Here is a 274,300-nt window from a genome sequence, read left to right as displayed (position 1 = left end):
TAATAAATGTAGTTTTAACACACCACCAGGTAACCCGATGGTAATGTACCCAAGCCTTTTACCTTAGGTCGAGGATTTGAATCCTTTCTATATGGCACCTTGTGCATCTGCTATTCCTTGCTGTGGTGCCTTACTGCTTTGTGTGTTAGTTACTCTTTGCCCTATGTGACAAATTTTCTTCTCCGATGTGGGGCTTGATGCCAAGGAATGAAATGCATTATGCAGGCAATTGAGTGACCACAAAATGCATTTGCCCTATGCGTATCTGGGATCCATTAAGAAAACATAAAAAAATATAATTTAGATTAGAAAAATCTAACATAAACCCTATGTTCATTCCCTATTCAGTTGCAGACTCCTCTAATCTCTAAATTTAACTTGCCATCTCATGTTTTTAGTTCACGAGACTCATGTCATATTAAACATATCATGAGTCATGCGGTCAAGCAATATATCTTACCACAATGAGGGAACCAATTGATAAACTTTGTTATTCTCACCATGCTACTAAGGATTGTGAATCATGGATAACGTTTGCATGTGGATCATGGTGCATTTTACTGAAGTCTTTGAGGTACTACGATCAACTTCCTATGTATAGAATAATGATGGTTAGAGATGACCCAGTGATGGACTTGTTCTGTTTGATTGAACCAGCTGGACCAATAGGCTCAGCCCATTAAGTTGAGCAATTAAGCAGCACATGCTCCCGTGTTACATACGTGTGGACCGAATACATGTTCATACTCAGGCACACTGCATATTTGTAATGTGGACACATAATCGGGTGCACCGACTGCGTTATAGAACTATAATTTAAGGAACCATCAAATACATGCCCAAGAAGGCTACAACGAGTATCTATATCTAACATGTTCTCCATAGGGTTAGGCAAGCATTTTGAACTATCTATACTAAGCATTCTAGCTTGGCTATGTAACCCATAAAGTTATGAAGATGCAGAAGATTAAACATATCCTTTTTTAGGGTAGTAAAGTATAATTTTAGGATCTCTTAATCTAAGTTACAGTATTTTCTATAGTTGTCAAATGTGTGGAAAGCTTATTACTCCTTTAATAAAATTTTCATCATATCACATTATGTAAAAGTAAGTAAACTGAATGGAGTTTCTGGTCGCTAAGAGATGTCTAGAAAATATCCCTGTCAGTACTTATAAGTGGAAGCATATCATGTTATTATTTAATGGCCATAATAATTTCCTACTTGCCTCCAGAGGTCATCTGTTTTCTTGGATCTCTTTATTCTTTATATGCAGTCTCTGTTGGTTAAGATAAGCTGGCTAATGATGAATGTTGAATATTATAATTGGCTTAGGTTCTTAGGATATCATAGTTGCAAATATGGTGCTTGTCAAAGAGCTTTGTTCTAGCCAAATCGTTGTCTTCTGTAAATTTGAGCAAAATCTTTGACATATATACTTGATAAGCTAGTAGTTGCTGTATTGTTAGAAAACACCAAAGCATTATACCTAAGATGGGATAACCATGTGATGGCTCTCATTATGAATTGGAAATTGGACTTTGAAAAGATTAGGAGCATTGCTACTGACAACTAACATAAAAAAATTTTTTGAAGGACATGCTTTCGATTTTTGTCTACTACTGCATTCCTGATGGCTAAATTTATGGGAAACCTACCACTGTTAGAAGCTTGTTTTATTCAATTCCCTAGGTTGTTCATATTGCTGGTTTGTGTGCTTCGTAAAACGCAGTGCTTTCTCATGTTGTTAGTGGTTACACAATAGGCATATGCATTATTGGGACACAATTCACCGATTAATCCTTCTATATTATCAGCCAACATATATACGAAATTAAAGAGAACACGTAGACATGATACTTCAATGGCAAGACTAATTGTTATTTAAATTGTCAAGTAACATTGATTTTTAGTAACATGTTCTGTTAATATTAGTAGCTTCATGTGTTCACTACAGGAAAATGACAGTGAGTAGTAATGAATGCCAATGGTGACCATCCCTGTTACTGGGAACTTCAGTAAATGAAAATTTAATGACTGGTTTTAGTCAATTAAAAAATTTTTATATACATACATATACATCTGTATGTGAAGTGCTCTCCAACCTTGTATGTGATAGCATGCAACTGATTGTAGCTGAGGCTGCAAGAGAGGTGGAAGACAAAGGGCACCCAGAGGTATCACCCTCTCATCCCATGTCTTTTTGGTCTATCCATTGTTTTCTTTTTCAATCTTTTGTTCAATTAGTACTGGTAGTTCTTTTTGGTATGCAATTTTGCAGTGATGTTGGTTATACATTAGTTGGCAAAATTAGAAAAAATAGGCACCTTGACTTGATTGGCATGAGACATGCTCGATATATAATGGAGCATTCACAATTTTGTGGATCAATCGCATCTTGAAATCATGTTGTAAACTGATAAATCTCAACTGTAGATATCATCATTCGAAGCATAAATAGAACCTCTTATATGTTGTAACTATCTATTCTTATTTCAGCCACCAACCTTCTCAGTTTTCTCTGGCATATTACATTCACATGTTTTTAGGATTATCTTGATGATTGAATTTTGAGTGTTTGTCCAAGTCTCATAATCACTACAAGTTAGCTTGAAGGCTGTAATTTTAACTGTTTGATTTGTTGTGTTTCGTTTAATTAATTCAGGTTGTATTGTTGGTTCTAATGTTTATGGATCTCTTTTTTATTTTTCCTGGCATGAGGGATGTTAAGTGATTAACATTATTTGTTTTCTATGCTTCAGTCAACTCAGATCTTCTTGTTGCTGCTAATCCCATGCTTGTTCATTATGAAGTTGTTTGATATCTGCATATTCAGCATCATTGTTTTCATTGTGCATTTATATATCTTGCAAGGGTCTTCCTCCTTTATAAAGCCTCAGAATCTTGTGTTGTAGGTAAGTCATTTCTGTGCCTATAAGAAATGCTTTGTGTAGACTTCTTTGGGTTGCAATTATTATCTTATATACCTTACATACTAGGATTATTCTGTGAACTTCCTTACTGACAGTAACTTTTAGTCATTATAGAGATAGTCAAAACTTAGGTTGTATTGGTTGAAGCAACCATCTCTTTCTGCATTTGGTTTAAAGCGATATGGATTTTTTGGTTACGCCATTAAATGATTTGATGTCGTGGAAATTATTGTGAAGGATCTTGAAGTTAGTTCAAATATCCTGCCGTGGTACTAGTCCTTGTGGTATATGGTGTTGGCAAAATGGTTCTGCTTCTTTTCAAATACTAAATTTGGCCATAGAAACTGCACATATTTGTCCAATTAGCAAATGAGTATAAGAAAAAGCTGGTCCAGGTTAATGTTCCAAAATTTGAACTCACTAAAGTGTATTATTTTCTTGTGTCATGAGATTCCATGTTTGCCATGTTTTATTACCAAAATATTGTTGATGATAACTTGGTAGAAAAGTTTGTCTGATAACTTTTGGTTTAATCAAACAAATTTGTCCTGCAGACTCCAGATGTAAGTTTCTGTACTCTGCTACTTCAGTAGATGCATACAGTGTCTTGTTTGGCGGACAACACACTTTCTTCGAGACTGGTTCAGAGATCAAATTGATGTGTGACCAATTTGGTCATTTTTCATTGAGTAACAGGATTTGATTACTGAAATTGGAATGAGAATGACTGATTATTGTTTCTGGTATTTTGTTGGATAAGAGTGAGATTTAGGATATGGAAAAGTACCTAAGAGTATATTCAATACCAGTGCAGACAATTGCTAGGTTCTGTTTTGGTAAACAGTAAGCACCAGATTCTTGCTTTTGATGGCTTTTTCATTAATCAAATATCATTATTAGGATCAAGGTTTAAAAGATTGATCTGGTGCTGATACCAGTGGGTGTCTGGACCGGTAGGGTGAGGAAGCTGGAGAGGACTGGCAAAGGAGGAGGTGGCCATCTGAACAAGGAGGAGGAGGTGGTGGTGGCGTGGCGAGGAAGATGGGGCAATTGACGGGATTGAGAATATGAGAGAGAGAGAGAGAAAAAAAAAAAGAAAAGAAAAGGATAATGGTTCAGTACCAGTCTACTTAATTGTGGAGGAAGTCTGGCACAGTGAGCTTAATGGGTCGCACAATCCATACCAGTTGGAACCAGACACAATCACTTGGCTCACATCTTTGCTTTCCCTGTACCAACCGGAACGTGTGGTATTTTTACGTTGGTGAGTTATCATGGTGGATCACTGTGCAATGTGTTAGCTAAGAGAAAAATTCTATTTTCACATTTTCTGAGTGAAGATCTATTTCTTCGACATACTTTTATCCAGACCATGCTATCCATATTGTTGTTGCACCATTTAAGAACATAATTAGAATGTGTCTAGTGATACTCTTACTAGAAGCAACTGAATTTATTTAGGTGCAGGTAGCTTCATATGCTATGCAATTGTACTACCTTAGCTAATTGGAAGAGCTGCAGAATACATTCTGTCACTCGTTAGATTCTCAGAATTTTTTTGCTTTCTTTTATTTTGGTAATATTGGTGACTAATTAATGAAGTTTTCCATTTTCCAGAGAAAAGAGAAACAAAAACAAAGAGGTTGATTCACCATGGTGTTGCCAATAAGAATGTTGATTGCACAATCCACCTGCACGTTCCAGTTGGCTCAAGCATTGCTTCCTCAACCTTTTTTCATCAATACTAACAAAAGCGGCAATGTTTCCCTGTATCGAATCCTTGTGGATTGTTATTGCACAAATTATTCACACTCATTTCTTTCCCAACTTGTAGTAGTTTCCAAGACACGTTTCAATGCTTCATTTGCTGTGGACTTGTCAATGAGAGAATTGAAGCTGTAAAAATTGGCAAGGAAAAGTTTGTCGATCATGTATGTATGTATCTTGATACTTACAGAGACGGCCACAAGCTAATTTTGTTGTTCTAACTACGGAAATGCTCTCACCAAATGTGATTGCTATTTTATATCGTTCCTGTTGTAAATGATGATGTACACTATGAATGATATGGAGGATCGTATAAAAGTCTTCCAAAATCATGGTGTCAGTCACATTCATATCTGCAAGATAAATGTAGCTCTAGCTATGGACATCTCCGAATCATGAAATCGACAACAGCATCAACTTGTGCAAATTCTGACATGAAAGATGTATTGTAATCTCCGAACTCCATACGGATGACTGACTCTTGATAACAAATGGAAGATAAAAGTTGGTTTTCTTCAAGTGCATCAAACCAACACAAGACGCAAAATTCAATCTGGAAGTTGATTCAGTGGTTCAAAGCACACCAGAGCAAGATGATCTATCTGCATGAGCTATGAGAGCAATTTAATGATGTCATGATTAGTAAGCAACAAAAATAGTGTTTTACTGCCAAATAATATTGCATAACCCATCTTTTGCTACCAAAGAAAGTTTCCAAGATGGTTTTTGTTACGTCATCCTTGGATTTGATTTTTATCACATTTTTCAGAAATATAATCCCACAACCGATCCACATTAGCAAGAAACATTAATGATTTCAAGCTACAGAAAGTTCCTGTCAGGTGCTAAAGGAACACAATAATCTCGGGAGCACATTAATCTCATTTCACCCTTCCCGGTCAAGTGAAGGTCAGTTACTGCTTCTGAGACATTAAATATATCCACCAAAATGTTTGACATCAGTCATTGTTTAGATTAAACCTCCTTTACAAGCGCAAACACAAATTTGAGTTTCACATACATGTAAACATGTGATGACTGTCATTCGACAGAGAAATGTAGACCACACACTACGGTAGTATCAGAAAGAGAAGAAGAAAATTTTGGTCCGGAAAGAAGCACACACACATTCTTAATTAGTTTAAAACACACAACATATGTGATGGTGATATAAAGATGAAAGACACAAATAGTTCAGATCAATAAAGTCTGCAACCTTTATATTACCATTCAGAGGTATTTTACCCATACCTATTTCAACCACACTTGATAGGCTTCCTTGTCGCTTGCTTACTACTTCTTAAGGTGGGGGAAGCACTGAGAAACATCAGACTTGGGATGCTTTGCTTCAGCATGTTCTCTGCACTTGACTTCCGATGTGGTACATATAAATGTTTGCATGCATACCTTGCACTGGATTTACAGCAACAAAAACAAAGTGAATCAACAAATACCATATGAATGGCATGATAGCACTTTTAACATCAAAAGCTGATCATGCATTACGCAAAAAAGTTCAAAAAAAAAATCCTGATGTAATTCAATTTTAACCCCTGCAATGAGGAGTTTGTGGTCTGCAAAGCCATGCACTCAAATATCTGCAAGCCAATAGCTAAATATCATTCAAACATTGGGCTGAATTAGCAGTAAAAATTCACAGATATCAGAAAATTCACCTGAGTTGGAAGGAAAGAAAGCCTTCATCCCTGAGAATTTTGACCATTAACATAATAAGCAAAAAACTAAGAACCTATAATTTGATAAGGTCTATATATTTAGGAAGCCTACTGAAATTGTTCTTCCTCATCAATCAGCAAATTGGTTTATTAGTGCCAAATATACTTTGAATGATGACCAAATGCCTAGCTTTGTTATTGCTTCCTTGCTTTGCAATAGCCTTCCATATTCCATATATCTAGCAATGACATTTACCAAAGCATTTTTTTTGGCACAGATACTGTAAACTTAACATAAATTGACAGGAAAAAACAAAGCATATTTCTTGCACAGCAAGCAGTGACAAAGGACAGACAACTTCATTCTCTCCAACTCAAGAGTACTTGTTCTTGTGGTTTAGCGATTGAATAAAACTGCCAAAAAAGGGCCTCTTTAGTTGCTGGAATAAGCCAGCTTTTGCATTTGGTTTACTAAAAATTAAGAGGAAAATGGCCATTGGCCTCCCCCTCCCTCCTCATCCCCTCAATATGTGCCTTATTCTTATCTAAATCTATATATCTCTCTTCAAGAAAAATGTGTGCAATATCTTTTGGGTCTGCCCTTAAGCTAGTTCATGAGTTGCCTTCTTCAACATGGCTCTATGACCACTGATCCCAACTTCCATCCGTCAGGACCATCAAGTCTTGAGGCCCTCTGAACACAGAGTGTTGCCAAACAGAATAGAAGAGGAGGAGAAGAAAAAGACAAAGCAGAGGACAAGCATTAGTTTGTCAACGAGGCAACCTGCATTAATGCTGTCTCCATACAAGAGGAGATGAAGAGAAGAAAAAGAAAAAGATTCCTTCTCATATTGCACATATATTTCTAAAGTTCTCTAAATGATGGCAAATTATTTGTGATTTTTTAATTTTTCCTTCTAATTCATTTTTGTTTGAAATGCTAACCCCCTGATCCAATAGATCCATTCCACTCCCAATTCCATCCCAACAAAAAACTCCAGGTCCAAATCCTTTTTAGAGTTTGCGTATTTTAGTTAGTGTTGTTTACATACAACAAAATGTAATAAAAATCTATTAGATCTAAGGCCAGCAAAGGCAACTTAGCCAAATTTGTGTAGAACTTTTACCGAGGTCATTGCCTAATGCAAATGCAATTGATGAATGGAAAAGCAATTATTCACCTATATATTTTCCAATTTTACATTGGGAAGTTCCATATGAAAAAAACACAGAAAACAATCAGACACAAAGGGAATGTTATTTGCATACAAATGCATACATAAGGACCCAATAAAAACAGATGCCTAATTAAGATAGCATCAGCATATCCATGAAGGTTGTTATCCCCTCAAGTTCATCTATACAAAATAAGACCATCAAGAGGGATACCTCCATCCAAGTGGAACTTGGAACCAAATCTTTCAAAAGGACACATGATTTCCTATCGTTATCACCATCAAATTCTTCCAAAGAATCATACTTTTGTCCCAATCGAAGCATCAGCTAACTAAGCACAACAAAATCAATAATAATATTTTTTTAAAAAAAACACGCCAATCGTTCCGTATCATCTAAAAGACGAAAGCCAGTCAATTCTTCTGTTCGAAAGAAAAGGGCCAGATCGAAAAACAAAAACCCTAGCTTTCCGAATCATCTACCCATGCCCTTCCACTCTAAAATCGTACGGAGTTATCAACACGTATCCATACAAGGCAATCCACGAACACGAATCCAATCGGTCGCTCCGATCTGATACTGAGATCGCCATTTTCCAGTAAAAAGAGCAACATGAGAGCAAGAAGACCAACAAAAAGGAAGAGGAGGGAAGACGAGAAGTCGAAGCAAGGAGGTAACCTGAATGGTCATGGCTTTCTTGTTCGATTCCAGCTGGCTGCCTGCACCCACAAGAGATAAGGAAAACCGATCAAATCATGAGATTCCACAAAGTTCCCCCAAAAATCAAAGAAAAAGATCAAAGATCTGGAAACGAGTAGCAATACCCTTGGCGGCTTTGTTCTTCTCTATGTTCCTCTCGCGCGCCATCTTGGACTTCTGCCCATTTCCACCACCCATCTCCGATCTCTCTTCCTCTTCCCACTTCTCCCTTCTCCTCCTTGCGATCGGATCGAGGAAGGATGGGGGCGATGCGGCAGGACAGGGACGAGATTAAGGCAATACAACAGGGAAGTTTACATATCAATTCTTATAAAGTTTATAATATCATATGTACCCTTACAAATTTTTTTTTATGTAGCGCCCCATAAGATCTTTATACATAGAATATATATAATTTGTAAGGAATATTGATATTATTAAAGGTTCCAACAAACAGTCAATTGATGGTAACTAAAGAATATAAATTATAAGAGAATATACATATGTCAGGTTTTATGTTTTCCAGGGACATATATGTTAAATTTTAGAGGAAAAATACTTAAAACAGTGAGTTTATAGGGGCGTTTATGAAACTTTTGCCATTAAGACGGCCAAGCACGCGGTGCGAGGGAGAAAGAAGCGCGTGGCATCAAAAAGCGTGAGAGGAGATGAGCGAGGAATTAATGCGGTATGATCTCGTCGGCAGCTTCCGCGCCGTCGTCTATTAACCGCGTTCAAGTTGGTGGACTTCGTGGCACAAAATCTATGGCCTATCGGTGAACGGACATTGGCTTTATGTCCGCTTCTAATTGGATCAAAATGCCAGATTTTGATCGAATCAGACCATATCGGTTCTTTCACTTTCCCTTTGGTCGTCGAATTAGGTCACATCTCGAAACAGATCGAGTCAGATCAGATCCATTCATAGTCATTTTCTTTTTGTTGTTCTAACTTGAATATTGAGTCAGATCAAATACATTTAAAGCCATATATCGACGGTGCCATATACGCTGAGAAAGGCGAAGAAATGAATGAATGACTTCGTTATGAAGTATTTCCTGTCATTTGATATCTCATAAGTACTTCATGGCAGATGTCATTGAGGATAGTATAAACCATGGAAAATGACGACTAAGTACAGCAGAACCATTTCACTAGTATGAATCCTATTGGTTCTGTATGCACGCCAAGAGACTGAACATGGATTTCAGATGTTCAACAAAATGGAACTTATCAGAAGGATGCCCGAAGAAAAATGTACACGGAAATCAGAGCAGGAGAAGTAATTAGATTTGCTTCATAGTTGCATTTCTCGGTTGCGTTCCTCTTCCTCAGCCTTCCTCCAAGCAGCCTGAAAGAAGCATCAGATGCGCCATAAGGTTCTCTATTACTTTCAAAAAGGAAACAAAAGAGAATGAATTAATGCTAACCTTGTCTCGTTCAATCCTTGATAGATGGGGTTTCAATGAATTCCCTAAACTCATGCCTCTCCATGCTTCCTGCAACTCCCTTTCCCTGGCTTCTCTACGAGATTCATGCTTGATATAGTCTGCTGATTGTTGAGTTGTAGCCAGCTTGGCCTTCTCCAGTTTGGACTGATGCTTCACCAGGATTTCATCTAAACTTTGTGCACATGCTTTAGGCTGCTGTTTGCTTCTTTTCACTGTCCTTGCACCTTCATCTGCTGCAAGTATCAGTTTCTCCTTCTCAAGTCTAGAGACATGCTTCACCAAGATCATGTCTAAACTCTCTGTATCCTTGACATCGGTTGTTTGGTTCTTCTGGTCTCTTAGGGAAATCTCATCCCTCCTTTGTTCCAAAGCTTGCATTTTCTCCTTCTCCAACCTATGAATTGGTTTGACTAAAATCTTATCAAGGCCCATTGTTTCAAGTGCGTCGCCACCACCCCTATTTCTTTCCTGATAAGAAAATGTTTTCAACACTTCGATCTTAGTTCTTTCAACACGAGACATGCGTTTACTAGCTTGATGCATCTCATCAACAGGATTGAAATCTATATTCTCTTTGCCTTGTTGTCTACAAGCAGAAGGTGGTCTTGGAACTTCTTCATGTATTACCATTACGCCAAGATGTTCAATATCTTCAGTCAGTCCTTGAGAACTACTCAACTGTCTACATCCATTGTTAATTGATATTCCATATTTTCCTCCTAATAATTCATCTGTGGTGTTGGATCGCTTTCCTTTCAGAGTTGGGATACTGTCACATGTAGGTGCATCAACATTGCATTTAGGCTCTGCAATTTCGGATTGAAATTCACTTTCAACATTCCGTTCCACACCTTTCCTATCCTCCACTAGTGAGTTGCTCCTGTAATTGTGCTTCTTGAATTCTAGGACATCTCTTTCAAGTTTAGTGACATGCTTCATGAGAACACTTCCCAAGTCCAAAGTCGAGTCTACATGTCTTTCATTTTTGTTTGATGGCTTACTTTCAACAACAACATGGGTCTCAGATGTTTCTGAAGTTCTCTGATTAATCAAATCTCTATTATTTTTCCTTGCTTCTTGAACTTCCCTTTCAAGTCTCGAGACATGCTTCACCAGAGACTTGTCCAGACTGGGTATTTCAGTCAGAGCTTCTTTCTCTTGCACAGTGTGACCCACGATGGATGTAATGCTGGAATCTCTTCTCATTCCTGTTCTTAGTTTAGAAGTGCAACTGCTAATGGCTTCAAGATCATTATCTTTGTCGTGCTCCATTTCGCAAAGTGCAGCATTCAGGCCACAAGTTGCAACAATAACAGCCAGAGAAGCAAGCTCATCCTCATGCAAACCTTTTAGTCTTTCAAGCATCCTGTCAATGAGCTCTGTTGGTGACATAGAGATACTGCTGCCACTATCAGTTGGAAGCAAACTGTTCTTGCTTTTTCGTTGTTTCATTTTGGTGGCATGCTTCATGTCTGTGTCACCACTAATATGCGAGTCTTTCTCACGTTCTGCCCCATGACCAGTGTCACATTCAGAAGTTATTTCTGGTACATCCTCCATGGTACGATTGCCATCAGGATTTTGAGTGATTTTATAAAGTAAATCTCTAAATTCTTCTTTTTCCAAAGAAGAGGGGCAATTTGCATGCTGTATGAATGCCTTTTTAACCGCTGTTGCCACCTCTTTATCTACCTCGAAGGCAGTTTCAAAAGAAGCAGTCACTGTATGAGTGGACCGTCCTCCAATACCCAAAGATGTTTCTATTTCGCATGTTCTCCTTTGACAATCTGGCCTATCATACATCATTACTCCCAAAGCTCTTGCTGCTTCAAAGGCTTCTTCTGCGCATTTCTCAGCTTTCTCCAACCGTGCCTCTGCTTCTTTACTTTTAATCCTGCTATAAAAAGGATTTTTTTAATCACTTCATTTAGTACATCCTGCACACAATTATGAGATTTAGATAGGGTATTGCCTAGCTGCTCCTAGTATTCGACACCAGGAGGCTTCAACCATAGCAGATTTGCGAGCTTCCATGGCCTTCTGAGCTGCCTCATGAGCTGCAATCTTTTCCCTTGCTATCCTAGTATAATGAGGGTTGGCATTTCCAAGCATTTCATCAAGAGAAAGGTTCATTCCTTCAATCTCCTAAAGAAAGCACAAAGATACATTATCCTAACCTAAAACTTAAAGTATGTAGACGTGCAAGTACCACACCAAAATTATGTTGAAACAGATAGAATAGATGGCAATGACAGTACCTGTAGATGCTTGATTTTTCTCTTCAGGAATGAATCAGTCTTTTTTCTAGGAAACCAGTTCAGGGGAGAAACATTTTTTCGATGTGGGGGCTTCTTGATCTGTGATGTGAACTTATTAACAGTATTCAAAATCGAATGTCCACTGTCTTTGGATCCACCAATCTGCATGAGAGCTCTCAGCTGTCAATAACAGTTTTCAGTTGTACATAGATCATCAACATTGGTAGAAGCTTATCTTCCTTAACATTAAATAAAAACCAAGGTTTTTTATTAATAACAAAAACATTTTCCAAGTGCTACTTCAAAAATTGAAAATCTCACAGGAATTTTCTGCATGCTATCTTTACAAAATTTGAAAGACATAATGCCCTTGAGTGACATGATCCTGCTTCTGATTGTATTCCAGAATACCTTGGGGCTTGACATCCAGCTCTAGCCAGTGTGTTTGATTTGTCATTCATAATTTTGTAGACACGACAGTTCTGGTGAATTTATCCTCATTAATGTAAAATCAAGAAAATATCTTGACATTGCCTCATGCACATGCAACTCATAGCACCTAAAAATCATTGATCGACTGTTTGCTATCAACAAAGCTACCTGTTCAGTACGTTGGTGAACATGGAGGCAATTGATATTTTGGTTGCAAGCTCATGCACAAATCATGTGGAAAATAATAGAGGTCCATGGTAACACATATATGAAGAAATAGGAAGATATAGCCTTCATTTCCTAAAAGCAGCATACATAAGACTCTATAATGTATGTTAATCTTCCTTGCCAATGACTATTCACTTCTGCCTTTGACCTTCTTCCAAGTTTGGTAGTCCTATAACCTACTGCCTCTTTGAAAATCAACTAAGCCATATTTGCCAAATTACTGGAAAGTCAACTATGGATGACAAAGAGATGGCATTTCAACAAGGTGTTATACCTTCATTACCTAAAAGAGCACATAAGAAACATAGTCTATGTGAACATAGTTTGCTCGAAAACAATTATTCCCTTTTGCCTTCAATCAGTTTCCAACTTTGATAGTTACTGGAAAGTCAACTATGGATGACAGAAAGATAGCATTTCAACAAGGTGTTATCCCTTCATCACCTGAAAGAGCACATAAGAAACATAGCCTATGTGAACATAGTTTGGTCGTGAACATAGCCTATGTCAACAAGTCAGTTATTCCCTTTTGCCTTCAGTCAGTTTCCAACTTTGATAGTACTACTAATGTATTTATGCACCATATTTTATGGACTACTCACAACAAAGGCTCCAGTGATGTTTTTTCCACCAAAGGGCAGTCCAGTGCACATGGATCCAACTTTGGGGAAGGTAAAACAAATGGATAACTTAGTATGTATACTTGATAGTTAAAACAGAAGCTAAGGCAGAAAAAAAAATCAAACAATGGATTATCAAATTACCTAGCAATAGAGGAGAATCGGCAGCACTTATTGATTTAATTTAAACAAGCAACCAAAGCAATTTATGTTTTAGCTAAAGTCAGATATTACATACAATTCAGCAATGGTTGTAAAAAAATTCCCTCTCTGTACATCGATCTTAAATTAGTACTCCAAAAAATCAAGCTTTTGGGGAGATGGACAGGACAACCAAGACTGTGATTAGACTCTAAAGCAAGTATCTCCTGGAAGAACAGATATATAATTACGGGAACTTAATGCGAAGAACACCAGGCATCCATCAAATAGTGACCGAGACGATCAAGAATGCCCCAAGCAAATGAGCACAACTGAGTGTTTTGACTCGAAATTTTAACTACACCAGTAGATAAAGACAAAGAAGATACCTAAATAGATTCATGAGAGGAAAAATATGGAAGTATAAAATGCGATTCGACAGGATCGGGTTTCCAGAAAACCTTTCTGCCGCAGCCGCTGGTGGTTGACGTCGGAGCTTCAATAACCGAACCCTTCTTCTCGAAATCGCTGGAAGGCTTCGTCACGGGCTCATCAGGCGAGCGATCGCTGCCGGACTCCATGGCGGAGGGAGCTCAAAAATCGAACGGGAGCGAGAGCTTGGTATCGTCTTCCTCTGAAACCCTGGGAGGGGCAAAGGGAAGGGTTCCACGAACCATCTGGAGGCTGTTAAATTCCAAATTTGAAACTAGCCGTTACGGGTTTAGATATTTCCCGATATACCCCAAAAGTTTACTCACTGCCCTACCTGAATATCCTTTGGAAGAAACAGTGGTCCAGCTTACGGGCCCCACTAGAAAAAGTAAGAGAGCCTATAGAAGAGGCGTTATGGTTGAGTGTGCGTCGTGGGTCAGTTCAGGTACCACGGACATAATTCTCCTGGCAGTTCTCAATCTCTACCCTCGATATATGGACGGTAGACATTGAGGGTGATCGGGTCCAACATATATGGACGGCTAGGATGTGAGGATAGAGATGAGGGAGTTGAGCCATAAATATGCATATTTTTCGATGCATAAAGTACGGGTATAGTGGTGATGTATCAATTTCACTCATCAAATTTTGGATATATTGGGTTAAATACCAATTAAATCGAAAAAACTTAAATTTATTGGATTGTGACTCGTGAGACTAAGGATATGGGTCCTCCATAGCCTCTGACATCATTTCCTCGAAGTCATTAGATCGGCGTCGTTCAGCTCTTCGTTACTGCAGTCTCCTTGATAGAAATTAAGCGAAGAAGATAGAAAGATAGAAATTGTAGAAGAAACTATGAAACGTATAAGATATAATTGCCTAATACATTTTGATAGTGAGTTCTTGACAGTCATTTATACACACTCAGTAGGGAGGTTATACACATTCAGCATGGAGGATTTTTCTCAACTGCTGAGAGATTTCCTCAACTGCCTTGAGGAAATCTTATCTGCTTCTCAACTGCTGAGAGATTTCCTCAACTGCCCGAAGTGCTGCTGTCAGTTCTTTGTACTCGCCTCCTAAGCCATTGAGGGTATGGATTAGGACTTCTTCATCGCTGAGAGAATGACCTATCAAAGCTAAATCATCGATGATAACTTTGATATTTTGTAGATAATCAGCAATAGTACTTCCCTCTTGTTTCATTTTCATCAGATTGGAGAGAAGTCCGAGCATGCGAGTACGCGAGCGATTTGCCAAAGTTGTTTGTAATTTGCACCATGCTTCTGCAGCAGTCGTACATGAGGATATCAGCGGGGCAATAGATCCAGCAACGGAAGCTTGAATAGCTTGGAGGATGAGGCGATCTTGACGTAACCATAGTTGGTGGGCTGGATTTGGCACTGGATTGGGTTCGCCTGGGATGTTGATCACTTCAAGTGGACACTGGAGAGAGCCATCAACGTAACCTAAGAGATCATAGCCAAATAAAAGATTAGAAAGTTGTGCCCGCCAAGATGCGTAGTTGCCGCCTTTGGATAATTTGAAGGGAATGAGTGCTGCAGCATTGATGGTGATAAGACTTTGAGAAGTGCTCAGAGTCCCTGCAGAAATAGGGACAGGAATAACGGAAGAGGAAAATGAAGACATCCCAGATATTTTGTGGCGGGTCAAGTGATCTTTATAGAAGATGTAAAGATATAGGAGGAAGGGAGGAGGAGAAAAGCAGATCGATGCGCTGCAGAGTAGGCTGCAGCGCGATTAACTGCAGAGTAGGCTGCAGCGCGATGAACTGCAGAGAAGGCTGCAGCGTGATGAACTGCAGTGATGGGCGAGCAATCTGCAGCAAGAAAGGCAGCGAGGTGGAAGAAATCTCTGCAGCTTGCAGCGATTTCTGCAGCGATGCTAGAGAAATCTGCAAGGTTGGAGATAGTTGCAGTGATGCAGTATTGGAGTTTGGTGGCCGGAAGAGCAGCGGAGTTTTCAGCGGAAGACTTCGGTTGGCAAGGGAGCAGCAGCCGGCGGTAGAAACAAAGGCCGTGACTGTGCTTCCTTTAGGATCTGATATTAGCAGCCGCAAGTGCTGCAATATGCTGCAGCGAATGGCTACGGCTGAGGGGCGGAGGCGTCGCCATGAGAGGGATGGTTGGACTCCGGAGAAGAGGGCTTGCTCTCACATCCTGTCTCTCTGCTTGTGGTATACAACACCTCAAGTCACCCCCACATACTCCCCAATTGGTTGGTTCTGCCGAACGCAAACATCGGCATATCGTTGAAACTGGTCTCTCCCTTCTACATCAAGCATCCATGCCACCATCTTTTTGGTTAGTAGCTTTTCAAACTGCAGTTTATCTCATTAATCGTATGCTCACTCCAGTCTTACAATACCAGTCACTATTTGAAAAATTATTCCACAAACTTCCAAACCTTCATAAACTCAGAGTTTTTGGCTGTTTATGTTATCCATGGCTCCGTCCCTATATGTCACATAAGCTAACACCACGATCTAAGCCTTGCACTTTTATAGGCTACTCTCTTGAACATAATGCTTTTCGATGCTATGAACCCCAAACTAAAAAGGTCTTTATATCACGTCATGTTATCTTTGAGGAGTCTGTCTTTCCTTTTCAAAATAATCCTACCATGCAAACTACTCCGATAAACATACATCACTGGAATATCCCTCCGATCTCATCACACGAACCTCCAATGACACCGTCCAGTCCTTACTCTCAAGATTCACATACTACTATTACTCCAGTTCAACAGCTTCTCACTCCCTCTATTCCTCCACTCCCTTCCTCACAAGTTTCCCCTATTAATGAAGTCATACCCTCGGCAACATTGCCACTGGCTTTACCTTCTCCTAGATCTAGTGACATTGTTGTGCCGACGGTTGACCCGGTCCATGACAGTGACTCGCCCTCGGCTATACCACCAACACAATCTACCACTTCCACCCCCCCTAGACATCCAATGACAACACGCTCCAAAAGTGGTATTTTCAAACCACGTCAAGTCCTTGACTTACATGCTATAACAAATTCCTCCACTGAGGCCAGTGAACCCACTACAATCACTCAAGCTCAAAAATCTTCTCACTGGCGTAAAGCCATGTGTGACGAATATGATGCTCTCCTCCATAACTCTACATGGACCTTAGTACCCTTTCATCACACACAAAATATCATCGGGTGTAAATGGGTCTTTCGAATTAAGCGGAACCCAGACGGATCCGTTGCTAGATACAAAGCACGTCTAGTCGCCAAAGGGTTTCATCAACGACCTGGTGTCGACTTCACAGAGACATTTAGTCCCGTTGTTAAACCCACAACAATCCGTCTTATCCTGAGTTTGGCTATCTCAAAGGGCTGGCACATACGACAATTGGATGTTAACAATGCCTTTTTACAGGGGTCACTTACTGAAGATGTATTTATGCAACAACCTCCTGGTTTCGTTCATCCTCAATATCCAAGGCATGTCTGCAAACTTCAAAAAGCTATTTATGGACTTCGTCAAGCTCCAAGGGCTTGGTATAACGAGCTTGGCTCGTTTTTGACCTCAATTGGCGTCATCAATTCAAAGTCTGATACCTCGTTATTCATTTGCCAGCACAATGGAAGCATAATATATCTTTTAGTATATGTGGATGATATTATTGTCACAGGAAACAATCCTTTGAAGACTCAGGCATTTCTAAAGCACTTGGCCGATCGATTCTCCCTCAAAGATCTAGGAACTTTAAGCTACTTTCTGGGAGTGGAAGCAACATTTACATCTTCAGGTCTCTTCCTATCACAAAGAAAGTATATTCAAGATTTATTATCAAAGGCAAACATGCAGGATGCGAAAGAGGTTACAACTCCTCTCTCTACCAGTGAATCACTTAAATTATGTGATGGAAGTCCTGCTACAGATTCGACTCAGTATCGACAAGTCCTCGGCTCCTTACAGTACTTGGCTCTCACCCGTCCAGATATTTCATTTGCCGTCAATAAGTTATCGCAATTCATGCATCGACCATCTACTACGCATTGGTCTGCGGTCAAACGAATTTTGCGGTATCTTAAAGGGACTCTTAATCATGGCATTTTTCTTCGCAAAAATACTTCACTCCATCTCCATGCCTTTGCTGATGCTGATTGGGCAGGGAACTTTGATGATAGAACATCTACGTCTGGATACATTGTCTTCCTTGGAGCTACTCCAGTCAGTTGGAGTTCTAAAAAACAAAAGACGGTTGCACGATCTACAACTGAAGCTGAATACCGTGCCGTCGCCACCGCCGCTGCTGAACTCAATTGGGTCACAAATTTGCTCAAGGAACTCAACGTCAACTCCACGGTTATTCCTACAATATATTGTGATAATATTGGAGCTACTTATTTATGTGCCAATCCAGTGTTCCATTCCCGCATGAAACACATAGCTATCGACTTCCATTTTGTGCGAGATCAAGTTGCCAGACATCAACTCCGAGTTTCTCATGTACATACAGCAGATCAACTAGCCGACTCACTCACAAAGCCTCTCGCCCGTAAACTATTTTCATCTCATCGGTCCAAGATCGGCATCCTTGATGGAAGCTCAATCTTGCGGGGGCATGATAAGCAGATAAGATTTCCTCAAGGCAGTTGAGGAAATCTCTCAGCAGTTGAGAAGCAGATAAGATTTCCTCAAGGCAGTTGAGGAAATCTCTCAGCAGTTGAGAAAAATCCTCCATGCTGAATGTGTATAACCTCCCTACTGAGTGTGTATAAATGGCTGTCAAGAACTCACTATCAAAATGTATTAGGCAATTATATCTTATACGTTTCATAGTTTCTTCTACAATTTCTATCTTTCTATCTTCTTCGCTTAATTTCTATCATGGTATCAGAGCTACTTGCCTAGAGCAAGCTCTCTTCTTGCTGCCAATTCATCATTGGTGTTGCCACTCTGCGCCAACGTTCGTTCCCTTGCGCTACGGCATCTCTAGTGCTGCTCATCAGCACTGCCCCACCTTTCTTCCTCGTTGTAGCTATTTTCCTTCCTCTTCTACTACAGCTTCCTCTTCTGCTACAGACCAACGTCGTTGAGAAAAACGAAGGTTCGCTCTTGCCTTCGGCCAGCGACCAACGTCGCTGAGAAAAGTGAAGCTTCACCCTTCGGCCAGCGACCAATGCCGTTGCATTCCTAAGAGGCTCCGTGGTCAATCCTCATCTTCCTCACCGCGGTAGTCTTCGCTGATCTGTCAACATTCGGCAGACTTAAGGAGAATGAAGGGAACGCCTGTGCCATCATAGCAACAACAATCGCAGTAGCAGCAGCAGCAATCTACACTTATCTTACTCATGAAGCCTCTCGCTTGTAAACAATTCTTTGCATTGATCCAAGATTGGTATCCTTGTCAGGAGCACCATCTTGCGGGGGCATGATAGAAGATAAGATTTTCCTAACTATATGAGGAAATTTCTCATTCTGTTGAGGAAAATCTTATCTTCTATCATGCCCCCGCAAGATGGTGCTCCTGACAAGGATACCAATCTTGGATCGATGCAAAGAATTGTTTACAAGCGAGAGGCTTCATGAGTAAGATAAGTGTAGATTGCTGCTGCAGTTGAGGAAATCTCTCAGCAGTCGAGAAGCAGATAAGATTTCCTCAAGGCAGTTGAGGAAATCTCTCAGCAGTTGAGAAAAATCCTCCATGCTGAATGTGTATAACCTCCCTACTGAGTGTGTATAAATGGCTGTCAAGAACTCACTATCAAAATGTATTAGGCAATTATATCTTATACGTTTCATAGTTTCTTCTACAATTTCTATCTTTCTATCTTTTTCGCTTAATTTCTATCATGGTATCAGAGCAAGAAATGGAGGTTGTCCCAAAAGGCAGTTTATGACTTTTATTGCAAAGACAAGCATCACAATGATTAATAGTGCTATTGATTTTCAAGGTAGGAAGAGAATAACGAGAAAGTAATTTTTGCTGAATAAAAGGGGAGGGATGACCAAGACGACGATGCCATACATCAACCGGAGCTGCGATTGAGGAGTGAGCAGTAGGAAGGGTAATTTGTGAAGTGGATGGCCACTCATAAATGTTGTCTTTGTTCTGGCCCTGGACCAAGGATGCCCCCGTGCTCAAATCCTTGACAAGAAAAAAGTTAGGAAAGAATTCAATTGATGTATTATTTTGTTTACAGAATTGAGAAACGGAAATGAGGTTTCTTTTAATGTTAGGTGCACACAAAACATCATCGAGTGTAAAGGTTGTGGTAAGTGAACTAAGCATTGAGGAACCAGAATGAGTAATAGGAATTCTTTTACCGTCACCGATGATGATATCTTCATTTCCGTCATAGTTGTTGTAGATGGACAAGTTTTGAAGATCAGAGGTGATGTGATGAGAGGCGCCCGAATCCACAATCCAATTAGGTTGAGTAGGAGTTGGAGTAGCCATGAAATTCGCCTGAGGCCACTGTGATGGAGTAGGGAGTCTGGGACAAGACCGACAGACTTTCACGGAGTGTCCAACTTTATCACATAGTTGGCAAACAACTCGTTGGCGGCCTATGAAGTCAGGATGCGACGGCTGAGTATTATGAAAGTTACCACCTTGATATGGGTAAGGAGGGTTTGGTCTGGGCCCCATAAGGCTAGGAGGCAGCTTAGCCAAATCGTTGTTGACGTGCTTATTGTACTGGTTGCTCTTCCTCTTGGATTTTTGATTGACCTGAGCTGTAATAGGTGGTCCGGGCAACTTATCATCACGCTTCAAGTACGTCTCATAGTCGATCAACTTATCATAAAGTTCTTCAAATGATATTGGTGAGTCACGTGCCCGAAGTGCTGCTGTCAGTTCTTTGTACTCGCCTCCTAAGCCATTGAGGGTATGTATTAGGACTTCTTCATCGCTGAGAGAATAACCTATCAAAGCTAAATCATCGATGATAACTTTGATATTTTGTAGATAATCAACAATAGTACTTCCCTCTTGTTTCATTTTCATCAGATTGGAGAGAAGTCCGAGCATGCGAGTACGCGAGCGATTTGCCAAAGTTGTTTGTAATTTGCACCATGCTTCTGCAGCAGTCGTACATGAGGATATCAGCGGGGCAATGGATCCAGCAACGGAAGCTTGAATAGCTTGGAGGATGAGGTGATCTTGACGTAACCATAGTTGGTGGGCTGGATTTGGCACTGGATTGGGTTCGCCTGGGATGTTGATCACTTCAAGTGGACACTAGAGAGAGCCATCAACGTAACCTAAGAGATCATAGCCAAATAAAAGATTAGAAAGTTGTGCCCGCCAAGATGCGTAGTTGCCGCCTTTGGATAATTTGAAGGGAATGAGTGCTGCAGCATTGATGGTGATAAGACTTTGAGAAGTGCTCAGAGTCCCTGCAGAAATAGGGACAGGAATAACGGAAGAGGAAAATGAAGACATCCCAGATATTTTGTGGCGGGTCAAGTGATCTTTATAGAAGATGTAAAGATATAGGAGGAAGGGAGGAGGAGAAAAGCAGATCGATGCGCTGCAGAGTAGGCTGCAGCGCGATTAACTGCAGAGTAGGCTGCAGCGCGATGAACTGCAGAGAAGGCTGCAGCGTGATGAACTACAGAGAAGGCTGCAGCGTGATGAACTACAGAGAAGGCTGCAGCGTGATGAACTGCAGTGATGGGCGAGCAATCTGCAGCAAGAAAGGCAGCGAGGTGGAAGAAATCTCTGCAGCTTGCAGCGATTTCTGCAGCGATGCTAGAGAAATCTGCAAGGTTGGAGATAGTTGCAGTAATGCAGTATTGGAGTTTGGTGGCCGGAAGAGCAGCGGAGTTTTCAGCGGAAGACTTCGGTTGGCAAGGGAGCAGCAGCCGGCGGTAGAAACAAAGGCCGTGACTGTGCTTCCTTTAGGATCTGATATTAGCAGCCGCAAGTGCTGCAATAGGCTGCAGCGAATGGCTACGGCTGAGGGGCGGAGGCGTCGCCATGAGAGGGATGGTTGGACTCCGGAGAAGAGGGCTTGCTCTAGGCAAACTGCTCTGATACCATGATAGAAATTAAGCGAAGAAGATAGAAAGATAGAAATTGTAGAAGAAACTATGAAACGTATAAGATATAATTGCCTAATACATTTTGATAGTGAGTTCTTGACAGTCATTTATACACACTCAGTAGGGAGGTTATACACATTCAGCATGGAGGATTTTTCTCAGCTGCTGAGAGATTTCCTCAACTGCCTTGAGGAAATCTTATCTGCTTCTCAACTGGTGAGAGATTTCCGATTTCCTCAACTGCCTCGAGGAAATCTTATCTGTTTATCACTCCTATCATGTCCAAGTCTCCCACCAGTGCCGTCGACGTTGCTGCCATGGACTCAACGGAGACTGGAGTTGATTCCAGTTCTGCAACAACATCGGCTGCGGCAGGAAAGCTGAGCAACGCCGGATCGGCTGCAGAAGTTTCGGCAGCATCGAAGGACGGAAGCTCAGGGTGCAAGCCGGGGTGCTGCAACGTCCACCCCGGCGTCACAACTTTGAACGCTCGGGCCGCCGCCGCCACCTTGTTGACGTAGAATAATCTCGTTGCGGCAGACCGCCAAGCTCGCCTCCACCGACCTCAGCACGTTCTACCTTTCCTCCCTCGACATGCCGTCGATGTATCACTCCCAATCAGCCTCCGCCTCCAGCAGCTCCTCGAGCTCCAACGCCGCGTGCTCCTCGCTAACATCGACCGCCGACCCCTGCTTCTTGCGCGGCGTTTGGCAGCCAGGACGTGATGCAAGCGCTGCTCCCGCTTCTTCCATTCCTCATTCGGTGCACTCATGTACAATATATATATATATATATATATATATTGTAGTGTATACGTCTACTGAACTTGCTTAAATCCGATTCAAGTATTTTATAATCGGACTTAAAAATGAATTTGTCTAGTAAGCCAATTACGTGTTACATGCTGAATTTCCATGTTTGGTATTTCAACATACACTTTACATCCCCAATTGCCATCAGTATCATCACCATATTTCATATGCCATTTAGGCCACCTTTTCCTTTTTAGCTTCCCACCCACTATCCCATGATCGTCATGGCACATTTTATCCTTATCCAGCTTTACCTTTCTTTCTCTCCATTATCTTTACCTGAAGTAATCATGATGATAAGTTCTAATACCATGATGAAATTGATCTCTTACAATCTGAACGATTAGGATTTAAGTTATAAGATAACCTTTTTTGTTTGAAGGAATAAGACCATGAATAACCTTGAGCTCACATGAACCTGATTTGGTTAGACTCTCTTCCCTGCTATGCCAAGAAACATGGCATCAAACACAAACAGAGACGCAATCCATGTGATCGCATATGCTTCCTTTTCTCTTCTATCCTGTGGCTTGTGGTTCTGCTTCACCGCCACCACTACCACCATCAGTGGGTACTCTGTTTCTTGCCCGCAACTTCTTTTGTTGTTCTGTGCAAGCAATCATTGCTTGATCCGAAACTTCACCGCAATCTCTTCTTTCTTGCCCACAACTACTTGCTTTAAATTCTTGCACAAGCGCGTGCATTGTACGAGTGTGTGCTACTGGTGAAGGGTGGTGAGAGGATCGATGGAGCCACTGAGGTCGTCGTCATTGATGTTACTGCTGCTGGTGATATGCTGCAGCAGCACCGCGGCGGTGGCGGCCGCCAAGAAGCGGACGTATATTGTCCACATGGCCAAGTCGCAGATGCCGCCTGCGTTCGCGGAGCACCGCCACTGGTACGACGCCTCGCTGAGGTCCGTCTCCGACACCGCCGAGATCCTCTACGCCTACGACACGGTCGCCCACGGCTTCTCCGCGCGGCTCACGCCGGCGGAGGCCCGCGCCATGGAGCGCCGCCCGGGCGTGCTGGGTGTCATGGCCGAGGCTCGGTACGAGCTCCACACGACGCGCACCCCGGAGTTCCTCGGCCTCGACCGCACCGAGGGGTTCATCCCCCAATCGAACACCACGAGCGACGTCGTCGTCGGGGTGCTCGACACGGGCGTGTGGCCGGAGCGCAAGAGCTACGACGACGCTGGGCTCGGGCCGGTCCCGACGAGCTGGAAGGGCGCGTGTGAGGAGGGAAAGGACTTCAAAGCCGCGAACGCGTGCAACCGGAAGCTGGTCGGCGCGCGATTCTTCTCAAAGGGGTATGAAGCGCGCATGGGCCCTATCAACTTGACCAAGGAGTCGAGATCCCCCCGGGACAACGACGGCCACGGCACCCATACCTCTTCCACCGCCGCTGGCTCAGCCATCCCCGACGTCGACTTTCTTGGCTACGCCGCCGGCACCGCCCGCGGCATGTCCACCCGCGCGCGCATCGCCGTGTACAAGGTCTGCTGGCTCGGTGGGTGCTTCGGCTCCGACATCCTCGCTGCCATGGACAAGGCCATCGAGGACGGCTGTGGCGTCCTATCCCTGTCCCTGGGCGGCGGGATGTCGGACTACTATCGCGACAACATCGCCGTCGGGGCTTTCAGCGCCATGGCGATGGGGGTCGTGGTCTCCTGCTCCGCCGGCAATGCCGGCCCCGGGGCTTCTACCCTCTCCAACGTAGCGCCGTGGATCACCACCGTCGGTGCCGGCACGCTCGACCGCGACTTCCCCGCCAACGTCCTGCTCAGCAACGGTAAGAACTACACCGGCGTCTCGCTCTACAGCGGGAAGCCACTTCCCTCCTCGCCGCTCCCATTCATTTACGCCGGGAACGCCACCAACACTACCAACGGGAACCTCTGCATGACGGGGACCCTCCTGCCCGACAAGGTCGCCGGAAAGATCGTCCTCTGCGACCGCGGGATCAACGCCCGGGTACAAAAGGGGTTGGTCGTGCGTGACGCTGGAGGGGCGGGCATGATCCTGGCCAACACCGCCGCCAACGGGGAAGAGCTTGTGGCCGACGCGCACCTCCTCCCCGCCACCGCCGTCGGGGAAATAGCCGGGGACGCCATCAAGTCCTACCTCTTCTCCGATCCGAACCCAACGGCTACCATTGCGTTCAGGGGTACGAAGGTCGGTGTCAAGCCGTCGCCGGTGGTTGCGGCGTTCTCCTCCCGCGGGCCGAGCGCCATCACTCCGGACATCTTGAAGCCGGACCTGATCGCCCCGGGGGTGAACATCCTCGCCGCCTGGACGGGCTCGGTTGGGCCCACGGGGCAGGCGGCGGACCCGCGGCGGACGGAGTTCAACATCATCTCCGGCACGTCCATGTCGTGCCCCCACGTCAGCGGCCTGCTGGCGCTCCTCAAGGGAGCGCACCCGGACTGGAGCCCCGGCGCCATCAAGTCCGCCCTCATGACCACCGCTTACGCCGCTTACCCCGGCGACGGTGGCATCCTCGACGTGGCCACCGGCCGCGCCGCTACTCCCTTCGACTTCGGCGCCGGCCACGTGGACCCGCCGAAGGCCCTGGATCCCGGCCTCGTCTACGACCTAACCACCGAAGACTACCTCGACTTCCTCTGCGCCCTTAACTACACCCCCCTCCAGATCGCGCGACTCTCCCGGCTGACCAACTACACCTGCGATAGACAAAAGGCCTACGAGGTATCGGACCTCAACTACCCCTCCTTCGCGGTGGCGTTCGCAACGGCGTCGACGACGGTGAAGCACACAAGAACGCTGACCAACGTCGGGGCACCTGGGACGTACAAGGCGACAGTGTCGGCGCCGGAGGACGTTAAGGTGGTGGTGGAGCCGACGGCTCTGACCTTCGCGGCGCTGGGGGAGAAGAAGAACTATACCGTGACTTTCTCAACGGCGTCGCAGCCGTCGGGATCGACCGCGTTCGGCCGCCTCGAGTGGTCCGACGCCCAGCACGTGGTCGCGAGCCCCCTGGCCTTCTCATGGACCTAAAGATGGCGTAAGGATGACAACACCGAGACCATCCGATGGCGGCTTGTCTTAGAAAACAAGTGAAGGTATAATGTGTCGTGTTTTATTACTCGTTGCTGTTTAGATTATTAACATTATTGTGGATGGAACGACAATAAGCTAAGCTTATTGTATATACTATTAAATGAAAAATATGCTTATTAAGGACTGCCCAATGCTTGATTCGATGTGTTTAGGCTCCTTGAGGATAGTAATTTAATTAATGGTTCAAATGGTGGGAAAGTGTACGCATTAAACGGAGAACAGAAGTTTGGGAAAAAAAAAAAGCTAAATACGCATGGATTTATGAGACAATTGTATACATCATGAAGAATTTGGTAATGTTTTGATTTTAATGCATCTTGTGTACGTGGATCATCCCTTTGACTAGAATCGGTTTTGTCCGGCTTACTATATATATATATATATATATATATATATATATATATATATATATATATATATATATATAGTACATAAATATAATTTATTTTTATATATTAATCTATGATTTGATTAATCGACTCACCTATTAATGATTCAATAACAAAAGAATATCAGTAATTAGGAAATTTAAATTATATTATTTTGATCATAATTAATATCTACTAATTATTATAAGTTAAGTATTGATTAAAATTGATATAAAAGATATTATCGACTAATCACTATCCAACATGTGTCTACCATCGATAAAATTAAAAAGATAAAAATTATCCTTAAAAAAAAAGTCAAAATAGTTAAAAGTTGTTTCTTAAAAAATATTTCTCATAATATATTATTCCCTTATTATAGTGTATAAAAGTTTTATCTTTTTAGCATTGAATATCAACTCATTTATCTCGGTTTATTAAACTAAATGTCGGAGGGATCAACTCGGATTAATATATAAATCTTTTTACCTCAAATAATTTTTCTGAAAACTCGATATTTTTACTTGGGAGACATCTCGAACAATCTCTCGATATTTTCATTTTTGATGTACCTTAGACAATCATATGCATATCGATTTGAATTACCAAGTATCTTTCCGTAATAAAAGAAAAATACTTTATATTATCATCCTTTAACCCTCCGTGTATTACCGTACAATCGGAACCGAATCCAAATCTATTAATTGGGTCGGATAAATCTGCATGCCCGGAAAAATCCGACCCGTTGTCATCTGCCCGATTCCACAAATTATGATCGTATGGTTCGGCCGGTCCGGAATCGGCCTGACATCTTTGCCGCCCTAATCCCGCTTCCATCAGCTTCGCCCACGAGGAAGAGAGAGTAGCCTCGCAACCACGCTATGGCGAAGTCGGCGGAGGAACAGCTCTGCGAGGCGGCTGTTGAAGGCGACTGCGCTAAGATCGACGACCTCCTCTCTGCCGGTGCCGACCCCACCTACTTCGACGCAAGCGGGATGACGCCCCTCATGTACGCCGCGCGCCACGGCCACGCCGACTCCGCTCGACGCCTCCTTTCCGCCGGTGCACCGTGGAATGCCCTCTCGCCATCAAACATTTCCGCCGGTGACCTCGCCATGGAGCACGCCCATCAGGAGGCCTTCGACGTTCTCCTCAACGCCGGCATCCAGGCTGAGCTCGTTCTCGGGACCATCGCCCGCGTGGCGGAGCGCAACGGCGAGAAGGAAGACGGCGGCTTGAACTACCTGGAGGACAGGGTCTCCTTCAGCGAGGACAAGCTGATGGACTCGGAGAGCAAGGCGGTGATGATGGAGTGGGAAAGACCGCTGATGGAGGCACACGCGAGGGCCGTATGCGGCGGCGGTGGGAAGGTGCTCAACGTGGGGTTTGGGATGGGGCTTGTGGACGAGGCGATTCAGAGGTACGGGCCGGTCGAGCACACGATTGTGGAGGCGCATCCGGAAGTGTATGAACGGATGCTGCGTTCAGGCTGGGGGAAGAAGGAGAATGTGAAGATTGTTTTTGGACGGTGGCAGGATGTTCTTCCGCAGCTTGAGTCTTATGATGGTAATATCTTCATTGAGTTCTAAATTTGTGCTGCAAAATGTTTCTTATATTATCTTTTAATACTAATATTGTGCAAAAAGGTAAGCTCTACTTTGTTTATATGATCATCAATCATTAATATTTGCACCCTATGAAAGAAGAGTCACTGCATTTGTTATTTCAATAATCAATGGGAAAATTAGTTTTTATTATAATACAAGAACACCATCACCAAATACATGCTTTCTCTTAGGATTGTTAAGAAAAGTATTTCTTATGTTATCTTGCAAGTGGTGGTGAATGGTAAGTAGTAAAATTAGCAGAAAAAAGTTTTGCTTTGTTTTGTGTGATTGTAACTATAAACAGAACTGAATTCTTGATAGAATAAATAGGAAGAAACAAGGATTTCACCAGAGTACTAGAACACCATTGCCAAGTACCAACATATGTAATTCTGAATGATTGTTGATGTTTCATCTTTACTGAAGTATCCTCGTTTGGCTATTGGATAGCACTAAAATTTGATGAACTTTCTCCTCTGCAAGAGCATGTTACTGTGGCTGTTGGCAAAGATGCAAAACCAAACCGTTTACTTGGACTTGAACTTGCCTGATTTTGATGTTGTTGATACAACCTTTCGTTCTGAGCTCCTTATGGATGGAACGTAATGCCTGGAACCAGAGGATATACTTGTTTCAGACTGTGCACTACCCGTTGGTTATACTTTAATGTTGGCCCTATATGAACCCCTCCATGTGTAGTCTTTTAGGTAAAAAGCTTTGTACCACTTAAATCATGAACCTTTTGTCTCCAATTTTTCTAGCAATTTCCTAGACTTTCAGGAATTTTGATTTCTTAGGAACTAATTTTACTCCACTACATAATCAAGTGTAAATTGTTCAAACTAGCCTAACTCTGCATAGGATGGATTCCATAGTATTTCTCTATGTGGATGTAGAGGTTAAATAGGAGTCATGGTTCTATAATGCAGGTTGCCAACCAATGTTAAGCCAGTTTGTGCCATGCCATGGATGGCCTGTGTTAAAAATATAATATGTAATTGTATAATGTTATATCTTCTCAATATAAATATATATTCTATAATAAAAAGGTGGGCCTAATAAAAACTGAGCAGCCTAATAAAAAGGCATGGGTTCTACCCAGAAGTTTGGCTAGTCCATGAGCAGCTAAATCTAACACCACTTATTGATGTCTTGGTTTGGTTTTCATGTCCACAGGAGATACTCATGGTTTTCCATAATCTTCAGAGTCCCATCTTAACCACTTCCTAAGTCCCAAACAATAAAGTTGAAATCAAGGATTTAAAAACAGTATATAGACTTGCACTTGACTGTAACATACATCAGTACGGTACTTATGCCATTGAAATAGATATAAAAATATTTAATGTGTTGGTTTTACTATGACATTCATTTGGTTCTATTTGGAGAAATATCTGTGGAAAATTTTTAATGTCTGTGACTTGGCATATCGCTCTATGTTCCGAGGCGTTGGTTGATTGTGCAACGTACTATTGGTTTTGTTTCAATGCTATAATATTCTTATCCTGCAGGAGTATTTTTTGACACTTACGGAGAATATTATGAGGACTTGAGGCAATTTCACCAACATCTTCCTAGACTACTGAAGCCCGGAGGTGTATACTCATACTTCAATGGGCTGTGCGGCGATAATGCATTTTTCCATGTAGTTTACTGTCAGTTAGTTGCATTAGAACTTGGAAATTTAGGTTATTCTACTCAATTTATTCCCTTGCCTGTAAAAGATTGCTTGACAGAGGAGGTATGGGAAGGTGTGAAACGGAAATACTGGCAGCTCGACACATATTACCTTCCTGTTTGTCAGCCATTAAGTGATTCAGAATGATCTTTTAGTGCCAAACTCGAGGTTGCTCTCAAAGCTGGATTCATCCTCAATGTTGTGCTTCTTTATGCAAGCAACATAGGTTTTTCAGGTGTTACGCTTCCATGTTCACCATCTGGTATTGTGGACTTGAAGCCTGAGAGGATGCTTCAATTTGATGATTACAGTGTCTAATGAACAATAGCTACATGGTTGATGTGGGCTTAAGCTTCAACTATATTAAATCAACGTCGTGCATCCTATGTCCTTCACAGGCTTGTTTTCTACTTTGTTGTGCTGAAGCTGGTCATACAAGTTGAATTGTTGCTCATAAATTCTGGTCCTTTAGTCCATCTTGATGAAAAAAGAAAATGTTTCTCATTGCTATCACTGCTTTGATTGTACTGTTTCAAATTTGTTTAGTTCCATGAGATTCGTAGGTGCATTCGGCATCCAACTAATTTCTCATCTTATCAATATATATGATATGATAATTGTGCTTAATTTTGTACAGGTCAAAATTCTTACTTTTGTTCTTTAGCAGCAAGTCTGCCTTTGCAACCACGCTGTCGTAAGTCTATCGTGTTGTGGATGGCTCAATTAAATATCAAGCTCTAACTTTGCCTATTTAATAGTCATCAACAGCTGCGAGATTATATGTCTACAGGAAACTGAGAAACAACGTGTGCTGCTACAATGTTTTGTTCGAAGAAAATTAAAATAAGCTATTATTGAAAATTAGCTACGCGGTTCGGACAGCGAGCGCATATGGTTTCCGTTGAAGGCACGGTTCGGTTCGGTTCGACTGAGAAATCTGGAGATGTCGAGCCGGACCGGGATTTCCTGGTCCGGTTCTGGAAGCTACTAGGTTTTTATCGTTGCGAAGCGGGGAGGCGAATCGAAGTCGGCGAGGGTGAAGAAGACGCGGAAGAGCGGAGACGAAAGTTTGCGCCCGGAACTGAGATGGAGAACGGCGGTCCGCTCGTCGACATTGGATCCGCCGCGGAGACGGTCGCAGCGGTGGTGGAGGAGGAGGTGGCCTCGGTCGCGCCGCTTCACCAGATTGAGTCCCTCTGCATGCGCTGCGGCGAGAACGTAATCTCCTTGAGCCCCATTATCTTGGTGTCGAGATTGAATAATTCTTATCTTCACGGTTCACAGAATCCGATGCTGTCTTTGATGTTACTGTTCTCGTAGCTTGGAATTTTTTGAGTGTTACATGCGTTGTCTTCGATTCAGGGCACGACGAGGCTTCTACTCACTCGGATTCCGCACTTTAGAGAGGTAGAATAAAGACAAAAAAATATATTCTTACGAGAAATTTTCATATATTGATAGAGAAATTATTGCAAGATTTTGCTTCTGATCTTCTATGCAGATTGTGTTGATGGCTTTTGAGTGCCCACACTGCAACGAGAGGTACTGCACGTTTTTTTTCGGAAAGAGAGATGGTCGCTGCACAATTATTTCAGATGTTATTTTCAATTAAAATTTGGTGAACTGAGTTATTTCTTGATTTTTGTAATCGTCATTAGGAATAATGAGGTTCAGTTTGCTGGTGAGCTCCAGCCTCGAGGATGCTGCTATCGCTTGGAGGTGCCTGCAGGGCATAGTGAGGTTTGCTTTTGCTGAACTAAGATATTCCGGGACAAGTTTCAACTTAGATTCTCTCACTTTGTTATTCTGTTGAGGGTGGGTCTTAGTGACATGGTAGGATTGTTCTTTTGCGACCTGGATGAGCGTTTGAGTCATATAAATTATCTCTTTGCCTATAGGAATATGGCCACTTATGTTTACTCTCTTGAGGCTATGCATTGGCGCCTTTTATTTTTGAACTTTGGTATTCAGTTCATGTTTGGTGATTTCCTAGAAAGTCTTGTTTTCTTAAGTACACTAGTTAATTATTTAGGTGATCTTTTTGTTGTTGAATGGGCTACTTTAGATGTCACTTTTGAGTTAACATCTCTCCTTCCTAACAATCAAATGTTATTTAACCGTATTATCCTTTAAATGAAAATAATAGTGACAGGAAAATTTCAAGCATCCATAATGTTAATTTTGGTGCAGAATTATATAAATAGTTTTAATCTGATGCTGACTATTGAGGATGTAGCTCTTGTGAATTTGTTTTCGGAGTTCAGGGGTATATATTGTTTTACATTGTTGACATTGAAGAATGGATAAAAAGGTACCATTTTGACATTTCAGAATTATTTATCTTAAAACTTAAAAAGAAATGGTTGAAAACAACAATTGACTTCATACTTATTCTTTATTCTTCTTACCAAAACAATTATAGTTTTATGGTTGTATTGTCTATTGTGATTATTACTTGGTAGGTTGTAAACAGTCTTTGTGTCATCATAGTTTAGCTACTTCAGGAATCGATTTCTCTACTTGCAGTTTAAATGATGTGATGATTTTGGCTTCTTCCTTCTGTTGTTTCTCAAGATAATCTTTTAGTTATCTGACACCTTGATGTATGGTTATAGGGAATTCTATCCTGTGTTATTGTTTTATATTGTTAACTTGTTATGATGATATTGCAACAACTTGCCTTCTGAAGTTTTACCTCTATGTTTTTTTATTCTTCATCTTCTATTCTTTCAGTTATCTTTAGTTTTGTTCTTCGAGACGTGCTACCTTAGATGTCACAATTTCATTCAGGTCTGTAGATCATGTTCCAAAGTGTCATAATATATAATTTTTTCTGTTTAGGCATCATAAACAATTAGAACCTTTTATATTCGTCAAGATTTTCTTCTAAATGAATTTAAAATGGTTGCAAATTTCTTTCTTCTGACAAGGAGAACCTAGTCCATCTATTATTGGGTTTCTTCACCTTGAATTTATGGCTCATTTGTGTATTATATCATTCGTAAGCATTGTGAAGCGCATCTGACTCTGTCTTTGTACCACTAGCATCTTTTTTTTCCCTTTTCAATTTAGCACATCATTGATGTTTTGAAATGTTTGATTGATGCCCTTAATTTAGTCTTGAGAATATTTCTATCATGTATCTTCTTTTCATTGTCTAGCATGATACTCATAATAGATATTTCCTCGCTAAACTTAAATTTTGTTTATTGGTTAAGCTATTGTCAAATTTAAATTCAATGCATCTGATTATTTTGCATGTGATGGTCAAGTTAGGTTTGAAATTTCGTTAGTTTTGTGCTACACTAGTACAGTAGGAATGCACCAAATCCATTTGAACCTCATTTTACTTCTGCAACTAGTAAAACTCTTAGCTGGATTATTGTTTTTGTAGATACTTAATCGGCAAGTGGTGAAGTCTGATTCTGCAACTATCAGGGTAACTTTTTGCTCTTTCTTCATATTGTTAATTGTGAGATTTTGTAAAGCTTGCACTGTAGTTCTAGTGGGTTTATAAGTTATTTGCACTTTAAAGAATTATAATACTTAGTATGTGCCATGAGTTGCATTAACATAAGGATCAACTTATGGCCACTTATCTTTCTATCTGAACCCAGTTTATACCATAATTTCCCACACATTTCGTTCCATGGCAACCATGGATTAGGTAGAGCAGCTTCAATGACCCAAGCAATTGTTATATCTAATACATGGCTTCTGGGTCTGCATCTCATAGTATCTAGGCATGCATAGTTGTGCATCCTGTTTCTTTAGTTACTGATTGACATAATGACATTTTCTTGCCCTATATTTACAGGTTCCAGAACTGGATTTTGAGATTCCTCCTGAATCTCAACGTGGAAGACTCTCTACAGTAATTCTCTTTCCAAATGATAATATTCTTGTTTAAAAGACCTCTAGATGCGGTAGTCAAAGAAAGTGAAATGATTAATGTTAGTGATACGAGGGCAGGTAGAGAAAGATCTAAAAGACTTTAATAGAAACTATAAATAAAGATTTAAGTTCTCTAAACTTAACTAGGCATATGATTTTTTACATATCATAATTGGGACTTATGATATTATTGTTGTTGTTCTTTATATTGACAACTCTTCTGTTTTAATCTTTTGTTGACATGGTTGTTTTGTCTCATAACTAGTCTCATTAGTCATTTTCCTTTCACCTTAAAGATCTAATATGATGGTTAGAACAGAAATAATAAACCATGATAATTTTCTAGAAACTTTTGTAGGAGCAATTTTCTATAGAATTTTTTCTGCTTCAACAAGGCATGACTCAAGTGACCTGCATAAAAGGGGATGATTGTTTAAATATAGAAGATTAGCGGAAATTTCTAAAATGGAAAAGTAATTAGTATCTTATTCATAAGTTGCCAGTCACAGGTGTATCTAATGCCTGATTAAAATTTTATTATGCAATGTGCCTAATACTTCTACCTTTTGAGGACATTATTTTTCAGTTCTTGACATTAGTTGAGAATATGTACAAGAGAACTAAACATAAAAGTAAAGATGGTGCAGCAACCATTTTCCAATATAAAATTACTGAAAATTCATCCATTCGAATATGTTAAACTCTTTCTTGAGTTGAAGACATATCGACCATGTATAATGTTGCATTGTTTAAGTAATGGTCATACACATTCAGTTTGTCCCTAACTTTACCAGCCCTTGTTGTTGTCATGCTATTAGGTAGAAGGGATACTAGTTCGTGCTGCAGATGAACTGGAGTCCCTACAAGAGGAACGAAAGGTACATCAAGGATTTCCACTGTTTCCCTATTTGTTGAGATTACACTGTTCTGCATTCATCTCAGTGTATGTAGTTCATTTTATGCAGAAAGTGGATCCCGTCACTGCTGAAGCTATTGATGAATTCTTGACAAAACTGAGATCACTTGTCTCAGGAAATGCTGCTTTTACTTTCATACTTGATGATCCTGCTGGAAATAGTTTCATTGAGAACCCGTAAGAGTTCTCCTATTAACATTGCTGCCTTAGTTATATGACATTAATGGTTTTGTTATTCCATTCGATGTCCAAAAAAGTTGCTTAGTTTCCTGCAGTATATGGATGTCTCTAGTACTCTTTGATGTTTCTGGTTATTACATAATGCATGACTTTTGCAAGCAAAAAAAATAGTAGATATTAGGTTTTAGGTAGAGATGTAGAGATCATAACACGCTTGTGGAGATTTTTTTTTGGATCTAAGGATGAGCCAGATAAGCTGTGTCATGGTTTTGTCATGGTATCTTTTTCACAGATAGATCTGGGATTTATGCCTTATAAATGGTCTCATGTAAAGTTTCTTGTTGTCCATTTGATTTTATATATTCATTAATCTGGTGTAGGTTAGCTCCATCTCTGGACCCTTTGCTGTCTATTAAATTTTATGAAAGGACCAAGGAGCAACAAGCATCATTGGGTTTTCTTGTTGAATCATCTCCAGAAGAAGAGCCTGAAAGACAGGTTGATAGGGATGCTTTGGCGGAAGAAAATAATGTTAATGTAGTGCAGAAGGAGCCACATGGCTCTGTTGGAGCTCTTGCTGGCCGTCGTGCAATTGCCCAGGGTAAAGCTGAGGATGTTGCAGCAGCCTTGTGTAGATACTCAGCACCAGAAGAGGTAAAATTTTTCTGTTTGATTGACATGTTTTTCTTTTAAGGTTACTTGTAATCTTTCCTTTATCTTAATTGTTTCCTTTTTTTCTCAGGTCGACACTCTACCATCAACATGTGGGGCTTGCGCAGCTGGATGTGTTACTCGCTTCTATTCTACTAGTATCCTTCTTTTAGTTCATCATAATATCCTACGTGCCTTTTTTATTGTGTCGATGTTCTATTTATGTTGTCAATGTTTAAGTGCTAATATATAAATTACATATAACCACTATTTACATTCTGAAATGGATAACTGAGTTATCTAGACTAGGGTTTCCAACACATGAAAAAAATGGCATGGAGACAGTCACATATCAGTATTCTAGCAAGATTTTTCAAGCTATTTAGTAAATGCCATTTCTTTCCCATTGCCTGTTAGGTTGCTAGTGAGTTTGCAGACAATCCTTGAAAGCCAACAGATTCCTACATAGAGTGATGATATCGAATGGTGTTTTCGTCACATATCATGAATTCTTTTAGTAACATTTTAGAAATGATAAAAGAGTAATGAGAAAGAGTTCTGAAACTTGTTTTTCAAGTAAATCAGCAACTTGTTTCTTATGCTTTTGGACTTTACCTAGTACAATAGAAAAAGGTACTTGGAAAATAAAGTGTCAAGTTGTCGTTTGTGATAGTCTTTGTGAATTTGTAATTTTTTTTCTTTGTAATTAAACTTCTGTTCTGACACTAATTAATGTTTGATTAAATTATGTTTCGTGATTTTGTGTTCCTGAACAACATGCAGAAATTCCATACTTTCGAGAAGTTGTTGTGATGGCAACCACATGTGATATGTGTGGTTATCGTAGCTCCGAGGTTTGATGTTACCTTAAATTGTGTATATTAGGAAATTTATTCATCCTTTTTTTTATTTTCAAGGTTTTCGTGAACTCTTGTGTGTTTTTAACCGTTGGAGAGTTCTGAATTTTGTTTGTTAAACTTGTTGCTGCTCCCCTGAATAGTTAAAGGCTGGTGGTGAGATCCCTGAAAAAGGAAAGAGAATCACGGTGTATGTGCAGAACATAGAAGATCTTAGCCGCGATGTGATAAAGGTTTGTCTGCATTTCTCTATGACTTGGATGTACAACCATCATAATAGAACTTCTATGCTTCGAGCTACTCATAATTTTGGTATAACTTGCACTCTGCAATGAAACCCATATCAGCATTGAACTTTTCAAAAACATTATATAGAAACCAATTAATTCAAAATATGCATCCAAGATTATTATTTATTAGGATTAAAATAATCTTCATCTGCATATGAATTATTATCTTCGAGAGGTTTCCATATCCCTGGTGCCATCACAACAGACTGATGTTTAAATCTGTGGTGGTAGTCGTCAAGCTTCGAAATCACTATAGAATCTAATTCTTTAAAGTTTGTCTTGAAGTAGATAATGTGATAATATGCACAACATTATTTTTCGAAAGCATCAGTGTTCTCTTTTGTAGCAGAGCTGCAATATTTCCTAACACTAGTGTTTGTCTTCTTGTTGCTGCTTTCAAATTTTCCCCAGTCGGACATGGCTAGTGTAAAAGTTCCTGAGCTTGATTTGGAGCTTGCAAGTGGCACTTTAGGTGGAATTGTCACAACAGTTGAAGGTCTAATTACTAAAATTAGCGAAAGTAAGTTTTACTTTTTCACCTCCTTAAGCATATTAATCTCTCTATCATCAGAATAATTACATATGTTGCTAAATTTTTTCTGTTACACCTCTTTAATTACCTATTCACAAGTAGATATCTTAATGTTTCCAGCTTTTTTTTTTTTTTTGAGTTGGTTTCTACACCATACAAAGTCTATAAAGGCATATTTCCAAATATAGAACTTAGAATGAAGCATATAGGCCTCGTGCAGATCTTGTATGTTGGATGTTTCAGGGTTTTCCTTTTTTACTTCATCTTTTGGGATCTTTTACTAATTACAAATAGCAAAATCTCTTGTAATCTTGGAAGAAATAATAACACAGTTATTGCTTGCAGATCTTGAGAGAGTACATGGATTTTCTTTGGGTGATAGCAGTGATGACTGGAAAAGGAAAAAATGGCTGGATTTCAAGTCGAGTCTCGCAAAGGTATTTGAATTTTACTTTGTTGTAAAGTAGTGAAAAAATCTATACTCCATCTATTTGTCCACATATCATGACAAGTCTACATGAAAGAATATAAGTTTTTTCGCTAATTATTTCTTTGTTATTCTCTGGTATACAGATCTGATATCTATTTCACTTAGCCTTCTTTTTTAACGTATGGTAGAATTTGTGAAGAAACATTGGCCAACCTTCATTTTTGGCTTGATGTATATGTTGCTTCTCATGCAGCTTACGAGTTTAGAGGAACCCTGGACATTGATAATTGATGATGCATTGGCTAGTTCTTTTGTTTCCTTTACCACAGACTCTGTGGAGGATGACAAGCGGCTTGTTGGTAAGTTCTCGCCCGTATAATAAAAATTTTAATCAAGAGAAAATAAAAACACTTTACCACACCACTGTCAACTTTGAAAAAACATTTAAAATATAATCTAAGAATAAAGCAGCATATAAATGGCTAACCAGTGGTTCGAACTTTATATGTATCCTTCCATCTGAAATCGTTTCATATTTTTCATCTGTAAACAGTCATTTTTTTTAGAATATGCTAATGGTAGTAAATTTGTCAATAACAAATTACTTTATCGAATTCATATATTTTCGGTCTTAACAGTACTGTCTTGGTTTATATGTGTTGATAGGGCCAATCTCTCAACAATAAGATTCTGCATTACCATTGATACCCCGAAATCACTTGCGTTACATCATAGAATGTACTGTAACATGTATTGATGACTATGACATGCTTTTCTTATCCTTTGATGTTCGGCGATGACAGTTGAGGAGTACGAGAGAACCTGGGAGCAGAACGAGGAGTTGGGTTTAAATGACATGGACACGTCGTCGGCGGACAATGCTTACAGCAGAACCGAGTAACGAGGGTTCATATTTAAGATGTAATTTGGGTTGGATATCTAATCTGTACGATTAATTAAGCTAAGGATTTTTTTTTGTCGTTTTAAAGGCCATGTAAAAGTTATTTTGAATTATCAGGTTAAACTACTTTTGTTTACTAGACCAAATCCAAGAGTGTTATCTGAGTGCGAGTTCTGTCATTGTTGTGTTGTGTTGTAGAGAGTAAAATCAATCCGTCAACTTGATTCAAGTCGTCACTTTCAATTGTAGGGTTGGCAACACTTCCCGATTGGCACGCAATTCAGGGGAATATGTCATTAATGTTGATATGGTTTGAACCCGTATATGTAGGATTATTTGAGATGAAAATGATGAGCTCTCAAGGTGTCACTTGCATAAAGATCGAGGTCGAAAGAGATTTGTTGATCCGATTCCTTTGACGTCTAAGTTAGTAACCCGAGGTGTATAAGTGCGGGCGTTAGTCTTTTTTCTCTGTGTGAGCTTTTATACATGATCGCAAAGGACAAAAAAGAAGTTTGCGATTATAAATGGTAAGAAGAAAGCTTATGATTATCTTTCTGATCATAAATGCCAAGAAGAAAGTTTGTGATTGTCTTTCTGGTCATAAATGACAAAAAGAAACCTTCGTCTTCTCCTCCCTCTTTAAGCATCACGTGGTAGTAGTAACGTGTCGAATGATTAACCGATAATGTATTCCTTCGTCTTCTCCTCCCTCTTTAGGCATCATGTGGTGGTGACGTATTGAATGATTAGCCGATAATATATTCCCTATCATTTATCCCCCTTTGAAGGTGTGCTTTGGGGTTCTTGCGAGAGCGGCTTGAAGTGTAGCTTTTAATTCATCCGATACGAGAGTGTTTGAGATTCTCTCATGTGTTGGGTTTTCCCAACTCGCGTGCTTTGAGCACGTTTTGCACTACGTTTCCACCATTGTGGATTTCTCGTCATGCGGGTCGGGTTATCTTGACTCACATGCCTCAAATACATTTGACCTTGCACCTCTACCGTGATGGATTTCTCTTCATGTATATCGAGTTTTTCTGACTCACGTGCCTTGGCCACATTTGGCTTGTACCTCCGTCGTAATGGATTTCTTTTTATATGGGTTGGGTTTTCCTAATTCACGTGCCTCGGTCACATTTTGCCTTGCGCCTCCGTTGTATCGGATTTTTCTTCACGCACGTCGGGTTTTCCTGACTCACACGCTTCAGACACATTTGGTCTTTGCACTTCTATCATGACAAATTTCTCTTCATAAAGATCGAGTTTTCCTAACTTGCACCTCGAGCACATTTGGTCTTGCACCTCTATAGTGATGAATTTCTCTTCACGTGGGTCGGGTTTTTCTGACTCATAAACCTCGGACATATTTGACCTTGCGTCATGACAAATTTCTCTTCATGTGGGTCGGGTTTTCCCAACTCACGTATCTTGAGCATATTTGACCTTGTGATTGTGATCCTTTATAGATATGAATCTGTATTTTTTGAAGAGGAAAGTGTTTGGCTCCTCTTCGAGCATGATGGTGGCCTCTTTGGCTCCGACCACTGTCTGTGAGCCATTGGGCTTGACTCGATCCAACCACCAAGCTAGAATTGATAAGCCAAGAAAGAAGCAAAATATTATCGTGAGGAAGATGCCTCATCCTCGAAGGGGTCGGGAACCCGAGGAGTCAATTCCCGAGAAGGAGCCTCCTACCTTCGCAACATCGATGCCTTCAAAGGGTTCTCTAAGTTCTCAGTCCTCTTCGAGAAAAAGAGGGGATAGACTAAAGCCGATGTTCAACTTATGTAAGAGCAAACCCTTGCACTTTGCGACTATACAAATAGCTGACCTGCTAGACTCAACCTTCGGAGTACCGCTACAACTAAGATGGGAGGGTTTACATGAGGAGCATAAGGTGTCGGGCGATGGCACGGTCTTAGAGCAGTACTATCGTATATCCTTATGTCCGGGGTGGTGAAATAGATTTATCATTCCCCTTCGAAGGTTTTGATCAACACTCGCTTTTGCAATAAGTACTGGTTAGTTAGGTTCACTTCACTCATCCATTCATTTTTTATTTGCAGCGCCATCACTACGTAACGGCCCTTATCGACCGTGTACATGATGTTGGCTCTATCATCCACCAACATGCCCTTGTAATCGATGATCTTCGGGAAGAGATCGAGGGGCTAAAGGAGAGAGAGAGAGGGGGGGGGGTGGGGGTTGGGGGGGGGGGTGTGGGGGGTGGGGGAGCTCTTGCTGTTGTTGCCGAGGTGGAGACTTGAGGGGCCGAGCTGGCACAACAACTTGGGGAAGTCGAACTGTGCCTCGCCAAGAACCGAAGGAAGTCCAACGCAATAACCAGGCCATAGAGGACAATTTGTTGCAGCTCACCCAAGAGCTGGATTCGATGAGGGTGTACAACTCAGAGCTTGGTGAGCAGGTTGTGACAACCAATGAGGAAGCTCGGGATCTGAGGGATGCATTGGAGGCCAAGTGACGCATAATACCGAAATATCGAGAGGAGGCGACCATCAATTACAAGGCATATGCCAGGTTTAAAAGGGGTTTACAGAGGATGAGGATCGTCTCGTATTAGTTCGGGTACCAAATTATCTTAGCTCGTTTCAAGGTGAGGTATCCCAAGCAAAAGCTCGAGGAGGACCCATTCACTGATTACCCTGAGGATCAAAAAATCTCGATGGCAGTCGAGGTGCTCTTTGACGATAGTCTTGACCTGCCACCATGTCTTAACTCCTAGCCTTTCATTGTGTTGGTATTTTGTTTTAGAGTTGTCGGGTTAGTATACTCGACTTATTCCTTATGTCGGGTGTATTTACCATATTAATCCTTTATTTTAATAGGTTGGTGTCTCATTTTGAATATAGAGAACTAATCTAATTGATGTAATTTTTCTTAAATAATAATTTTTTTCTTAATTTGTAACAGTGGTAACTTGAAGATACACTCAATAATTGGTGCCCTTAGGGAGGCCTTAGTGGTAAAACATTTTTGAATTCGTAATGTGCCACATTTTTTACAACGTCACACATTTTGTTATCACATAATGTAATACGTTCCGTCTTAGACTACATCGATAATGATTTTTCTGGTCATGAATGATAAGAAGGAAACTTATAATTATCTTTCTAGTCATAAATGACAAACAAGAAGTTTGTAATTATCTTTTTGGTCATACATAATAAGAAGGAAGCTTCGTTGTCTTCTCCTCCCTCTCTGAGCGTAACATGACAATGGCATGACGATGACGTATCAAACGACGATGTGGCATGCAAGATTCACTATGCCAGCATCGATCACAGTGAAAAATATTCTTCAAATAAAAAGTTATTCAAACAATATTTTATTAATTACAAGTAGATTTTCGAGATATATTTTATTTATCGCAGTATTTAGGAACACCAACTACAAATAAAATGTCCTTCAGACTCGTACTTTCTTTTGTTTAACGAAAACCTACTATCTAGTTAGGGTAAACCCGACCATGGTCAATTATTGCATTTACAGAGAGGTCGCGAAAGGCTTTGATCGATTATTGGGATAATGCATTAAGGGTTGATTCTAACTCCGTCGTCAATTCAAGGCTCGGAAACAGATCGATCCATCTCTTCTTTCTTTTTTTTCTTCAAAAATATCAAACTACATATTACTATAGAAATCTACAACATGCCGCAAGATGTGATGATGAGTTAGAAATATGATCAGATTTATAACTCATAAAATAAGAAGAAGAAAAAAAAACTCACAGTCCGATTCCACCACCAAGTGAGTAATCCCCTCCCTCATTCGGTGCAGCTTCCATCCCAAACTTAAAAGGTCATCTGCCTCCCAGCCATCAACATCCGGCAAAAGGAGCCACCGGACCAAACGCATTTTCCAGTACTGGATCGCAGCAAGTAACCAGCCCCTCCGGCCTCCTCCTCCGGTTTAGAAGAGCCATCCATCAGCGTAAACGCATTTTCATGGCATCCGATTTTTGACTCAAATCTGAACAAGAAAAAACCTCGGGCCATGTCGAGAACCTGCGATGAGGAAGATAGGTTCCAGAGCCGGCTGACAATAGCCCGAATAACCTCCGCCGGAGGCGGTCGGAGCAAAAAATGACCCACCAGAGAAGGCTCCCAAGGCTTATACCATTCAGAGAGTTCATCTATAGAGAAAACTGCAAACTCCTCCGTTGAGTTCTTAATTCGATCAAAACGATCCCAAGGAAAACACGAACTATCACCAGAAGAACCCGCTCGACCAGATAGTACCACCGGCGGAGACTGCAGGGGCCGAGGTTCCCGCCCCGGAAGACGGAGCAGCAGCAGTAGGAGAGGAACAAGGACCAGCATGAAGAGGAGGGCGCCCCAGAAGACGGAGCAGCAGCAGCAGCAGGAGAGGAAGAAGGACCAGCTTGAGGAGGCGGAGGATCTGAAGAGGACGATGGGGATTTTTCCCCTCTCGCCCAAGAAGGAGGAAGTCACGCGATGATAACCGATGGGGTCATCTCTATAGTTGCATAAGTAAGCTCGGATCTCTTAGCAAACCTCTCGAGCGCCTGGAAGTGGCCATGCTCCTTTCTTGTCCGGCGTTTCTTTCTCCGGATGGAGCCAGAGATCGAAGCGGAGGGGCAGACGCAGCGGGAAGACGACTTGGGCTGTTGTGGTGTTGCCGCAGTTCGATCCAGACCCAGACCGGGCTCGGTCTGGTTCGAACTGCGTCCGGATTGACCTGGACCGGACACAAGTTTGGGCTTCGATCCAGATTTGACGATCCTGACACGGCTGACTTCGATTGGGCCGACACGGTTCGGTTCCACTTCGACCCCAACACAAAAGCCGCCAGCCTTCTGACCTCGCCCCTTTTGCTTCTCCCCTCGCGTTCCGGTCGACCGCCCCCTCGCCCTCCATGGCCGAAGGCGCCGCGGCGGAGGCCAAGGGCGAAATCGAGAAGAATACGGCGGCGGGCGGCGGCTACCCGTTCCTCGTCCTCAAGATCTGGCCTCCGACGCAGCGGACGCGGGAGGCGGTGCTCCACCGCCTCGTGGAGACGCTCACCTCCCAATCTGTCCTCTCCAAGCGCTACGGCTCCCTCCCCGGAGACGAGGCCGCCGCCGTCGCCGGCACCATCGAGGAGGAGGCCTTTTCCGCCGCCTCCGCGGCGTCAGTCGGCGGCGGAGTCGACGATGACGGGATCGAGGTCCTCCACGTGTACTCCCAGGAGATCAGCCGGCGAATGGTCGAGTCTGCCAAGGCGAGGGCCGCGGCCTCCGCTGCCGCCCCCAACAGCTAAACCACCTCTGTGAGGAAACCCCGAACTCTGATCTGAATCAATGCTTGCGAGTCGGTACTCAGGGCATATTGTGTGTTTGATTGGTGTGCTTGTTGTTTCACAAGGATTGGGCTCTTCTTCCGGGTTGGATTGGTTGAATTGGCATCTATCTATGATCCATTGTGTTTGATTGATACTTGGATTTGTCATCGTTTACCATGCATGTGAAGGGTGAAGTAAATGTAATAAGCTATGAATCAATTATGTTGCATTATATTGAGATTGTTCATCAGAACTTGGCTTTGTATGATCAAGAAATGTTAATGATAGTCCAGCTATCCTTTATGATCAACGTGGAAGAATCCAGAAGGCCAATGTTGGAATCGCCCCCTGAGAACAGGATTATATTTAATCTCTACTTGACATCATATATTACGATGTTATGATGCACGAGTGCATGATCATTAACAAAATCTAATAATTTCAAAAAATAGTGGATAATATATTCCGATCTTTTTTATTCTTTTTTTCCTTTGCACTATAATTTAGATTCCTGATTTAATTTTGCTTTAAGTACACGTTTAGGCAGCCTCTTCCACCTTTATTTCAAGGTTTTAATAGTCAACTAGGTATACGTCAATTAGTCAAAAAAAAGTGCATGTTTTATCTACCCAACACGGTAATAGATCATGTGGAAGAAACTAAGAGGTCATAACTATGCATTTCCCATTTAACATGAAATAGTTGCCTTCTTCAATCAGAAGGAAAGCGTTCTTCCTACGAGTCATAAACACAGATTAATGGGAACTAGATCATGTGGAAACTACTGATACCAGATTAAGATTTGATGGAGGTATTTGCATCCTGGCTTATCATATGTTCCGTAGTAGTTCATATGCAAAAGCTAAAGCATACATCTATCTGACAGTTCTGATACCAATGATACCTTGGTTACCATATAACACAAGGAATGTTGTTACCGTCAGATTATTCCCATAACCTTTTTATGCATCTATTTTACGAGATCAGGCCAACAGATGAGTATGAGTATGCAAATTATTTAAAGCCTTGCAACAGCAGCATATGAAGATTGAGATGCATCAATCTATTCACAGGGCTTCAACAGATCACATAAACGTCTACATGGATTGAAAATTCTTGCTCATCAATGTCTGTGTAAAAAAGTGGGATCATGAAAATAAACAAGCGCTTGAATGGCAGGGCTCAGGAAAATGGCAAGACCAATTAATAAATGTCAAGGATGTTGGCAAGATAACCAGAAGAATAAGATAGCATGGTTTTTCGTAAGTGCAGATGAAAGGACTAATTTGGTACCACTGAACTAAAACTTAACATACTGCAAGTTTCTTGTCATACCTGATTAGCATGCTTTAGTCAGATGATACCTGTACTTCGATGTGCTGTTGAATGGTTTAATGGGGTTCTCCAGCTTCAAACTCCACAATTTGTAGTTAATAAGACATCCATCACAAGGGCCATTATGGCACATCATATCAAATTCCATCCCTGGAGCTCCAAATGCCATCCCCATCAGGTCTTAATGATGTGAAGATGAAATTTCTCGCAGAAGTTTGGACACTAGACTCTCCATTGATGTATCATGACTTTGAAATCAGGAACCATGCTGGTAAACTTGTGCCTGAATCGAGCTTATAGAGTAAGTAATTGCACTGGTACTATGGATGGAGGAAAGATACCGCAAAGAGATTAATAGAATGAATTGCACATCATCTTGGTTCCTCCCATTCTACATGAACCTGTCTTGATCTATGTGAAGCGGCAGCAAGTGAAGCTTTAGTAATCACTTTAACGCTCAGAAGCTTTAGGAATCAATTCAAATTCCACAAATAGAAATACGATAATCTTCTTTCTGGAGGAACCTTTGGTCTTGGCAAGCACTTCACCTTATGTAGAGATGGAGACCAAGAAAATTATCACCAGATCAGCTATTCACATCCATCAAGTCATTTCAAAGGGAAATTCTGGGTTTCTAATGTACTTGCTCAGTTGAGGATCTTCCTTTACCTTTGTCTTATCTGGCTGAAATATATATTCAAGATTGAGCTCAAAGTGTATGTCAGAAAATTATTCTCCAGAACCATCAAGTTTAAACAAGAAAAAGACAATTTCTATGAACAGCAAAATAGCAAAGATAGATACAGTTTTGTTAGATGGATAATACAAATTCTTGCATAAGATCTTCTGTACATGATTATATTCACAACAAAGATCCTTCAGTGCATCATATCCAGTACATAAAGCAGAGCATACTAAAATCCATAAAAATGTTTGAATTGACAAGATCAACTGCAACCAATATATAACAATTACACAATTCTATTCAGCATGCATAGCAACTACTTATGCAACTCCCAATTAATGAATTGTGTGTAATCCTTCATTAAGTCATCAATCCTGCTTAGACAAATTATCAGTCAGAGGTGCATATGACACATACTATGGGTGTAACTATGACATGTAAAGTAATGAAGCCCTTGAAAGATGACTCATTTCTCTAGCTTCAGAAGCTGGCTACCATTTGTCCAATTATTACCTGTAACTGGAAATGAAATAAATTTCACGTTCACATGAAAGCTAAAATAAAAATAAGAAACAAAAAGAGGAGTTATGCATATGATGCTTGCCTCTGCATTTTTATCTGATCAGGTCCCAATTCTTATATATAATATTACATTTGAGGCCGCCAAAACCATGATAGCAAATGGGAAACCTATCTTCTATATATGTACTTCGACAGTGGAAAGTTTATACTCCTTGCCACCTAGAAGGCATTTGACAAAGATTTAGCACAAGAAACATATACCGGATGGAGTAATTATGCTCAAAATCTTTTGGAGAATTCCAATGCAGCATAGTATAAGCTCACACTACCTTCAAGGCCATATCTTCGTCTATCATAGATCGATAACGTGTTGAACCTTCTAACTGGAAGTTGCCACTTTTACATATAAAATTGGCATTGCATAGAGTAGACAACTGCAATAGAACATCAGACATTAGCCAGACATTTGAACCTTCTGTCAGCACTCCATCTTCGAACTGATCTTCCTCAACGGAACAATCCATCACTGATGTGATACACTGAAATATAGCCAACAACCTCTCTAAAGGAAAGGTTCCAGGTCCCTTCATGAGAACTTCTTCTGCCATATCCTCTTGTTGGTCCAAGGACGTATGTGTGCTCCTACAAATCAACAATTAAGAACATAAGAGACCTCAAGGAGATTTTGTAGCAAGATTCAGAGTGAAAAATTAACATCATCAAGTGCTGAAAATAATTACACATACTTTCTCTTTCGCTTACGATTATTGGAACCTCCAGTAGAGTCAAACAGTGCTGCATCAAGAGTAGCTGGGTTCCTCGAAGCAAGAAATGCAGAAACGAGGAGGTATTTAGTAGAGGTTGACATATGAATATCCAACTCACTGAAAACCTCCTTCCCACATAGTTTCCTTATATGTCCCCTCTTGGAAGTACGCTCCTTGGCAACTTCAACAAGTGACCAAGGAGTAACCGTGAATATCTCATTCAGTGAAGCTGTCAAGTGTGGCTGCAGGTGATCAAATAACTTTCGCTTCATGGCCTCATCGGGAACCAGGTTCACATCAGTTAGTGGTTCACAATATTTCTTAAACAATGGGTCGAACGCAGTTGCTAGCTCATCAACACGTTTGGTAACTCTGGAAAATGGCTTCAAAACTATGCTGTTGTTCACAAAGCATTAACAGATGAATTGGGTAAATATCAAATGGGCAAAAGTTAAAACCAATAATCCATTCTACAAAATGAGATGATACGAATTACCTTAAGAAAGAAGAATATAACTTCTGATTGACTTGGTTTCTCATGAATATGGTATGGAGATCATCGACAGTGTAATCAGGGAAGTAAATGCTAATTGGCTCCACTGATCCAGTCATCGAGTAATAAGCATCAGGCATTGCCCTACTTATATAAATCAGACCGACTGCAGGAGTCTTCAACACATCGGCCATTCTGAACAGCAACGGGAGGACTTCAGATCCCTTGTCCCACGACCTGATAAGCTCCACGTTGTCGAATACCAGATAAATCATCTCACCAATTCCATCGCCGTGATGACCCTCCTTGGAGCAAGATTTCTTCTTTTCATCTCTAGGAGCAGTTATCGCCCGGGTCAGAGCATCTCTGAGAAGATTCACGAAATCGGACGCCCTCTCGCAGCGCTTGGCACTGGAATACCCATTCTCCCGACTCCTCCTATGGCACAGCAACTGGTTCAACACGGTCTCGAACAAGATCCGAGGGCTGTAACAGGATCGGCAGCTGGCGTACACAAAACGCCGGCGCAAAAGCCGGAACACGTGGAGAATCGTGATGGTCTTGCCAGTCGAAGGACCGCCGTACAGGAGGACCGGGAACATCGGGGAGTTCGGGGGCCCGATTACGCGCAAGAACTCGAGGATTTGGGATTTTCGGCCCGGGAGAAGGGCCAATAGATCGTCCGTAGACATGGGCTCCGTACAGAGTGATTCCAGAGGAGGAGGATGCGTTGGCGGTGGTAGTAGATTCGGGGTGACGAGCGAGGGTTTTAAGGGTGTGGCGGAGGAGGATCTGGTGACTCGTCGAGCAGGGGTTTGTGGGGTTCCTTCGTCGCCCGCCATGGCTGGAATCGAATCGCTCCCTTCCTCGCCTCCTCTTCTCGCGGACGCTGAAGTCGCCGATTCCCGCTAAGAGAAACCCTAAAGCACGGGGATCTTTCGGTGGCGAGGGAGGGAAAGAAACGAATACGTGGGTTTAAAACAAAATGCGTGAAATAACGGGCTTTGTGACGGTCATTATCACGGTTTCGGATTTATTAACGGGCTGAGAAGATAACGCTCGTTGCAATCCAAAATTTTCTGTTGTAGCGTCCGTTATTGTATATTTCATGATTTCAGTTCAACAATTTTAGGAAGGCGTCCCATTTTTCGATTTTTTCAGATGATCCTCTTATTTCTTGTAATATCACGAATGTCCCTCGTTGTCGTCCATCGCTCACCGCTTTCGGTGTCTATCATATTGCGTTTGCATCGTTATCATCATGAGACTTTATCTTTTTTTTTTCCTTTTCTTTTTGAAAGTGTGACAACAAAACTTAACATTGAGAGTATAAGATGGAAGGTGGATACGGTGTTTAAGGGGGTTGATCCACGTTGGCTTTACTAAGATAATAATTAATGTATCTAATGATAAAAAAAATTTGAAGGTGAAGATACAATGGATGGAGAAGAGCATTCAATAAAACCACATACAGAGGTGGTGGGACGATAGAATATTATTTGAGAAAAAAAAACACGAAGCACTTTTTAAAAAAAAATACAAAGAGAATGACTTTTTAAAGTTATATATATATATATATATATATATATATATGTATGTATGTATGTATGTATGTATATACCATAAAAGATAGTTCTAACCTAAAAAAAAAAAATACATTAACAAGCAAAAGCTTCTCAACAATCTAAAGACCATTACTTACTGCAAAGTAGAATTGTTTCATGAGCCATATAGCCTGTGTTAAATAAATATTTCATCATGTTACGAGGGCTTAAATATTCTAAGATAGATTGAGTATATATTGTGTTTTTTCAAGTTAGAATGATGATTTGAATCCAATCCAGATTCGTTTCAAACTACTATTAATCTTAAGTCACAATTCACATAATGTTGAAGTAAAGTTGTGTTTATAAAAACGTATCAAGTGGTCTGACTATAGAGATGATTACATGCAAGATTGTTGGTTGTTGGAGGGGGAATATGACATTTCAAGCCTATTATGTATCATTATGTAGTGGCCTAGAGATTGATATGATTTAGTTTTATCCCGAAAGTATAACATCGTCTACGTAGATTTTGAAGCAAGGAGGTTGGAGGAATGAGATTGGATCGGGGGATTGGCTCCCGGGCTTCAATTATGTTTTTGTGGTCGACCCGAGGTATGACTTGGAGTTGTCTCGCTTATGCTGCGTTACTGCATGATAAGTTGATGTCGAGAGGGAAGGGATTCCCGACTCGACTCTTTCGATGCTTAAGTTAGCAAATGATTTTTTGTGATATAAAATGTTTGATCCACTTCTATGTGTTAGCGGGTTGACTTTTATATCTACGTGAGCTTACCTGAAGATGCGCGGGTCGTTAATACTCATCGTTGTCCTCGTTCAATATGACTGTACAAGCGATCGACCCATACGTTCTTGACAGTGTGGGTCAACCGGTGCGGACTTTTGCTATGCGATGCTGACCCATACAATATGGATGATGCGGAGTTGGTTGTCCGTCATGTGCTAGTTCATCCCCTCTCCCCCTCGGTCACACATCGGATCGTTTCATATAAACTCTTAGGTGGCTACCAGGTGTTGCTTTATAGTAGGGTGAGAACATTCCCCATCACGCCCGAATCATGACATAATGCCCACCACAGTTGACACTTGCATTGACTAGCCACGCCAATCATGGTGCTCAGATGATTGACTGGTCAAGTATTGCTTGATGACAATTACGTGTTTTCTGATTCGATCATCATTTGTCAGCCGTATGCGATCAACATGACCTTCGATGATTCGCCCATCAACCACGTGCAGTCATGATGTGGCATCATGTCATCCTTGTCAAGAAACATGATAGATACTTCTAGACGTTTCTTCTAAATTTCTGTTGATGTTCACTGTTGTCATAGTGTTCAACAGGTAGAATTGCATACAACATGATTAAGAATATGCAGTGCCACAAATTGGCATCTTTGTTGTCCCTAAATAGATACAGATAAAATGGCTACCTGTTCTAACCAATAACACCATCAAAACCAATTATAAATCCTGGAGAACAATTTGAGTTTGTCATTCATCAATTAGGTTGTCAGTAAGGCAATAAGAACATGCAAAACTATGAAGTAAATAAAAACAATATATATGTCAAGTCCTTCAAAAAAAAAAAAGGAAAAGATTTATCCTGTGCTGCTAAGCATTAAGTAGGTTTAAATCAAGTCAGCCAAAAAGACTAAAGTTGTCTCCATCAATAATTATTTGATATGATAGCATTAAGTATGGAAAAAGTACAATGATGACTTAAGTACAGTTTGAAGATCTGGTTGTGTTTCTCAAGGACTACAATCCTTATAACAAGTGTTTTACCCTTAGCTGCAGTTATTTTAGCTTGACATATGATAGATTTAATGGTGCACTTATGCCCTCAAGTTTCCTGAAAAGAATAAAAGAAAAGGGCATCTGATAGAAACAATTTACCCATCTCCTTGTTTTAGATTGCTGCACTGCTTGCAGTTATATGAACATGCAGTAGGCAAGGATTCTATCTGTTTGCTTGATTGCATACAGAGGATTTAGATGTCAAGAATATAAGAAACAAGAAAACAGTAATACCTATAAGCTAAGAAGTACACAAGAAACAAAAATGAAATTTATTGTTCTTGTTAGTTCCTGAATTACTTACTGATCAATGAGAACAATTTGTGCCTTTATTCAAAGTTCCAAACTTTCTTTGCTTTCCAGAGCTAATGATGGAATGATGAACTAATACAGGGGAAATGAGTTCTCAGCTTGAACAAAATGGAGTGGACAAAGGTCTCAATCTGTTGGTATGTGCCTACACCATTGATTAGCTGCCTCAGCCACCTTATCTCCATATATTCCTTCAGACAAGTCTTATCTTGAAGAAGACTTCTCTCTTCTTGACATCATTCAACAAGATGATCATAACTCAATGTAGCAAAGGATGATGCCATGCCATCCATGCATGAAGCAAATCAATTCAAGCCAAACCTATCATTGTGCAAACTACCCCTCCCTTTCATGGCATTACAGAGGCAAAAAAATATAAGACAATGGATCTCCAGCTATATTTCTGCTTGAAGAGCTGGGAATCTCATGTGCAGTGACTTGCTATTGTCGGTGTTCAAGACAATATACCAACCATTTTTAAGATATAATTTCCAGATTGAGTGTACCTATCAAATCATTGCTGCTTGTTACATGTCACCAACTCCTCAAAATGCTTCACATCCAATTTCCAGTTCATGATCTTTATTACTACACTGTTGTTAACCTCATGCATTGTTAAGATTATATGGGGCATTTAGAAGGCAGATTAATCTATTCTTCAAATAGAGCTGTTTACTTCATGATTTGTGTAGTATTCATTATCAAGCAATTTGGGTTCTTTCAATGCAAAACACAAGCATTAAAAGATTATCTTAATGCATCTGCCAAAACCATGAGATGCGTAGAACACCCAACTTATATTACTCCAACCCTCCCCGCCATTTCCAAACACTGCCAACATCCATCTTTCGAGGTGGAGATACAGTCCAAAGAGAGCCATGGGAGTTGCCATTAGGATCATGAGGAGATCCATCAATGCCTTCTTCCATGACTACCACTGTTTCACCTCCATTGCTATTCTCCTTGTCTTCCCTGCTTCAGCCTCCCTCCTCCTTTCCCAGGCACCAATCCCTTACTCCACGACAGTCCTCGAGACCATCTCGTCCCGCCTGCGGTCGCTGTTCCAGGCCGCGAGGTTTCCCGTCACCTCCACATTCTTCTCCCTTCTCAACGTGAAGCTCGCACAAACGGGCTTCTCCTTCGTCTTCACGCTGCCGTTCGTCCTCACCTTCTTGCTCCTCGCAAAAGCATCCATAATTCACAACGTCTGCGGCGGCCCTCGCCGCAAACGAGCCCCGCCTCGCCTCTCTTCGGCCCTCCGCCTCTACCGCTCGATCCTCCCGACGCACCTCTTCAACTCCTGCCTCGTTCTGTCCGCCAACGCCAGCGTTTTCGCCTTCTTGTCCGTCGTGTCCAACGCAGTGGACGTTCTCGGCCTCTCGACGAGCAACTCCATGCTTGTTCTCTCTGCCGCTGGTGCTGTTCTCTACTCCATCGTCGTTGCCAACACGACGGTGATCTGCAGCCTGGCGATCGTCGTCTCTGCGACGGACAACTGCCGCGGCTACATCCCAGTCCTCAAGGCCTGCATGCTCATCAGGGGAAGGGTCAAGACTGCGTTATCCCTGGCCTTGTCTGCCAACCTGGGAGTGGCCGCAGTTGAAGCTTTGTTTCAGTATAGGGTGGTGAGGCAATACGATCTTTCGGGGAAAATGAATTCATCTCTTCTCTGGGAGGCACTCTACATCTCTTACGTCCATGCTCTCCTTGTTGCACTCGAGGTGATCATGAACTGCATGTTCTTCAAGAGCTGTCAAACAGATTGCTGCTCCAACTGGAAGAATGGGTATGACCGTCAAGAAAAGTTAGAACCAGAAGAGAGCTTATGATTCCCATGCTTTGGAATAAATGTTGTCAAGCTAAGATCAAATTCCCGTAATGGTTAAGCGATAGTTTGCCTCAAAGGAATTGATGTTCCATATGTTTTTTCCTGTTCATAAGGTGTCAGCTCGAGACATTTAATGGAAACAGGTGAGCGCATTCCCTATTTTCTCATATATTTCATAGTTTCCTGCACTCATCATCTGTAAACACCTCTTGAAATAAAGAACTAAATAGAACTCTGTAAGCACTTCCCTCGTGATACAACTGCTTTTGGTTGGATTACATGACATAGCAAAGCAGCTCAGGGCGCAGATGTTGTGAACGGCTCAGCAATCCTACAAAACTCCTGTTTGTACTAGTGTGCTTGATACCCTGGAATCCTGAATGCCAAGCCTGACTTGTTAGAGCAACTCAGAGTTCCGTAGCATCAGGGTTGAGACATGGAAGACTGGATTGATCGAACACAACAACTTGCATATACTCTGTAATCACCATATAGTCCATGAGGATAGAAAAGAAGCTTGCCCTGTTCTTGGATCACCAAGCCATGGAGTCTCCAGCAATCAGAAAAGAAGCAACAATGACAGTATAAAACCAAGAACATAGTTGGATTTAGAAGATGAAGATTGCTCTATGGCAGATGTCGGATTCGTCTTTAAATTTCTGCGTAGCAAACTACACCAGTAACAGAGCCTTGCGGCAAGGAATCCAATGAAAGATAATAGTAGGATTTAAAGATGAATGAGCTCTTCACAAAGTTAGAGAGAAGCTTAATATGTACTCGTAATATAATCGACAAATCTCCATATCATTTGTAAAGAATGCTTCTTGATATTCATTATATTAATCTAAACTTTGATGATCTGTGGCTTGGCTGGAAAAAAAAGTTGAAATCACTAAATACTTACTGCTGATAGAATATGCTTGCCACTGCCACTGCACAATCCAGAACACTTCACACACTTTCCACATTGCAATGTTATTGATCGAAACTGAAGAACATCATGCAACATTTTTCACATTAACAGTCATGTTTGTTTGAATCAGATCCATTGGGTGTGGTTGCTTAGCATGCGCATCATCTCATGAACAGAGGAGATGCTCTGATCTGTGACAGGACTCCTTATCTACATGTTGAGTTTAATTTTTAGTGAAGAACAAGTCATTTGGCACAGTTCTTCGGAAATTGTGATCAACAAGTCAAAAAAATTTCCCTACTTATGCTGATTCAAACCACTTCTTTGTTAGTGTTTGATTCCAAGTGAATCATAATACCCCAATTGGGGGTTTAGTTCTGCAAAAAAGACCCATATCTCATTGCCACACATGATGGTTGAATACATTCGATTAGATGCCCATAATATCACATATCTAAGCTTGATTAGGTCCATATCAGATGGCCTCTGTGATACAAGATTAAGTGCAGCTTGAGAGACTGTGATGGTTCAAATGTTAACATTATGCTAAAACTAATGCTCAAAATGCCATCTTCTTGTACTTGGCATTGTTCTACCAATCCATTCCTGAAGGAGGGTGGCACATGAAATGAGCTTCTTGTTGACCACCTTCACATGTAGAAGGCCATCAATGAGTGAGTTTATATAAAAATAGAGAGACAAAATCTTAAAGGTGGAAACATGTCTTTAGTGAGCTGCCCACCTATTAAAGCTCAATAATTGCCATGGCATGTATTGGTTGGTCAGGTGTTAAAGCAACCAGAAGAACAGAGGAAGCTTCCATTTTGGTTCAATTAGAGGCCTAATTGTTGATTTGATCTCACACTTTTAAGTACAAATTAGAGGTTTAATTTTTCTAAAAAATATACATACAGAGATTAGAGGTTTATATATAAATTGAGCTCTTTTCTGTTAAGTAATCCAATTTAGAATCTCAGGAGCCACTTTAGTTTTAATTAAAGGATCAAAGACCCAATCCTCTCTTTAATTTTGTTTCCTTAAACTTCCCTCTAATGCTCATCTAAATATTAGCAGATCTATATTCTGTTTGCAGTCTTCTACTCTCTCACCTCAACTGGGTTTTGATGATTCTTGAGAGGTCTGCTCCCTTTGAAGGTGACATGATAGGTAGGAGTCAAGGGAATGAAATGTATCAAAGATCAACAAGCAATTATAAATTCATCAGTTTGGCTAAGTATTGATCCTTAGAGCATGCATGCAAGTATAATCCATCTTTTTGGACCTGCTAAACTATGGACTTGGTCATCTCTTTGAACAGAGTCACATCTTCTTCTCTCTGTCACAGTGTCCTGGGTCGAAAGGCAAACCTGGAGATAAACAAAGGAATCAACTGCTACAATAATAACAATAATAATAGTATGTGCTTAGTTATTGGATGGGATAAACAAAGGAATCATCAAATTAATATGATGAGGGAGACTTTCCCTGGAAGTTTCCAAGAGTCCGCATGGACCACCTCATGCATGAACCTCTCCCTCTTTCATGGTCAATTGCCCCACTCCCATTGTTTTAAGCTCTCTGTGCACCTTGAACTGTAGTTATACCTCACAGATCAATCAGTCAAGCTGTTCTTTACTGCTGAAGTAATCTCGCACATGTGTGACACAATCATCTGAGTTTTCTATTCTAAGCTATGTGATCGTATCTTCTGCATCCAAACACATTGTTTTCTCTTCCCTCTTCCCCAGAACATGAAGCCAATCAACTCGGTGCACAGTGGTGACTTCTTCAAAAGCACGATACTAAGGTTTAGCGAGTCCGTAATGTTAATCTGATGCAGGGACGTAAAAGAGAGGAGAAGTACAGCAACTCGGAATGCCATCGAAAGGTCACTTCCATTCCTCGAACGGTACACCAAAATCGTGAGAAAAGGAAAGACTATGTTCCTGTGAACCGGAAGAGAAGGCCAAGAAGCCCGGAAAACAAAGCTGCAGGTACCACCACCTTATATCATATCATGGGACTGCATTTGCTGTAGTTTTTGAACGAAGAGCAGAGGTTGGATGCATGGGATTCTGCACTCGGAAAAGAGAATGGGAGAGAATATTATATTATTTTTAAATTAAGAAAAATAAAATAAAATTATTGAATCCATATGGAGGTTCTAAATAGAACGAATTCTATGTTTTTTATTATCTTTGAAACGTCTCCATGATAACATAACGAGTCACGACTAAGCTATCAACTTCGACAAATCCAAATCATTCATCAAAGAATTTAAATTAATAATAATAATAGTATTCATTATATTTTTATAAAATTAATTTTAATCTTGTTCAATTTCTTGATTATAACATTTTTTTCAAAACATTATAAGTATAATAAAAAATATTATTTATTGTTATTTTTAAGTTAATAATAATATTTATTCTATTTTTGTATATGAATTGATTTATTATGAGTTTTGAGTCTACTGACTTAGATAGCAATGTTTTTAATAGATTTATAATATTTTGATAGACGTGTTTGGTACATAGATTTTTTAAAATTTATGATAAATAAAGATATATTTTTGAGAGATATGAAAAGAGATACCTAAGTTAAAATAATAAAAAAAGAAATAATAAATTTTTTATTTATTCTCGTAGAGTGTCTCTTGTCTGCCTATCACTCGTGATGCTCTTTATCCTGTTGTCCCTCTTATTATATGCATCTATTTCATCGTTCGTTTTTTCTCGATAAGTGATGACATACAAGTGAGAATAATGACAATGACACATGAGGAATGATAATTGTATGGACGAGGATGATAAAAAAAATAAGAGGATAAATAAACGATGAAGTAAAGGAAAAAAAAAAGTTGACAACGATGAGACAAAAGTCATAATCAAAGAATAATTTTATTTTAAAAAATAAGAGATGCTAAATAAATAAAATGACGTATTAACTGAAAAATTAAAATAAAAATCCTTTTTAGATAATTTATCAATAAAATTTTAAAAAAATATCTTAACAATAAGAAAAAGGAAAACGGAGTGCATGGCATTGCATTAAAGCTTGCATCCTCGCAGTGCAACCATCAGCACCAAATAAAAAAAAAGAATTATGGATCTTTCCCAGCTGATGGGACATCGCATGTCTCTGCTCTTAGGCTTCGCCATCTCCTTCATGGGAAGCTTTTGAGCTGGCATGTCTCAGTTTTTTATACATTCATTTAAAGGTGATGTTGGCTGTCTCACCTCTCAATGCACACCTTTTGTCAATTTGCGAGGTAATGCAATTGGGATGATCACCTGATTCATAATGATGGCAAAACATTAACTGCAGATGAGTCGTACAGGTGAGCGAGCTATTTGCTCTCTCTCTCTCTGGCCACACTAACCCAACCTCGGGTGTTCGGATAAACCAGAGTTTATATTGCCATGACCAAGCATCTCATCAAAGTTTATATTGATATGTAGTTTGATTGGGCGTTTGATTAATTTTCTTTCAACCCATTTACCCTACTCCTTATTCATTATGATGAAATAAATAGCTTAATTATATATTAATTTTTAATTAATTATTTTTAATATTTTTATTCTTATACTTTCGAAAGTTATATTGGGATAAAAATAAATTATTTTGATCATTATAAGGATTAAAAAAATAATTTTATAAAATTACATTTTTTATAAATATAAAGATCTTAATATAATTTTTGAAAAATATGTAAATCGAAATACTAAAAATAATATATAATTAACTCAAGATAAACTCATACTTAATACTCCTCGACCAAATCAAGGATATTAAATAAGTCCAATGTTAATCTTGATTATATATACATGTAAATCTTAATTATTGAGAGAAAATATGGTCAATGCAAAATCCCATTTTATTTTTTATTTATAAAAAAAATGCCTTCTTTTTTCAAATGTGTTCTTCTCCTACTTTTCTGGCAATATTTTCTGGCTGTGCAAAATTAAACTCAAATAGTCAAAGCCATTGCAGAGAAGTATAGTTTGGCTATAAACACCTCATATACATGATCGAAAACAACAAGTCCCAAAGCAGTTTAAGTGCCCACATGAGGAGGATCGCAGATTCGCAAGTGTCTCTCTCTCTCTCTAGACTAAAATAAAGAATGAAAGTAGGGAGTTCAATCCATGAAGCAGAGTATCAAACAAGTTCTGTTCTCCCTCTGAATGGGTAGGTGCAGATTGATGTGATGTGATGTCTTTGTAACACAGTAAAAATCTTCTTCCTTACCACCAAAACTTGTTCTCTCTCTCTCTCTCTCTCTCTCTCTCTCTCTCTCTCTGTAAAATGTGACATAAAAAAAGGTAACAAGGTGGAAGCTTTCCTGCCCCTTCCCAGTCGCTCCCACGTGAAACGGAAGACGCCATTGGCGGACCGCTATAAATTGCGGCGGGCTTGAGCTTGGCCCTTCCTCGTCTCCCTCTCGTCTCCGACGGAAGGGCGGCACCCGCCGGCGGTCTTCCATGCCAAATGTTGGGATGCAGGCTGCAACCCGAAGGCTTCAAGGTCTCGTCTTTGTCTCTGCGTGTCCTTCAAAATCTCTCCTTTTCTTTCCATTCGTAATCATTTTTTGGGCTTCGTCGTACGAATGGAATCAAGAAGCTCTTTGTTTTTCTGTTTCCATTGAGATTTTTGTTGCCGATCTGTCTTTCGATTCAAGATACGGTTTCCCTTTTCCTCTACCAGGGATCTTGGGGTTGTTTCTGTTCTTCTATTGTGTTTGATGCAGCTGTTCTTGATGTGTGATTTCGTTGTTCGTATCCTTCCTTTCCGCACATCCCTTCCATGTTTTCTCTCTTCCCATTGCCATCTCCGAACTGGGCCATGAGTCAATCTTTGTCAAGTTGTCTTGCAGTTCTGATGTTTCTGTCAAAAATAGTAGTGGCAAGGGCCAAGTCAACTTCTTGATCCAATCCAACAACTAATTCGTCGAACTGATACGCTCGGAATGTTTCTTTGTCTAAAAACTGGATCTTTACTTCTCTTTTCTTTTTTTGGTTGGTTTTCTTAGTTGTTCGTCTATCCGTTGTGAATTTTATTAGGATATTTTCCAGATCTTTGACATTGCCATTCCTTTTGTTTTGCTTTTCCCAAAATATTCCGAGTAGTTTAGCACGCGGATTCACATCTACTCGGTTATACGTCGCAGACCCCAATAAATGGTTGGGACATTGTTTGGTTGTCGATGCGTACCGCATCGAGTGTCTCCGGACTTGAATTGCTTTCCTGGAGTAGACTGACATTAAGGATGTGGATTTTGCAGCTTCTCTAGCTCTCGAGATGTCGTATTAGATCTCTTCACAGACTATACCAGCTCGGTTTTCCCGTTTGTTTCTCCTGATTGTTCAAGGTAGAGTCTTTCTGCTGCTTCCCTTATTCTAGTAGAGAATTACGTATAACCTGGAAAATTTGTGTTCTTGTGGATCTGTCTTGTGCATTGAACATGATTATTTTGCATTAATTAGATGTCTGCTGGTAAAGATTATTGAATATATTACTTGATTTTAGTGTCATTTCTCTTGTTACTAGTGTTGACCTGAGACTTGGGTGATGGAAGCTAAATGCCTTCTATTTTGTGATTTGATCTACGGCCTTCTTGTAGTTTGGTTTTAACTTGGGCATGATTTTGCTTTTACTACTCAACATGTGACTCTTAATTTGTCACTATCCCTCTTTTTTCTTGGAAGGTCCCGTGAATACCCCTATAGGATAAGGCTTCCTTCTGTGTCTGTGATGTGCTTTCATTGGTTGAGGATAGGGCTGAGATGGCTGATGTTTTTCCCCTGCTTCTCTTATGGTTAGAATCCCCTGCGATCACTATCAAGCTTGATCAAGGTTGTCTGTGTGTGTGTGTGTTTTACTAATGTGTATTTTATCCTGATATTTGTTGCTTATCATTCAGTGTCACATGCTGATATGGATCACCAAAACATGTGAATAAAGTTAATATGTTTTGTGTACTTCATCTTACAAGATCCTGCAATTTTGAGAAATTACCTTTTCTCTCGCATGCATAAAAATTGTATATTTCTTCAAGGAGGGTGACACAATCTGATAAGCACTCATCGTTGTTATTAGGCCACATAGTACTAATTCGTCGTCATGGGTACCTGTATGTCAACATCGAACAGAAGATCTAGGTCACGGAAGTATTCTATTCGGTGGAGAAAATGCCGTGGAAAGATTTCAGCATCAGTTCCTGATGCACCCGCAACTAGGAAATGCGATATAGCAAATCATCTTCCTCACAGTCACTTCGTTCATGTTAAGACTGCTGCAACAACTCGCCGGAAATCTGAGGTTTCAAATCTCGCGTTTCATCTTACTCAGTTGCAATGGCATCACAGTCAGATGGAGAAAAATGGTACGGGATTGCTTCAGATGGTTTCGAGCTTGTCATTCTTCTGTTATTTCAGTTTTCACCTTATTCTTGTTGTTTGTACACTCATCCATTGAATTTAGATTTTGCTTTTATATATATATATATATATATATATATATATATATATGCTGAATCTGCCATCAAATTTTCGACTCACTCTTCTTTGATTGGGAATATAATTGCAACTGACAGGGTCATGATATTTTTGCAGGGTTATGCCCAGAAGAAGTATGGTTTGACTCTGTCAGTGTTTTAGAATCTGAATCTGATGATGACTTTAGTAGTGTTAGTGGAGGTATGGATTTGCATTCTTCATCTTGATCAAACAGTGGTAACTTCAAATGAGCAATATTTCTAAGTACTTGTTATTTGCTGTAGATTGTCTTCCCTCGGTAAACGGTACGATTGGGACCCAAATGCTGCAGCATGAAAATGCTTCGCTCGTAGTGGATGAGGCATGCAAGTTTGAGGAATTTCACGACAGCACATCAATCTCTTTGGGATTTGAACAGCACACTGAAGCAGATGGAATCAGAAGTTCTAAGCTCTCAAGCAAAGATGAGTTTGAAGATACAGATAGACTCAAGATTATTAACCCGCAAGGCTCTGAATCTCAGTTGGAAAAGGTTAATGAAGGAAAGCTTAGGAACCAGATCGAAAGTTCCAGCAAAGTGAAAAAGGTCTTAGAGGATATACGTGGTAGCTTTAAAGGCTTGAAAGAAATAATACACGACACAGAGGAAAAATTTCGTGAAAGCACATTGAAGCAGTTGACTTCATCTTGTGCACCTCAGTTGGTTCCTTCGATTAGCTTTAACGATAAAGAAAAACAGTTTCCTAGTGCTAGCCCACAGTGTCTGAAAAGGAAGTCGGCAGTGATCAGGCTTTCATTTAAGAGAAGATCAAAAGATGCTACTGAATTCTGTAAGTGGACTCATGCTGTTTCTTGTTAATTCATTTTGTCTTGTTGAAAAAAATAACTATTACTGGCTGATATTTGGGTACGAACATGTTATTTCTTTTGTCATATTTGTCAATTGTTGAATAATAATTTGCATGTAGACATCTTTAAGTTCATGACAGCATATGACAGCACGTAGTTCAATTGTACTTAGTAACTCCTTCAGAATTCAAAATGATGATTATTATGGCAACTTTTTTCATAGGTGCTTCCAAGAAATGCCTATATCGTCCAATGGCAGGACTATCAGTTCCATGCTCAACTGGAGAAAAGCCATTGCAAGGATGCTGGTCAATTCTTGAGCCATCGTCCTTTAAGCTTCGTGGGGAGAGCTACTTCAGGTTGCATTCGAGCAACCGATGTTTCTAATCATTTTTGTTTTTGTTAACTCATAATGTTCTTTTGCAGAGACAAGAAAAAATCCCCTGCTCCACGACAGACTCCATACACTCCGATTGGTGTCGATTTGTTTTTGTGCCCACGTAAAGTGAACCACATTGCTCAGCACATTGAGCTTCCTTCTACGAAGGCGCACGAGAAAGTTCCCTCCCTGCTAATTGTCAACATCCAGGTATCTTTTCACATCTTTGATGACTAACTTGGTCTCTTGTTTCTTTTCAAAAGAGATGTTCGATGAGTTAGTATGTTGAAACTTTCCTTCAAATTGACAGCTCCCGACTTATCCTGCTGCTATATTTCTTGGTGATAGCGATGGGGAAGGGATGAGCCTTGTACTATACTTCAAGGTATCAGACAATTTTGACAAAGAGATTTCTACCCAATTTCAGGATAGCATTAGGGTAAGCTGCTTCGAATTTATTTCTTGCATTAATATCGTTGTTAGGAAGTGTTCATCGGATCCTAATTATGATATTATTGTACGGTCCTCTGCAGCGACTAGTAGACGATGAAGTAGAAAAGGTTAAAGGGTTTGCAATGGACTCAACCATTCCCTATAGAGAAAGACTTAAGATACTTGCTGGATTAGCAAATCCCGAGGATCTACACTTGAATAGTGCAGAAAAGAAGCTTGTGCAGGCTTACAATGAAAAGCCAGTGCTTTCACGCCCTCAACACAATTTTTACCAGGTAACTGATGACATACTAGGCTTTTTTTTTTTTCTTTGCAGTATGTGGTGCCTGCATATGCTAGATTTGTGATTCCAAACATATTTCCTAGTTGAAAGAGAGTAATTTCTTGTAATGATGCATTCGAGACTTGCTGTTATCCCATCTAAAAGTGATATGGTTTCGACTGTCATGAACTTTTTCAACCATGACTGGGTAATATACGAGTTTTATGGGTATAGACAGGTATAGAACTTTTCACGAAATGTTTTCTACGCACAGGGTTCGAATTACTTTGAAATTGACCTGGATGTTCACCGCTTTAGCTACCTATCGAGAAAGGGATTCGAAGCATTTAGAGAGCGATTGAAGCATGGAATTCTTCATCTGGGTTTAACCATCCAGGTATGACATATACATACTTCCAGCTTCAATTGATGTGAAACTTGCAGCTTGGTTATTTGCAATATTCTAAACTTAAAAAAGTTCAACTGATCAAGAGAAACCGATGCAGGCACAGAAGCAGGAGGAGCTACCAGAGCATGTCCTCTGCTGTGTGAGGTTAAACAGGATCGATTTCGTGGACATCGGGCAGATGCCAGCACTCATGACGGTTGACCATGACATGTAGGAGCCGATTAAGCTGTGCGAAAACTTGTATAATTGGTCAATTACAATTGATCCACAGCAGACATTTTGAAGAAGGATGATAGTTTCAGCAGGCCTTTGATTCATTCAGATTGGCTGTGGCATATGTTCTCTACAATCACATTGAGATGAGAACTGAGCTAAAAATGCACTTAAAATTAGTCAGGGATGTAGGATAAGAAAACCCGAAAGGGAGTGTTTTTTATAAGATTATCTCTGTTGAAACTAGAAAATTTCATCCTTATGATGTACATATGGTCTGAACTGCAACTTTTTTCTTTCTTTTTCTTTTGTTCTGGAAAGAGGAGATTAACTCTCAGTTCTAGTATCTTTTTTTTCATGTCCACCAGACCTTGTTAGATGCTGAAACCAAGCAATTGACAGTGTAAAGAAAGCATTTCCCAATGTTAATTGAGAATTATTATTTTTTGGGTTCTTAAGCCATGTATACCATAAAAGTGTAAAACATTAACCTTGACATTGAAATGGAGTCAGCAACAAAAAGCAGCATTATTTGGTCCCCAATCTTAATTCAGTGAATTGGCTCAATGTGATTCTACAAACAATACTTGGAAGTCTACTGATGCAAGCATCAAATCTTTTGATTGAACACATTCTAAAAGGTTAAGCCAATTGAATGTACTCTTAAACCTGTAGCATACATCAACAAACTGGAGAGAAGGATGAGTGGTACTTCGGCTATTCAAGCACCAAGTCATCTGAAAGAATTGGAACAGTATACAGTTAATACAACAGAAGCTGCCTCCAATTGCTTTGCCGGCCGAGACAGAGACTCCAACAAAGAGGACAAGGGTTAGTGTTCTTGCATCACATACTTGACACAGAAGTGTCTGTTCTGAAATAAGACAGACATGGAAACATACAACAATCCCCTCACTGTAACTCGACCTGAAGACATACAACATGTGCACATTGCTGCCATCTAAGATAGACGAGATGGTTTTGCAATGTTCTCCATCGCGTGAATGAATATTTGAGGAGCCTCTTCTCTGGTAAATAAAGGTCAAGTTAAAGATGATTTCTATAGTGAAGACTAACTATCAAAACAACAAAAATAGACTGCTATCTGAGTAAACACCATCACATGCTTTACAATTTTCTCATGCATTGAGGGAAATGATACTGTAAATAACACTTGTCAGAAAAAATGAAACGCAACAAACTTCTAGCGAGCTCAACATATTTATTATAGACAAACAATGATCATCGAGTAAATCTGCATCATAAGATGTACCAACAAATCTATGATGTTTGGGGTTCTTAAATAAATGTTCTCTAGACAGGAATCTAGCAAAGCTTTCTCCAATCGTTTTATTCCTTTCTGATATTTGAGTTTTAGGTTCAGACTCATATCTGATTTCTATCAGCAGCAAACACACTAAATATCCATATGCCAGGCCATAAGGATGTGAATTATTGAATGCACTGTAACAACTGAAATCAATTAGTTGACAATCCTCCAGTAGAGTGATTAGACTGGATGGTCTACCTCATCTAGCAACGCTTTCAGAGAGAATGATTAACTTTCTACATCAAGGACCTAAATCACACCATTCCTCTACTTGGTCTATTAAATTATTCATCAGGCAAAACTAACAAAGAGAAAGTTTCCCAGAGTGTATACAAATTTTTAACAAAGAATTAGACTTTTTGGATGAGTAACAATATGAGATAAGAACTTAAAACCTGAAATCAAAATATATTAAAAAAAGAAGCCTCTTATAAAATAATATTAGGCAAATATTTGAATAAGTAAATCATGCATTGATTGTAGTGAAAGTTAGTAAAATGAACAAATCACAAGAAGTAATGAGATACGGAAACTAACACTTCACGTGCTTCTTGGTATATGCAGCTAGATGATACAGCCAAAAGCTGGCCGCTGTGGTTATATGATAAAGATGCAACACTACATGGATATCTTGGAAGCTGAAAAAACCAAAAACAAAATTAGGCCACTTCAAAAAGAAAAGGACAAAACCTAGTCTGACATAAAATAACAGGACAGAAGGATAGTTTTGTGTATGTAGCATGTCCTGGTCCTTAGAGAAATCCAAGACACTTCATTTGTGCAGGTTGATCAAAAGGAATATTATTAAATACTTGTACTACTGCTACTTGATAAGGGCACATATTATCAGATGAAGATCTTGATAAGATAACCATAAGAAACTTTCTAGATGTAATGGGATAATGCAAATGCAAATATATATTTCCAGAGGATACATTCTTGTTTTTTCCTGCAGTCTAATTCAACTTATCTGAGGCTCAAGGCACAAGAATGAAGGAAAAAAAAAAAACATTCCACAAGTTGTCAGAAACTGATCAGTTCCACAGTTGTTAAAATGCTAAAGGTGAGCATAGGCAGTAATACCTCAAAAAGCATAGGTTGGAAGGCCTTGGTGCACATGCAGGTAGAGAAAATACCTTTATTGTATATAATCTAAAATATACATATAAAAAATCCATACATTTATTATAGTATGCAAGTTCATATTCAGTGTATGATATAACATATGTATTTCTTGACTTTCCGTTAGATAAAATAAGGTGATTCTTATCACTCATCACATTGGCACTCCAATCAAAAACCGAATACATGTTGAATTTCATGCTGATGAACCTTCAAGAAACTAAAATACATTGAAATAGAAACAAAACTACAGCTAAAGTTTTAATTATAGGAGTTAACATACATATCATGCACAATGGAAGAATTACATGCAGAAATTTATTGAATAACTAGTTCCGTAGTAAATCACAAAAGCAGGGGAGAAAAAACACTTTTATTAATGTCGCATTACTCTAGACGATACGTATTTTTTACTAATAACTATTTGTCAAAACTAAATGGCCACCAAGAGAAAATTGGGTCTAGGTTAAGGGCTGAGTCAACAGTTTGGACACTTAAGCAATTGGCTAAACTAAAATCCATCACGGCAAGTACCTCTGTGAAGTAGCTCATATACCTAGGTGCATCTGCCTAGGAGTCTAGGCAGAACATGGCAACATTTATCATTTCAATAGTTCAATTGGTATTCTTAGGTAATTGTTGATAGAAGTGAAACCAAACAGTTCCATGCACCTAAAATATATATATGCTGGCATGTGTTATTTGAGATATTATAAGGTCATAAAACACTTTAAAATCTTCAAAACTATATCTGAAGGACATGTAAATAGCAAAGCAAAATACTCCAAAAGACAAAGCAAAGTTCCATTAAGAATTAATGTTGAGGTTGTTAATGTAACTGGCACCACAGATGAACCTGCAATTAAATTATTAAAATAAAAGGCTTACCTCATAGAGTCTTTTCTTGCTTTGGATGTCCCAAATAATAGCATATCCTTCATTATCACCTGTCACAAAGGTATCAGAGCTGGAGAAGCAAGAAATCAGTCAACTAATCAAATATATGTGAATATCACTGACTTGAACAAGCAGGAAATTGTATATGTACCATGGATGGAATCCAATGTCATTTACTGTAACCAAGTGGCATCTTCCACTTTTTGATTTTGGATGACAGCGGAATACACACCTACTTGAAATGGGACAGAAGTTAATAGAGTCAACAAATAGAATTCAGCAACTCGGCATCCCTGTGTTCTTACATTTAGAAGGGTGTATTCCTATGTTAAAACTATTGCATCAGAAAAACTAAGACTTCTTAAGCTTTTAACATCCAGCAGTTTATTGAACTCCCAACTGCAGAGATGCCAACCTGGCATCGAACTAAAGTCAACAATAACATGTGAAACAACTTACTCATGACTAAGCAATGAAAGTTTTTGGGCGCTGACAGAAGGCTACCATGGCATACAAACTAATGGATAAGCAAGAACTGGAAACTAACCCCATCTCATGTGACTTTGAAGGATCAAAATACTCTAGCGCAACACATCCATCAACTGAACCAGATGCATATCCTGAAGATAATAATTAACTTTCAGTTGTCAATATCAGAAAAGAAATTTGATGAGAACTCTAGCATAAGACTCAAATAAGAAAATTGAATAATTATTTTAGCATTCACGAGGAGAAGATGATGTTTAATACAACTTTCAATAATCAAGTCATTGTTTTTCCCATAGAGGAGGAGGCATTAAGATAAAAGTTGCTGTTTTATATACCACCAGAAAGAACAAATAGATTAAGTACCTTCACAGCTAGAAAATGAGCGGACACATCTTATTTGATAACTCATAGAGGATTCTTTTATTTGAACTGGCACCCTTAAGTTTCGCAAGTCATAGACATTTATCTGTTTACCAACAACAGCTACTAGATAAGTCTGGCAAAGCGAAATAGACCATATGTCTGAATATACCACTTGTGTGCATCCAGCATGTCCATTTTTCATATGCAAGTCCCAGAACATCAACTTCTTATCTAAACCAGCTGAAATAAATTGACCTGGAAGCCACAAAATTGACTACAAATTGTTGACTGATACTTGAGAGAAATATAATTAAACCAGAACTTTTAAACATTTGATAACACCAGTAACTGCAACAAACTTGGTGAAAGTTTCTGAAACTTCAACTGTAGGTAACCATAAATTTCCAGGTTAATTTTTTTTTTCTTCAATACCCATAAATCAGATGCTTGAATAAATATAGTTTAGAAAAGTGTCTCAAGGAAATTTCTTACAGATAAAAACTTAGATAATTTATTTCTTCCAATATAGCAAAGAATAAATCAACTTATATTCATGAGAATGTAAAACTTAATTGATATTATATAAAACAACATTATATTAGATAACAAATGGACTCCCTTAACCAAATTGTCATCAACAACTGTAATAACAACTGGTGGTTGCATAACGTAAATGGATATGAGTCCAAATAAATCAATCCAAAAGACCAAATTTATAATTCATATGGTATCCTTGTGACTGTCAATCAAAAACATGATGATCTTTGAATGAAAGGAAAAAAAAGCAACCATGTATTGCTTAAATCAGGTTGCAAGTCGTGCTCGAGAAACATGTGCAATTTCTGCCTGATTTGAGACTAAATAGGAAAATCATGGAGACAGCTAGCAATTTCCAGAAGTCAAGTATTGTTGGGTTATTATTTATTCAAGTGATGAATGCTATGTTCAAACCCAGAAGTCAAGTTGATCTGCTCTTTAATGTTTAACTAGTAGGCAGCAAGTTTTTGCTTGTTTCTTCACATGGATCATTGAACAGCTGTATAGCTACTGTCAAAAACTCTGCTTCTTTTTTATCCGTGATGAAATATCAAGTAATAAAATTAGAGTTTCTAGAGCATAAAAAGGCAAATAAACAGTAGTTTACCAGTTTCCTTGGAATGATCAATGCAAGTGACTGAATCATCATGATTTCCCACTATGGTTTGGGTCTCTGAACAGAAGTCATACCTGAGGATGTTTTCCGAAAAAACATATATCAATTGAATACGAATCATCACTCGATTAGGTAAAAAATAACTGATAGAAGGAATGGTCAGTCACCCCTGGCATTTTCTCCTTTCCACAAAATAAATGGTTGTGAAGATTTCATATCCCTAGTTGTCTATATATAAACAAAGTCCTTGATAACTGAAACAAAGATACCAACTTAATAGATCTATGCAAAGCCTCTTGTTGGATAAAAATTCAAATTTTCCTCAACGCCTCTATGTCTCGTGAAATAACTTGCAATTTAACCAACAAGTATATGCATTCATATGAAAGAAACATAGCGGATTCAAACAGACAAATTGCAGGCTCACCTCCGAATGCAGCCGTCGGAACTGGCCGAAAGGGCAGCCTTTTCGTCCTCAAAACAGCAATCAAGAAGTGCTCCATCTGAAGGAGCTCTCACTCTGAGCACGCATCCATCCACATCAAACAGCCTAAGAATCTGCACGCAACACAAACCCAAAAAAGAGCCCGGTAAGTTAGATCGAATCGAGAGGGGGGTGGCCATATGACGGCGGCGTAGTAGTAACGGACGGAGTCCCAGGAAGAGATCAAGAGGTTGTTGGATCCCGGAGCGAACCGGATCCTGGAGACGGCATCCCCGATCGGCTCCCCCAGCTGCACGCGAGCTCCGTCCATGGGATCAGCACGCTTCTACGCGAATTCCCCGACCCAATTGCTTCATTCGCCGCGGTGCCACCGGCTCCAAAGAGAAGAAACCCTAGATTTGCATTTGGGACCGACGCGATGGCTCACTCTTCCCGCCAAAACCTTTTCCACTCTGAATTAAAACCGGACCGGTCCGAAACGCCATCGGTAATTAAACCGGACTAGTCATGGGACGGTTCGGGGAGACCAGCGTAAAGCTGATATTTACAAGTTCATTATAACGTTCTTTTGTAACAGAGTTTTATGTAATATAACGTGCGATGTATACGTTATTTTTTGGGCCAATAGGATTGATTACATTCTAATTTTCAGGAAATCAATATTAATGGGAATCCATTACCAAGTCGGATTGACGGTGTTGGATTTTACTTGTCATTAGACCAATAGGTGCCAAGGGACTTTTGCCAGACTGTTGACCAACTTTTTCTCCCCTTCGCTCGTCCCAAATCTTAAATTCCACCTTTCTTCACCTCTTCTGCCTCCCATGTTGCTTGAGGTGGGATCTCAGAAACTGGGCTCCTTCAGGTTTGAGGAGCAGGGGAATGGCGGATGTTCACATTTTCGGTGACGAGGGATGTAAACAGCTACCCGCTCTCTTCTCCAATGGCGTCTTCTACCAAGATAATCCCGTCGGCCATGTCTTCCCCCTTTTCTTACTCCAGATAGTCCTCATCGTCTTCACGTCCCACGCCATCCACCTCGTCCTGCGCCCCCTCAAGCAACCTCGCGTCGTTTCTTACATGATTGTAATCCTCCATCTCTCTCTCTCTCTCTCTCTCTCTCTCTCTCTTGCTAATGCGTACTTTCGATTAACTTTTGTCTTATACTCGTAATCTCGATCATTGTTGCAGGGTGGAATTCTTTTAGGACCAACATTTCCGTATCTACTAACTCGAGCGTTTACCTTGTCTCATTATATATTCGCCCTCGGTGGCGCGGCACCCAACTACGAGGACGTCAAAGCAGGGTATTTGGATGTCGTTTTCCGGGATGAAGGGGTTTCCTTGCTGCGCACCGTAGCGTATCTCGGCCTCGACCTGCATTTCTTCATGATCTGTGTCAAGACGAACCCGCGCCAAATGCTGCAGTTCGGGAAGAAGGCCTTTGTCATCGCCGTCTCTGCGGTGGTCGTGCCTTTGTTCATCCTTTCCCAAATGAAAAGCTTGTTCAAGGTTCAGCGAGGCATTGTCATAGAGGGCATCGGCTCACGCCTAGCCCTCGACTATATCAGCATGGCCGTGAGCATGACCACGTTTCCTGTGGTGGCCGACATCCTCTCTGAGCTCCGACTGCTTAACACCGAGCTCGGCCGCCTCACCATTGCCGCGTCCATGATCAACGACATCGGCACCAGCGCTTGCTTAATCATCAGGGCGTTAGTGAGGAAGTGCCTACGAATGCACCTCAGTTTTCTGGAAGCAGCACAGAAGATGACGGGCTACATCTTCTTGATAGTGCTCCTCGTCTTCGTGTTCGATCCATGGGCACGGTTGATCGTGAGTCGCACCCCGAAGGGTGGCCGCGTCTGGGAGGGGCACATCTTGATGATAATGCTCGCCGCGTGCGCCATGGGCGCTTTCAGCGACGCCTTCCTGTTATCACACTGGGAAGGGCCAGTCTACATGGGGCTCCTCATGCCCGACGGGCCGCCGCTGGGGACGGCGCTCTTGGATCGGGCAAACTTCGTCCCCACGGAGCTGCTGCTTCCTCTCATCTTCTTGAACGCCGGCAGGTGGATCGATTTCACGATGATCAACCACCCTACGGTGTTTGTGGGGCTGGTGCTGTACATGTTTGCAGGGTACGCCGCGAAGGTCCTCGCCGTGATGGTGCCGGCCATATACTGGAACATATCGGTTCGCAACGCTGCCATGCTGGGCCTCATGCTCAACTTTAATGGCCTCGGGCAGATCGCCAGCTACATGACCTACGCAGATCAATATTCCGAAAAAGCTGTACGTGTGGTGCCGGACACCCATTAACGCTCTTTTCTCTCAGCATTGTATTCGGTCAAGACAAACCGCTTCCACCGTGCATCTATTGCAGCAGCCCAGTCAGCAAGTCGATGAACGCTTATGTGGTCAATTTATGTCGCAGTTGCTGTTGCCTCAGGCCTATGTGGCGGCCATACTTTCTTGCATGACTATGACGGTGATAAGCTCGACGCTGGTGGCCATCTTCTACGATCCGCTGAACGCCAGGCATGTCATGGGGTGTCGAACGGTGCAGCACCTGGAGCCGCAGGCCGAGTTCCGCCTGGTGGCATCGCTGCTTGACGAGGAGCCCGTGGCGCTCTTGCTCGACCTCGTGGAGGCGTCGCGCGGCGACGAGCAGAGCCCGATGTGCGTCTACGTCCTTCACCTGACGGAGATCATGGGGCGGGCGAGCTCCAGCCTCATCGCTCACAAGAACAAGAAGGGCAGCATCGACGCGCGGCAGATGGACCGCCTCCACAGCGTCTTCATCAACTACGAGCAACTGAAGGAGGGGATGGTCGTCGTCCAGCCGTTCACTGCGATCTCTCCCTACAAGACCATGCACCACGACATCTGCTCGCTCGTCATCGAGAAGAACGTCCACCTCGTCATCGTCCCATTTCCGAGGAAGGAGACTGGGGCCAACGTTGAGGTCCATCGGGCGGCTCGTAGCATCATCCCCAATGTACTGTCTCAGGTGCGGATATGTTCCTCGTCTACGTACGGCGATTGACTGGATTTTTGGGCGGCTATCAGAGATTGTGGCAGGAAACTAAAAGGATTTACATGATTCCTGATATTTGCATCTGTAGGCTCCCTGCTCGGTCGGTATCCTCGTCCACCACCCGATCACCGGCTTCGGGCAAACCGTGCCGCGGCAGTACCGATACCACATCAAGATCCTGTTCTGGGGTGGCGCCGATGACCGGGAAGCACTGTCTTTTGGCGCGCGCATGGCGCGGCATGTAGCCGTCACCACCGTAGTCCTCCGCTTCCTCCCGGCCGTCGATCGCGAGATGGACGAGGACTTTCTCCAGGATGAAGATCTCTTCAACGAGTTCAAGACCGAGCACGCGGGGAACAAGCGCGTGGAGGTGGAGGAGGTGGCGGTGAGCGACGTCGAGGAGGCAGTCGCGGTCATCAAGTACTTCGAGAAGGACTACGACCTCGTGATCGTGGGCCGGCGGCAGGCCTGGAACTCGTTGCTCAGCGAAGGAATGGATGACTGGAGCGAGTCACCGGAGCTGGGAGTGGTGGGGGACATCTTGGCCTCGTCGGAGTTTGCCAACACCTCGTTTTCAGTTCTTGTAGTCCAGCAATATGTACACAAATAATGGGTGATTTTTCCCAATATAATCCTTCACCTTATTTTGATTGTAGTCTAATATACGAGAATCGCATGCCATATATGACGTCACAAATTAGATATACGGTATAATGTATTTGAGAGTTAAGATATATTTACAGAGAAAACATGCAATCAATCATGGAGAGATCTGCGTTGTCAGTTGGATGCATTTGATTTAGGAGCATGATGGGGTGATGAGAATTGCCATGAGAAGCGATCGTGTCGGCCGCCATGATTGCTGCTGCAAATGTACAACTCAGCTCGAGTTGCAGCTTTACTTCTTCGGTTTTCCGTCGGCATGATAGAATCAATCGGATTGGCCCCATTCAAAGATATATATTTAGCTCCAACTGTTTCTCACTCGTTTCGTCTTTCAAATCAGTGTTTTCTTTATGATTCGTATAATTCCAAGTTGATTGATTTAAAAAAAAAAATATTAAAACTCTTTATATTTACGAGAATGAAACATTAAATTTTTATATAGGATTAAAAAAATAAATTTGTAGAATTAAAATTTTAAAATATATTTTACTTTTGTAAATATAAATATCTTAATATTATTTTTAAAATTATAGAAATCCGATCGAACTCAGAGAGTAAATATACTGATCGTATGTTTAATATAAAATATATAAATATTAAAAGTATTAAAGTTAAAAATAAATATAATTTTAGATAAATAAAAACGCCGCCTGTTGGATCGACAGCAAATTTACTGCTTCAGTTATCTACGGACAAAAGGCAGCATCTTCTCATGTGACTCATCTCTCGCCCGTATAAAGCAGCGCCTGCCATCCCATGTGGCATGCTACAGTCTCCCTTTCTTTTACCTGTTACTATCCATCCCTTGTAACCCTCCTCAAAAGACGAGAGAGAACAGCGAGAGAGCCGAAGAGTCTTTTGAGCGAGAGTGAGAGCATTAAAGGTGAGCGGACACAGAGGGAGACAGTCCCGTGCACTCTCCTCTAACTTCGTCGTTGCTCCTTGTTGGTTCTGAAGGGGACGAGAGAGAGAGAGAGAGCGATGGGCAAAGCCTTGCTTCTCGTCTTGGTCTGCGTTTCGTACCACCTGAGCTGCGTTGCGGCATTTAACAGGTTCTCGGTGGGAGACGAGAAGGGGTGGATTCCGGGCGTCAACTACACCATCTGGGAGAAGAAGCACCGCCCCTTTCACGTCGGCGACTGGCTCGGTACCTAATGTGTCTTCGCTCTTCTTCTCTGATCTCTGGACTCTCCTACAGTCCTCTCTTCCGCTGTCGTTGTGAGATCCTTATGCATGGCCTGTGAGCGCAGTGTTCTACTACCAGCCGCGGACGGCGGACGTGGTGCGGGTGGACGAGGACGCGTACGACAAGTGCGACGCCTCCAACCCCATCTCCAACTACAGCAAGGGGCGGAACTACGCGTTCGAGCTCAACCACACCGGCCGCTACTACTTCATCTGCAGTTACGGCTACTGCTACGAGGGGATGAAGCTGTCCATCCTGGTCGAGCCCCTCACTTCCCCCTCCGCCCCGCTCTCCGCCAAGAAGAAGTCCTCCGCCTCCGCCGCCGCCGCCCCGCCCAGGGCGCTCACCTCCACTGCCGCTCTCGCCGCCACTCTGCTCGCCGCCGCTCTTCTCCGGGTGCTCTGATCAGTGTTCAAAGAACAAAAAAAGACAAGCATTTCTTGATTTGTTTTCCTCCTCTTCTTCATCTCGTTCCTATGTATTTGGTGATTCCGTGCGTCACTTTGAGATTTGTGTGAGAGTTTGTGTGCGATGTGTTGTAGCTTCTTCTCTGGTTTGTTTGCTGGGATCATTTTCTCTCTCTCTCTCTCTCGCTTCCAGTAATCTTTTGGGTTGGAAAGAAGAAGAACACGGAAAGCGACAGCACGTGGAGGCCAGCCTGGTGTGTGCTGGTAGCGCCTATGTCCGAACAGGGCACACACAGGTGAAGGATCTTAGGAGCAACACATACGACTCAGGACACGACTTAGACGTCTGTCCATTGCGCGACCACGTACTCACCGATCTTTCTCCTCTAATTCGTGGGATAATTCCTGAAAGGACGACGAGGGTCCAATATTTTTCGGTGAGAGCTATTTACGTCGCACTTCTATGTCGCAAGAACTCTTAGGCTCCCACAATTAACTTGGATTATGCTTCATTAAGTGTTTAATTTGCTTGTTTAGAAGTCCTTTTCTTACCAAATCCATCTTAAAATTTTGAGAAAAATGGTAAATCAAAATTTAAAGCCAATCACTAAATAATATATTATAATTTATTGATCGAAAGATTTATATGAAAAGCTTGCCCTCTTAAATCAAAGGTAGAAAAAAGAGTAAATGTTTGGACCCACTTGTCCCCCCACTTGGAGATGTGTCGGTGGCGGTAAATAGGTTAAGATTTCTCGGCTTTGTCTATTGGGCTTTGGATAGGTAGGCCACTATGATTGTGTCCTAAAGGGTCACTAACCAGTCAAAGTCTCCAGAGACATCACAGGCCATGAGATTCCACCAGAACAGAAACAATGTTGTCTCATGTTCCACAAATGACTCCACATTCCACAAGATATATATTACAAAATATTTACATATCAATCATTTCAAAGTATTCAAAAAGTACGTTTACCTTCAGAGGAAGAAAAACGGAGTGTGCATGGGTTGACAATCTCAATCCGACTGACTTCATCAAAATAAGTAAACGTGAGTAGAGAACAATATCATAATCAGCTGGTCTTTTAGTCAGAATCACATATGCCATCGTGTATTTATGTAAAATCCCTAAAACAATCCAACAAATCAGTAGAATAAGAAGTCTCGGAAAGTCTATACTTCGAAATACCATTGCTTCTCTGCAAGATACACATAAAAGGCAAGCAGACGAGTCAGAACCACCGTTAAGACTACTGCAGTTCTAAGTTTCATTACTGCTGAGAACAGCATGCTGAACTTGTTTCAGATTCTTAACACAGCACATGCATGCCGAATACAAACTGAATGCCGGTCTCACTATCCATCCATCTCTAGAGTCCTCTGATTAGCCATACTTCTTGAAGCACTTGATTGTGATCTACTGGAGGAAGCTCAGTTCTAGAGACTGTATCTCTGTCATCTAACCTTCAAGCATTGCCTTGGCAGCATCAATCAGTATCCGTCTGAAGTCATCTGATGCTCTGCCTAACGCGGTATATCCTTCCTTGTCTTCCACATCGAGGTCCGCACCATGCCTTATCAAAAGAAGAGCAACCTATTCAAAGCAATAAGGCTCATAACCACGTGAGCTCATGTAAGCATACTGATTGGATTCATTAAAGCCACAGGGATTCTACCATTCAGAGTGTTAAATAATGCTTGGCAAAAACATGATCTTTATATGTGCTACCATTTCTACATATTAGCACTTGTACATGGGTGGAGGAAAGGGCTATAATGAACATCACAGCAGCGAATTATATTGACGATGGAGAGGCACAAGACCCACGTAAGTGGAGAGATGCACACACAAGGACACACAATGTGCATAGGTATATGTAAGTTCTCCACTTGACCCTCTCTTCTCATTGGCAGAGAACTCACCCGTAACACTGCAAAATTGTTTGGTTAGGCATATGGCTTGAAATAAACATGAAATGATTCCTTACCGCTAAAAAAATTTATGGTTCCAGATTCTAATACTTTATGTATCTTTCACTATTTAATTGATTCCACTCTATATTAAGCCAGTTTAATCATATGAGAATGATGAGTTTCTCTTTGTTATGATTGTATCTAATTGATTATAGTTTTCGAATTTAGAGTATTATATGTTATTACATTCCTTTATGTTCTTTAAGCATCTATGTTGTTCTCCATATGTCGATACATGGCTTATGTCGATTACTAGTTTATTCTAGAGTATATACAATTTTTATTAAGTTCGATCCTACAATTCAAACATCTTGACTAGTACATAGTGAACGCATCTAAAATACATGCTCAGCCAAATTCACATCCACACTCTGCTGTGTGCAAAAACACAGTACATACACCAAAGAGAATGCATTTGAGAGGTAAAAAATTCTAAAATACTTGCTCTATTGGTTCTGGTTCATGTTATCTTCATAAATTTTTACAGGTCCACTAAGGTTCAAGGTCACAGAGGGAGAAAATGGGGCAACACATTACTTAGGAACTTCATCCACTTCAGTAATGTGGATTACATGAGGGATCAAGCACAACTTCTGATTGATGAGAAGCAAAAGATATTGCTAACTTAAATAAGATAAAGCCACTCTTAAGGGTACTCTAATTTGACACTTTGTAATGGCCAATTAAATTAATAAAAGGAAAAATAGCATGGTTGAGTTCTAATTTCAGTGACCTGTTGGTTCTGGCATATCACTGCATGCATAAGAGGTGTTTGGCCTGCTTTATCAACAACATCAACATCTGCTCCTTCCTCAATCAACAGCTCACACAACTCTGACTTTCCTGTACTTGCCGCCCTATGCAGTGGGGTACAACCAACCTGAATTAAATGCACTTTAAAACATCAACAGCAGAAATGTGCATAAACAAGAGAAAAAAACTTAGCATGAAGAAGAAATAACTGGAAGAAAAATTGTGAGACATAGTTGTGCAAAACAGTATAGACCTTGTCTTTCTTATTTATCTTTGCACCATGGGATATTAGAACTTCAGCTACTTTTAACCATCCCTTACTAGCAGCATAATGAAGGGCAGTGCGTCCACCGTCGTTAATCAAATTGACATCACTTCCTGTTCGTGCAAAAACATTACCCAAAACAAGATACAGCTTCAAACAAAAAAAAATTCTTGAATTATTAAAAAGCCAAACAATGCAGCATTTTATCTTCTAAATAGATAGCATATGCAACTGTTATCAGATTTCTAGTTAGTGATGGGAAATCATACTAGGCATTTCACTTGATGAATAACATATAAATCGTTAAAAGAATTTTCCTTGGGAAGCAAAAAAATGTGAAGGGTCATAACAGGACAGTCTGGCAAGATACGGATCATGTCAATTCATGATCTCAACATACAAGTCTAAGAGAACCAGATATTATATGCCAATTGCTCAATGACAACCATGCAGTAAACAACTGGATTGGATCAAACTAAACTGGTTGGTTTAGTCAAATATTCACTAGAATAATCATAATAGACTCATTTGAGTCATACTGAATCTTAATATTAATGTGTTTAACATGACCCAAGCACGAACATACCTTCTTCCGTCAAGTCTGGTATTTGGAGAGTGGCAGTAGCTAGAGCTATTCATTTTGTTAGGTTGACTAGATTAGCTATACCTTCTTCCTGTGACAGGTTCTATTTATGTGTGAGAAGATCCTACTCAAGGTTTTAAAAAATGAAATCAGGATAGGAATTGGTTTTTTATAAAATTATTTGAATTGGATCAGTTGTATTGGACAATATGGTTTAAAGGATGGGGCAGATACAGATTGGAGGATCAATTCAAACATTCCTTTTAATTTTCAGATCAAAAACCAAAGTTTTTGCTACTATTTGCTAATGTTAAATCAGTTTACCTTTTTATAATATTGTTTCAAAAAATATTACAAAAAATAAATAAAATACAGATTGTTAATTAATCAGAGCTTGTTCAAGACTTCTCACAAAAGAACTGATTTTTTTAAAAAAAGATTTAATTTATCTCATTGATAAGTAGCTGAATAAGCTACCAAGAAAACTTCCCTGGAATTAGAGTATAGCTACATAGCAGTAGTATGCTGCTTGTCAACCTAAAAGCACCAGTTGAACCCGAACTTATTTCTTCAAGCATCACTTGCATGTCACGAAAACATGCTTTAAATTGCATGGCATATATGCATTGCAATTTACATTTTACCATTAATTCTAATCTCTAGATTCTCACATAGATATCAAACTACAAAACTGAAGTAGTATTACAACCACATGATCATACATCTCAATTCTGTTTCCTTCCAAACATCTGACGGAAAGCTAATGAATTTTATAAATTGTTTTTTGGTTATTCTAACAAGCCATGACAGAACAAAAAGGACTGCATATAATTTCCTATAGCAAAGGCAAACTGGACGAAAGCTCAATCTTGACAGAAGCATCAGTCGAAACTCACCTCTACTAAGCAAGATCTCGACGATCTCAGCATTCCCGATGCTCGCAGCGGAGTGAATGGGCGCCCAACCTTCTTCATCCTTACTGTTGACTCCATTAATCGATGGATCAGCAGCCGATATCACATCAACAACCTATTAGAGAAAAAAATCCCAAAATCCTTCAATAAAATCAAACCAAATCAAATCAACTACTCAACTACTCTTCTCAAACGAGACGTAGGAAAATAAAAATTGGAGAAACAAAATATCAAACCCTAGATCGACGAATACGATTAAAGTTACACAATTTGCAAAACAACGGTGAGGGCTCGCCTCGGAGCGGCCGAAGGAGGCAGCGACGTGAAGGAGGGATCGGCCGTCTTCGTTCCTAAGCGATCGAGCCCTGTCTAGGGCTTCCCTGGAGAGGGAGGCAAATAGAGAAGCGTCCCCATCCTCCGCGGCTCGGAAGAGCAATTCCGGCTTCGGCAAATCGATCTCCATCGCCATTGCCGTCGAACTTGAAGCTTATTTCCGTGCTAGGGTTTAGAATTCGAACGTTAATTGATGTCGAAGTGGCCTCCTTTAGCCAAAATTGCATTTATATCCCTTCCAAACCAGTTATTATTATCTTTACCCTCTAAATTTTGGTTTAGCAAATATATATATATATATATATATATATATATATATATATATATATATATATATATATATATATATTTATTTATTTATTTATATTTATATACGCCCCTTATTAAAGTCCTTGTCGACTTGATTGATCTTAATATTCTTATTTTGAAGATTTAAATTTATTATGATATTTAGAAGGTGATGTTACCTAACTTAGGGTGTAAAGATTTTATCGAATCAGTGTAAAATCATAAAATTAATTCCTTAAATTAAATCATTTATTTTTGTTAAAAATATATATATAAAATGATAGAATAAGTACCTCCTCACTAATTTTTGTGCTTCAAGATCAACATGTTGGCATCTCTATAACTTCAATCACATTGATAAAGTGAAAAGAACTACCTTCATGCAATTCTTCATATCGCACCACGGAGCGCGAGAAAAGAACCTTGGCGCTTCTAAAGCTTCAACCGGAGACTGAGAGATCAAGTCTCCAGAGTTTTCATGCAACAAGCTGAATTATTTCTCATGCTGAATTCTAAATTTCTTCTCTTCTCGAGTGGCCTTTGAACTCCATCAACATGACTGCTCTTGTTCTACTCGAGATGGTCTTGAGGTCGCAGCGACATGAACATGGCAGCATACATCCTCAGGCGGCGTTCGCCGTCGCGCTGTTCCGGCGGTCCATTCGCCGCGCCTCCTGTCCTCGTCTTGTAGCGGCGCCAGGCGAGCTGTATGTTGACAGCCGCCCACGTCCGCCAATTAGACGAGTAGAACCTCGCCGTTCGCTTGAGCCTCTCGTTCGCGAACTTGTACCTGAAGTGCTCTGTGATGTACCGGAGATCGGGCGCATCCAAGCCGAAGGCTTCTGCCGGCTCGACGCACTCGAACGTGGCGGAGGAAGCCGGTAGTCGGTCGACGAATGGCCGCCGCAAGCACCACGAGAGGAGCTCGTCGCCGAGGAAGTTGCCAGGCCCGAGCATGCACGTGGCCACCATGCCTTTGCTGAGGCACTGGCTGCTCTTCAGGTGGCCTCGGACGACGAACACCATGCGCTGCACTGGGTCGCCTTCTCTTATCACCTGATCATAAAAGTAGTACCCTCAGCACGCTCCAAGACTTCTCCTCCTTTGCTAACATTAATCATATACCTTTTCACCCTTGGAAAAGACGAGGGGTTTAACTCTTTCGCATATGTTGTCCAGAATGAGATCATCCAAATTGTGGAACAGAGGTACCTGCAAGAAAATATACATGAGCTTCACATGTTTTCTCCAGCAATTTCTATTTCACAGATGATCATTAGCTTTGTGAGAACGAAGGTTGGAAGTGCCTCTGTAATCTTAACACACACTATGTAGTCTTCTGCATTACCTGCTTAATGAGATCAACGCAGAGATCACGCTTAATGTCACGCCGCAGTCCTTCGGGGAAATCTTTGATCATCTCCATCTCTTCCTCCCCTCTGGTTGCAGCCCAGCGCTGGCGCTCGTACTGACGAACTCTTTGTCTTAGCCGCGAGGGTAGCTGTCTCCGTTTCATCCACCATTCCATGTCCCGAGATCGTAATTGCATCTTTCTCTTCCTCGCCATAACAGCATGCAAGAATACCTACTCAGGAAGGCAAATCTGTTAGAAATGTATACATTGCTGTGTCTGATCGGAGTGAAGACGACAGCATTGCCAAGCACCTGAATGTTACCGATCAACAGGGTGAAGAGCATCAAGCCACTTAGGACGATAACAATGCTGAATATGACTTCTAGCCAGTGGCTGGTAGGCTCGAGATCATTGCCGAAAGTGCTGTAGCAGAGTGAAAATTATGTCAGTGACAAACGAGGTGAAGCTCTGGTTTATGCTTATTCTACTGGATTTGCAGGTTCTTGCGTATGATCTTTCTGATCAACCAACTCTTACCTCAGAGTCATGAGGCCCCAAAAGATGGGATAGAGGATCTTGACAGCAAGTGAGCTGCTGGACACAACAGGGAGAGCCCAATTGTAGATTCCATATGGAAATGGACCATTGCCACTTAAGCACACCGAAGTGTTCTGCATTCTGGTAGATGCCATCAAGTTGCCCTCACAAGCTGAAGTAGCCATGCCAGATCGCAGGGTGAAGGGGTAGCAGACCTCCTTAGAGCAGCCCAGCGATACAAGATCGCAATCGTTCTTCTGCTCACACTGCTGTTGAAGACAGGAGGCCACGCGTTGGATTGCAAGAACATACCAACACCCACCTGCTACCTGAAGACTTACAAAGAGGAAGCATCAGTAGTCCTTCTGAATTGTCGGAAACAATAGTTGAAATAAATAATTTTAGTTCTCTTAATTATGGTTTTAGTTTTGAAATTTATAAGACAAGGTCAAATTATTGGATCATATAGTTTTATTTAATTAAGTAAAATATATTATATATCTTATTAAACTCTAATGATGATTATCGATCAATAGAAAAAAAAAAAATCAATTATAATAGAATTCTTTAGGAACAAAGACTCTTCTAATTATCATCCTATATCCTCTGCTTCTCACTATAAAAAGACAGGATCATCTTATCGGGACGATATACCCAGATTATATATCTATTCTCAATCTATCTTATTTTCTAATCTATGACTTATTATGATACTGTTAAAGATAACAAAATAGAAAAAGATGAAGCTAGTTTTAATCCTTTCCGATACTGACGAGTGCTTAACAATCTGATGGAGTATATATACTGTAAAGCTGTAGCTACTGGTACAATACTGGCATGTGTATCTATCCATATAACAAGTCTCCACAAAAGAACAATTCACAGCCTTCATATGTAACATATCCATCTCTTGTTATTTTCAACTAAACTGTTTATCTCCATTATTGCATTCCATTGTCTTGTTGTGCAGGATATCACATGCATGCATCAGAAACTCATGCCACGAGGACTTACGATCATGAAATATATAACCAAGAAATTGTGGGTTACTGCATGATACCACTCAACTTCTGTAAATGCTATCCAATCTTTCTCGGGGATTCCAAGGATTTAAGATCATGAAATATATAACTAAGAAATTGTGGGTTACTGCATGATACCACTCGACTACTGTAAATGCTATCCAATCTTTCTTGGGGATTCCATAGCACTTTCATGCTTGATTTCTAACTTTTAATTGTGGTTGTAGGTGTGACAAGATTAGCTCCCTTTTAATTCTTTCTAGTGTACTACCCACTACATGTTTAACTCCATCTACATAATTCCTACTCATCTGCGATGATGATTTCTTTCTTTCCTCTGTAAATTACTAATGCCTAGGATAGACTCAAGAGGTTGCTCCTTGATTCCATAATCTCCAACTGCACTTTGGTGCACATACAAGCTAACCAACATGCATTAGGAAATGTGATTATCTGAGATATACATATATATGAACATGTATTCAAGATTTTAGTAGAAGATATACTTACATGAGAAGCGATGAAGTAGGCGATGAGGTTGAGACCAAATCCCCACCAGATTGTTCCGAAGATGTAGCCGGTCACCTTCTGCATCCTCCTCATCACGCAGATGCTGTGATAAACCTTGGGGAGGAACTGGAACACAAAGATGAGCAGAAGTATAGTCATCATAAGCTTTATCTTGTCCTCTTTGATCAATTTGGGGACGACCAGCCAAAAGACAGCCTGCACAATTTCAGAGTAGAAGGGAAGTCACTGCATCTCCCTTTCAGAATTAGTTCTACAAATTATCGATCTATCAGTAGACATTTCTAACCAGTTTTATGAGGCACTGTAGTTGAGAGTAGGAGACAAAAACAAGAGGAAAAATGAACTATCTATGTACGGATATCCTAATTATATGTCCAAGAGATACTTGTTCTTGCATTCATTGAGGATATATATGAAATTAGATTCTGGACATCTCTGTTCTCACTGTTCCTACATATTCCAATAAGAAAAACTTGATGAATCTGTGATAAGGTTACTATGGAGAACCTGCATGACCCAATGATCTCAGAAGAAGCTTCAATGGAGCACTGACCTGAGGCACCGGGAGGATGACGAAGACATCGAACCAGAAGCCCCTGAGCGACCGCAGGTAATGGACGGCGACCATCCTGGCGTCCCATACCAGCTTCCCGCACCCCACCACTAGCGACTCCCTCGAAACGTACGCCACCCGGAACTGCAGCCACACGTGCACCAGGTGCACGGCGTCGGCCGCCGTGCGCAGCGCCGTCACAATCGCCAATAGGCCGCCGTTCATGTACAGGCACGGCGCGCCTCGCCGCCCGATAGACAGCACGTAGAAGAACAGTGGGTCCACCGCCACTGCCACCGCCCGGGCGAGCAGGATCAGCCGGTTCCACCGTCGCACCTTCTCGCTCCTCGGATCGAGCACCTGGCCACCGAGCAGCGACGCCCCCGACTTGCCCGGCCGGAGGCTTCGCAGGACGTTGGTCTGGCTCGGCCGGATCGGGATCAGCGATGACCCGGCGCTGGCCTCCCACTCCGGCGAGTGGGCGCGGTCGCAGGTGGTGGAGTGGAAGGCCGGCGCGCCCGGCTGGGTGCACGCATAACACTCCGCGGCCGCCACTGAGGGCGGAGTTCGGTTGCCGCCCTCGTAGTCGCCATCCTCGGTGTCGGATGACACGACCTCTTTCCGGCGCCACAGCAGTCCGGCCGACCTGAAAGTTACATCACCAATTCCACAACGTTGAGTCTGTGCCTACAAGTGTTTGCCATGGAACAACACTCATGAATCATAAGCTTAGAGATGAACCAAAGGAATGCACAGATAGGTAGAGCTAATTAACCTGGAAATGAAAGAACGGAGGAGCTTAGTGACCGGCAGAGGCATCTTCCTCGAATGACAGGAACCATGAGAGGGAGGAGTAGAAAGAACGAGCGGTTACTACACTAATGTGGCCATGATTTCTCAATACATGATGGGGGCGGCTGTTAGGAGAAGATAATAGAGGAAGCGATGGAGAGAGCCAACTGGGGAACGGTACCAGACACCTGTCGATTACCAGAGGCAGGAATGACGCTCGGAGGACGGATTTGAACCGTAAGCATGGAAGGATTTCATCTCTAATCCAGACATGGCTCATATTCGCAACCTATCATCACAGTACGTGCGAGTGGACCCCTGATTTCAAAGTGACGGGATCCACGTCCCTTGCAACAGGAAAAATCCGGAACCGTGGTTGGCCCGATTCAGGTGAGCCGAAATGTGGCTCTGCTGTTTTTCGTTCAGACAGGACACAGATCAAACGCCACAGTTCACTCATCGTTCAATGCGGCAAGACCGTGCTGGGAGGCAGCCATCGCCCGTAACAGCGGATCTCTGTTCGACGCGGAAGAGCGAATCCTTGAACTTAACACGCATGCATCCAAAGACCGGTTGTCCCGAAGAGGACGTGATTCTCATACGCCACAGTGCGAACGGCCCCAAAGAGTAGTACTACTTCTCCATACTCCGACGGGTACGTACGCACAAAATACTCATCCCTAGAACTCTCCCAACTACGTGAGGCCCACATCATCTTCACCTAAGGGCCCCACATTTCTCTCCGCGTAAAGAGTGCCATGTAGGCCGGATAAGTTTTCGGGGAGACCAAGACAAACGACTTCCCGGACGCTGCAGTTGCTTAACACCAAGCCCTTCTACCGTGACGGCCTCACGTCCTTCCCTTCACGTGCCATTCACATGCATGCGTGTGTCATTCCCACACACACGCACACACAATATATATATATATATATATATATATACTCTAGAGTGGAATGCAATGCATGTATATGTCTCTACTAAGAATAAAATATTTCTTCTTTCAAGATTACTAGATTTTCGGGACTACAGGACTCATAAATTTTATCTTATTTGAATCTAAACTAATATAATTACGTAGTTACCCAAATCAACGTAGTAAAATCCAATTTAAACAAGTCGGGTAGATTCGATTACATGAAAGAATTATCGTCTATCGCTCTGACAAAAGTTGTTTGGTCTCAGTTTAAAGCTAAGGATAAAATGACAAAGTAATATGTTAATAATAGTAATAATATATCCTTCTCTTCGCATTACTACAGTAGATTAGTCATACTTCTTGACACAATATTTATCTTTACAAGATGGAAATACATATAATATGATATTTATAGTGAGAAACTCCTACTTAGTTGGCTCTGATCTCCACTTTGGGTGCTCAGTCTCAATTGAGCTCTTCCATGCTTCACATTCTTCTCAGCAAGAGGACACGCGAGGTTGAATTATTGGCAGGACAAGAACAAAAGTGTGGACCTTCAGCTGCCAAGCATCTGAGTCCACCCTTCCAAATGCAAGGTTGAGAAGCCTGGGGACAAAACCTCCTGTCGCTCCACGCTGATTCGAAGCTAGCATTGAATCTTCAAATCATCTTTTCGTCCCTGCACAACCAAATGAATCATTCAAGTCGATCAATGCTACAGATGATAGAGTCTCCAGCTAACACTGCAGCTCATCGTTATATCACTGTCATAAGTAGACTGTCGGATCAGTACTATCGAAGCCTTAGTAATACCATATGGAAATCTTTAATAAGAGGGGACCTTCTCCACACTCAATTCTGTCGATCGATGTCTCTCCTTGTCTCCATGAATTGAAGCTTGTATATATATATACACGGAGTCCAAATTGTATGACTAGATTGAGATCAAATGGTTGAAATCAAGCATTTTGTATTGATATTTAGTGGCCCAAATTAACTAGGATTAGAATGGAAATAATTGATTAAGTTGCTTTTGCAGTGATCATTTGCTTTGCTACCTTTAGTTTCTCCATTAAGTATTTAAACTTGTTAGTTTCCAAAGCAATTATGAGGGAGCTACTACCCCAGTATGGTTATTTGATGTTCTAACTCGTCAAAGACTAGTTATATTTATAGGTTGGGTAGAAGTTATTCTAGAACCTCGGCAACAAATTATATTTATAGGTTAGTAAAGTCCGTTTATTAATAAATAAATAGCTGATATGTATGTAGAGTTATTTTTTATTTTATGTTTTAGACTCATAAATAATTATGTAAAACGGTGTTGATTTATTTCAAATAAGAATTTAAGCTTGAGCTCATACTTCACTAGTTCTACGATATTACAATACGTTGATTTTGAACTCTAAAATAACATTGTTGTCAAGATCATAGTTGGTCGGACCTAAACATGTTTGATTTTGAACTCTAAAAACATCATCCTCGGTCTAATTTGAGCCCAAAAGGAGGAAAAAATATAAAGGGATTCTTAGATAATATTCAACAATAATAACAAAAACAATAATAATAAGGGTGAATTTTTGAAAAAAAAATAATTAATTTTAAGAATTTTCAAGATAGCACAATTTTAAAAAAAAATTAAATATTTTCTTTTTAGAATGATCATTCTATCCATATCAATCATCGTCATCAACCCAACCCTTCATGCCTCGTCGATCACCCCTCTTTGCCCTATTAGACTTATCATTGTCATTCTTTTCTCACTTATGATTGAGGATGAGAGTGCATGGGCTATCTCATCTCTTTTCTTACTTGTAGCTAATGATTATGACATATGGTTTGCCCATCTCATTTCTCGCCTACGGTCGATAATAAAAGAGGATACTGAGTAACAAGGGTGAAAGGAATCCTTGGACCCTGGCTTGTAAATGACAATCCTTATACTTTTCTTTTCTTAGCTATATGCAATGGATTAAACGACAGGACAAAGGTGATGTAAGACAATGATGCAAGAATAGTAATAAGTCTAATGAAGTTAAAAGTAAAATTATATTTTCATGTGACTTGGGTACGAAGATAAAAGTAAAATTTTTCAGATGCTCCACCAAAAAAATTCATAAAAAATAAGAGCTTTATCTGTGAATTCGCTTATAAATAAAGAAATAGAAGAACAACCATATTAACGATTTGCCACGACCGTTTGTTCTGGGCGCTCTTGATGGTTCTATTTGTCCCTAATTAGCACGCCGTGCCAATAAATACTCCTCGTCACTGGTGCGACCTCCAGCTGGGGTTGGTGCAGGCGAGCCCCTTTCGGCTCCCTCTCTCTCTCTCTCTCTCTCTGCGCGATAGACGGAGCACCAGAAATCGCCGGAGGTCGTCGTTCTCCGCAAGTTCGCGTAAAGGGGAGATCGGATCTCCTTCTCGTCGCTCTGGTGGCCGGGAATCCCCGTAAGCTGCGATCTTGACGCTCTACCAATTCGTCGGACGATTGGAAAGGCTCGCCTTTGCTTCGCACTTCTTGACTATTCCATTGTTCCTGCTCGGCTTATTTCTTGATCCTATTGATCCTGAGGGAATTGCTTGCTTGGTTCCATGTCCTCTGTTCCATTTGCTGCTGTTTCTCTTTCTTGTGTCCGTGGATTCGCACGTATCAGAGCTCTCGGCTAGGGCGATATAATGTCAAAGGATTTGTGCTAAATGGGCGTTTCTAATTTCTATGCAAGAAATTTTGTGATTCTGTAGGTTTACGTTGTTATTTCTTGTTTTTTTATGGTGAAAGGATTTGCGTGAGGTTTGGTTCTTGAAATCGTTAGAAGATTTGTGGAACCAAATAATTGCTTTCATGTCGATCAAATATGCATAGGAATACATATATGAGGTGAAAACAATTTCCCAATGGTACAATTGGATCGCTTTTTAATTTATTTTTGATTGTTTGTTATTCTGCTATTACCAAACAATGAATAGCATGATACCAAACTATCAAAAACAAATTAAAAGACGATCCAATTACATCGTTGGGAAATTGTTTTAACCTCATATACGTATTTATATATACGATCGACTTATGTGAAAGCAGTAATAGTCTGATCATCTTGGAACAATGGTATTATGCTTCTATGACATGCTCTATCATAGAATCTAACAGATATCTCATGTTTTCTTTTTTGTGTTTGAATAAGGTTGTTGCCCCTTCTGCTTCCTGATTCTATGGTAACAAAGGATGGAGTTTTTCTTTTAGCTAGCTTGCTATGCTGTTGGTATGTTATTTAATGACAACATGAAATTACTGGAATAAGAACCAATTAACAACCTTAAGTTCAAAAAAAATATAGGTCTCCATTTGAGTTATATCATCTGATGTATTAATTTGTTCTAGTTCTAATAATATATGAAATTTATCTCTTCCACAATTTATTTTACTTTTTTTATACCAACAACTCATGCAGTATCAACAAAATTGTAAGCACATTAATCTTGTTAACATAATTCCTTTTTCTCAGATCTACTGGTATCATAATTCATTTACTCAAATGAAGTATTGCAATTACTGTGTTACCTCTAAATAAGAGAAAAAAGACATTGATTTTTATCAACAGTCTTATCAAGTAGGTAAAAACTGATACTGTAACTCATCTAGCCATTATAGGCCTTTGTTAGGTATGTCTTTTAATTTGGTTTCTGGTTTATAAGCTTATTTTGTGCTTACCTTCCTGCTTTTTATGTTGCAGAAGTCAAGATACTAGTCACATTATATTTCTTACTCAAATGAGTGAAGACAGAGTTATTGTCTCAGAATCCCTTGAGGAAGTGAAGCCTAAAAGTTCACCAAGGATAAGTGCAGCAGTAAAAAGAAACACCAGTATTCCACTATCTCTTCCAAACAGTGATGAGAAGATTCTTTCTCGTTACTTAGAACCTTCTATAGGTTCGTGCCATGATATCTGTAAATATGGAATTAAGCATGATTATGAAGCCAAGAGTAGGCATCACTTTTTCGCAAGGTTTTTGGCCCATAACCAGATGCCTGATGGAGAATGCAATCAATCAAATTTCATGGTAGTACACAGAAATAAGAAATCAGAACTTAAGCCAAGGGCAATTCGTACGACAGATGAATTCACTGATAAGACTAGATTCAGTAAGCAGATGGATCTTCCACCTGAGAAGATAATTCGGACTTCTAATTCGCTTACCGATATAGCAGCAAGATCTGTTCATGAATCCTCAGGCATGAAGTTTAATGCTGCACCATATGATCAAGCAAATAATGCATTTCTCGAGCAGTCAGCTGTAGATCAAGATGGAAAATCATCAGAGGAATCTATGGACATTTCAACCGATGAGGACAAATCGAGCAACCTTTCCAGAAAATTACTTTGTGAATCTGTAACCATGGGACTTGATAGAACAACAATGCAAAATGATTCTGCCATTGAAGAACATGCACCCATTACACAGGCAGGAGAATCACCTGAGGAACCTGTTAGCATAAAGTTCATGATTTCGTCAACTATTCAGGAAGATGATGTTTCTACCAATTATAAAGCATCAAATCCATCAGATGGATTATCAGTGGAGCAAACAAGCATAGAGTTGTTGACTGCATCTCCCATCAAAGATAACATTGTTTCTGCTGACTATCAAAAAGCTGATGGAGCAGAGGAATCACCTAATAAGCTGATAGATATCAAGATGAAAACTCTTCCGGAATCATGTGAAGAAGGACCATCAAGCTTGAAATTGATGAATCCTAAGAGCAAATCATCTACTAAACACAGACCTGTTAGTGGGGCAGAAAGAGCATCTAAAGAAGCATTTAACACGAAGCTAAAGACTCCAGTTTATATAAGCCCTATATCTACTATCAAAACACCAAGTACTCAAGTAGGATTCTCCAAGGAACAGTTCCAGGTGAAGAGTTTGAGCACAGGTATCAAAACAAAGAGAGAACTGAACAAGCTGAACAGTGGTAATGAGGTTGCTGGAGTCTCTGATAGGCATAAAGGCATAAAGCAAGGGAAAAGTGACATATCTGGTGGACCAAAACTTGTCAAGAACAGTTCTGTATTAAGGAAAACAACAAGATCAGTCAAGTTGGAGCCTGAGCAAGAACGCCCATCGCGTGTCAAGAGCACTACTGCATCTGTTACATCTATAGCAATCAAGAAAGCAACTTCATCCCCTTCTAAGACAATCGACGCATCTTCTGAGCCTGCGATGCCTTTAAAGCTGAAGAAGATAGTAAAATCTTCACCTCCATTCGTTTCTTCAACAGAGATATCTGGCCGAAGGAATCAGGAGAAGATAATCAAGGTAGCAAAACCACTGTCAGCTCCATCCACCAAGCGTCAATTCACCAGGGTATCAAGCATGAAGCTGAGGAAATACAGGAAGTTAATCCCTTCTTTCACAGCGAGCAATCAAGCGAAAGCTGGAAATTTTGGTGTCAAGGAGAAAACTGTCCATGCCTCTGAGCCTAATCTGGAGCATGTTGATCTCAGAACCCTGAGGCAAAAACTCAGGAAACACAGATTACATCCAAACAGTCAAGGAGGGCATGAGGAATCTGGAACTCAACCGATTAGAGCCAGTGAAACTGCTATTCACATAGGGGTATCTCAGAGAAGTTACAGAGATGTTCCTAAAAGTGAAATGAAGATTAAACCGGGAAGAATTTCTGGTGCTAACTCAGAAGATAAAACTGAGACATCTGGCAAGTTAAATTTCAGCAGAAGGAAGGTGGTTGACTTGCGGTCTGATAACAGTGCTCCAATTAAACTCAGACTCAGGCAGGTTAAAACAGTCGGTGGCAACCAGAAGCCTAAAGAAATAGAAACAAAGGGCTCTAAAAACAGGATGAAATCTGATGGTGCAGGGCCAAGGACTGCTCTCTCAAATGCTATTAATGTTGCTCTGAGACATCAAAATGTTGATGATAAGAAAGACACCCAAGGTCTGTTCAATAACGTGATCGCGGAAACTGCAAGTAAGCTTGTTGAGTCTAGGAAGAGCAAGGTGAGGGCCTTAGTTGGTGCCTTTGAGACCGTCTTATCTCTTCAAGAAAGCAAAGTAGCTCCACTAGTTGCAGTTCTCTGACTGATTCCTGATGCTTCAATAGCGAATGATGCTGCTTCCCTATAATCTCTCCTTTCAGATTAGTCAAATGGCTCTGTGGTGGATCCTGGTGAAGTTTATATATATAGGCATTATGTTGAGAGGGAGAAACTTAGAGAGGTGAATTGGTTTGCAAGGCTTAGAGGTTTTGCAGGAGGATTGTGAACCTGTGTCACTGTCATCTTTCTTTTGTCAGGCAGTTCACCAATTTTACTATCTCCTCCGCTTAAAGAGTTCATATCATCGTCAAGATTCACATAAAACTCAAAATGATCATAGTATAATGCACATGATGTCTCTTCGATCATCTCTACTCCATTTTAAATTTATTCTGATACCATTTATCACGATCCAAATCAATGAATTAAAAAATCCTGTAGTCCAAAAAAAAAGTGACTCTTCTACCACCGCGATCCTTCGCCTTTGCAGACGGGATCTCGCAGTTTGAGGTAGCGAAGCGGCAGGCGGTGTACTCCTCGTACGGCAAGAGCGTCAAGGAGGTGAAGATGTCATCGACCGAGAGATGATTGGACCTACTGTTCCACTTTCTAGAGCTTCATAAACAGACCATTCCCAATATGCATGCAACTCATCATTTGAAGTCCAAAATTAGGACCTTTGATGAACTGATCAACAAACCATAAACCATGAAATCGAACCATTTTGTTACCAGAAATCCCCACAGGAGCAATGTCCTCTGCTAAAGTGGTGAAATCGATTTGTATCTCTAGCAATGATTTCCCTGTCAGTGATCATCGAAGCCGTTTTCATAAACGAATGGCAGTCCCCACACACTCTTAGGTTCTTAAATATCCTGATCGGTGTCCCGCTGGGCAACTCAATAAGACCAAAAGCAAGTGCCAATCTCTCACTGTGGTGTCTTAGTAGCTCCTCCTTTTGCCCTTCCCCTACATCATGAAGGTCGTAATGTACCTCAACCTTGTAAGCTAACCTGTTCATCTCCCTCCTAAGATCCTCCAACTTAGCATAAATCTCACTGATTCTTGGATGCTTGTTCTCTCCGACGACAAAGCTGTGAACTTTTCCTCTCACATCAATCCAACTCTTTCCTATCTCCTTTCTTGTGCCACTATCCTTCAAAAACTTCCGAGCCACAGCAACCTCTCCCCATTGTTTGCTTGCAGCATATATGTTCGACAGCAAAACATGGTTTCCTGCGTTATCAGGTTCGAGCTCAAACAGATGCTGAGCTGCAATTTTCGCCAGTTCGACATTGCCATGGACACGGCAGGAATTAAGCATAGATCCCCACATGGAGGCACTGGCCCCGAATGGCATACTCCTGATCAATTCCCAAGCTTCATCGATCCTCCCAGCCCGGCCAAGAACATCGACCATGCAAGAATAGTGAAGGACATTTGGTCGAACGGCAGCATCTCTCGACAGCAGGTCAAAATATCCACGACCCTCTTCGACCAAACCCACATGACTGCATGCGGACAGCACAGATACGTAGCTGACCTCATTGGGCTGTAGCCCTCTCTGCCGCATTTTCTCAAACAGCATCATGGCTTCGTGTGGTCGAGCGTGTTTGGAGAAGCCTGTGATCATCGCATTCCATAAGACGATGTTCTCGTCTTCCACGTTACGGAAGACCAAGTAAGCTTCCCTTATGCATCCGCACTTTGAGTAGACATCGATCAGCGAGGTAGCTACAAATAGGTTGGCAGCGAAACCAGCTCTTATCGCCACTGAATGCAGCTGCTTTCCTTCTGTGCTTGCTGCTATGCTAGCACATGCACTGAGAGCAGCAGAAAGTGTGAACTGCGTCAATTCCACTCCCATCTTGTGAGCATGATGGAAGAACCAAACCGCCTCCTCGTAAAGATCATTTTGCACGTAGCCTGCGACCATAGAACTCCATGACACCGACGATTTTTCTGGCATCGCGTCAAACACCAGCCGCGCATCACGAATCATCTTGCACTTCGCATACACGTCGAGCACTGCAGTCCCAACAAACACATTGGAATCAGCAGCAGTTTTGAGGGCCAAAGCGTGCAACTGCTGGCTTTCCGTGACAGCACATCTGGCAGCACAGGCACAAAGCACGCTTGACAACGTGAATTCACTGAGCAAAGACCCTTCTCGACGCATCTGCAAGAAAAGATGCAGAGCCTCCATGTCTTCCCCATGTTGAGTATGCGTGGCAATCATGGTGTTCCATGTGACCAAGCTCCGTTCAGGCATTCCATCGAACAGGCGACGAGCAAAGTCGACACGACCACATTTGGAGTAGAAGTTGATCAAGATGTTACACGTGAGAGTATCCGCAAGCAGACCAGCTTGAACAGCTAAACCATGACAACACTTCCCCTCCCTGGTTAACTGTTTCCTTGCGCAAAGCTGCAGGATTTCTTGCAGTTCTAACACTCTGATAGCGCCATCTTCGCAAACAACAACTCCTTTGCTCGAGGCTTCAAATCCAAATCTACTTTGGCTGCGCAAACAACAAGGAAGCTTCCCGTGCGTGGAAATCAACCTTCTCATGGACTGTAATCTCATGACATAGATTTACCTCAAGATTGACAAGTTGGTATCCAACACCACAATCTGATCCTGGCATTTGGAGAGACTCATCCACTCACAACAGTTCAATTAAGGTGTCATATTGAAGTGGTCATGACATCAACTCGATACATTAGCAGCTCATATCAACCTATGATGTTTGATCTCATTGACTGGGGGTAGTAATGCAAACCAATGCTCTGTTGCCACCACTATTTTGTCCACATATATACACCTTTGAAATAAAATAAATAATTTTTATATTTATCCCTTTAATATATCCTTCAAAAAAAATATGAAGCTAAATTGTATGATGATTTATCCTTTGTTTTGTGCTCTGATGAACAAAGCATTGGGTGCATTAGATTTTTTTAAGCAATATATTTTTTCCCAAAAAAAAAAAAAACATAGCGCATACAGCTGATTTGATACTTCATAAATTAGCTAAATTAAATGAAAAATTAAGCAAAAAATATATTTATATAAAGAATTAAGTGATTCCATCTTGTTTTGTTTCTTATTTCTGTCTCCACATATATTATAATTGTAGAATACTATATTATCACAATTATAATTTGCATAAAGGATTTCATTCATTAGGATAGATTGTAGCAGAATTATACATATGTGAATTAAGCACCATTGATGGCTATACCATCACAGATTCATGAAATACACCATGCTTATAATATCCTACTTTATTGAATTTATTTTGTAACAAAAAATCTCATTTAAACTGCTTATCTTTCCTTCTTTTAATACATATCTCAAATATTACAAAATAACTTTTTTTTTTTTTTTTTGTAGTCTTTCCAAGCATCACAGATCATATCAAACAGAGCTGCCAATTTGAATCACCATTAATGATTTTGACTTGATGGAATTGGAGCTCCAAATTCTTGCCATAGGGTTTTTGCACAACTCATCTCACCTGGAGTTGGTAGTATCAGCTCAACTCAATGATTTTGATACCAAACCAAGAAAATTCTATTACTATTATCAGAATTAACAGTCTAGCCTTAAGAGTTCAAATACAACACCAAAATCAAATGGGAAGGCCTCTTAAGGTCCAATATAGAAGAACAAAATGGAAAAGGAAATAACAGCTGTTGTAGCAAGAAATGCAATCCTAAAGAAAATATAGAACACAAACAGTTCCAGAACCAGTCATTAGGTCAGAGCAAAGACCATCACTCTCCATGTTGTAAATACCACCATCAATCAGGAGAGGATTGCAGAGTTTTCTCCAAGTAATGATGCAGCCAACCTAATTCAGTGCAGGAGAATAAACTTGCAAGAGAGAAGGAAGACTCAGCAACATGTAGCCCTCTCTTCCCAGTGGACAAAGATGAAGTTGAATCAATTTGTAGACATTATGGATATGCTACCTATCCAATAGAAGAATCTTCATGTCCTATGTATTTAGTCATTATCATGCATGTACTACATCCACTTGGTGTGTGACAGTAGAGTGGGGAAGTGGATGGAAAGTGAACAGAAGTCTTCTCAGTTGGTGTCAAAGTTTACCTAATGCTAACCAGTCCAACGTTGAAGACATGACACTGAGAAAAGTTAGCGTCGAAGTGCAGTAGATATGTTCAAGCACTACCCTACTTTAGTAGAGCATGGAAAGCTAAAGACACTAAATGTGGGTGAGGAAGAGCTTTGTTCTTGATGGAGGTGTAATAGATAGACACAGGTGAAGAATGAAGTTTCTGTGTATGCCATCCACAGGATTTTTTATCAGGGAAAAAGAGAAGTCAACAGAGAAAATGGATCATCCAATTATTGTTCTTGAGATGTAGAAACCAATTTCCATTGCTCCCAGTCAGATTTGATGTAAGCATTTTGGTCCATGGCTATTGTGTGGTGTCAAAAGGTTCTGTCTGAAATCTTGTTCAAGAACAATTATGGATGAATAATAATATCATTCATTTGTAGTATCAGCAAGAATTTAATTTCCAAAGTTTAGGTAAATATAACCACTGAATAATCATTAATAATTCCTATCAAAAAGTGATGAAGTATAGAAGATTTCACAAGTCACTTGTTCCCAACTTAGATACAGTTCAGCAGATTGTCATAGCAAACCAACATAGTAGATATCAAAAGATCTCTGCTTCTACTCTTGCTGGTATCTTATTTGCAGGACGTCAAGAGAGATAGTAACAAGATGCAGTTGTATTCAATGAATGATCACTTGAAGAACAGTTGTTAAGATCTTGTCATTACTTACTTTCCTTTGTTTTCTTCATCAAGTGAATTCACATGCCAAGAAAAATTCCCATTGTCAGATGAACAAGAAAGAATTTACACTAAATTGCTAAAACAAGTGGAATAGAAATTGACAACTACATCATTTTGATGAGAACTGAAGTTACAGCAATTGCAGATTAAATGAAGTTTTCAGGATACCTCTGTTTTACAGATGACCTTTACTCAACATGCAATCAATATTTCAATAGAATGATCATTGCTGATGAACACTGTCGAGCACTGAGCTTCTTTGGAGCTTCAAACCACTGATTCATAGGATGTGATAACCTCAACATCGGTTTATTGGACAAAACAATGTAAAGGAGAAGCAACTGAGAAAACAGAGGTCAAAGGTCAACTGTCAGCAGCAACTGGACCTGTTAGTGGATGAAACAGTAGCTCGTGCTTGAGGTTGACTCCCGTCCACCATAGTCGTCGCTTCCATTAGCAGGAAGGTTGAGATCGAGCAACTGGGACATCTTGAATGGCTGGCGAGGAATCACAACGGGGCAAGCAGTGTTTGCCACCAAGTGAGACCTCTTGTGACCGCCCAAAGCCTGGCCGGAGCTGAAGAACTTACTACAGATCGGACACCGATGACCCTTGTTCGACTTGGGTGATCCATGACGACCGAAGGTTTCCTCCGTTGCTGTTCCATTAATCGAACCATCTGTCTCCATGCTGTTGTCAACGCCATGGAGCCTGTGGCCATGGCAGCCTTTCATCCGCTTGTGCCTTGCTCTGTGGCCTCCGAGAGCTTGGTAGGAGCGGAAAACCTTGTTGCAGGGCTTGCAGTCGAACCAGCTTCTCTTCTTGGTGGCCTTGTCCGAGCAACCATCCGATCTCTCCAGTGTGCTTGAAGAATTCTTTCCGAGTCGAACACCACTTGCATCGAATCCAGGCTTCATGCTTGGTTCGGTAACAGCAGAGCTCAGATCTTGCTTGGAGCAATCAGGGTTCATGTCATCCCTAACAATCCCAGCATCGGAAGCATCAGATTCCACCTTCTTGAACTCGGTTCTTAAATCATCTAACTCGAATCCCTTCTTCTCACTGCCATCTGAGACAAAGTCCGAGCTCTCAGGAACCTCTGAATCCTTGTTCGGAGACTCACTGCAGCCGCCGCTCCAGTGTCTGACACCCTTCGACAGCAGCACGAGGCTGATGGCGCCGTCCTCGTCCTCGGGCTCGTACTGGCAAGCTGAAGAGGAGCAAACAGAGGCCAGACCGATCCACTTCGAGAGCATCTTCCGTGAAACGGTTGCTGCTGCGGCCTCGCTGTCGAATTTGTTCTCGAGGCTATTGCAATGGTCGGCATTGCTGCAGGAGCCGTCACGCTCTCCTCTCTCCTCGTAAGGTCTCTCGGAGTGGCACCTCATGTGCCCAAAGAGCGCTCTCCAGGACAGGAACTCTTTCCCGCACTCCTTGCACTGCACCTCTCCACCTCCACCGCCGGAATCCGATCGCTTCCGAGTCTTCCTGGGGTTCTCCCTCCGACGCTCGTCAGACGAGGGCGACTTGGCGGCCACGTTGACGTGAGACCTCATGTGGCCACCCAAAGATCTCCCTGACGGAAAGCTCCTGCTGCACACCTTGCAGCGGTGCTTCGACAACGGCAGCAGCCCCGGCGCCGGCGTCAGCCGATCTCCTTCCATCCGAGTGCGTGCACTGGCCAAGATCAAGAACGGACAGTTTACGAGCTCAAATGGGTTCAAGAAATTCCCCTAGATCTTTGAGGCTTCCTGATTTCTCGGCTCAAGATCTAATTGCCCCAGCTCTCTCTCTCTCTCTCTCTCTCTCTCTCTCTGCTTCCAACTGCCCTGCTTTCTCTTCTTCCTCGTGTAGTGTGAAGATATCTTGCAGCAGCTGTGGGAGGTTTTAGCTTCTGTGCAAGCAGTTACAGAGAAAGTAAGGGAGAAGAGGAAGGAGAGTGGTGGTAGCTTCCATCGAGCTTTTTCTCCCCTTGGTAGCCATTGGGCGGTGCAGGGGAGGAGAAAATCCATGCATAGAAGCAAAGTTAGAGAGAGAGAGAGAGAGAAAACTAGCACGTGTACTCAACCGAGGCTTCTATGTTGTGTCATTCCTCATCAGACGGCGGTGATCATGGCAAGAAAGAGGTCGGATCCTCCACCAAAATCCAGCTGCCCCTGACACCGTTCCTTTGTCTTCCCCCACCTGGTGGCCCATGGGAACAATGGAAAAGGCAAGGAAGTATTCTTCCAAGGTGGGGTTTTGTGCTGGATGAGAACTCTCTGCTTTCTGTGTCACTTGTCGAGTGGATGTGCACACAAGAAAGGATGATACAAAAACTACCACCTCCTCCTCCTCCCTTTGAAACTCCCGTGCTTCTTGTGAACCTGCAGGTGTCACTACCTGTAGCTTAGGATGGCCCTTTGAGTAGCTGGGAAAAGGTCAAATGTGGGACCCCCTCTTTGTAGAACTTGTGCATGATCCAAAGCCTCTCAGTTAGAGGAGGGCTCTTCTCTTGGTGAAAGGTCAACTTGGACTCAGGTGAGGGCAAATTCTGTTGTAGGCACCTCTCTTAGCACTGAGGAAATAGTTTCAATGGAAGTGTCTCTATTTCAACAAAACAGTGCAAAAGAAAGTCAAGAAGAAACATAAACAATGCCATAATACTCAAAGTTTCACATTGAATGAAACAAATACCAAACAGAACACAGTGCAACCAAGAAACATTTAATATTTTAGACAATGACATAGCACTGCATACAGTATTTACAGGAACAAAATTGAGCAACATTTTTCTTTGTTCTGACCTTTATACACCAATTATGATGTTCATCTAAAAAGTATTATACTTTAGAAAGAGAATTAAGGGAGAGAGGGAGTGTCGCAATGAATAAAGCAGAGGATCCTTCTGCATATTGACTAAAAAGTGGAAGTAGCACAGGAAGTTTGCCCTCCATTGCTTTAATCTGGATTGACCTAAAATCCATTGCAGTTCTGGTGTTTTGGGCCTCCTCTTCTTATCATTGGATAGCTGTACAAGTTCTCCTGCTGCTTGGGATTTGAATCAGAAGAGTAAATGAAATGAGCTGCTAAACTTGACACTAGTCAAACTTTTTTTTATCATCCAAACCTGTGAATAATTGTTTTCTTAAATTTAGATAAATGCTATTACTGACACAATCATCAGTTCAGGTAGCAGGAATCTTCTTTTCTTCTCTATTCTTCTCTTGAACAGTTCAGCAGGTTGGGTTCTACTCAGACTTTCTTGGAAGGTAGGAAACATGTCTGGAATTAGATACACCAAAGCAAATCATTATTAATCTGTCTTTCAACAATTTATATGATATCTGGCCAACACTTTCATGTGCTGGCCTGCTTGTGAAATGCCTCAGGCTGCACTCTTTGCACATTCCATTATCCTGTATCAATCACAGCCTAACATGGCTTTGTACTTTTTAAGTTCTATATTAGATGTGAAAATCTTCCTAATGGCTCAAGAAATAGACTTGCCAATGGAATTTATAGTTAGATCAGAGGTGATACAGAATTAAGTCTGACCATCTCTATCAACCATTGTTTTACTAGATTGTGATCCAAGCCTCAGTGGGAGCTCACTAGATCTAATTTCCTTACTTCAAATGCAAGAAAAGAACCACCACATAACTTTCTAGAAGAAAGCTATATTTCTTTCCTACAAGTGCAGCAACTGAATGAGTTGTGTTGCCATCTGTAAGCAATTTCATATATTAGTTTTAGTTAAAACTTCAATGTAAAATAATAATTTGATCATCATTCATTACCACGAATAATTGGAGAGGAAAACAATGATAGTAAGAAGCTGCATATGAAAAGGATTATCACCTTCTTCTATTTTAAGAACCACACTGAACTGGTCCCTCAAAATATAGCATTATACTGAACTGGGAGGAAGGATCATGGGGTGTCTGGATGCAAAGATTATCTGAGAGAGACTGGTTCTCAATTAAGCTGAAAAACGTCAAGGTTTCTGCAAACAGGATGATAGAACTAAATGACAAATGTGATCAACCAGACAAGCCATGAGAACCTAGGTTTCTGCATGCATGAATCTTCAAATGCCTACCTAGGAGTTGATACAAGAAGCTAAAACGAAGGAGATGCATGAAGGCTATAAGCACTTTAAATTATAGGTCCCAATCATGCAGGTGCATGTGTTCCTCTTGTCTATGTAATCATGGAGCATGTGTTGCTGAACAATATCTCACCAGCAGTGCTTGGAGAACACTCAAAAAAGAGTCAACCAAACTGGAATCTTTATGCAAGAGGGACCATCCTCTTTTCCTTGTTTCATGGTGGATGAGATGGTCCTGGGGAGAACCATCTTCTCTCTTCTTTGTTTAGCAGTGCAACCAAACAATATATGAGGCATACCAACTAAATCTGCTATAATTAAGGTGAAGTATTCTACTTGGTTCACTGTTCTGCAACATAGTGTTGAAGGGTGTTCCATGTATGAACTTTGTGATAACTTCTAATAGGAATAGAGGATTAAGACAAAAAGAAGGATAATGATTTGGATAGAGGGAAGAACTGAGTTACAAATAAGAATAAAAATCACTCAATGCCCTTCAAAGCCATTGCTGAGAGGATAATAAAAATATTAATCCAACAAAATAGCATGGTTGTTGTGCCATGCTAATCAAAGGGAAAACAATTAAAAATTGCCTAAGTAAATGGTCAAACAAAAATAAAAGCAATGCTACAAGAGTGTGTTTGAGAATACATTTGAAATATTACATTTCAAATATGTATTAGTGTTTGATAATTTTTTTCAAAATAAAATTTTATTTGGATGCTGATAGTACCTTAGGATAGCATTAGCATTTCAACTTTTGTGAGATGCTAATGTAAGTTTTCAAGTTTCTTAAGTATCCAATTATCTTATTTAAAATTATAAGATTAATTATCAATATGGTTTACAAAAAAAAAAGATTTATGTTTATTATAAGTTAAAATTTTGTTTATTTATTTTTTAACTTATTATATATTTATTTATATGATTATATTATTTATTATTATATAATTTTTTAAAAGATTACATGCATATATTCATTCATTTATTCTATTTGTTTACTTATTAATTTAAATAAAAATATATATTCATTTTTAATAAATATTAAAAATATTAGAATGATAAGTGAGATTTTTTTTATTTTTCTGAATAAAAATATTTTTTGAAAAAATTATGGTTAATAAATATTAATTAACGGCTAATGATGTGGTTTCCATTAATTTAAGTTATGTTTGGCTACCCGCGCCCACTATGGAAACTAGCCGTTACGTGCCCCTCTCCTCCCATACGCCCAACGTTCCAGTTCACCTTCTCTCTCTCTCTCTCTCTCCAAACCCCGTTTTCTTTTGCTTCTGCTCCCCTCCGACCATTTCGCCCTCCTCTGGTCATCTCCGTGATCAAATTGTTAAGAGCAAAAGAGCAAGAATGGCGACCTCGGAAATCTTGAAGCTTTCTGAAAACCTTGACCCCAATCTTGTTGTTTCCACTCCTTGCCGACGGCGGATGAGGTCTCCTGCAACCACCCTTGCAAAGTCGAAGAAAGCAGCCCCTAAAACCCCGGTCCGGACGCTCTCGTCATCGCCTGCCCCTGTGAAGGAGAACGCAAAGACACCGGAGGGCAGCAAGCGAATGGTGGTAGAAGACGAGGAGGCTAAAGATTTGGATGGGAGTTCGAAGGCGAGGATGATGAGGCGATTGATGCTGGAGGAGGCCATGAGAGGCCTGCCGGAGCCAGGGGCCGGGCGCGTGATGTATTTGGTGAAGACATTTGAGAGACTTCTTTCCATCTCCAAGGAGACAGTGGGCGAAAGGAGTTTAGAAATGAAGCGAAAGGTGATGAATTGGGCCTTGCCTGGCTTGCAGCATCCGCCAAGAGCGAAGGTAACCGAGCTTTCCTCTTCGCCTGTTACACGTTCGACAGAATTCGTACCTACGGAGGACGACAAGGATGAAAGGTCAGTAATAAGACCAAGAAGTCTCGAATAGATTCGATACAATTACAGCATTTTTTGCTTCACTTTTTGTTGTCTAATGTCGTGTCTGATCATTCATCTTATTCATGCAGATTGAGCTGTGGGAGCGATGAAACAGATGTAGGGCGAAAGAACCAACAAAATGTACGAGGATACTTGATGTCTATCTCTCTCTTGTTGTTTTATACTGACTCTTTCCTCTTTGATATCTCTTGAATGTGAAGTACATGTGTTATACATGTTTCTCTTTCTGTTCCAGAGCACTGGTTCCTCTGGAAGGAGTAGGAGCAAGAAGCTTAAAGTGAAAACCCAGCAGCCTTTCAAGTTAAGGACTGAGGTACCAGCAAATTACATATTTGACTAAATGTTTGCAAGATTAACAGATGACTCAGTTTGTTTGGGTAATCACCTTAAGATATGCAAAGCAGCAAAATGCTCCGATCCTTGAGTTTCAAGGAAAATTGATAGGCAAGTGAATGATGTTTCCTGGTTGATGAACACGACCCGGCAGTTCTTTCAAAGTTCAAGAAATTAAGCTGGATGCAAACAGAGTATTGCAAACCTTTATTGCAACTATACTGATTTGGTAGTCTGGCTGGAACTTCTTTTGGGAGGACTTGGATTTTCTGTGGGGCGAGGGACCTTGAAATTTTGTTTGCAGTCCAGATTTTGTTGGTTTTCTGGAATACATTTGGTCTCAGTTCAACAAGAAGATGTCAATATGAAAAGCTATAGTCTTGTGGTTTTCTCCATTGAGGATGAATACCATTCATTATATGTGGGCATGTCATTTCCTGGATAGTAGTTACTATATTCAAGGCCACCAATTTTTAGGAATCATGAAGTGAAACATGACCTTTTTCTTTCTCCGTCTGTGTGCATTAGCATTTATCTTGATCAACTTATAGAAAAATTGTTGATCGATGTTATGAGTTATCAAGCTCAACAACAAAAAATGATTCACGCAATCGATCCCAAATAATTGGGACTGTTATAGTCATGAATATAAAAATGAAAGTGCATGATTGATGAATTGGATCCTCACTGTTGTGAATGAATTTTATTTTTTATGCAGCAAAGAGGAAAATTCAAAGAAGAGCAGTTCATCAAGATGGTGAAGGAAATGCTTTTGGAGAAGAAAAGATGCACACCAATTGCGCAGAGGCTTCCCTGGACTACAGATGAACCCGAGGTACCACCAAACAATCATAATTATTTTTTGCATCTTATCTAGCTTGATATTTAACAAAATTTTGCCATTCTGAAAACCAAATTCTTTCACTGTGCTAAGGCACAGAACTAACAGAGGGAATAGAAAATGTAATTTGATGGCAATTTCACTAGATCTGAAGATTATCACAAATGTTCATTGCTTCTTCATCAGTTAGAGTACAGCTTAAAAGAGACTGCATCCAAATCTTTCGATTTTGGCATGACATAGAAAGGGCAACTCAAAATCCATGTTTTGAAGTGCTTTAAGTTGAACATAATATAGAAAAGACAACCAATATTTGCTTGTGGAGATATTCTGTCAGTGACAATTGAATAATATTTGTGCATAAAAACCGCAGATATTTCCGACAGGCCACTCAATTGTTTCACTTCTACTTTTGTGTATATTAAAATAATCAACATTTCATTTCAAGCGAAACATATGCTACATTGAGTTTTCATTTCGAACTTTTCTAAAAAAAAATACTCATTTCTAGAATTTCCTAATAGTGCCCTCATTTTTATCTAGTACCTAAAAGACTCTAAATTTGACAATCAATCATCTATTCATTTTTCTTTCTTTTTGCTATGGATCGATCCATAGGATGAACAGGTCTAGTTACAATGTTTTTCGCAGTATAGAAAAACATGGTAACACAATGCAAAAATACTGTGTTATAATATTTTTAGCAATATTAAGAAAAGATTATAACATAGTACAAAAATAATGCATTATAATTTTTTTTACCACGTTACAATGTATTTCTATATTGTTTAAAACATTATAACCGGACCGGTTCACCTGATGGATCAGTCCATAGGAAAAGAGAGGAAAAAAAGAGTATGTTGCTGGGTTATTCTGAATATTCAGTAAAAAAAATCGCTGTCAGAAAATTCTGAAAATGGGACATCTCCTGAAAAAAACACAAAAGGAGAAACTTTTCTCGAAAATTTACCCTTTCTTTTATAGAAATTAATTACTTATATTCTAACATTAGACTATCGAGATCCTGTATCAGTCCAACAGAAAATTATCGGGTAAAAACTATGGAAAAAACCAATATTTTTGCTGAATATTCATGTGTTTGTTGTTACAGTAGATAGTAAATTTTCACTAATTGAGACTTTGGTTGCTTTCATTCTGATTGAGAGTTCAATTTTCTTAGATTTCCTAGTAACATTGTTGTCTTTAATGGATAGATTGTTTTTTAGATCTAAACCTGACCTTTCAAATTTTAATTTAACTCAGATTCTGATAAAGCCTCACGTAAAGGAACCAATTGATCTTGTTCTTCACAGTGACGTACATGCAGCAGAACGTGCCGAGTTTGATCTTCATGTAAGCTTTCTACATCCTTTACAGCACTGGAACTCCATTTTGTTTCATCGAGCTTATTCTGATCAAACTTACGATTTTATAGTATTTATCAGTACAAATTTTGACACAAGAACATCACTTCTCAGAAGTAGAAGTTGTTTACATTTTAACATCCAAGTAGAAGTTATTTGTGACATCGTTTTTTCCAGGTTGCTGAGAGTATGAGCTTTGTGCAGCAAATGAAAATGGAGAGAGAACGGCAGAAGAAGGTTCATACTCTACATTCACTATAAATGGACGTATAGAGTCTAAGAAAACATGAAAGTACTTGGATTTTTTATTGTCATTTCTTGCTACATCTATTATTCTTATTAAAGAATACGTTACCATTGTTTGATTAGGTGGAAGAAGAAGAAGAGGAAAAAAGAAGACTCGGAAAAGAACTTGTGCTAAAAGCTCAACAACCCATGCCTTGCTTTGATCAACCATCGGTCCCAAGAAAGTAAGCAGCTACCATTATTCTCTTTAAATTCAGCAGCTAAATTCAACTCATTCATCTGTGATCTCCTGTTTCTAAATTAAACTTTGTTGGCATGAGGAAGATCAACAAAACCCCAGACAGTTCCGAAGGAGCCAAGATTTCCATATGCACCGCAGCCTATAGGAACCGTAAGAAAGACATCCGATTCTTAAGAGGATTTCCAGCCATTCAGAGTTCCTTCATAACTTTGCTCGGAAGATTACGACTGCATGGATTACAGAAAATATTTTCCTATGTACAGAATGTGTGTGCTTAGATGATTCACTTGTATAGATGAGTTGATGTTTCAGTTTTACAAGGCAACATAAAGTTTGGATATCAGAATAAGATGTATGAGTTTCTAATTGCTGTTGGAAGTCAACATCTGAGGTTCTTCTAGACTAGACGATGGGGTTCTTTTTATGAAATTGCAGGTGTGTAGTGTGTATTCGAGGAGGAATTATGTTACGAGTTTCTTGGCATATTGCATTGTTGTGTGTTGTAAGAGAGATGCAAGAAAACTCTCCTAAAATGATTTTTTTTTCTTTATTTATTTCTTTGATGTGTGCCATGCAAATTTTGCACGACTTGTCCACTTTTATTTATTTCTTTTGTATTTGAACAATTACTTCTTTTATAAAAAAGAGTCTCACTCTTGAGGCTATAAACACTTGTGGTGTCAATTTAGCTTTATTTGTCTATATCTCATTCTAGAGGCTATAAGTATCTCTGTCAGAAGACTCAGAACCATGACCTGCTTGATGGAAAGATGATTTTATGAACATTTAACCTATAACCAAAACTAGACTTGAGCACAACTTTTAGCAGAGAGATGTTTTGAGTCTTCACAGTTTGAGCTAATTGGACAGCAATTTCAACACTAACGTCCTCTCTCAAAGAAAAAAAATTATATAAAATGATAGAATAAATACCTCCCTCTATCAAAGAAAAAATGATAGAATAAATACCCCCCTCTCTCAAAGAACAAATTTTATATAAAATGATAGAATAAATACCTCCCTCTCTCAAAGAAAAAATTTTATATAAAATGATAGAATAAATACCTCCCTCTCTCAAAGAAAAATTTTTATATAAAATGATAGAATAAATACCTCCCTCTCTCAAAGAAAAAAATTTATATAAAATGATAGAATAAATACCTCCTCACTGATGAAAAAAATGATAGAATAAATACCTCCCTCTCTCAAAGAAAAAATTTCATATGGGAACCAAATACCTACCTTCAAATCCACAATGTAACTATATAAGAGTTCAGTAAAGAGTCTAGACATTCAAACACACTATTTTGTCATGGGTTTACGGATAATTCCTTTCATAAATGAGATAGTTAATATGCTATATAGTTTGTGACATCATACCCATCCAATTCATCAAATAACTGCATTTCTAAATTTAAAAAAACTGCATTTTGATTTTGCCAAACAGAATCCCACAACTAATTGGACAAACAAGAAAGCAGATGCTGCCTAACGTCTCAAAGCAACATTGAAATGAAACAAAGTCTCTTTAAAGTAAACCCTACATTTATCTCAAACAGGAAAATCATGTAATACAAGAAATAAATCATGTCAAAATCACCAAACAAGTTAACTTGTAATTAATACAACTTTGATGCTAAAGCTCTGAGCAATATTGTTTATAACTGACGAAATTTAAACCAAAGCATGATCAAAGTCAGCATCTAGACACGACCAGCAACTTGATCGAGATCCCGCTGCCCCTGAGATGTAATCTTCCTCCCACTAAAAACATTACAAGAATAAAAAACATTACTGAAATATGCCATCTAATATAACTGAACAAAGAAAATCATGGTGGTGCAAAAAAATAATGTTATCATGCTCTAATTTATCAGGCTTCTCACATATGGAGTATTATATCCCATCTACATAGTCTTTAGGTGCAACTGAAATGTTCAAAATTTTGCAACAAGTAGTCAGAGGCATTCATCTAATATATCATCATAGAAAATAGTACAGGACATTAAAATGAATAAAGATATTAGCATGCTCTACTCTGAATATACCATAAACATTATTTCAGGTGCCCTGAAATGTCTATAAATTACCCTTGTAAAAGATAGTATGTAATGCAGACATCGTAAAAGATGCAGCAACTATCAACTCTTGCTCGTGTAGCCAAGAGATATATTATTTATCGAGATGTAAAACAAGTAATCTCAAAAGGCATTTCAAGTTTGTTTGAACTAGAAATGCCACAATGTGAATTATCATACCATAGAAATAACAGGAGCTTTCAGTGTTCATTTAGAGAACCAAAAAAAAAGTGGGTTAAGTAACCAGGAACACCATCCAGACGGCGAGAACAAAATGACATTATGATGCATGGAATCCTTACCCTTTAGGTTCAATTTCAATGATATTCATCCTCTCCAACTGCTGCAAAATGTGGCGAGCAATTGCCCCACTGCTCTTGCAGAAATGTGGTGGGCGACTTCCATTCCTCTTACGTCCTCCATATATCTTCTGAAAGCCACCTACACCAATGCCCTGTCTCAAGTATATCTTTCTTGCCATTGAAGCTGCAGCAGTTAAATGGAAGACATTAGCATCAAATGAGAACTGATGTGACCAATAATCTCTCCCAGCAACATCAGTGCTATTATGGAGGTTATCATCAGTGTGACATTACCAGCCCTGATGTAGTACCAATCAGGATCATAAGGAGCAAGTTCCTTGAACCTTCCAGTCTTCACAATGTCTGTCCACTCAGGAAGCTCCATCTATCGATAAAATTGGTGAGAGAAATAGAATCAGAATAATTATCAAGGAGGGTTTATCCAAAGTGCAAAAACAGTTGTGCTTCTTTCAGGTGAAGATAGAAGCATATAGAGTACAACTGATATCTCCAGCAAATCACATTGTTGCTTTTTCTGTGTTTCTTGAGTTCTCAATCCTCAGATAATAGCCAACCACAGAAAAATTACTTTAAAAAAACAACTACAGGAACATGACAGAGAATTAGCTTCAAAACCAACTATAAGAGTGGCACATGTTAGATAAGGGGTGGTTCAGAGACATGGAAAAAAAGGACCAAATATACCTACTGCAACAGAAGATTAATAACCATAGGAATATCTGGCATCTGCATCAAATGACAGAAAGTGGAAGAATGAAATACAGAAAATCAACAGTCACCAGTAATGCTTTGACAGAGGATTAAGCTTCTTTACTTAATTACCTAAGCAACTGCAAGTACTTGAAATCACTTGGTTGGGGTCAGCTATACCACAAAGCATTATAACAGAAAGAGTGCATACAAGCAGAAATATTAGCATAAATCACAAAGCAAGCTATGTGAATGCACTAAGATAAACAAATTTGTGATTTTTACACACCATTCAAGCTTTTATATAAATAGATGCCCTTGGCCAAGCTTTACTCTGCCTTGCCTTCTTCTTAGTAAATAAGATAACAGAAAACAAAAATGGAGAAAATAGACTACCTTTTTCATAAACGTTCACGATTTGTTATAGAACCTGGACTTAACCTTCATGCCATCGTCCCTTCTGACACCATTTCCCCTAATATTAGACATTTTTTTGTATCTAATTAAAATAACAATTTAAATTTTCTTTGCAGATTCTATGGACCTCATATATAATTCACAATAGAATTTTCAAAGTCTCACTTCATTATTGGGTAGACCAAATTATACTACACAATAAAAAAAACCCTACTAAAAGACCACTATTACCAAGCTCAATCTACAAAAAGCCTGATTACTCATTCAATTCAAATGCTGCAGCCTAAAAAAACAAAACCAACCCTCATGCACAATGATCTATGCTTAAGGCATTTCCAGTCCAATTGCAAACCCCAATCATAATACATTAAAGAAAAATTTTTGAATCAGCACTCGCAATTCGTAAGTGCTGAGTCCAGAAAATCAAGAAGACAGCAGCTCAGGATCAAACCGTTCCATGTCAAGAAACAGAAAGTCCTCTACGCATTGTTCGACGTCTACATAAAACGCACTACCAAAGCAATCAGATCTACCCGATAGAAAGTAAAAGTGGATCTACGGTAACAAAACCTGATATATAAATCCTAGAAGGATCACGACAAACGATAAAATAACACGATTACGTAGACAGAGTGAGAACACAAGCGGCAGAGGAGGAGAAGATGGATCGGACCTTGCCGGATCTCTTTAGGTGGGCGGAGTAGGCCTTGACGAACTCGTGGGGCGAGACGTCTTTCACGGTCTTGGCCACGGCGTTCTCCATGTTTGTTGTTGCAGTCTCCTCCGTTGCTGCTTTGGGCGCCCAAGACCGAGACGGCGATCCGCGCAAACTAGGGTTTTCGTAATGGCCGATGCGCCCGATTTTATAGCAGCCGAGAATGGATGCGCAATTACTTTACTACCCTCGCTTATCCGAACACTCTTGGGTTGGGCCTCCTGTTAGGCCGTAAGGGTCCAACAGGTCACCCACTCTTGTTAAACAACAATACTACGCCCACTATTCTTCGTTTGCCCATTATGCACCTGCTAGAAGATTGGGAAATCAGATGAGTTCGTGTGGGTCCCACTTAGAAACTTGACCAAATCAAGCGCCAATGGGTAAACGAAAAAGTCCTATTAAAATTACTAAGCTTGCTATTGGACAAAAGGGGTATGAAGGCCTGGTAAGTTAGCATAATAATGCTTTTGATATTTATGCCTATTTAGTGATATGATATGAATTGATCTTATTTTTCCCTTGTTATTCCTCAATAAATAAACTAAAAGTAACTAGTAGATCCCGTGAGGAGTACCGTCAAAATTCATTTTAAAGTGTATAATTTAGAAGAAATTATGTAATTAATTTTTATGAAAATAATAAAATTAATTGACCATGAGAATTTGTGTGGTCTGATAATTGGTGGTAAGCTTGACATTTTATTAGGGGGTATAAAATGATAATGAAAATAATATATCATCATATAATATATTTATCGAATAGTATTGGATGATTTTTGTTATATCATAAAACCAACGTACCCTGTTTTCTCTCACCATCACATACGGTGTTTTTCCACCCAATAACCAAACGGGTAGCCGAAGAGTGGAAGTTTCATGCGTAAAACATATTTTTCATCACGTACTTCTTCATCTGACGGCTGAGAATGATTTGATTTCATCACGTAATTAAAAAGCGTAAAATTTTTACGTGACGGAGCAGAGTATAAGGTAGGCCTGAGCAATCACAGACAGAGACGGCAAAAGGTAGCGGCGCGGATCCGGAGAACTCCCAGTGAGACTGAGGAGGAGCGGGAGATTGATCGGTCTAGGGAGATCGAGAGAGAAGGTGAGAGAGGGAAGGAAGGAGTGGTGAATAGAAGGAGATTGAGAGATGGTGGACGAGACGAGGAACCAGATGATGCAGAACCTCTTCGGCGAGCAGTCGGAGGACGAGGAGGAAGAAGAGGAGGAGGTCGATTCCGAGCAGCACGACGCCGCCAACCACTCCGATTACCAATCGGTATCCCTCTTTATCTTTCAACGAACAAAAAAAGAGGGTTGGAAATTTCCCTTTGATTTAGGTTATATTCTTCGTCTCCCTTATTTTTGCCCTAATTTCTGATGTTTCGGAGTCCATGACTGGTATCTTATCCGAATTTAAAGTGTGAGAAGGGTACCTGATTGCAATGAAGCATTTTCTTCAGCTTCTTGTCGTGGTTAAGGAATTAGGGTTATAGAATCGAAGTGTTATTTGTTTTTGTCGTTTTCAATTGTTTACGGAAAAGGTTAAATTTTGGAATTTGTTTTGTTAACGCATGTTCTGATTGTAGAAATAACGTAATTTAAGATAGAAGCAAGTCCGCGTCTTCTTTATTCGTTTTGGCGATAAATAGATGAACTCTGTAGGGGTTGTAGGCCCGTGGACCTGTTCCTTTTGTGTATTTTTGTTTCGAAGGAAGTTGTTCTGTGAAAAAACGTAAGGATAAATGGGTAAGGGTCTTTGTAAGATGGACCGTTCCTTTATGGTTAAACTGTGACTTCTAATTTTCTTATGATATCAAGAAATCGAATTAGAAGAATGACATCTAATGTTTCATAATAATAATAAAAAAGACTTTCACAAGGCTTTTTGCGTGCAGCGTAATTAATGATGTTTTTGTGTATGTTTCTCAGAATCATTGAACTTTAGTATCTGCTGTATTGTTCTTTATTTTGGTTGTTGTTTGAACGGTTCAGAATCTTTGAATTTGAGGATCAACTATGTTCTTTGTTTCTGTTGTTGTTTGAATTGGTCGAATATTATTTTCTGGATTGTTTGATCCAATGGCATATGGTATAATCTAATGTACTTGAATGTGCTATATAATGTTGCGATGCTAAAGTTTGAAACAGTGAATATTTTACACTAAAGTGATCCTATCTGGCATTGAATATTAGATGTCTTCTGAGCCATTGTTTTGCTCGCTGTTATTGTTACTTTTGGAACCTTGCTTGGTTAATCAGTGTTTTTCTCATCAACGTCCCTTTTTGTGTGTTTCAGGATGAAGGGGAAGGTGAGGCTGAAAATGATGAAGGTGAAGGTGAAGGTGAAGGTGAGGGTGAGGGTGAGGGTGAGGGTGAAGGTGAAGGTGAAATTGAGGGTCAAGGAGAGGTTGAAGTGGAAAGTGAAGCTGAAGCATATGATGTTGATCTTGAGCAAGGGGAGAGTGATGGGGAAAGGGTTCAGAGTTCTGCCGAAAGAGAAGTCAGTGACCAGAAGATGGAAAGTGAACCCAAAGATGCTGAGAGTGAGGAGGAGGGTTATGGGCAACGGGTAGTTACTAGCCGGAGAAGAGAAGTGGTGGCTAGTGAGTCTGAAGAATCTGAAGGTAATCGTTATGCTGATCATGAAGATGAAGAGATGGACTCCGATCAACCTCGGAAGCCAAGGTGAAATTTCAATGAGTTGTGTTTCCACTCACATGTTCCATGATTAGATCCAAGTCATTAGTCAAATAGTATGGTATTTGTTATAGTAAAGTAAGTCATTCGTCAAATGGTGAGATACTTGTTATAGACTTATTGTAATTCCAAGTTAGTAGTCAACTAGTGAGATACTTGTTATAGTTATCCATTGCTTAAATTCTTGTTGAACAAAAAACTTCTACTATAATGGTAAAATGTATGCTTATTTTGAGTTATTGTGTTCTGACTTTGTTAAGTGCACTACTCAGCAAATAAGATTTAGCACTATCTCGAGGATGACTTTGACGTTTTCTATAAGTCCGTTTTGAATGTTTTCAAACAGTTCATTTTGATGGGTTCTCTGGCCAAGCATCTATAATGGATTCTTTGTGACTGATGTTATAGGAATAGTGCTTTTTGTAGTTCAGGCATCTTCTTCCAGCTGTTAAAGTTCAATTCCCAAGTAACAATGACATAATCGTGTTCAGGTTTGCAATAGAAGGGGAAACCTTATATGCTCATGCATTATCACTTAATTCCACTTTACTTTTGTTCTATAGTATTGGTTAGCTTGTTTTCTTTACATAACTCTGTTTGGGACGCTTCAATTTCATGTGCTGGTAATTTCTCCACATTTATGACAGGCTGACGAGTGAGCAAAAAGACAATGAAGTTGTTCGTGATGTATTTGGAGATTCTGATGAGGATGAACCAGCTGAATATGGTGGTCAAGATGAAATTGAGGATGATTTACATGTGAGACTGTTACACAATCGCTATTTGCTTTCTTCCTACAAAGGGAAATGTTTGTTAGGGTTCTTCAAATTTAATTAATTGAAATAGGTTATCTAAGACATTTCTCTGGTCTATGTTGTTAGGTAATGTATGTTTTCATGTCCAAACAGGGACTAAATTGCTTGGCATAGAAGATACTGTTAATGGTTAGTTCATCCAGCCAATGGAATATGGAGATAGAATTCTGACTTACATACTTGAACTGGAAAGGGTAGTGGTGGACACCTTTAATAGACACCCAAATTACACAAACCATGTGGTTGACCTGAGATTAGATTGTAACAGAAAAATGCCTTTGTTAAAAGGTTTTGTGCTCTTGTTATCTGTGAACTTTAAGAAGATGGGGTTTTTTTATTGTGTGATAGATTTACAGTATGAACCAGATGTAGCATTTGCTGAACTAAGAGTAAAAAAATGTAAGATTGTCAGGAAAAATTATCTATACGATTTACATTCTTAGCAAATATCTGAGGACTATTATGTAGAAGTCGATTTGTGTACAACATTGCAGTATGCAAATTGCTTCTTACTTGAATTATTTATCCTATATAAAATTGTAAATGTGGTTGCTCTTTCTATACTGGTTTTGTTTGTTACAATCACAGAAAATATATGTGTATATGTTTTTCTTCTGTGCCAGAGATCTCCTGCGGAGGAGGAAACAAACTACGAGAGAGATTTAAGACCAGAAGATATAGTGCCCGATGAAGATATGCAGTATGCATCAGAGGATGAGAATTTTGAAGAAAAACCTAAAGATAAACCAGTTGGCCCTCCACTGGATTTGGAGGTTCCATTACGAGCTCCACCAGGTCGACCTGATAGAGTGAGCAATTTTGCTTGCTAATTTTTTTAATTTATATTACGGCAGCTACTTCCTCTACATACCTCTTCTCTTAAGTTTGTACACCATATTGTATGCAATGACTTATGGAAATGGTTGTGGTTTATCCTTTTGTACTTACTCAAGCCTTTTATCTTCTTTTCCTGTGTCTGGTCTGATGAGTTTCTGGTCAAAGATCACCCTGTAGGGCTACTCATAACCATTTCTTTTTTTATTTCTCATGAATTATCATTTGTTGACGTATTGTGTTTACAAACCTGCATTGCCAACTTCATAACTATTTAGAATTGGAAAACTAGAGTCGGTAACTTTGCTTCCCTTGTAGACTTGTTGTCTAAACAGAAGTAAATAATATTTCTTTCTTGAGAATAGAGTCACATGGATTTATTGAATGAAAATGACATTTGTTGTTCTGCCAATGTATGGATGATCTGTTATATGGTTCTATAACTTCTGTGATTTTTATAGCATAACAGCATGTCTTTTCTAAGAGAAGGCTTTTTCTTTTCAGATGAACGTCATTAAAGTGTCTAACATTATGAATATTGATCCAAAGCCCTTTGATCCTAAGACATTCGTGGAAGAAGATGTTTTTGTGACTGATGAATCTGGTGTGAAGAAGCGGATTCGTCTGGAGGACAATATTGTCCGCTGGAGAGCAGTCAAGAATCGTGATGGCACAGTCTCTGTAAGTAATGATTTCATCTGAATTATATTGACTTCTGTATTTCCTTAATTTGTTAATATTTCAAGGTTCCAGTTGTAGTTTATTTGTAAAAAGATATAATCTTGTATACATCAGTAATTTGATTGCTGCCTTTGTGGCATTGAACGTTTGCCATCTATGGTCATCTACTTGTCAAGTGATCTGTTGAAACAATGGTATTTATAGCTTTCTTTGTGGCCTTGGCCTTTTGCTATTTGTTTCTACTGGCTAGCTACATGCAGCTTTTATTCCCCTCATTCTCCTTGGTGTTTAGAATAATTGTATTAACGTACTGGTTTAAAAAATATATGAAAATTTATAGATTGATATTTAACTTGTAATTTAAGTTTTGGATCGTAGTAGTCACCTTCTTACATGTTAAGATATCGAGTGATTCATTATTAAGGTTTTGAATTAAGAATTATGAGGATCTCTGCTGAACTGAATGTAGTTATTAGTAGTGAATACTAAGGATATACATGAAAAGTTGGAATTGGGACTATGTTTTTCTTTTGCCCTTTTTTGTTCTTTGTTTTGTTCCTTGGCATCACTGAAGATTTTCCCAGTTTTCTTTGATCAACTACAATTTTTTTTTATATCATATATTTTGGTGTTAGATGTCTTTCTTGTGTGTTTTTATGATCCTTCTTTTATTTTTTGAATTTTGAATTCATTGGTATGCTTTGAAGATCTGAGGGCCTCAAAAGTAGTATGGATCTTTTTTATTCAGTGGATTAGCAACCAAGTAGAGAAGTTTTGACACTAACAGAACTTGTTATCTATTCTGGCTTATTTTAGTTCATATATCTAACAATTTTATGCTTTCCTTTTCAGTATGAAAGCAATGCACGGTTTGTGAGATGGAAAGATGGAAGCCTACAGTTATTAATTGGGAATGAAGTTCTTGATATATCAGTGCATGATGCACGTCAGGATCAAAGCCACCTATTTCTTCGTCATGGAAAGGTGCAGAATTTGCAGATTTATTTCTAATCCTGAATCTTGTCATATCTGCAGTTTTATTTCTTTGTTCCCATGATTTTTAATCTTAGCTACAATTCTTAGCCTAAGTTACATATGGGTGATGCAGGGAATTTTGCAATCTCAAGGGAGGCTTTTACGAAAGATGAAGTTTATGCCATCTTCATTATTGTCAAAGTCCCATCGTTTATTAACTGCTCTTGTTGATTCACGTCATAAGAAAGTTTATAAGGTGAAGAACTGTATTACAGAAATTGATCCAGAGAAAGAGAAGGAAGCAAAAGAAAGGGTAAAAACACAGCATCTGCTCATTTTTTTAATATAATCAAACTTTTTTTTTTAATATAATCAAACATCATGGCACTATGGTAACCCATGGATGACTTGATTAATTACATTAGTAACTAATGCACAATTTTCTGTTGGACATATCTTATTGCTTTGAGCCTCCTGCTAGACTGGTTATTTGCTTATACTTAGTTGAATAATTGCAGGTTGAAGGTCAAACTATTAGAGCCAATGAACTTCTTCACAGAAAAAGGGAAAAAGTGAATCGCAAATATGCGCAACCTGTCCATAGAGGGCGAAGACAACTTTCTCCAGGGTTTTTGGAGGATGCACTTGATGAGGTCTGTGTTTATTACAAAAATTGACTGACTGCATATTAACATGGGTAAAGCTGCCTAAAAATTTCCAAAGATACTGGCTTATTTTGTTTCGTTTGCTTTAAGATATCATAGAATGCTAGCTTGTTATAAGTTATATCTTAATAATTCTGTCCTCCTCGATTTGAGAGCTGGAACCTCCAAAGGATTTGAAGCCAAGACATTTCTTCCTGAGGAATATAAAATAAAATGCATGTCATCTCTTGATTGTTTACTTGGCAAATGTGCTGGGCAATTTTTCTTATCTTGCTTTGCTTTGCTCCCTACTTAATTATTTTGTCGTTTGTGGCATATTGTTTACGAGTCTTTGGTAGTTACTGCTTATGCGTGTTCTTCCCCTTTAAGGACGTTTGTGGCCTTCCTAGTCCTTGCTTGGTGGAGCATAGATGGACATATGGATTTATCATTGTTTTATTGTTTATGAATCTTTAGTGGTTACTGCTTATGTGTGATTTCCCCCTGTAAAGGCATTTGTGGCCTTCTAGTCTTTGGTGGAGCATAGATGGCCATATGGATTTATCATTGTTTTGCTCATTGGATTTGGTAACTTACAAACATTTGGTTTTCCATCAGAGAAAATGTTTACAAGAGCTCTTTTACACAACTTTTAATTTTTGAAAGTAGGAATTTATACTTCTATTCTCTTTAAAAACAACTTTTGACTCTTTTGGGCCTCATGATCAATCAATGATCATGACAACATTGATGACTGTTCCATCTTCAAATCTTCCAACTAGTTAATGGCCACCAAATTTTTAAATATGGGAAACAGTAGTGATAACTATTTGGTCCTTAGTTGGCATTCAACTCTTTACATGTTTTATGCAATTTGATGAACTGAGTTATGGTTACATGTCTTGTCATTTACTGCAGGAAATAATTGTTCCATACTTAAGTTCGCATTTCTTGATTGCAGGAAGATGAGGCAGATGACTATTACAGTTCTCATCGGGCTTCAGCTCGAAATCGTTTTGAGGAAGATTTGGAAGCAGAAGCAAGGGCTGAGAGACGCATAATCAATGCAAAGAAGGTTGCTCCAATTAAGGTTATAATTACCATACTGATACTAGGTTTAATAATTTGTCAGACTGATGCAGTTTTAAGATAACAAGGGGTATATGGAGTTGTACTGCCCAGTGTCACCAAAAGAATTATATAAAAAGGTCAACATACCAGACAATACTAAGTTGTATGCTTTCTCGCTGGTACTTGGCCAGACTGGTTATCAGTATGTACTGTTCCCATGGTATCTTGAAAAAACCAGGAGTCCAGTAACACTTTTATAGATAAATTATTTATCAGTCTTTTCTCTTTGACCTGATATTTCCAATTATTGTATGGTTCAACAGTCAAATTCACATAGGAATGTCCAACACAAGCCATCTGTGTCTGCTGCTCGCCCACTGAGGCGTCCACTTGAGGAATACTCTGAGAGCGACAGGGAGGAATCTGAGTATGAAAGTGATGGTGAGGAGGTTGATCGTTCCCCACCACATGCAAGGGAAGATGAGCCAGACCATGAAGATGAATATGAAGAAGATGCTGATGAAGCTGCTGATGCAATATCTCCATCGGAGGAAGATGAAGATGAGGTATAGTTGTTAACTTCACCTGCAGCCTCGTTTCTTTCGTATATATAATAATGAGTTCTTACAGTGGCTGGATGTGGTTTCATGCTGATGGTTTTAGCTTGATTAACTTGATGTCTTTATTTCTCAATTTTGCCACTAGATGTATCAACTTTGTTTGGTTAGTATTATGAGTTTTAGAATATGGTTAAACTAGTTGAAGATAAGAATCACACTTGCCATGTATATGCAATAACATTGTAAAGAGATGGCTTTTAGAAATCGATTGGTGTGAAATGGGATAAAATGTCCTTGAAGTAGTTAATGACTGAAGAAGTCCTGAATAGATGTGGTCACAGTTAACAAATAAAAGCTGTTTGTGAAATCACATAAGTTTACTTGAAAGACTTTCGGAAGAAGATTGGCATAAATTGGGTTAAAGTGTCACTAAAATATTTTGACTGAAGAAATCTTGATTATATGTTATAGTTAAGAAATAATCTCAGTATGAAATCACATAAGTTGACTTGAAAGATGTGGAGTTTATGTTGGCCAGGATGTTCAAGGTTTTGGTTGTATGCTAAGATTAACAAGCAAAACCATGAGTTGCTACTTTTTGGTTGTATGCTAAGTGTGCTTCTTAAAAAAAAGGGCAGATCAGGACTACAAGTATGTTAACTAAAAATTCTAATATTGAAAATGTGTAGTTAAAAAAATATCTCGGGTGGAACTTAGAAGTTCAATTTATAAGAAAATGTGTTCACATTAATGAAGCTTTTCAATCTTAACAGAGGAAACAAATTAAGCTGGCTCAGGTTACATGAGTTTCTTAGTTCAAAATCGGTTTATTTTGATGCATATATATGGTCCTTATTGATGTGGACCAAGGCTGAATCAGTAGAAATTGGTTAGCATCAGCTAGAATAGATTGAATTCAATTTGAAGTCGTTGAATTTGTCCAATTTTGACCAATTTGATAGCTTTGAAAGAGGAAAAAGTAGCAAAAGGATGGTAGGAGAAGAAGAGGAAAGCCCACATGGAAGAAAGAAAGAGTGATTTGTGACTATTATGTTTGCTGTTTGTAGCAACCATTGCTTTTGACATCTATTAGCATTCTTGTAATATCCATGGTCCATTGTAGCACAAGAAAGTAAAGGATTTAAGGAAAAGAAAGGAGAGAATTTAAAGGTGGCTTGAACCGTGAAAGGACAAAGGGAATGCATCAAAGAGAAGGGGCATGTCATGGTAATTGTGATTAATCCCATTTCCATGGCCGCTTCTCCCTTCAAGTCAAGTTCTCTCTGTTTGTCTTTGTGCTATCTACACTTCACCTGCAATGCGATTTAAAAGCATGGGGTGCACATTAGTGACATTGCTATTCCTCAAAGCTACAAAGTTTTTTGGTCTTTTCTGTGATGTATGCATAATAATCATTTTTTGTTTCTATACATGAGATGAATAGATATTTATTGTTTAATAAACATGTCAGTTATATTTAAATAAATTATTCTCTTATTTCATCATAATTTTAAAGATAATTTTATACCTTCTATATTCTGATTTCACAGATTAATATTCGAGAAGTTAGATATCTTATGAAAAATGAAGGTTAAATAATGTTTGGTTATATACTTTTTAATCATCAAACGGTATTTTTCATTGCTAATGTTTGTTATTTTTAGGATCTTTTTGTAGTTTTTATTTCTAAAATATGTTCTCGATTGAAACAATCCTGCCTATCCAATCCGACTGATCCTGTCGACCTAGATTGTATCACCCCTATCCTGTCCCAATCTATATTTTGCTGACTATGTTTGTACTACAATTGCCAGTTGCTTACAGTTGTACCAAATAGTAGTTGGATGAGTTTTTGCATGAGAACTGCTGAATTAGATTTCCATCCATTAAGTGATATGGTATGTTGAATATATTTTTTAAACATTCAGTTAGTCGTAAGAACTTCATGCAGGAGTCAGTTTTCCTTTTACAGTTTAGGATTGCCAAAATTTTTACAGTTTAATTGAACTTAGTAGCATCATGATTTAGTTTAATGAACTTGAATTCGACATGTTAGAAAGATGGCTGGACCATACGCCTGTAGTGTGAAAATGTACATCATCCGGACTGAGCTGTATTTTAAGTGGCTATATGTGACTTGGCTATATATAAGTCTAAATGAACTTGTTGGAAAATGGACTTATCTGGATTATAGCCGAGTGACATTTTTTTTGGGAATATAATGATTCAAGCGACTTATTTGTCCTTTCCTATATTTTTGAAACGTTTTTGCTCTCTTTACCTACTCCAGGAGCCAAGGGGGAAAACGGGAAGCAGTACTCTGAAACGCAAGGAGTTCGACTCAGATGGGGAATCTCCTCCGAGGAAGATGACATCGGTCAATCGACGAAAGGCGATTGTGTTTGATAGTGATGAGGACTGAGTTCTGTGTATTCCGTATTGAATCTCCACGAAAGGACTTGCTAGCTTACATTACATGCACGAGTACACTCTGTTGACATCAATATTTTTCCAAGAACAAGACATGCTAGCATAAATCCAACGCATTTGAAATGTTTCACAAGCATGCATTTTTCTAGTTGCAAAGAAGGAAGACATCTTGAACAAGGGAGAGAAGAGTCTGCCTATTTGTGCTACTATCTAATTCAGTATTCCTGTCGCGTTGCCATTATCAGGGATTCTTGGAGCCAAATTGGTGCAAGTGATTCTGTTCCTGGACATGGATTAAGGTGATTTATTACGTACCCTTATTTGTATTGTATCAAGTGATTAATCTCTTTCACCGCCAAATACTTTCTTTGTTACCTGACTGCCATATGGAACGCGGGTGACACGGCAGATCGACTACGGCACCTGCGTGTATCAAGTGAACCGGGAATGAGTTGGGTTGGCGAACCGGCGTGTGTGATCTGTGAACCAAAAAATCCTTCCCTCTGCAGTTTATCCGGTACGCTTTCCTGCGGTTTTCCCAATAAGCAATAAAAGGTTGCATGAACAGACAATGGTAGGAGAGTTCGGAAATACAAAAAGAACTCACAATGTCCAATAACGCAAAAGCCAGACGATTCTAACATGCAACAACTGTTGCCTGCTAATTCCTATAGAAATGCATGCCATCACAAGAATGCCGACGGCAGGGTGTCGACGACGATGTGCCGAAGTGGGTGAGCCACTTCACCACCTCCTGCATGCTTAACAAACTCAGCAGGAGTGAAGAAGCTGCCATGGCACACGCACACGATCTTTACTTCCTCCCCTTTCCTGTATTTGTACAGAAACCCTTCGATCCTTCTGCCATTAGGTCCATCTCCCCTGGTGGACACACAAGGCATTCTTTCGACCATGTTCCTCCCAGCCTTTTCTCGCACCCTGTCGTCCAATGCTCCTTCTGTAGCCTTCCTTGATTGGCCCTCTTCCCCGGTGACACCGGCAACATGTTTTCCTACTGCCGCGGCTGTCGTATGATCAGATACTGCCTTGTGACTGCCTTGCTCGGGTGACAGCAACGCAGCAGTCATGGGACTCCCGACCCGGGGACTGTTTCTTGATCCTGAGACACAGGTCATAGATTGTAATGGGATCTTCTAGCTTGGGTTTGGATGGCATGGCAAGAAAACAATACATCTTTTGAGGAACAGCATGAGAAGTTGATGACATGCCAATTCTGGATGTTCTTGGTCAAATGCCAATGCTGCATCCAATTAGCTAGACATCGAGTGGCATTTGTCCTTTAGGCTATTTTGCAGATGCTACTAAATTGTTATTTAATGTCAGTCAAACATGATTTATGATTTTATATTCTCAACATTAAACGAACTAAACAGTCATTTCCGGCAAAATATTACCCCCCCCCCCCCCCCCCCCCCCAAAAAAAAAAAAAGATTCAGCAATTAGAAGGCATTGTGGTCGAGATTTCTCACCTTGTTTTGGTTGGCTCTCGACGTCAGAAACGCTTGAGCAGCTACTTCCTTGTGATCCGATCGAGCCTTGCGATACCAGCCCGAAGCGTCTCGGTGCCTCCGTTGGTTGAGCGGCTGCTCTGCCGGCTCCGGCTATCCACAACGGAAGCCCGTGTGGGGCGACCCGGTTCCTCGACCCTGCGGTTTCCTCGTCAAAGATGTCGCCTTTCCGGTCTGCGATCCTGGATTTGGAGCTCAACTTCTCGGATCTCCTCCGCTTCGCCTCCAACCGCTTCAAGCTCTGCAACTCCTTCCTCTTCCGGAGCTCCTCCTGGGCCTCCGCCTGCAGGGAGCACGTCCTCGCGAGCGGAGGAACCATGGCGAGGTCGCGCTCCACGGGCAACGTCGAGATCGATGAGGACCGGACGAGCCGCTTCTCCTTGGGTTCCACGCCGAAGCGTCCGCCCAAGGAGAGACCGAGGCTGAGCTCGATCTCCCCCGACCCTCCTCCCTCCGTCCCTTCCCCCTGTCCGCCGCCGCCAGCTCCGAATCCCCTCAACAAGTCCTTCTGGTAGCCCTCTGCCCGAACAGAGAGCTTCTCTTCCATCGCCAAGCCACACGAACCACTCGCAAAATCCAATTTTTATCTCACGGTTCTAAAATTTACGAGCAAAACTCGCGGAAGCCATGAGAGGGAGGAAGGCAGACAAGAAAACTTGGATCTTTAGTAGGCGGAAGGATCTTAAAGCTCAAAAACCCTCGTAAAAGGAATCGAGCCACACAAAAAGACTACCAAGAAACGGCTTTTATCCCACCGAGACGACGGATCTTGTTATCGCTGGTGATCAGAACAAAAATTTGCGGAAGAATTCGGAGAAGGACGCGGTACGCCATGAGAGGAAGGGAGCCGAGAAAAGAATCAGGTTTTTGGAAGGCGAAAGAATCAATTTGCTCCCTTAAACTCTCGTACAAATATTAGGAAGTAGAGTTGCAAGATTTGGAGCGAAGATCTCGAGGGGAAACCATTTATAATCCGCCCATGTGGATGCAGGAGAGGAGGGAGATGAAAGCCTGCAGAGAGGGAGAGAGACAGAGACAGAGAGGACGGCGTGGAATTATCTTTCAATGCCTAAATCGCCCTTAATCATCTTTGACGCGACGATCGTCTCCTGCTATATCGTACGTGTCGAGCACTGACACGATCGATCGTGTCGAAAGGGTGCGTCGCGCCGCACCGAGATGGCCGGCGGCACGATGGGAAAAACTGTACCATGGCTCGTGTCGCTGTCGGATGGACACGTGTCGGACAGGGCGTGGTTTTATCAGGGACAAATAGAGGTACCGACACCTGTCCGGCACACGTCTTTGGTTCCACCAGTGCTTCGCCTACCCAAACGTCGTCGACCCGCTTTCGGAACCACGAAGACTAGTCGGGCCCACCTTAAATCTATTACGAGTAGTTGGCAGGTGGGCGGCGTAGTAGCTCATTACGAGTAGCAAAAGGAATTTTTTTTGTCTCCGTTCGTCGTGGGGAGCACCGTGGGCGATGGAACAGCCGGCGACCCTACGCCCACCTTTTAACTTAAAAGAACAGATCCTGTTCACCTACCACACCAGGCGACGGTGTCGTCCAAGGACTCTTCTTTGGGCCCAGCGTCAATGGTCAATCACGTGGGCTGTGTTTTGACACGTCATATCCGGCCCCGGCTGCCAGTGGGGGACGCGTCTCTCCCCTGTTAATGTCGTCGGTCCAATAGTACACTGCTTTATATACCGGCTCGCCTAGTACCCTCCTCCCAGACCCATGCTGTGAGCCGAGAGGAGACGTATGGACTACTCTTCAGGTCCCACACGGCCTTCCCGATGGTACGTGCGTAGCGGAACAAGGCAGGGTATAAAATCTGTGTATCGTTAGGACCAGCGTGGGTGGAAGGCCCAACGCCACGTCCGGTGTTTGCCTGCTTTACAGAAAAACGACCAACCATTACTTTCTCACCCGCGCGTCTCTCATCGGCGCACCCCTCTTTCTTTTCTGGAACTTTTCGGTGGGCCCCTTGTGGTCTCCACAGCCCTTTCTCCAATCACAAGCAAGCGAGGCGCGTTCGTCGCTAACCACGGAGCCAAATGCCGGTCAGTGCAACGTGGCGAACCGTCACTGGTCGAAAGTTGCGGCCATTAGAATGGCCCACCGCGTCAGCGACCAGTGAGCACCTCTGGGTCGGCTTGACATCAGCGAGGGCGACAGTTTCGGCCGGCGGGATCTTCTTAGGATAGCCCTGTCGGAAGCGCCAACTAGCTCGCCTGACCGACGATACACGTGTCGAGCGATGAAAACACAACTGCCCACGGCCACGTGCAGAGTAAGTGGCGCAAATATGACCATTAGATTCGGCCGTGCTAAAAGGCAAAACTTAACTAAATTATCCTTAGATGGCTAACCAAATTAGAATTATTACCAAATGAATTAATTTATATTTTTTAATAATGCTTGAAAAGCAAAATCGATGGCCATCAACATAATATTCGTTCCCAACTCAAACCAAACACGACATTTGAGTTCTAATGCATTTACAAGCAAGGGGATGGTTCAAAATATACATTCGAGGTATTCCAAGAAGAAAAATCCCAACACTTGAAACTTATTTATATAAATAATAATAATAATAATAATAATAATAATAATAATAATAATAATAATATCAAATCAATGAAAAGAACTATAACTTCAATATAAGAACATTTACTTTTTCTAATTTCATCCTTCGTGACCAACCACATGGTTGGGCTTCTACGAGAAAAAATTATCATGATTGAAGAATTTACAAAGGAAAATTAATCAGTTGTCAATAATATACATTATTTATTGAAACAAGTATGGTAATTTATCTTAGTTGTAAATGGGAGAAGAAAGAAAATGATATGCCTCTTCACTAATTTTTTTGAAGTGAAGAAAAAAAATTATAAGTTGAATACCTTCAATGATCGATACCATCTAATAAGAATGAGACCCTTAAAAAGAAATAGGAAAGAAATTTATCGAGTTGTGATTTATTGTCAATATGAGAGCTCGAGAAGTCCTTCAACTTCTCAAGAGATATAGATGATCTTCTCATCAAGATTGTTTGAGGGCGATTCGAGTGCCAGAATGTAAAAGCTACAATTTTTTTTTTTATCGATAAAAATATAGAATAATAATTGGAATCAGAATCGAAATATCATATATTTGATCCATAAAATCGTGTGTATATATAATGTAAATATTTATGTTCGTTGCGAAACTCAAAATATAAATTATTTTTGTTACTCTCTTATCATTAATATAAAATACTATTAACACACTAAATAATACTAATGCCATCAAAGGATTATATATTTTTATAAAATTGATAATTTTACATATACTTTTTTTTTGTTAAAAATATTAAAAGATATTTTAATTTTAATATTTTTTATAGTCATTAATATGAACAATAGTTATTAAACTAAATTAATTTAACAAAAACAATGGCACATGTGAGAGTTTAACCAAAGGGATATAAATATAAGAATCATATCATTTGTTCTCTTATTGTGCATCAAGATATAAAGTTATTTGTTTAAGATATTGACAATTATTATTTATGTTTAAAGATAATAAAATGATACTCTAATTACTTTTTTTCATCTTAGGCAATGCATAATGGACGTATCACTTGTAAAGATAAAATATAATTATATTAGTTGTCTTCTCATCTCTAATTATAATTGATGTTGTCGTTATCTTGAACGAATGTATTATATACAAAGAGAATATTTTATATTTTTTTATCTCAAACAAATATATCATGAATGTGTTTGATTCTTTTTTATCTTAATAGAATAGATTAGACTACTTTAGTCACATTTGATGCTTCATATATTCTTTTTATCCTATATGAATGTATCACTCTCAAATGGAATATTTTGGGCACATTAGATGCTTCGAATATCTTTGTATTTTAGGCATACACATTATGCACAAATAAGATATATTTTTATCAATGTTGGATGATTTAGATAAATTTTTTGTTCTGAGCAGATGCATCATATGGAAAGATATACTTTGGTTACATTATATGTATTTATTTTTTTATTATAAGTAAAGTGAATATATCATAAGATACTTTGCGAAAACATGTGCTTTCTAAGTTACTAATTATGGGTGATTAGTGTAGTAGTAAAAGGGAGAAAGAGAACAAAGTTTAATACTTGAATGAGAGGAATAAAATCTCACTTTATTATCATTATTATTTTTTATTAAAGGAGGGCTTTGGCTATGGCTCGACCATTGATGGCCTAATCTGACCTAAGCCCGAACACTATTGCCCTAATCTGATTTAAGCTCGGACAATGACGTGAGCTAATGAAAACCAATTGTTGTGTTTGTTCATCTTTTACTTGTATAAAATAAGACTCATCTCATGTTCATGTAAAGACAATTGAAGTCAAACCAAATTACTTTTATTATGTGAAAGAGATTGCGATTTACAAGGAAGCTAAGGTAACATGTTGAGTCTCGATTAATTGAAAATAATAATAATATTATTATTATTAGTATCAACGTTAGAACTAAAGCTAAAATGATAGGGTTCATTTATGTGTCTATTAAATAGGCTTTAAAGTCAAAATCAAAGTTAATATCAATTATCATAATTGATATAAAAATACATATTTGTATCATTTTAATTATATATATATATATATATATATATATATATATATATTGTTTTACATTCTCATTTTATTTTATATTTTGTATGTTGGGTTCATAAGTATTAAAGTGTGTTACAATAGATAATATCATTCATTTATTGAAAAATGTTTAATCATATTATTTAGTATTTTATAGGGGGATTGGGGTTTATTACATATCATTTATTTATTCAAAAAAAGGAAAAAAAACAAAAGCCAATGACAAGCGACTCCACTGGGGATCGAACCCAGAATCTCTGGTTCCGTAGACCAGCGCCTTATCCATTGGGCCATGGAGTCGATATTGGTGATCGGCTAATTTTATTTTATATATTCTAATTAAATCTTAGGGTATGTAGTTCCATTCCACCACTAGTCTAATGACGCGTGTACTGCTGAGGATTGCTCCTCCTCGACCACTGCCGAAATATCCACTCCAACGAGAGGCCGATCGCCTCTGATAGCATCCAGAGAGAGAGAGAGAGAGAGAGAGAGGAGCATCCATGGAAGCTGTGGGGATTTGCAGCAGCAGAATGATGTTCTCATCTTCTCCTGCCATACCTCGCTGCCCTCTCTTCATCAAGTCGATGGCCACCCCGAAGCCCGGAACCAGAGTTTCAGCCACCAGGAGGGTGAGCAGCTCAATCATCTCGAAGCGGATAATAGAATCTGAAGAATGATTTCTTTTTATGCTCTACTTTATTCTGTTCCACTGCTATTTTGTTGAATTCGTGGTTTATAATGCTTCATTTGTGATTTAAGGTTTGACCGATACAGGTAGCATATATAATTAGGAGAGTTTATGGTTCCTTTAGTGTCATGTACTCGATTCGTGTACTGTAAGTCCAGCAAGCAAGTCTCCCATAACTAAAATATTTACTAGATTCAGTCAATCTATCTTTGTATCATATCAATGTTTATCGGAATAGAATGTAATTGTTTTCTGTTAAAGTCATTTGATTTACATACACTTGCTTCATCATGATGCCTGTGAATAACCCTTTATCTCTCTTTAACTTGTGATATCCAAGGTATTTGATGATTTAGCTTCCTTTTTCCTACAAGATATATTTTTGGATTACTGGTCATCCAATCCAACATGGTAAGGGAGTATGTTGTGAGTCTAAATCTTATATCTATCCTCTTCATTTCGTCTGATGTTTAATTAATGCTTGTCACTGGTGTTCTTCTCTCTAGTTAGCTTGCACCTTACCTTTGAGATCTAATCTGACTTGCCTATAAGATGTTAGAGTTCAGCGTACATGGTGCTCTTTCCTTGACAGTCACCTAATCCAAATCATGCTCATGTTTAGATGACCTGCACTTTCCTTGACAGTCACCTAATCCAAATCATGCTCATGTTTAGATGACCTGCACTTTGGTCCACATAATCATAAGCAAAAGGCCTTCATCAAATAAATAGGTGTATCTCATTTGCCAAAGTTTTGGTGTGAGTTCATCTGAATTGTGACCGACTGCAAAAGTAATTCATTTTTGTCTCCTAGAAATTAACTTGTAGTCTCTTTTCCATATACAACATAAAAGTGTTGATTCAAGTTGCACAATGTTGTAAGCATTTGTTCTACTGATCATGCAGCTACTTTCTTTTGATCTTTTGCTACTGAGATCATATGAATATTAGCCGACCGAAAAAAGTATCAATTCGCAATGCAGGGATCAACAGTGTTCCCTTTAGGTGAGCCAGGCCCAAGACAAATGAACAACAATGGTTCAGAACCCATCAAGCTGCTGACAAATGTGGAGAAGCTTAGACTCCTGACTAAGGCAGAGAAAGCAGGATTACTCACTGCAGCTGAGAACTTTGGTCTCTCACTCTCGACGGTGGAGAGGTTGGGCCTCCTCTCAAAGGCAGAGGAACTCGGAGTTCTTTCTGCGGCAACAGACCCTGCAACCCCTGGAACACTCCTGAGCATAAGCCTGGCACTGCTTGTCCTGGGTCCTGTTTGTGTATTTGTTGTGCCTGAGCAGTATCCATGGGAAGTGGCCTTGCAGATCATTGTAGCTTTGGTCTGTGTGGTTGGTGGATCAGCAGCATTTGCTGCATCAAATTTTGTATCCAACTTGCAGAAATCCAATTAAGATTCACTCAGAATGAAGATTTAAGTGTCATCGGAACTACTAGTTTTGCTATCCATCGTTGTGTCTGATGAACTTTCCTGTTTGTCTCAAATTGTATTTTGTTGACTTTCTTACAATAAAAGGCAGGCAAATTGTATAAACGCCATTCTCAATTGATAGCGTATTGCAGTTCCTTACTTATCTCAAATTGTGTAGTGTTTACTTCTCTAAAAGAGAAAAGGCAGGTAAACTGTGAAGATATCAAATCCCATATGATTTGTGGTTGAAGTATTGTCATTAGTATTAGACTGCATAAGAAGCATTGTCATTAGTGAGATGGAATTGTTCTAATTAATATTTTGCCTCCATTACATATTCTTTCTCGCTCTTATTTGAGATAATTATATATTATCCCCTTAGCTACCTTTAGTATTCTAGTCCTTATATTTTAAAAAGTTATATTGGAGTCCTTATAGTTATGAAAGTAAAACATCTAAATCTATTTATCCAAACATCATCGATTTTACCAATGGAAACACAAAAACAAAAAGTAAAAAAATAAATTTAACGTTCCAATTGATGGTGGCGAACAATATTAGTGGTGGTTGATAAGATGTTGTTGGTAGTCGCGGGGTGGCTGTTGTGGATGAGGAGAGCGATGACACTAGGTGAAAGTCGCTATGCATCTATATCGATGCCGACGCAATTGTTAAGTGGTGAAAGGGTCATCGATGTAAATGCTGAGTGGCCCTTTTGTCGCTTTATATTTGTATCAACATTTATGCAGTTATCGAGGGGAGAAAGGGCGACTCGACATATGCATCGTTGACCCTTTCATCGTTTGGTAATTGCGTTGGTGCCAACACAAATGAAGAGTGGCACCACTCAACTGTGTCAACACCGATGCAAATACAAAGCGGCCCTCACCTCTCACCATCACTCTTATTATCTATAACAGTTGCCTACAGCTTCAACAACGCCGTCATCTGTCACCACAAACTGGAACGCTATAATTAATTTTTTTTATCCTTTCTTTTATATTTTTATTGGTAAAATTGACGACGTTATGATAAATAAATATAAATATTTTACTTTTATAATTATAGAGACATCAATATAGCATTTTAAAGTGTAGGAATGATGATGTTAAAAATAACTAACTAATGGGTAATATATAATTAACCCCTCTTATTTCAATTTTCATATGAAATTAGTCCATTTACTTATTGCATTTCTTCTAATTCAACATAATTAGATCACAAATAATGGTAGCATGCATTAAAAAAACAAGCACAGCAATCCCCTATAGTCTCTAACGATGTTATATATATATATATATATACACATATAATTCTTACAAAACTTGTGATTCGGGACGATCGCCGTTTTCTGTGGATTAAGATTCGAGGAGGGGGACCACTGTCGTTGAGATTCGTGCGGATAAAAAAGCAGCCCGCAACCGAAGATTTCTCGCCTTCGGCGGAGCCCATGCCGTGAAAAGTAAGCGGCACCAGCCGAGCCACGTGCTACGTCGAACAGCGAACACCAGCGCGATCGATTAACATGACGCCGCGTTCATATATACGGTACGTGACGGAAAACCCTGTTCGCTGAAGACGGCTTTGCACGGGATTAAAGTCTGGACCGAGGGTGGCGAGGCTTGACGGTGGTCCGCTGCTCCGCCGGAGCACTAAAACCCGCCTGCGCATGTGCCATCGGCGAACGCTTACTCTCCATAGCACCAAACCCTCGCCTGTATAAATAAGTCAAGATCCCAGTCGACCCGATCTCAACGCCCCCATCACTTCTCGATCTCAATCTCCCTCTCTCCCTCCCTCGCCTCCCCCTTTTCGAAATTAGGGTTTATTGAGGTTGCTGCTCTTGCGTTTAATTGGTTCTTTTTCGGAACTCAAGCTGCAGAGATCCATGGAAGAACCTGCTTGTAACCCCAGCGGCCATCGGCGAGTTCCTCACCAGCTTCATCAATTCTTCGCGGTGGCTTTTGGTTCAAATGCTACTGAAGTGTAGGGTTTTTTTGACGGATACATCTTGGTCCTTGCTTCTCAGACCGAACGCGCTTGTTTTCTTCTTATACCGTAACCACAAGCTTTGCAGCGGCAGTGGATGGACAGAGAGTAGTATAGATTGGCAAAGTCCCGACTTTGGCGCCAATAATATGATCCGGTGAACATGAGCGATGGAGGTAGGGAGAGTGGAAGGAATCAACAGACAACCTCGAAGAAGAGCCGGCTGTCGTCGCGAGGTGATGAGTTCAGCCACGCCGTCACCAAGATCGCCGTCGGCCAGATTTGCGAGTCGGTTGGGTTTCACGGTTCCAATCGTACTGCAATTAATGCTATGGCGGATATCATGGTCCGATACATCTGTGATCTAGGCAAAAGTGCTAATTTTTATGCTAATTTAGCTGGAAGAACTAGTTGCAATGTGTTTGACATCATCCAGGGGCTTGAGGATTTGAGTTCGTCAAGGGGCTTTTCTGGGGCATCTGATGTTCACCATTGTCTGGTGGGTTCAGGTGTTGTTCGAGAGATCACCCAGTTTGTTACAACAGAGGAAGTCCCATTTGCACAGCCCATTTCCGGATACCCTGTTCGTAGAACACCTAAGCTGACACCTAGCTTTGCTCAGGTTGGAGAGACATCAAGCGGAAAGCACATACCTGATTGGGTTCCGAGGCTTCCTGATCCTCGTACCTATGTCCGCATGGAAGAGTGGAACAAAGGGGTAACTGACACTAAAATGGACAAGGTCGAAGAGACAAGGCAGCGGACGAAGGCCGAGAGTTCTTTGTTGAGCTTACAGCAGCGACTTGCCTATAATAGTACAACTGGGTTTCAACCTACGAATGATGCCAGTTATGGTAAAGAGAGGCAAATGGTTGTTAGCAACCCATTTCTGTCCCCCGCTTTGCCATTTGGAGAGAAAGAAGTATCTGTAATTGCTAATCCATGGGAAAGAGATGCTGATGCTGGCAAGAGGTTGTGTGTGGTTGAGACTTCTGTCCCTGCCACTGAGTCCGTAGAGATTGGACCTGTGGACTTCGAGATTAATCAGAAAAAGGTTCTTCCTGGAAGGAGGCCTATCGTGCATTTCAAACTTAAAGTTGACAAGAAATCTATAGCAGCATCATTTTCTTCTGATGCCTTGGATGCTAAAAATGATTCTTGGCCTTTGAGGCATGACGAGAAAGATGACAAGAAAAGGAGAGCAGAGATAATTCTTAAAGAAGCTATGGAGAAACCACATGATCTGGCTCAGCTGTAAAATACATTGTAGAGAGGATTTCTGTGTTGAACTGTAACAGTAATTATTTGGCATATCAAATTTGATGGAACATGCAACTTTTTATTCCCAGTGGGTTGAGCATGGTGAAAAATCGTAGGTATGTAACTTATGTTGTCTAGAAGTCCTTTTTCCTTCACACCTCTCTCTAATTTTTTTCTATATTAAGAACAAAGTGCAAACCTTTTACCAGGGCTGCAATGAGACAAGTTGGCTTGTGTTTGGTCAAGAGCAACTTGAATATGGATCAACTGCCCCCAAACCGTTGACCCACTTATAATGATTGAAAAATGCTAAACTTTTAGGCTTCTTTCCTATTTTTTAATGAACATTTAATAGCCACACAACGTGAAATAAGAGTTTGGACTTATCTATGTTAAATTTTAAAATAAAAACGTAGGTTATCTTTATGTTTTTCAATTGAAAAACAATGAGAAATGTTTATGTTTTGTTTGTTTTCGATTTTCAGAAAATTCATTTGGTGGTCACCATTCAATAAGTGATGTTTAAAGATAAAAGTAAAAGAACCTACCGGTAAGTACCAACCTAAAAATGTTCATATTTTTGTCATTATTATAAAAGATAATTAACATTTGTTGAGCACATTGGAAATACAAGCAAAGTTATTACGACTTTTATTATTAGATATTATTAGATAATGTGAATGGCATACAGAGAGGTGAGTCTTAGTACTAACACAAGATTACTCTTTTGTGGACTAGGGACCAGAGTTTGAGTTACAGAAATTTCCTTATCGTATGCAATGATAAGGTTATAAAGATTGACCCTCCTTAGATTCCGTGTTAGTGGCCTCTTCATACATTGGTCACCCTTTATAAACAATTCTTGATATCTCAAAATCACGGTATGGAAAGACAATTTTCCTTGTCCAAACAATAGTGTAACTGATTTACTCCTTCCCACCATATTCATCAATAGGAAAATTGGATTGAATTTCTTGATTTTCAATGCATTCCATGAATTTCTTCCTTAATAAAAAAGGTTAGATAGTTGGTCTGTATTTTCTTCTTTAGAAGTTTCATAATTGAAAATTTTCAACTAATTTTGGAAAACTTGCAAGCTAAATCAAGTTTACCTAATATATCCTTTTGCAAGTATTTATAAGTTTCTATTTTTGATAGTGGAAGTAGGATTAGTATTTCGGTCTCTATACTTTAAAAATTAGTATTGAGATCTCTACACTTTTGAAAGTGAAACATTGTACCCTAATTCTCCTCACGTCGTCAATTTCGTTGTGAATGGAAGGGGTAAAAAAATAATTTCATATGAACCTCCCTACTTTCCTCCCCTGTGGACGGCAGACCAGCAGCAGCACCGTTGGCTTGCGAGGCCGGTGCCCGGATCTCCTTTGGAACGCCACCCTCGTGCGCTAGCCTCGTGTGCGTCCGGCTGCGCTGCAGACAATAGACCAGCGGTGACATCGGTGGCACGCGAGGCTGGTGCCCAGATCTCCTTTGGAACGCCGGCCTGGTGCACCTTCGGCTGCATTACGGATGGTAGATCAATAGCGACGTCAGTAGCATGCAAGGCCGGGGCCTGGATCTCCTTTGGAACGCCACCCTTATGCGTCGACCTCATGCACCACCGACGCCTCCGCTGGTCTACCATTCACAAGTTAGCCAGAGGCGCAAGAGGGTGGCGTTCCAGAGGAGATCCGAGCGTTGGCCTCGTGCGCCACCGACGCCGCCACTGGTTTGCCCTCTACAGCACAGCCGAATGCGCACGAGGGTGGCATTTCAGAGGAGATTCGGGCATCGGCCTTGCATGGCACCGGCACCATCGGCCTCACACCCCACTGACGTCGTTGCCATTCGTAGGGACGAAAGCTTACGTGAAAATTTCTTTTTACCCTTTCCATTCACGAAGAAATTGACGATGTGAGGAGAATTGAGGTTAAATATTTCACTTTTGAAAATGTAGAGATTCCAATATTACTTTTTAATGTATAAGGATCAGAATGCTAATCCTAGGTAACTACATGGGGTAATCTATAATTACTCCCATAAAGCAGAATGCTAAATCTTGTCTTTTCTTATTGTTTTTTTCATGTGAAACCATATGAGCCCATTCTGGACCTGGCTGGTGTTGGTGCCCCCAACCAAGACATTCAAATGATTGTATTTTTGTAATGCCCTCGTAAATATTATTATAAATTATTGTGTTGTTACTGGTTCTGACAAATAATCTGTTTGTTGATTTTCTATAATTTGTTGGTGCACTAGTTCAGACGTAGGTTTTTGCATGCAACACTTGAGTATCATATTTTACATCCCTTATGTTTCTGGTGGTAAAAATGATTCTTGAATTGCATGTTTTTGGTAGTAAAAGTAATTCTCAAATTGCCAAGAAATATGCATATTTTAGTTTCATGTGCATCGTGTTTGTTAGATCTCAATGGCGGTAAAAGATCTATGCAGTTGACTCTAAACAGTTAGGACTTACGATTTTGTTGTTGTTCTGCATCACGTGTATTATGATTCTTTAGCATTCTTGACATATTTACAATCAAGGCCATCGGACTTGTGTAGTCACAAGAGGATGCTACATTTTAATTCTTTAGCATTCTTGACATATTTACAATCAAGGACATCAGACTTATGTAGTCATGCGAGGATACTATATTGGTGAAGAATCCATATTTATTGGCAATGTGTATGATCCTTATTTCATATCGGATTAGATACTGTTAAATCTGCCAAGCACTTGTATCCTATTAGGTCAGATCTTTTACTCAACTCTAATTGATCCATGCTTGTTAGTTGGTGCTTTAGTTGTCAAATGAAGTTATCATACTCAAGTAGCCATTCAAGGGATTGCAGGTGTTACTTATTTACGTGTTGTCTATCCTATCTTATTAGGTTGAAATGCATCTAATGCCATGGAGTTTTTGCTGCATGTCTCATACATAATGATAAAAATAAAAAAACCTTCGAGACTTATTTCAGAATAGGATAACTGGTTGGTCTACTAGAATTTGAGCTAAGATTCTTTGTAGAGTCAATTATGAATTCAAAATTATGTTCAGTGAGTGGCCATACCATATTAATTTAGGGATATTAGTGAACAGCATGTAGCAGCTATATGTTCATGACACGCGGACTCTTTACACGTTATCACAGATAATTATTGCTGACTCAAAAGTCTTCAAGGTAGTTACAGGTAAATTGCCGTGCAAGTTGTTCAACTATTAGACCACATCCTTGTAGATACAATTGAATCAAGACTTAGCTATTGGTTAACTGTCAGATCTGAAGTAACATACTCAATTTTAGCAAATGCCTGTTATAGGCCATTATATAAAGAGACTTCCTCAAGAACAGGTGAAATCTTTCCAATCCCTTCAACTCTGTTTTCATTTACGTTTCCATATGCTTATTCTCTCATCTTGGAGCTCACTATTGAGTTTTCTTTCTTGAGAGATTATAATTTGAGTGTTAGATGAGGGTCCCACTGGGCAGCCCTCAGTTCCTTCTCTTCTTGCAGGATCCTTTTTGAGCATGAACTTGGAGCAACAGAAGGATACGAGATTACCTTGGCAATATTAGTGTTGGTTTGAGTCACCTTGCCAGTACACTTGCATATTATTTACCTCAGCAAGGTTACCTAGGTTGGCTCTTATCGTACTTGGCACGATGACTAAATCTGATCCCATAAAGGCTGCACTCTATATATATATATATATATATATATATATATATATATATATATATATAATTATCTTGTTTCTCCAATGATAACTTATGTATTTATTCATGCTTTCTTGACATTCGTTGTTTTTAGACCTTTTTTGTTCCTTCCCGACATGAACAATAACGAAGAAAAGTCTTTGTGTTCACTTATGCATTATCTAAAATAACCTTGAGTTGCCTTTTAAACTTTTTTCTTCTCAGCTTTTCTTTTTGTATTTTTTTCACTGTTTTTAATTTTCCTGTAATAATGGGATCCTATAATTGTGTATACTGTATTTTACATTTTTACTTTACTTTTACTGGACAACCCACATTATGGAAGGTTGTTTTGCTTAAATATCATTCTTTGTGATAATTTGAATATCGAACCTTATTAGAGACGCTTTCTTCTGTCATTGAGACTTTGGATTTTGATTTGTATGGTCTTCGGAATCCTCTTGCTATCAGCTTTTTGCATGGTTCGCTCAGCATATTTGCCTTGCACGTTGTTGCTACAGTCTATTCTCTGATATGTAAAATCTCTGATTGTAGAAAGCCTTATATATCCTTAAAAAATGGAGTGGCTATGGTTTGATATTGGGTTGTGTAATTTGGTTTAGAATCGAACTCCGATCAGTGTAATTATAGTTTATCTTTCACAATTAGAATATCTAACCACAACACAATGTTTATGGATTTTTTTATTTTTTTTCTATTTGGGAAATTAATGAATCGTAGAAGAATTGATGTAGATGTACTTTTCTTATGCTACTTCTAAATTTTGTGGGCTCTTCTAAGATAGCTAAGCACCTAGTGATAACAATGTTTTCTTATTTCTTAGTGTAAAAAGATTCGAGTTATGAGCACTCTCGTCTATCATTTGATATGCTTTGAAGTAAAGAATGTCACTGTGCCTTTTGTTAGATGAATTGACAAGGTCATTTTTTACCTCCAGCACTTCAGAACATCCATTGACAAGGTCCACCAATCATGGTTACGGTGTGCTTTCAATATGATGACTGAAGTTAACTAGTCAATTTTTATGTCCTCAAGCTGGGGATGGATGGAATTTATGCATGAGTACCATCACAACTGATTATTATCTGTAGCTATGTGAATTGAGAACATTTATATTATATTTAATAAGACAATACATGGTCTGTTGCAGCTTGATTGTCTGACAGTTTCTAAAAATTCTTTGCAAAAGCAAAGAACCTCATGGTGGTAATATTTCGATATTGCAATTTCACAAGCGAACATCTGTATCTTTGAGTGTTTTCCTACGGCTTGATGATTTTCTTAAAATTCGCATTGCTACAGTCTATTTCACTTTTGCTTTATCTAAAAGAACCTTGAGTTGCCTTTTAAACTTTTTTCTTCTTTGCTTTTCTTTTAGTATTTTTTCACTGTCTTCAATTTTCCTGTAATAATGGGATCCTATAATTGTGTATACTGTATTTTACATTGGTTGTGCTCCATACATATGACTTTCTCTTCTAAGGCAGCACAAGTTATGAGCAAAAGTTTGTTTGTGTTTGTATTTGCAGGGAATTGGAAGGTACCCCAAACAGAGCAGATTGTGGATGGCTTAGACCTGAAAGATCTGGACAAGCTGAGAGCCACCTGTAAGATATTATCCCTTCCTTTTGATCCCTTAAATTGATTATTCATGCAGTATTTGCTTGAAAATGGTGTGGAGCATTAAGTTGATATGTGCCAGTGTGATGAGAATCACGGTCCTTATCCCACACAAACATAATTAATAAATATTTTGAATTGAACGTTCAATAATCTCAAAAATGTAAATATTAGTTAAATTAAGAGAAAAAAATGTAAATATTAGTTAGATATCATAGAAAGATTAAAACTCATGATCTGTTTTGATACCATCAAAAATATTTTGAATTAGGTAACCAATAGTCCTAAAAGCTTAATGTGGATCATGTTTTTTTTCTTTTGTTTTGTTTTCAGGTAAGATGAATATTAGTTACCTCCCAACTAGAATCTCTGTGTCTGCACATTTGTTTACCACTGTGAGCCCAAGTTGAGGTCGAAGCATATTGAATAGATAAGGAATGGTTGCTTAGGTCAGAAAAAGAACAAAGAGAAGGACGTGGGGATGGATGCAGTGATAATTTGATGATGCATGAATATATTTTTTACATACTTGATGATAAAAGAACAAACTATTTTCTTAACTAAAGATATATGATATTTCTAAAGCATTATTTTTCATTCCTTTTAAAGACTGTTTACAGTCTTTTTTTGGGTTTCTACCACTGCTCCTTCTGTGGCAATTGTTGTTGTTTATCAATCTTAATTTTCTTGAATTTAATTGGATCAGATGTAATCCTTCTAAAAGTTCTTACACCATCAATTTATACAAGATGCAGTTTCTTGATTCACCCCATAAATTAATCCTCCAATGATTCTGTTTGGTGATATGTTGCTTTCGTTCTCCCTCAATAATACAGTGAGACATGCTTCCCTGTCAAGATGTCGATCATGAACCATGCATGCAGAGTTTCGGTGGTCTGTTGCTTTCAGTCCTCGGGAATAAATAGAGTCGCATGTTTCCATAGCGTAGGTGAAGGCAATGGGAGCTACTGAGATGGTGAGAGTCCACTGCTTCTTGTGCATGACCCTCCTCATTCTACTCTCTGCTGCTGCTGCAGGTACTATGGATGTGGGTTATGTCCAGCCATCTAACTCCACCATGTTCCACGGCATCGCTGGCGGCATCGAGTGGTTGGAAACAGAGATGGTGACGAGCTCATGTGGTTCAAATCAGCACATAGGCTACTGTGCCGTGGCGAAATCCGGCCAACCGGCGGCCCGCCCTGCCGCCAGTGGGAGGCCTTACACCAATGGGTGTCTGAGTTATAACAATTGCAGGAATCAATAGCCACCCTTTAAAGTCTCTTCGTTTCCATAGGAGTCTCATGATCGATGTGTCGTCGCAGAACCTACTTTGCTTGTATGACTTGATGATTGCTTATCTTTTTCCTGTGTTTGTTGTTTCACTTCTCTGCGTGGAAAACATAAACGTTTCGATTTATGAAACTTAATCGTTCTTTTTCGACTGACTGTATGTATCAGAGAACATTATTAATGTCGATCATAAATCTGAACCAAAAAAAAATGAAATATTGCGTTAGATTATTATGTATGCACCAATCAAATCTAACATAAATTGTACTATCATTCCCAAAAAAATAAATATAATAAACTAATTATAGACAACCCAAACAATAAACAGAACATGTGTGTGTGGATACTCTAATTATCTTTTTGGACAAGAAATCCTAACTACAGGACTAATACGAGCATTTATATCATTGATGAGCTCTGATTGGGATTGATGGAATGATGGACCCGAAGGCCATGATTCAATAGACTCCCTTTTCCCCCTATTTAGGCTCATGAATTTTTCCATCATATCGCCATAGAATCACGGAAGAACGATGGTGATACAAAAAATGCCTTCATTTTGTTGCCATCTACTCTCTCCTCTTCTGCGTATACACCTCCAAAGTTCTTCTTCTTCTTCTTCTTCTTCTTCTTCTTCGTCTTTATCACCAACTCTTCATGCTGCAAGTCTTGGTATTGCCCACAAAACACTGCAATGCTTTGCATCCGATTGCTGTCAACTGCCGAGCGAAGTGGTTTCAGGAGGAAGGCGCAAAGACACAAGGCCTAGATGGTGCCAATGGTACATGCAGTTGCTCATCAAAGCAGACACGCGAATGCTGGTCATGTTTGAGGGCCTTCATAATGGACGTCTTATTTTCCAACTTCACATGACATGGTGGACCTCCTTCCATGTCCCTAACTTAGACATCCACGATTGGGGTCTCACCGTCAAGTCAAAGCACAGGACAAAGTTGTATGTCAGTCATTGGTGAACTGCGCATCTCTACTTTTTGCTTTTGTGAAACAAAATTATACTGTTGAAAAGAATCGTAGATAAAAAGAATTATTAAAAAAAATTTATTGAAGATACTTGAATGTATTAACATGTTTTCTCTTATTTATATATATTATGAGAGAGGTTTTTTCTCAACATAATAGAAGATTTTTCTCAATATAATAAAAAGATTTTCTCATATAGTTGGAGAAATCTTATCTACTATCATGCCCCCATAAGATGATACTTCTGTCAAGGATATCAATGTTAGATCAATGCAAAGTAAACAGTTTATGAGCAAGAGGTTTCGTGAGTAGAGCAAGAACATATCGTTACTGTTGTTGTTGTTGTGGCTGCGACGACAACGGTTGGTGTAGTAGAAGAGAAAGTTACAGCAATGGAGAAAGCTATAGGAATGTTACAACAGAGGAAGAAGCCGTAATAGAGGAGGAAGCTACAGTAAAGGAGAAAGCTGTAGCGATATTAAGGAGGTGAGAGATGGGTGACTATGGTGGCTTAAGTTCGTGCACGTAGGAAGATGAGATTGGCTACGGAAGCCTATTAGGAATGTGGCTGTAGTGATGCTGGTCGTTAGTCGGAGGCAGGGGCGAAGCTTCGCTTTTTTCACTGCTATAATACAATGTTGGAAAGAATAGAAGATAAGAAGCTTTATTGAAGAGGCTTGAATGCATTAACATGTCCCTCTACTATTTATACAGATTAGGAGGAAAGATTTTCCTCAACATAATAAAAGATTTCCCTCAAAAGTAAGAGAGATTTTCTTATATAATTAAGGAAATCTTATATGCTATCAGGTACCTGGTGCTCATGTGAAGAGTTTGGTGATCTATTGCTTTCTCCTATGAAACAAGCGGGTTCCTGGTGCTCATGCGAAGAATTTGGTGATCCGTTGCCCTCGTTGCTACACACAAATAGAGTGCCTGATCTTAGGACTTTGAGATCACCTCTAGCTTTCTGCAAGCAAGGCGATAGAGGGAGTGGTTTGGGCGATGGCAACCGAGCTGGGGAGAGTTCATTGCTTGTGCGTCGCAGTACTCCTGCTTCTAGTTTCTGCTGCTGCTGCTGGTAGAGATGTGGAGGAAGCTCACTTACGTCAATTCAATGGCACCATTGGGCAGATGCATGAAGCGGAGGAGTGGTCATTGGGATCAGAGACAGGAAGGAGGATCCTCCAGTCTACACAGACCTCCATAAGCTATGGAGCTCTGCAGAAGGATAGGGTGCCATTGCAGGCTCCCCAACCTGGAAATGCATACACCCGCGGGTGCCAAGCCCAGTACTACTGCAAGAGTTGAGAAGAGATACCTATGATCCTGGAGAACTTTATTTCTTTCTTCTGCCTCTAATGCTCGGAATAATAATGTATGTCTCGGAAGCACCTCACAATAATGTGTGTTGTTTCAAAAGTTGTTCATCTTGTGACCATCCACTCCTCTTTTTCTTCGCTTTCTATCCAGATTAATCACACATGATGTGAATTGAACCAAGAAATCCAGGAAATTATGTGTGTGTGTGTGTGTGTGGAAATCAGCAGTGTTGCGATCTAAACGCTTAAGATCAAACAGTAGAGACAGTCGATGGAAGAAGAAGAAGAACAAGTGTCGGTGCCACCATTTTTCAGTTAAATTATAGCTATAAGAAAATATAGCTATAAGAAAATATGCAGCATATTGAGGCCTCTCTTGAGAACCTATATAACACTTATATAATCATCAATATAATACAACAGTAATTGCCGATTGCGGACAACTGAAATATATTATCTTATAGCTATAATTACAGCGTAAAACAATGTTCTTTTTCTTCCCTTTATTGGATTCATCAAATTTATTGATAAAGAAGGTTTGCATTGCATATGTTACCATCGCCCGGTTGTAATATTACATATCTGCAGTTAATGCGATGGCGGCTGTCATGGTCCGATACATCTGTGATCTAATCAAAAGTGCTACTTTTTATGCTAGTTTAGCTGGAAGAACTCGTTGCGATGTGTTTGACATCATCCATCCAGGGGCTTGAGGATTTGAGTTCGTCAAGGGGCTTTTCTGGGGCATCTGATGTTCACCGGTGACTGCTGGGTTCAGGTGTTGTTCGAGAGATCACCCAGTTCGTTACAACAGAGGAAGTCCCATTTGCGCAGCCCATTTCCAGCTTTGCTCAGGTTGGAGAGACATCAAGCGGAAAGCACATACCTGATTGGGTTCCGAGGCTTCCTGATCCTCGTACCTATGTCCGCATGGAACAGTGGAACAAAGGGGGCAACCGACACTAACATGGACAAGGGCGAAGAGACAAGGCAGCGGACGAAGGCCGAGAGTTCTTTGTTGATCTTACAGCAGCGACTTGCCTATGATAGTACAGCTGGGTTTCAACCTACAACTGATGCCAGCTATGGTAAAGAGAGGCATATTAGCAACCCATTTCCGTCCCCCCCTTTGCCATTTGGAGAGAGAAGTATCTGTAATGGCTAATCCATGGGAAAGAAGAGATGTTGATGCTGGCGACGGGTTGTGTGGACTTGGAGACTAATGAGAAAAAGGTTCTTCCTGGAAGGAGGCCTATCGTGCATTTCAAACTTACAGTTGACAAGAAATCTATAGCAGCATCATTTTCTTCTGATGCCTTGGATGCTAGAAACGATTCTTAGGCCTTTGAGGCATGACGAGAAAGATGACAAGAAAAGGAGAGCAGAGATAATTCTTAAAGAAGCTATGGAGAAACCACATGATATCTGGCTCAGCTTTAATATACATTGTAGAGAGGATTTCTGTGTTGAACTGTAACAGTAATTATTTGGCATATCAAATTTGATGGAACATTCAACTTTTTCTTCCCAGTGAGCTGAGCATGGTGAAAAATCTCAGGTATGTGACTTATGTTGTCCACAAGTCCTTTTTCTCCTTCACGCCTCTCTCTAATTTTTTCTATATTAAGAGCAAAGTGCAAACCTTTTATTAGGGCTGGGGATGAGACAAATTGGTTTGTGTTTGGTCAAGAGCAACTTGAATATGGATCAACTGCCCCCAAACCGTTGACCCATTTATAACTGATTGAGGAATGCTAAAATTTTAGGCTTATTTCCTTTTTTTTTAATGAACATTTAATAGCCACATAATGTGAAATAAGAGTTTGAACTTATCTATGTTAAATTTGAAAATAAAAACGTAGGTTTTCTTTATGTTTTTCAATTGAAAAACAATGAGAAGTGTTTATGTTTTGCCTGTTATCTATTTTCAGAAAATTTATTTGGTGATCACCATTCAGTAAGTGATGTTTAAAGATAAAAGTAAAAGAACCTACCGGTAAGCACCAACCTAAAAATGTTTATATTTTTGTCATTATTATTAAAGATAATTAACATTTGTTGAACACATTGGAAATACAGACAAAGTTATTTCAACTTTTCTTATTAGATATTATTAGATGATATGAATGGTATACGGATAGGTGAGTCTTGGTACTAACTCAATATTACTCATTTGTGGACTAGGGATCATAGTTTGAGTTACAAAAATTTTCTTATCGTATGTAATGATAAGTTTATACAGATTGACCCTCCTTAGATTCTGTGTTGGTGGCCTCCTCATACATTAGTCACCCTTTATAAACATTATGTTAACAGGGGAGAAGTTCTTGATATCTCAAAATCATAGTATGGAAAGATAATTTTCCTTATCCAAGAGGTTCGACGAATAACCATTCATTCCCTTGAACGGGGATGTCCAGCAACTGATTTATACCTTCTCACCCTATTCACCAATAGAAAAATTGGATTGAATTTCTCGATTTTTCATACATTCCATGAATTTCTTTCGTAATAAAAAAGGTTAGATGGTCTGCCTATGTTCTCTTCTTTAGAAGTATCATAATTGAAAACTTTCAATTAATTTCGGATAACTTGCAAGCTAAAACAAGTTTACCTAATATATCTTTTTACAAGTATTTATAAGTTTCTATTTTTGATAATAGAAGAACACAAAGCATAATGCTAAATCTTGTCTTTTCTTATTGTTTTTTTCATGTGAAACCATACAAGCCTATTCTGGACCTGGTTGATGTTGGTGCCCCCAATCAAGACATCCAAAGGATTGTATTTTTTTAATATCCTCTTAAATATTATTGTAAATTCTTGTGTTGTTTGATTTTCTAAAATTTGTTGATGCACTAGTTCAGACATAGGTTTTTGCATGTGACAATTGAGTATCATGTTCTTCATCCCTTATGTTTCTGGTGGTAAAAATGACTCTCTAATTACATATTTTTGATAGTAAAAGTGATTCTCAAATTATCAAAAAGTGTGCCGATTTTAGTTTCATGTGCTTCATGTCTGTTAGATATTACTGACGGTAAAGATCTACGTAGATGACTCTAAATAGTTGGGACTTACTATTTTGTTGTTGTTGTTGTTGTTGTGCATCGTGTGTATTATGATTCTTTAATGTTCTTGACATATTTACAATCAAGGTCATTAGACTTGTGTAGTCATGTGAAGATGCTATATTATGATTATTTAGCATTCTTGATATATTTACAATCAAGGCCATCAAACTTAAGTAGTCATGCGAGGATACTATATTGGTGAAGAATCTATATTTATAGGCAATGTGTATGATCCTTATTTCATATTAGATTAGATACTGTTAAATCTGCCAAGCACTTGTATCCTATTAGGTCAGATCTTTTACTCAACTCTAATTGATCCATGCTTGTTACCTGTTGCTTTAGTTGTCAAATGAAGTTATCATACTCAAGTAGCCATTCAAGGGATTGCAAGTGTTTCTTATTTAAGTGTTGTCTATCCTATCTTATTAGGTTGAAATTCATCTAATGCCATGGAGTTTTTGCTGCATGGCTCATACATAATTATAAAAAAAAAAAAACCTTCAGACTTATTTCATAATAGGATAACTGACTGGTCTACTAGAATTTGAGCTAAGATTCTTGGTAAAGTCAATTATGAATTCAAAAATATGTTCAGTGAGTGGCCTTACCATATTAATTTAGGGATATTAGTGAACAGCATGTAGCAGCTATATGTTCATGATACGCGGACTCTTTACACGTTATCAGAGATAGTTATTACTGACTCAAAAGTCTTCAAGGTGGTTACAAGTAAATTGCCATGCAAGTAGTTACAACTATTAGACCACATTCTTGTAGATTACAATTGAATCAAGACTCAGCTATTGGTTAACTATCAGATCTGAAGTAACATACTCAATTTGAGCAAATGTCTGTTACAGGCCATTATATAAAGAGACTTCCTCAAGAACAGGTGAAATCTTTCCAATCCCTTCATCTCTGTTTTCATTTAGGTTTCCATATGCTTATTCTCTCACCTTGGAGCTCACTATTGAGCTTTCTTTCTTGAGAGATTCTAATTTGAGTGTTAGATGAGGGTCCCACTGGGCAGCCCATAGTGCCTTCTCTTCTTGCAGGATCCTTTTTGAGCATGAACTTGGAGCAACACAAGGATACGAGATTACCTTGGCAAGATTAGTGTTGGTTTGATTCACCTTGCCAGTACACTTGCATATTATTTACCTCAGCAAGGTTATCTAGGTTGGCTCTTATCCTACTTGGCATGACGACTAAATCTGATCCCATAAAGGCTGCACTATATATATATATATATATATATATATATATATATAATATTTGTGTTTTTCTCATTTTATGAACATAAGTATGTTGTTTCTCCCATGATAACTTATGTATTTATTCTTGCTTTCTTGACATTCATTATTTTTAAAGTTTTTTTGTTCCTTCATGACATGAACAATAACAGCTTGAATGACAGGAGCAAGACTACTCTTCTCAGACTTCACACTAGTCTGCCATTTTTTTTTTCTTTTTTTATATTATTTCCTGTAAGATTTGATACCTTTTTTAACAACTAAACTTGTTCAACATCTTGCCTGTATCATTTTGTAGTGTTCTGAGAGTAAAGAAGAAAAGTCTTGTGTTCACTTTTGCTTTATCTAAAAGAACCTTGAGTTGCCTTTTAAACTTTTTTCTTCTTTGCTTTTCTTTTAGTATTTTTTCACTGTCTTCAATTTTCCTGTAATAATGGGATCCTATAATTGTGTATACTGTATTTTACATTTTTACTTTACTTTTACTGGACAACCCACATTATGGAAGGTTGTTTTGCTTAAATATCATTCTTTGTGATAATTTGAATATCGAACCTTATTAGAGACGCTTTCTTCTGTCATTGAGACTTTGGATTTTGATTTGTATGGTCTTCGGAATCCTCTTGCTATCAGCTTTTTGCATGGTTCGCTCAGCATATTTGCCTTGCACGTTGTTGCTACAGTCTATTCTCTGATATGTAAAATCTCTGATTGTAGAAAGCCTTATATATCCTTAAAAAATGGAGTGGCTATGGTTTGATATTGGGTTGTGTAATTTGGTTTAGAATCGAACTCCGATCAGTGTAATTATAGTTTATCTTTCACAATTAGAATATCTAACCACAACACAATGTTTATGGATTTTTTTATTTTTTTTCTATTTGGGAAATTAATGAATCGTAGAAGAATTGATGTAGATGTACTTTTCTTATGCTACTTCTAAATTTTGTGGGCTCTTCTAAGATAGCTAAGCACCTAGTGATAACAATGTTTTCTTATTTCTTAGTGTAAAAAGATTCGAGTTATGAGCACTCTCGTCTATCATTTGATATGCTTTGAAGTAAAGAATGTCACTGTGCCTTTTGTTAGATGAATTGACAAGGTCATTTTTTACCTCCAGCACTTCAGAACATCCATTGACAAGGTCCACCAATCATGGTTACGGTGTGCTTTCAATATGATGACTGAAGTTAACTAGTCAATTTTTATGTCCTCAAGCTGGGGATGGATGGAATTTATGCATGAGTACCATCACAACTGATTATTATCTGTAGCTATGTGAATTGAGAACATTTATATTATATTTAATAAGACAATACATGGTCTGTTGCAGCTTGATTGTCTGACAGTTTCTAAAAATTCTTTGCAAAAGCAAAGAACCTCATGGTGGTAATATTTCGATATTGCAATTTCACAAGCGAACATCTGTATCTTTGAGTGTTTTCCTACGGCTTGATGATTTTCTTAAAATTCGCATTGACACGAGGGGCAAGGATCTCCTGGTGCTATATATAATGGCAGATAATTGATTCTTTGAAAGCTGTTTCTGATACTCCGAAATTGTTATTTCTAGTGTGTATTTCAGCAGCATTACTGTTGTGATCCATGCATTGCAGTACAGAATGTTGATCTAATTACATTATTTTCATGAGTTTTTATGCAAGTGCCTGGAATTACTCATCAAAGTGGGTATTGCAATTTGCCATCGTGAGATCAGCTCTGCTTTTCTGGGATGTTCAGGAAGGCCACTGCCGATGCCGATGCTGACTGAAAGGTGCTTATGTTTTTCCTTGGCGTCGATTGGCACTGCCGATGCCGATTGGTCATGTTCATGCTCTTCGGTTGATTACTGAAGCCATCAACGTGTTCAAAATCTTTCTGTCAGAGGCTGCTGGAGTTGCAAATCTACTGATACCCACCATGGTGGTAAGAGGGCCCCTGCACAAAAGAAATGCATTATGTACCTTTTCTGATTATATGACATTGTATCTGATGTGTGGAATGTCAATTTTTTTGTCTATGATGTTCAGGAATATATTTACATTTATTACGTTGCCATTACCATGTTGATTTGTCTCTCATGAACATGTAAAGCTAATTACATCAATTAGTTTACTGAGTTTACTGGTATACATAAGGTGAACTTGATATCTCTTCATTGGTTGTGCTCCATACATATGACTTTCTCTTCTAAGGCAGCACAAGTTATGAGCAAAAGTTTGTTTGTGTTTGTATTTGCAGGGAATTGGAAGGTACCCCAAACAGAGCAGATTGTGGAAGGCTTAGAAGTGAAAGATCTGGACAAGCTGAGGGCCACCTGTAAGATATTATCCCTTCCTTTTGATCCCTTAAATTGATTATTCATGCAGTATTTGCTTGAAAGTGGTGTGGAGTATTAAGTTGATATGTGCCAGTGTGATGAGAATCACAGTCCTTATCCCACATAAACATAATTAATAAATATTTTGAATTGAGCGATCAATAATCTCAAAATTTGAAGTTAAATTAAGAGAAAAAAAATGTAAATATTAGTTAGATATCATAGAAAGATTAAAAATCATGATCTGTTTTGATACCATCAAAAATATTTTGAATTAGGTAACCAATAGTCCTAAAAGCTTGATGTGGATCATGTTCTTTTTCTTTTGTTTTGTTTTCAGGTAAGATGAATATTAGTTACCTCCCAGCTAGAATCTCTCTGTCTGCACATTTGTTTACCACTGTGAGCCCAAGTTGAGGTAGAAGCATATTGAATAGATAAGGAATGGCTGGTTAGGTCAGAAAAAGAAGGAAGAGAAGGACGTGGGGACGGATGCAGTGATAATTTAATGACGCATGAATATATTTTTTACACACTGGAAAAACTATTTTCTTAACTAAAGATATATGATATTTCTAAAGCATTGTTTTTCATTCCTTTTAAAGGATGTTTACATTCTTTTTTTTGGGTTTCTATCACTGCTCCTTCTGTGGCAATTGTTGTTGTTTATCAATCGTAATTTTCTTGAATTTAATTGGATCAGATGTAATCCTTCTAAAAGTTCTTACACCATCAATTTATACAAGATGCAGTTTCTTGATTCACCCCATAAATTAATCCTCCAATGATTCTGTTTGGTGATATGTTGCTTTCGTTCTCCCTCAATAATACAGTGAGACATGCTTCCCTGTCAAGATGTCGATCATGAACCATGCATGCAGAGTTTCGGTGGTCTGTTGCTTTCAGTCCTCGGGAATAAATAGAGTCGCATGTTTCCATAGCGTAGGTGAAGGCAATGGGAGCTACTGAGATGGTAAGAGTCCACTGCTTCTTGTGCGTGACCCTGCTCATTCTACTCTCTGCTGCTGCTGCAGGTACTATGGATGTGGGTTATGTCCGGCCATCTAACACCACCATGTTCGACGGCGTCGCTGGCGGCACTGACTGGTTGGATCCAGAGATGGCGACGGACCCGCACATAGTCTACAATGCCTTGAATGCCGGCCGACCGGCGGCCACGCCTGCCAAGGCTGGGGGGTCTTACACCCGTGGGTGTTCGGGTGCTGCTTATTGCAGAAAGTGATCCTTTAAGTCTCTTCGTTTCCATGGGAGTATCATGATCGATGTGTCGTCGCAGAACCTACTTTGCTTGTATGACTTGATGATGGTATCATTTGGCTTGCTTATCTTTTTCCTGTGTTTGTGGTTTCACTTCTCTGCGTGGAAAACATAAACCTTTCGATTTATGAAACTTAATTGTTCTTTTTCGACTGACTGTATGTATCAGAGAACATTATTAATGTCGATCATAAACCTGAATAAAAAAAATGAAATATTGCGTTAGATTATTATGCATGCACCAATCAAATCTAACATAAATAGTACTATCATTCCCAAAAAAATAAATATAATAAACTAATTATAGACAACCCAAACGATAAACAGAACATGTGTGTGTGGATAATCTAATTATCTTTTTGGACAAGAAATCCTAACTACAGGACTAATACGAGCATTTATATCATTGATGAGTTAAGATTGGGATTGATGGAATGATGGACCTGAATGACATGATTCAATATACTCCCTTTTCCCCCTATTTAAGCTCATGATTTTTTCCATCGCATCGCCATAGAATCACGGAAGAACGATGGCGATACAAAAAATGCCTTCATTTTGTTGCCATCTACGCTCTCCTCTTTTGTCTATACACCTCCATACTTCTTCTTCTTCTTCATTATCACCAACTCTTCATGCTGCAAGTCTTGGTATTGCCCACAAAACACTGCAATGCTTTGCATCCGATTGCTGTCAACTGCCGAGCGACGTGGTTTCAGGAGGAAGGCGCATAGACACAAGGCCTAGATGGTGCCGATGGTACATGCGGTTGCTCATCAAAGCAGACACGCGAATGCTGGTCATGTTTGAGGGTCGTCATATTGGACGTCTTGTTTTCCTACTTCACATGACATGGTGGACCTCCTTCCATGTCCCTAACTTCACATCCACGACTGGGGTCTCACCGTCAGCCAAAGCACAGGACAAAGTTGTATGTCAGTCATTGGAGAACTGCGCATCTCTACCTTTTTGCTTTTGTGAAACAAGTTGGTACCTGCTGCTCATGTGAAGAGTTTGGTGATCTATTGCTTTCTCCTTTTATGAAACAAGCGGGTTCCTGGTGCTCATGCGAAGAGTTTGGTGATCCGTTGCCCTCATTGCTACACACAAATAGAGTGCCTGATCTTAGGACTTTGAGATCACCTCTGGCTCCTGCAAGCAAGGTGATAGAGGGAGTGGTTTGGGCGATGGCAACCGTGCTGGGGAGAGTTCATTGCTTGTGCGTCGCAGTACTCCTGCTTCTAGTTTCTGCTGCTGCTGGTGGTAGAGATGTGGAGGAAGCTCACTTACGTCAACTCAATGGCACCATTGGGCAGATGCATGAAGCGGAGGAGTGGTCATTGGGATCAGAGACAGGAAGGAGGATCCTCCAGTCTACACAGACCTCCATAAGCTACGGAGCTCTGCAGAAGGATAGGGTGCCATTGCAGGCTCCCCAACCTGGAAATGCATACACCCGCGGGTGCCAAGCCCAGTACTACTGCAAGAGTTGAGAAGAGATACCTATGATCCTGGAGAACTTTATTTCTTTCTTCTGCCTCTAATGCTCGGAATAATAATGTGTGTCTCGGAAGCACCTCACAATAATGTGTGTTGTTTCAAAAGCTGTTCATCTTGTGACCATCCACTCCTTTTTTTCTTTGCTTTCTATCCAGATTAATCACACATGATGTGAATTGAACCAAGAAATCCAGGAAATTATGTGTGTGTGTGTGTGTGTGTGGAAATCAGCAGTGTTGCGATCTAAACGCTTAAGATCAAACAGTAGAGACAGTCGATCGAAGAAGAAGAAGAACAAGTGTCGGTGCCACCATTTTTCAGTTAAATTATAGCTATAAGAAAATATAGCTATAAGAAAATATGCAGCATATTGAGGCCTCTCTTGAGAACCTATATAACACTTATATAATCATCAATATAATACAACAGTAATTGCCGATTGCGGACAACTGAAATATATTATCTTATAGCTATAATTACAGCGTAAAACAATGTTCTTTTTCTTCCCTTTATTGGATTCATCAAATTTATTGATAAAGAAGGTTTGCATTGCATATGTTACCATCGCCCGGTTGTAATATTACATATCTGCAGTTAATGCTATGGCGGCTGTCATGGTCCGATACATCTGTGATCTAGGCAAAAGTGCTACTTTTTATGCTAGTTTAGCTGGAAGAACTCGTTGCGATGTGTTTGACATCATCCATCCAGGGGCTTGAGGATTTGAGTTCGTCAAGGGGCTTTTCTGGGGCATCTGATGTTCACCGGTGACTGCTGGGTTCAGGTGTTGTTCGAGAGATCACCCAGTTCGTTACAACAGAGGAAGTCCCATTTGCGCAGCCCATTTCCAGCTTTGCTCAGGTTGGAGAGACATCAAGCGGAAAGCACATACCTGATTGGGTTCCGAGGCTTCCTGATCCTCGTACCTATGTCCGCATGGAACAGTGGAACAAAGGGGGCAACCGACACTAAAATGGACAAGGGCGAAGAGACAAGGCAGCGGACGAAGGCCGAGAGTTCTTTGTTGATCTTACAGCAGCGACTTGCCTATGATAGTACAGCTGGGTTTCGACCTACAACTGATGCCAGCTATGGTAAAGAGAGGCATATTAGCAACCCATTTCCGTCCCCCCCTTTGCCATTTATATTATATTTAATAAGACAATACATGGTCTGTTGCAGCTTGATTGTCTGACAGTTTCTAAAAATTCTTTGCAAAAGCAAAGAACCTCATGGTGGTAATATTTCGAAATTGCAATTTCACAAGCTAACATCTGTATCTTTGAGTGTTTTCCTACGGCTTGATGATTTTCTTAAAATTCGCATTGACAAGAGGGGCAAGGATCTCCTGGTGCTATATATAATGGCAGATAATTGATTCTTTGAAAGCTGTTTCTGATACTCCGAAATTGTTATTTCTAGTGTGTATTTCAGCAGCATTACTGTTGTGATCCATGCATTGCAGTACAGAATGTTGATCTAATTACATTATTTTCATGAGTTTTTATGCAAGTGCCTGGAATTACTCATCAAAGTGGGTATTGCAATTTGCCATCGTGAGATCAGCTCTGCTTTTCTGGGATGTTCAGGAAGGCCACTGCTGATGCCGATGCTGACTGAAAGGTTCTTATGTTTTTCCTTGGCGTCGATTGGCACTGCCGATGCCGATTGGTCGTGTTCATGCTCTTCGGTTGATTACTGAAGCCATCAACGTGTTCAAAATCTTTCTGTCAGAGGCTGCTGGAGTTGCAAATCTACTGATACCCACCATGGTGGTAAGACATTGTTTCTGATGTGTGGAATGTCAATTTTTTTGTCTATGATGTTCAGGAATATATTTACATTTATTACGTTGCCATTACCATGTTGATTTGTCTCTCATGAACATGTAAAGCTAATTACATCAATTAGTTTACTGAGTTTACTGGTATACATAAGGTGAACTTGATATCTCTTCATTGGTTGTGCTCCATACATATGACTTTCTCTTCTAAGGCAGCACAAGTTATGAGCAAAAGTTTGTTTGTGTTTGTATTTGCAGGGAATTGGAAGGTACCCCAAACAGAGCAGATTGTGGATGGCTTAGACCTGAAAGATCTGGACAAGCTGAGAGCCACCTGTAAGATATTATCCCTTCCTTTTGATCCCTTAAATTGATTATTCATGCAGTATTTGCTTGAAAATGGTGTGGAGCATTAAGTTGATATGTGCCAGTGTGATGAGAATCACGGTCCTTATCCCACACAAACATAATTAATAAATATTTTGAATTGAACGTTCAATAATCTCAAAAATGTAAATATTAGTTAAATTAAGAGAAAAAAATGTAAATATTAGTTAGATATCATAGAAAGATTAAAACTCATGATCTGTTTTGATACCATCAAAAATATTTTGAATTAGGTAACCAATAGTCCTAAAAGCTTAATGTGGATCATGTTTTTTTTCTTTTGTTTTGTTTTCAGGTAAGATGAATATTAGTTACCTCCCAACTAGAATCTCTGTGTCTGCACATTTGTTTACCACTGTGAGCCCAAGTTGAGGTCGAAGCATATTGAATAGATAAGGAATGGTTGCTTAGGTCAGAAAAAGAACAAAGAGAAGGACGTGGGGATGGATGCAGTGATAATTTGATGATGCATGAATATATTTTTTACATACTTGATGATAAAAGAACAAACTATTTTCTTAACTAAAGATATATGATATTTCTAAAGCATTATTTTTCATTCCTTTTAAAGACTGTTTACAGTCTTTTTTTGGGTTTCTACCACTGCTCCTTCTGTGGCAATTGTTGTTGTTTATCAATCTTAATTTTCTTGAATTTAATTGGATCAGATGTAATCCTTCTAAAAGTTCTTACACCATCAATTTATACAAGATGCAGTTTCTTGATTCACCCCATAAATTAATCCTCCAATGATTCTGTTTGGTGATATGTTGCTTTCGTTCTCCCTCAATAATACAGTGAGACATGCTTCCCTGTCAAGATGTCGATCATGAACCATGCATGCAGAGTTTCGGTGGTCTGTTGCTTTCAGTCCTCGGGAATAAATAGAGTCGCATGTTTCCATAGCGTAGGTGAAGGCAATGGGAGCTACTGAGATGGTGAGAGTCCACTGCTTCTTGTGCATGACCCTCCTCATTCTACTCTCTGCTGCTGCTGCAGGTACTATGGATGTGGGTTATGTCCAGCCATCTAACTCCACCATGTTCCACGGCATCGCTGGCGGCATCGAGTGGTTGGAAACAGAGATGGTGACGAGCTCATGTGGTTCAAATCAGCACATAGGCTACTGTGCCGTGGCGAAATCCGGCCAACCGGCGGCCCGCCCTGCCGCCAGTGGGAGGCCTTACACCAATGGGTGTCTGAGTTATAACAATTGCAGGAATCAATAGCCACCCTTTAAAGTCTCTTCGTTTCCATAGGAGTCTCATGATCGATGTGTCGTCGCAGAACCTACTTTGCTTGTATGACTTGATGATTGCTTATCTTTTTCCTGTGTTTGTTGTTTCACTTCTCTGCGTGGAAAACATAAACGTTTCGATTTATGAAACTTAATCGTTCTTTTTCGACTGACTGTATGTATCAGAGAACATTATTAATGTCGATCATAAATCTGAACCAAAAAAAAATGAAATATTGCGTTAGATTATTATGTATGCACCAATCAAATCTAACATAAATTGTACTATCATTCCCAAAAAAATAAATATAATAAACTAATTATAGACAACCCAAACAATAAACAGAACATGTGTGTGTGGATACTCTAATTATCTTTTTGGACAAGAAATCCTAACTACAGGACTAATACGAGCATTTATATCATTGATGAGCTCTGATTGGGATTGATGGAATGATGGACCCGAAGGCCATGATTCAATAGACTCCCTTTTCCCCCTATTTAGGCTCATGAATTTTTCCATCATATCGCCATAGAATCACGGAAGAACGATGGTGATACAAAAAATGCCTTCATTTTGTTGCCATCTACTCTCTCCTCTTCTGCGTATACACCTCCAAAGTTCTTCTTCTTCTTCTTCTTCTTCTTCTTCTTCTTCGTCTTTATCACCAACTCTTCATGCTGCAAGTCTTGGTATTGCCCACAAAACACTGCAATGCTTTGCATCCGATTGCTGTCAACTGCCGAGCGAAGTGGTTTCAGGAGGAAGGCGCAAAGACACAAGGCCTAGATGGTGCCAATGGTACATGCAGTTGCTCATCAAAGCAGACACGCGAATGCTGGTCATGTTTGAGGGCCTTCATAATGGACGTCTTATTTTCCAACTTCACATGACATGGTGGACCTCCTTCCATGTCCCTAACTTAGACATCCACGATTGGGGTCTCACCGTCAAGTCAAAGCACAGGACAAAGTTGTATGTCAGTCATTGGTGAACTGCGCATCTCTACTTTTTGCTTTTGTGAAACAAAATTATACTGTTGAAAAGAATCGTAGATAAAAAGAATTATTAAAAAAAATTTATTGAAGATACTCGAATGTATTAACATGTTTTCTCTTATTTATATATATTATGAGAGAGGTTTTTTCTCAACATAATAGAAGATTTTTCTCAATATAATAAAAAGATTTTCTCATATAGTTGGAGAAATCTTATCTACTATCATGCCCCCATAAGATGATACTTCTGTCAAGGATATCAATGTTAGATCAATGCAAAGTAAACAGTTTATGAGCAAGAGGTTTCGTGAGTAGAGCAAGAACATATCGTTACTGTTGTTGTTGTTGTGGCTGCGACGACAACGGTTGGTGTAGTAGAAGAGAAAGTTACAGCAATGGAGAAAGCTATAGGAATGTTACAACAGAGGAAGAAGCCGTAATAGAGGAGGAAGCTACAGTAAAGGAGAAAGCTGTAGCGATATTAAGGAGGTGAGAGATGGGTGACTATGGTGGCTTAAGTTCGTGCACGTAGGAAGATGAGATTGGCTACGGAAGCCTATTAGGAATGTGGCTGTAGTGATGCTGGTCGTTAGTCGGAGGCAGGGGCGAAGCTTCGCTTTTTTCACTGCTATAATACAATGTTGGAAAGAATAGAAGATAAGAAGCTTTATTGAAGAGGCTTGAATGCATTAACATGTCCCTCTACTATTTATACAGATTAGGAGGAAAGATTTTCCTCAACATAATAAAAGATTTCCCTCAAAAGTAAGAGAGATTTTCTTATATAATTAAGGAAATCTTATATGCTATCAGGTACCTGGTGCTCATGTGAAGAGTTTGGTGATCTATTGCTTTCTCCTATGAAACAAGCGGGTTCCTGGTGCTCATGCGAAGAATTTGGTGATCCGTTGCCCTCGTTGCTACACACAAATAGAGTGCCTGATCTTAGGACTTTGAGATCACCTCTAGCTTTCTGCAAGCAAGGCGATAGAGGGAGTGGTTTGGGCGATGGCAACCGAGCTGGGGAGAGTTCATTGCTTGTGCGTCGCAGTACTCCTGCTTCTAGTTTCTGCTGCTGCTGATGGTAGAGATGTGGAGGAAGCTCACTTACGTCAATTCAATGGCACCATTGGGCAGATGCATGAAGCGGAGGAGTGGTCATTGGGATCAGAGACAGGAAGGAGGATCCTCCAGTCTACACAGACCTCCATAAGCTACGGAGCTCTGCAGAAGGATAGGGTGCCATTGCAGGCTCCCCAACCTGGAAATGCATACACCCGCGGGTGCCAAGCCCAGTACTACTGCAAGAGTTGAGAAGAGATACCTATGATCCTGGAGAACTTTATTTCTTTCTTCTGCCTCTAATGCTTGGAATAATAATGTGTGTCTCGGAAGCACCTCACAATAATGTGTGTTGTTTCAAAAGTTGTTCATCTTGTGACCATCCACTCCTTTTTTTCTTTGCTTTCTATCCAGATTAATCACACATGATGTGAATTGAACCAAGAAATCCAGGAAATTATGTGTGTGTGGAAATCAGCAGTGTTGCGATCTAAACGCTTAAGCTATCAGGTTAATTAGGATCATAAATATGCTTTCCCAAAGAAAGCAAGATCAAACAGTAGAGACAGAGTCGATGGAAGACGAAGAAGAAGAACAAGTGTCGGTGCCACCATTTTTCAGTTAAATTATTCTTTGACTTTTTGTTTGATTGTATTTTCTTCGATTATAGCTATAAGAAAATACGCAGTATATTGAGGCCTCCCTTGAGAACCTATATAACACTTATATAACCATCAATATAATACAACAGTAATTGCTGATTGCGGACAACTGAAATATATTATCTTATAGCTATAATTACTGCGTAAAATAATGTTCTTTTATTGATAAAGAAGGTTTGCATATTAACCATCGCCCGGTTATAAAATCACATATATGCCCTTACATATTTTATCTATTAGTAATAAAAGCAATTAACATTTTGCTGATCTCCTGCACTAGTGCCCTATCGGACTCGGACTCTATCCGGGAAGAATCCGGAGTGGGCGCGGACGACCGGGATGCTGTAGGGGCTGTTTAGGTTTCAAACCCTAGAACCCCACGAGGAAGGGCTTGTGGGTGGCGGCCGCGGCGACGAGAGCAGGACGAGTGCTGCTTCAGGGCGGCTGGGAATCTGCTCCACCCCGCGTGGGCGGTGTTGGGCGCCGCACGACCGGAGTGGGATGAGAATGGGATCGGTGAGCGGCGGCGCGAGGGTAGCTCTCGCCGCCCGGTCGTGCGCCCGCCCCGCGTACGCGGTTGCCGAATCTCGCGCCGGTTCCATTGATATCAGAAACCGCACCGCCCCATCAGGTCTCTCCCCTCTCTCTCTCTCTCTCTCTCTCTCTCTCTCTCTCTCTCTCTCTCTCGGATCTTTGCAGTACCGGATCGGGTACGGATCGACACGGATCAGATCCGCTAAGTGGTCTGCCACCAACCCCATCGAGATCTAATCCACCCATCCCCTCGCTTCTCCCCGACGGAAACTAGATGATCATGTCTGCCTGTTTGTTCAGCCAAAAATACATCTTGATGCCATCAACTGTGAGTTCAGTGAGTGATGCCCCAGCCTGGTTCCTTGTTACTGTTGTTCTTTCTTTCTTTTTGGTGGAGATTATTGGGACACGACCGTAGGATTTAGTCCCAAATATTCATTATTATCGAAAGTCCATGCATTTGAAGATCTCCATCAGTAACTCTTACAACCATCAAATTTTGAGATTTTGTGTTTCGAATCCTTAGATATGGCTTGAAGTGATGGTCTTTTTCTTCTGGATCGTGTGTTGGAACTCGTAATATTTAGATTTCATCTCATCGGCTACGCATTTATGTGTCGCTTTGGCTGACTCGCCAGTCTTTTTTGTGGTCCATTGTTGTATCATCCTTTTCTACATTAAAGCTGCTTCTTTGATACAAGTACTTTCATTAGAATGAGCCTGATGATAGCTTCTTCAGCGGATATTAAGCAAATTTGTGCGAAACTTGACTATTTTTCTTATCTCTGACGTACAGAAAAATCGTGGAATTAAAAGAAATTTATATGGGTAGAATTCGAACAGCATATGGATCCGCATTTAAATCTCATTGATCTTAACTAAGTCGTACGTCATCTCCTTTCCGAATCGGTGGATCTCGGATGCCGTTGTATTAGTACTGCCAGTTTTCTGTCGTGGCATGGAAATGTTTAGGCATATGTATCCCATCTTCAGGCATGGGTTTAAAGGCTTTGTCCATTCAAATAGTCACATAGGTATTGTTTTCTGAAGCATTTTCTGATAATTTCGCAAGAAAAAGAATCATCCCATGCGCTAGGTTTTTTGGGCTGAATTCGCATCTCCCTGTGTTGCAGGATTGAACTTTAGAACTTCCAGATGCACCTACTTTCACCCGATCCCATTTTGTTACCGGATCCATTCTTCTGCAGAATGTTCGGTTCAATCTTCAGAAGAGGAAGTTGTGATTGCTTTAGGTAGCAATGTTGGAGACAGAATCCATAATTTCAATAAAGCATTGCAAATGATGAAGAAATTAGGTGTAAATATCACAAGACATGGCTGCTTATACGAGTCAGAGCCTGCTTATGTAACTGAGCAACCTTTATTTCTAAATTCTGCTGTCAGAGGTACCACAAAACTTGGGCCTCATGAGTTATTGAAAGCACTTAAACAGATTGAGAGGGACTTAGGGCGGCAGGATGGAATTAGATATGGTCCAAGGCCAATTGACCTGGACATTCTTTTCTATGGGAAGTACAAAATTGAGTCTGAAGATCTTATAGTGCCTCATGAGCGTATATGGGAAAGGGCTTTTGTCGTAGCACCTCTTATCGATCTTTTGGGATCATCTATTGACAATGATAATGTGGCAAGTTGGCATTCTTTAGTAGGACGAAGAGGTGGAATATTTGAATTGTGGGAAAAACTAGGTGGTGAATCCTTGATTGGGAGCAAAGGATTGAAAAGAGTTTTACCAATGGGAACTCATTTATGGGACTGGTCAGAGAAGACACATGTTATGGGTGTTCTAAATCTGACTCCCGATAGTTTTAGTGATGGAGGGAAGTTTTTGGAAGTTAACGTTGCAGTTTCTCAGGTCAGGTTGTTGATCTCAGAAGGGGCAGATATTATTGATATTGGTGCTCAATCTACACGCCCTAATGCAAGTCGGCTTTCTGTTGATGAAGAACTTCAGAGGCTTATTCCAGTATTAGATGCAGTTGTTAAAATGCCTGAGGTGGAAGGGAAGCTATTGTCAGTCGATACATTCTATGCAGAAGTTGCATCTGTAGCGGTAAACAGAGGGGTTCATATTGTTAACGACGTCTCTGGTGGACAGCTTGACCCTAAAATTTTGAGTGTAGTAAGAGACCTTGGTGTTCCTTATATTGCAATGCATATGAGAGGTGATCCAACTACCATGCAAAGTAATGAAAATTTGAAGTATGAAGATGTTTGTGAGCAAGTTGCTTCTGAATTATATAACCAGTTGCATGAAGCCGAATTAGCAGGAATTCCCATATGGCGGATAATAATTGACCCTGGCATTGGCTTCTCAAAGAAAACTGAACACAACTTGGAACTAATTATGGGTCTATCAAACATCCGGAGAGAAATTGGTAAGAAAAGCTTGGCTGCTTCACATGTGCCAATCTTGCTTGGACCATCTAGAAAAAGATTTTTGGGTGAGATCTGCAATAGAAGTCCTGATGAGAGAGATCCTGCCACCATTGCTGCCGTCACAGCTGGCATTTTGGCTGGTGCTAATATCATCAGGGTTCATAATGTTGGCTATGGTCTGGATGCTGCGAAGGTCTGTGATGCAATGCTTAAACAACAAAAATCAATTAGCTAAGAGATATGCCTATACATGCCAATTTGATCTTTTCTATAAATTAAATTTTCATGATCACCCGTAATCCTGGTGGTTAGTGACAGATTCCTCATTGAGAAATGTGTAACGGAAAGCGTTTTCCCCCTTCTGGCTTAGGTATTTAATGACTTTCTTGCTGGGAGTTGTTCAGTTGCAAGCCACTTCCCAGGACTGACTCATGTAACAGTTCCACACTTAATATTCTACAAATAAAATATTTAAAGTTTTTGAACGAATTTAATTTTTTTACTACTCGTGAATCTTGATCTTTCCTCTCTTGTTTGAAAATCTTACATATGGTGATTTGTTTTATTGATTCAATATTCAGCACTCTATATTTAAGATTTACTGTTTGTTTCAAGCATCTCCTTGTTATTGTACTAATTGTTTTCTCATCAGGTTATGCAAAAAAAGGGAAATTTTAGATTAGGATTTCTATTGCCATTCACTGATTTGGATCATAGGTAATTTATACTATGGAAGTCGATTTGCTTCCAAGGAAAAGCAAACTAGGTAACTACTACTTACTGGATCTTGAATTTAATTGGTTTCTCTGTGAATATGGCAAGTTTAGCTGACTTGAAATATTTAAATCCTTGAACTTTTGAGAAGTTCCATTTCTTGACAGTTTAGTTCAGTTTGAACTTTTTATTTAATTTTAGGAAGCCATTTTATGTGGCTTATTATTATTTTTTTCTTTTTCTTTCATAGTGTTACATAGAGATTCATATTTTGGAAATCACCTAATATATTTAGAACAGGAACAGGTTTTCATGAAGAAGGATTTATCACCAAGTTGAAGACTATCTGGGGAAGGCTGCTTGATACTATATTTAAATATTCTGGTCACTGTTTTGTATGCGGTTGTTTGGTTCTTATTTTTTCTTATAGTAAATTCTTATTTGATTTCACTTTTCAAAAATATCCACTCTTAAATGTACCCAGTAGGCCCTTCATGATTACTTACAGCAGCTTTTAGATAAATACTACAAGTTGTTTGTGGTGTTTAACATTGATAGTGAATGCTCTCATTTGTTTTAAAGTAGTTTCGAACATCTCTCCTCTCAAGTCTGTTATTATTTTATTTGTATCATCATAGTGTAGTATACAATTAGTCCGTTCATTCTTGTCAAAATAACTCTTACTATTGGCTTGTAATTCAAATTGTAGTTTTCCGATGCATCTGTACATTGATTCTATATGCTGGTACTATTTCAAGTTTCTAACTCTTATTCAAATTTTATATCAATTGCAAGTTATGAATAATATTGTACTTATGGTTGATAATGTACATGCTAAATGTCATTCTGTTTTGTCTTTTCTCTTATTTTGTGCCAACGAGGATACCTGTAGCTGAGAGATTAGGCCTACAGTCGTTGAGAATCAGGGGAAGAGCCTGCCTTTAGAATATATCATTTATGTTACATGAAGATGCCAATAAATCGGTGGCTTAATCACATTCTTTTGCTAGAATTTAGTTAAGCAGCTGATACAGAGTTAGACTAGTAAGCCTTGTCTCATTTTAGATGATTGAAAAATGCATTGTACTTTTGTTCGTGTCAGATATGCCCATCAACTCGACATGACGAAGTTCATTTGGCCTAGTTTATATTTAGAGTGTTATCGTGTCTAAAAACATGATGCCTCCTTGAGAGTGTACTCATTTTGAGCTCTCAAGTACATTTGAGCTGGATGCCCTTCTTCATCTCGCCTCTTTGAGAGCGGACTCTTCTTCATCTCTAGTCAAAGGATTCCACAGAATTTGAGCAAAAAATCATTTTATTTGTTATGCCTTTCAATATACGTTTCTACTACCATCTTTTGATGAAAGTTCCACTTGATTTATCAGGCTTTGCTTTGTTCCTTCATCATGTAGCCCACTTACAATTTTTTTGGTAATATAGTTGTTATTGATGATCCATCTTGAACAAATTGTGATTGATCAAGTTACAAAGTATTTAATGCAGATGAACTCAAAAGGAGTTTGACATAGATTCCTTTGATCTTACACCATCTTAATCTGTCACTTCTTTTGCAAGATATTAAAATACCTATTTTTTAGGTGAAGCTACCACAGATCAGTGCTGCCATACAGGTTAAGAATTCAGCTTTTTTTACTCATCTTTATATATTGTAACACAAACAATGCAGTGATAATAGTATGTTCAAGAGATTAGTTGTTGATGCAAGAATGTTTGATACATTAGATTCATTTGACAGCTTATACTCAGCTTGTATTTCCTTGTTTTTCTCTATGTTGGAGAACTCGAGATTATATGCTTGGAACCTCACCATGGACGAGCATAAGGAGACCAAAACAACACCTGCATGTTCTCATTCTACAATTGTGTTGTCGGTGAGTCAGTGGACAGGTCACTTGAAATTTATTTTTGTGAATCATGTAACAATTTTGGTTTTTAAACCACAAAATTGTTTACCGCAATGTTTACAGTGACACTTATAATAATTATTAAACTAATATGTCATTTTAAGAATTATTCATGTGAATCTCATGCACTCATTAACAAAGATGACATGTGCTTCTTTTATGGTAAATTTATTTATTGAGGAAATATTCAAATTATGTATTGAAGAAATTAATACAACTTAATGTCTTTGGATTGTTGCTATTTTAAATTGTTTTCCAAGTATTCTTAAAGTTAGATACTCAAAAAAGGCACACTATCAAGTTGTAATATATTTGAATGGACTTATAATGTGTTTTATTATCGAACCAAAACGTTATAACATTATTGAAAAATATCTTATTCAAATTTTATGCCCTCTAATCCCTGCCTATCTCAATTATCAATTTTATATAGATTTTGTGGTCTCCTAAAATGATTTATATGAAGAATTTAGTAGTCTTGGATAAAGATTAAGAATTATTTATATCATATTTTAAATGATCATTTTTTTTATTTTTTTTCACACTTAACCAAGTCTATATAATTGTGCTTTTTTATTCCACAATAATAATAAAAAAGGTGTGTTATAAATTTATTCAAAAATATTATAATTAACTTTTAGTTAATATTAATTAGTCATCTTTATTATAAGTTTTAGTATATTATAAAGGAATCTATATGATAGTTTGAGTTGGCTTAATGAAAATTATGAAGATTTTGACATATTTTAATTCTAAGAAAAGTTAATTGATTTTTTCACTTGATCTTAAACTTAGGGTTATATATAGTCTAGAAAAGCACCGAAAAATATTCAGTCAAATTCTAATTTATAATCATATATCATATCACTTGATCATTTATATTTATAGAAACCTAAGCTAACTTAACAAAATATTAACAATACTTATAAATCCATAAACTAAATAATTTATATAATTAATTCTCCAACCATTTATCACTAGTTGATATCATTATAGACTAAACTTAACATTCTAAAATTTCATGAGAGGTCGTTTAAATTTTTATAAAACCCATAAGTTTTTCATATTCAAAGCAAATGCAAAGATAAAAATCAAAGTAAAAAAGGATTAGGACACTTGTAATAGAAAGAATCAAAACACTTGTAAAAAGAAGAATATAAACACTTGCAATATGAATTTGATTAGAACACTTCCAATAGAAAAAGATTAAAACACTTATAATAAGAAGATGGAACACGTGTAAAATCACTTGCTATATAACTTAATTTAATATAATAATAATAATATAAAAGAGTGAATCATAGTGCCTTCGTTACAAAATCAAAGTATTATAACATATTAAATAAAATGCTGTGTTTTGACAGAAGAAATTTACAGTTTTTAATAGAGATATTTGGTTATTTAAGAAAAAGGAAGGGGCTCTCTATGCGCAATTGGCTTTTCTTTTCCGGGAAATTACTCGATATTATGAAGAATTAATTTCTTCCCAGATGACGACGTGGCCGTCCACCCGAATGCCCGCACGCGATGCTGCGTCCGTCATCAAGAAACCTTCATGTAATTATAATGCCGGTCACCCTTCCGAACGCCGTCGCGCTTCCTACTCCCACTCCGTTTCCTCCTCGTTTGGATTCTATCCCTCCGACGATCCAAAATCAGCGATCGCATTCACCCTTCCTTCCTCTTCCTCTCTCTCTCTCTCCCCGTTTGCAAGTAGAGTTTGCCATACTGGGCAAGCCTTGCCCCACACTCCTCTCCATATAATCCGTCCATTCACCTTCCTTCCTCTTCCTCTCTCTCTCTCGCTCTCCGTTTGCAAGTCGAGTTTGCCATACTGGGCAAGCCTTGCCCCACACTCCTCTCCATATAATCCGCCCATTCACCCTTCCTTCCTCTTCCTCTCTCTCTCTCTCTCTCTCTCTCTCTCTCTCCGTTTGTAAGTAGAGTTTGCCATACTGGGCAAGCCATGCCCCACACTCCTCTCCATATAATCCGCCCATTCACCCTCCTCGCCCCAACCTAGTTTCTTGGCCGCCGACGCGGGTTCCGCGATTACCGTCATATGCATTCTCTTTCTCCAATCGCAAGTCGTTGGCGTTTGCTTTCTTCTTCTTGTTACTGATCTTGATGCTATTTCGGTGTTTCGTAGTTCTGGTGAGCTGGGATGGGTTCGCCTGCGAAGGAGTCCGCTTTCGCCTCCACCTCCGAAGCTGCGGCGCCTCAAGAACTGCAGCCTCCGGTGTGGGCGCTGGAAACCGCAGCGGCAGCGGCAGCCAAGGGGAGGGCAGTGCCGTCTGTCTTCCTGCGGACCCAGGTTGGCAGGGACCGAAAAGAGAGAATTGCGTGCTCTTCTTTACTTTGTTTGTGTTACTTTCGAGTCGACTGACTAAGGAAACAATCGATTTTAATTGCCCTTTCTCTTCGGATAACTTCCAGCCGCTCTATGACAACGAAATTTCGTGTCTTCCTCTGTGCCTGCCCATGTTAATCTTCCATGATTTGTGGTCGCTAGTACGATGTCATTGGATTCTTGATTGATTGCTGAATACGTTATGGTTTTAATTGTACTCAGATGACGCCTTATCCGGCTCCTACAATCCAGGAGAGGCCTCTGCCGCAGGTGGAGGAGGAGAGGAACGAGAGTCCCGCAAGCAAAGCAGAGGGATCTCAAGAGAAATCTGGACGTGTTGACAGAAAATCCTCTGCGTCTGGAAAGAATTCTAGCTCTAGCTAGTGAGTTTGATTCTTGTTTTTTCTTTTCTTCAGTTGTTTAAATCAGTCATGAATATTTATTTTATGTTTCAACTGCAGCGTTGATCACGATGAATGGAAGGTAATATTTATTTGCTGGATTGATGAATTAACGTGTGGTGATTACTGTGTCATATTTCTGTTTGTGGTCGTGGAGATAGCATTGTCCTAAAACTCAGCAGATAGGCTGATATACATCACTAGTTTGTTCTTAAGCTGTTATTCTTCTTTAAGCATGCATGATGGCATTCTTTGGCGTGCTTGCTTGTCACAACTTGTATGCATAGAGTAAAGTAGTTACCTGTTGATTTTTGCTTATTCTAATCTTTCTTTCGTATTTAGGGCTTCTTGTCATCTAGAAAGAGAAGATACGAAGACATAGTCACCAAGGGTCCGTTCATTGACTTGTATGATTTTGGCTTTTATGGATCAGTAGCTTGTGTGTGAGTGCAAAATTCTACTCTGTAATTGCTTAGGTGAAGCTTTACATCTGGTAACTGCTGATCAACATAATGGTGTCGACATCGAAGCATCTGATGTTAGAGGGGAGCATTCTGTCAAAACGCTGTCAGTTTCACCAGAATCACTACTGCTAAGGGCATTGCCACCTGGTTCTGAAACTGAATTGAACACAGAGATCAACCAATGTAGTTATCCATCACCACTGCTAGGAAATGACCCGGTTGCGCATAAACAACAGCGGTTGCAGGTAATTTCTCGGGAAATATACCCCATCACAGCACATGTTGCATATTATTTTACTGGTTTTCACTCTTAAGTATTTGCACCAAGGATATGTTCATGCTTTCTTTACACCACGGATATCAAGTTTCTTGAGGATTGGCTTCTATGATTTCTTTGAAACTATTTAGTGTGATGGAATGGTGTGGTTTGCTTCTCTAGGGCAGTCTGGAAACCAAATGCATCATTAATTAGGGACATCTTACTTTGTGATTCTAGGAAAACAAGAGGATGCTCTAAAAAACTTCAAACCGAGTGACATGTGGAGAGATGATAAAGTGTCTGATTTTGAATGATGTTGATGACTTTCTGGTGAACTGTGATAAAACTGATTGCAAGGTAGATAATTATTTGAGAATTGAGATGCCAAGTGTAGAGCTTAAAACTTGCCTCTTCTTTGTAGTGGGCATGACTTTCTGTTGATTAGTCATCTGGAGTCATCAGTATTGTAGCCTGGTATCATTTTGTTGTCTTTTCATTCTATCCATCCTTTACTAGTCACCACTTGTAGGTAGTTGTTTAAGATAAGAAAAATTATATATATATATATATATATTTGTCTGAAGTTACAAGTTATATATTTCATTTGAAGTCTGTAATATATGTATGTATGTATGTATGTATGGGATGAAATTACCTGTGCAGCATGGATCACAAAATGGGTAAAGTCTTTTTCGTAAAAGGTCAGTCAAAGTAGAAAAAGCTTCAAGCCTTTCCATAATTTGCAATTCACTGGCAGTTTTCATTCCTCTCCTTCAAAACATGACAGATCGAGTGATTCTAAAGTTTAACGGAAAAAGAAAACTAAATGCCATTTACTATACATTGGACCTTTGGAGTTCTTCCCATATTGAACCTGTGCCTTCAAGAGTAACATCAAACAAAATGAAGTCTGCACCATTGCTGCTAGGAAACGAACCCTGTCATGCATGAACAGCAGTGATTGTAGGTAATTTGAAGAGCTCTACCCCATCAAAGCTCATATTGCATATTATATTACTAGTTTCGCTCTTAATTGTTTATATTACACCAAGGATATGTTCAGCCTTCATGATTATCTTTTTCTGTTTCCTATTTTTGGTTTCTTAACATGTTACCCCAATGACCATTGCAATTGTTGCTAGGATGACGACGAATTCAGGGAGAGAAGAAAACAGGCAAATAGGGAGTCAGCAAGAAGGTCAAGAATACGTAAAAGGGTATGCATTTTTAGGAAACTTAGAGATGCTGTTTGGATTATATGTGGGATCCTTTTTTGTCTTTTCTTGTTCTCTTCTTTTTGTTCTTTTCCTTGAGCATTTTCCAGGAAGGCAAAGCACTTGTTTCCATGATTTCTTTGTAAATATTAGTGAGATGAATTGGTGCGGTTTATTTCTCTTGGACAATATAGAAATCAAATGTGCCATTATTTAGGATGCTCTAAATTATAGTGAAAGAATGTGCAAAAGTTATGTGAGACTAAGAGAGGCTGGGAAATGGCTAGAGGAAGATAGGAAAAAAAAAATCTGGGCATAGTTGAACCTCTCTGATCTGCCTAATAAAGATGGATAGAGAGGAGGAGGGATAATTGATGAGGATGAGAACAGAAGGAAATGGTCATTAGATTTGGATGGTAATGGAAAAAGAATTTGGAGAAGAGAAACATTCTCTAAGGATGAAGAAAGACAACATTAATTCAAGTAACTTGTTTGACTGTAGAGGCACCTGGAACCCTTCCATCCAAACACTTGCACCACGTGGCATGGATAATTCAACAGCCAGATATAAGCATTTGATGGTAGAATGGTTCACTGTGCTTTCATTGTTTATAACTGACTCAGCACCATAAATTTCATAGGGGTGCTGGGTTTCAAAACGTAGATTCTTCTTACAAGTAAGCCAATGTTGAATCATGTATAACAAGTTGTGGACAAGCTTATGTGGTTTGGAGGAGTAATGTGGAATAAGAACATCCATGCCTTTTTTTTTTCTTTTATGTTTTTGTCAATGTTTGTAAACTTCTTTCTATATATTAAAGTTTTAATTCTGATTTTCATAAATGCTTATGCATTTTTGCCTTTTAAACTGTCTTACATAGAATAGACCATGCGTTCCCTGGGTTTAACTATTTTTTCCTTTTTCACTAGCAAGAATACGAGGACTCAGCAAGGATGATGGCCGTATTGAAAAATGAGAATGATGTACTCAGAGCAAAGAATGAAATTCTCATGAAAAGGATCAAGGATTTAGAAGCTGGAAGCATAAGAATCATGGTTAGTTAATTTTCTTATCTATTAACCTTTTTTTGTGTAAACTAATCGATTGTCAAAGATTCCTGTAGACTTCACAAGGATCTTCTGCCAATAGGTTTCTCATGGAATAATAATCAAGTGCACCCATGGTTGTTAAAATTATTCTAGTCTCTATGTATTCTATCATTTTAATTCCGTGATACTCTCTTAGTTGGGTTTGTTGATGACTTCCATTAGAGTGAATCCTGGTGATTAAAAAGTGCAGAAGCTCCAATTTGCTTGTCCCACATAATCAGTTAAGAATACCTTAAATTTCAAATATGTTATGTCCCTTGGCCATTCAGTTATGTACTTGGGCCGCATGGTAGAATATGGCCTCTTTTTAGCACTCTTTATTTTGTATAGGAACTTCTATCAATTTTTGATATAGTCTCATATTAGAAACAGGAAAGATAGGAATTTTTATTTTTTTTATATGATCTCATATTTTTCATTGAAACAGGAGATATTGAGCAGACTTTACTGGCCTGCTGATACGTTGGATGTACTGGGCATCAGACCGTCGTAGAAGTTTTCAAGACACGACAATCCTGAATGTGCTTCTAGGTGAATACATTCCTGTTGCTTGGACCCTGCAAGCTTGAACCCCTGACACTTGCTTACTGATGAAGTTAGTCAGGAGAGGTACACATGCTGAAAAAAACTTGGAGTGTTTAGGGTATTTAAAATTTTGTATATTATTTAATATATGATGCTGATTTTTCTTTTTGCGATAAAATCTTCACACTTGGAGAGGAGAAACTGCTAATTTGACATCTGCTCTCTCATGTCAGAGATTTTGAGCTCTCTTGCTGTGATTGTAGGATGAATGTAATTAAAGTTTAGAGTTCTCTGATACTACCAAAGTGGCATATTTTTCCTCCTAATCTACACACTTGATTTGCCTGTTAGCCATTCAATCTATGAGTTCATTTATACTAGGAAACAACACTTTGTGCAGCCATCTTAAAAGCTGGAGTTACAAGAATGACAAGATTAGTCTTAGAATGTGTATGATTCAATGCTTCTGGCTTGATCTTTACATGTTGCTATTGGATGGGAAGAAAAAAGACATAAAATAATGGCGGCATGCGTCTTTTGGTGCCTCATTTTCCCTTTGCCTTTGATGTAATTTCCACTGTTTGTCATCCAAGTGTAGGATGCTATCTTGCCATGAATCTTAAATCTGTCATTCTTGGAAATTAACCTTTGCTCACTGAGGGACTAATAGCAGTTGCAGGGATCTCTGAGATCTCGGAGCTCAAATACAATGAATGATCATGTTACAACTCCTAGTAAAATGCAGAGATCTATGTTTCACGTGCCTAAGATCTATGTCCTATTTGCAGCATTCCCCTGTTTAGTCCTAAACTAATTTTCCTCGAAGATATTTAAGAGAAGCTTCAAGTAATAAACACCTGAATCTATTCACATTCACTCCTTTTTGCCACAGGACTCTGAGCCAAGATGGGTAAAGATAATTCAAGAAGATGCCAAGCTGCTGCTTGTGAGAAGGCAAAAAACATGCAAACCGATTGATGTTTAATGGTCCAATGATACACAGATGTGAAATGTATAGTTATTTTTTGTTTTAGTTTTATTTGATATACGATACCGTATCGATCTAATAGATTATCAAAACCAGTTCTGGATTGATGATTACATCTTTGGTCAGCAATACGAGTAGATACTTCAACTTTTGCAGTTTTTTCCCCCTTTTTTGCGATGAATAAATGGCAAAAGCTGGTTTCGATCCTAAAGAATTCGATGATACGATGAAGTTATCTTGTTGATGATAATAGGTTATCTTGTTGCAAGCAAGGAAGGATGTTGGGTAATATTTTTGCATTGGCATTACATTTAAGAACTTATCCTTGAAATGCATCTGAAATCTAATGTATTCTAGCGTAAGTTTCAGAGGAGTCGCTGTGTAGATGCTGATGCACCAGAGAGAAGACTGTCCTTTGACTGTTCTCCGGCAAGCGGAAAGGAGTCCTTGCATGATTCTGCAGATTGATACGCCCATTAAAGGGTTGGTCAACCAGATGGTCGGCGTACAGGATAGAAGAAGAGACTCCAATCATAGTTGCAGGAATCTGTACCATTCATCTATACTGTACAGGCAAAGGTGAACCCTTCGGAGTACATTTCCCTGAAGGAAGCAGCAGGAGTCGCGGTGTCCGTAGCCTGCTGCAGAGGTATTGGATCATAAATGGATCAGTTTGTGTCTGTCTTCATCAGCTCTCTCATCTCCATTTAGTGACGAAGAGACGATGAGGCAGATCCATTGATGACTTGCGCTGAGCAGTTCTGATGAGATGTTGCGCTTTCGATCGATCTATGGGTCAAAAGAGAGTTACCAAATGGACCCCAATTCCTCAGAGGCCACCGAATGAGGGACAATTCTCGTCCAAAAGAAAAGCTTCTCCCCTAGTGGCGATGGCGGCTTCCCCACTTCAGTCCATTTCTGCCCCATACCAACGCTCGAGTGGTCTCACGTAGATTGCGAGACAAGTGGCACAAAGAACCATAGCACTTGGAAGGACAGTTCTTCCCACCCCCAGGCATCATTTCCTAAAGAATTCTACACCTTCTACAGCGACATGTTCGAGTTGCTTGTTGACTGGATTCAGTAGGAGACATGGTGGCCCGCTGCGCGCCGATCAGATGTCGTTGCCACAAAACATGCATGGTTGATCTATCAACTGACATTATTACAAACATGCATCAGGCGTTGGAGATGGAGATCTACATGCTCCATTTCCTTTGGAATTAGGATCGGCAGAGAAGACAAACATGATCCGGATTTTGTGCAGATAACCTCTTGCGTGTGATCGGGGAGCACATGTTCGGCTGAAGCAGAATGTGTGCTTGACATGATGCCATGAAAGCAAGTGGCAAGTGGCATGGGCTCGATTCAGTAAAGGCGAGCCTTCGATTCCGTGAAAGCTTTCAGTATTGCGACAGCTCGAACGAGCTCCTGCCCTCGGCATCGGGGCATTTCTTTCCCTTGTAACCTTATCCAAATGCCAATCTGAATCATCTCTGTATTCGATGACAGGGAAAGGCAACAACCTGCTTTGCAGACGAAGAAGATGCAATGGCTCTCTCTCAGTTCGGAAACTTGAGAGACCTGTAAGAAGCTGACAAGTTCTTGCCATATACGGTGCCCGACCGACTCTTCTACTTCGGTAGTCATTAAACAGTGAAGATTTATGAGCAACGCCAATCGATAATACAGTCTATGATATTACACGTCGAGGATGGAAGCGACATCGATGGCATGCATCGCCTTCTGGTTTTATCTGATCGACTGAGAAGTGCCAACGAGCATCATATTCTGTCGTGCCTTTGACGGCTTCCTGAGGACGGAGAGCCTCCGTCGGCACCGCCACCACCACTCAGGCTGTTTATTCCACCCATAGTCATCTGATGATGTTGAAATGGCTGTAGTGCTGATGGTGGCCCCGTACCATACATCTGCTGGCCCATCATCATCATTCCACCGCCATACATACCGCCTCCGCCCACGGTGGTGCTGGGACCACCGCCGGCATTGCTGCCGTCCTTGGGCTGTGACTGGGACGAGGCGGCGCCGCCGCCGCCGGCCTTCTCGCCCTCCATCTCGCGGAACCTCTGGAGGTAGACCTTGAGAGGCTCGACGTAGTTCTCGAAGCCGAGGGTGGTCATGGCCCAGAGGAGGTCGTCGCCGTTGATGGTCTTGCGCTTCTCGCGCTGGCACTTGTCGGAGGCCTCGCCGGTGACGAAGCTTATGAACTCGGAGACGCACTCCTGCACAGTCTCCTTGGCGTCTTTGGAGATCTTGGCGTTCGCCGGGAGCGCCTTCTTCATGATCCGGCTCACGTTGGCAATCGGCAGAAAGCGGTCCTGCTCCCGCGCCGCCGCCCCTCCTTTGCTGTTGCTGTGCCCGCCCGACTCGTTGTCCGAATCCGCCATGCAACAGTCCAAAAGCACCCTTTTTTTGGCTCGATTCTGATAACAATCTCAGTGATCAAAAAGCTTCCTTTTTTCTCTCGACTGACCGAGAAACAGAGCATAATAAGCTGATAAAAAACGCTTCTTTCTCACGTACACAGATTACGACGGCCAAGAGAACAGAGACTTCGGCAAGCAAGAACAAGAGTCAAGGACGGTCTTCCCTCCTGATGAATTCTTCCGACCATGGGCGACGCCTGCGTTTGCACGAGCAAGAGCACCGACGAGGAGAGGAGGGAGGGATGTGTCGGTCCTTCGGGTCGGTGCCTAAATATGCCGTAGGGAGAGCTACGTGGAACAACAAGGGCCGTCCGTTTCACGATAAGAGAAAACCGCTAAGGACCTTTTGCGCCGTTGATGACCTTCTACGGAAGCGGATCTATGCCGTAGGCGGCGGCGATTGGGCCCCTTCATTGGTTAATGTGAATGAGGCCCACCTGAGCAGACTCTTTCAAGCAGACGGTGATGGGGGGTGCAGTCACAGTATGCAGTATGCAGTAAGCACAACAACACAACTGAACACAATGCAGGAGACCAGCAACCACATCACATGCACGCAAGCTAGTGGCATTCAACACCATCACATCCCTTCAAGAACACCATTTTCACATTATTGTAGCCTCTACAATTTTGATCATGGGACAGTGAGTTGAAATAGATTTATCATAACGTTCCTAAATGCAGAATGAAACCCATAAATATTGCCTAGTTCAAAGATGGTATCCGGAGTAGGTGTTCTGCTTCAGAGAGGGCACCACATTAAACTTGTGCCGAACTCCATTGAGGGGAAATCAAGAACCAACCTAAAAGCCGACTAACTGGGGAGTGCCGGTTACATGCCAGTTCCACCTGAGTCAAGCTTCCACCTTCTTGCCTGTGGGTTGCGGATTTTCTTCCTATCCAGCATCTTCTTCGTCTTCATCGTCCTCATCTTCTTCAGTGGCTTCTGCTAGTCTGGTCAGCTCTTCTTGAATCAGGAGCTTTATAGATGCTTTTCGCGGTGTCAGATCCACTTTGTAGTGGGTGGCTGATAGGTGAATTGCATAATTGTCTGGTGTGGATCAAAGTAGAAGAAAAGAAACAAGAATAGTTCAGAAAGCACATACCTAGCCGCTTCAAAATGTCGGTGAAAGTTGCCTGAAGCAAAACAGGACACGAGCTGTTACTATGCCGCAATAATTAACAAAACAAATAAAATCACTTGATTCGGAAGAAAGGAAACTAGGAGCAAAGGTTCGTCGTACTATGGCATACCGCTCGGTATGAGCGATATGTACTGACCCGACAGGGGACTAGTATGTGTGGTACATCGGTACAGTCCAATATGTCGTGTGTCAATATGCTCTGTATAGCTCGGTGTGTACTGTACCGACAATTGGTTGGTACACCAGTAGACCGGCAAGACGAACCATACTAGGAGCAACATGTTTTCTATTGAAATGTAAAACAAAATAGCATAAACAGCTCTAAGTGAGTATTAGCCATAGGCTATTGTCAAACACAGTACGAATAGAACAAATTTAGTGTTGCAATGCGGGAAAACCACTACATGAACAGCTCATGCTGGTCATCTGTGATGGAAGAATAATGCTGGAGGCAGTGCTTCAGTAATCCCCAAAACTTACCTAGGACTGCCTGGAAACCTACCTTAAGTACAACTCGTGGCCATCTAGCGTAAACTTTTTCTTATTGTTAAAATCTTTTAGAGAAAATTATAATATCACCTAAAGGTTCAAAGGTAACACAAAAACGGTGACCCCATACATAAGGCACCCCTCAAATATGGGGCCATGAGACAATAAATGTAAAGAACAATTAAATAGCATATGGAATAAATTTATAGGTTAAATACATTAAACAAAAAGTAGCTCACCGTGTTAAAGTCAACTTCCTTCAGAATTTCACATATTTTTTCCCTGAGTTCCTCCTTGCTTGGATGCTCTGCCTCTGATTTGGTCTTACTTTTAGCAACCTTTTTACCTTGATCAATAGCAAATAAAATTTGCATCAACTTGAACATCAAAAACTGGCATTCACATATGCCCCTATAAGAGAAATCTAACAACTAAGATGCTCAAACAGCAGAATGATGGGAAAGATCACCTAGTAAATACTGGAAACATAGTTAATAGCTATTAGGTAAATGACTGCTGCACCAGATCACAAAGCCAGTGTATTAGGAAAGAAGAAAACTGTGTACGCATATGTTACTCAATAGAAATGAATAAACAAGTATCAAATAATAAATATGCTATTGCTGCCAAACTAATTGAGAGATATGACGAAATCTCATTTGATAGCAAAGAACTTCAACATTAAGGAACCTAAAAAGCCGACAGTGCTGATGGACGAAACCTAGAAACTGACTCATAGATTATATGCTGGGTTGCTTCTGAGCTCGAACATTAATAAACTGAAATATAAAACATTAGTCTCAAGAAGTCACTCTGGTGACAGACTATCATTTAGATCCATACTTATATACCTAGCCTAGGAGTAAATTTTACCAAACAATTAAAATAATGATTGCATGCTTAAATAAAGAAGCTGTAAATAATCCAAGAGAATCAATGCATCTCTTCATTTATATATCATGAAGAGTTCATGATTACCAGCTTACCAGTATCCTTTTCTTTCTTGTCTGACCTAGGGGCTGATTTTTTCATGGGTGAATCAACAGTTCTCTTTTTCCTGGAGAAAACCTTAGCGCCTATGTCATCATCATATTCAGCTTTAGAGCATTTGGAAGATGATTGAGCAGGACTCTTGGTAGTTGCTGGTGTTGGAACCTTCTCGGAACTGGACCCTATCTTTTCCTTACCAACAGAACCTTGTTTGGAAGTTTTCTTCTTATCCTGCTTGCCCTTTCCTGAGTCCTCTTCATCATGGGCATCTTCTTCCGATGCTTCCTCACATTCGCTTGTCTCACCCTCATTCTCCGAATGCTTGACTGCTTTGCGCTTGTAAGGACTATTCTTAATGTCATCCTCATTATCCATTTCTTGTGCACTTTTGTCGTCTTCACTCAGTGTCTCCTCACTTTTGGTTTGTTTCTGCTTATTAAAATTGAAAATATGAAAATAATAGTGGGTTCAACTTTTTAGTAGTAGGAAAAACAAAAAGGGTGAATCAGTGCACGGGCTTCTCGTCAATTCAGGGTATAGGGGAGGACCAACAAGAACCAAGAGAAATTAAAGAAACATAAATTAAAGCAGAAAAACAGAACGGATAACTTATATATTGACTGGTGGAATATGTATAAATCCTCATACTAACCTTCCTAGATATCTTGCTGTGTGTGTGATCCATACTCTTTGATCCACTTCCTTGGGCCACCCTCTTCCGCTTTCTAGATTTTGTTGATTGCTTCCAAATGAATAAAAAATGAAAATGAGAACATGTAATTGAACTAAAATATAACCACTCGGTAAACAAACATAATGATAGTAATGTGGTGAAAAATATACAAGAATATAGTATTGCACAATCCCATTTGTGCATGTATAGCAACACAAAGAGAAAGAATTTCTCCACCAACATTAGGTTCCAATGCTAATACCACTTCAAAATAACTTCACTAAACAAAATATTTCATGCAGTAAAGATAAACCTTGTCCTCAGAAAGTATGCCTTCATTAGTAGGATGAGGAGGAGCAGCCAAGAAGTCTAATAGCTTCACCACAAGGTCTTCCTATAATATATTAACCAAACCATCAATATAACATGATAAGGGAAAACACTGAAAGAAAAACTCAATCTGACATTAACTAATTGTTGATCACAAACTTGAGAGTGAAAAGTCCACTAACCTTCTTAGTATTTGCTTTGGAAGCAGGTAAATCAAACAAGTCACACAGATCCAGCAGAGTGTCCTTCACGTATTTGTCAAGTCTTTCCTTCATCTTAGCTCTCTGCTTTTCCTGGAGAATACAATATTTTGATTTAAAAAAATAGGGAAAACAAAATATTCAAGTTATTCTCAAGTATTACAAGATTACTTACATCACTTTCATGCCATACAAATCCAGAGAACTGTAGAATATGATTTTTGAAATTCACAGCCTGTTCCATAACACAAGAATCATCATTCAGAAGATGATAGATAACAGTGATGCTGTCATAATATTTTCAAAATAGTTGACAGATAACTGCAGAGTCTAGAATTTTAAAGGACCTGGAGCCGGCAATCAGCCCTAAAGCCTTTTTTCAAAGAAGAAGTTAGGTACTAGAAAGAGAAAACAAAATTTTGAATTCATTTTCATCTTCCTTTCACTACAGTCAATCGTTAGGAATTCAACAATTCTTCTCTTCAATATGGTCAATGGACATCATGGAGGAAAAGATGGATTGTTTGTCACATAATACTTCAACTTCAACATGTTTAAGATATCTAGTTTAGGGCTAGCAAATACTTGCTTCGACCTTGATAATACTCAGCAAGTACAATAATAATGTCAATGAAAAAGTCCTAAAGTTGATGCCGGGTGAAAAGCCAATTAGTAACACATTCAAACTCCCAGATATGGACAGAGATGCAAAAAAAATGCACTGCAAATATATCATAATCTGTAAATTAAGTGATCCATGTTGTTCCTCAGCTTGAAATTACACATAGATAATGATTTCTGAAACACAACACTTCCAGAATTTCTTGAACACACTCAGACAAGGCAATACAACAATGATTCTTACAAGATCCAGATTTATGATTTATATTAAAATTATTAACAAGACTAAACCATTTCTAACAACAAGAACCACAAATCCAGAATGGTTCTAATGAACCACCAAAAGATCATGTGGTCCTCCAACAATCCACATATATAATTTCTTAGATTTAAAGCAACAACAGATCTTTGGAAAGAAAATTTAGACAAAAGCATAGACTGATATTTCACTTGGTCTTGAGCAATTAGTGAGAGAAATGAAGTAAACACTCCTGGTGGCATATAATCTTAGCTATTAAAGCAGAAGATTTGCACGATCCCTGGACCAATAGAAACATTAACAATGGCAACGTAGTAGTTAGAAAATAACTGATATATTTACACAAACAAGAAATATGGAAAAAAATGCATAACATTTGAAACTACCTTTCCTCTCCTTCCAAAAAGAGTCTGATGAATCAATTTAATATCAGAAGGTTTCTTCTTTGCTAGTTTGTGGGCCACTGAAACAAAATCAAGAAGTACGTTGAATTTATAGTTAGATACAGCCTTTATGATGTAGAACTAATGGGAGAAGGGAAGAGAGAGAAGAGAAAGAATTTTATTCCAGGATCATGCTATTATGACCGACATTAGAAAGCCTGCAATTGTAGGCTCAACTCAAAATAAATCCAACAGGTACAATAACTCGAACCACACTTCTAACAGGCCATCCATAAGTTACAAGACAATAACTTAACCCACAATTCCAATAACATAAGTTCCTGAACAATAACACAAAAAACAAAACCAAATAATCGAACCTAAGTTCCAAGACCACAAACAGTATTTTTAACTTTCAACACATTCTAATTACAAAATATAATTCCAAGACATATTAATGAAAACACTTGTTGCCTAGCCCCTGTGAACTTGTGCCTATAACAAATCCTTTTAAACTCCTCATTTGGCCATCATCACTTAAGACATGAATGCTACATATCACTTGAAAGGAAAAGAAAGTCTAGAGATTAAAAAAGAAAAACTCAAATACTGGTTGTTTGTATTCAATGATACAAGTGTTCCAAATGTTTAACAAGAGTATGGATGAAGAAAAACCTGCAAATTAGTGGACTGACTAACAAATAAACCTCAAGGATCTAGACATTGCAGTCCTTTATTCACAATGATGAACCCCAATTTATTCACAAAAAATTGTTTTAGTATAAGTCGAATCATCATGATAAGCAAGTATCTGTTACTCCCACCAAAACCTTCAAGAACCGTTGGTTACAATGAAAAACAATGACTAGGAAGATAAAATTGTGTTCAAGCAAATAAAACAACTCATGTGCCCATGCCATGAACAACTCCATATAAGGCATGAAATTTCCTGATGAAAAAAAGATGAAGAGCAAAAAGTTGAACAAATTGAAAAGCAAACTGTAAGCAAGGTCAACGTATTTCAAAATATGGACATCATATCATCCCTATATATATCACAAGAGAATTATGGTTTATAAAGTGTACCGTTTGGTATGTCCTTCAATGGAGTGCCACGGCCCTGCAACCAAACAGATCTTAAAAAATATATTATTCATGTAAGAGAGTGATGACAATCATATCAAACAATCAAATGATAAGTACAGCACCTTCTCAACTTGAAACTCTCTTGATGACTCCTTTTCAATAACTTCTACCAACCTCTCTACTGTTTTTCTCTCACGCACAGGGCGTTCAATAGATGAAGTCCCAGGACTAAAGAAATCCTTGGACTTTGTCAGACCCTCCTTTCCTTCTCCTTTTTTGAAAGTCTTTTGCCCCCTTGTTCTTTTTTTCTTTAACCTTTCAGCTTCCTTGTCCTCATCAACCTTCTTTTCAGTACTTCCATTGTCTCCTTCTTCCATGTCATTGTCTTCCTCTTCTGCTCCTTCCTCCCCTCCTTCCCTTTCCCCTTGTATTCCTCCTTCCTCATCTTTTGCTTCTTTTTCAACTCCCTCCGCTTCCTCAACTTTTTCTCCTTCCTCATCTTTGAGATCATCTGCGTTGACCATCTTTACATCCTCCACCTCCATACCTTTCTCAACCACTGTATCAGCCATTTTCACATCCTCGGCTTTGGCAGAATTCAAGTCTGTAGTCTTCCTGTCTTCTTCTGTTTCTTCCATACCTGCTGATTTTGTTGTGCCATTTTCTACATCATGCTCCTTTTCAACAGAATTCATCTTTTGTTCACCATGCTTCTCTTCTTCTACACTTTTTCCTTCATCGGCATGCCTTCCAGAATCGGACACAACACTCTTATCTTCAGGTGGCGGACTAAACCCATTCATCATTGTGGTTCCTTCCACTTCATCATTTTTACCTGTATTTTCCTTCTTTTCAGAATCCACGACGACACTAATCTTATGCTCAGGTGACGGACCGCATCCATTAGCCATTCTTCTTCCTTCCGCATCAAATGTTGAATTATGTTCTTCCATCCAAATATTTATAGAAGCTAGACTCCGTACAGAGTTTAGTATCAAGTCTAATGTTCTTCACCCTACACAACCTGGAAACACGCATGGAACGAATTGGCTGACTTTCAAGCTAGAAAAAACTATAGAGAAACTATAGAGACACGGATTCTATAACTATGGTACACTAAGCTCATCGCAAAGTCTTTGGGGAAAATGTTTCCCATAGTGCACATTAGTACAGTTTATATAAAGAGAGGACTAAAGGCAAATTCTGTGATGCAGCACACCGTGCAACTTTCATTCATAGCCAAGCAAGATTGCAACTTTCATACAAAGGGATATAGGTGCGTGACCTGCAAGATTAAAACCCACGCTACAGAGAACAAAGTTGAAGTTAAAGAAAATAGCAAACGAAGCTCCAAAACAGCAACTTTGCGATACAAAATATCTATATTTCGGAGTTCGAAACCCTTGCTGCTACAGCTCTATCAGGTTTTAGAAACAAAAACACGGAGACAATAAAGAGAGCGGCGAGACGGCAGAAGGAAGTCTTACTGCAGAAAGTTTCGAAAACCCTAGCTGAATCAAACGAGTTGGCCTCCTTCAAGAACAACCGATCACGAGAAGAACACCAAGAATCCCAACTATCGAGATGAAAAATTGACGGAAAGAGGCACCTGAGGAAGATCTATGAGCTCTGAGCGACTAAATCTCGGAAATTTGGAAGCACCGATTCATACTCGCCCAGACCCCCTCCTTCCCTCGCAAGGAAATAGTAAAATAAGGTGCTCTCTCTTGTCCGATTCGTGTCCGACTCGAACGGATACGGACCTTAAATCTAATTCCGATCCGGTTTTACTAGGATGAGCCGCCGCTGCTTCGACTCCAACAGGGACCACAGCTCGTGGGACGCTCGACGGGACATCTGTTCCCGGCACTTGATGAAACAATGATGGGGCCCACTCAAGTGACGTCAGTGTTCATGGAAGACGTTGTCCAGGTGGGACTAATGTTGGTGGGATGGATATCGACGGACATGCAGTGCTACACGTGGGATGAGTTAGCGTCAGCGTTCTCTGGGCTACATGGAAGGTGACGTAAGCGAGTCGGAGGGGGATGTAACGATCGCCGTGGGAGGGACAGTGATCGATTGGATCGACTATCCAATCCTGATCGTTGGATTTATCGGATGCTTTATCGGAGGAGGCCGTGTCGTCATGTATTTACGTTTTAATATATTTTTTTTTTTAATATTTTGGTTTTAGCTTTTCCACTGTGAATCCGAAATTGGATTGGAAAAGATATATAGCATCGAATCATTTCAGTGACAGCTAATTTAAATCATCAAGACCTTGCCAATATCAAGCCCATGCCAAACATAAGGCAACTAATAATAGGTGGAACTCCCATCAGGCCCTTGCCAGTGTCACTTTTGCAGAGTTCATCCATGTAGAACTCTTGTTCTTAATCTTTATTATATGCATTTCAAAACCAACAAATCATCTTCGTTTATTTTTCAATCTCCTTAAATACTTTAAAAATGCTCTCAAACAAAATGATATATATATATATATATATATATATATATATATATATATATGATCCTAAGTTTTTACTCTTTCTCGTTTATCTCCCTTCTTTTTTTTACCTTGTTCTCGTCTTTTATTTTATGATAAACTAGATAAGTTTAACCTTTGTCATGTCCTTTTATCAATGCCTCCGCCTCTCACTCGTTGCCCATTACTTAAATTCCATTATAAGGCCTCACCATATTCGCCCCACCACACCTCACCTTACACTTCTCTCCGCCCTTACCCTCAACCCCCTCCACTTTTACTAGGTAGCACAATGAAGTTTTACCTTAGTCAATCAATGGAGAGATCATAAAAGTGAAGAGTTCCACCCCTTCTCTTTTTTCGAAAGCTCTATGCCTTTCTTCCATATTGCATCATTAAGAGTAGAGGTGTTAGGGGGAGGAAAAAAAATCACTTATTCAAAAGGTTAATCTGATGGTGAGGATGCAGAGAGTAGTGTGGAGGCAAAGGGAACAGAGGGTGGGGACACAATGGGGTAATAAGGCCTTATAACAAAGATAGAAATGATCATGACGTGATAAAGATGACCACAATGGGATGAAGGCGATGGCTTATATGACAAATGTTAGGAATAATCTTATCTTTTAAAAAATAAAGTGTGTTTCACGAGAATAAAGTAAAAAAATAAATGATTTATAAAATAAAAATAAAATTTAAGATATTTTTGAAAATTTTGGCTAAATCTATAATATATTGATTTTGAAATAATAGATATCTTAATAATTTAAATCAAATTTAATAAAAAAATATTACAGTTGACTGTCTTTTCTATAAATACAACATCTTCTATCAAATTGTATTGAATAGGAGGGCTATGACAAAAAAAAAAGGATAAGAGATAGTCATAATTTTATTGTTAAAAAATAAGGGTTAGAGATAACCACGACGAGATAGAGGCAACCACAATACAGAGATAACCATAATGGGATGAAGACAATGACCTGTATGACAAAGGTCAAAAATAATCTTATCTTTTAAAAAATAAGGGGTGTTCTACGAGGATAAAACAAAAAATAGGTGATTTATAAAAAAAATAAAAATTTAAGATATTTTTAAAAAGTTTGCCTAAATATGTAATACTTTGATTTTAAAAATAAATATCTTAATAATTTAAATCAAATTCTAATAAAAAAATATTAAGATTGACTATAATTTGTATAAATATATCATATCCAATCAAATTGTATCGAAGAGGAGGGCTAAAAACTTAAGGACAAGAGATAGTCATAATTCTATCGACGAGTGAAAATTCAAGAATGAAGTAGGACTATTTGGAGTAAGAACCCTCGTAAATGACTTATAACCAACAAATATTTTGGTTGATTAGATTTATACTTTAAAAAGCGAATCTTCCGCTCTACCATACATACACACGTATCAATATTACTTCAAAACATAAATAAACTAAAAGAACCTATATCTAGTAAATGCCGCAGTTTTGTCATGGATCTATAGCATGAAGAATAAAGCACTTTATACTCCATCGATTGCGCATCCTTATTATTAAAGGCCTGAAGAATAAGACACTTTATGCTTCATCGATTGCTTATCCTTATTATTAAAGGCCTGAAGAATAGAATTAGAAAACAAAAGTAATAGATGTATTGTCTGAAGAATCCGACACTTTGGGCTTTGTTGATCACAATGCTTACCCTCAAAAGCAGCAGACTGGAGTGTTCTCCAAGTTCTAAGCCATGTCCTTGTTGGATCTGGTCACTGAGGAAGTGCCAGTTATTCCAGCTGCAAAAGATCCACACTTCACGCTAAAGCAAGAACATGAAAAGATTCCAACATACCTAAAGCTCGAAGGTAAGAATCTAATGATGATTTAACAAGTGGTAGAATATTAACACAAACTTCTTCAAATGAGGATACAGGTAGACGCAAAGGAGGAACAAGAAGATCATGAGAACTGCTCTAAGAAGGCTGCTGCCATCAGTGTTGATTCTTGTGTTGCTTACGCCAGGATCAGGTAACACACACAACCATGGTCTGGATAGGATCTCTTGCTCCAGTTCTTTATTTCCCCTGTACATTTAAGAACAGAGTCAGTGTCTTACCTCAAACAGAACAGGCACAAGCAATTATGAAGAAACATATACATGGTCCTCGATCAATCTAGGATCCACTCAACTGTTATGACAGTAGAAGATTAGATGAGAGAGTTTCATGATGGTATCTTGAATTATCAGCCCATCTGCAGAAATATTTTCTTCCGATCTTCCTGTGAAAAGAAGGTCTCTTTACCATGATGGTAGTTGTTATTCTTTTCTAAAGAAATATGGTTGTTTGTTTTCCAGAAATTGAAGATGCTTCAACCACGAAGTCTTTGTCATTATACTTTCAATCCATAGAGTTATGAGGCTACAAATGTCTTAGTAATATATCTCTTACCGATGCTGTGATGCTTTTCTAATCGTAAACAGAAAATTGAACTGGATTTTGGTGCATGATAGATGGGGATGATCTGGAGAAGCAATGGTGCATAGCAGATGAACAAACACCTGATGATATTCTACAAGCAGCACTTGATTGGGCATGTGGACCAGGGGGTGCAGACTGCAAGATGATCCAACCAAACAAGCCTTGCTATCTTCCCAACACCATAAAAGACCATGCATCTTATGCCTTCAACAGCTACTGGCAGAGATACAAAAATCACGGAGGCTCTTGCTACTTTGGTGCTGCTGCTATGGTTTCCGACCTAAATCCAAGTATGAGTTATTTGGTTTTGCACAAGTTCTAATTAGTATATGAGGCAGATCCTCGAGATGATGAATCATGAAGCAGCATTAAAATTCCTAAATCATAAGCTAGCGCATGCTTCTCTATGAATGAGCAAAAGAAATGCATCGTTGAGAGAACTCATATTTGCTAACACAAAGCGGAAAAGTCTCAGAGCTTTTAAACATATCGCACGTTTCGTCAGCAAAACGCTGTGGACTCACCTCATCGGTCCTTGCTCGCAGGTCATGGTGCTTGCCAGATCGAGTCGCTTCCTTGACACAGCTCAGCGTAAACTTGTGAGAAATCTCAGACTACGATACTTGGTCATCGTGTCTGAAAGGCAGCTCTTTCTTGATGATGAGTACGAGTGAATGCAGCTCTTTCTTGTTCAAATTATGATACTTCTCTGTGATTAATGACAAAGTTGCCAGATTTCAGTCTTCTTCACGTGTTGATCGGTGACAAATCTATTACTCACAAATTTCATCATATGATTAATCAATGGATATCTCTTCTAAGTCAATTGACGATCCAACAGGTATAATGAACATACAAAGTGTTCTTTGAGAATATGAGATCACAACATAAAGAGTACCACAGTTCATAGTTCACCTTTTAAAGCCAATATGCTTGTATGACATGATAAGCAAGTATACCTTATCGAACAAGTCTGCAACCAATATCAAACATCGGTGTTCAAGCATTTCATAAGCAGTAAAGGATATTACTATCATCCAAGCATTTAGCACAATGATCGGAAGCTTAAATCGAGTGGCATACTGCAATGGAGCACAGTAGGTATCAGAAGTAGCTTGCACGCACCTCAATTGCTAAGTATATCATGCACCAGAGGGTAAACTAGCCGAAGCAGCAACAAATGCAAACCCACCAAATGGCACAAGAAAGAGTAGTTTTTGCCGTCGAGATGAGCCACAACATTGCCAAAAGAAGCCGCAGGCACTAGTAATGAGATACTATCCCATAACCAACCCAGATAATCATGTCTAGATCTGTATAAGCTGCTGATTTATGCAAAATAGACAAAGGAGTCAAATCAGATTTATGCAAAATAGACAAAGGAGTCAAATCAACCAAACGGTTCAAATGAATAGGATTTTAGAGCTAATCCACTAGAACTAGGAAGAACCATCTCCTCCTCGAATCATTTCCTTGCATTCCAATCAGCAAAAACAACTCAAGTTTACACCAAATTTTTGCTCACACAGCCCATGCAGACGAAGTAAAACAGCACCAAAAGTAAACCTACAACCACTTTGTTGCCACACAGATGGCATTTGAATTGTTGGAAGTTTATTTGGAACTTCCAACCAAAATCCTTTGAATTGCAGGTCACTACAGCACATATGTATGCAACTATTTAGTTCACAAACACAATTTGTAGCTACAAATAAGTTGTGGATGAGAATCATGTAGAGACTAGCGGATATTGCATACACTGGTGCACTACAGACTTTTCTTTTCTGGAAGTATATTAACTGCGAAGCTAAAAACACTGCAAGATTCCACCTAACAAAAACTTGATCAGGGTATAATTACAGAAACCATCAGAGAAAGGTTGATATTTTAAGGATATAAAGATGAGTTGTAAGGTGGAGGCAATCGAGAACCGGGATAACCAGTATAATTCACTGGCCTGTCATAGAAACCACTTGTGCCAGCCAGAGACTCCGATGAGTAAAGATAGGACCTGGGTGGACTTCGAAATCCAGAAATGCTTGCATTGTTGTACAAGGAACCAGAAGAAGCAAAACCATACGCCCCGGCCAAACCCATATGTGGAGATGGGTCAGCTAAACCAAATTGGGGCTGTTTTGTTATCCCTGGAGGCAAAGATTGTCCAGTGATGGCATTTAATGTGGTAGCAGTTGGCCGGGGGCGTTTATTAGGATGTTGCTGCTTCTGAATCTTGAAATTTGAAGCAGCAGCTGCTGCTGCCACATTCCGCTTTTTTTCTTCCTTCCGTTTCTCCAGTTTTGCAACTTGCTTCTCAAGAAATTCACGAGGATACTGGGACTCAAGCTTGTATTCCTCAACTGCTTTAATTACAGATCGCAATGCACCAAGTTCTTTCGAGGTAGCCACATTCTGTTTCAGACAATATACGGTAGGATGTAAGAATACAAATTTGTTAGCCTAATCACGAGGACTGTAAACTGCAACTCGAGTATACCTCTGATTCAGATGAATTGTTTCCCTTATTTCTGACATCTTGGGCGGCCTTCTTAATTTCTTTTATATACGCTTTCAGAAGAGGAACAGGTGGGTATTTCTCCACTAAATTGAAAGCATACACAAACTTTACAGCATCAAGTTGCCTCCCTTTATTATTCAGTCTTTCAATAAGTTCTGTCACAAAGAGAAATATTTTCATGTATGATAATGGATCCAAACATCTAAAACTAGTCAGTTGAACCGGCAAAAGGGTACATTCTACATGACAATCAGACAGGAATACATTACATGAAAGGATATAATCACCTAAGAATCATATTTGTCAGTCCTGAATAACAACTTGCCAAAATGAAACACAACCTTAGCAAACTAGTTATGTGAAGTACAGTGACATGTAAACTTGTTTCATGTAATATCTCCTGAAAGAAGCTAGACTAAAAGATCCAAATGGCGTAAGAGTGGACGGAGAAACAAACAAAGGTTCAGGTAAGGACAGACCTGTAGGGTAAATATTTCAGGCTGGGAATAATAATTAAGTCGTCAACAAACTAAAATATGGAGATGGACATGAAAAGAATTAAAAAAAAGAGTTCAACATATGCAACAATTATTTTGAAAAACATAGTAGTGAAATCAAAATCTGCTTGAGATGAGAAAATATGATCTTGAGAGAAATAATGATTCCTAAATCAATATCCATAGATTGTATCGAGGACATAAAGCCAAGATAAATTACAGGAGAAGAGCATAATTAAAATTGAAATGACAATAGTTATTAAATATACAGCTATAATTCTATAAATACCATGAAGAAGGAAGAGACAGAAGTCGGTAGCTGACAAAAAGATCTCATAAATATTGCAACTTTCAACAGACTGATCAGAAAGTATTGCAGGTCCTGTAAATTGTGTTATATGTGTGTTACTAGCTTTCTAGTTTAAGATATTGGGGTTTCCTGTTTGTTCGTGTAAATTTTGTTGATCTAAACCAATAATTTATTTTTAATTTGAAATGATATTATTGGATATGACTGAGATGCTTGATCTCTAACTTTTCATGGATTACATTTGAGCTTTATAATCTCCTCCTACTTGAAGCTTTGAAATGGTGCAATCAGACAGATATGAAATTTTTGCTTGTTATCATTTTTCTAGTTTAAATTCAATGAGTCAATATATGTTGTTTAAAACATATTTTAGATGATTTTTTTCTTATCCTTGATCTCAATTTGGATGCATAGGGGAAGAGACCTCAAAATCTAATTGGACAACAATTATTCATTTTCAAAAATCTCAAGGATAGGCAATATAGTGGTTATAAGACTACCTAATTTACTCATTTCTACTCTGCTCAGCCCAAAATTATCAAATTTGTTCTCCTCTATGCTAATACTGCCAACTCTCATAGGAATCCCCTCAGCCCCAGCGACCCTCTCTCTCTCTCCATTAATGCCATGTGCCCAAGATTAACCCTATCAGCAGCCTGTCTTCTCTAGTAGTTTCACCTCTCAATGACAAACCCCTCAACACCTCACCTCCAATGGTCGACACTAAATCATCTGCTTCATCAATGCCACACCCCGCCCTCATCAACCGTCCTCTCCAAATATCCCGACTTCCCATTCGACACAAGTGCATTCTGTAGTCCCAGCAGCATAGGCATGTGGTCCTAGGTAGTGAGGTTGTGTCTCTACTGACTGGTGTTTGGGTAAAAGAAAACTTCTTTTTTCTTCTTTCCGTTATTGTTGAGAATCACAGATGGGGCAGGTTGAGACTGGTCTTACAATTCCAAACATAGGCCAGGCTTGATCTATTTATGTATCCAGGCTAGGTTGCACCTATACATTTTTACAGAACTATCGAGCCTACTCAAGATCTGGCAGATTATGAGCCCAAAATATTCTTTTCACTTCAATTAATATTCTGCATTCCATTTGCCAGAAAACATTATTACAACTTACAAACTGGCCAATATTTGAAAATATATACGCTTGAATTCTTGTGGCTGCTTTAAAACACAAAAAACACTCGAATCAAATGAATACAATTCATTTAAGGTCAAAGAAAAACTACTCCTGTGAGCACTAAGTGAAGAATGATGAACTAAGTAGTTCAAGGTGTTCCAGCTAATTACTCTGACATATAAAATCTGTTACAGTAAGACGAGAGATTCTTGAGCAAAGCAGTGATCCAAAATAAGTTAAACACTACAGCAAATATAAGAAACAAATGGGGCATGTAATGTTATTGCAGCAAGAAAACGAAGCATGATCGAAATAAACGAACACAAATTCAAGAATATAATGAAGCTCCAATAAAATGTTGCCACAACTAAATGAAAGGTGGGTAATATTAGATTCCAGATTACCAGGAACGTTTTCGGTGAGACCCAAGCTCTTGCAGAGATCCACAGCCTGCTTCCTACGAGAAACTAAAATGAGTAGATCCAAGAGTTCATCCACCTTAAACTCCGATGCTAACCCATATGACACGAGGAGCTGCAGCAACCCCATGGCCTCGAGGCCGTTCTCGCGCCCGCCATCCGTCACCTTCCCCTTCCACTCGGTCGCTAGTTTCTTGGCCTGGTCCCTCACGGACGGCCCAATCTCTGGGCCGATCACCGGGATGCGCTCCAGGAGGTTGATGCAGGTCCTCCTGGTCGCCAGCGCATCCGCGTCCTTGTCGCCCTTCTTGTCGCCCTTGGGCGGGGGAGGAGGGGACGAGAAGAAGCCGTCCATAGCGTCGAGGACCAGCTTGGCAGGGTCCGGGGCTGATCGAAGGGCGGGGTTCAGCTCGCTGCGGATGGCCCCGAGGTCCTTGCGGTTCCGGGCGATGAAGGAGACGAGGTCCTTTCCGTCCATGTTGACGCAGAGGGATGTGAGCTGCGGCCTCGGGACGGCCTCAGGCTCGGGGTTGGCATGAGGCTGCCACTCGTTAGAGGGCTTTTCTTTGGAGTCCGAGGGGGAGGAGGAGGGCTGGGCGGCCTCTTTGGCTAGGAGGGCTTGGAAGCGGAGGCGGATGGAGGCCTCGACGGAGGAGATGTGGGCGTCGAGGTCCTTCCATTCCGGGACGGAGAAGGGGGAGGGGGAGGGGGAGGGGGAGGAGGCGAAGAGGTGGGACCGGAGGGCTTCCAACGCCCTTCGGAGGCTTTCTTTCTTCTCCGGGATCGATGCGATAGCCTCCTCGATCCTGGCGGTAGCCATCGAAGCGCAGCAGTCGACGCCGGTGAAGGCCGTTCACGGGAGACGCCAAAAGAAGAAGAGGAGGACGGCAAACGAGAAGCCCTAAGGGAAGGTTGCAAAATCCGCAATAATAGTGGATCTCCACTACCGATCATATAAAAACTTAAATTATATAAAATTATATATATATATATATATTATTCATAAGATATATTTTTTTAATAAAAATATTATATATATATATATAACTATATATTAGATAATTTTTATTAAAAAATTATAACTTAAGAAAATAATAATAATTAATATTTTGGTGATCTGAAATCAATTTAAATAGTTTATTTCAAGAAATTGATTTAATAAGTCAGTTCTTTAATATCAGTTATGTAACTGACTAAAGAGCTAACTAAAAATATATTATATTATATTATATTTGTGATACTATAATTAACTAATACTTTAAAACCAATAAAAGTAATTATGTAAGTCATAAACATATCATACTTGTTCTATTATGATAATACACACAGGATGAGATAGTCTATGTCATCTATAAGCACAATGCACTAAAATAACAATATACTGATTTCTAGAGAAGTTGGAACACAAATGTATATTGGTCAAAAAATAAAAAATGTTTTGCATTAGCTACATATGGTTTCTTTAAGTTTGATATCAAGTAATATCTTTAGTTAGGTCAACAGTAATTAAATCTCTTTTTATAATTTATAGTGTCTCACTAATTTCCTTCTCCTCTTGTTTTACCCCTAATTTTAATTGGTTCATCTGAATCTAAGCACATTATCTTATTCTTTGTCAAGATTACATTTAATTTATTCATATTCATATTCTTTATTTTGGGTAATCATCGAACATCTTATGGTGTGCGTTTGTTTGGCAAACGTGGATGATCATGAAATCATGTCATGTACACGCTGTGGCACCTTCACAGAAGCAATAGCAAACGAACATGTCATTCCAATACGTTATGATGTCACATTATGACATCCAGTGATTCCAGTTTGATCTATCAGCGAGAATCATTGAAATTATTCACAGACATTTGATATACTAAACCATGCGAGGCATTTGAGATGCCAAATGACACTATGGATAGGAGCTTGGCAAAATCTAAATTTTCTTGACCACTTGAACAAATATTTCCTGCATTTGGGTACTATTTTGGGAGCAAATATTAACCTCTCATGGACTATATGAACTCACTCAGTATAAGTCCTAATCAAAGCATTCACAAGTTCTTCAATCAACTGATTGTCGAGCATTCACAAGTCCTTCGATCAACTGATTGCCAAACATACCATGAAAAGCTGATTTTAAACACAAATCTTAATTGCAACCACACACAACTGTTTGTCTGTGTGTTTCTTCATTCACCAACACGAAGTAGGCTTTATCGGTGAGATTTTGAAGTCTAAACAAATCTACATCACAAAATAAATTCAAGTTCCCTTGCAGCACATAGTCTATAAAAGAAACTGGCCAGTGGATGTTCCTCGGTATGTCTTGTGCAGCCTTTATGTGGCTTCCTGTCGAGCATTCATGAGATCGGATGATTGAGAGCTGATTCCATCCAACTCTCCGTAGGTTGAAAAGATATCCTTCAGAATCTTCAAGGTAGTCTATTATTGTAAAACATGTACTGCTGCAACTACAGGTTCTTCCAAGCATTGCCCTGAAGAATTTCTGTATAGAGCCCAAACGATAAAGGTAAAGAAACAGTATTCCATTAAACTCTACCTTCATTTTGTGTCTATATTTTGATGCAACCACGAGGAACTTATGCAGATGCCATATTGGCCTCGAGTACCCGAAGCTGTACAATTTGAGTGATTAAATTGCTCCTATTAAGCATCAGATGCAGTGATATAGGATACCACAACTGTAATGTCATCAAGTTTGCCTCCATAGTACCGATAGCCAGCATCTTGGGCAGCAGTTGAAAAAGGAGTTTGTCGGTTCCTATCTTGTGCTCTCTGCCGTGCAAGCGCAGCTATCTTTTGAGCAGTTACCTGAGGCCCCAAGCCAGCTCTAGTCGCATGGACAACAACAGCCGTAATTTCATTATTGTACAAGTTATCAAATAGTCCATCTGTTCCAGCAATGATTACATCACCAGATGAAACAGGGAAAGTAAATACCTGAGAAAATGCCAATAAAGTAATAATTAGTTTTGCACATTAATAATTTTGCATGCCAGTAATCTAGAAGCAAAGATTTATAGTTTGAATGGACAATGCTTTTACACATATATACAAAATTAGACGAAATGTTTGTTTCACAGTGCTGAAAAATGGGATCAGCTTAGGATTGTATGATCATGATTGCTACGGATGATGCTCTTTGTTTTTGTGATCAGGAACGTAAATCTCATATCCTTTCCTGTCCTACATATTGGTGGATGATGAATATGACAATAATGATGTAAATGACAAATGCGATAGTTGCAACATATAGCAAATGCAATAGTAATGTCTTCTTTGTTTCATGTTCAGTCACAACAGCCCTTTTTTGTCTTTTCTTTGTCTTCACAATTTGATTAATCACAGCTTATTCCAGCTAATTTTAAAATCAATGCTGAAAAATTAATCAAATCAGGCAGGCCTTGGACAGAACTTATAAGTAAACTATTTTACCATTCAATTTCATACTGTTCAATTTTTCACTTGTTCAAAAAATTTAAGGTTTCATAAGAAAAATGTAAGTACCATAATATGATAGACTACTTATGACACCTAAGCACTCATTGCCAATTAAAACTGCTCCAGAACCTAAGAGATATATGACTTATCATATATGCACTTATTCAGCAGGAAGAAATAACAGGAGAAGCCATCGGAACTAACTGACCTGGGCAGCACTAGGGAGATCACTGCCATTACCACTCTCAAGTTGATAAGTGAAATTGAAATCATGTTGTTGTACAGGTGACCTAAAGATTGTGCAACCATCTTTCACGACTATGAAGCCACTATCTCCCAGATTGATTGCATGAATGCCCTGCAAATAACAAAACAAAATAAATATATCATGATTTTGTCATTGTGGTTATCTACTAGCGAGCTTCATAGTGTATTATAACAAAATCATGAGACAATGAGCAAGGCATGTCAAATTCAAGAACATGTGCTATACACGACAGAAAAATGGCAGTTCAGATGTAACACCAAGATAATATAGGCTTCATGTATAACTTCAACCCAAATGTCAGCAGAAGAATGATAGCTGCATGCTACTCAAAGAATACATAGGAGTCTCTAAAAAAGGAACTGTATATTATCTAGCAAAGTCATTCTATCTATGAAGATGACAGATCATATTGTAATATAGAGACAGACTTGAAAGTTCATACACTTGGATGCTTTTCATGAAAAAACTGCACAGATATTGACCAATATTCCCATTATATGGCTACCAAGGGCATGAAAATAGAACAGTAGCAAGTAATAGTTCTATCATCATTTGAAATTATTTGTCCTGAATTAAGCATCACGAGTGCAGATTTTAATTTGGAGTCTCATAATTTTTGTGTAAAATGGACTTAAATTGATGCAAACCTTGAATGCAAGAATAGCACTCCTTTTCTCATTCCACCAAGGGAATCTAAAGCAAGCTTGATATCTAGCATCTTGATAATGCATCCATCAAATAGGAATAGAGCCAATGAAAATTTTGCCCCTTCAATCTTCCTTTAATCCTCCACCACTCCAAAAGAAAATCATAATTATTCCATTCTCGAGGATAAAATTAATGGAGTTCTAATGACTACTCCTTTGTTCCATTTATCCAACCAAAATTTATCCAACAGCTGTCTACCTATGCTGAGGCCCAAAAATCCTGTGCTCTAAATCTATCACTACTATCTATCCATCTTCTACACAATCTGGTTTGTTCGGTCATCACAGCGAACACCTTTCTCACACATTCTCTTTATTGTCCTCGGGTTTGAAATCATCAGTTAAGATGTGTGATGAGTAAAAAACCCTTTTGTCCTCTAGTTTAAGTCAACAATTACACTGTAACTGTAAATTACTTCTATTTACTAGAAAAAAAAGTGGGAAAGCCAAAAAAAATTTCGATCACCACTGCTTGTTACAAACAGAATAAGCAGAAAGTTTGACATGATTCATTTTTCAACCACAGAAATACTATCCCTTGTATATTTTCCCTCCTAGCTCATTCTGCTCCACCGAACCATTGTTTCCACCATCTTATCCATGTTCTCTTCTTCCAATGCCGCCAAACTATCTCGTGTTGTTTCCTTCTCCTTTGTTATTGTTCCATCCCATCTATGATCAATTGAAATCCTATACCAACAAGCAACACAGGTTGATATTGGAGATTCCCAATTGGACCAGAGAGAAAGGGGGAGACAGAGAGAGAAAGAGAAGAGAAAATGAGGCAAAGGAGACACGTACGGATAGGATAGACAACAGATTCAGAAGGCTGCAGCAACATGGAGGAGGAGATGGAAAAGCAGAAGAGAAGGCTGAAGAGGAGAAGAGGAGGAGGTGGTGGAGGAGGCGAAGGAGGAGGTAGGGGAATGGTAGAGGTAGAACAAAAAGAGACGATGGCAAAGGACAGAGAAAGAGAGCATAGAGATAAGTCAAATAAGACAATTATCAACCATTGTCATATCCCTGAAAATATATTTTAAAAATCCACTACTAGTACCAAATGATAAGCTTACAACAGTACAATTCAATACCATTTATAGCTAACTATCCAATGTGATGAGATCACTGGATACTAAGCTCCATTTCAAATCAAACAGAGAGAGATTGTCTGTTTTGCACATTGGCCAGCTTTGAACTGGAAAATACAGAACGTCAGAAACTTGACTATAACTACCAAAGCAATAAGTAGTTCGACAAAGATACCATAGAGATAGGCACCCAAGCAAAAAGTTAAAGGAAAGTAAAAGTAGACTGTTCAAACTAGGAGGGATGAAAAGCATACAGTGGAGGTGAAACAGAAAGATGATAATCAAAAGGAAGTAAAAGAGAGAGAGATATCTTGCAAATGCAATCTTCCAATTAACTTGATTATATTAAATGTACTGCATTAGTAATAAGCTTACATTTGAGGGTTAGACATGGATGAATCTTGTAGTTCATGAAATCAGTAATTGTATCAGTATCGGCTAGGGATGATTTCGTCCAGGACCGTCAAGATTAGTTAGTAAACTGATGGAGTAGAATTAACAAATCAGAATCAACTAGAAAATAATAAAAACAACAATATACAGAACATCATAGAAGTACCAAAATATTAAAAATATGCAATAAAATTTTGATAAATAGTAAATATATATTAGAAATTCCGTTACCATCATATGCTATATGTCAACATCCTACATAGATACGAAATTGAATTGTAAAAAGTAAAAAATTATATAACAATAAAAAATAATGAAGAATAAGTTCTTTAAAAAGTTATTATCCATTTTAAAAACATATATCATTCATATCACAAAAAGATATTAATGTAGTTAATAACTAATATGTTTCATACAAAAGACTTAGGTGTTGAAGGTTGTGATGGACCCCATTGTAGCCCTGAAACTTTTCTAATCACCATACAGGTGGGTTATTATATATCACAAAAAAAAAACCTGAACATAGAGTGTCTAAAAAAACTGATATTTATCACGAATCTACAATATCCCTCTCCTTTGTTATGCTATTTCCTTAAAAGTCATCTTCAGACATTCCCCTTCTTTTCTTCTTATTCTTTTCTCTGTTTTTGACAGTGGATAACAAGCATTGCAAAATAGTTGGCAATGACATATAGCGGATAGCAAACACTGTATCTTCCTCTATTTCACAATCATTTATCTTAAACTTCCCTCTTCTTCAAAATCAAGATTTATCACAAATCCTACAATATCCCCCTCCATCTAAAGCGACCACACTTGGTCCTGAATGGGACATCCAAGTTTTAAGATGATCTCCCAGGCAAAATTGTTATTCACAATAATGGTGACCAACTGTTTTGTAAGAAATTGAAACAAATTTCCACTCATTGAACTACCACTAGGAAAGGGAAGAGCAGGTAACTAGGCAACATGTGCAAATTAATGTTGCAACGCAACAACAATGCAAAAGTTGGAAAGCAAATCAAAGGCAAGTCCTAACACCTAAGATACCTAATTGAAAAGAGTATGGCGACAGTTTGGGTCCAGAAAGTGTATCTGCATTAATGTATCCTTTGAAATCTAACAGAAACAAATCAACACTAACAAGAAACAACTTGAGATCTGTTGAAATAAGATGTTAATAATTAATACAAATAAAAAGGAGAGAGATCAAATAAGAAAATTGAAAACCTGATCAGTGAGTGCAATGATGCATGCTGTTGAAGATCCCCTGGCTTTGGTTATTGTGTAGGCTTTTTCAAGAACCCTTGCTGGATCAACAGAACCCTTTGGCTCTTCCCGTATTGCATTCACTGAATTAGACATAAGTTCTCGGGCATATTGTCCTGCATCAACACCAAGATCAGCCCATCCACCAACACCATCTGCCACACCAATAGCTTGCTCATCAACACAGATAAAATGAGCATCCTCCCCTCCAGTTTCCTCCTTGTCAGGGTGTGGTAGATAACAAGATCCGGAAAGAAGCTTCAATGACCTATCACCTGAAATTTTGCTGCAAAATAAATATAAAAATATAAAACTTCAAATAAAAGTTTCCTAAAAAAGGTTAATGTTATGTAGAGGCCTAATGTTATGTAGAGGCAACTTTAAACTATGAAGCAGACTTATGCAGAGTTCCAACATAAATGAAGAATTTTGAGGAGCAACCTATGATACTGATTAGACACTCTACATCCTTTGATATTTTACAAAATTGCTAGACAATGTAATAGAATTTACCACTATTCCAGGTGAGTTCGAGCTGATATACAAAGAGTAACATGATCACGCATAAAAAAAACCCCTTCAAGCTACAAGCAAGGAATGTAAATGGCAGATTAGTTATAAACCATGGAAGATGTGCAGATGAGGCTTAATGTAATTTGCTTCCTGTTTATTTGATTCATTTAACATTAATTACCTGCAAGAGATACAACATTAGTGGTATACTTCATAGCTTCTTTCTTTCAAAAATAAGCTACTTAAAATGGCTCATTGATACGACATTTTTAAAGTTACAATGCGATTTAATTTGTCATTTGATGGGTTGGCCACTCATTATAAGTTAATGAAATTAGAATTCAGGTACTCCTCAGATCAAATGATAATAATGTATCACTTAGGAGGAGACCCATCCATGTCTTAACTGAAAAACCAAAAGATGGTAAAACCAAACCAAGAGTTAACAGAATAGACAACGATTGATTATGAATAACAAATTATTATCATTTTCGTTGGTTATATTTTTTGAAGAATCATAATAATGATCTTCAAAACTTACAATCAAATATACTGACATGTCTAACACGTGGATATGGATCCAACATGGCGATGCTAGTAAATTTGAGAATCCAAGATACTTTAGTGATAATACAAGCTAAAATGTCCTACATAATCTAATCACACAGGTTTATATATCTTACAGTTATTATATGTCTTTACTCTTTAAAACATTATATTATGCAAAAACCACTTAATCTAGCTTACTGATTGATATAAGACACAACAACAGTAGGATGATGTGCATCAGTGACTAAAATGTGTTGCATTTCCATAGAATCACAACATATAATTACCAAATTCCTTTACAGAATCTGAAGTAGTAGTAAGCAACGTAATGTAAAGATAATTAAAATATAAAAGGGAAGACAAAGGATGTCAAGTAACATACTGTTCAGAGGATACATCAGAATTCTGAAGCTGCTCCTCCTGCATGGCTGCATCGAAAGAAACATCAGAAGCCGCCCCAGCAGAAAACGATGCTGAATGTGACGTCTGAAAATCTTGACTCCTGGGCTCGATGGAAGAATTTGATCTCCAGTTCGTCGCATGTGCATCAGACCAGAAACACTTGTAGATCATATTAGTACCCCAAGGTTGCCTATTTTTCAAGCTCCCACTTGCTCTCCTGCAGTAATCAAAACCCTTGTACCTATAACAGATATCAATCCGCATCATACCGCTCAAACCATGCCCAGATCTCGCATCACTGGTCGCGACGCGCCTGGCGCTCAACTCGGACCCTCCCAGAAACGCGCTGCTAGAAGACATTATGCTCCGCCAAAACGGAAACCACTGCGTGGACCACGAACGCTGGGTATTGACGTTCCTCGGGATCGTCGCGAGGCCAGACAGCGTCGTGCGGCGGTCGCAGGAGCCGGCGACGACGGACGACTTGGGGAGAGGAAGGGAGCCGCCGCAGCCAAGCGAGGAGAGGGGTTCGGAGAGGACGAAGCAGGTGTTGCCGAACAAGAAGCTCCGCCCACGGCCACGCAGGAGTTCCGACGAGGTGCTCAGCGGGTAGGTCGATGGCATCTTCTATTGCCCTCGCAAGATGGGAGAGCGGCACAACAACACCGGGGATCTCATAACCCTCGACTTCTTATACACCAATTACAAGGCCTGAGCCGAAACGACCAAAGAAAGATTGCATATGAACAATGGGAAAGAAAATAACCCATATATAGCAAATCGAAACGATAATGCAAACAAGAAATCAAGAAGCACATGATGCGAACTTGACAACTACCTTAATGCCGCCTCCTCTCTCTCTCTCTCTCTCTCTCTCGATAGATATAAATTGACGGCAAAGGTGAAGAGGGAACGAAAGAAGCGGAGAGGAGAGTTGGGACTTGTGGGTCAGGAAATTTTTGAGGTGGAGTCGCAGCGAGGAGAAGCAGAGGAGAGGAGAGAACGATAGGATGAGAGTCTTATATTATTATATCTCGCCTTGGTTAACAGTTCAGCACCGCTGAAACCCTAGCAAAGTCGAGCTCCTTTTTGTCGCAAACGAACGTCACCCCGCGAACTCATATCCCAATAATACCCAGACGAGGTTCTAGACTCTTTCTAATGACAGAGCAGGTACGTTTTTGAGGAGGCCAAAAGCTGCTTGGAAAGTTTGCCCTTTTCGCGTCTCCAACTAGTCCAGTCACCACCCAAGTTCCCCACATGTCGTTCCCACATAGGCCCGGTATTCTATGGTCATCGAGCAGGGTGAAAACTGGGTGACTTGGATAATGAGTAAACGGCAAAGTCAGGTATATGAATCGAGCGCATTTTTAAATAAGTGACTGACGAGTTATCTGCCCGATGGATCAGACGGTCGATGTGGCTCGACCCGAACCGGATTTAGATTGACCGACCACGAATTTGGTTCGTGATTTGGTGAGGTCTTTAGGTAAGAATTACTCTGATTTAACAAAAAAAATGGCATATATATATATATATATATATATATATATATATATATATATATATATATATATATATATATATATATATATATATATATATATATATTGTAACAATCACTTGTAGGAGGAAGAGAGGGATGCACAAACCTGCATGTAAAACTACTCCCTCTGTTCTGTTGCTCTTTCCCTTTATTATGCATACTCTTTTTCTTTGACATGTAATGACCTTGTTAATATCAAGCTAATTTTTTCTGCCTTTTTAGTCCAGATATGCTGGAGTTAACATATATTAAGAAATCAAGAACTGAACTAGAAGTCTGGTTCAGCTTCATCTCAGTTTAGGAACAGGAACCAAATATGTTTTGTTCAGTTTGAGAACCAATAAAACCCAACTGAATGAATCAAGTCCACCCCTAGAAGAAGGCATTTAGTTCAATTTGTACCAACATACACAGAAATTATTGTGAGGTGGCTGGAGCAATAGTGTCAAAGGAAAAATTAAGATGATGCTTTATACATTCAATGGGCAACAACATGAGGATGTCAACTTACCGATCTTGTTCCTGAAGTATAGGCCATAGAACAACTGTTCTTTTATCGAATTTAGGATGAACGAGGGACCTTACGTTCATTTGTTTTCTTACCATCCATGCAGAATTATTTTGGAAGTGTAGCTTCAACTGCTTGGCTAAAAACTTGATTAGGGTCCAGTTGGTTCTGCGCTTGGTATTATGATCTTTTTCTCGAGTGACAAGTAGCGGTTGGATCCTCCCATGCTTTCAATAGACCTCATGTACTCTGATGCATTGTTCTCAATTATCAGGGCATCCTCCAGTTCACGGACGACATCCACCATATTCGGCCGGTAGCTTCCGATGGGCTCAACACAACATGATGCAGTCTCAACCACCCGCCACATCGCCTCCGGATGGTACTGTCCTTTTATACTAGGATCAACAATTTCTTCAATCCTTGATTCTCTAATATATGGTTTTGCCTACATCAACAGTGCATGATGGTTAGAATGAGAATCAAAAAGTTTAAGAAGATTTTTGCAACTGTCATCAGTCAACAGAAAGTTTTTGTGAGCGGAAAGCATAAAAAAATGAATTATTTATTGAGAATGGTTTCATTGTCTAGAAGACTGATATGAAGAACTGATGCGGTCAATAATTTCTTATTCACCACAAAGTAGACAAAGTGGACAAGAGATACAATCGTACAAGGATCTATTTTGATTTTCTAATATGATGATATATCTGAGAACACAATAACAGAATAATAGTTACCACAAGGAATTCATTTATTTTATCAAATAGGTCCATGATACAATCAAAGTTTCAGTTTAATGGTTTTTCTATTTTTTTCCAAAGTAGCAGATTATTTTCACTATCTATATGGGGCATCAATGGAATCTAATGAGATAAGGTTGAGCACTTGGACTGTACTTAAGAAATCATTTGAAGGGAAATTTTTTTGATAAGGAAAAAATAAAAAAATTTCCTGGTGTATGTTATTTATAGATGTATATTATTTACTAGAAGAGATTAAATGAGTATTAGTAGTGGTATGAGGAAAAGTAGAAAGGCAAAGAAGACCTAAAAAATCTTAATAGAAACTATAAATAATAATTTAAATATTCTTAACTTAATTACATATATGATTTTGTATAGATCTCGATGACAAAAGATCCATGTAGCAGATTCCAAATATGACTTTGTTGTGTTGTTGTTGTTGATGAAAAATAAAAAAAATTAGAACACTTACAAGGAGCCAACAATCTCTATAGGACCTCTGTGATGGTCTTTCTAGTTAGCTAAAAGAGTAACAAGACCTTTGGTATAGATTGACAAGAACGTTGTACAGCTAATTTCATTTTTTGTAACACTATTTAAGAGTGTAAAGACTTTCATCAATGTTTAAGGAAAAAACACTTTATGCAGCCAGACGAGTGTGTGCGGTGAATGTGGCTGCAATAAGCAATACTGCTTTGTTTGCATAATATGCAGTCACATATACCTATGCGATTACTTTTGCATTCCTCAAAAGCATAAATTCATGGCTGCATATAACAACATATATCTTAGCTTGGTGATAATATGACTTTAGTCGCATACACCTTTTCCCATTTCTCGTCGGCTATCACTCAAATTGCTTCTTGCAAGAGTATAAATATCACTCATAGGTTTCTTATGGGATATTAGCATATGGCCATGTTTCTTTACTTATTTACATTTTTGGATTTACCAAGATCAAACTAACCATATATACCTCCATATATCACTATATGCTTTATATGTGCTATGCACTGCAGTAGTACCTTGGTCACAAGAATAACTGATCTTTGCAATATTAATAAATTATTTATGCAAAACGAAGTGGCATGATAATACACAACAATGCTCTAATTTGATAGCATCAACCATAAATCTATGGTAGCAAACTAAAGCAACAAATAGCTAAATAACAATTAAAGTAATGGAATCAAAATGAGAAGATGAGGGGGTAGCAGACCATGGATTGAAAGAAAACAGCTAGAAATTGAAAGATATTTTACATCATAGAGAAAGAAGATAGACCATAAAGCCTAAAGAAATGTGGTTTCTTTCATCCAAAATGTGTGTTATTGCCACACATAACTAACTCCACTAATCTTTGTTTATAGATTAACCATTCAACTACTACTCAAATTGGTTCTGACGATTTTGTTTCATGTTCTCCTATTTCAAACTCATGTAAAACTATAAATTTAAGATCTTATCTTACCATATTTTTGTGCTTGTAAAAGAAAAAAAGCCCATAATAAGATTAGATTTATCCTTTAAGCCCAACATTTAAAAATTAATTAATAAAGAAAATAGTCAGAAATCAATTCAGGACTAGAAAAACTTGTCGAGACTAAGAAATGGCACAAGAACAAGATCAAAATCATATGTAGTTTCCTTGTTTTACCATTTGACAAAAAACCCTGTAGAGATTCTAATTGTCTGTTGAGTAAGATTAATTTCCATTCCTTGTTGCTGGCCATCCAGGATAAGTATAAAACTTTCTAGAAGCTTGATCTAGATCCTCCCAGGTATCTTTGTCATATTGACTTCAATGCTATAATGAAAAAACAAGGATACGACAGCAAGATCTTACCCATTCAACTAAGCTCCATTCGCTTCTTGGCCTGTGAATGTTCAGGGGCTCCCTTCCAGTAACAATCTCTAGAAGAACCACCCCAAAACTAAAGACGTCACTTTTAGATGATAACTGCTGGGTTGAGTAATATCTGGAATAAAAAAAAAAAAATCAATGTTTCAGCTTGTGGTGCACTCCATTTTCCATCACTGCATAATGAGTGAATGTGATAGGTTGTGAGATAATGTACACTTAATCAAGTGAAATACTTGAATGTGGCTTCAGATTTAAGTTAAATAATTTGTGGATTGCAAGCAGCTCCACCCAGTCTCAGTATCCAAAAAGGGAGAGTCACATTAGGTAGCTGATAGCCAATGCAAAAGTTTATTGAATCCAATATGAAATAAGAAATTTTAGCCTTTCTCATGCAAACTTTTTTTTTTTGGCAAAGAGTAAGTGGCGAAAGCAGGATTCAAGATTGGGACCTTGCGATATACTATCAAAGTCATTACCGGCTAAGCTGGCTGATACCTTTGCACATCCTCTGCGATGCCAAGCCCCAAAACATGAAGTCTATTAAGTTTCTCATGCAAACATGTTAGGTATATTCATTAACTTCTATGGCTGATATTGTATGCAGATGATATGATTTTATTCAATATTGTTAAGGCAGCTAGGCAACACTAGGCCACCTAGGCATTCATGCCTAAGCCTGATGAATTTAAGATATCATTAAAAAATAAACAAAAAATCCCATGAATATATAAATAAAAAATAAATGAACAATTTTCTTATAATCTAACATATAGTTGATCAAACAAGAAACATAATGAAAAAAAATATCAAAGTCAGATCAAAATACTATGTTAGATATTAGCAAAAGTTATAATGGTGTGAAAGTTCAAGAAATCAGATAAAATTAAGTGAAATGACTAAAAAGTTTCAAGTGCAAAAAATATAACTAGAAAACTAGAATGACAGATGATTATTATTGGTCACGATTACATAAAAAAATGTACAAAAGAAAATAATCCAATTGTACAAAAAAAAAAGAAACCTAAAGGCAACATCAATGTACGAGTAGAAAAAGAATAGCATAATATACAATCACATTAAAAGTAATACAATAGAAACAAAAAAAATGATTGAAACAAGAAGATAGCAGCAAAGAGTGATAAAGCAGAAAGAAACAAAAAAATACAAGTCATAATAATGACAATACTAGTAAGTAGTAACAACAGAAAAAATACTGGCATACAACATTCCAGTTAAATAAAACATCAGGGGCATGCCATCTAGCAAAGTACTGCAATAACCCAGTTATGATCTCAAGTGCCATGAGAAAAGATCCATATGCTAAATTGCTAATGTCATGCTATTATGATGTGTCATTGTGCATGTGTTATTGTTGACCAGGAAGAAGCTTGAGATTTATGCAACAAAGAAGTCAGCTGAATGTTTCATAAGCAAGTAGGCACCAGACATAAAGAAAAACAAGTCGGTTTCAATTAACATTAACAACAGAAACTTCAAAAGTTCAATTGCTTTACAGAAGAACATAGTTTGGTGACAAGATATGATGCACTTGTATATTTGCTTACAATTCTGTAATGACAACTTTGGACACTTACAACTTATTACATAGGACAGTAGTGTCATGGAGCCATTGCTTTCCTTTGAAATGTACAAGTTATTACTGATGACTACACTTAATAATTATTCAATGTGGAATGTTCCCACTAATCTGTTTTTTAGCTTTAAGATAAAATGGAATTCTCCTTTCAATGGAATCATATAGCCCATTCAAATGCCACCATGGCACCATATACTCTCCCTCACTTTGTCATCCATTTAAACCTTTCTCCTAAGAATTCATTTCAGAACAATCAGTTGCCTAGTAATCTCTTAGTGAAGTTTCTGATAGCAAAACAAGGTGCTGGTATTCCATGTTTGGGTTTATGGGTTTGTAGTTAACTAATAACTGAAACAAGAACATATGGAGCCCATTGTCTCAAGCTATAAATGTTAAAGAAGAAACAACACAAATTTAGATTCACTAAATTCGGGGTTGACATTGAGTTCTTGCCTTCTTGCATTGGTATACATTAATTTACTGATACTACATTGCATAAGTTCATGGTTAACAATGTCTGATAATTTAGTTTCAGAGCTGAGAGGAACCTTCCATTGCAAGATAACATAATATGTCGCATTAGAGATGTATCTGATGTGACGACTATGAGATATCAAGAAATGCATTTGAATTATTATATTTGCTCTAAGTACCAGTTATGCTAAAATATAAACATAATTTGGAGAGTTAAATCCAGAAATTTTTATAGACCTGTCTCTGTTGACTAATATATGCGAAAGCAAGAAATATCTTCTGGAATGTGGAGATCAACCATAACAGCAAATATTTTCCAGTCCAAGCTAGTACTGATATGTGGAGCAGCCTACTCCAGGCAGTATCACCATGCACCAATCATACAGCTTGGTGCTTTTCTATACCACCTATACCAAGCAGTATTTAAGCAGTACCGTTTGAAACATAACCAATAACTTGTAAGTTCTACCTATACAAGCAGTATTCCAGCAGTATCGATTGAAACATAACCAATAACATGTAAGTTTCTTCCTATGTGTTTTGTATTCTCTCCTATCCGTCCCTTGCCCAAGCCCTATCCCCCTTCTTCCCCTCTCAATCTCCCCTCTCAGTCTCTCTTGCCCAACATCTGGCTGGGTTCCACATTTGCAAAATAGATATGGATCTATTTTGTTCTTTTACTTATTTTCTCAAAGATGACAAACCATCCACCTTCTTTTTCTTCATGCCTTTTTTTTGTTCTTCTAAATTTTCCTTTTTGTGCCATCCATGTCATATCATGTTTTGGCATGATATGTACCAATATCCTGTGGGTGTTTTATTGGTTCACTGTGTGAGTTAAGATCTTATTTCTTCCTGGTCACTCCTTTTTTGCCTGATTTTCATCTCAAAACATCATCTGGCATTCTTTCTAATTTTCTCGCATGTCCTTCTTTAGTAGATACATGTAATTTTTCTGATACCAAAATTGTACGAGCAGTCATCAAATAAGTATATCCAATCAGGGAAGAACTTGAAATATCACAACACTTAGAAGTTGAACATGCAAAAGCATAAACAGTACATGTAAGACATCATTAGCAAACCTACTCTGGGTCCAAATATCCAGCAGTTCCTCTTACTTCCAGTGAAGCTCCACTATCTTCCTCTTGTGGTGCAAATTTAGAGAAACCTAAGTCTGCCACTTTACCGCACATGCTATGGTCCAAAAGAATGTTGCTGGACTTCACATCTCTATGAATGATGCATCGCTCAAAAAAAGTGTGTAAATACATTAAACCTGAGACAAATCAAAAGATAAAACATGTCACAACTCTATTTTTGGTGCTTAATGGGAATCTGACACGAGAGCTATGTATAGGTTGAGCAGTTTAGTAGTGACAGTGTGCATAAGAGTCATGATAAATGCAAAACAGTCAAAATTTTTGCAGATCTATATTAGGATAATTTGACAAAAAGAATGTCCCTATGAACTCTTATTTCAGTATATACATATGAAATATACAAAAATTGTAACAATGTTATATAATATTATAGCATGGAATCAAGGTTCATAATTTTGTGTGTCAGTAGTGTATCGGTCAGGGCTCAGCCTTGTACCATATCAGTATAGACTGGTGTCAGTGTACCAACACAAATTTTGAAAAAATCCGAAAAAAAACTGAAAAAACAACAAAAAGAACCTTGCATGGAACAACAAAAACACCATTCGCAACATCTCTTACCTTTTCTTCTGAATCTATCAAATCACCTAAATTAGTAAAAATTGGTCAATTATGGTCGAGCTTGATCAAATATAGCAAATGCTGATCAATTTCGGGCTATATGGGCCAGAATACAGCCAAATCAAATTGATTTTAGATTATACCACATCAGGGTGCCGCATTAAGATCAGTCAATACTACAAACAATGGCTAAAATTGTCTAAAATCTGCTAATATCCAATTGATTGATTGAAGCCAATTCTGAACAGTTTTTAACTATAAGTATGAGATATAAACTAAAATGGACCAACCTTGAAGGCTTGGAAAATATCAATATGAATCAGTATCATATTGGATATGACCGATACCATGATCAATGGTTTCATTATAACTTTCCTGTATACCATGAACACCGATCAGTGTTGGGTGTCAATATAACTCTATATCAGTATATTAGCATAGTCTATGGTCATTATTAAATATAGACCAATGTTGTGAACCTTGCATAATATTATACTTGTTAGTCATATTAAATTATTAATGCATAAATGGTTATTTGATAATGGACAGTTGAGTTGTAATTTGTTGATTTTATTTGTGTGTATGACTTTGTACTGGGTTAATATTATTTTTAATATGATCAACAATGTATTGACCTGCTTAGACAAATATTAAGTGGAAACTTTTTTATTGGTCAAGCACAACTAATTGCACTAGAGCAATACACTGGTCATCATATGTGTCAACATGGTATCAAACCGGTATTGTATTAGCCAACATGGGATCGATATGGAACTAACAAGTGGAAGGCAAAGTCCTTGGTAGAAAAACACATCATGGGTTTCAGTCTTCCGAGTAACATCCCCTTGTTGGTGTGGTACATAGTTCTCTTTTCTACAGTTCATGCCAACTAGCGCTACTTAGCATCCATGCCAACTGGCACAAGATGATATTTCAATGCACAAATTCAAGTTAAGAAAAAAAAAGAAATAAATTACTTTAAACATATAAGTTGTTTTTTCTACAGTTCAGTAAGCATTTAATTGGGAAATTGTAGCAAATTATGAAAATATATATAGCTTATAACAGTTCCTAACAAATATGAACAATCTAATAGAAAGCAAATTCAGAGGATGATGCTTGCCTCTAGCAGCACCAAGCACAATAGAAAGCCTAGCTGGCCAATCGAGAATCTTCCTCTTTGCTGATGCCCCTAGAAATTGAGATATAAGAATAGTAATAAATAAATATATATATATATATATATATATATTATAGAACAGAGAACTTAGTGTTTTTCATTAAAATGATACCATATAGTCGATCTTGTAAAGAACCATTTGACATGAAGGGGTAGACAAGTATTTGTTGATCATTTTCAGAGCAGTAGCCAAGAAGCGGCACCAAATTTTCATGCATGATAGTTGAAAGAAGGTTCACCTGCGAAAAGTGGAAACAACACATGACTAGAGAGTAGAGAGGCTTACTTTTGGTTTGGATATCCATTAAGGATATAATAGAAAGTTAGAAACTATTGATACAGTGGATTTTAACAAGACTATAACATTATTTATTGGCGTTGCTAATTGGAGTTGATTTCAGGCAATAAAGTCTGAGCTCCACATATAGCAGTGGCATCTTCCAAAACTGAACTTCCAAGCTATGAGACAAGTCAACTACAATCCATACTCAGTGCATACGAGAATGATGAACATAAAAGTGGCAGCTAGGCTCAGACAAACTTGCATTTTTTGAGAATTACAAACATAAGATTAATGATTATAGCAAAAAAGAACAAGAAAGAAACTGACAGCTATTTTACCTCATTATTAAATTCACGGGTTCCCTGAGTTGATGTAGCTGATCGAACCTTTACAGCCACTTCTTGACCATGAGGGAGAATACCACGGTAAACAGTTCCAAATCCACCCTCTCCAATCAAGGTTTTATAGTTGCATGTGGCACTTTCGATATATTTAAGAGAAAACTGATGCACTACCAGGTTTGTTGAAACATCATCAACACTTGATTCTGAGAAAACTATATCTGCATTTATAAAAGGAAACCATGAAATTAGCTATTTATAAAAGGAAAACTCAAATATAAGGAGATTATGAAATCAGCTATCTGTAAAGAAAATCCTATCAACATTGGTGTATGCCCAACATAGAAGTAAGAGTCACTGCACCGAGAAGTACTTACCAGTCTGACAGAGGACCGGTATGGGTGGTACATATCGGTCTATCGGTATGCCCCACTGTACCATATGTCTGTATATCGGTATGGATCGATACATATCGTACCGATGGCCGATCGGTACACCAGTACGGACCGGTAAGATGAACCATATTAGAAACCCTATGTTTCACATCATAAAAAATTTAACACTCTTTGGAACAATAGAGACAATTGAATTACTAATGAGTTATTCCACTTAGCTCTTTATGTTACAAATTTTGCATTCCAAAAATTGTTTAAATCATGCACAAACTATGCAAGTATAAGAAAAACAAAACTTTCATAAGAGGCTTTTAGTCATTTAAAAGATTTTTCACATTTTTTCTTAACATATGGTTTACAATGGGTCTTAGAAACATATCTCAATTCATTATTGAGCAAAGAAATTATATTCCAATGGCCCTTTGTATTAATCCAGTGCCTGGTCTCAGAAGATACCTATCAATTGGTAATTATTAGTAGTTAAACATATTACCTAAAAAAATATTAGTAGGAAGACAATTTTAAACACATCCTGAAAAAAATTTAAAAGCCAAATAAAGTTTCCTAACACTAAAGGTAAGACATCTTTCCCTAAGCATAGTTGGTCAACTTTTTTTACTATTACATAATAATTTCTGCAGCAATTCTGAGAAGATAAGAATTCAGACATACTCTTAATGTCCAGGTGATCTCTTCTATCAGAGTGATTGGCACGTTTGTAGAAACAGTTGAAACAAATAGCAAATGCAAGACTGAAAGTAAGAGACCCTCCAGCTCCTAGCAGATAAATTCTTCGTTGAGAAGAACTTGTTTCAGAAGCATTTTTCCTGAGACAGTTTCCGGAACTGAAGACCGCAGTTGAGATGAACATATAAGATACATTACCATCAACCATCAAATTTATTAATATGAACATAAATCAGCATGATTTTCATACCTTACGGTAAGATTCCTTCTTGACAAACCAGGAGGGAGTTGACTGTCTAAGTGTGGGTTGCACTTTATGGACCTAAAAAAGGAAAACGCAAAAAGTCAAGCTTTTCATTTGATAATTGTATCTCCAGAAAAAGAGAGGATAAGCACCATATGGGTGAAGCATCATGACATGTTGCAACTGTAAGGACAATTATTGGTGAACCAAACACCCAAAGTAAATATAAGAAGCAAGAGAATAAAGATATTAACAAACATACAGGTTTGACAAATGGTGAAGTGACAAGAAAGATTCTGGAACAGACCCTGTAAAGTTATTATCCTCCAAATACCTGCATATAGAAAGTACCGGATGATTCAGAGCAGAGAACAAGGCAAATAAAATTATGTGATGAACTCATGATTCCAGGAAGCAGTGAGATATACAGCTCTCTTAGCTCTGATAGGTCACCAATGGATGTAGGAATTGACCCTTGCAAATTATTTGATGAGAGATTCCTGAATAAAATTTAGATGTCTTAAAATTGTGTAATATGAAGAAAGTATAAGCTGACTATAACAGCATGGAAGCAAGAATGATAAGAAGGCATCAACAGTAAAGAAGCAAAATAAGTGAAAGAACAGAATATTAAGACATTTGCGGTATTGGAATGATGAAGGCACTTACAGGTGTGTTATAGTAAATGTATGGTTTAACATTTGACAAGTAAAACCTTCCCATGGAGAGGGAGAGCATGGGTCACCAGACCAATTCTGAAAAATTTTGTTTCCTTGATTCCACAACAGAAGTTCATTTCTAACCTTTTCCACTACAACCACTATTGAAAAATCCATTCTCACATCATCTACAAAGTGGCAAGAAGAGAGAAGATAAAGCTTAGGAACAGACCTAGAATTTGCTAATTGCAAAAGTTCATTGGTTGCGATATTCAAAATGAAAGTTCCTGAAATAATTTAATGACATGGTATCAACAATTTGCAAGATAAATCTTCAAAATATGAAAAACAAGCATGTCTTGATCAATAGAAGGGGTCTGTGCAGACTTCTAGTCATGATGTATCCATTATATCGAAAGCATGTATTGATGCACTAGCAGCGAACTTGTGAGTTAAATTACATCAGTATTCGAGCACAGGGACTTGGAAAAAAAGAAGTTAGCAACAGAAGATAATAATCTAGATCACCATCGAAAAGGTAAAAACTGAATGCAATTATCCTCTGTTTGAATCATTATTTTGCATAACACTAGAAAACAAGGAATATAGTGCCAATCAGCACATGTCAGCATGTCGTGAAATATTTCACCCTAAAAATGCATTGGCATGCCTCACACCAACCTGATTTTGGGTGTTACAATATGGCCAAGTCAGTTATCTGCATGTGTTGGCTGATACAGGAACATGCTATGGCAGAAGACCACCCCGCCATGAAATGGCAGTCCTCGGTAGAGAGAGTTACAAGCAGTTCTGAAAGCTAAACATTTTGTTACTCTGGGACAACAAGTAATATTGGCATTACCATTCAAATTACAACTAGAAACTCCTCATTCTTCGAAATGTTATGGCATTTCAGGAAATTTTTTGGATTTTTTCATTTCCTGTACATTTTCCCCTGCTTAATGGCAGTGAGAAACTTGAGGCGAAACAGGATGATGACAGAATTCATTTGTGAAGGTCATTATGAACTATGAAGAAAGTACCCCTTATATGGCGTCCACAACTACGTTCTTAGGAACTAATTGGCACATGGTACTGCCAGTAGCTTTTGATATGTTGAACCTGGCCCCAAGTACATGACAGGGCTTGACTCTTGAAGCTCCAGTTGCAGCGAACTCAAACAAGAGTAGGTACATATTGCAAATGTAGATAGCTAACGCGACTGATTTACCTCCCGAGATGCATCAATTCAGATTACATAGACCTATATAGCAACGAAGCAGCCCAACTTGCTAAATATTCATTTGCAATCAAAGGATAACTCCAAATTATCGTGAAGTTGCTGTTATAGAAAACATAAACTGATAAATACGCAACTAAACCTTGCCCAAAAGATTTGAAATCCGTCTTACCCATAACTCAAACAGGACTTGATCGACAGGTTAATCACATGAAAGTTGAACCATCGTTCAGCTACATGACACCAAGACTCTCTATAACCACAAAGGAAGCAAGGAAATCGATGTATGATAGAAGATGTGATGCTCAATTACCTTGCTGGCCGCATGCTTGCGGGAATAGAATCAGGAGAAGGAAACATGCGATCGTCATGACTGAACCAGGTAGCCGTCATCGCCGGCGTCCGGCCCCAATTCCATGACAGAGAGCTCGCGAGAGGGGAACGCAGTGGCGATTTGCGGACCGTCACCGGTCCGATTAAGCCAAGAGTCGGTGCCGAATTCGCTCGCCACGACCACCAATTTCAGTGGTCGCCCGATGATCTCCCGGAGGTCCGCGCTAGCGGCCAACGACACTGGAATAGAGTAATGGAGAGGGAAGAAAGGAACGAGTCATTATATGTATTTCTTAGTCAGGTGGTCAAACACAGAGCGCGGGGGGAGGCGGGGTTACGGGTTCTTTGGAGGTCACTCGAGTCATTACGCTCAAAACTTAACTGTGGTATGGTCTCGTTTGTCCGTGGTTAACTAATTTGGAATAAGTAAAATAAAAGAATTTTTTTTTAGATATGTGCCATATATATATATATACGACGACGTCGCATCACCTTTTTCGATGATATCATTGAGACAATACGACGCGACGTGTTGCCTTGTTCAACGACATCACCTTTTCGACAAATATATATATATATACTAAGCGATATACTGTTCAATATACCGCTCAGTATATAATATCGTATCGTATTGAGCTAACATCGAACCTTCAGTACAGTACAAAATTACGAACCTTGATTACATTAGTTGATTGAGTTGAGATATATGATAATTCAGCAATTAATTTTATATTAGCAAAAATATATAAAATATTTTTTTAGTCAAGAGACTTCCTTACCAACTATACAACGAAGGAATCTCATTTTACTTGAATTGGTACTGAACTGATAATATATGCCAGTTTAGACATAAACATCTTTTCTATTTCCATCTATTCAAAAATAAGATTGATCTGATTTAACTAAATAAAAATAATTTAATAGATTTAATGCGAGTCCATTCGTGCGCCACCCGAAAATCATTGTTATAATGGATCACTGCCTACCATTATTTTTTTTTTCCTCCACTATTCATTTTTTTTGCTTGTCTCGTCTTCCTCTATTATCTCTTTTTCCTTTTTCCCCTCCTTTATTTTTTTTTCTCCGTTACATATTGATGCACATATATATGGATACATCAATACCAATTAATACATAAATCAGAGAGGACCGCATTTGATCAGTCAAAACGATGAATCTTAATTATTCATTCACTATTATATTTTGTCTTAAAATTTTGTCACTGTTAATTCTATCCATTCGTTTGAAGTTTTATAACAAAAGTAATATGAAAAATATACATGAAAAAATAATAAAAACATAAATATCATTTAAAATATATAACTAAAAAACTTTAAACTGGTAAATTTAGAAGAAATGTTGCTTTCAGTTTTAATTGAAGACCGGTGGTTGCAATAAAACCAGGAATTTAACAGAAAGGAAGCTCGACAGCTTCGTAGTTTGATTGTTGATTTGATCTTAATTTGTTTCTTAATTCTCTTTGATGCTTATGGATCAACTTTAATGATTCTGTATACAGAAGACGTGAAGCCGTACCCTACACTAATAACCTAGTGACATTTCTTGTGCACGAAGAGATGGTAAGGTCATCTTCACATGACCGAGGGGACCTGTTCAAAGCACAGTGAAGGAGATCCCTTGGAACCAATGTCGCCTACCAAGTCTCCCATGGTGGATGATGTCCGCCTGTGACTTTGTGGCTACGTTGTCTGCTTCGTTGGAAAGTTTCGTACCCAATACATTAAGAATAAACCAGCGAATCAGCGTAACATTGGCTCCTTGTACTTGCTCATACCATTTAGTATAACAAGTGGACTATTGTGCAAGCAAGCTATGTTCTTCCTCTTCCACAGCATGCTTGTGGTATCTACCACATAAAACTAACGTTAAGGGGTGACACGGCCATGGTTTTATAAGCTGTAATCTTACAAAGGTGTGATGTGAGACCCAATGGAAACCATGTCCTACGCCACCTCATGTTGCATATGAGTGCAATAAAAGTAAAGCTGCTCACTTGCTGGGAAAGAAGAAGTTTCCATAGTGCTGTTGTTGCATGGCATAATGATAACTGGTGGTTCGTTTCAAATCAATGTACGAATTGGTCTGAAGTCTATGCAGATACTGACCATTTGATGCATAATTATGATCTCTTTGCCCTTTTTTTTGGGAAGAAACAAAGAGCTAACAATATGATTCTTTTGTTCCCGCAGTTCCTCTCTTTATCACAGCACAGTGACAGTTAAAATGACATGCGATAAGGCTGCTTTTCGATTGTTTGACACGAAATTGACTTGTGTTGTACCGTCAAACTATGTCAGATATGCCGTCTCTACGTGTGAAGTACGTGATACGATCACATATCGACTGCAAAATGATGTCAAGGTGTCATCATGTAAGACAACATGGGAATGGAAACTTTCAAGTATTCAGAAGGAATTTGACTAAGACATGTTCTAACTCGTGCTAAACATGGAAAACAAGCTCAAGGTTGATTGTTAGGTCTGGATGCTTGTTGTCAGCTGTACCTTCCCAAAGTCCTGTCACACCAATAGATCTCTTTATGTAGTTATTATGAGGAAAAAGGGTTTGGGTATGATATAAACATTTTTTATCGTCTTATCATCATCTAATCCACTCGGAGAGTCTTAACTTTAGTATCAAAAGATCTATAAGCTTGAACTTGTGATCTTGGATATTCTCGTAGGCTATATTGTGACCCATCCATCAGTGTATAGCAAGCAAATTAGAATGGATTCTCCAAGAATACAGCACTGGTTTCACGTTGAGTTCAACAAAGAACGTGACTTCCTTCAATGTTCTTCTGGACTAGCAGCTATTCTTCACTCATTCCATGGATTGATCTTCCGAAGAAAAGTATCGCACTCTGAGGAGGAATCAATTCTCTCCTAAAGCAAAAGAAAAGCCGGCCTCCTTGACCCTACCTTGGACAAAGTCAAGCAAAGGATATAGACATGGTAATGCCAAGGCCTGGGAATTGGTTTATGGCCAACAAATGGTCTTCTGACAGCAACATTATATAAACTCCACATCAATCTGACCACTTCAGAATAAAACCATTTTAATAGACTACTTTGATTCAATGATTTAGTCCCCACAGCAGCATCAAGTGTTCTAGTGAACTAATCAAACAAACTACTTGACACAATAAAGAGACCCTGTGTTTTGAGCAGTCTCCTCAATGTATCCAGCTCTTGACCTCAGATCTGTCAGCTCAAACAGCTTTTCAACAAGCTTAGAAGATTTAGTCATTGAGTTCAATTTGTCAAGTTAATCCAACCATCGATCTCGCAGCACATGATTCGTGGGTCATGTGAAATCTACAAATGATTTCTGAAATGTAAAATATATTGGATAGACTAAAAGCTTGTCATGTTTCTGAAGAAGAAGCATGTGAATCCGTTCTCCATTCAAGTCACAATAACAAGTTGTTCGTATCTTGAGAGAAGTGAGCATTACAAGGAGTAAAGAAGAAAATTGATGAACAGAGAAGAAGATGAACATGGGTTAGCGATAGATCACATCTGTACATAGATGTCTGCTTTGTTCTGGTAATGGCAGCGGAAGGGAGCTGACAAATGGATCAGAAGAGCTTCCCCCCTTTCATCTTCATCATTTTCTTGAACTCATCAAAGTTCACCTTGCCATCCCCATCTCTGTCCACCCTCCCTATCATGTCCCTGCAGTCCTCCAACTTTGCCCCTTGCTTCAGCCCCAGAGATTTCAGCACCATGGCCAACTCCTCCGCCGTAATCAGCCCATCTCTGTTCCCATCGAAGACGTCAAACGCCTCTCTCAAATCCGTCTCTTCTTCCTCTTCTCTCGCCACCAAACCCCTCTCATGGCCTCCTTCTTGGTTTCTCCCCAGCTCGGCGTAGAGCTCGCGGAATTCGTCGAGGTCTATGAGGCCATCTCCATTCGCATCGACTCTTTCCATCATGCTCATCACCTCGTTGTCTGTGACAGCGAGGCCCAACCGCCCGAGCGACTCCTCCAGCTCCTTCACGGTGATGAAGCCGTCTCCGTCCTTGTCGAAGGTCGAGAATATGCTTTCGAGCTCATCGTCAACCTCCTCCTCCTCCTCCTCCTCCACTGCTCTTTCTGCTAGCTTTGGTGATGAGAAGGAAGTGGGCAGAAATGAGCAAAGCCATGCTATTAGCTTAGACCCGGGGAGGAAGCGGCGGCAGTTGATGAGGCCGCAGGTGAAGACGAATATGGCAAACAAGAGGAGGAATTCCATTACCTCCCGCTCGGTATGGAGAGGACAAGGCATGGGGAATGGAGGGCTTTGACGCGGAGGAAGAGGGAGATGAACAGAGACTTTAATACGCCTTTTTCCGCGTGGTAGGAAGTACGCATCCCACGAAACCGCGTGAAACCATAATAACGGCCCATCCATTGCCTCGCACGAGGGTTGGGATCCGCTGCGTCATTGAGCCGGCCAAACTTGCGCCGTGCGAAAAGAGAACCACCCGATTCTCTTCAAGATTCGTGAACCTCCTCCTCATCTTCCGAAAACCGTGCCAGACGACATAGGATCCAAATGCTCCTAAGGCCCATCGAGGCCCACTAAGAACAATGGGGGCCTCCCAACCCAAAAAGAAAATGATTAGGACGCTTCGATCCTCTTAAGATTCGTATAATCTAAATTAATCACCGGATCGGGATATATTCTATGCAAGATCATAAATTATTGTGAACTCCAAAAGGGTAAACTGCGTTCGAATGTAATTTGATTTAGTCGATCGTTTACAGATTGAAGAAATGGCCCACGAATACAATGGATCAACGAGTCCAACGGGCCCAATTATTGTCCATTACCGGTCTTCAACAAATAGATGGGCTGTCACCGTTCCCATCGTTCAATCTGCCATGTAGTGCGGTTCGGCTACGGAAGGGACGGCCAATTGGGGTGTCTCCACCCCCATTTCGAGACGGGGGGGATGGCATGCCGCCGCCATGGGGACCAGAAGCCCGCACCCGCGTTCACGTATTAACTCCGCGACGGACACAGCGGTGTGCCATCACATGCTTCCATGTGACCACTGCGGCCGCGTCTGCCCCCTCCCTCGCGCTCTTCCTTCCTCTGCTCCCCATGGGCAGCTCTCTGAATGCTCCATAGGGCTCATCAGTTAAAAGCACGCAATCCGTCGTACCCTTCCTCCACACGAATCTCTTCCACGTGATCCATCATCTTGCATCCACTTTATAATCCTACCTTGCCTTTTTCTTTTCCGTACAGAATTGATCGTAGAATATCACAATTATGATTTTGTGCGACGAACATAATGCGATGATATGATTTAGAATGGAGTTGATAGAGCATATTCCGGTATTATCCCCCCGACCGTAATCAACTGTCACGTCAAAGTCGACATGGTGCTTCATGCTAACATGACGTGCTACGTTAACGCGACACCTCGAACCCGTACAAGACAGTTATTTGCACTTGCGTCTCCTACCGATTGCACCCATGCCGACTAAGGCTGTACGAGGTGGCGTTGCACCGTATAGAGCAGCTTGAGAAGCATAAAGCGATATCGTATGACGCAGGATCGAGCATATCGATCAACGCCTGCATAGGACATACAGACCAATAGCCTAAGATATCAGCGGGCATTAATTGATCGTAAACCTTCGATTGCGGATATAAAAGTCGATCTCTAGGCCAATGTAGAGGTTATACTTTGAACATTCAATCTTACCATCACTTCTTCTTAGTGACGTGAGTTTCGAAGTGGTCGAGATGAAAAATCCACTCCTGACCCTAACCTATGTGCAGAAACCAGAGTTATGCACGAAAGGGTAGAGCATTGCAAAACACATCTCAACTTGATCTTCCTTGACTCATCAGCTACGACGTAAAGTTGTAAAACAAAATGGAGTTTGTATCTTTTGTTGTGCTGTTGTAGCATCATTATGCTAAGGTTCAACTGATGAGAATTTATTACACCGGCAAGCATTTATATTCCACAAGAACGTGCTAAATTAAAGTTTAGAGGTGCAAATTAGATATAAGATGAATATAGATTTAGCAGTATGATTTAGTGTGGCTACACGTTTACAGTTGGGATTGTTCCCAAGGCAGACTTGATTGGATGATAAACTCTACGAATCTGACACTTGACATTTGATGTGATCGGCACAATATTTGTCCTTTTGTCGATCCAGACCTAAACATCACCGAGTAAGCATTTGTGGCATTTCTCTACACCTTCGGTGGCAAAGACAATAGGGATCCAATTAGGGCCCTCAAATAATTCACCTTTATTTTCTTCCCCTATTCTTCTGACACTCTTCTCTCTCTCTCTCTCTCTCTCTCTCTCTCTCTCTATTTCTCTCTCTCTCTCTGCAAAGCATGCCAAGGACAGAGAAGGCTTCTGATAGGCCAGAGATGACATTCATGCAATGTGGTCCACCAAAAGTTCCAGATCACATCTACTCTTTCCTGTTTATTCTGATTTTTTTTCATATATATCCTTGCAAGTTTGGCAACATTGCATTTCAAATATATATTCTCCGAATATTAAGATCCCGCATGTTAAATTGAAGATGCTAACTAGCTTACTTTGTTAGATCGGTACAAGATTTTGAGACTAAAATTCATCTTTATAGCTTATCTTTTCAAAAAATATATATTATAATTATGATCGATATTGGTTTGTTTGAGTTAAAAAAATCTACTTTGTTACTAATGATTTAGCATTATAATGCATTTGTAAAATTAGAGTTCATCTAATAAATTAAATGCATCGATAATGAAGATTAATCATAATATCATATACCAAATTTAAGCTTTTGGAGGAATATACATATATATATATATATATATATATGTCAAATTAAAATGTAAAGGGATATATGTGGAAATTTGATTTCTATTTTTACCTCCAGCAGACACACATTGAAATCACTTTTATGATAACTTCTAGAGAACAAATGGACACAGCTCACACAGAGATCTTATAAGTATTGTTGGTCACACCATTGAGTATGGAGTGAGTAGCTCCTTGTAATAACCATGAGAATGGGGAGGATTGGAGTTGCTGCATTCCAAGTCCATGCCATTCCCTTCCACAGCTTTCTTGAACTTCTCTTGTACAAAACCTCCAAAAACACAGGTAGGAGGGAGAGAAGAAGAGGGTCAAGAAAGCTGTGGGAAGGGATGGCAATTCAGGACTTCTTTCAAAGAGGAAACACTCTTCAGCACTCACAAGCATTCTTCAGGAGCAGACACATCCCATGGGTAGGTGAATTTTGTGAATTCCTCCTTGAAATTTCAGCATTAGTCGATGAATTCTTCTTTGTTTGTGTTTCAGTAAGATTTGTGCACATTACATGAAAACTCTTGTGTCATGACATCCAAAGAGATCTATTGATTTTGAGCTCCTGCAGTCTTGATTTCCGAGAAGGAGATTCAGAATCAGCAAAGACGAAATCATTCCAAGTTACTCAGACTTTACAAGGTAAAAAATCTATATGGTCCATGAGAATTTTGCTTCACTCGACTATGGGAAAGACATTAATTTTATGGTTGGATATATATATTTTTTCTTTTATGTTTGCTATTCTGTTCATTGAAATGTAAGATTGTATGATGTATCAGAAAACTTGTGCCATAATGACCATCCAATTCACATTAACTAGGATCAAAATCTATCCCTTTCATGGTCATCAAGAACTAGTATGGGAAGGAAAATTTGCAGGTTTGTCTTCCTTCATCATTCTTTTGTGATCAGAGAATCACTCTGGACTTTGGAGGGAGATCAGCAGCCACTTTCTGGAAAGCTGAGGTTTGTGGATGATTTGAGCAATTCCATATCCTCTCAGTTTACAGAGAGACTGCAGCAGCTGTTGTGATGTCCACTCAAGCTCTTCTTAGTTTCTAGGAAATATCATCCCTTAATGGTTATGTTGCTTCCCTCCCGTCCACACTTTGCATGAGCCATGTGAGATGCTGACCTTCTTCCTGGGCAGAAAAAAATGATGTCGTCTGTGGTCAGCTGAGTAGAAACAAAAACATAGGATTCTTTGATGAGGACAGAACTGGTCTATGTTAAACTTAGCTAGTTTGATCATGTCCATCCATGTTCAGCTTTTGTGCAAGCTGAGTGGTGGTCTGCTCATCTGGCCTCGGCTGCAGGAGATGATGCATTGCACTCAGCTGCAAATATTTTATCTTATCTGCATCCGATCAAATGATGGAAATGAACATACTGCAGGGAGTCTAAGCTTTACATGAGGAAGTGATCTGCCAAAGAGGTGAGAAAATGTTCAGCTTCCTCAAATTGGTTTGGAAATGGCTGTGGTCAAAATTTCATCATACCAATTTTCTCTCATGAGTAACATAATTCAGACAATGAGGATTTAGCTGACAAAGAAGAACTTCCATGCTTGAGCCATGAACACACAAACACTCACCCATATTTGAATATGGGAATTAGATGCTTCCAAATCCACGGTTTTAGGGTTCATCATTGCTGCCACCAGAGCAATCCTTCAGATATGGTCCCGCTGCCGGCTGCTGTCTTCAGCACCACACTCTTCTTTTTCCTTTTTCCCGTGGTAAAACTGCAGCAGGCTACCTTTTTGGGCCATTATTCTCCTAATCTTAACAAAGCCTTGGCCTCACCCCATGATGTCACCCAGAGCTTTTGTAGCTTGTGCCTGTCGGCTTCCAAGAACAAGCAATCGCATCTCCATCTCCAGGTCTCTGATTGGGCAGATCAAAGAATTTTTTTCTCTCTCTGTCCTCTTTCTTCCTCGTGAAAACCTGCCCCAGTAATTTGCAAGCACTTGCATCAAGCTCAGCAATCGCCCACGTAATAAACAGTTTCCAAAGAACAATCTTGATGGAGAGATATGCCCAGTGAAGCTTTTTGCAAGCCTGCACAGCTTGCTGAACTCTTGCCAAAGTATGGATGGTGCATGAGGCGTAGGAATCGGGGTGGCAGATTGTAGAAGATCCCAATTCTTATTCAAATTGGCATGCTATAGTTATCTATTATAATGACAAACATATATCTAAAAGCCAAGAAAGAGCTCTGAGAGTTCTCAGATACACAAATAAAAGGCCCATCTGATATCTCTGCAATTCATATCCAGTAGAGATGAACTGAAATAATAAATAGTATCGAGCACCATCTTAGTTACAGATCTTGCCACAAGCGGAGGCACATACCACGTAATAATAAATTTGTCTAACAACGTCCACAAAGTGGGGAAACTCAAATCAATATAATGCATGGCGCACGCTCAATAGTTGTTGGTTCACGACATTAAACCAATCATGGAAAAAGGTAAAAACAAAATCACAACGCGCTCTACCTGATACAGGATGGCAAAGTGATGCCATGGCATACAAACGCAAGCACGATGTAAATTATAACCAGGATAAGTAATATCAGAGCAACCCTGCAAGATGTAAAAGCTGTTAAAGTAAGACAATGTACTTATGATCAACTAAAAGCTGAAAGCTTATGGGAAAGAATAAACAAAAGACTAGTTATACATGTAAAGACATTAAGAAGGCATCTTAAGAATAATAATCTGTACAATACCAAGTTATGCACTTGAATGAATGCCAGAAACAGGAAGACATGAAATAACAACTTATGGATGAAATAACAGGAAGACATTAGCAATTATAGACCATTTGACCTAGCCCAACTATTTACTATAAAGTGAATACTATTATGGTGACTATACAAGTGAAGTAGAAAACAATAAAAAAATCAATAGTTAAGTAGCAGAAAAAATAAACTTTGCAATGCTATGGCTTAATGTTACCTCATATCTTCAAATATGCATAGGTTACTGAAGAAAGTATGTTGTGTCATTTGAACTTTATCCAAATAGAAGCAACTCGATTTTTAGGTAGCCTCACACATAGCCATTATGTTAGAGGGGAATTCATGCAACCATATTTTATTAAGAAAGAGCTGATGAAACAAGTAAAAAGAAATCAGTTGGTAAAGTGTCTATTCAAAAGTTAAATAATTCAATCGAGAGTTAATAGTTGTACTGACAAATTATTCAGTAGTCAAGAGATGGGATTTTGATAAAGCACATTTTGGCATGCGGTAGAAATTGAAAGTTGGATATGGTTTTATTACACCAAAAACTTGAGTCCTTCGAGGCACTGATAAATCAAGAACATGTTGAATAAGAGTTGTTATTCATCTTTTTATCATCATGATTGTCATCTCACCTCTGTATTGATAATAGTTGTTATGGCTGATCTTCACTAAAACAGATTTAATAATTGAAGACCCAATTTAAACATTTCTCTGGGACAGAAAAACAGCAATCTCAATCAACCAGAATCATAGAAATTGAATATTCCAAATCCTTCTAGTTCAAACCATAGAAAGCATTTGTGATGAATGTGCTGGGTCTGGCGGAAAGGTCTTGTATTCTCGTAGAAGAAGAAAACACAAACTCTACTTTAAAGTTCAAAACAATTAAGTGACATAAAAACCATCTACATAATGCATGCTCATCATCCCTAGCTTTCTATTTTTGCATAGCTAATGTAAAGTTAAAAAGAAGTCAATCTAATGATATCATAAAATTAAATGCATGGAAACCACAGGGAAACAAAAAATTTAGGTGGGCAAATTGCATACGTGAGCTTAACATTTCGCCACCAGACAGTATTCCGAAAACGACGGGCTTGTTTTCTAAAGCGAACTGTATTTCCTTGCATGTTTGCAGTTTTGTCAACCAGCAATTCCAATCGTTCTCCTCTTTCTAGTACTTTGTCAATATTCTCTATCATGACGTTGCGTACCTGCCTCATATAAAGTCATCATATTTAGCAATTATTAAATGGTCAAAACATTAAGAGATAGATCTGACCGGACACTGCTGAAATTTCAGATTAAGAAAAGAAGTAATTTAGACAAAGAATTTAAGCTGAGAGGTAGAACTGATTAGACATTGCTAGTAATCAATACAGGGCCACACTATGTTTTGTTGTCAGTAAAAAATAATAGCATATAATTAGCAAATTAAAATTAATAAACCTGATCAAATATAGCGTGCCAGGCCTACGGAAGTCACCAGCCAGCATGATGCTTTGGCATGTCATGCTGACTCCTGTGAATTCATGTGCGAAGGCACACTTCATATATGTGTGTGCTAAAGATGACTTAGAAGGGAAGTTTTCTGGTATTGCATCAATTCCCAAAAGCCCACAAAAAGAGACCTTTAGAACTCTACAAATATGACTCCAAATATAAATAACATGTTAAGTTATTTAACATATATAATAATTATATTAAGATTCACAGCCTCCAAATAAACTGAAAATTGGACTCGAGAAACTCATTGAATCATCAAGTAAAACTAGTGACAAAACACACATGAAAATAATAGGAAAAAAATTCTAAATCAATTACAACTAGGATTTGATGAGAGAACCAAATTATTCATTTCCTTTCCTCGGTTAACTTTGAGTGGGTTGAGAATGATCGGTCATAATTATCCATCCTTTTCCAAGGTGAAAGGCCAGGCCTGCGTAACTAAATTACACTCATCTTATCTGTCCTCACTTCTTTGTATGATACCAACACCCTACAAGGTACCAAGTGTTAGTTATAATGTTGTACTGGTCAACACTGCCTGGACCACTACAAGCAAAGATATGTGTGTGTGTGTGTGTGTGTGTGTGTATATACATACATACATACATACATGTATATATATAGAGAGAGAGAGAGAGGGAGAGAGAGAAGGGAGCAAAAGAGGGAAGAGACATGTAATGCATGAAATCTTGAGAGAATAACTTGCTCTAGTGATGACAAAGGGAGGCGAGGTCACTATCGGAGAATATGGTGAAGCCAACAATCCTATCGATGGAGATGACGTTACGGAGTGAGGAGCAAGGGGTGGCAGAAAGCAAGGATGACATTGTGATCTGAACCAAACCTAGTGGTAGGCATCATTGGCTAAGGAAGATGCAGATGAGGAAAACAATTCCACTAACACCACGGTTGAGGAAGAAGTGGAGGAGATATAGGCGAAAGCAAAGGAGGAGGAGGAGAAGAAAGAGAAAAGGAGAGGTAGAAAGAGCAGAAAGGAGAATAAACAGAAGAAAATTGAAAAAGAAAAGCTAAATCAGTCACCAACATATATGGGGGGGGTCTTCAAAACAAAAATGAACAAATGAAAAAGATGAGGACACCAAGTGATATACTCAATTTCAAACAGACAGAGGTTAACATAGCAACTAACCATGTCTGTTGGGTGTGAATATGGATCCAAGCATGTAACATGGCTCTTACTCAAAGTCTACAATAAGGGATGCAGTTTAAAACGTTCCAATATTTAGAAACAACCATGCAGATTCATTTTATGCTAATAAGTCCAAGATACTTAAAGATGAAAATTATGCTATATGACAAAGATTGAAATTTCAGCTAGCATGAGAATAGTTCATGCCAAGGCTATGCTAAGTAACCATGTCACCATGTCAATGGTAACTAATTAAACTAAAAGCCAATTTTCGGAGCATGCCGACCATATTATGTGAGTCATGTTAGGTCATTCACTTACCACAACCCTATGCCACCATATTAAACATTGATATATGTACAACTCATACATACAATATGATCAAAATTCTTGTATCTAGAAATGTTATATGCATTAAAAGAATAAATACGTTCAAGATTATTTAAAAGCCAATTTAATATACGTAAAAAATTATATCACAAATTTATAACTTTTTTCATTCCTCTTTTCTTTTATACTCTGCACTTTTCTCCTTTCTACTCCTTTTTCTACCTTTCTGCTATCTTATCTTTTTGGTACTATAACTCACAAGTCATAAATTTTGGTAACCCTTGACTCATAACTCTCACTCCTTTGCATTCTTTCTTTTATCTCTCCCCTTTCTCCCTCTTTCTCACTCCCTTTGACAGAAACAACAATAACGTGAGAGTATTTGACAAACACAAGAACTACATTAAGCTTATCCACTAAGTACATAGTGTAGTATTAAAGACCAAACTACATTAAGTAAATAGTTTTTGATAAATACAAGAAATTCATTGTTGAGCAGATCAAACAAACTAGATTGTGCGGTTAAAACAATGTCTGTTTGACTAACACAGACGTGAAGAAAAATGCATAACATAGATTATAACTTGATTAATATCATATGTTGTACTCTACCTGGCTCATCTCACCCTTGATGCGATTCATCCTATCTGCATCAGGGTCATTTGTATAGTAATCTATCTGTTGACCCAAAACCCTGGAAAACTCATCATTCATTCCATAAGCAGGAGCTATATGACAAGCACGACCATATGTCTTGACAAATCTTCCATGAATATCCTCAAGAAATGCAAAAGGGATTCGTCCTATATGGGTCATCAACAAATAAAAATGTCACATGTAGTGAAAATTGTCTAAAGAAGCAACTTACTTCAGAAAGCAACAGTGTCCCAGCAGAATTCAAACTATCGAGTTTCCCCTTCAAATGTGAAAAACATCACTGTAGGACAATATCCACTTTGAGGGATACAATAAAAAATGATATATGCATTGATCATGTTGAATTTGAATTAGACTAAGCAAAAGCAAAGTAGTTAACACCCTGGGATCTAAACATTTCTGAGAACTAATCAAGAGTCAGCAAAAAAATAAAAATCTATAAAAGAAAACTAAATTGATTTTGCAGGTTGAATTGGATTATATAGATATATGTTACATTTGGGTGGGTCTTAGCTTGGTTTTTGGACAACCTTAACCCAACTGAAATTAGTGTCAAGTCAAAACCTATGTAACCTTAACTGATCCCACCCAGCCCAATTATTTGATTATTACCTTCATTTGTCTGAATAATTAATTTTGCATACTCCTGTAAAATAATTCATGGACAAATATAATTTTCAGAAGGATTATATCAAAGCACCCTAAATTTAAGACTTATTTGTATCATCAGATTTATTGCCAAAGCGATCTAGAAATATCATCTTTTGCATCAAAAACTTTAAAATCCTTATGGGATATTTGATTGTTAGTGACGCAAAATGCAGATATGATGATTTCTTGTGGAAGAGTTAAAGACAATTCCTCACGTGAGAAGCAAGCAAGAGACATCTGCTCATAGTATAGTAATAATTTACGTGTGCTTTATGAGTTTCACTCCTAGGGCAATGACGTATATTTTTATGTTAAATTGGCAGAATATGTTGTAACATGTATTCACTTTCTGACTCATACAAATAACAGAGACACCCACGTTTGTTTTGGTCGATATGGCTAGATGGACAAGAGCGCACTTTTAGAAGGACAGAATAAACAGCTTTTTTTTATATACTTGTTTAGTATTCTACTTGTTGCTTCAGATCTCTCGCCAGGGTCATCAAATCTATCTCTAATTTCCGTTACCTTTAAATCGTTTCGTATTGGTTTCTCAATCCAATTTATGATGAGATTATCAGCGTAGTTTATCCGATCAAAATGATGAAACCCATTCTAGACCCTCCGGGGTCGGTTCTTCTTCTTTTCCTATTTCAAGAAAAAGATTATCTTGATGGAATGAGACCGATCAACCCATTTTAAATCCTGCAGGCTCGGTTCCTTTTCATTCTTCTTTTGCCTCTTCAGAAAAGCAATAACTCGATGGAAATCAAACAATAAAAAGAAGGGGTCGGAAGGGTATGGAGGAGGAGAGGAAGGAGGACTCACTGCCAGCTGTGTCGTCGGCGACGCAGAGGACGGTGATGCCGTCGGTGCGCTTGACGTGGAAGACGTAGCGGTCCTGGGAGTAGGAGACGTGCGTGTCTTGGTCACCGGGGATGCGTTCCAGGATCTGTCGCGCTACAGCGCTCGCGTTCGTGGCCGCCCCGCTGAACTCCACCAGCACTACCGACCCCCGCGCCACCAGAGCGTAGAGGATCGCCATCCCCCTCCCTCTCTTCCCTTGATCTGCCTCTCTAAATGTATAATTAGTTATATAGAAATATCTCAATAGAGGAGGAGGGGAGGTGGGGGGGGAGACAAAAAGAGGGAGGGGAAAGGGGGAAAAGGAGACGCGATGGGCCAGAGATGACCCTGCGAGAATAATAATGTAGAGGAGGCCGCGATGGGGTGGTCTCGTTTTCCGCCTTTCGAGGATGGACGGCACAGCGAGACAGCGCGGCTTGGGGTGGTGGAGACGCTCAACTCAACAAGCGCACCTCAGAACGTGGGGTCCACAATGCGCAGGTTCTGACGCTGAGGTAGGACTTCGAGCGGTGACCGTTTGTGGATCGAAACTGTACGTGTTGTCTTAATAATTAATAAAGCGGCTTTGCCCGTTAATTCCCAGACAGCTGTCTCGATAATTCATCCTATTTAAATCATAAATATTGGGATCGGAATTCAAAATTAATTTCATATTAACTATAAAAATGTTGAGCAAATTACTTTTTAAAAAATTCCTTATTTTTATTTTTTTTCCTATTAGCTTATCTTTTTTTCATTTATTTCTATAGAATTTTTTTTATTTTTTAAAAAATAAAATTATGATCTCAATCACAACCTATTACCATGGTCGTCTTACTTATATATATATATATGTGCCCTTACCTTTTTCACCTCTAAGCACAAAGTTAATATTAGGAGCGGATGCGATGATAAACGACGATGAGGGTAAAGGTGTACACGCAAGGATAACAACGACGACGAGAATGATGATAATGAGTATGGGAGTGCATACGCAATGATAGTAATGAGAGCACATGAGCGAGGAAACCGATGAGAGAACACAAGCAAAGATGGTGATGAGGACACACAGGTGATAATAACGATGATAATGAGGATACACGAGAGATGCACTATGGAGGCGACAAACGAGCAATTATTTTTTTTTTAGGAAATAAGGGGCTATCGGAATAAATGGAAAAGGATGTTACTTTAGAAAAAAGTAAAAAAAAAAGTGCTTTTTAGAATTTGTCCAAAAATATTTATATTATATTATCAATGATTGAGTACATATTTTTTCAAATAATTTTATACATAGTTGGCTAAACAATCATTACTCGTCCTAATCATCAGATCGAACGGGTCAATGCCAATCAAATCAAATGATCGAAGTGGGGAGGAATGGATAGGGCAATCTGATTCTTCTCCTCCCCCCGAATTTGTCACCTGCATCGTAGCCCTCTTGCGAGGAAAGAAAGGGCACGAAGGCAATAACGGGTTTGACAAGGGCTAATGGGTCCATGGAGGCAATGACAATCCTTGCACGAGGTGAGGCGCACAAGGGTGGAGTTCCTCGTATCCCCTCCTTCCTCGCGTAAGAGTTGTAAGCGACATATTCGACGGGGCAAAGAGAAGGGAAAGAAGAGGTGAGGGGGGGTAGCATAGGTTCGTGGCGGCTCTTTCACCCCCTCCTTTCACGCACATCTGTTACGAGCGAGCATGACGAGGGTAACGTATGCGACGGGTCCAATAAAGATAGAGGTAAAATAGTTATTTGTAAAAAAAAATACTATGTGAGATTTTTTTTGCACTGCATAAAATTTTTAAATGTTGAAGCTGTTTTTTTGGGATTTGCCCTTTCTTATATTCAATCATGCGACATTTATTTTTCTTGAGAAATTTATATATGTCCATGCAAAATAATAAAATATCAAAATTATTCTTTCATACTCTGAACCATCAAATATAAAGTAAAAAAAATTGATAAACTATTTTCATGGAACTTATCGTTTGTTTTTTCAGATTACAATTTAAATTATTCATTTGTCCTTTTCAAATACGCTCTTCAAAACCAATCCGCCATTCACGAGAATTACTTTCCAACAATATTATACAACTCAGTCTTTATGAACACTACTCAAGCAGTTTGATCTACTCCTCACCACCTCTCAATAAAAGGTGAAAATATTAACGGGAAAGAAAAAAAAAATCAAGAGGATTGTGGTTTTTGGAAATTTTATTGCACTTGAGAGGCTACATTACGAGAAAAAATGAATAATGTCAGAACTTGCAAATGTTCTAAGTTGACAAATAGAGCTTCCATTTAACTTGCAATAGTAGGTGTTTCGACAATACGTATAAGGCTAACAGTAGACTCATCTTTTGTTTGCAGGTATAGTTTATGATGTCGCACGACTATAATCGATCGAGATTGCGAATGAGCTCAGCATGCAGGAGGAGAACACTATTGGCTGCGTCCATATGCGGATTGATTCTAAACTCTATCATGGCTGATGTTCTCATCAGGCATGCGACGTTGGCTTGATGAATTTTGACCAACGTTCGGAAAACACGCATGGTTTGCTCGTGCCACCGAATCGTTTTGTTTTCGGCGATAGCAAAATCAATTAGGTGCATCACATCGGATTGGGCTTCTAATTGCGTCCAATTCAGCCACCTGCCTCCATAGTTCATCCTATGTAAATCATAAATATTGCTAAATTAATTGCATATTAACTTAGTGGATAAAAATATTGAGCAAATTCTCCAAGGAAAAACCTCCTTTTTTTTTTCTCGATTAAGGCTCCCTTTTCTAGTTATTCTTGTAAAAATATTTTTTTATTTTTTTAAATATAAAATTATCTTTGACCTCTTTGTCAATCGATTTCACCCCACCTTGCATGCACCTTCACTCTCGTCGCCTCCGAGCATGGAGCTAACATTAGGAGCAGAGGCGATGATTGCGACCATGAGGGCGAGGGTGCATAGGTGAAAACAATGATGAGAGTGATTGACACGGGAGTGCTTAATTTGCTACAATATGCTCATATAGACCTTGCTGATGCTATGGTATATTTTTCATCGTGCATCATAGTTTTCAACTCGGTATACTTAATTATAACAGCTCATGAGCATATTCCATGCACAAAGATATAGTTGTCTTAAGATGCTTTTTTTCATAACCAAGGAATAAATTAAAGAAGTTGGTTACTAGCTATAAAACACTTAATTTCGAAATTTCCTATGTACGAAGGGTTGTTTCATGAACTAGTACTTATTTTGGTGTTTAGGGATTAGAAAAAACTTTAGAAACTAAGGATATTGGCATAAGCTCTCTTGGAGTGCTTTTTTAAACTCTGTATCTCTTGGATGCGCCCTTGAGTGATGAGTCTTTTGCTTTCAGTTCTATATCATTGTTTATTATCCTTATGGTGGTGATCTTTATATATCCCTTTGTGATTTTAAACTTATTGGTGAGTTATTTTTTTTCGTTTTTATCAAAGTTGCTTTTGTGAGTTCGCTTCATTTCTATCTGGAAAACTCGTTCTAACAAATATAATTGTACTGTCAATGTTTCTTTGTGTATTCACCCCTTTTCTGCACGGAAAACTCATTCTAGCAAATACGATTGTAATGTCGACTTTTCTTGTGAATTTGTTCGTTTTCTATAAAAAAAAAAATGTGTCATCAATTTTTCTTTCAAAACCTATTATACTTTATCCTCTAATTCTGCATCACATCGGTATTAGTGATGGTGCATAGGTAAAGACATCGGTGAGTACACACCGATTAAGACGACAATAAGAACACACGAACAATGATGATGACACAAACACACGATTAAATACGACGATGAGAGTTAAAACGTACGATCGAGGTGATGGCTAGAAGCAATTTCTTCTTTTAGGAAATAAGGAGCTGCAGGAATAACTAAAACATAGAGTGTTAATCAAGAAAAAGCAAAAAAAAAAAAGGGTTATTTTTAGAATAGTTAAATAGTCCATGGCCTTCTCTAGTAGGTTGGCAGCAAGAAAGACAGAAAGCACATCTGGGCGATGCGTCGCCTACGAAATCTACTAGTACGAAGGAGAGGGAGACCGAAAGGGGCAAAGCACCACAGAGCAGCAAACATCTAAACAATTAGATAAGATGTGCGCCAGAAAGGACTTCTGCAGTCTTCGCTTTATTACCAACTTCGACGAGATAAAAAAAAGACTCGATTCTAAGTCAACCGCGATTTACTACGTCGAATAGAAGAAGAAGAAGAAGAAGAAGAAGAAGAAGAAGAAGAAGAAGAAGAAGAACAAAAATAAAAATGACTAGCTACGTAGTACAGGAAGGAGAAGAATTGTTCGCATATAAAAGAAATCTGTACTTCATTTTAGGACTTCATCTAAGAGAGATTTTAATGTGAAAAATGAAAGACTTCATCAGCTCCCCTAATTAACTTCAACTATATCACTGCTCTTAAGTCATCCACATCTACTAGTCATAGTATGATAAATTTTTATTCAGTCAAATCATACTCATTCAAATCATCTTCTTTTATTTGAATTTATTATCACATTAGAATTTGAGTAATCCGAACCAAATTAGAAACTAATAAAGTATGATATAAGAAAACCTTTACAATGTATTCATCGCACAGATCGTTCAATTGAACTTACCATGCAATTGGGTTTATCAATAAGTGTCATATGGTTATGTTCTGCACCCACAAATTTGACCGGAAGGATTTGTGGAGTTCTATTTGACTGTATAATTGAATGTGGAATAAGATTACATCTATACACTGTGGAGCATAACAAAGATCACAAAGGTGGATTCCTTTGTTACAAAGCCGACTGGCAACAAATCCAACTCACTAATATACCTTAATAAGTTGAGAACATTTGACTTGAGCAAAAGTTCAGCTGCCTCACTATACATAACAATAATCAAACAAGCAATGTTATACTAAATGTCTCACATATAATTTACCTCTAGAAATGTAGAAGAAGAAACGAATACCATAGACACCAATTAGAACAACAGAAGAGGACATGTCCTAAACCACTAAAAGCTGCACACAGTGTGATCTTTGTCCTAAGCCGACGGGAAATGAAGCCATCTTAAAGGCCAAAGAATGTCGATGGTGTCTGTACACTAAACAGATGTTGGAATTTGGAGGAGTTAGATTTGCACAAATGATCACCTGTTATATTGGCTGTAAAAAAGATGAAGTCAGGGAATCAGAGATTTGAGACAAAGGCCCCTGCTGTTGTGCCAGCTCATGGATATCCTTCACTATGTCGAAAACTGCATCAGGTTGTGCCAATTTGAGGGCATTTTGTGACATTTTCTTCAGCTCCTCTGATTCGGGGCCGAACCATTGAGCGACGAGGCTCGCTGTTTGTTTCGAGCTTTTGGAGAACACCCCAGCTCCATTGTTAACCACATAAGGGACATTGCCAACCTCCTGCAAAGCAGAACAGTATGTTAAATAGTCGCAAGTTATACTCTGATCAACATTGATATTCAACAACAAACCTGTCCAGGAATGAAGTCATTTAGGATAATGGGAAGTCCCCTTATCAAAGCCTCAGCAATTGTACCAGGTCCAGCCTGATAACACACCAAACATTATTCCGGAACATGAATTCGGAAGAAGTCATGCATGACAGATGCAAAACCAAGAAGAGAATCATACCTTTGTTATAATGCAATCACAAGCTCCCATCCATTTCTCCATTTGAGTGACAAATCCCTTTATCTGTCATCACCAATTAATTATAAGTGGATGATAGAAAATACTAAATCTGGATCCCTCCTTGGATCTTTAAGAATTTTGGTACCTTCACAGGGATCTTCCACTGAATGGTCTGTAATGTGGAGCTTAGAGTTTGGTTACGGCCACAAACGACGACAAGCTGCCCAATTGGTTTGCTGAGCTCCTTGTCAAAGAGTGATTCACCAAGGGCCCTTGCTGTCTTCTTAACTGGACCCATTCCCTCACCTCCTCCCATGAGTAAGACCGCAGGAAGTTTCGGATCCATCTCAAGCTCCTTCCTCAGGTCTTCCTGTCAGGGAATAATAACAAAGGCATCTAAACTAACTCTCAGGAGAAAACTTACAGGGTGTAGAGAGATCTGGGGACAAACCTTAACAAGAACAGCACGACAGAAGGAAGGTCTGATGGGCAAACCAAACACACGGATCTGTGATGGTTTTAGCCCATCCACTGAAGCCCTCTTTGCTACTTCCTCAGAGGGGCAATAGCATCTGTTGACGCCGGTTCGGAACCTGAATCAGGTGCCATTCCTGCATCAATTATTAACGTATGGTGATATGAATTCCATGACATGTAGTTGAACGCACCATGTCGGGTGGCAGGTGTTGAGGTCCGTGATTACAGTAACAAAAACAACTCGTTTCTGAAGGTTTTGCCATTTCAGTACCCATAAAGGGATGTGCTGCATGAGAGGATGAACGCTGATGATGATATCAGGCTTGTACTTCTTCAGTCCGGCCTCCACCTTTCTTCATTCATAAGCAAATCCTGAGTTAGTATGGCAACCATTTTTCTCTAATGCAAGAAAGCCTTCTTCCGAAAGTGACATCCTAATTAATTAACTGAAGTCCAACATCAGCAGAAGCTCAAATCCCACAAGCAACAAATTGGAGAACAATGACAAGAATCAATATCTAAGCAATGAATGATGCAACGAGATATGAGAATCGGGCCCAGACGTATACTTGTATGCAACTGATTGATTTGTGGTAAACATGAAAGGTGTTTTCAGGTAGCTGCAGTTGTTTCTGCGTCATCAGAACCCATGAAGGAAAAGGAGAGGACACGGCAACAGTTCTTACTTGGCGTAGAAGGCTGCGATGGCAGCAAGGTAGAAGTTATGGACCCAACGAGGAGAGGTGCTGTGAAAGGCCACTTTCCACAGCTGTACATGTTTCACCATGAATTTGTACGACCTCTCCATGTCGTTCAGAGGCCATCCCGCATGCTCCATAAACAAATCTTTCACGAACACCTGCAGATGAAGAGGGGAAAGATAGATTCATAATACTGAGGTTGACGATTCCTTGAGATCGTATGTTAGTAGGAAAACATTTAATCAGACAAGAAATGACATTTAGTAGGAAAACATTGAGGTCGCAATCGCAAGAACATAGGCAACAACAGATCTGGCTAAAAGCGAGACCTTTGGTAAAGACCCGTTCACCTAATCGAAGGAGGCATCTTTCAGCGGAAGGGGAGATCGAGGAAAGGGGAGAAACCACAAACCACCAAGAAGGAGAGCGAGTAATACCCTGTACTCATCGCCGAATTCGATACGGAAGGCATCACGAATGGCCTCCGCGGAAGCCCGGTGACCCCCGCCGGTGTCGCTCATCAGGATGAGTACGTTCTTGGTCCGATCGGCCCCGATCTGGGCCAGCTCCATGGTGCCCTCCTCCTCCTCCCAAAAACCGGTGTCACCGTCGTCCCCGACAGCCGCGGCGCCGCCCCTGTCGCCGCCGCCGCCCCACGAGAGGCTCTTCCTCGTCCGCCGCCGCTGCTGCTGCTGCTGGGCCTGGTTGCTCATCACGCTCTGGATCACCAGCTCACGTATGGACCGCCGCGCCGGCGCCACCGACGCCGCCATGGCTCCTCGCGCCTCCGCCCTTCTTCCGACGACACTTTGAAGCTCTTCAGTGGTAGGGAGGCGAACAGACGAGAGGAACACGAAAGCAGGGTGACGTTTGTATAACGTGGTATGTTTGGAACAACGGTTGGGAATGGGGAAGAGAGAGAGAGAGAGAGAGAGAGAGAGAGAGAGTCGAAGAAGCCAAGCTGTCGTCAACAGTTGTAATATGCATATATTTTTTGACAGTTGTAATGGGTCCGAGTGAGGAGTGACGGGAGATTCTGCGGATGATTCCGAGAATTTATTAGTTGATTAATGGGGTAACGTATGTGGGGAAATATTACAAGCAACCCCTTGACATTTTCTGATTTATGAAGAAATCCTTCCTTCCACTTGACCATGTTTCTGCATTTGTTTTTAATAAAGGACTTATACTCTTCCATTTTGAGAATAATTTTTATTTTTGAAACCTTAAGAAACTCATTATCATTAAGATTATTTGCAACTATGATTTTTAAAGAAATTTATTAATATAATTATTGACTTACTAATGATTATACAATCTAATTAACTTAAGATTAAAAAAAATATATATTAAAAATATAATTAGATTTTAGTTAACGTCATTATCAGCCAATAGAAAAGTAATTTTGATAGGACAAACTTTCTTAATTATCAAAAATGCTCTTGTCTATATATAATAGTAAAATCGATATAGTCATTATAGAATAATAAGTTTCTTTCATCTTTTTATCGTTTATCTATCGATAATAGTGTTCGTGTTAAAAATACTAAAAGAAAGAGAATGAAAATCTAATTCTTTCTTATATATTTATAATGTCACTTCCTACATCGATGATATATTGCTTTACGATGTTTAAGGTATGATGTTCAGCTTTATAATGTATGTATAATTTTTTTTTTAATTTATGATATTTAATTATTTAAATCATAGTATTAATTTTTTTATTAATTAACCCGGACTTAGGGTTTCGACTTCTTCCCATTACCTCCGTGTGGGGCCCAGGCGATGCATCTGCCATTCTCGTCCACGTGTCGCATTTGTGAGGTACACGTATGGGGTGAGAACGCGCTTGGGCCCGTGTTTTCTCACTCAGTCCACGAAGTCAAAATAACACGAACTCGAGTCGCAATTGCTTAACGGCGAAGGTGTCGTATCGGTAACCGCTCACACGTGCAGCGACCGCCCTGCTGTGGTAGGCTGTCTCGATGGACCACGATTAGTTGGAGGGATTCCGTGGTAATAATAATGTATGAGATATAGTGGCCATCGCAGATCCCAACAATCACACCTAATTGCCACCCGGTTGGTTCACTTTTCCATCCTAACAGTCATCCGTGATTCAACTGATACGGAGTGATTCTTGGGATTATGAGGTGTCCCACATCACCTTAATTTATCATTCCCACTGCATTATCGAAGCATTGTTAGCTTAGTCGGATTCGATTCGGATTTCGTAGAGAAAAACTCGTTTGGGTTTAGTAATTAACCTTAATTATCTTGACGTACTGATAGAGATTAAACCTTAATTGGAACGAATATTTCATGTATCAAATATCAAATTAGTTACTCACAATAATATTTCGAATTAATTTATTGTTAATATATCTGGCTTCGTACGCACCAGTCTTCTTCAATTGCCTGGCTGCATCCATCTCTACGGTCGTACGAAGGAGGTTTGCAGTGAGGGCTCGTGTTCCTATGCCATTGAATGTCGATGGCAGCGGCTGATGAACGACGACAACATGAGCTGTAATCGTACATGTCCGGTACGGTCGTCCCATTGTCGCATTAAGAAAGATGGCAGGCTACGCTTCGCAGCTTGCAGAAGGATACGGGAACGTTGAGCCCGAGAAAGCTGAAGCTATTCGCTTGGCTCCACTGCAACCCACCGTATGATATTTATTGTATCAACCTTCTTACATTCGGAATAGATTCATCGCACCAAATTATTCGTTAGGATAATTGATAGCGATTTCAGATGAATTCTAAGACTTTTTTTTATTTTATTAATTGAATCGGATTTAGTTTTTGTTGTCTAGTTTTACGCAATAGACTCATTTGCTTCTGAGTTCTCAAATAGCTGCTTCATGAGCATTCCATGTAAGCGCCCAAATAGCTCCTTCTTCATGGCGTGCATGGCCACGTCCAGCTTCTCGATCAGCTCGGTGGAGTTCCTGTTGTATATGAAGAGCCCATTGTAGAGCTCGCAGCTATCGCTGCAGGTGTTCTGTACCAGATTTAGCAGCGTTTCGTGACCTTTCGTGTTGATGGGCGTGGATTTAGCAGCGTTTCGACGCCGTCTTCGGAGTCGCCGATCCGGACTCTGACGTAGACGAAAGGGAGGCCGGCCCAGCCGTGCTTGCTGCTCTCGGGGCCGAACATGGGATGCGTGCAAAGAAAGGATGTCAAAGTGCCGCGGCGGGCGCTGCAGAAAGAGGTTCCTCGGGAACTCCTTGACGGAGAGGACGTCAACAAAAAGCGTGCTGCGGTGAAGGCGGTGAAAGCGTGGAGACAAGGACCACGTCCAGGTGCTGCTTGCAGAGTTCACGCTGGTCATCGAAGAATACGACGCCGAGAGAGCGGGCGGTGGCGGAGTGGTCGGTGCGCGAGTCGGCGAGTAACTCATGACCTTGGGCAGTGAAGGTGCGGGCAAGGAACTGGCTGAAGTTGCCGAAGCCAACGAAAGCGATTTTGAGCTTGGTGCAGCGGTCGAGGAGCTTCAGCGGCCGCGCCCCGACATCCACCACCGGGTCAACGTCCCGGGCTTGGATGGACATGGCGGAACGGCGAATAGGGACGGCGATTGCACCATCGAGGACGTGGCGGTGCACATGTAACCAAAAGGGTGTTTGTTGTTTTGCGTCTGTGAAGGAAAATATTCTTTGTTCATATGAATGGGTTTTACACTTTGCATATGAGTGTGAATAAAGCTAGGATTGTTCCATGGCACGACGAACCTGTTTAGCGAATTGCTCTTTGAAGTAAGCAAAAGGATAGCCTACTGCATCAAAACTGAGTGCCTGCTTTCTTCAACTTGCTTCATGGACTATTTCCATAGTTCGACACATATTGCTCTTGGAGATCCGACCAACAGATGTTGCGGACTAAAAAATGCGATCGACCAAAGCATCACTAATTCTATACAAACTAAGATGTACATTTATTATGTACAGCTTGAAAATGTTTGGACAGCTAGAAGTTGCACCGTATGATTTACACCGTGAATCTTAATCAACTACGTATATCATTACAGATACACTCAAATTAGTATTGAGAACTTTATAATCATAAGGCTGTCGAAAACTCAAGGCTCCTTTTATTACGGGTAGAATCGCTTGTTAAACTTGCGACGGCTCCTCTCCCTGGCATAAATCACCCAGAAAACCAACGACAACATCACTGCAGCCGAAACCATCACAAGACCAATGTAGACCAATTTGCTGTTCTGCTCAAGGCCAGGGCAATTGTTCTTGTGTATTGCAGTAAAGGTTTCTCGGACAAAACTGCAGTCTTCCAGTCCCGTGAGGAACGGCACATAGTAATATAATCCTCGGCTCACAGTTACATCTGCCATCATTTGGTTATAGATACTTGGAGTAACACGTCCGATGGTTGTACATACTTCGGACCCAGAGACAACAGCGGTTTGGCAAACGTATCCTTTCCATACCTGCAATGTAAAAGAAAGAATTTACATATCCAATTAGTTTTTCATATGGAATGTAACTACTACAAGTTAACAGTGACTGATACTAAAATTCCTTCTATATTTTTTCCTTCTTCCTTTGGGATGAAGTTTTCTGTGCTTCAAAATGATTAGGCTCTGCTATGATTGTTACTTTACCTGTGAGGCGTTGTTGAAATCCACTTCTCCAGAAATGCAAGTGCGGTTACTCAAGTCAGGTGTGTATGGATTGCAGAGTGTAGGCATCGGTGGACCAGACTGATTATAATACAGAGGCACCGAAGGAGGGAAGTTCCTGTTGGAAATATTGACGATCACGTTGTTAACAATGCTAACTAGCTGGAAGGTAACTTCCCTGCTTCGATACAAAGACTCATTGGCAGTGGCAGCATCAACACAAGGAAGAATATCATCTAGAGTTGTATGTGCATGAGGATGGTCAACCCATTCACTCATTGCGACGCATGTGTCAGCCACCACACTGGTAAAATCATAGAGAATGAAGCAATTAGTCACATAAAACATATTAGGTGATGAGGATAGTCCAATATTCATATAGAACAGGGTGTGACATACTTGATAGTCCTATGGTCAAAAGGAGCTTTAAGCTCAAAAGATCAAAAAAACAAGCCATAACTAGTACAGAAAGCAAACGGTAACACCTGATGAGATATGAAATGAGGCCTACATTATATGTTTCATATTTTAATGCTAATGTTGCGACTCGACTCGTTGTTACCAATTGACTCGATAAACTTAAACCATTGGCCCAAAATGCTTGAGTCCAAATTAATAATAGTGCTCACGTCAAGCCTTGATAACCAATTTAGTAATAGTCCTCTCTCAATTCCCATGTGAAACTAAACTGGAGATGCTGCACATAAGGTCTAGCTCAATGGTGGCTCCATTTCGCCACATGTGTTCGGCCCTTAATAGGGTAAACCCTTTCCTACTGAAGCACTTCATCAGCCCCTCTTCATACTTGATGTCATTTGTCGTGATTCAACTCAATGAAATAATGGACTCTGTTTACTTGATGAACATGAACTAGTGGTCCAAAATACTTGAACACAAATCAATAAACCAATTGAATTTTTCTCTCATTTCCTATTTGGAACTTAACTAGGGAGGGGTGTTACACCAATGATGACTCCAAAGTGCAATCGGTTGTTATGGCTTATGCAATCAGCAATATGATAAGAAATTGTTTATAAGTGTCAAATAAGGTGCATGCACAAAGCAAAAGTGAAAGGTTGCATCCATATGTGGATTCACAAATGAGTAAAAAAATTAAAAAGAAAAGAATTAGATAACAAAGTTGCTTTCTGTCATACATAACAAGTTCTTATGTGATACTTTCAGCAGCGAAAGTCATTTATTGGAGAATAGATGAATCATTCAACTGTCCCAGTTGTTAATGCTATGATGTCCCATAATGCTCCATCCAACAAGAAAAGAGGAAGTTCAACATCACATTATTCTAATTAAAATGAACAAATTTTGCGGGTGCAGTAATCTAGTATAGTTATAGTAGAACTTACTTGTGTAAAATAAGAAAAACACCACACAAGATAAATGTGCCCGTCACTAGAATCCACCCAATAACCACCAAACTGCATACATTATCAGCAGAGAAGTAGATGAGAAAATTTGACTTTGGAATCAGGAAGTAACTATTAAAAGAGTATCCAAAAACTTTGCAGATAAGGGATTGAACAAGAGAGAAGTGACTGAAGGTGACATTATCTCACATACATGGTGACAAGAAACTGTAGTCCCAGTGCAGAGAATACTGCATGATAAAACACACTAAGATCAGCAAGTTGGCAAAACAAAATTCTTAAGATTTTGCTCCGAGTTTAGATGCTTACAGAGCCCAAGGAATGCCAAAAGGAGCATGACAGCAGCAATTATGATCAAATCCAATCTCCTGCAGGGCACAAAAATAAAGCAAAGTGAAAATGCATTACAAAATGAATCAAAATATGTAGTCTTTCCCAACTACAAGCTCCACAATATGAAATTTACAATTCAAATACAGAAGTCAATTATCATACACGCTATCTAGTACACGGCTTATCTTCCTAGAATTGTCCGATGTCTGACTGGCAAGATTATTTGCTGAAGAGTTGACCTTTGCTTCAAGGGCATCAATTTCACCCTGGACATTAGTTGGAAGGAAGACTTGGTCGACTTTAACCTTCTTAGCTTCAGCCAAAGTCTCTGAGAAGTTCCTAAGGTTGTCCACGGTGAAGTTCGCCTGATCCACAACATAGTCCAGAGTTTTGGTAGTGCTGCTATGGAACTTCCCCTGACCTTGGTACAGAACCACGCATCCGACGCTGAGTAGATTTCAAAATTCAGTTTAAGAACTTCCACGTCATGACAAACAACTCATATCACAATGCAACAATCAGAAAGCAAGAGAAAAAGAATGTCTTCCTACATTGCGGCACATGTGAATAGCATCAGCAGAATAAGCGAAAGGGCGTAGGCCGTGCGAGAATATGAGTAAGTCCGCCGGCGGCAACAGAAGTAACAGCAACAAATAAGTAACGAGGCCAACCCAAAACCCAGGAACCATACCAAGGCGATGGCGAACAGGGGAGCAGCCGTAAAACCCACAGACTGCCATCAGAAACAAAGTAAATATAGGATTCAGTAACCATTAAGCAGCTGAAGGAGAACAGGTATAAGAGAAGCTAAAGGGCTTACAGCCCAGTAGTGTTTTTCACTGATGTTCCAACCACCGGTGTAACGCTTGAATCCATTTAAAGGATCTTTTCTGTGTGTCCTCGCCGCAGCCAGGATGAAGGAGCTATTATCCACTGTAAGATCGCCGGGAGGTGGCACCTCGGCAACAAATCTCCTTGGTAGAACCAAGCCGTCTTGAAGCCCTGCACCTATTCGAACCACTCGCATCTTTAACACACAAAAACGCTTCTCAAACAAAAAAAGACAGATTTTTTTGAATGGCGTCTTAAATACTAACTTCAAAAAAAAGAAAAAAAAAAACTACATAAAAATCATCTCTTTTCTTCCTGTGCAAAAAGAGGGGGATTCTGCAGAACACAACAAGCTACTCCTAAACGAACCATGTGCTCTGGATGCGTAACACACAAATATATACTTTCCAATGGACTCCTGAACGCTGACAAGGAAAAAGTAATCTGTTCAAAAAGAATAAAAAGGGGCGCAAAGAGGGGGATTCTGTAGAAGATAACCCATTATTTCAGCGTAAAAAAGAGGGCACATGCACAACAAATCTTCTCCTTGAGAACAGCGGTATCCCTGCAATAAAATTCAGCACCGTGCTGGGAAAACGAGATTGCAAAGAATAGAATACCTGGTAAGGACGTTTTCTTGATCTCAAGAGAAGGGTGGCAGATCGAGTGAGGAAGGAAAAGGAGGACGACGATAGGGGACAGGAGGAGTGAAGCTGGAAATCTAGAGAATGCCATGCTCATCGGAGCTCGGTCACTCCCTTCCAGGGTGCTCGAAGTGTGGGGTTTTATGCAGGAATTCCTTCCCTTTCGAGCTCTTCCAGTTCGATTCTTTCCAGGGAGGTGGAAATTGGAAGGATACAGACATTGTACAAAATATCATATGCAGCAATACCGCTGGTGGCTTTGCCCTTTAATTATGTTCACATATCTGCCGCCAGACTTTCCACGAAACATCATATTTGCCACTGTTCTCGTCTTAAAGAAAAAAATGGATCAGTAAGTTTGTGCATAGGATATCATGCATTGATCCTTCTCTTTCTATATCCACTTCTCTCATTTTATTTCTTATTTTTCTTCTTATGCATGAGATATCGTTCCCAGCAATAAAAGAAAGATATTACCAACAGTTGAGACAAAATTTAGGTAAAGTTTTCACAAGGCAACATAGTGTTGATCAACGTTATATTAGCTAAAAAAAACCAAGTGATGTGATAGTAGTGATCGAAGGAGTCAGCATTGGAGATGTGACAGCAGTATATTCTCTTCACGACATATCTTGTCATATGTTGGGACACCTAAATCTTCCGAAGAAGCCATTTCATCGTCACTCAACAAGTCGACAGGAGTAGGATGGCACAGTTGAGTGCCGAATCCAACGGAATAAGACACCTATTTTGCCACATTGTGGATTTAATTTAATATAAAGAGAAATCTATGGCGTGATGATCTAAGATAAGGTCGAGCCAGTTTGCCACCAACAATTGTCTCTTCCTATTGCGTGATCTCGAAAGCCACAACCGTGCTTTTGCTTTGCATTTGTTTGAGTGGTCTCTTGTCATCTTGGATTTCATAGCAATGAAAGATCTCAGGCAAAAATCCCATCGCATCTTTCTTCCCAAGATTTTGGCATAGTGTAAGTATATTTATAGCGCGTATTCACTCTGTCTTTCCTTCTTTTTCTGTGAGCATATTTAGACAACCAATGATAGATGTTTCCTTGCTTGAATGATATATTAGTTCATACTACTTCAGCAATTGATTTGATCGAGATTTATAATGAAATCGATGATACCAATGATCTTTTTTTTATAGCGAATAATTCAGAAACGCACAACTCAAAAGGGTATTATTGTCACTAAATCACAAAGAAAACGACAGAGATTTTGTTCCTTCCGCTCCCGAGAAGGGTCTTCCGGGAAATATGATCTGGTTTGGTTTGCTGGAGACGGCGATAGAGCAGCGCGAAAACGACGAAGGATTCGGGATCCTCGGTACTCCACCACATATAAGCCATCTCTTCGCCTTCGTTTCCGTTGGTGGACAATGCGAGACCGGCCGTTGAAACCAGTCAGCTCTTCCCCACCTCCAATGGCTAATCCACGATTCTCACTCAGCGGATCCAAACGCGGGAAGCCAAAGCCAAGCCAATCCGATACCAGGGGAAACGGGCACTTCCATGTGGGTCCCTGCGGCTTGTGTACGGCATTCGTGGGCCCGCCGCTTTGTCGCCACGTGAATCGGTGAGGTTCCGGAAAAGGAGTTGCCGCAGCTTGTACCCGATCCGGGGCAACTAGACACGTTGCAGGCCGCGATTCACGTTTCGCAAAACACGTGACACGAAACGATCCGCACTGCAGCGGCGCGGCACGTGGCGATATCTACGTGGCATTCGTAGTTTTCTTCGTGAAGTTTGCCGACAGCCGAACCGCCACGCATTATCGATGACGTATATCGGATACCACTCTACGATTTGCAACTGAAAAGCGCACGCTTATTATTTCCCCAATCCCAAACAAGGTAGGGACGAGGGCTACAAAAAGAATAGATTAATACACTTAGATTCGGGTTGTTTGGAACGGTGGAATAGATTAATACACTACGATGTGCTCAGCCACGTTGGTGGTTCTCACCCACCAAATCCAAATGTGGCCAAGAACTTAAAGTGGGTGATCATTTGGAACGGTGGGCTTTGTTTTACCATCTTATGAATGATTATTAAACATTTGGTTGGGACTATCGATCTAACGAATGATAATGGAGGAGCTTTTGTGGGATTCATCGACTTACGAGTAGGCATGTCGATCTGACCAAAGCCTTTTAAATTTAATGTTCATAAAGACTATATAATGTTTCTAGGTTACACATATGTAAAGCACTTATCATGACAACAGGGACCTGAAATATACAGACGTATAATATTTAGCATTACAACAAAAACAAACTGATACCAACTTATGCTATTCCGTATCAATAAAGATATATTGTCATCCCGTAATGAAATTTCAAAATTTCTTAGAAAACCACTAAACCAACTTCACATACATATTTAAATGTCCTGTACTCTGAATGTTCATCAGATAAGTTTCCTCACTCTTTTAAGTAGTTCAACAACAAAAACTTGATGTCATAACAATTACGAAACACTTAACTAAGAGGATATTCCAAAACTCCGCTAATTTGATAAAGTTTGTTCCTCAATGGTATATCTCTTTCTACTTAAAACTTCCAACTGCCAGTATCTTATTTTTCAAGCCTTATCCTCATACAGCTGCAATAGCTTTTTTGCTGCCGCCTCCGCTTGTTGACCCAGCTGGTATAACTTTCAAAACATTGAACCTCACAGTCTTTGCCAATAGCCTATACAAAATTAATAATCATCACTTCAGTGAGTGTTGTAAGAGCAAGCAGCATTGACTATCATAATATTTTTACCAGGCCAATGCTACTGGTTAAAAAAAGCATCTTATTTTCTTCATACAAAAATATCGTTTCGGTGTTTGATCATTATCTTTCTTGCCTTATGTGGGTTGACAGGATGTAGGATCACATCATACAAGTTTTAAGAATGTACTTAAAAGATTCTGTAATTCCTTATATTTTGGATCTTGGCAATAGTGTAAGAAAAGATGACCTACCTGCACTGGCCTATGATAACATGGTCTCCTTCCTTAACACGGAAGCAGGGCGAGATGTGTGCTGGTTTATTAGAGTGTCTCTTCTCATACCTAGAAAAAAATGAAAATAATTAAAATAGGAATTTATTTGGAAAAAGAAAACAGAGAGTATTGCTTGCCTTTGTTATTTCTTCACATAATGAAGGTAGTTTCTGCGTATGATAATGGTTCAGTTCATCTTGGCACTATGGCATGTGCCTGCCAAGATTCGACCCCTAATCGACACATTCCGTGAATGGGCATTTCTTATCAATGTAAGTATCTGCAAGTACATGTCTTAATGTTCTGTTTTTCTGTTATATGTAGAATACTAGGCAAACAATAGAATCCTCCAAGGAAAAACACATCAAACAAATGTATTGATCAAACTGTTTATGTAGGTACCAAAATAGTATGAAGATAATTTACTTTTGACTTTTTTTCTAATATAAAAAAAGTAACTGAAGCAGAATGTTTTGCACCTTAGTCCCCTTAATTTTGTTAATGTGTACAACTCCCTTAATTGTAGTTATTCATAGTACCTCCATTCTTATTATCCTGTGCATATCAATACCTCAAGTTAAATTTGGTGAGGATGTTCTGAGAAAATAACAAGAAAGCCTACTCCCCCCAAAAAGTCAACAAAAATCTGAAGACCCTTGCCAACAACAGATCTCATTAGGAGAGCCAAAAACGAAAGAGAGTAGAAAGGGGAGCAAGAGGATTTGGCTAAAAAATAAGAAAAAGCCCTTAATATAAATGCAAGTTGGACTTGTGTTGCCAGAAGTAGAAAATATTTTCCATTCCTAAAGTGAAACTGATTATAGCTACAGAGAATTGGACAGAGAGATTAAAGTGCAAAATAGGGGCAAGATTAGGAATATGATATAAACAAGAATCGAGGAATTTATATGAAAAACAAAATATGAGAAGCATATTTGCAGGGCTTTTAGAAACCCAACTAACTCATTCAATGTATGTGGATCTCAAACTACTCAGAAGAAAATTGTATTTATTTTTATTTTTTGATAGTATGGACCTCACAAAAGATGAAAAGGAAACAGTTATCTATGAGACACTCGGCAACAACCACTAAATAGAAGCTAATACTAACATGTACGGACCGCTCCACATAAAATACTCAGTGACCAATATCTATAACATTGAATCTACGACATACAAAGGGCCTCACCAAAAATATATTGACCTCTACCAAAGTAGAAGGCCAGACCTTTATTTTAAACTTGGTACTTAAATTTTATTAATCATAACCTTTTGACATGCTTAGTAATGCAGTACCCAGTGTAGCCCATAATGCACATAACTTAAGCACCTACTTTGTATTTGTGATGAACCTAATGAACAAATAGCATTTTCGATCATCAAGCAATCAAAACTAGAAATAGTGGCATGACAAAGAAGATTTTGGTCGTTACCAAACTTGTTCAGTCCCAAAATAATAATTAGAAAAGACCAAAAGGATTCAATTTAAAATGGACAAATTCCTTAGAAAAGCCTCTCTTTTCCCCCTTTTCCCGCGGAGTGGCCCCCTTACCGAATTTCCCTCGGACCGTCAAACACAGTAATTCCTATAAAATGGTAACCAAGATGTTTTGCACATTTGAATAATTTATTTTAGAGCTTTGTCGTATGAATTCAGACCAAGATAAAGAAAACAAGCCTGACAGCTCTAAATCAAAGCAACGAGAAAAGTAGATTTTAGACCTTCAATGGCTTCTCTGGGTGTCTTGAATCCTAGCCCAATGCTCTTCCAGAATCATTATATTAACACCATTTGAAAATATACTCAAAGATTAAGTAACTCCAACGACTCGGCCGTCTTACCAAAGGAATACCTTTGGCTGCTTTAGAAAAGCCTTCGCCGTCTGCATAACAGTATGACACAAAATCAAAATAAGTCAGTATAGTAAAAAGAAAATGGAAAATAACTGACTAATTAACTATGGGACAATTGGAGAGAAGGAGAAAGTAGACATTGTTTAACCGCAAGAAATCTTAGGGAAACAAACACAAAGCCTCACAGCGCACAAATATTGCTATCGGCGTTCCAAACACACCACAGCAAGACAGTGTACTTCAGAAGAAACTCTCACCAAAAAAAAAACCTTCTAATCAAACAGAACCCTTTCAAATGGTCCTGAGGAATCTGCGACCGTGCTGGGTCACAGAAGAGTCCAAAGCGACAGTGGATCGGCAGACTTAGAATCTAAGAGGAAAAAAATTCCCAAAAAATCAGGAGAAAATGAAATATCCAATGTAGGTGGAAAGGGAGTCATTCGAACGAGAAGCAATCCAACCTGTTCCGCCATGACCGATCGAGCGTAGGAGATAGGCCAATAGGCCTTCTAACGCGGCGGCGACGAGGCGATCGAGGAGAACGAGACGGTTTGCTGGGTCACAGAAGAGCCCTTATGAGAATACTTGATGGGATTTATGAGACATGACTTGCCAAACGGGTCCATCTGTCTTACCCGAACTCGTACCCGGGATTGGTTTCGAATCGGATCCGGGTCGCGACCTGAAACCCGCCACAGATTAAGTAACAATGTGCGTTCAGCATTGTTGGTCGATGCTTTGGGAATATGGATATAATCAACATGCTGACGTGGATTTTTAAGTAAACATATTTTTACTGTTAGAATGGGTCTAAATGGATATTATTATGTTTCCGATTAATATAAATAAATATCTAATTTAGTTTAAGATATTTATTTTTTCGGAATAATTTATGCTCTTGTTATATTTTTAAGGTTTTTTCTTAAATTAAAATATTTTTATTATATTAAATAATATATATGACCCTCACACATTAATTCGAACCTAATACCTATTAATTATGCAATAAAAATTTATTTACTTTTAAGTTAGTTATAATCATGTGACAAAAAGACACATCTATTTATAATAGAGTTTTGCACTTGGCAAAACTTTTTTGGCTAGAAAAATTCAAAGTATTTACATTATTAAGAATATTTTTAAAATAATAATAATAAGAGATAGGGGCATAGCTTAACAAAGCCCAAGGAAGCATAATAGAAGTCTTCGGCCTTTGTTCTTCCATATTTTTCATAACATGTATAATTTAAAACTATCAGACTTGAGATTTGAGGTACACTGATTCCATTATGTCCATCTACATAACATCTCAAAATATAAATAAACAACAATACATATTTGATCACATATATTCTATGTTCGAAAAATTTGTCATGCAAAACCTAAACATGAATCAACATAAAGAATATATATATATATATATATATATATATATATATATTGACTGCGTCAGCTCGACTCGAACTCAGAGGAGAGACATTCAATGAATCTATATAGTAGTCCTACATGGTTGGTACGATATCGAGATATCCGAGATAGCTTTGTGGTGGTATTCGAGTTGTTTCTAAGTGTCCGATGTGTCCCTAAGGTTAGACTAAGATGAAATCCAACTCCTTGATGGATTCCTACATAAAGGTCAATATTGAAAGGAATTTTCTGATTCGATCACTTTAATGCTCAAGTTAGTTAGTGTGAAAGATTTTTGAAAAAAGGTTTGACTCTTAGGTGAACGCGAGGGTCAGACTTATATACATAACTAATCGAAGAGATTCTTTGTAATGGTCTCGACATCCTGGTTTATTCATAAGGATGATAGACCCAAATAACATGTTATGGGCTTTTATCCATGAAGACCGATAAAGAAGTGATATACTCAAATAACCTCTCGTGTACTACAATCTATAGAGACTGACATGACTGATTCAAATGATTTCTCGTAGATTATTATCCATAGGAGCCGATAGACTATAACCTCCCCACGTCATAGTTTAGTGGGCGAAGAGGAGATGACTCGATCATTTTCTTTTACGTCAGTGTCTTTATGAAATCCAATTGGTGGACAAGGATTAATCGTTACAATACTTTTTTATAACTGAGATTTTGATATAATCATTGAAATTTTATTGTACATCATAAAATTAGTTAGATAGGTGAGAAATTATAACTGCCTTTCCTTATTATTGTCTTTATCCTGTGATGACACACCACCATTTGTTTTGTCGATGATAAACAGTAAGTAGCGTTGCTGTGTTTTGTGATCAAAAGACGCAGAAACATGAGTCGATATCATTGAATCGGACATGAACATCCAAGATCAAACATGCCCCCGACAAGCATGTTTTCCGCTGCTTCAAATCTATTCGTCTCTTGACATTTGGTTCACCGTTGAAGAAACCGTGTGTTCAAATTTCTATAGATTGTTACTTTGTCTGCTTGGATGGTACATCCATCCCATCTTCAACTTGATAGTGAGACTATCAAATGAAAACAATCTTGTTAGCCATTTGAATGACACACTGTTTCCGTAGATCGCTTTGTTTTTGCAACGTATTTATCTTGGAAAGCTGATGAGCATGACAAGGATCAGCAAGCTGTTTCTCAGCATATCATGTAGTCCTTAACGTATGCTACGATCCATTCCTGAGAGGAAGACAGGGATTTGAACACTCCCATGCACGTACACATGGAACCTTGTAACTCATGGAGGGAACACGAACCGAAGCCAGCTAAAAGTAAAAGCATACTCGGACACTGGAACACAAGGTGTCTGAATGACAACGAAGACTTGTTTCGAGCATGCCCAAGACATCGGAACTCGGGAGTGGGAGCTCTTGAAACCTTTTTGGGACTTTCACGGTCGAGTAGTACTTGGTTGCAAGGAGATAGCTAGGGATGAAGGATCTCGAAAGGAGAATCTTTGACTCCATGCATGCACACGAGGAGGAGATGGAAGGCACGGTGAGATGAAAGCCCATATTTCCATCCTCAAAAGCCTGGCATGTCGGCAGATTCGGACAGGCAAATCCCTTCATCCAGTCCTTTCGTTCTCGGAGAGCAAGAGGGCTTGTCTCGCAGAGAAAACCCATCATAATCTTGTTGTTGTCGGCAAGATAGTTACATTATGGTTCTTAATTTTAGGTATAAAACATGGATATGTTCCACTGAAATGTATTTTTAGATGATTTCTTGTTCGAGTTAATTTCAGATAATTCTAAATCTTGTTGTGACTTTTTAATCATGAAATAGTTCATGAAATGTCTCCATTCACAACATTATATTGTGCCCCATAGAATTATGTTGGCGATTGATGTACCTTTGAGGAAAATATATAATTTTGCAGCATTTATTTCACTCAAAAAAGTATAATAAGTGTAGAAATTCTGCGGCATTTGGGTAAGTATGATTCAATAGATGGAGGAAACAATTACTGTTCCTAATAGGAAAACCTTAAAGGATCTTATTAGAAACTATAGATGAAAACTCAAATACTTTTGATTTAATTCATCATATATTTTCCCTAAAGAGTGACAAGAGATCCATGTAATCAATTCGAGATAATTGGGTGTATGGCTTCGCTGAGTAATCAAACTCCTGACATCCGGGAAAAGAACCTTCATATACTAACCATTAACCTGGATGATAGATTGATTGATCGATCGTAGCCCAAAGATGATTGAGCTTATTTTGTTATATTATAATGTGATTCATTAAGATGAAGGAAGAGGAAAGAATGGCTGTCATTGTATCGTAAGAGGAGCTGCAATTTTCCATCCCCAACATGGTCGCCACCACCACTGTCTCGGTGCCACCCAAAGCACAGACATGCATCGTGACCATCCTCTAAACACGTGGCGCCTCTCCTGCACCTCCATCCTCCCTTCCGGGGCCCCTCCTCGATATGGACACCGGCGTGGCCTCCTCCCCCACCACCTCTTCATCTCTCCTTTCATACTTCACACAATAAAACCAGTGGTTGACCTCTCGCTCTTCCTCGTTCCCACCGTATCCAAGATATGGAGCCATTGGGAACCTCCGCTGGGCATGGACTAACTAAATGTTAAAGCATAAGATCGAGTGCTTGAAGCCAAGTATGCCCACCTAACAAGGAGCAGGAGGTAATTAAAATCTTGATCCAAGGTTTTGTAGATCTTCCTCATTAAATTAAATTCGTGGGTGCACCATCTTTTCAGATTAAAGCGTACGTGACAGTATGATGCAGAATCTTATGACATTATGTAGCAAGTACATGTTTTGATTTCATGTAATGTGGAATAGCAAACCAGTTGCTCTTATGAACAGTGTCTAAGAGACCTTGTGATCTGACTAGTAAAAGCATGTTTGTAATAAGAAGACCAAACATGAACAAGGTCCAAATATTTGGGGAACATCCTTCCTCAATGAGTGACAGTTACAACATAGAATAAGATAACACGGCATAAACCAGAATTGTCAGTCACAATAATTTATTTGCCGAGACATATCTTGGATTTTGGACTTTCAAACATCTATAGTCCGTGGTATGGAACAGTGATGATCAGGTCCAATAGCTTATATATATATATTAGCACTGTCAGAAAGTTTTGCACACTCATTCCTTACCATCTTCTCTCCTTCCACATCTTGCATAGAGGAGGTGAAACACATCTCTCCTATCGGAGTCTTTCTAGGATTAGAAGCTCCTTCCAATGACGCCTATCGTGTCAGTGATGTTTCTCCTTTTTCTGGTTCTCCTCGCAGCTAACAGGACTGCAGGTACCTTCAAGGCCTTATCGCTGATCATTTAAATCCATAAGGTATTCGTTTTTGATTTGTTCCTCTCGTTCAGGGATCAGATTGTTGGAAGAAGAATCAGTGGCTTCCCTACGCAACCAAGTGCATGTCAGTAGATAGCTTCTTGATAGTACTGCGTCTACAGTGGCCACACTCGTTGGTTTCTTCCGGGTCACTAATACTGTTGTACTGCATGCTGATACCAGGAGGAAAAGAGCTTGATGAAAGAAGGAGCGCTTCTACGTGGATGCCATGGGGATTGTTCAGGTAGTGTGAAGGAGAGGAGATCCATAAGCAAAGTTAGAGAAGTCCATCGAAGGCTTCCTGGGTTTCATGAAGATTACCTTGGACCTAGGAATCACATGCCTGAGCACCATTGAAATTATTCTTCATGCACGCTCTTCCACAAATCTTCTCACTTTCCTTTTGTTTTCTGTATTTGAACGTCATAAAAGAAGCTTGACCATAAACATGTAGTTTTATTTTCTGATGAAAATAAGTTTTTTCCGAGAGAACACTGTAAAATAGTTGTGTCTTTCTGATGAAGTCCGTGGACAGACTTCATGACTCTGAGATAGGTTCTTCCTTATCTGTTGATGCAGGAAAGACTAGGAAACTCATGACCGATGCGATGGCCACTTCCAAGGTTGGTGTTCTAGTTAGCATCGAACAGTAGATCCTGCATCCTCTTTGCTCATCATCTCATGGCCATTCACAGAACGATACCGGAAGCCAAGACGACCTCCACAAGGCCCCGCCTGTTTCAAGGCAACCTCAGACCTACCCGGACGTCGTAGACATAGCAGGAATGGACTACTCTCCTGCCAACAGGAAGCCTCCGATCCACAACTGAAGTGCTACTACCAACCAGCTTAGGAGGAGAGAGCAGTAGAGATATTGGACAGCATTGCAGGAAATGCTGCAGGTTTCTTGGATTAGGTCCGGTGCGTCTAAGTAGATACTACCAAAAATGAATGTATCATCTTTATTTTTGTCAGCTTCATGATTGAGCTTTTGATCATCACATTCGCCAACAGTGACTGGATGTCATACATGCATGCATGGTGGGAGAGACAGGGATGGGGAAGATTTTTGTCCCATGTGTGTGTCCTTCAAAGACTGGCAACCACTTAATGAGACATTATGTCCTTTAGAGGAGAGGATGTATTATATCAGGCACTTGATGTAAGGTTGGTTCACGAGGCTAGCTGGGACAGACGTTCTTCTCTCTCTTGATTGCATTGGGTTGGATGGACTCTCTGGAGTGTGGGCTCATGTGTTCTCCACCTGCTTAACTTCTCCTCTGTTCGGAGGGTGTGGGTTATGACATGGTAGTGTTTGAGGATGGAATGCCAGAGCAAGAAACTGGAGCAAAAGGATACGAGTGCAAGCAGTAGGAATGCGTCATGATCGGCGGTGTCGTGAAAGACGCAAGATATGGAAGAAGGATGGGCAGCGTTGATCCCTTCTATATTAAATAGTCGGATAGGATGATGATAAATAAAGTGAGAAGCAATTATTACTTTCATGTACTGATTCACTTACCCATACATAACCTTTCATATGATGATGATATGATTGTTATAATGAGTGATCTCCCACTTATGCGTGAAATCCATGTCTTCAATGAGAGTAATGCCATACCCAGGCCTAAGTATCAATGAAACCCCATGAGAAATTGACGATGAGTAATTGAACTCAGTATAAGTTCAAGTTAGAGGCATTGGATGAGCGATAATGAAGGGACTTTTCGTCCATTACAGGGTAATTGAACTCAGTATAAGTTGGATGCGCGCTCGACCACAAACAACAGAAGAAACAAACCCACCTATAAAAAATGTCCCATTTGCTTTTCTCGTTGGTCAATGCACCATATATTGGGACCCGCATTGGGTCCCGCATGGTTCCCGTGAGGGGAAGCGTTGGGGTTTCGCGAAACAGAGTCTCTCTTAAACAAGAAATTTTGTGGTCATCGAGGCGTCATCCGGCAACCAACGAGGAGCACGCGACATAGGCACTTCCTGTCTCTCATTCTTCCACGTGGCCCGATTCCAACCTCCGCTGTCTACCAACCTCTTGTGCTTCTCCTGCTTCTCGACTCTTCCGTCTCCTCCGAGGCACTTTCTCTTCGCCCCCTGCCGCCGACGCGATCTACCAAATCCCTAAAGATCCATCGACCAGTATATCGATGTCAGTTTCTCTCTCATCTGCTCCGCGGATCCTCCAAGACCTTCTCTTCCTCCGCCCCACCGCCGGCCGCCTCCACCCTCTTCCCGGGTACTGCCGGTTGCAGAGTCGTCGACTGCGGAGGCTCTCGTCTCGAGTCGTTGTTCAGTCGGGTTCCAATGAGAGAATTTCGGTCACTGAGGTCTCCAGGGACTTGGATAGGTATGTGGGGAACGGGAATGGGAACGGTGGCGGCAGCGGATACGGGTTCAGGGAAGTAGTTAACGGGAGTGCGAATGGGAAAATCGAGGTGATACTTAATGGGAATGAGGCAAGTAATGGCAGTGCGAGTTTGGTGTACACTGATGGGAATGGAGCGGTAGCGAAGGAAGTGGATGAGGTTTTTGAGGAGGCGAAGCGGAAAAAGAGGGTTGAAGATATAGGAAAAGAGGATGCTTGGTTCAAAAAGGGTGGAGAACAACCGCAGGTACGTACCACTTTCATTAGTGGTTTTGTAAATTTATTGAAATCGAAGTATTTAATGAATCATCACCTTAGCTCATTCTAGTGCAATGGTTTATGCTCACGTACAGAAGAAGTCGTTTTCTCAGTCGCTGCAGGTGGACCTGCTAGTGAATCAATATAAATTCATTTTCAGAGATTACAAATTTGGAATGTAGGTTTACGCCCAAACTCTGCATATTTGTATATGGATAACATAAACTGTAGAGATGGAGGAAATAAAATCATCCTTTACTCTGGACAAGTAAAAGTTTAGGATATCCATCTCCTTGACATGGTGCATAGACAGAGGATTATAGTTACATACATGTAAAAGAGGCAATCTAGATGATGTGTTGGTCACTAGTGGTGTGAACAGGAGAAAACTGTGTCCTACTAGTGCTGAATCAAGTAATTATATAAACTGATGACATGTTCAAATTATCCAATTTCATTTACAGGCCACTAATAGCTTTATGACTCAACCTGCTCATGCTGGCCGGCATATGTTATTGTGCCATTAATTTGCTTACATGATATTTAATGCTTTGTGGCTCTCAGACTTCTTGAAATCAGATTCCCAGAGAATTATACAAATAAGTGTTGCTATGTGAGTTTCAAGATAGGCGGGTTTAATGGCTTAAGTAGTGAGTTGGGAGAAAGTTTAGTCCCACTATTGTGCTTCAAAGATGTCTGCGACCTCAATTTTTCTTGCTGGTCTGTCATACAATTAGACTACATCATCTGAAGGGTTCATTTTTGTATTTAGGAGAAAAACATAATTTTATGACTGCTTGTGAATAATACAATTTTCTTTTACTTTATAACTGGGCTTTAAGCTGGAATTTATGTTACTAAAGTTTTTAAACATAATTTCAGTGTTTTGGAGTACCATCTGGCATAGATTTTGCAGGTGAAGGTTTTAAGTAATTGAACCTTGTTTTATTTTATTATGGTGTAAACTAAGTTTGAAACCTAAAGAGTCATCAACATGGAAGGATATAATATATGCATACATGTATGTTTGTATATTATAAGAATATTTCTAGATAGTTTATTTCTAACATAATGAGGAATAAAAGCTTGTCATTGTTGCTGTGAAGAGAAAATCTAAATACATTTGTATAATATATTGAACCATCTGAATGTTATTTGTGGTCAATGATTTCTTTAGCATTAGTTACTTAATATTAATAACTTTATTTTTGATGTTAGGAGATTATATAGAAGTTAAATTTCATTTTCAATTGTTTAGATACGGGGCCCCACCAATTCTCATACATATACCCTGCTATATCATATTGATCGAGTGAATTAAGATGATTCTTCACCCTCACTTATTAATGAAACCTCATGTTGTGGTTTTTCTTAATAATAAATACAATCTCATCTTTTACCAAGACCAGGCTATGGCTCGTTGAATCTTAAGTAAATGTCAGGCTCCAAGGTAAGATGAAAGAACAACCATTCAGAAAAGAAGTCATGTGTGCAAGGGTATAGGCAGGAATGAAAAAATACATCAAAGTGGTGGTTTCATTTAAATAGATACGAATGATAAATAATGAAAAATCTAAAATGAAAGAACATAAAGGTCATCTGGTGTTCAAACAAATGGATTTTGGGACCATGGCTTTTGCTGGGATACTAAAGAAGTAATTTGACTCACCTATACCTTCTTGAAAATTTGAAATATATAAAGATGTTACATGCTTATAAATGTCATAAACCCCATCAACTGTAACTTGGTGGTTCCAAAGACCACATAGCTCAATGCCACAAAAAATAATAAAAAAGAGAGGATATATATAAGAGGCCTTATAGACTTCTAGTTACATCTTTATATCTTATTGCAGAACAATAACCATCTAATTAATATGTATCCATAATGATTCTTGGGGCTGTATTTGAGAGCTTCAATAAAGATGTTAGCCACCCAAATCTTAGATTTCAAAAACTTCTGAGCTACAGAAATAACAAGTTATTTTAAGGAGATCTGCAAAAGTGCGAATTAGACTGAATGTCTATGCAGAAGCTACTTCTACTAGGTTTTCTAATTTTTACTGTTGAGTGGTAGACATTCAAGTAGTTAATTTGTCTGATGTCAAGAGGTATATTATATGTATAATGGGCCAGCTTTATGAGGTGGTATAGAACTTTCTACTTCTGAATATCTATGGTCAATCTCATGTAATTTGTCAAGCTGCAATACATTATCGTGGCATATGTTAAATGTGCTATGAGCCTATGAGTATAATTTGAATTCTTAAAAAATGCTGAAGTATTTTGAGTCTTCTTATACATGGTCCATTTGCAGGTCATGCTGTGAAGAAAACCTTTTGAATGCTCTGAAGGAAATCACCAACTAACTTATTTGATAATTCGACTTACTGCTATATATGACTTCTGATCAACATGACAAGTATAATGATGGAAAGTTCTTAGTTGGCAACATTTTCAAAATACTTCTTACTTAAAAAAATTATAGAAAAGAAAACATCAACTTATCATATATGTTTTTACTTCATCAATAACATTTCCTTTTTCTATTTGATACTGTAATGAAACTTTTACATGACTGGGTGCATTTTAATCTTTGGGGGAAAGTTGGTGTCAGTAGATTTATGGCAATATGTATTCAAAGGAAACAATCATAAACTCCATAGGCTAACATGATTTTTTTTAATATTACAATCAAATTATGCATCTTTGCACTTAATTAATGATTGAATTACATTTCTTTTTCTCTCTTCACATCTGTACCTTTTTGGATGTTAGCTTCTAATTAAAATTTTTAAAAATTAACATATCAATTAAAATTTTTTGTGTTTATCAATTTTTGATGATTTGCTCACACTTGCAGGTCTCTGTTACTCCTGGAGGGCGTTGGAATAGGTTCAGAACTTATTCTACAATTCAAAGAACCTTGGAAATATGGGGCTTTGTTTTTGCATTTCTTTTTAAGTCTTGGCTTAACAACCAGAAGTTCTCTTACCGAGGTAAATTTCTGAATCTTATGTTAGAATCATCTTGCAGTCATCCAATCTCTCATGATAAATCAATTCTTTTGTTATTGTAAATACAGATTTGGCTCTTTGAGCAACTTATACAGTCTAATAATGGCCTAGCAAAAGATGGGGTTGTTTATAGGGGCTGGTTTAAGTCACAGGAAGAGCTTGTCTGGTTGTAATGGTGAAACTGCATAAATTGACCCTCCCTATACTCTTCTAGGGTAGAAGGAGCCTTGTGCCAGTGCCATTTTTTTAAAAAGGTGTGAATTGGTGCCTTGATCGTCGAAGCATTGTTTATTGAAGTGGTAATTCATGATGAAAAGCTTTTTCTTATCTATACTAAATAACAGATGAACCAGGATATTCATAAATATTGATGAATTAAATCAATAAACCTTTTTCCTACTTTTGTTCTTCCAACCCTAAGATGTTCTATCTTTAATCCATCTACATGATTGGTGTTTAGCACCTCCCATGTCTTCGAGATCTATGTTCTTTAGATTGGTTATAGCTAGCACCTACATGGAACCTCGAGGCATGCCTATGTCCCATTAAGGACAGCCAGCTTCAATCATATATGCATGATTTCAGATATTATAGCCCATAAGAAGACACATCAATCGAGGGCATAATCAAAATGAAGCTGAACTTTAATGAATCTCCACTCTAAATTATTGTGTAAGTGTAACAATTATAAATATTTTTTAATGTTATTTAATTTTACAAGTCATTGTCAGTTAATTCACTTAATACTTAGCACTACTTTTTGGTAGGTGCATTCATGTAAAACAGGAGTGTTGAGGATCATACAATAAAAGATATCAGGTTATTATGACACACCATCTGTTTTTTGGATGTTAAGATTTATGTCTTGACAATGTGCAGGAGGAATGACTGAGGAGAAAAAGGTTTCAAGGCGAAAAGCCCTTGCTAAATGGTTAAAGGAAAGTATCCTGAGGTTAGGTCCCACATTCATTAAAACAGGTCAGCAGTTCTCCACAAGGGTGGATATTCTTCCACAGGAGTATGTGGATCAATTGTCTGAACTTCAGGTCATGTTTCTAATTGCCCACTAGAGTAATCTGCTCTCATATATTTGACTGTAGACAAATTTATGGTCATGAATTTGCTTTGTTCTTGATTTTTTCAATCATGAATGGATATGGAGTTATTAGCATTCATATACTTTACAATTCTTTTATAGCTTTATGTAGAAATTTAGACGAAAGAAATAATGGATATTGGATAATACCGTACTTACCTTTTCTCAATGCATACTTTTGTTAGTGAGGAGGTTTTGTTTCTGAGGTTCTAAATCCCCTGCAACACAATGTTAACAGTTGGATGTAAGCAAGATATATAGAAAGTGAAGTCAAGTGGTCATTGCAAACTTCTGTTGCATATATCATAAAATATTTTCCCCCCTTTTGTAGTGAAGGATGGATTAATTATCCCATTTATAAACAAAGCTGTGGTAGGTGATATCTAGTTTCTCAGGTACTGTTGCTTTATTAAATCGACTTATGTTGTAATGCAACATCAACAAATTGCTTGTGATAGATTACAATGCTTGTCAAGTGAAGGGGAAAAAAAAAAATACCACACATATGTTTGTTTCTTTTGTTTTGGGTTCATTTTTTAATTTTGAACTTGTAGAGCATTGTGTATATTTCCTTGATTATACTTTTATTGTTAACAATCACATTATTGAACTTCCCAAATTACTTCAAAATGAAACTCAAAAAGATTTTCCATCTTTTAACATGCCACTCACCTGCGTTCACCACCCTCTCTCTACCACCCTCCCTCTCTTGTACATAGGTGCATCTCACTGGAAACACCACAGTAAGATGGTCTCGCTTTTTAAATCTCTTTTCCTCATGTCTGAGTATGTCTGCATCCATGTCGGATGGGATTCTATGCCTCAATCCAATGGAATTGGCTTTTATGGTCAGAATAAGCTGATTGTTTTCAATCTGGCTGATCCCAATGAGCTTGTGTTGTTACAATTTATTTTTGATTGATTTTGTTCAACTCTGGCCATTATCTTTGTTACTTTCAGTTTATTAATTATGAGCTTATTTAATTTTTCAATTTCCGTATGGAGCCTAGTATTAGTTATAGAAGTACCAAATTATCTAGTAATGTACAGTTTTTTTTTTGTGACTGACCTCTAATAGAGGGCTATGACATGTTTTGGTGTCGCTATATATGCAGATAATATTCTGCTACTTTCAGTTATATCAATATGTTACTGTGCCTTTGCTCGGTGTTTAAATCTGTGGAATTACAAGAATTTTCAGTGCTTCATATCAAGTGGCTAAACCTATCTATGCATTAAGCAGGACCAAGTTCCACCATTCCCTTCAGAAACTGCCATCTCAATAATTGAAGAAGAACTTGGAGCTTCTTTGGATGATATTTTTGATCGATTTGATTATGAGCCAATAGCTGCTGCAAGTCTTGGTAATCAATTTTCATCTAATAAGCAAGGAATCTATTCATGTAGAATAAGTGGTATGAAAACGTATGATACACTTCCTCTTGCATTGTCAGGTCAGGTGCATCGTGCAAGTTTGAATGGCCAAGAAGTGGTGATTAAAGTGCAAAGACCTGCCCTTAAGGAGCTATTTGATATTGATCTGAAGAATCTGAGGGTTAGTGCTTTGTGACTGTTCAAACTTCAAACTTCAAAGTACATTCTTCTACTTGATACTTGATTCTTTACATTATTTGGTCATTACTTAGATCCCTGTTCAATGCCTTTCACAGTAAGGCATATGATATTTAATGAGGGCTTGTAATAGGATAATACACAAACAACTTGTCACCTATACTGCATGTTTGAGTCGATTTTCACTTTTTGATGCATAAACTATGGTAGACCCCATCAGCCATGTCAACCATTCAGTATTTGTAAATATATCCACTTTAAAGTTATGTAGATATAAATAGGGAATGACATCTAAATAAGTGGATAGTGGATATATGATGGTTATTCGCAGGTGATAGAAATAGCTTGATGCACCAACATTTCCTTTGTTTTTTTGTGAATTTTATATTTTATTCAGCTTATGTAGGAAATGCTAGCATGTTTTAACTTCTAGACATATATGAAGTTATGAACTAATATAATCGCATTAAGACCAATCAGACTTTAGCCTTATGTGTTGGTAACACTCTTTTTAAGTTTCAATCAGGTTTTAAGGTACCAATTTTTTTTTTCTCCTGGAATTGGTGTTTTGTCATGTTTTGGGGAATGATATCCATCATATCTTGCATAGAGAGTTATTCTTAGGTGAAATTCTTCCTTGCACATTTCTCTCTTGAGAGCAAGGTTTTAAAACATTGGTGTCATTGTCAAGATTTTAATATATCATTATCAGTATGTATTAACCAACATGTATGATATGACCAAGTAAACAAACAAGGAAAATACTGAAAAATGTTTGATCTGTAAGTACAATAGGCACATGAATTTACTGGTATGGTTCAGTTATTATACTGTAGTATTTAAAACTAAGGTTTGTCATACCGCTTGGTATGGACGGTATGTACCGGTCCGACAGGGAACCGATATGGACGGTATGTTCGGTGTGACTCGGTACAGTATCGTACCAATAACTAGTCGGCACACTGGTACGGAGTGGTAAGACGAACCACGCTTAAAACCATGTTGGAATATAATAAACTTCTTTTGTGTTTATTAAATTATGACTTGTTATTGAGCGTTATGATGCATATTCATCTTCAGCTTATCACTTATTAGAAAATCTACATGTGTTTTTGACACCTGAAACATCATTACTAGTGTAAGATCATATAGTATATGATTTTCAATTCTTAGAAGGTGGTCCTTGATGTCATGGTACTGTTGCTTATTTGTGATCTAGATGATTAAGGTTCAAGTCACAGAAACAACCTTTCTGCTTAGAGTGGAAGGCTGTATCAATTGGCCCTTGCTAGACCCTGCACTGGTGGAAGTCTCATAAACTGGATTGCCCTTTTTATATGTTGTTATTATTAGATTCTGAACTCTGCTAGATAACATGTAAATAGTAATGTTTTAATTAATGCTGTGATGTTGGCATGCACTGGGTTGTTGTGTCAACACTATTGTCCTTGCAGTATGGTTTGCAATACCGTACTGTATCACTCGGTACGGGTGGTACGTACTGATCCAATAGAGGACTGGTACGGGTGGTATATCGGTACATCTTAGTGTACTTTATGTTGGTACACTCGGTACAGCTTGGTACATACCATACCGATAGCTGATCGGTATATCGGTACGGTATGATATTTAGAACCTTCCCTTGCAATACGGATGGGAAAAGTACGGGAAGAGACAAGAAAGTGAGAGTTAGAGAGGGTAAATGTTTTCGTTTTCCTTTGGATGATCTATAATTGCTATTTCTTATTGCGTGTCTAGAGGATAGCAGATCCATGATCTAGTGGTCGTAGAGGTCCGTATGTCTGAAAATTTGTTCCTCTCAAACATATGAACAAGGATGATGCTTCTTCTCCGAGCTTATTTTACCAATAGAGTTTCTATTCCATTTCACAATAAAAAACACATAAACGATTGGATAAAACAATTGTATTCCATAGAACGGAGTAAAATGCTTTTACTAAGCCTGTTCTCAGTACGAGGAAGTTGGTCTTGTCTTCTTGGCAGTTGAGTACATGCTGCTTATACTGGCAGCATGGCATGAGATTGAAGTTAGGGCATGGCTCAAGGATCTAGTGCCTTATTGATAACCAACATGGTAGATAACACATTTGTCTTCAATATCCAAAAGCAATAAATATTCCTGGAAATATATACACACATGAAAGTGAAACTATAAACAAGAGACAACTGTTTATCTGAATGTTACAGTGACAACTTACAACTAGGAGTCTAGGACACAATAAAACAGGCACTTTGGCAATATATATATATATGTGTGTGTGTGTGTGTGTGTGTGTGTGTGTGTGTGTATACATACATACATACACATGCTCTTTTGTCTTTGATGATACTTTTGTATCTATTTAATTTCTGAAAGTTTGCTGGGAATGATTTTCTCAATTGACCAAAAATAGATTCCATGTTTCCATATACAGCTAAAATATTTAGCTTTGGGATACTTGTATACTTTTAAGTTTTAGTTTTCCCAGATTGTGATTATGATTTATGAATAGGTGTGATATATGAAAATAAGGTCAGCTTTACCTTTCATATGGCTGATGATGAGTGCGGTAAAGCGAATGGTTTACAAATTTGATACTCGCATTACGTATAACAAATATATGCTAATTTTTTTCCTTAAAATGAGCTGCTCTTTGTCATGGCTTATTTGCTATGTTGGGAAAACCAGAGGACTCTCTATATAGTTAAACATAGTTGCTAAAGTGCCACAACTGTTCTTTTATGTAAATATTATGTTGTTACAGGTTATAGCTGAATACCTTCAGAAGGTGGACCCCAAGTCAGATGGTGCCAGAAGAGATTGGGTTGCTATATATGATGAATGTGCCAGTGTCCTTTATCAGGTTATTTTACTGTTGAATTAGTTATCATGGAACTCTTTTATCATATCAAGCAAATTTGAATTAGTTATCATATCAAGCAAATTTGAAATATATTTAGCTCAATTACTTTAAATGACAAATGTGATGTTTTATGAGCATCTAAAATGATGTTAAATGGTCAGTGTATAACAAATAAGCCTACCCTTATTCATGCCTTTGAGATTAAATATGACTTTCATTAGAAAAGTTCCACAGTGCTGCTAGACTCTTACATAGTGGAATTTCTGGAGTTGGTTTCATGTTGTGTTAGCTTAAAGCACAAGCAATTAATTACATTTTCACTTACCTTTGCATAGTCTTACAGTTAAATTAAAATCCTCAGTTGTTGAAAGTAAACTTCAGCACCAACTTTCCTGATATTAGGATAATTATTAGTTATATTATTAACAAAATTTCTATGGACCTTTCTAATTCTTGAGTTGAAAGAGGCTGGATGATGATGCGATACCAATTAATGTTTTAGTGCCTATATATTATCATTGAAAATGGGCTCTTTGCTTGTAGGGGTAACATTGTGTATGTTGAACCTCCTCAGGTTCCATTTAGGCAGGAGCATCGTGCTTCTTTTCTGTATTATTGGTGGTTGATTTTTCTTTTCTTTTCTTAAAATAAGGAATTATCATTCAATTGAGCAACTGCTGTATGGTCACAGAATTCCGTAACATTAACAATCGGTGTGAAATTCCACTAGTTCTTGCCATGTTAGCAAGCTTTTGGGCACAAAAGTTTTTAGTAATAAGAGACCATCTCAAAACAATACTCTCTTCCCAGTTCAGAACAGTCATTGCACTGGTCCCTTGGATGCTGTGGCATTCTTTCCACACTATTGCATACGTGGATGAGCCTGTGCATCCATTTGCATCGAGATGGTTCAGTTAAATATTGAACCCCTTCAGTCTGAATATCTGTTCATACAACATGGTTTGAAGAATATGGATTGGTTTCATGATCTATTACAAATTTCAGATCAGGATCATACTAGGTTGTGCAGATATGACCTATGGATCAATATCTTAATAAAAAACCTAAAAGGTTAGAGAGTGATATGATTAAATTAGGACAAAAAATTCAGGGTGACAGAAAAATTAAGAGTAATTCTTCTCCAATCCTCCTTCCAGCTGCTAATATTTTTCTTCTTCTCTTCATCTTTCTGATTCCTGATCCTTTTTGTTCTACTTTCGGTGGCTATTAGATGCCAGCAGCAGCCAGACGAAATATCTCTTTTTTTTCGTCCTCATGCTCCTCTGCCTTTCCCCGGTTAGTTTTAATCTGTTAAATAGCTGGTGCCAAACTCCAGTATAATTTACCAATATAGGAAAGTCAATTGGCAACAGTCTACTAGGTTGAGGTGGGGTGAGTAGGCACGGATTTGGTTCTCATGGGAAGTGATGTTGACTGGAGTGTTACAGAACTTGAGCCTGACACCAACATAGTTAAATGAGATTTGGGTTGATCATTGATCCAAATTGATCCAGCCCAAGCTCGACCAATCCTTGACCCTGTATTCCTTATAACCAAAAAATGAGGAAAAAAGGGAAAAGAAACTGGTGTTTCAGGACAGCAGCAGCTGATGTTAACCAGATTGATGCAAATTATGGTATGTGCCATTTCTAGAACTACTCTATATACTGGTACAACTCTGCTTATAAAATACCACTCACTCTTCATGTGTCTGCTTATAATATACTGGTACAACTTTTTCTGGCTTATCCTTAGAGCAACTCTTCTTATAAAATACCATTCACTCTTCATGTGCCTGCTTATAATATACTGGTACAACTTTTCTGGCTTATCCTTAGAGCAACTTGCTTATAAATGTATCTCATAGTCCCGTATCTTCCTTCAGGAAATAGATTATACAGAAGAAGCAGCTAATGCAGAAAAGTTTGCTGAAAACTTCAAAGATATGGATTACGTAAAGGTGCCTAAAATTTACTGGGAATACACCACACCACAGGTTCGTTATCTCATTGTTCGTGCGAGACATTGGGATTTTCAGAGAAATTCTTTTTAGTTTCCTGATTAAACAGAATATTTTTTTGTTGTTGCAGGTACTCACAATGGAATATGTTCCAGGAATAAAGATAAACAGGATAAAGCAATTAGATCAGTTGGGTGTCGATCGAAAAAGGTAGTGCAATATGAAATTCTTGTCTAGATATCAGGACAAAAAGGTTTTCCCTTTCTTGATTGCAGTTTCAAGATGATTCTCTGATTTGATTCACATTGGCATCCTTTCTTTATAGGTTGGGCCGATATGCTGTTGAGTCTTACCTTGAACAGATTTTGTCCCATGGGTTTTTCCATGCTGACCCGGTACGCTTGGCTGAAATTATACTTATCACATAATTGTTGTATTCGACCTAAAATGGTCTATAAGTTTAGAAAACAAGCTGGATTGATATAAAATTTAGAATACTTTTGTGGTAGTTTCCTGCAATTATATTGGGACTGTTAGTAAATTTGTAATATCTTAATGCCACACACAAACACTATGAGTAGAGAAAATTTTAAATACAGTTGTTAGAAAATTTACTTTTGTGGTAGTAAGTGCTTTTGACATATTTACTTTTCCGGTAAATTTTTCAGAGATAACTGTCTATCAAGACCATGCTAAAGGTGAAATATTTAATAGGAAATGTGGCTGTAGTTCTTTCTTCTAGATGCAACAAACAAATAGAACATCAGTGATTTTTTGTTAACTTGTTATTTTTTGTAAATAGTCATGATTGATATAAATATTTTCCCATTCAGCATCCTGGGAATATTGCTGTGGATGATGTAAATGGTGGGAGGCTCATCTTTTACGACTTTGGAATGATGGGAAGGTTGTGTCTTGAACTCTTGTTGCCTCTACACTCTTCATGGAAAGAAATCATACTTTTGAAATGCTCATATTTGAGTAACAAGTATTCATTCTACAAACCTTTGCAGCATTAGCTCCAATATTAGGGAAGGGCTTCTTGAAGCATTCTATGGAATTTATGAGAAAGACCCAGACCGGGTTAGTTTCTTTTGACTTTTGTTAAAAGGATATAATTCCTTTGACTCTTGATCTTTTCTTGAATATTTTGTTATACATATAAAGCTAAATTTCCTCTAGTGCCTTCAATGACTCTGATTTTTCTTTTATTCAACTAAGTAGCTAGCTTGATCTTTCTTAAAGGACAGACTCGTCACTCAAGTGCTTCACATGAGAAACTTCTGTTGAATCTAATTAGTAGTCTTTTTCTATATATGCATAGTATTCATAATTTCATTTCTGACTTTGAAGATTGTTTAGGTCATTGTTCATTTTACATATGTTACAAGTTTGAGTAAAATATTGAATAGAGAGTAGTGTCATTCTGATATTAAAAGAAAATTCTAGGATGAAACATTGAAAACCTGTTTCTAAATGAAAATTTCACCACTAAGTTCTTGATTAGATCCAAATTTTTGATGCCAGTCTATTCAGATGATATTATGGTATCAGATATGGAAGTTTTGGGGCATCGAAGCTATAGAAATAGATTTCCAGGGACAGATGCAATTCCTGCAAGTCAGCTTGTTTGGAAAAAAAAAAACTTTAATGTGAGACATTGTTCTCGTGGATGCTTATCACTTCTTGGTGGCATCATACGCCCCCCTGGAACTCCAAGCCAACAAGGCAGTCCAAGGTGCCTTGCTTGTCAGTGAAATTATGAAACATTTCTTGTCAGTGAAAACTGTTTTTATGTGTAGTTGTATATTATAAATTACCAGATTTGGGTGATCTGCAGAATATTGCTTTTTATATCTTTTAAGTTTTTTTATTTGTATGAACTGTTTATAGCCTTGGTCCTTCAGTGTGTTTTCTTCTTTTCTATGTTCTTCCAGCTCAGTAGCTGTTTGAACCTCTAACGTCAGTCGTGAAAATATCTTGTGTGCAGGTGCTTCAAGCAATGATTCAAATGGGTGTTCTTGTTCCTACAGGGGATATGACAGCTGTCAGACGAACAGCTCAATTCTTTCTTAATAGGTGATTTTCAGGAAATATAATGCATATTAAACCATATAAAGTGTGACTCTCAAGTAAATCCTACTTTTGTTATTCTATATTCACAGTTTCGAAGAGCGCCTTGCAGCTCAAGTTAAAGAGAGGGAGATGGCAACAACAGAGCTGGGCTTCAAAAAGCCATTGACTAAAGAAGAAAGATTAGAGAAGAAGAAGCAACGGCTGGCAGCAATAGGTGAGACATATGATGTTTCAATTTGTAGGGTGTGGAATTTTAGCTTTCATTACCCATTGTCGAGAACATAATTTCTAAAAGGTTGGTTTATGTGCCAAATTTTATGCTTAAATGTGATCTAAATCTTCAGGGGAGGATCTTTTGGCCATTGCTGCTGATCAACCTTTCCGTTTTCCAGCTACTTTCACATTTGTTGTTAGAGCATTTTCAGGTGTAATAAACAAGAAACAATTCTTTTATCTAATTGTACCACTTTTGGGCTAAACTTTCACTAAAATTGTGACTCTCGTCTGCACAGTACTAGATGGAATAGGAAAGGGACTTGATCCGAGATTTGACATTACTGAGATTGCCAAACCGTGAGTCTGGTTTATAATTTTTCTTAATTATCTTCTGCTTGATTATAATTTGTGATTTGCTGATTTTTGCATCATATAGAGCTGATTATATTTGCATCTTCATCACCAGGTATGCCTTGGAATTGCTTAGGTTCCGAGAAGCTGGTATTGAAGTTATTGTCAAGGCAAGCTTCTTACTGCCTGATGTATTGTACCTCAAAGCTGTTATGCTTTTACATTTGAACTAATAACTTTTTTGTTCTTATAGGACGTTAAGAAAAGATGGGAAAGACAGTCGAGTGCTTTCTATAACTTGTTTAGACAGGCTGACAGAGTAGAAAAGTTGGCACAAATAATTCAAAGATTGGTATTCAACATGATGTTTTGTTGTTTTTCCATCTTTTGTGTTGCTTCAAGGCAGTATTTTTCACAATTTGAAGTCCATTTACTATGTTGTGATGTCTTACAGGAGAAAGGTGATCTCAAACTTCGGGTGCGAACACTGGAATCAGAAAGAGCATTTCAAAGAGTCGCTGCTGTCCAAAGGACAATTGGAAACGTAAGCCTTCAGATTCATGCTGAAAAGCCATTACCGAAAAGCTGTTATACCATCCAATATTTCCAGACTGAAAAGCTGACCAATCACATAAAGTTGTATCAGATTGAGATTTCAATCCTTAAGTATAATAATACTAAATTCATTAAGATGAAAATAATCCCAAGCGATAATTTGCCATTAAACAATCTTGCGAGTGAAAAGGGATTATGAGCCAAAGGGTACTAGGTATAGTTTAAGCCTCTATTTGGACTATCAAAATGTGGAAAATACTATTCAAGTAGACTAAATCACCCCTGAAAAATTGCATCGATGATGTGGTCTCTCACAAGTCTGATATGAGGGATTTACATGCATGGATTGTAAGAGTGATCACTCCACCTAAATAGCAGCTTCCTTGATGCATGGATCTTTTTTTTTTTTTTTCCATGGCTTCAAGATAGGGCTCTGTGATAGCTTAGATTTGGTATATCTTCACATAACATTAAGATCCACATGTGATATAAATTATGTGATTTCTATTGTTGAACAATAATGAAATATTTCAAGAAAAAAATTTGTACACTTTGACATAAACAAGGGGCCAAAAATTGCATTCTAATCTGCATGTCATTTGAATTCTTGTAAGTAGAGTTATATATGATTGGTATTGTCTTTGAGTTGTGTGGGCTGTATAAGAATCTTCCTGTGGAAAAGAATGAATCACCCACATGAACCAAAAAAGTAGGGGAACAAATCCAAAAAAGTGCTCTCAAGTAAATCAGCATACAATACCACAGCAGGAAGTTAATACTTTTTTCTGGAGATCTTGTTCTACTATTTTTAACTATCGCTTACTGTTTATGCTTAAAATGATCAGTGTTTATATGCACTACTCAAATCTGATGACTTCTATGTGTAATTTTATTATATTGTTTGGCACTCCTTTTCTTCTCTTGCAGTGTCTGCATTTGTAAGATTATCTTATACAAGAAATGCTTATGTCTCTGTATGCAAATGACAGGGTGTTGCTGCTGGAAGTTTAGTAAACCTTGCAACAATCTTATATTTCAATTCCATTCGAGTAAGCAAATCCCCGAGTGAACACTTGCTAATTTGAAAATTATTCTTTTGCTTTCCTCGTTTTCTTTTGTAATAAATCTTTTGAGTGGGCAGGTGCCTGCTGTGGCTGCATACCTACTATGTGCATTTTTCGGGACGCAAGTCCTCTTTGGCATTCTCAAAATAAAAAAGTTAGATCAGCAGGAGAGATTGATAACCGGCACCGCTTGACATGCGAGTTTTAGCTGCATAGCAAGTTCTGCTTGTATTCTTGTCTTTTCATTTTGTGCTTCCTAATTTAGTTTCCTTATCCATTTTGTATCATAGCAAGCGCCTCAAAGTGAAGCGGAAATTTGTAAATGCTGCCATTAATATTAATAAAAAATATTAAATAGTGAACGGTCCAATAGTAAGTATAGTAGCATCATATTAATATTAATACAAATAATATCAAGTCGATGTAATATTAAGTATAGTCAATGATCTATTATATAGTACGTTGCTTGTAGGCTCATTAATTAGAAAGTTCAATCGTTTTCCCGAGGATTCAGCATTCAACACCGAGATCAGTTACCGATAGATGTCATCGACTGTGTGCTATTCAAGTGGCCTACGAAGGGACTTTCCGAAACATGCGTTTCTTTCTGTAGATACGGAAAACAAGGACGAAAGAACCAATCATCCTATAAAGCGTCGCGCCAACCCCGCCGTATGGCTAGTCAAACACATATGTCAGCATCGGAAAAGGTATTGGATGGTCGCACTCCACGTTTTCTTCGAGCGGGAACTCACAAGGATAGGTTGGCATTGGAGCGATCAGTTTCTGCGATTGAAATATAACATTGTGTGGGATCAGGGAAGTGATGGTTGCTGGACGGTCTCGAGTGCATATTGAATCTGTGTTTTTTTTTTTTAATCAAAGTTTTATTAAGAAAAATTTTAATTTCTTGAATCATCCATAATATTATGCATAGTAGTTGAGCCCTCCTTAGGTCATTTTTCTACGTATTTTTTTTACATGTGTTTAGAGATCTAAACGAAATAGTCAATTGATTGACTATATATCTTAATGAACGTGAGATTTATTTTTTTTTTTTAAAGAGGGAAGTGATCATCTCGTTTAAAGCTATGTTACAAGGTATTTTTTGACGAGTTAATTACAGATTATCCTTTGTAGTTAGATCTTCTTAGTATCCCGATCCGTAAACTTAAAAAATTTACATTAAAATTCATATTATTATGAAAGTAAAATCTTTAGCTTTATTTATTCTAACATCGTCAAATTTACTAACGAAATACTGAAAATAATATATAAAAATATATTTTTAATGTTCCAATTGATGATGGTATACAACGATAATTATTGTGGATGAGAAGAGCAACGACGAGAAATGAGATATGCTCGACAACTGCATTGTTGATCGACAATTAACAATGGCGAGAGATGAGGGCAACTCGACAATTACGTTGACACCCATGTAATTGTCGAGCGGTCCTCATCTCTTATCACTACTCTTCTTATCCACAACAGCTACCCATGGCTCCCAACGACATCGTAGTCCGTCACTAATAATTGAAACGTTAAAATTATCTATTTGCTCTTTTTTTTGTGTGCTTTTGTTAGTAAAATCAATGATGCTAAGGTAAATAAAGCTAGATATTTTACTTTCATATGGATTTCAATATAATTTTTTTTAGGTCTAGAGACCAGGATACTAGGAACGTATAACTATAAAGGGTAATATATAATTAGCCTCTCTTTGACGAATAGTTTCTTTTCAATTATATATATGTATATAAATATATATCTATGTATATATATATGTATATATATATACATATATGTATATATATGTACAGTATATATATATATATATATATATATATATATATATATATATATATATATATATAAAATATTGGAATGGATTAGAATAAGAAGTCTTCGTATAGAACATATAAGTCTTAAATTAATCCAAGGAATCCAAGGAAAAGTGTGAATGTTAAAAATCTCGAGTTACGAGGTTTTGTCTGAGGTCATTGTGTTGTTTATTTAGAGATATTTGCTCCTTTTGTTCATCTTACATTTAGTTTATCTCGCTTCTTGTAACTACAATTTGAAAATGTTACACTCCTCAATGGATGTAAAAAAGAATTCTTATTAATGGGAAAATGATATAAGACTAGTAGGCAAAGTTTGTTACCTTTGGCAAGGTTATTTTGTTTGCCTCAAAAAGGAGCTCAATCCAAGAGAGCCAAACATGTGTTTTAATTTCTCTAGCTTATACTGTAGCGATAGGAATAATATTTATTATTATTAAGGCTCGACACGCGGCAACTAAAGTAAGACTAAGGTGACAAGGACTCGTTCGCTGGTTAGAACGACATAAGCCTAACCCAATATAAAATTTTGAAGGAATATTTCATCTATATCATAAAATATTTTTTTATTAAGTCAAATATAAAATCTCATCTAATCGAGGTCAATTACTATTTTTTTCAAAATACTCGCTTTCAACTTCGTGGTTGATTAGATTGTTTGATCGGAGGAATAATGGTGGGATTTCGATCCGATCTTGATCTTCGTATCATTTGACATCCGATCAAGTATCCGAAACCTTTTCGATAATATTTAAATTTTTTATACATTTATTCGTCGACTAAGATATTATTGGGTTTGAACAAAAGTAAATTGATTTAGACATCATCGACTTCTCCCACCATTGACTATTCATGATTCGCATCTACTCATCCCGATATCGATCTATTCAATAAGAAGTTTCTCAGTGTACACGACGGTCATGTTTGAGTCATCTATCCAAATAAATCTTGAGTGGTGCATAGTGCTTGGTAGCTATTTGCACCGTATATTTTCCATTATTTCTATTCAAGTATTCATCCATGCGCATGTGTTTTACGATTAACAAAAGTCTTGTATAATTCTAATAATTAGGCAACTAATTTGTATTTTGTGGAAATCTCTCATCAACATGTTGACAATTTTTGTTTGAATTGGTTGTGAAGATCGAGTTTTGCTTATTTTATAAATACGGTACGAAATGTTGTTTATTTATGTCACGTTTTCTTATGGGTACCAAATCACATCATCCTAAATGTTTTCTTGAAATCAGCTTCCGACGCCCATATCGGCGACAATGCAACCATCATCTTTAAATTTTAGAGAACTCGACATGTTTTGCACATGTCAAAAGCTTATAGCAGACATGTTACTATGTTTGGTTTGGATCAATATGACCCCACAAGAGGTACAATCCCACCTGTTTTGAATTCTCAATCTTTTCCTGTAAAATGATATAATTTGTTGAACATCAGTGGGTTTTTGTTATTTGATCCGAATCTCATAGTTGTTATTTGATCAAAACAAAAAAAATGTCACGTATATATTATGACGATGTTTGTAGAGTGCTCACCAATGTTTTTTACAGACAAATTTACAATTTTATGATCAGTTCTTGCAGAACTGTGAAGTGATAAATTTACAATTTTGGTTATGGAATCATAAAGTTGTAATTTATTCGGTAAGAAATAAATTTTCCCTATATCTATAAAATAAACTAGTATGGCATGGTGAAGATGAGGATGAGGAAGAAGAGACTGGTGGTATGTGACCCTTTATGTTATAATAATAAGATTAACTTTTGCAGTTATTACATAATTCCATCATCATCATCAATACTTAGCCTTTGGTTTTAGGATACAGCAGACGCAAGAACAACAGTTGCAGCTTAAATGAGAGTTCATAGTTGCGGAACTATATATTCGAAGCATACTTTTTGCGTCCAGCACTAATCTCTTTGGCAACCACCGGGAAATCAATGGCCAAGACCTTGTCAATGGCTGCACGGAATGCCTTCCCGTACTCCACATGGCTGGGGTGCTTTATGTAGGCGGCAAGGTCTTCAGCGCTCCCAAAGCTCAACAGGAAAGCATGAGTGAAGCCTTGGCCGAGCCTCTCGTCCTTGAGCACGTCCTCTCCCCTGAATAATTATTTCTGCCATCAGGAAAACAAGAGAGAGAGAGAGAGAGAGAGAGAGAGAGAGAGAGAGAGTTACCATTCGAAGGATTTGATAACGTCGATCTCCGAGACAAGATTCTGCAAGCCTTGCAGCAGCTCCTCCACCGCCGCTCCATCCTTGAACTTGGCGAGAACTAAATGCTTGATGTGTCCCATATGCTTTGCACTCTATGGATACTGAAACGAGGGATGGCGGAACACGAAGAGGATTGCATGGGTATTTATAGGCGAGCCAAGGCTTATCTCTCGACCAAGACGGACCACCGTGGATATGAATCACCTCTACCATCGCGCTGGTCGCCAGTGAACCGCAAGTGGTCTGAAGCACTCAAGTTTTCTTCGATTCCTTTAATGGTGAAAGGGATACATGAATGAATCACGTGCGTGATATTTGCAACTTGGCAATCAAACACTGCTCGTTACATTTGCATGCCATTAATCCATCATAAAACTGCTCTACCGAGTCGTCCATCTCTTGATGACATATAATTTCTCTCTCTAATATCGATACCCTTCCAAGAGAGAAGTTGGACGACAGCATTACGCAAAAATTCAAAGGGGACTAAAAGTTCAAATCAATAGGCCATAGAAGAGTCATATAATGTCCGTATATTGATGTGGTGGACGCCATGACGGATGACGTTGCACCTAATCCGTGTGATTCACGCCCTCTCGCGTTTCGTCTTGACCACAATTTTGCGTACCACAGAGGTTTATAATACCTAACCTACTGTGCCAACGATGTTACAGAATCCACATGAATTTAATGCACTTCCTGACCTTTTCTCCGCAAGGCTCCCATTGTTACTTGTCCGATGAAACGATGAACTGTTGATCCTCAGCTATTTGGTTTCCGTTTCACACGTCTCCCTAGAATATTTTTTGAACTATAGGGCCATGCAACGAACTGTTCTTTGGCATGGAAACATGTGGATGTGATAAATGCGTTTTAGTCTAACATCAATTGAGAAATAGACAAACTACAAACTTATAAGAATAATATCTGATAAGATCATTTAGACTTACATTGGTTGAGAAGTATGAGAATCAAGGGTTCATAAGTTCGCCAGATCTTCCTTACCCTCGGAGGCACTTTTTGAAACTCATATGCTTCGAAAGGATAAAATCGTGCGGGTATGCGATATAAAGTGAAATAAACTTTTGTATATGAACAAATACTAACAGGCTATAACACGCAACGGAATTAAATGAAATTACAATGAAATAGAATACTAAGATATATATGAAAAACCCCTCCAATGTGAAGGGTAAAAATCACAGGGTAAAGTAGAGATAATCCACTATAAGAATAATGAATATATAAATCTCAATCTCTTGCCTAAAACTCTAGCAATAATCACAAGAGAATAACTGGGATACAAGGATCACGTCACTGTGCACAATATTTAAATCCTCCCTAATTCTCCCCAAGTAATCACAATAAGAATCTACTGTAGATCTGATCTAACCTAAGATGAAAGCTTATCTTCTTCCCTTTCTTTCTCTTTCTTTTCTGTCTTGTTCTCATCCTTTTCTTTGGAATTCCGTGGCTGCCAAAAACTACCTCGTTACTGTCTTTTTCTACCTCTTTTTATAGCCACCACACCCCCCTAATATAAATTAGGGGTGTTAGGTTAAGAGGGGGTGAGCTGTGGGTTGATAAAGCCTACCTTGGGCTGAATATGGGCTGTTAGCCCAATAACCTCCCCCTTCAGCCCATAAGGGGGGTTGTCCTATGACTCCTCAATGTGAAGTCATACCGACTAGCTATCGGCATATCTCCTATCTTTCTTTTGGTAAAGTCTTTATCAACAAGTCTGCTCTGTTGTCATCTGTGTGAATTTTCTGGAATTACAACTGCTTCTCTTCAAATACATTTCGAATCCAGTAGTATCTAACATCTATATGCTTTGACTTGAAATGAAACAATGGGTTCTTACATAAATAGATGACACTCTAGTTGTCACAATGTACCACATAGTTTTTCTATTTCACCCCTAATTCTTATAAGAATTATTTCATTCATAACATTTCTTTTCATACCTTAGCAAAATATTCTGCCTTTGTGATGGAGAGAGTAATACACCTTTGCAATCTAGATTGCCATGACACAACTCTCCCTGCAAAAGTAAGTACATAATCTGATGTGGACTTCCTCGTATCTATATCTCTTGACATATCTGCATTTGTGTAACCTGTCAACACAGGTGATCTACCTCTAAAGCTTAAACAAACATTAGAGCTCCCTCTAAGATATCTCAAAATTCACTTCACTACTACCCAGTGCTCTTTGCTTGGATTTGCAAGAAATCTGCTAGTAACACCCACTGTATATGCGATGTTCGGCCTCGTACACGGGGTTTACAATACCGTATCGTACCGGTATTTCGACCTAGGCTCGATACCGGTACGGTACGGTGTATCGAGCGGTATACCCAAGTGCACCGAGCACTGTAGCATTGCTACAGTGTATTAGTGCATTGTACTACTACTATAACAGTGTATTGCAAAAGTAAACTGTACTGTTGCAGTGCTACAGTGCACTGGTACAATGCTATAGTGCACTGCTACAGCGGACTGGTAGCGGGCGGTCGACGTACCGTTAGCCTATCAGACCAATACATACCGCCCGTACCGGGCGGTACGATTCGGTATGGTAGACCTTGCTTGTACATACCATTGCGTATATTAAACTTTCAACCGTTGAAGCATAAGGAACCTTTTGCATCTTTCCTTCTCCTCATCACTTGATATACTCTGTTCTGAGCACAACTTGAAGTGACATGCAAGAGGAGAACCAACTAGTTTTGCATTACTAATACTGAATCTTTCAAATACCTTCTCGATGTACTTCTCCTGTGATAACCAAATCTTTTTATTTTTTCAGTCACGAGAAATTTGCATACCCAATATTTGCTTTGCTGGCCCCATATCCTTCATTGCAAAAAACTCACTTAATTCCTTCTTCAACCTGTCAATTTTAGACATATCTTTCTCAAGAATAAGCATGTCATCAACATAAAGTAAGAGAATAATAAAATTCTCATCAAACCATTTGATGTACACACAATAATTTGAAGCCGTTCTTTTATATCCATTTTCTATCATAAATGAATTAAACTTTTTGTACCACTGTCTTGGAGCTTGCTTCAGTCCAGACAAGCTCTTCTTCAACTTACAAACAAAGTTCTCTTTACCTTTGACTTTGAAGTCTTATGGTTGCTCCATATAAATTTTCTCCTCCAAATCACCATGAATGAAAGCTGTCTTCACATCTAACTATTCGACCTCCAAGTCCTGGCTAGCAGCAATACCAAGAGCAACACGAATAGAAGACATTTTAATAATAGGAGAAAAAATCTCTTCAAAGTCAACACATTTCTTTTGACCAAAGTCTTTCATTTCACAACCAATCTAGCTTTGTACTTCGGTTGAGAATAATATCCTTGAGCCCTCAACTTAAAAACTCACTTGTTCTTCAAGACCTTTATTTCATTTAATAGTAGTACCAAATTATAAGTGTGGTTCTTCTGAAGAATCCATCTCTTCCAAAATAGCAACTAACCACTTATCTTTCTGCTCACTTTCAACTGCTTCCTAGTAACTCTCTGGTTCACTTGCATCAGTAAGTATCACATACTCATTTGTAAAGTATCTTCTGGAAGGTTGACATTGTCTAGAAGATCTTCTCAACTGAAGTTCTACGGGAAGTTACTCTCCAACTTCTTCTTGCTCAACATTTCCTACAGGTATATCAACATCAGGCTCTACACCATCTTCCTGCATATCTCCCCCATCACTCTGATATACTGGAGGAGTTACTGGGTCACAATCTGCTAATCCTTCTGCAAAAGTCTTATCTGGTGTCTTCTTCTTTAAATCTTCAAAGGTTTGATCCTCAAAGAAAATTACATCTTTGCTTCTGAACACATTCTGTTTTTCTGGATCCCAAAGCCTGTAACCAAACTGATCATGCGAGTAACCAAGAAAAATATATTATTTAGTCTTACCATCTAGCTTGGACCTCTCATTGTCTGGAACATGTACAAATGCATAACAACCAAACACTCTCAAATACCTGTAGGAAACATCTTTCCCTGACCATACATGCTATGCAACATCATCATCTAGGGTTATGCATGATAACAAGTTGATCACATCAACTGTAGTTCTCAAAGTCTTATCTCAAAACCTTTTAAGTAGCTTTGCCTGTGAAAGCATACATTTGATCTTTTTCATGATGGTGCGGTTCATCCTCTCTGCAATTGCATTATGCTGAGGTATACCAAGAACTGTCATCTCATATTGGATCCCATGTGACCTACAATAATCATTAAATAATCTTGTGTACTTACCACCATTATCTGATCTTATGCATTTCAATTGCCTTTCTGTCTACCTTTCAACCCTGGCATGAAACTCTTTAAAGACATTAATCACCTGATCTTTGGTCTTCAAAGCATATGCTCAAACTTTCCTAGAAAAATCATCTATAAAAGTGATAAAATAAAATGCACCACTTA

The 274,300-nt window shown here is 39.1% G+C and overlaps 39 protein-coding genes, 2 long non-coding RNA genes, 1 other non-coding gene and 3 pseudogenes across 75 annotated transcripts; 22 read left to right on the top strand and 23 right to left on the bottom strand.

Moving 5' to 3' along the window:
* Positions 1–5,779: 5,779 nt before the first annotated feature.
* LOC135592770 (uncharacterized protein At2g23090-like) lies at positions 5,780–8,536 on the bottom strand. Its single transcript, XM_065082431.1, has 3 exons — positions 8,377–8,536; positions 8,231–8,271; positions 5,780–6,113 (listed from the first exon to the last, which is right to left on the bottom strand). The coding sequence occupies exons 1-3, from the start codon at positions 8,447–8,449 to the stop codon at positions 5,994–5,996; spliced, it is 234 nt and encodes a 77-aa protein (XP_064938503.1). The 5' UTR covers positions 8,450–8,536; the 3' UTR covers positions 5,780–5,993.
* A 779-nt stretch (positions 8,537–9,315) lies between these two features.
* On the bottom strand, positions 9,316–14,022 carry LOC135592769 (uncharacterized). The gene is made up of 5 exons (XM_065082427.1): positions 13,843–14,022; positions 11,961–12,122; positions 11,675–11,847; positions 9,682–11,596; positions 9,316–9,602 (listed from the first exon to the last, which is right to left on the bottom strand). The coding sequence occupies exons 1-5, from the start codon at positions 13,960–13,962 to the stop codon at positions 9,549–9,551; spliced, it is 2,424 nt and encodes an 807-aa protein (XP_064938499.1). The 5' UTR covers positions 13,963–14,022; the 3' UTR covers positions 9,316–9,548.
* Positions 14,023–23,299: 9,277 nt separating this feature from the next.
* Positions 23,300–25,876, top strand: LOC103997353 (subtilisin-like protease SBT1.7). The gene has a single exon (XM_009418536.3). The coding sequence runs from the start codon at positions 23,409–23,411 to the stop codon at positions 25,680–25,682; it is 2,274 nt and encodes a 757-aa protein (XP_009416811.2). The 5' UTR covers positions 23,300–23,408; the 3' UTR covers positions 25,683–25,876.
* A 1,041-nt stretch (positions 25,877–26,917) lies between these two features.
* Positions 26,918–29,793, top strand: LOC135592768 (protein arginine N-methyltransferase 2-like). Its single transcript, XM_065082426.1, has 2 exons — positions 26,918–27,679; positions 29,232–29,793. The coding sequence occupies exons 1-2, from the start codon at positions 26,995–26,997 to the stop codon at positions 29,543–29,545; spliced, it is 999 nt and encodes a 332-aa protein (XP_064938498.1). The 5' UTR covers positions 26,918–26,994; the 3' UTR covers positions 29,546–29,793.
* A 460-nt stretch (positions 29,794–30,253) lies between these two features.
* LOC135592767 (uncharacterized) lies at positions 30,254–38,228 on the top strand. Its single transcript, XM_065082425.1, has 16 exons — positions 30,254–30,616; positions 30,761–30,805; positions 30,900–30,940; positions 31,057–31,138; positions 32,793–32,837; positions 33,216–33,272; positions 34,111–34,170; positions 34,258–34,385; positions 34,769–35,042; positions 35,131–35,197; positions 35,823–35,893; positions 36,040–36,129; positions 36,598–36,706; positions 37,064–37,155; positions 37,402–37,507; positions 37,952–38,228. The coding sequence occupies exons 1-16, from the start codon at positions 30,290–30,292 to the stop codon at positions 38,047–38,049; spliced, it is 1,692 nt and encodes a 563-aa protein (XP_064938497.1). The 5' UTR covers positions 30,254–30,289; the 3' UTR covers positions 38,050–38,228.
* Positions 38,229–41,649: 3,421 nt separating this feature from the next.
* On the bottom strand, positions 41,650–48,091 carry LOC103997357 (origin of replication complex subunit 5). The gene is made up of 6 exons (XM_065082423.1): positions 47,159–48,091; positions 46,642–47,058; positions 46,225–46,537; positions 45,978–46,114; positions 44,689–45,892; positions 41,650–43,701 (listed from the first exon to the last, which is right to left on the bottom strand). The coding sequence occupies exons 1-4, from the start codon at positions 47,995–47,997 to the stop codon at positions 46,064–46,066; spliced, it is 1,620 nt and encodes a 539-aa protein (XP_064938495.1). The 5' UTR covers positions 47,998–48,091; the 3' UTR covers positions 41,650–43,701; positions 44,689–45,892; positions 45,978–46,063.
* Positions 42,949–43,585, top strand: LOC135592765 (WPP domain-containing protein 1-like). The gene has a single exon (XM_065082424.1). It carries the CDS (start codon positions 42,949–42,951, stop codon positions 43,330–43,332), a length of 384 nt encoding a protein of 127 aa, XP_064938496.1. The 3' UTR covers positions 43,333–43,585.
* Positions 48,092–51,574: 3,483 nt separating the features above from the next.
* Positions 51,575–53,467, top strand: LOC135592764 (uncharacterized). Of its 2 annotated transcripts, XR_010479233.1 has the most exons (2): positions 51,575–52,803; positions 52,949–53,467. XR_010479233.1 is itself a non-coding variant. In XM_065082422.1 (1 exon), exon 1 carries the CDS (start codon positions 51,711–51,713, stop codon positions 52,659–52,661), a length of 951 nt encoding a protein of 316 aa, XP_064938494.1. In that variant the 5' UTR covers positions 51,575–51,710; the 3' UTR covers positions 52,662–52,829. The 2 variants fall into 2 exon arrangements, 1 of the variants encoding a protein (XP_064938494.1); XM_065082422.1 differs by lacking the exon at positions 52,949–53,467 and having other exon boundaries at positions 51,575–52,829.
* A 4,479-nt stretch (positions 53,468–57,946) lies between these two features.
* Positions 57,947–62,972, top strand: LOC135592762 (uncharacterized). 4 transcript variants are annotated; one of them, XM_065082416.1, is made up of 11 exons: positions 57,947–58,100; positions 58,858–58,944; positions 59,673–59,958; positions 60,188–60,271; positions 60,355–60,900; positions 61,143–61,278; positions 61,346–61,508; positions 61,609–61,737; positions 61,832–62,026; positions 62,288–62,410; positions 62,520–62,972. In XM_065082416.1, exons 3-11 carry the CDS (start codon positions 59,697–59,699, stop codon positions 62,634–62,636), a joined length of 1,755 nt encoding a protein of 584 aa, XP_064938488.1. In that variant the 5' UTR covers positions 57,947–58,100; positions 58,858–58,944; positions 59,673–59,696; the 3' UTR covers positions 62,637–62,972. The 4 variants fall into 4 exon arrangements, with proteins under 4 accessions (XP_064938488.1, XP_064938489.1, XP_064938491.1 ...); XM_065082417.1 differs by lacking the exon at positions 58,858–58,944 and having other exon boundaries at positions 57,950–58,100; XM_065082419.1 differs by lacking the exons at positions 57,947–58,100; positions 58,858–58,944 and adding an exon at positions 58,976–59,391.
* Positions 62,973–63,178: 206 nt separating this feature from the next.
* On the bottom strand, positions 63,179–68,864 carry LOC103997358 (mitotic checkpoint protein BUB3.3). Of its 4 annotated transcripts, XM_009418542.3 has the most exons (9): positions 68,640–68,864; positions 68,417–68,547; positions 67,981–68,063; positions 66,837–67,091; positions 66,532–66,604; positions 66,136–66,216; positions 65,976–66,054; positions 64,503–64,603; positions 63,468–63,663 (listed from the first exon to the last, which is right to left on the bottom strand). In XM_009418542.3, the coding sequence occupies exons 1-9, from the start codon at positions 68,742–68,744 to the stop codon at positions 63,597–63,599; spliced, it is 975 nt and encodes a 324-aa protein (XP_009416817.2). In that variant the 5' UTR covers positions 68,745–68,864; the 3' UTR covers positions 63,468–63,596. The 4 variants fall into 4 exon arrangements, with proteins under 4 accessions (XP_018674173.2, XP_064938493.1, XP_064938492.1 ...); XM_018818628.2 differs by lacking the exon at positions 64,503–64,603 and having other exon boundaries at positions 63,179–63,663; XM_065082421.1 differs by lacking the exon at positions 64,503–64,603 and having other exon boundaries at positions 63,179–63,663; positions 68,686–68,830.
* A 419-nt stretch (positions 68,865–69,283) lies between these two features.
* Positions 69,284–72,084, top strand: LOC108953795 (cation/H(+) antiporter 15-like). Its single transcript, XM_018831469.2, has 4 exons — positions 69,284–69,520; positions 69,626–70,729; positions 70,872–71,447; positions 71,563–72,084. Exons 1-4 carry the CDS (start codon positions 69,317–69,319, stop codon positions 72,082–72,084), a joined length of 2,406 nt encoding a protein of 801 aa, XP_018687014.2. The 5' UTR covers positions 69,284–69,316.
* An 894-nt stretch (positions 72,085–72,978) lies between these two features.
* Positions 72,979–73,908, top strand: LOC103997359 (mavicyanin-like). The gene is made up of 2 exons (XM_009418544.3): positions 72,979–73,287; positions 73,391–73,908. Exons 1-2 carry the CDS (start codon positions 73,122–73,124, stop codon positions 73,729–73,731), a joined length of 507 nt encoding a protein of 168 aa, XP_009416819.2. The 5' UTR covers positions 72,979–73,121; the 3' UTR covers positions 73,732–73,908.
* A 987-nt stretch (positions 73,909–74,895) lies between these two features.
* LOC135592761 (uncharacterized) lies at positions 74,896–78,751 on the bottom strand. The gene is made up of 5 exons (XM_065082415.1): positions 78,518–78,751; positions 78,205–78,337; positions 76,714–76,838; positions 76,441–76,587; positions 74,896–75,327 (listed from the first exon to the last, which is right to left on the bottom strand). Exons 1-5 carry the CDS (start codon positions 78,689–78,691, stop codon positions 75,193–75,195), a joined length of 714 nt encoding a protein of 237 aa, XP_064938487.1. The 5' UTR covers positions 78,692–78,751; the 3' UTR covers positions 74,896–75,192.
* LOC103997361 (cyclic nucleotide-gated ion channel 2) lies at positions 78,262–83,773 on the bottom strand. Of its 2 annotated transcripts, XR_010479229.1 has the most exons (9): positions 83,616–83,773; positions 82,841–83,486; positions 82,267–82,482; positions 80,735–81,063; positions 80,509–80,620; positions 80,192–80,428; positions 79,969–80,055; positions 79,220–79,899; positions 78,262–78,337 (listed from the first exon to the last, which is right to left on the bottom strand). XR_010479229.1 is itself a non-coding variant. In XM_009418547.3 (8 exons), exons 1-8 carry the CDS (start codon positions 83,657–83,659, stop codon positions 79,414–79,416), a joined length of 2,157 nt encoding a protein of 718 aa, XP_009416822.2. In that variant the 5' UTR covers positions 83,660–83,773; the 3' UTR covers positions 79,178–79,413. The 2 variants fall into 2 exon arrangements, 1 of the variants encoding a protein (XP_009416822.2); XM_009418547.3 differs by lacking the exon at positions 78,262–78,337 and having other exon boundaries at positions 79,178–79,899.
* Positions 83,774–86,823: 3,050 nt separating this feature from the next.
* Positions 86,824–90,887, top strand: LOC135582635 (uncharacterized). The gene is made up of 2 exons (XM_065082414.1): positions 86,824–87,002; positions 88,286–90,887. The coding sequence occupies exon 2, from the start codon at positions 88,323–88,325 to the stop codon at positions 90,651–90,653; it is 2,331 nt and encodes a 776-aa protein (XP_064938486.1). The 5' UTR covers positions 86,824–87,002; positions 88,286–88,322; the 3' UTR covers positions 90,654–90,887.
* Positions 90,888–90,966: 79 nt separating this feature from the next.
* LOC103997363 (pentatricopeptide repeat-containing protein At5g04780, mitochondrial) lies at positions 90,967–93,386 on the bottom strand. Its single transcript, XM_009418550.3, has one exon. The coding sequence runs from the start codon at positions 93,195–93,197 to the stop codon at positions 91,338–91,340; it is 1,860 nt and encodes a 619-aa protein (XP_009416825.2). The 5' UTR covers positions 93,198–93,386; the 3' UTR covers positions 90,967–91,337.
* Positions 93,387–95,495: 2,109 nt separating this feature from the next.
* LOC135592759 (zinc finger protein ZAT3-like) lies at positions 95,496–97,804 on the bottom strand. Its single transcript, XM_065082413.1, has one exon. It carries the CDS (start codon positions 97,109–97,111, stop codon positions 95,837–95,839), a length of 1,275 nt encoding a protein of 424 aa, XP_064938485.1. The 5' UTR covers positions 97,112–97,804; the 3' UTR covers positions 95,496–95,836.
* A 2,989-nt stretch (positions 97,805–100,793) lies between these two features.
* Positions 100,794–105,179, top strand: LOC103997365 (microtubule-destabilizing protein 60-like). Its single transcript, XM_009418552.3, has 8 exons — positions 100,794–101,432; positions 101,543–101,594; positions 101,710–101,787; positions 102,526–102,642; positions 103,912–104,001; positions 104,190–104,249; positions 104,382–104,482; positions 104,583–105,179. Exons 1-8 carry the CDS (start codon positions 100,903–100,905, stop codon positions 104,671–104,673), a joined length of 1,119 nt encoding a protein of 372 aa, XP_009416827.2. The 5' UTR covers positions 100,794–100,902; the 3' UTR covers positions 104,674–105,179.
* An 827-nt stretch (positions 105,180–106,006) lies between these two features.
* Positions 106,007–108,850, bottom strand: LOC135592758 (small ribosomal subunit protein eS19-like). Its single transcript, XM_065082412.1, has 4 exons — positions 108,681–108,850; positions 107,174–107,264; positions 106,880–107,063; positions 106,007–106,263 (listed from the first exon to the last, which is right to left on the bottom strand). Exons 1-4 carry the CDS (start codon positions 108,768–108,770, stop codon positions 106,203–106,205), a joined length of 426 nt encoding a protein of 141 aa, XP_064938484.1. The 5' UTR covers positions 108,771–108,850; the 3' UTR covers positions 106,007–106,202.
* Positions 108,851–109,731: 881 nt separating this feature from the next.
* LOC135582630 (protein LEO1 homolog) lies at positions 109,732–119,573 on the top strand. 4 transcript variants are annotated; one of them, XM_065082410.1, is made up of 12 exons: positions 109,733–110,006; positions 111,027–111,066; positions 111,115–111,415; positions 112,075–112,186; positions 112,866–113,051; positions 113,581–113,757; positions 114,610–114,741; positions 114,866–115,045; positions 115,251–115,385; positions 116,338–116,466; positions 116,771–117,013; positions 119,298–119,573. In XM_065082410.1, exons 1-12 carry the CDS (start codon positions 109,878–109,880, stop codon positions 119,427–119,429), a joined length of 1,896 nt encoding a protein of 631 aa, XP_064938482.1. In that variant the 5' UTR covers positions 109,733–109,877; the 3' UTR covers positions 119,430–119,573. The 4 variants fall into 4 exon arrangements, with proteins under 4 accessions (XP_064938480.1, XP_064938482.1, XP_064938481.1 ...); XM_065082409.1 differs by having other exon boundaries at positions 111,027–111,078; XM_065082408.1 differs by having other exon boundaries at positions 109,732–110,006; positions 111,027–111,415; positions 116,338–116,451.
* Positions 119,574–120,028: 455 nt separating this feature from the next.
* LOC135592757 (ninja-family protein AFP3-like) lies at positions 120,029–122,051 on the bottom strand. The gene is made up of 2 exons (XM_065082411.1): positions 120,928–122,051; positions 120,029–120,557 (listed from the first exon to the last, which is right to left on the bottom strand). The coding sequence occupies exons 1-2, from the start codon at positions 121,511–121,513 to the stop codon at positions 120,124–120,126; spliced, it is 1,020 nt and encodes a 339-aa protein (XP_064938483.1). The 5' UTR covers positions 121,514–122,051; the 3' UTR covers positions 120,029–120,123.
* Positions 122,052–125,843: 3,792 nt separating this feature from the next.
* TRNAR-ACG (transfer RNA arginine (anticodon ACG)) lies at positions 125,844–125,916 on the bottom strand. The gene has a single exon. It is a non-coding gene; the product is annotated as a tRNA-Arg (tRNA).
* A 129-nt stretch (positions 125,917–126,045) lies between these two features.
* On the top strand, positions 126,046–127,868 carry LOC103997369 (uncharacterized). The gene is made up of 2 exons (XM_009418558.3): positions 126,046–126,248; positions 127,291–127,868. Exons 1-2 carry the CDS (start codon positions 126,120–126,122, stop codon positions 127,714–127,716), a joined length of 555 nt encoding a protein of 184 aa, XP_009416833.1. The 5' UTR covers positions 126,046–126,119; the 3' UTR covers positions 127,717–127,868.
* Positions 127,869–129,323: 1,455 nt separating this feature from the next.
* On the top strand, positions 129,324–137,766 carry LOC135592755 (transcription initiation factor TFIID subunit 8-like). 3 transcript variants are annotated; one of them, XM_065082406.1, is made up of 4 exons: positions 129,324–131,098; positions 131,468–134,626; positions 136,235–136,312; positions 137,162–137,766. In XM_065082406.1, exon 1 carries the CDS (start codon positions 129,886–129,888, stop codon positions 130,978–130,980), a length of 1,095 nt encoding a protein of 364 aa, XP_064938478.1. In that variant the 5' UTR covers positions 129,324–129,885; the 3' UTR covers positions 130,981–131,098; positions 131,468–134,626; positions 136,235–136,312; positions 137,162–137,766. The 3 variants fall into 3 exon arrangements, with proteins under 3 accessions (XP_064938478.1, XP_064938477.1, XP_064938476.1); XM_065082405.1 differs by lacking the exon at positions 131,468–134,626; XM_065082404.1 differs by having other exon boundaries at positions 131,468–136,312.
* Positions 137,767–139,604: 1,838 nt separating this feature from the next.
* On the top strand, positions 139,605–147,917 carry LOC135594495 (transcription initiation factor TFIID subunit 8-like; annotated as a pseudogene).
* Positions 147,918–149,036: 1,119 nt separating this feature from the next.
* LOC135594494 (rapid alkalinization factor-like) lies at positions 149,037–149,342 on the top strand. The gene has a single exon (XM_065084870.1). It carries the CDS (start codon positions 149,037–149,039, stop codon positions 149,340–149,342), a length of 306 nt encoding a protein of 101 aa, XP_064940942.1.
* Positions 149,343–149,933: 591 nt separating this feature from the next.
* Positions 149,934–152,922, top strand: LOC135592754 (uncharacterized). 3 transcript variants are annotated; one of them, XR_010479225.1, is made up of 4 exons: positions 149,934–150,443; positions 150,939–151,124; positions 151,391–151,468; positions 151,815–152,922. It is a non-coding gene; the product is annotated as an uncharacterized LOC135592754 (long non-coding RNA). The 3 variants fall into 3 exon arrangements; XR_010479226.1 differs by having other exon boundaries at positions 149,934–151,124; positions 152,318–152,922; XR_010479224.1 differs by having other exon boundaries at positions 149,934–151,124.
* Positions 152,923–154,763: 1,841 nt separating this feature from the next.
* Positions 154,764–155,069, top strand: LOC135594493 (rapid alkalinization factor-like). The gene has a single exon (XM_065084869.1). The coding sequence runs from the start codon at positions 154,764–154,766 to the stop codon at positions 155,067–155,069; it is 306 nt and encodes a 101-aa protein (XP_064940941.1).
* A 697-nt stretch (positions 155,070–155,766) lies between these two features.
* Positions 155,767–158,902, top strand: LOC135582623 (folate synthesis bifunctional protein, mitochondrial-like). Of its 7 annotated transcripts, none has more exons than XM_065082399.1 (3): positions 155,971–156,110; positions 156,810–157,047; positions 157,147–158,902. In XM_065082399.1, exons 2-3 carry the CDS (start codon positions 156,972–156,974, stop codon positions 158,646–158,648), a joined length of 1,578 nt encoding a protein of 525 aa, XP_064938471.1. In that variant the 5' UTR covers positions 155,971–156,110; positions 156,810–156,971; the 3' UTR covers positions 158,649–158,902. The 7 variants fall into 7 exon arrangements, with proteins under 7 accessions (XP_064938469.1, XP_064938471.1, XP_064938473.1 ...); XM_065082401.1 differs by lacking the exon at positions 155,971–156,110 and adding an exon at positions 156,169–156,341; XM_065082398.1 differs by lacking the exon at positions 155,971–156,110 and adding an exon at positions 156,169–156,350.
* A 3,743-nt stretch (positions 158,903–162,645) lies between these two features.
* Positions 162,646–168,521, top strand: LOC103997372 (DNA-binding protein EMBP-1). 2 transcript variants are annotated; one of them, XR_672649.3, is made up of 9 exons: positions 162,646–163,369; positions 163,628–163,788; positions 163,867–163,888; positions 164,149–164,197; positions 164,283–164,515; positions 165,672–165,746; positions 166,674–166,799; positions 167,281–167,462; positions 168,271–168,521. XR_672649.3 is itself a non-coding variant. In XM_009418565.3 (8 exons), exons 1-8 carry the CDS (start codon positions 163,220–163,222, stop codon positions 167,344–167,346), a joined length of 882 nt encoding a protein of 293 aa, XP_009416840.2. In that variant the 5' UTR covers positions 162,646–163,219; the 3' UTR covers positions 167,347–167,704. The 2 variants fall into 2 exon arrangements, 1 of the variants encoding a protein (XP_009416840.2); XM_009418565.3 differs by lacking the exon at positions 168,271–168,521 and having other exon boundaries at positions 167,281–167,704.
* A 1,483-nt stretch (positions 168,522–170,004) lies between these two features.
* On the bottom strand, positions 170,005–171,231 carry LOC103997373 (nuclear transcription factor Y subunit B-3-like). Its single transcript, XM_009418566.3, has 2 exons — positions 170,911–171,231; positions 170,005–170,810 (listed from the first exon to the last, which is right to left on the bottom strand). The coding sequence occupies exon 2, from the start codon at positions 170,772–170,774 to the stop codon at positions 170,151–170,153; it is 624 nt and encodes a 207-aa protein (XP_009416841.2). The 5' UTR covers positions 170,775–170,810; positions 170,911–171,231; the 3' UTR covers positions 170,005–170,150.
* Positions 171,232–171,378: 147 nt separating this feature from the next.
* LOC135592751 (DEK domain-containing chromatin-associated protein 4-like) lies at positions 171,379–178,722 on the bottom strand. Its single transcript, XM_065082396.1, has 12 exons — positions 178,477–178,722; positions 177,112–178,013; positions 176,990–177,023; positions 175,907–175,983; positions 174,816–174,875; positions 174,623–174,733; positions 174,424–174,504; positions 174,090–174,179; positions 173,434–173,866; positions 172,687–172,793; positions 171,920–171,950; positions 171,379–171,840 (listed from the first exon to the last, which is right to left on the bottom strand). Exons 2-12 carry the CDS (start codon positions 177,940–177,942, stop codon positions 171,710–171,712), a joined length of 1,986 nt encoding a protein of 661 aa, XP_064938468.1. The 5' UTR covers positions 177,943–178,013; positions 178,477–178,722; the 3' UTR covers positions 171,379–171,709.
* Positions 178,723–181,117: 2,395 nt separating this feature from the next.
* On the top strand, positions 181,118–182,685 carry LOC135592750 (uncharacterized). 2 transcript variants are annotated; one of them, XR_010479223.1, is made up of 4 exons: positions 181,118–181,325; positions 181,394–181,488; positions 181,973–182,230; positions 182,486–182,685. It is a non-coding gene; the product is annotated as an uncharacterized LOC135592750 (long non-coding RNA). The 2 variants fall into 2 exon arrangements; XR_010479222.1 differs by having other exon boundaries at positions 181,121–181,488.
* Positions 182,686–183,397: 712 nt separating this feature from the next.
* LOC135592749 (truncated FRIGIDA-like protein 1) lies at positions 183,398–187,739 on the bottom strand. The gene is made up of 3 exons (XM_065082395.1): positions 186,804–187,739; positions 184,435–184,610; positions 183,398–184,349 (listed from the first exon to the last, which is right to left on the bottom strand). Exons 1-3 carry the CDS (start codon positions 187,636–187,638, stop codon positions 183,828–183,830), a joined length of 1,533 nt encoding a protein of 510 aa, XP_064938467.1. The 5' UTR covers positions 187,639–187,739; the 3' UTR covers positions 183,398–183,827.
* Positions 187,740–188,933: 1,194 nt separating this feature from the next.
* LOC103997378 (probable protein phosphatase 2C 55) lies at positions 188,934–196,489 on the bottom strand. Of its 2 annotated transcripts, none has more exons than XM_065082394.1 (5): positions 196,305–196,489; positions 195,447–196,177; positions 193,964–194,288; positions 190,486–190,635; positions 188,934–189,666 (listed from the first exon to the last, which is right to left on the bottom strand). In XM_065082394.1, exons 2-5 carry the CDS (start codon positions 196,088–196,090, stop codon positions 189,598–189,600), a joined length of 1,188 nt encoding a protein of 395 aa, XP_064938466.1. In that variant the 5' UTR covers positions 196,091–196,177; positions 196,305–196,489; the 3' UTR covers positions 188,934–189,597. The 2 variants fall into 2 exon arrangements, with proteins under 2 accessions (XP_064938466.1, XP_009416847.2); XM_009418572.3 differs by having other exon boundaries at positions 188,934–189,776; positions 196,305–196,486.
* An 879-nt stretch (positions 196,490–197,368) lies between these two features.
* LOC103997379 (nodulation receptor kinase) lies at positions 197,369–209,547 on the bottom strand. 7 transcript variants are annotated; one of them, XM_065082392.1, is made up of 14 exons: positions 209,268–209,547; positions 209,127–209,187; positions 207,725–207,902; positions 207,484–207,555; positions 207,318–207,389; positions 207,062–207,133; positions 206,797–206,969; positions 206,107–206,262; positions 205,727–205,950; positions 205,218–205,344; positions 205,049–205,117; positions 203,291–203,480; positions 200,113–200,245; positions 197,369–197,968 (listed from the first exon to the last, which is right to left on the bottom strand). In XM_065082392.1, the coding sequence occupies exons 2-14, from the start codon at positions 209,128–209,130 to the stop codon at positions 197,672–197,674; spliced, it is 1,767 nt and encodes a 588-aa protein (XP_064938464.1). In that variant the 5' UTR covers positions 209,131–209,187; positions 209,268–209,547; the 3' UTR covers positions 197,369–197,671. The 7 variants fall into 7 exon arrangements, with proteins under 7 accessions (XP_064938464.1, XP_064938460.1, XP_064938461.1 ...); XM_065082388.1 differs by lacking the exon at positions 209,127–209,187 and having other exon boundaries at positions 207,725–208,001; XM_065082389.1 differs by lacking the exon at positions 209,127–209,187 and having other exon boundaries at positions 205,049–205,108; positions 207,725–208,001.
* Positions 209,548–212,547: 3,000 nt separating this feature from the next.
* On the bottom strand, positions 212,548–213,615 carry LOC135594226 (calmodulin-like protein 7). The gene has a single exon (XM_065084631.1). It carries the CDS (start codon positions 213,576–213,578, stop codon positions 212,889–212,891), a length of 690 nt encoding a protein of 229 aa, XP_064940703.1. The 5' UTR covers positions 213,579–213,615; the 3' UTR covers positions 212,548–212,888.
* Positions 213,616–218,364: 4,749 nt separating this feature from the next.
* LOC135592745 (vesicle-associated membrane protein 711-like) lies at positions 218,365–224,414 on the bottom strand. Its single transcript, XM_065082387.1, has 4 exons — positions 224,009–224,414; positions 222,485–222,675; positions 219,934–220,097; positions 218,365–218,719 (listed from the first exon to the last, which is right to left on the bottom strand). The coding sequence occupies exons 1-4, from the start codon at positions 224,223–224,225 to the stop codon at positions 218,629–218,631; spliced, it is 663 nt and encodes a 220-aa protein (XP_064938459.1). The 5' UTR covers positions 224,226–224,414; the 3' UTR covers positions 218,365–218,628.
* A 4,436-nt stretch (positions 224,415–228,850) lies between these two features.
* Positions 228,851–231,792, bottom strand: LOC135592744 (probable monogalactosyldiacylglycerol synthase 3, chloroplastic). The gene is made up of 8 exons (XM_065082386.1): positions 231,310–231,792; positions 230,858–231,030; positions 230,363–230,524; positions 230,146–230,287; positions 229,840–230,064; positions 229,695–229,757; positions 229,535–229,609; positions 228,851–229,463 (listed from the first exon to the last, which is right to left on the bottom strand). The coding sequence occupies exons 1-8, from the start codon at positions 231,643–231,645 to the stop codon at positions 229,203–229,205; spliced, it is 1,437 nt and encodes a 478-aa protein (XP_064938458.1). The 5' UTR covers positions 231,646–231,792; the 3' UTR covers positions 228,851–229,202.
* Positions 231,793–233,428: 1,636 nt separating this feature from the next.
* Positions 233,429–234,429, bottom strand: LOC135594492 (arogenate dehydrogenase 2, chloroplastic-like; annotated as a pseudogene).
* A 359-nt stretch (positions 234,430–234,788) lies between these two features.
* Positions 234,789–238,951, bottom strand: LOC135592742 (uncharacterized). Of its 2 annotated transcripts, none has more exons than XM_065082385.1 (9): positions 238,684–238,951; positions 238,053–238,234; positions 237,784–237,965; positions 237,395–237,679; positions 237,209–237,267; positions 237,093–237,129; positions 236,879–236,950; positions 235,497–235,818; positions 234,789–235,322 (listed from the first exon to the last, which is right to left on the bottom strand). In XM_065082385.1, exons 1-9 carry the CDS (start codon positions 238,802–238,804, stop codon positions 234,972–234,974), a joined length of 1,611 nt encoding a protein of 536 aa, XP_064938457.1. In that variant the 5' UTR covers positions 238,805–238,951; the 3' UTR covers positions 234,789–234,971. The 2 variants fall into 2 exon arrangements, with proteins under 2 accessions (XP_064938457.1, XP_064938456.1); XM_065082384.1 differs by having other exon boundaries at positions 238,053–238,240; positions 238,684–238,948.
* Positions 238,952–241,029: 2,078 nt separating this feature from the next.
* Positions 241,030–244,046, bottom strand: LOC135586963 (small ribosomal subunit protein uS17-like; annotated as a pseudogene).
* Positions 244,047–247,555: 3,509 nt separating this feature from the next.
* LOC135594225 (uncharacterized) lies at positions 247,556–249,910 on the top strand. Of its 3 annotated transcripts, none has more exons than XM_065084630.1 (6): positions 247,556–247,688; positions 248,202–248,325; positions 248,399–248,451; positions 248,550–248,610; positions 248,946–248,989; positions 249,062–249,364. In XM_065084630.1, exons 2-6 carry the CDS (start codon positions 248,259–248,261, stop codon positions 249,194–249,196), a joined length of 360 nt encoding a protein of 119 aa, XP_064940702.1. In that variant the 5' UTR covers positions 247,556–247,688; positions 248,202–248,258; the 3' UTR covers positions 249,197–249,364. The 3 variants fall into 3 exon arrangements, 2 of the variants coding, with proteins under 2 accessions (XP_064940702.1, XP_064940701.1); XR_010480037.1 differs by lacking the exon at positions 247,556–247,688 and adding an exon at positions 249,381–249,910 and having other exon boundaries at positions 248,107–248,325; positions 249,062–249,287; XM_065084629.1 differs by lacking the exon at positions 247,556–247,688 and having other exon boundaries at positions 248,108–248,325.
* A 501-nt stretch (positions 249,911–250,411) lies between these two features.
* Positions 250,412–266,148, top strand: LOC135592741 (protein ACTIVITY OF BC1 COMPLEX KINASE 8, chloroplastic-like). Its single transcript, XM_065082383.1, has 20 exons — positions 250,412–250,996; positions 253,871–254,006; positions 254,904–255,070; positions 256,364–256,484; positions 256,575–256,675; positions 259,458–259,556; positions 261,442–261,552; positions 261,647–261,726; positions 261,842–261,911; positions 262,350–262,423; positions 262,530–262,599; positions 263,507–263,595; positions 263,682–263,806; positions 263,937–264,017; positions 264,105–264,165; positions 264,275–264,329; positions 264,413–264,511; positions 264,614–264,703; positions 265,704–265,763; positions 265,856–266,148. Exons 1-20 carry the CDS (start codon positions 250,532–250,534, stop codon positions 265,970–265,972), a joined length of 2,271 nt encoding a protein of 756 aa, XP_064938455.1. The 5' UTR covers positions 250,412–250,531; the 3' UTR covers positions 265,973–266,148.
* A 3,365-nt stretch (positions 266,149–269,513) lies between these two features.
* LOC103997388 (stress-response A/B barrel domain-containing protein At5g22580) lies at positions 269,514–269,933 on the bottom strand. The gene is made up of 2 exons (XM_009418586.3): positions 269,815–269,933; positions 269,514–269,739 (listed from the first exon to the last, which is right to left on the bottom strand). The coding sequence occupies exons 1-2, from the start codon at positions 269,931–269,933 to the stop codon at positions 269,514–269,516; spliced, it is 345 nt and encodes a 114-aa protein (XP_009416861.2).
* Positions 269,934–274,300: the final 4,367 nt, after the last annotated feature.

This window comes from Musa acuminata, chromosome BXJ1-9 (genome assembly GCF_036884655.1).
Source record: "Musa acuminata AAA Group cultivar baxijiao chromosome BXJ1-9, Cavendish_Baxijiao_AAA, whole genome shotgun sequence".
NCBI lineage: Eukaryota > Viridiplantae > Streptophyta > Magnoliopsida > Zingiberales > Musaceae > Musa > Musa acuminata.
The sequence above is the reverse complement of the archived record's forward strand: the minus strand, read 5'-3'. Positions and strand labels throughout refer to the sequence as shown.

Bases quoted from the DNA above. Each gene is read 5' to 3' on its own strand.
- LOC135592770 (XM_065082431.1), bottom strand. From the start codon at position 8,449: ATGGGTGGTGGAAATGGGCAGAAGTCCAAGATGGCGCGCGAGAGGAAC. The intron at 8,272-8,376 runs GTATTGCTACTC...TTGTGGGTGCAG, and splicing joins GAAGAACAAAGCCGCCAAGG to GCAGCCAGCTGGAATCGAAC. The intron at 6,114-8,230 runs GTTACCTCCTTG...CTGTAAATCCAG, and splicing joins AGAAAGCCATGACCATTCAG to TGCAAGGTATGCATGCAAAC.
- LOC135592769 (XM_065082427.1), bottom strand. From the start codon at position 13,962: ATGGAGTCCGGCAGCGATCGCTCGCCTGATGAGCCCGTGACGAAGCCT. The intron at 11,848-11,960 runs GTACTGTCATTG...TGCTTTCTTTAG, and splicing joins GAAAAATCAAGCATCTACAG to GAGATTGAAGGAATGAACCT. The intron at 11,597-11,674 runs GCAATACCCTAT...TTTTTATAGCAG, and splicing joins CGAATACTAGGAGCAGCTAG to GATTAAAAGTAAAGAAGCAG.
- LOC103997353 (XM_009418536.3), top strand. From the start codon at position 23,409: ATGGAGCCACTGAGGTCGTCGTCATTGATGTTACTGCTGCTGGTGATA.
- LOC135592768 (XM_065082426.1), top strand. From the start codon at position 26,995: ATGGCGAAGTCGGCGGAGGAACAGCTCTGCGAGGCGGCTGTTGAAGGC. The intron at 27,680-29,231 runs GTAATATCTTCA...CTTATCCTGCAG, and splicing joins GCAGCTTGAGTCTTATGATG to GAGTATTTTTTGACACTTAC.
- LOC135592767 (XM_065082425.1), top strand. From the start codon at position 30,290: ATGGTTTCCGTTGAAGGCACGGTTCGGTTCGGTTCGACTGAGAAATCT. The intron at 33,273-34,110 runs GTAATTCTCTTT...TCATGCTATTAG, and splicing joins AACGTGGAAGACTCTCTACA to GTAGAAGGGATACTAGTTCG. The intron at 37,508-37,951 runs GTAAGTTCTCGC...CGGCGATGACAG, and splicing joins GGATGACAAGCGGCTTGTTG to TTGAGGAGTACGAGAGAACC.
- LOC135592765 (XM_065082424.1), top strand. From the start codon at position 42,949: ATGGCCGAAGGCGCCGCGGCGGAGGCCAAGGGCGAAATCGAGAAGAAT.
- LOC103997357 (XM_065082423.1), bottom strand. From the start codon at position 47,997: ATGGCGGGCGACGAAGGAACCCCACAAACCCCTGCTCGACGAGTCACC. The intron at 47,059-47,158 runs GTAATTCGTATC...TGTGAACAACAG, and splicing joins TTATATTCTTCTTTCTTAAG to CATAGTTTTGAAGCCATTTT. The intron at 46,538-46,641 runs GTATGTGTAATT...GTTGATTTGTAG, and splicing joins AATCGTAAGCGAAAGAGAAA to GAGCACACATACGTCCTTGG.
- LOC135592764 (XM_065082422.1), top strand. From the start codon at position 51,711: ATGGGAGTTGCCATTAGGATCATGAGGAGATCCATCAATGCCTTCTTC.
- LOC135592762 (XM_065082416.1), top strand. From the start codon at position 59,697: ATGGGTACCTGTATGTCAACATCGAACAGAAGATCTAGGTCACGGAAG. The intron at 61,509-61,608 runs GTATCTTTTCAC...TCAAATTGACAG, and splicing joins TGCTAATTGTCAACATCCAG to CTCCCGACTTATCCTGCTGC. The intron at 61,738-61,831 runs GTAAGCTGCTTC...GGTCCTCTGCAG, and splicing joins AATTTCAGGATAGCATTAGG to CGACTAGTAGACGATGAAGT.
- LOC103997358 (XM_018818628.2), bottom strand. From the start codon at position 68,744: ATGGACGGAGCTCGCGTGCAGCTGGGGGAGCCGATCGGGGATGCCGTC. The intron at 68,548-68,639 runs GTCCGTTACTAC...TGTTGCGTGCAG, and splicing joins TGATCTCTTCCTGGGACTCC to ATTCTTAGGCTGTTTGATGT. The intron at 68,064-68,416 runs GTGAGCCTGCAA...AAACATCCTCAG, and splicing joins TCCGACGGCTGCATTCGGAG to GTATGACTTCTGTTCAGAGA.
- LOC108953795 (XM_018831469.2), top strand. From the start codon at position 69,317: ATGGCGGATGTTCACATTTTCGGTGACGAGGGATGTAAACAGCTACCC. The intron at 70,730-70,871 runs GTACGTGTGGTG...TTTATGTCGCAG, and splicing joins ATCAATATTCCGAAAAAGCT to TTGCTGTTGCCTCAGGCCTA. The intron at 71,448-71,562 runs GTGCGGATATGT...TTGCATCTGTAG, and splicing joins TCCCCAATGTACTGTCTCAG to GCTCCCTGCTCGGTCGGTAT.
- LOC103997359 (XM_009418544.3), top strand. From the start codon at position 73,122: ATGGGCAAAGCCTTGCTTCTCGTCTTGGTCTGCGTTTCGTACCACCTG. The intron at 73,288-73,390 runs GTACCTAATGTG...CTGTGAGCGCAG, and splicing joins TCACGTCGGCGACTGGCTCG to TGTTCTACTACCAGCCGCGG.
- LOC135592761 (XM_065082415.1), bottom strand. From the start codon at position 78,691: ATGGCGATGGAGATCGATTTGCCGAAGCCGGAATTGCTCTTCCGAGCC. The intron at 76,839-78,204 runs GTGAGTTTCGAC...TTGCACGAACAG, and splicing joins CGAGATCTTGCTTAGTAGAG to GAAGTGATGTCAATTTGATT. The intron at 75,328-76,440 runs GTCACTGAAATT...TGCTTTGAATAG, and splicing joins TGATATGCCAGAACCAACAG to GTTGCTCTTCTTTTGATAAG.
- LOC103997361 (XM_009418547.3), bottom strand. From the start codon at position 83,659: ATGCCTCTGCCGGTCACTAAGCTCCTCCGTTCTTTCATTTCCAG. The intron at 80,621-80,734 runs GTAAGAGTTGGT...ACTCTGCTACAG, and splicing joins TGGGGCCTCATGACTCTGAG to CACTTTCGGCAATGATCTCG. The intron at 80,429-80,508 runs GTGCTTGGCAAT...CTTCCTGAGTAG, and splicing joins TGTTGATCGGTAACATTCAG to GTATTCTTGCATGCTGTTAT.
- LOC135582635 (XM_065082414.1), top strand. From the start codon at position 88,323: ATGAGTGAAGACAGAGTTATTGTCTCAGAATCCCTTGAGGAAGTGAAG.
- LOC103997363 (XM_009418550.3), bottom strand. From the start codon at position 93,197: ATGAGATTACAGTCCATGAGAAGGTTGATTTCCACGCACGGGAAGCTT.
- LOC135592759 (XM_065082413.1), bottom strand. From the start codon at position 97,111: ATGGAAGGAGATCGGCTGACGCCGGCGCCGGGGCTGCTGCCGTTGTCG.
- LOC103997365 (XM_009418552.3), top strand. From the start codon at position 100,903: ATGGCGACCTCGGAAATCTTGAAGCTTTCTGAAAACCTTGACCCCAAT. The intron at 101,595-101,709 runs GTACGAGGATAC...TTTCTGTTCCAG, and splicing joins GGCGAAAGAACCAACAAAAT to AGCACTGGTTCCTCTGGAAG. The intron at 101,788-102,525 runs GTACCAGCAAAT...TTTTTTATGCAG, and splicing joins CTTTCAAGTTAAGGACTGAG to CAAAGAGGAAAATTCAAAGA.
- LOC135592758 (XM_065082412.1), bottom strand. From the start codon at position 108,770: ATGGAGAACGCCGTGGCCAAGACCGTGAAAGACGTCTCGCCCCACGAG. The intron at 107,265-108,680 runs GTCCGATCCATC...TTTTATCGATAG, and splicing joins ACCTAAAGAGATCCGGCAAG to ATGGAGCTTCCTGAGTGGAC. The intron at 106,264-106,879 runs GTAAGGATTCCA...TAATGTTTTTAG, and splicing joins ATTGAAATTGAACCTAAAGG to TGGGAGGAAGATTACATCTC.
- LOC135582630 (XM_065082407.1), top strand. From the start codon at position 109,878: ATGGTGGACGAGACGAGGAACCAGATGATGCAGAACCTCTTCGGCGAG. The intron at 113,052-113,580 runs GTGAGCAATTTT...TTTTCTTTTCAG, and splicing joins CACCAGGTCGACCTGATAGA to ATGAACGTCATTAAAGTGTC. The intron at 113,758-114,609 runs GTAAGTAATGAT...TTTCCTTTTCAG, and splicing joins ATCGTGATGGCACAGTCTCT to TATGAAAGCAATGCACGGTT.
- LOC135592757 (XM_065082411.1), bottom strand. From the start codon at position 121,513: ATGGAAGAGAAGCTCTCTGTTCGGGCAGAGGGCTACCAGAAGGACTTG. The intron at 120,558-120,927 runs GTGAGAAATCTC...CCTGTGTCTCAG, and splicing joins CGAGAGCCAACCAAAACAAG to GATCAAGAAACAGTCCCCGG.
- LOC103997369 (XM_009418558.3), top strand. From the start codon at position 126,120: ATGGAAGCTGTGGGGATTTGCAGCAGCAGAATGATGTTCTCATCTTCT. The intron at 126,249-127,290 runs GTGAGCAGCTCA...TTCGCAATGCAG, and splicing joins GAGTTTCAGCCACCAGGAGG to GGATCAACAGTGTTCCCTTT.
- LOC135592755 (XM_065082405.1), top strand. From the start codon at position 129,886: ATGAGCGATGGAGGTAGGGAGAGTGGAAGGAATCAACAGACAACCTCG.
- LOC135594494 (XM_065084870.1), top strand. From the start codon at position 149,037: ATGGCAACCGTGCTGGGGAGAGTTCATTGCTTGTGCGTCGCAGTACTC.
- LOC135594493 (XM_065084869.1), top strand. From the start codon at position 154,764: ATGGCAACCGAGCTGGGGAGAGTTCATTGCTTGTGCGTCGCAGTACTC.
- LOC135582623 (XM_065082397.1), top strand. From the start codon at position 155,981: ATGAGAATGGGATCGGTGAGCGGCGGCGCGAGGGTAGCTCTCGCCGCC. The intron at 156,111-157,146 runs GTCTCTCCCCTC...CCTGTGTTGCAG, and splicing joins AAACCGCACCGCCCCATCAG to GATTGAACTTTAGAACTTCC.
- LOC103997372 (XM_009418565.3), top strand. From the start codon at position 163,220: ATGGGTTCGCCTGCGAAGGAGTCCGCTTTCGCCTCCACCTCCGAAGCT. The intron at 163,789-163,866 runs GTGAGTTTGATT...TTTCAACTGCAG, and splicing joins AAGAATTCTAGCTCTAGCTA to CGTTGATCACGATGAATGGA. The intron at 166,800-167,280 runs GTTAGTTAATTT...TCATTGAAACAG, and splicing joins CTGGAAGCATAAGAATCATG to GAGATATTGAGCAGACTTTA.
- LOC103997373 (XM_009418566.3), bottom strand. From the start codon at position 170,774: ATGGCGGATTCGGACAACGAGTCGGGCGGGCACAGCAACAGCAAAGGA.
- LOC135592751 (XM_065082396.1), bottom strand. From the start codon at position 177,942: ATGGAAGAACATAATTCAACATTTGATGCGGAAGGAAGAAGAATGGCT. The intron at 177,024-177,111 runs GTGCTGTACTTA...GTTTGGTTGCAG, and splicing joins GAGAGTTTCAAGTTGAGAAG to GGCCGTGGCACTCCATTGAA. The intron at 172,794-173,433 runs GTAAGCTGGTAA...CTATTGATCAAG, and splicing joins CAAGAAAGAAAAGGATACTG to GTAAAAAGGTTGCTAAAAGT.
- LOC135592749 (XM_065082395.1), bottom strand. From the start codon at position 187,638: ATGGCTACCGCCAGGATCGAGGAGGCTATCGCATCGATCCCGGAGAAG. The intron at 184,611-186,803 runs GTAATCTGGAAT...TCTTTGTGACAG, and splicing joins TCTCACCGAAAACGTTCCTG to AACTTATTGAAAGACTGAAT. The intron at 184,350-184,434 runs GTATACTCGAGT...TGTCTGAAACAG, and splicing joins ACAATTCATCTGAATCAGAG to AATGTGGCTACCTCGAAAGA.
- LOC103997378 (XM_009418572.3), bottom strand. From the start codon at position 196,090: ATGCCATCGACCTACCCGCTGAGCACCTCGTCGGAACTCCTGCGTGGC. The intron at 190,636-193,963 runs GTTTTCAATTTT...TGTTATTTGCAG, and splicing joins TCATTGCACTCACTGATCAG to GGCATTCATGCAATCAATCT. The intron at 189,777-190,485 runs GTCAGTTAGTTC...GCATTTTCTCAG, and splicing joins ATCTCCCTAGTGCTGCCCAG to GTATTTACTTTCCCTGTTTC.
- LOC103997379 (XM_065082388.1), bottom strand. From the start codon at position 209,325: ATGACGATCGCATGTTTCCTTCTCCTGATTCTATTCCCGCAAGCATGC. The intron at 207,134-207,317 runs GTATGTTTGTTA...TTCCTTTTTTAG, and splicing joins CTTCACCATTTGTCAAACCT to GTCCATAAAGTGCAACCCAC. The intron at 197,969-200,112 runs GTAAGATCTTGC...CTGTTGATGTAG, and splicing joins AATGGAGCTTAGTTGAATGG to GCAAAACCATATATTAGAGA.
- LOC135594226 (XM_065084631.1), bottom strand. From the start codon at position 213,578: ATGCCTTGTCCTCTCCATACCGAGCGGGAGGTAATGGAATTCCTCCTC.
- LOC135592745 (XM_065082387.1), bottom strand. From the start codon at position 224,225: ATGGCGATCCTCTACGCTCTGGTGGCGCGGGGGTCGGTAGTGCTGGTG. The intron at 220,098-222,484 runs GTAGAGTACAAC...TATATGAGGCAG, and splicing joins TCAAGGGTGAGATGAGCCAG to GTACGCAACGTCATGATAGA. The intron at 218,720-219,933 runs GTATGCAATTTG...TACATCTTGCAG, and splicing joins TGGCGAAATGTTAAGCTCAC to GGTTGCTCTGATATTACTTA.
- LOC135592744 (XM_065082386.1), bottom strand. From the start codon at position 231,645: ATGGCGGCGTCGGTGGCGCCGGCGCGGCGGTCCATACGTGAGCTGGTG. The intron at 230,288-230,362 runs GTGCGTTCAACT...CACCTGATTCAG, and splicing joins AACACCTGCCACCCGACATG to GTTCCGAACCGGCGTCAACA. The intron at 229,464-229,534 runs GTTTGTTGTTGA...TCTGCTTTGCAG, and splicing joins ATGACTTCATTCCTGGACAG to GAGGTTGGCAATGTCCCTTA.
- LOC135592742 (XM_065082384.1), bottom strand. From the start codon at position 238,804: ATGAGCATGGCATTCTCTAGATTTCCAGCTTCACTCCTCCTGTCCCCT. The intron at 236,951-237,092 runs GTATGTGAGATA...TAATGTATGCAG, and splicing joins CTACAGTTTCTTGTCACCAT to TTTGGTGGTTATTGGGTGGA. The intron at 235,323-235,496 runs GTAAAGTAACAA...TTTACATTGCAG, and splicing joins ATTTCAACAACGCCTCACAG to GTATGGAAAGGATACGTTTG.
- LOC135594225 (XM_065084630.1), top strand. From the start codon at position 248,259: ATGACGCCTATCGTGTCAGTGATGTTTCTCCTTTTTCTGGTTCTCCTC. The intron at 248,611-248,945 runs GTAGTGTGAAGG...CTGTTGATGCAG, and splicing joins ATGCCATGGGGATTGTTCAG to GAAAGACTAGGAAACTCATG. The intron at 248,990-249,061 runs GTTGGTGTTCTA...GGCCATTCACAG, and splicing joins ATGCGATGGCCACTTCCAAG to AACGATACCGGAAGCCAAGA.
- LOC135592741 (XM_065082383.1), top strand. From the start codon at position 250,532: ATGTCAGTTTCTCTCTCATCTGCTCCGCGGATCCTCCAAGACCTTCTC. The intron at 261,727-261,841 runs GTAGTGCAATAT...CTTTCTTTATAG, and splicing joins TTGGGTGTCGATCGAAAAAG to GTTGGGCCGATATGCTGTTG. The intron at 263,596-263,681 runs GTGATTTTCAGG...CTATATTCACAG, and splicing joins GCTCAATTCTTTCTTAATAG to TTTCGAAGAGCGCCTTGCAG.
- LOC103997388 (XM_009418586.3), bottom strand. From the start codon at position 269,933: ATGGGACACATCAAGCATTTAGTTCTCGCCAAGTTCAAGGATGGAGCG. The intron at 269,740-269,814 runs GTAACTCTCTCT...ATAATTATTCAG, and splicing joins GTTATCAAATCCTTCGAATG to GGGAGAGGACGTGCTCAAGG.